The sequence below is a fragment of the Cnephaeus nilssonii genome (genome assembly GCF_951640355.1).
Source record: "Cnephaeus nilssonii genome assembly, chromosome: 9".
In the NCBI taxonomy this organism is placed as follows: Eukaryota; Metazoa; Chordata; class Mammalia; order Chiroptera; family Vespertilionidae; genus Cnephaeus; species Cnephaeus nilssonii.
In genome coordinates, this window is record NC_137080.1 from 62,186,556 (window position 1) to 62,474,913 (window position 288,358).

General features: G+C 39.1%; 1 protein-coding gene across 3 annotated transcripts; it reads left to right on the top strand.

Annotated features, from left to right (window-relative positions):
- Positions 1-15,942: 15,942 nt before the first annotated feature.
- On the top strand, positions 15,943-127,073 carry COL12A1 (collagen type XII alpha 1 chain). 3 transcript variants are annotated; one of them, XM_079781430.1, is made up of 66 exons: positions 15,943-16,387; positions 19,400-19,513; positions 26,485-26,601; positions 28,399-28,542; positions 28,995-29,054; positions 31,540-31,803; positions 31,981-32,145; positions 32,796-32,969; positions 35,231-35,521; positions 35,720-36,322; positions 37,387-37,659; positions 39,644-39,916; positions 41,547-41,819; positions 50,287-50,559; positions 55,202-55,468; positions 55,904-56,096; positions 57,153-57,274; positions 59,010-59,159; positions 59,240-59,359; positions 59,454-59,618; positions 60,187-60,333; positions 63,002-63,141; positions 63,684-63,813; positions 65,303-65,445; positions 65,749-65,878; positions 67,719-67,855; positions 68,952-69,081; positions 71,602-71,741; positions 71,986-72,118; positions 72,212-72,238; positions 72,629-72,771; positions 75,985-76,114; positions 76,506-76,645; positions 77,060-77,189; positions 78,525-78,667; positions 79,746-79,875; positions 80,310-80,452; positions 82,143-82,272; positions 84,597-84,716; positions 85,804-85,950; positions 86,695-86,811; positions 86,963-87,109; positions 87,648-87,722; positions 89,341-89,480; positions 91,449-91,572; positions 91,746-91,889; positions 93,473-93,637; positions 94,944-94,982; positions 95,079-95,217; positions 97,511-97,653; positions 98,065-98,174; positions 102,733-102,882; positions 104,612-104,689; positions 105,938-106,024; positions 107,650-107,703; positions 108,709-108,804; positions 110,044-110,097; positions 110,453-110,506; positions 114,742-114,795; positions 116,601-116,672; positions 120,084-120,119; positions 120,227-120,293; positions 121,421-121,609; positions 122,517-122,585; positions 123,656-123,826; positions 126,033-127,073. In XM_079781430.1, exons 2-66 carry the CDS (start codon positions 19,441-19,443, stop codon positions 126,203-126,205), a joined length of 9,360 nt encoding a protein of 3,119 aa, XP_079637556.1. In that variant the 5' UTR covers positions 15,943-16,387; positions 19,400-19,440; the 3' UTR covers positions 126,206-127,073. The 3 variants fall into 3 exon arrangements, with proteins under 3 accessions (XP_079637556.1, XP_079637558.1, XP_079637557.1); XM_079781432.1 differs by having other exon boundaries at positions 124,843-126,176; XM_079781431.1 differs by lacking the exon at positions 15,943-16,387 and adding an exon at positions 16,397-16,517.
- Positions 127,074-288,358: the final 161,285 nt, after the last annotated feature.

The window sequence follows — 288,358 nt, forward strand, 5'->3', positions numbered from 1 at the left end:
GAGAGAGGCCTCAGAAGAAACCAAACCTTCAACATTCTGATCTTCGGCTTCCAGCCATTAGAACTGTGAGAAAATAAATTTCTGTTATTTAAGTCATCCGTTGTGCAGTATTTTGTATGGAAGCCCTGGCAAACATCATACAATAGGTGTATGGCATTTGATTTCTGGTGATGTAGGTTACATATTTTTCATCACTAATAAATGAAGGGATGAAAATATTGCAACTCAGGAAACATTTCCAAATAAGTTAAAGTGCTATGTTATATCCAGTGCCACTTCTTTTGAAGGGCATAGCATTTTTATTAGGTCATCAGCTTCATACCACCGACATTGTGTGCTGAATAGATATTTACAAATTATGGTTTGAAGGTGGCATTAAGTTATTTGGCTTCCAGTTTGCCTACAGGTCCCAATCTAACCTTGGAAAGAATAAGCGACTTGGAAAGGAGACAGAGAAGGATTATTCTTGGAAGGAGACCTTGGAGCTACTTCCTGTGATAATGAGGTCTTTGGAAGGAGAAGAGATGGAATAAAATCCGAGTTATTGATTTTAGACTGTGCTTAGCTGTGAGACAAAGATGTCAGAAACGTTGCTAACACTTTACACCTGGTAGTGGATAAGGAAACACTTGAAAGATTTTATTTTTGCTGAGAGTGGCCAAAAGGTAAATTCGTTTCTTAAAGTGGTCCAAGTTCTATTGGATTGACTCCTTTTTAAGGTTGTTTGGAGGCAAATTTGTTTCCTTTGTATAATAATTAAGGTGATTAGTCTTTGGCCTCATTATAAATTCAGTTCTCAGAACAGTTTGTTCCTAAGTAAATTGCAATGCTGCTTTCTATTTAATTTTCTAGAAAAATAAAATCCAATGGAAATGTCCTCACTAGTATTTATTTGTTATTACATTGCAATTAATGGAAATATGTAGTTATTACTCTTTCCCCCCAGGGTATTTTGATGCTATGGAAATTACTCAGGATGTTTTCTAATAAAATAAAATAACAGAGCAATAATCTTATCTAGGTTTTCTCAGGTCTGTCTTGCAAAATTAGCCATCAGGATATGTCTACCAAAATAGAACACTACATATACAACCAAATGGTAATCCTTGAAATGTGGTTCATAGCAAAAGGTGCACAGAAAGCTGTACTTTAAAAGCGTTTTCTCACCCAGTTTTTAGTGACATTCTTGGCTACAAAAACCTGAATTTATAAAGGAAAGCCAATTCTTGTTGATATATTGCTGTGCAAATTTGGGAAAGACTACTGGATAAGCGCCGGAAAAGGCAACTAATTTTGTTTTGTTACCAAGAATGTAGCCAGTTTATTAAAAAATGTGCCTGGCTATAACAAATCAATGATCAACAATTAGAAAATAAACATATATACAAATAGAACTTTTTGTTTGGAAAGTTTTGGCACTGTCATGGGCAGGAATACAAACATTAACCTTTGCAAATGAGGAAAGAATTCACACAAAAAGCTGCATTTAGTAGAGGCAGAACCCCTGAGGCACCTTTGACAAGCCACCTGCCCTAGAAGCTTCAAGGAAGGCCTCAGAGATGGAATTTAATGGAAAAAAATATTTTAAAAAAAACAACACACCTCTACCAAAGACATTTCCCCCATTTTAGAAATACAAGTTGTTCCCCCAAAAATGTATACACATTTTAACTGCTGATAGCTCAATTTTGAAAATGAAATGTATTTTAATATACACTGCTTTTATAATCACAGTGTGTGTATACATTTTTGGGGGACACCCTACATATTATTAAATGCTATTTGCCTTTGTATAGCATTATTGTACCAAATTCACCTCCTTATTTTTAACTAGCTTACCAAGACTATAAGTGAGGGGTCGGGAGAGGGGGCGAAGATTAGATTCAATTACTATCTCTTTTGCCGCTATAAAGTTTATGGCTTCATGACAAAAAGCCAATATTTATCTAGCACTTACTCTGTGCCAGGAACTGACTTTAGTACTTTGTAAAGTAATCTGCGGTGCTCCAGGGTTATACCAGATTAAAAAAAATTTTTAAATGCCTCCAAATCAGAAGAAAATTTTGACAAGTAAATTCTAGTGTTCATGTTTTAACTAGAAAATGCCTTATTTCTATGGCCCCGGTACTCTGAGGGATAGGGGATCTCATCTTTGATTCAGGGACTCCTGATTATCCTACAGTACCCCTTCTTTTCATCTCTAGCAGCTGGCACTTGACTGCTTGGAATAAAAACTGCATTTCTCATCGTTCCTTCCAGCTAGGTATGGCCATGTGACTAAGTTCTGGCCAATGGAATAGAAATAGGAGTATTATGGAGTAACTTGCAGGCACCTGCTTTATGAGGCGACATATATGCTTTTGTTAGATGGTCAGATTGTACTGTTCTTGTTGCCTCTTTGGGAAGAGACTTTTGTACTATGAAGGAACCCATTATGCTAAATAATATCTGTGTGTTCCACAATGATACAGTATGACAGACAACCAGATTTTTGCGCGTTTAATATTTCTTAAAAAGGTGAAAAAACAGGAAGAAGAAAATTGAAGTCAAGCTATTCAATCAATAAATTGAAGTAAACAGATAGGACATGAAGTAGTGAAGAAGTAGATATTAGAAATGGAACAGATCACTAAAGTCTGTGTTGATTTTTGAGTCACTAAAGAATTGGTAAATCACTATGCTAAAGCAAAGAATGCATGTTCTTATATGTAACAGTCCTGTTTGTTTATGAATTCAGTTTTCTGAATTATCAAGATCATCTATACTTGCTTAGAAAGAACAGCTCACATTTTAATATTTTTCACTGCCATGGCATTCATTTTCTGATGCAGTGTCTAAATTTTGTTTTTAATCCTCACCTGAGGATATGCTTTTATTAAAAATTGATTTTAAGAGAGAGAAAGAAACATCGATTGGTTGCCTCTCGTACAGGTCCTGACCAGGTATTGAACCCCCAAGCTAGGTATGTGTCCTGACTAGGAATCAAACCTGCAACCTTTTGGTATATGGGACGACACTCCAACCAACTGAGCCATCTGGCCAGGGCTCATATCATCTAAAATTTCTCCTATTCATTATATTATTCATTTTCAAAACTAGAGCGGATCCATTAAAACCTTCTCTCTCTCTCTTTTACTTCCTTAGGTAAGGATTTTCTTCTCTCCTATCTGGCTAAGACTGCCAGTATCTTGGCTCAGCTCAAGTGTCTCTCTGGGAGTTCATCCTTCCCAGAAACTGAATTTAGACACTCCACTGTGGCTCCAGCCCACAGTGCGTATCTCCACCAATGCACTTATTCCTCAGTGCAGTGGCTTTGTCTGCCCCTCTCTCCTCGGCTGCACTATGAGCTCCTTGAAGTCAGGGACTACGTCCTTCATCTCCGTATTCCTAGATCCCAGCAGAGTGCCTGTCCTAGCAAAGATGCATAAATTCTTTTTTAAACACATTTTTTTTTCAGACTTGAGATTCAAAAAATCTAAAACACATTTTTCTTTAATACACTTTTAAAGTTAAATTTACTGAGGAGTAACACATATTTAATGAAATTAACTTTAAAAATTATACAGTTTGGCCCTAGCCAGTTTGGTTCAGTGGATAGAGCCTCAGCCTGTGGACTGGAGGGTCCCAAGTTCGATTCTGGTCAAGGGCACATGCCTGGGTTGCAGGCTTGATCCCCAGTAGGGGGCATGCAGGAGGCAGCTGATCAATGATTTTCTCTCATCATTGATGTTTCTATCTCTCTCTCACCCTTCCTCTCTGAAATCAATAAAAATATATTTTAAAAAACTGTACAGTTTGATGAATTTTGGCAAATGTATAAAGTCCTATAACCACACCACAATAATGATATAGGACATTTCCATCACACCCTCCCCCCCCCCCCCCGCCCAAATTCTATTTGCTCTTTGCAGTCAATCTCCTACTCCATCCCTAGCCCCTGGAGACCACTGCTCTTACTTCTGTCTCTATAGTTTTGCCAGTGCTAGAATGTCATATAAATGGAATCATATGTAGTGTATATTCCTTTGTGTCTATCTTTTTCCATGGAGCCTAGTAGTCTGAATTCCATTCATGCTGCACATATAAATAGTTTTTACCTATTCATGTCTAAGTAGTATTATGTCTAAATAGTTTCCTATTCTTTTATGCATAGTCTAAAAGTACTTATCCATTTGATGGACATTATAGTTGTTTTCAGTTTTTGACTATTATGGATAATGCTACTATGAACATTCATCTACAGGTCTTTATATGAACATATATTTTCACTTTTCCTGGATAAATATATAGGAGTGGGATTCTGGGTTGTATGGTAAGTATGGGTTTGACTTTATAATAAAATGCTCACCTTTTACAAAGCAATTGTACTAATTTATACTCTACCAGCAGTATATGCATTTTTCAGTTTATTAGTGCTTTTAAAATGACTATCAAAGTATACTTGTATTAGATTTTTTTGTTTTATACTTGTCAGATATTACTAAGTTAAAAAAAATTTAATGGATAGATGCTCAGAGGTTTTGCTTTTTTTGGATGCGAGAGTAGAAAAATGTTGAATAAGACCCATTCCTCCCCAAACAATTCATCCACTGTTTTAGTTAGCAATACTTGAGATGCCTTCTTGGCAGTGTCATTCCCTGCCCCGCCCCCAATACTATGTTAGGATTCAAAGGCCCCAGGAAGCTGATCTGATCGGGTCACTCTATCAAGGCTCATCAGGACCATTTTGCGAAGGTCTAGCTAAGAGCTGGGTGGGGAGCCATTCTGAGAATGGACAGTCAAGGCCAGGGACGAGCCAAAGACAGGAGGAACAGACTGCCATGCTGAGGGCGAGAACAGCAAATGGCCAACAACCAGGTGGGAGGGGCCTTGAGCAAGAAGCCAGTTACTTCTCAGATCCATAGATCTGGATCGGAGAGCGAGTGGTGCCACTTCCTAGTCATGTGGCTTTAAGCAAATCTTGTTACCTCCTGTTTAAACGTCAGCATTTCATTTTTCTGTCTGGGATGCTGAGGAAACAATATGAACTCTACCAGGGTCAAGCGATTGTTGTGGCCATTGCACTGAGACATATTGTGAAGTGCAATATACATGCTTCATGAATGTCCTTTTTCATTCGGTCAATTTTGTTTAAACTGCTTTTCTGCCCTTTAATTCCCTTCTGTTAAATCTTCTTTTGACTTTTACTCGATACCTACTGTATCAGTGGTGTCCTCTTTCAGATTCATTTAATCTCTTTCCCTGCCCCTTTAAAACATCCTACCCACTTTAGAGTAGGTAATCTGTGTCACTTTCATAAGTCTCTTTCCACTCCAGTTCATCTTAGACCCAGAACAAAATTGTGAGGTTTTAGGTGTGACTGGGACATGCCGTTCAGGTTCTGTGATATGTCAAAAAAAATACTCAAATTGCATCTCAATGAAATCAAAGTGGGATTCAAGGAAATCTGAGATGCTAGAAGGAGCTTCCTTCATTTTTGAGGGGATATAGTTATCCTTCTGTGACTTTTCTGTTGTCTCTAAGACAAGCACAAGCATCTTTTTGCAAGAGAAGTTCAGTCATAGTCATTTATAAAGCGTCTACATTTTCCTGGAAATTTTCCTATATTCTCTTTCTATTTATAACTGCATTTGTTTTGCCTTCTCTGTGTTCCAGCATAATGTTTGTTTATAAAAAAGATGTCATGTAATCCTTTCAATGCCCCCTATGATAGGAAAGATGAAATGAAATTTTAATGGAGTAAATGGCTCTCCAGGGAAAACACATGTCTCTGCAGTGATGTCATCAGATGAGGGTTCCACGGCCCCATTGTTCTCTGGGGACCTGCTGTTTCCATAAGCTGTCTAGCTCACTGGATGGTTTTTCTTTCAAGTAAAGCCATCTCAGAATTATGCAAAGTGTGAGGGCCAGGAGTTAAGAGGAGCTAAGGAATTTCTGAAGACAGCCGTGCAAAGGAGATGCCTCTGTACTTGGCAGCTAGTTCTCCAGACTGAATGGCATGAGTCAAAGTTTCATTTAGAGTCTTGTTAAGTCTAATGTCAGTGACTATTTGACACCTTGAATAGGGCTTGGCTTGCTTTTTAGCTACCAAGTGCCCAGCACAGATGTCCACCGGAGGTGGATATTTACCACTGGAGTGCTATCTATCAGCGGTCGAGTCTGCTGGCCATCCTCCATCATCCCTTCTCTCCTTCCTCAGAATCATAGAGCCTTGGTGTTTAGATGGGCACATGGGTGACCAGAATAAACTACACTGCCATGCCTCCTTTGCAGCTAGATGTGCCCATGTGATTAAATTCTGGCCAATGGGATATTATCACAATCATCAAAGAGCAGCTTGTGGGAACCTTCCTCAGAAGACGACAAAGATCACCATGTGACCATCTCCCCCAACCTTTTTTGTTTGTCCTTTGCTTTTTCCTTCTGGATAACATTTTTATGTCACGTCTTAAGCTGAAGCAGCCAACTTGGACCATGTGGTACCTTGAAACAGAGGCTGCCTCTGTGGAGTAATGAGATGGAGGGAACCTGAGTGTCGTGAGGACTCCATGGAACAAAGCCACTGTATCAGCCACAGATGACCTACCTCTGGACTTTCATGACTGTTTTAGTCCCTTGTATTTCTGCTCTCTGTTGCCAGCAGCAGAGCACTCCTGATGCAGTCGGTTGCCAGTTGTAAGCACGTTCGTGGATGTGGCAATGTTCTCATTGATTCCCAGAGGTGGCCTCTGGGAGAGGGAGTCCATTGTGCTGGGTCTTTCCTTTCAGCTGCACTCAGAACACACGGACACGGCTCTGGTGCTGCTTTCGTACCTGCAGCAAGTATCGGAGCTACCTCCCCATCTTACTCTCTCCAGAGCAGGAATGAATGGCCCTGAGGCATCTCATCTCCTTATTAGCAGCTCTGTCAGCTGTACTGTTAAGTGCTGAGTGGGTCAGGTACATGTAGTTGCACATATCACTGCCTATTTGTGGCCAGTTTTGCTTTGCTTTAATTTTAAAATATGGAAGATGCAGATATATTGTGAAAGGTGGCAGCCTTCCACTGCTTTTGTCCAATTTCATTCTTGAGACAATGAGGCAATGAGTCCTAACACGGTTTGCAAAATTAGTGACAGGCCCAGGAATGGGGTACCCAGAACAGTGGAAAGAAGACCAACCGTGCAGCGGGTATCTGCATTCTAGTCCTGGCACTGCTGATAGAAACATGGCATCTACGGACAGCTCTGCTTCTCAGGCTTTATGAGTGAAAAACGTGGAAGCTAACAGGTTACATGATTTCTAAGATTTGTTTTAGTCCCATCACTCTGATGATTCCTATCATCAATAGATGAGACCTACCTTACAGTTTTATTCCTTTCTTTGAAAGTATTCAATGAATCTGTTAAGTATAAATATAGTAGAAAAAAGTATCATCAATATTTTCATCAGAAGAAATAAAGCAAATTTTTTTTCTCATTTTTGGATATATGTTTTAGCTTCAACATTAGTAAGAAAATAAATAAATAGCATCTTGAGTGCTTTGGCAAGTAAAACTGTCCCATGCTTTTGTCTGATTTAACTTTAAAGCCATTGGCAAACAATGAACCAGATTCCCTCCAGCCGTAACCCAGAAATGAGAGTCCTGAAGGCTCAGGGCTCTTCCACTTACCAGCTCCATGACCCTGGATAATCCCTGTTCCCTCAGTTTGCTGGTTTCCTCATAATGATTTTCCTTACTACTGCTGGCGAGACTGAACCCAAATGTAAACACCCACTTCAACCATTGATTTGAGGACCAGCCCTGAAGGTGTTAGTCCTTTCAGCTCTAGACGATCCCTCTCAATCTTCCCAGTGGCAGTGGAGTTCCCAGCACCCCTTAGCACAGACTTCATGGATCAAAAAGAGGGCTTGGCTTGGATGAGTTTGTGTCAACCCTCATTGGCCATCAGAATTATCCAGGCCCCACCCCGGGATCAGATTTAAATGGTCTAAGGGTGGTGCTCAGACACCAGTACAGATGGTTTTCAGTCTCCTGAGCGATTCTTTGGTGTAGGCAGGGCTGCACCACTCATTGGCTGAGATCTGTCAGGGTCACCTCAAGTCACATGGTGGCCTTGCAGTGGGGCAGAGGTGGGAGGAATATCGCTGAGCCAACCGCAGAGCCCACACCATGGCCATATTGTGGAAGCCCATTATTTATCAGCCGAGACCACCTTAGCTCCAATGTAAAAATCTGAAAGAGCATCAGGCTAAAAAGCGCAAAACCAGACATGCAGCTTCATTCTTATAGGTAACAATAAAAGCAGCAAAGGCACAAGACTTCATCGGAAAAAACCTGGTTTTCTAACTACTTCCCTGCTGTAAACACGGCCTTACGTGTTCCTAACATCAGAGATTAGAACCTTTCATTATGGGGGCAGTTAATGGTTTTGTTCCAAAGCTCTCGCTACCAAGAAAAAATACAAAAAGAAAATAAAAGAAGCCATTTGATAAATAAAACTATACTTATACTTTTAAAAACAAAAAACAAAAAAACTAGACCATGTGTGAGAGTTGAAATGATTTTCCTAATTTAAACAATGAGTGAGGACTTGATGTACTTTCAGCTTGATGAGTCCAACACTTAGGCAGCAGATAGACAGGGGGAGGACGGAGAAAATTGTTTAGGCATTTCCCAGATGCTTTCTGTATCACATGCAGGGTTGTGTACTCAGCCACCCAAGAACAAGCTTGCAGGAGAGCCAAGGAACAACAATGCTGTCATTTTCCCTTTGCATAACGGCTGGTGGCAGAGAGTGCAAATGTGACTCTTCAGTTGTGTTTTAGTTTGCAACCCTCCCTCCCCCCCCCAAAAAAAACACACACCAGTACACCTCTCTTTCTTAAAAAAATCGGTATTTGAATCTGAGATACTATTTTAATTTTATTAATATAATAGGAAGTTACCAATACATTTTCTTTTTCTTTAAAAAAATATATATTTTATTGATTTTTTTACAGAGAGGAAGGGAGAGGGATAGAGAGTTAGAAACATCGATGAGAAACATCGATCAGCTGCCTCCTGCACACCCCCCACTGGGGATGTGCCCGCAACCAAGGTACATGCCCTTGACCGGAATCAAACCTAGGACCTTTCAGTCCGCAGGCCGACACTCTATCCACTGAGCCAAACTGGTTTTGGCCCAATACATTTTCTTTATTAGGAAAAAAACACCCCGAGGATTTTGATCATACAATAAGGCAATAAAGCCACTTTGTCACATGCCCTTAAAACTGGCTTGTCTGCCCACTTCCCTAATTTTCCCCATGGTGTCATCATTCTCTCAGTCATGGATTTGCTCAGTCACCTTAAGATAGCTTCCCACCGTTATTTCTAAAGCCAGTCATCTCCCTGCTTTCATGCCACCGTAATCAGACCCTCTGTGTCCCCAGCCTGGGTCCTGGCACAGCATCTCAAGTGTCCTTGTTTGCTTGCAGGCTGTCGTGTCCCAGAGACCCAATTGGTTGGGACTGGGAATTGAACCTGCAACCCAAGTACGTGCCCCTGACAGGGAATCGGACCCTTGACCCTTCAGTGCATGGGTCAATGCTCTAACCACTTAACACCAGCCAGGGCAACAAGCATTTCTTTTAATGGCTTGAAAAGACCATGGACTTAGATGGCAGAGAGCTCTGAGTTCGGATCCTGATTCTAAACTTACCAGCAAATCACTTGACTTCTCAGAGCCTCAAGTCCTTATCTATAGCAAGAAAATTAAATTTCATGGGTTGTTGTACGTAAAATGCCATGTGCAGTGTCTGGAATCCATTCTGTAAATTATTATATTCAGAGGATTAAATTCCAGAAACTCAGCCACTTCCAGGTTCCATAGCTATTCCAGTTGTGTTCACAAACGTTCTGCTAAAACAACTCTGCTTTATTTACTGCCCAAGACATTTCCTGTCCTCTGCTACACTTTCCAATGTCTCATTTGGAATCTTGGGCTTAGAATGCCCACTCCTAGTCCTTTAGGCGTCTTCCTCCTCTGGAAATTCTTCGGCAACCGCGTTCACATACAGCTTTCTCCCTCCCATGAACGCCCAGCAGCTCTCATTGGTGGGAGACATTTCTCCACGCATCTCTCACATTTCTGCACGTCTTGTGAGCAGAGACACTTACTGTTTTCGTCCCAGATGTCCTCTTCTAGGGTATCTGCAGACGAGCAGCCTTGGAGGACAGAGATAATTTCTCCCTCCGGAGCAAAGGGCAAGTCTGTTTACTGCCCACGCTAACAAAGAGAATGTTTCTTTTCAGGGCAAAAGTCAAGCAGGCTAACTGTCCTTATAAAAGACTCGGGTTCCCCAAGCTCAGATTCCATTCCTGTAATGCAACTCACTGTGTAGGCAAGGGTCACCGGGCCCGCTCTGCATCACGCTGTGGGAATTGGGGAACCAGCACACATGATGGTACTCTGGCTACTGCTACTGCTGTGAGTAATGTAGTCCCGTGTCTCTGGTTCCTTTGGGTTCTGCCAGCACTCATGAAACGGTACCATGGTAATTTACTAGCTTGCAAGTAGGATAACATTTCAGACCCTTCAGAGTTCCTGACAACCTTTATTGTTGTTATTATTATTTGGTTGCCATCGCTCCTAAATATATTTTTATAACAATCTCCGCTCCCCCACCCCCTATTGGTTTGTGGAGAGATTGGTTTATAGTGAAATTGGTGTGTGGAGAAACTGATTATTTTTCCTGTGGAATGTTCTGAATGGTGGATTGAGATGATTGCTTCCTGCGTTTCTCTCTACCATGTGTTCCCCTATGTTATTTTTCTTTCTTCTTTTTTTTTAAAAAAATGTCTTTATTGATTTCAGAAAGGAAGGGAGAAGGAGAGAGATAGAAACATCAATGATGAGAGAGAATCATTGATTGGCTGCTTCCTGCACACCCCCCACTGGGGATTGAGCCTGCAACCCAGGCATGTGTCCTTGGCCGGAATCGAACCTGGGACCCTTCAGTCCGCAGGCTGACACTCTATCCACTGAGCCAAACCGACTAGGGCCCCCATGTTATTTTTCACATTGGTCTTTCAGCTTTCAATTACACAGTCTCCACATCTCAAATCATTTGACTTTTGCTTATGTTTACTTCTGGTCACTGTACACAGTGGGATGGGATTCTTTTGATTTGCCTTAAAAAAAAAACAAACAAACACCTCCCCGCTTTTTTCAGGGAACATCAAGATTAGAGTAATAGCATTTGCTGAATTAATCCTCAAGATAAAAATGATTTAACAATGAGTCTGATCAGGTAATGGCCATCCTACCCCTCTTCCCCACCAGGGTGCGCACTCCACACTGGATTTCGGAGCATTCCAAAGTCTGGGATCTTGTCTGCTTTCAATGCCTGGATGTCAGTGCGCCACAGATGCAGCTGGATTACCTAGCTAGTGCATGAGAATACGTTGTCAAGTGGAGCCTTGGTCTGGTTACACTTCATCAGACCCAGGCGCTCCCACTGAGAACAATGAAACCTCTTTTCCTAGTTCCTATGACTATGATTTCATCATGACTGCATTGCAGAGCACTAGGTAGTACGTTTGAAGACGAAGATCAAATCTTGGAAAATGAATTCCTGTGAGTTTTCACATTTCCCACAAGCCTGAAAGTGTATGTCAGTGCACACATACCAGCTGCTGACACAGAGCAGGGCCTGACTGGAGATTCTGGACCTTGTGCTACATGCCCAGTTACAACATAAATACATTCCAAGTCCCCTGCAGTGGTAAGTCTGACTTGAACAGTATTGGGTCTTACAGAAACGAAGGAAGAAATAGCAGAGGGTTGCCTTCTTAACTCGTAACTGAATTTCTTTCCTTTTGTCTTTTACACTTTGCTTCAGGAAGTCAGAGCTCACTGAATGATCAACTCCCAGCAGCACCTGACTTTCATGAAGTCTAAATCGTTTATCCCAAGAAGATGTTTTCTTTAGATGCAATGTTTTTTAAAGCTTCATAGCTTTTTCATGCAACCACAGCATCTGAGGTCACAGAAGATGTGAGCCAGCCACCTTGTGGAGCAGGATAAATAGGATGCAGTTACAGTTTTCGGCCAAAGAGTTGCTCACACTCTGATGGGAGAGGTAGCTTCGGTTCAGGTGAGAAGACCTGGATGGAAGCCAGTGGGCGTCACTGAAATAGAACTTCTAGAATCAGAATCAGTCAGGAAGGCAGAGGGAGTGCCCTGCACCCCTCTTCCTTCCTTAGGGATGGCTTTGGTGCCTGGATTCCTACCTTTGCTAGTGCAGAGAGACTAGTTGCCTATTGCTTCTCACTTTTAATGTTAAAACACTTGAAGGCATAGCTCTTGGGAGATTTAGGTGGTCCATGTGACGTTGCTTCAGGTGCCCCATGTGTTACTTAGAGTTTTGAGGGCAAGGCCTCATCTTATCTTTGTATCAATTGCTTTGAGCTTGGCACTGCACAGGCACATACGAGGTGACCTTTCCATGTGCTTTACTTGCCTAGCCCCCAGGGACCTAAGGGAGAGAATTCAGATGCAGTGTTTCTGGCTCTTGCTGGTCACGGCCTCTCTGCCCAAGAAATGGGGCTGGTGGCACTAGCTCCGCTCTTTACATTCTTATCTCAAAGGGATTGTGAGGGCTTTCTTCTGTGAGACCCTTAAAGCCCACTCTCCCTACAGCCCATGCGCAGCGGCCGGTGCTCAACAATCAGGGCACATTGAGACCAGGTTATCTCTCTGCCTCCCCACCGGGTCAATCAGCAAGAACATGCAAGGGAAGCACTCGCACCGGTCCCTAGGAACACTAAGTCAACCCCCAGCAAACCAAAGAGGGGGCCCCTTTTGCTTTTTTAGAAGGTGAGGGCCCTGCTGTCATCTAAACTAGCACCTCTTCCCTCGTCTACCCCTGACCAGAACAACCTTGGGGCAGTAATTTCTATAGGCGGTTAATTAATGGGCACAAGGAAAGTTTATGTCACCTTTCCACTGGTTCTTCTATCCTGTTACCTCTGTCAGTCCTGGGAATCAGATAGATAACTTCCAGGCTGTAACTTTGACCTCCGACGCCAGAGCTCGCGCTGACCGCTAGATCGCGCTGTCGGACAAGAAATCCGAAGCTCTGGAACCGCCGGGAACCCAGGAGTCGGAGGGAGAAGAGGTGGGAGTAGTAGCTAGGGATAGTGAGGGGGTAGATCCCAGGATATAACCCCAGGAACAAGAGCCAGACTGAATAAATGCAACCATCTCTGTCCCAGTCGATAAATATCATCTTTTACTTTTTTTTTTTCTTTTCCGACTTTAACAGATTACAAGGGGTATTAAGAACTGGACGCACTACTGGAGGGCACGGGTTGGAAAGAGAGCTTACACATTTTTGACACATTTGTCCGTTTCCCAGGCTGGATGTTCAGTTTAAGGTGCCCAGGAGTGTAAACAATGCAGGCGTCATGGGGGAGGCCCCTAAGGCGCCCCTTTGGATGCATTTGCGTGTCCCCTGGGAATGGATGTGTTTAGATGAGCTTGTGGCTATGCATCTGTGAACTCCCCGACCCAGGTGTCCCCTCCCTCCTCCTCCTCTCATCCTCCTCTGGAAACTTTGTGTAGGAATCCTTTTTCTGAGGGCCAGAGGGCGTTTGCAGCCAGGGGTTTATATTACCTACATTCCTTTGTAGCAACTATTTGCAAATGCATTACATCTAAGTATGTGAGCAAGAATGCCTTGGCCAGGAGAGATCGGCCGTGCGGGTCCCTAGCACTCTGCTCTGGTTTGGAGAGCGGTGCAAAGTGCGCGCTCGTGGGGACAGAAGCCGCTTGCACCCAGTTTGCCTCCTCCAGCCCCATTACCAGGAGGCAGCCAGCGCCCTCGGCTCCCCGGAGGTTGACTGACAGCAGCACTCCTGGCTGATGGATTCAGTTGCAGCTCTCAGACAGCAGGAAACTCTTTTTAAACCAAAAACATCAACACCCACTGTTACATTACTTCCTAGTCAACATCACTATCACAAATTAAAAAAAAAAAAGTGCGAAAAGGTAGAAAAGGAGCGCGCGCACTCACATACACATTACCCCCCCCCCCCCCCCCGCCTGGGTAAATGCAAATCCCAGCCAGCCTAGGCTGGCGGGCAGTTGTCTCTTTCTAGACCGGGGGAGGGGGAGTCATGTCCCAGGGTAGCTCCAGGCCGCCGAGCGGGCCAGGACAGCCGCGGGTGCGGCGGAGCACTGCTGGGTGCCAGGAAGGCGGCCGCCGGGACTTCTCCACTCAGCTTTGTCCCGGAGGCTGCCATCCGCTCCTGGGCGTCTGTGCGGGGGGAGTAAAGTGGAATGTTGGGGTGTAGAGCAGCCGGGGTGCGGAGGCCGGCTCTCCACAGGCTCGGACAGGGACTCGTTGGTGTTGCGGCGACGGCCGTGCGCCCTGCTGTGCGCGTGGCGGTGCTCCTGGGCAGGACGCGTTCGCGCTGGGGGTGCGCGCCCGGCAGCCGAGTCGTGAGGGTTTGCAAGGGGAAAAAAAGACTGCGCTGTGCGTGTGTGGGCTCTTTGTGCGAGCTGCCCAGCTGGACTTCGAGTGGGCTGTGTGTACTCGGGGAATGTGCAAAGGTGGCGAGTTCCACTTGCCCCCATCCCAGGCTTCTCTCCGGCTTTTCTGCCTGTGGCCGGAGGCAGCCTGAGCGTGGGGCGGAGGGCAGGGGCCCGCCCGGCAAGTTCCTGTCATTCTGAAGCTCGTTCGGAGGTGGTCCCGCTCGGTGGAGGGAAGGCCAAGTTAGCGGACGTCAAATCAAACAGGGGAGAGAGGTTGACGTTGGCGACCAGACCTCCACTTTATTGCAGCCGGTGAATTAATCACACGGACGCCGCTCCCGCGTTCCCCGGGGCGCCACCCCCTCCATCCCCGGTGGCTCAGCCTTGAAGAGAGAACCCCGGGGCTTCTAGAGGCCAAAGGGCGCGGGGCTCGTGCTGCGCGCACAGACGTGTGTAACTTGAACCTCTCGGGGAGCGCCTTTCAGATGCCACCGTGTCGGAGCCCGCGCGTCCTCCCGTGCGTCTAGTACAATCTGGCAGCCCTGCCTGCCAGGCTCCCTGCTCAGGGCCAAGGGGTGGGGTGGAGCGGAGAGGAGGCGGCAAGCTGGAGATGCTGCTGGCGGAACGTCAGCCCCACATTTGGCTCCCATCGCCCCGGCAATGGGGGCGGGGGGGGGGGGGGGAAACTCACTTCCCTTCTTTGCCTTGACCCCACGGGGTTTCAAGGATAGAGCTTTTGGTCCGAACCCTCCGCTCGGGGCCAGGTTTCGCACTGACCCGAGTGAGAACTTTCTTCAGTGGATGGAACTGGTTCCTGAAGGGCTTCCTGTTAGGGGGACCCTGGGGTGTCCTAGCGGTGGTCGCCCTCTCTGTAGGCGCACACCAAGCCTCCCCGCTCCGTCCCTAAGCATCAGGGGGAGAGAGAGACGAGCCTGGGAAAGCCATCCCGTCGCTCAGCCCGGCGCGGGCGGCTGTCCGGGTTTCCAATCGCCGCTCCGAGACTGAAAAAGACAGAAGGCGAGCCGCGCGCACAGACAGTTAGTTAATGGAAACCCTGTAAATCGGTTTTAAGTGCACCCAGGACGCAGTGGGAGGAAGGTGTAGAATGGCGATGGTGAGGGATGGGGCTAGGGCGGGGTGGGGTCGCTCACACATTCTTGCAGTTCTGAAAATGAGAGTCGCTACTCTCCCTCCCCTTGTTCTTAATTTAGAAAAAAATAAATTCATTAAAGGAAATCGCACGCACAGGGGAAACCCGAGCTCCCCGGCCCGCCCCCAGCGGAGGAGTGCGCGGCTTCCCTTGGCAGGGAACTCGGCGGCGGCTGTCCCCCTCCCCGCTCCCCCCCCCCCGCTCCCTCCCTGCACCCCTCCCCCGCTCCCCGGCGGCGGGGCACTGCTACTACCGCGATCGCCACCTCACGCCGAAGGAATGCTCGAAGTATGCACACGTTCCCAAAAGTAGACCTCCTTCACCGCCGGAGGAGCATACATCACCCCGTGGCAGCCGTCCACCTTCCCAGGCGTTTCGTAACCGAGTAAACTGAGAGCTGGGAACAGCCCTCTATTAAGTAGCCCGCGGCGCGGAGCCTCTTCCCACTCGGCGAAGGCGAGCCGCCCCAGACGCGTCCGCGCGCCGGCAGCTGCGGTCCCCTCGCCGTCTCCGCCGGCTCAGTCGCTCCAGCCGCTCTCGCCGGGATCCTCCTCCTTCTCCTCCTCCTCCTTCCAGGTGGCCCCGACGCTACCCAGCTCGCGGCAGCCGCCAGGTGCTCCCCGAGCGCTTCGCCGCCCATTGGTCCGGGCGTGGTGGGGCCGCAGCGAGCGCACCCTCCCCCGGCGTCGGAGAGCCGCCGCCGCCGCCGCCCGCACCTGGATCCCAGCCGTCTCAGGTCGGTCCGGCTCCCGGCCCTTTCCTCGGGCCCCATCCCTCCCGGCGATAACGAGGGAAACTTGCTTCTAGCCTGTTGCTTTGCTCCGCCCTAAGCCGTTCAGGATCCCGGGCGAGGACCGTTTGGACTTGTAAGTGTGGAGATGTGCCTGAGATTTGCCAGGTACACTTGGGTTTTGTGATTCCTTGGTAGCCTTGAGAGAGGAAGAACCGTGGCTTTGCTTAAGAGCGGATGCAGGCGGCGGCGCGTGCGTCCGGGACCCTGTCCGAGGTTTCTGTTGGTGGAGCAAGTGAACCTCTTAGGTGCCGCCGGTGGCAATGAAGGGTGCGCCCGGTGTCGGGGCCGCCGGCCCCCCGCTGTCTCGCGCCTGCCGTGTGGCCGGGGCGCCCGGGCGCAGGGGGGGTGTTTTGGTGACGCACGGTGTGGAATTCTTTGGAGGGCCGGCTGAGTGCTCTGCAGCTCGTCGGTCGTGGCTGCGCGGGTGTGTGTGTGGCATCTTGAGACAGATTCCTGGTCGAGTGCTCTGGCTCGTTCCTCGGCTTTGCAAAGCGTCCGAGATGGCGGGTTAGCCTGGTTCCCGGGAGCTCGGCGCTGGCCGGGTTTCCCGAGCTTCTGGAGAAAGCTCCCTCTCCCGCCTTCTCCCCGAGTGCATTGGTGGAGGCCCTGCGCCGGGTCCGTGGGACCTCTTAGGTAGTTTCCATCCCCAACCCCAGAGCCTGCAGGGATCAGAGAGCGTGGGCGCCCGGTTCATTTACGGACCGGAGACCCGGAGCCAGGGAACAGAAAAGGTACTTCAAATCCAGCATCCTCAGCACCTCCATCCAGGTGACCATTTGGGGCTTTCCAGGAACCCCTGCCCCCCGCCTCAACCGGGACCATCTACAGCGTGCTGGGACGCGGGGAGTGGGAGGGGGCAAGAAAGGAAATGAGCGCTCAACTCGCCCTGGGCCAACTATGGTCAAGGTAGCGGTGGGGAGAGGAGGTGGATGACAAGCAGGGGTTCTAGAGGGACCTCCGCCGGATGGGAGGGGGGAGGTTTTATTTCCATTTTAAACTTTAAGTCAAGGAACTGGCCTCTTCCACCGGGGTTGGGAGGGGGCAAAGAGGCAGAAGGAGACGTATCCCTTAAGATACCCCCCTCTACCCCCCTCCGCCCCCCAAATGACTCATTTTCATTCATGAGGGTGAAGTGAGGGAATCCTCGCTGCCACGTAGGGACGGCAGCTTTCAGACATTTATGTCTGAGAATGCTCAATGAAGTGTTGCTAAGCATTCCGGTAAATGTTTTGGCTAAAAGGAGAGAAAGCTAAAAAAAAAAAAAATAAAAAGGAAAAGGAAAAGAAAAAGACATATGGACGAATGCCTGGCTGGCTGGATGAACTGACTGTATGTTCAGATACTCGGCCGCAATGTGATTCATTCTTGCCACTGAACCAGGAAGCCGATAGGTGGCGCTCTAGACCCAGACAAAAGCGCCTCCACTGCTCTTTTTTTTTTTTTTTTTTTTGGTGGAGACTAGCGGTTTTAAAAAATATCTGCACACAGCTTTTCGGTGGGTAGATTGTCAGCCTTTAACTTTTCGCGAGCACGACTGCCAACTGAGTTGGAAATTATTATAGCAAAGTAAAGGCCAGATGACGGGAACAATGGGCCAGTTTCACTTCTTGCTTTTCACTGATGTAGAAGAGGGTTAGAAATGTCAAACAGTTGTTAATTAGGGAGAAAGAAATTGCTAGAGCCTTTGGATCTCCAGAGCAGTGCCAACATCTTAATTTTGGCTTCATAAACAAGTGCTCCGGGCAAATTTGGCATGCCTGCTTAGCAGACATTTAAAATGCAATTTACACTCAGGCCGAGGAAAGCTGCCCTAATACATTGTGCCAATTATTTGGAAAGACCTGGTTGGAGCTTGTCAGGTTCTTTGCTCAGAGAGGGCTCGACCTTTGGCTCATTTTTGGATTCCCGAGCATGAGGCCTAGTTTGTTGCCCTTACAATAATTTATGTACCCAGAGTCAACTCTCTTTTTAAGTCTTACCTCTGGCAGCTTCCCAGTTCCGTTCATTGCTAGCGGCTTTTGTCTCTGGATTGGACCTTAGAATGTTTTAGAAGATTCCCTTCTACCCTCATGGGTTAAGCACCTACTATGTGCTGGGGACCACAAAAGATGAATAAGACCCTTTGTCTTTAAGGAATTAATAATCTAGTTATTAAGTCAGGAAAAATCAGACTAGGACATATTCTTCTCTGGAGAACACATACCTGGAATCTTCTGGGATAAATGAACAGTTAAATGAAAAGATTAATTATTACTGAGAATTTTTATAAAAAGTATCTTTGGGAAACAGGAGTGTTTTGTCTCGTCTATTGCGTGTCCCTTGTTTATTATGTATTTCAGAATTGTTTTCCCCTAATTTTGGGTGAAGGATTTATTAGATGTGAAGACAACACAGCTAGTAGGGGATCTTTCATATTTCTGTATAATCCATTTCAGAACTAAAGAGCTGCATATTTGTAGGCAGAACAAAATGAAGAAAAAAGAGAGTAAAAGAGGTTTATTATACTTTTCCAAATTACCCTGAGACCACTAAAGCACAGTTACCTAAAGAGTTCAGCAGCTAGGAAAAAGTGGCGGGCCAAATAAAATCCCCAGCTGGAAGAGACATTTGGTTGAGTCAGGGATAAAATGACCTCTGAATTAGCCATCACCCAGGCAGGGTGAAGTCATGTGGGGTCTGGTAGAGCCTTCACCGTGGCTGCTAAGCAGGACCCGCCTCCAGGAAACAGGACCCTCTTTAAACTTGAACTCCCTCTTGGTGCCATGATTAAACGGCTCTAGATGAACTTGACTTCCACCGCTCCACAATAAGCCCATTCATTAGACGCTGGGCTCGGCCCCGGTGGTTATCAAGGCAGATCTGGTTGGGTCCTGGCCCAGGGCCAGGCTCCAGTTCTAACCTGGTTCTAGGCCTGCCCAGGCCTGGTTCTGATGCAGTGACTGCTTCCTCCCTCAGACCCCTTCATGTGGCTGTGAGCTCCGAGGCCCAGGCCCAGCATGAAGACCAGGCTTCCCCCAGCGCTCGCCATCCTGGGTGCCGCCCTGCTCCTGTCTTCCATTGAGGCAGAAGGTAAAAGACTCTTCCTTCCCCCTCCCCCAGTGACAATGCAGGATTATAGAAAAGAAGAGAAAAAAAAAGAACAAGTGAATCTTCCTTCTATAGCTTGTTCTGTTTCCCCGCACCTTCTCCTTTTCTCCAGGGGTTTCTCTCCTCCAGAGAAACTCCCTCTTCTACTGAGGTTTGTCCATTTCTCGGCTCTCAAGTGCAGCTCTTTCGTATTCTGCCTAATCCATTCCGTACAGTGCTGTGTGGTCTCCTTGCGCTTGTCTCTGCGGTGTGCTGTCCACACTGCCACCTGCCCTGCGGCCTTCCAAGAGGATCAGCTGTCCGTCGGCGAGGGGGCGACGGCTGCTCCCACGTCTGCAAACAGGATGCCTCCAGGTGCTACCCAGGAGCCTGGTGCGAGGATGGGCTCGTCCCCGAGTAGCTGGTGACCACCAGGCTTGGGCCGCGACCTTGGTGACGGCACAAAATAAAAGACTCCAACCGCGCCGGCTCTGTGCGTCTGTGTGTTTTGTGGGCATCTCAGTCGGAGTGTCGGAGTGTGGGATGGTGCAGACAAATGAGGTAGCAGCCAGACCCCCAGGGGATGGGTGGCAAGTAGAGATCCTGGACCCGCATTGTGTTCCCGCTGCTCAGGGTTGTTGCTGTTCGGTTCGCGGGGCTCGGAGGCTCGTGGCCCAGGCCCAGCAGAAAGCAGAAAGGTTGGGTCTGGGCCAAAGTTCCCAATCCTGGAAGCCAGCGGGCGCCAGGCCAGCTGGGCAGCACCTCCCTCTCCTCTTGCTTCCAGCATCAGACCCGCGCATGGAGCTGGTCAGGGGCTGGGAGATGGGTAGCCTTGACCCCAAGGTCTGCAAAATGGCTCTGATGACCTCGCCCTCTGGAAAACGAAGGGCTTCTGATAGATTTTCGGCCTCACTTCGTTTTCTTGTGTGCACTTGATGCCTTCATTTCTCAGTATTTGCTAAAGAAGCCATTTCTATATATTAACCCAGTGGGGGCTCCTGTATGCCCTAAATTATCATGGGAGACCTGACAAACTAGGTTTTTTTTTTTTTTTTTTTGTTCTGCAAGGTAAATGGAGTAATACCATAAAAGACAACTTAATATTTTTCTTCTTCTTTTTCAATAAAGAAATGCCCCTGATGGAGTTAGGGGAAAAAGAAATACTCTGCATGGGCCAGTTGTGGAAGTTCAGGGTGAATTCTGGTTCTTTAGAGCTTGTAAAGCTATTTCATGGCAACACTGAGATTTTCAAAAACTTTCTTTTGTGTTTGATTTTCTACTTCAAGATTGCAGGTACAAAAAATGAAGATTAGGAAAAGCAGAGTCTCTAAAATGTATGGTTATGTTTAGAAAAGTGACAGAAACTTGCTGGCTCGTCTTATCTGATGAATATTTTGTGAATGGAGAGGCTTTCCAGAATGGCCTCTGTGAAGTCATGTTCAGATGAGGTTGTCTTTAATGTTCCTCTCTGTGTCATTGTTAGGAAGGAAGTTTATTTGAGGAACTCTGGAAGCCCTACTAAAGATATTTTTAGATAATTCACTGAAGTGGCCTAGTTATTGCTCATTAAGAAAATAGTTATTTGAAAATCAGAAAGATTTGAGAATCTTAGGAAAATAATTAGGTTGGAAATGATGTAAGTGGAAAAAAATCAATTCTGAATTGGATAATGGTTGGTTAGCAAAGCACAGTTGAAAAGAACATTTGATTATCTTTTACTGATTATTTTCACATTTCTCACATTTTGTCTTTTTAATTTGTATTTATTTCCACATGGAACAGCTCTTTCTTAAGCTGTGTCTTTTCTTGTCTCTCACCCCCTTACATCAGCATTTAATAATTATATTTTAATAGGATTCTTTTTGTTTTCTTTGTTTTCTAGTTCGGAATTGTTAAATAGAAATATATTGAGAGCCACAAATGCAAGCCACATGTATAACTTACAATTTTCTGGTTGTCACATTAAAAAAGGAGAAAGAAACAAGAGATACTAATTTTTTAATATATTTAACACTAGAGGCCCAGTGCACGAAATTTGTGCATGGGTACGGTCCCTAGGCCTGGCCTGCAATCAGGGCTATCTTCTCCAGCTGCCTGCAGCTGGCCCAGCCCCCCGCTGCCACCCAACCACGGTTCCCCCTTTGCCATTGGGTGATTGGTGCCTGCTGGCCAGGGAAAAGGACCAAGAGGTGGTCAGTGCGTCTCATAGTGACTGGTCCAGAGGTCGTTCTGGTCGTTCTGCCATTAGGATCAATTTGCATATTACCCTTTTATTATATAGGATGACTTTATGTATCCTAATAATATCACATTATCATTTCAACATATAATCAATATAGAAATTATTAGTAAAATATTTTACATTTTTTGTACTTAGTCTTTGAAGTTGAGTGTGTATTTTAAGCTTACAGTGCATTTCATTTTGGACTGGCCACGTTTCAAGTGCTTGAGAACCACCTGTGGCAGGTGGCTCCTGTTCTGGACAGCACAGCTTCTGTGCTAATGACCAACTAATGGTCCTAGGAGCCTGTGAAAGGCTAACAAAATTTGTGGCCAAAACCTTTCTGGGGACAATGGGCTAGAACAGAATTTCTTTGAAATATTACTGTGTTGGGGACATTTCAAAATTTTAACTCGCATCCCTGTTTTCTGCTATGCCATTTTAATTTTAGTTTAAAGTAGCCATAGTTACTTTTCTTTCCCTTTTGCAAGTCATACTTACATTTTTATATTTCTACTGTTTTCCAATCAATTTCTACTTACTTAATTTTTTATATGTTGAAAGCCCAATACTTTTTTATAATTATTTAAAAGATTTGACATTCACTTTTTGCATTTCTCCTTTTTTATAAGTGGTATCACCTTTATCTTGTTTTCCTTCTACCTACTTATACAAGGAACTTTATTTTTCATAATACAGTAGTTTATCCTATAAAAATAAGGGCGAAAGTGATTTTTTTGCCTTTAGTGTTTGTAATTTTTATTTATTTATTTTTTTAATATATTTTATTGATTTTTTACCGAGAGGAAGAGAGAGGGATAGAGAGTTAGAAACATCGATGAGAGAGAAACATCGACCAGCTGCCTCTTGCACACCCCCTACTGGGGATGTGCCCGCAACCAAGGTACATGCCCTTGACCGGAATCGAACCTGGGACCCTTGAGTCCGCAGACCGATGCTCTATCCACTGAGCCAAACCGGTTTCGGCTAGTGTTTATAATTTTTAGATACAGCATAGACTTTATTAACCTTGTCACTGGGCCAGTACTTTGCATGATCTAGAATTATCCTATATAATGAAAGGCTAGTATGCAAATTGTCCCCTCAACTGGGAGTTTGACCAGGAGTTTCACCAGGGGTTGGGGCCAGCCTGCCAACTCTCTGTGGCCCCTCCCCCTGGCCGGCCCTGCCCACCTGTGCATGAATTCATGCACCAGGCCTCTGGTAATATATAATGAACAATTTGATATTATCAATTCATTAGTGAGTTGAGGCCATAAGCTTTAATTATCTTGTGTTTAGATTAAGAGGCTACTTAATATATATTTATATAATTCTGTGTCAAACTTGTATCAGAAATTTCAAACTAGAGGAGAATTCATAGACCATCTATTCTAATTTTCTTCTCTACCACATGATAAAATGAGGACACAGAGGCTGAATAGTTCAGTCAATTAACATAGTTAATTAGGAAGACAAGACCCAGGTATTCTAGTCCCAATTTAGCACTAGTTTGCCTATACAGTGCTTCTTTCTTGTTAAAAAATTGGTCAACCTAGCTAGTTTAACGAGGTAACACATTACATAATGTGCACAAATGATTCATTACTTGTCTGAAATATTAACTTTTCAAGTGGTTATTTTAGAAACACAAATGAAATTAACAACTATATCATGACAAAAATATTAAATTTATACTAACTTTGGATGGAAAATGTAAATGAATGCCTATTGAATATAGTAAAATCATTCTTTGCACATTTCTAAAGTTCTCTGTCATTATAGAACTTTAGCACCATTTTCAGTGTTATTATCACAAAGATTAGATTAAAATTCTTACTAGTTTATCAAGATTATTATTTGTAGTATTTTCTCAGTTTTTCTTTATATTCAACACATTTTATATACTTGCCAAAACTTAGGCTATTCCACTCTCACCTGTCCATCTTCCCATTCATCCATCCATCCACCTCTGGTAAATTCTTGGATGTTTCTTCCTTTTAGGTGCCATAATTAAAAACATTATTTTTAAAAAATTATATATCAAGATAGACATTTTAATTTTAAAATTGCTTGACAAGTGTGTAAAGAATTTGGAGATATATGAGTATCATATATTTATTATTGAATAGGCATCAAATAATGGTTTTTATAAAATAGAGAAATATATGTATATATCAATAGTTAACCATGCTTAAATATTGTTTTTTAAAGTTAATCTTTTACTCAAATATTTCTTATTCTTTACATTTAACTCAGTATGGAAAAAAATTGTATGTGCTGAGTCAGATCATGGGATCAAAGTTTTGCTACTCATTAGCTGTGTTAACCCCTCAATTTCACTGACTGATCTATGAAACTGGGATAATAAGGCCCGCCATGCTGGGTTGATATGAGAAGAAAAAGAGACAATTATAAAGTGTTTCAGGGAATACAAGGTGCTGCTTGTGACAATACAAGGGCAGTTGTGAATTATTTTTATGTAAAAGAAAATATTTTTAAAATGAATGAAAATACATTTTGCATTGATTTGTTATCTTTTTTACAAAAAAAAAAAAAAAGAAAACAAACCAAAAATGTATCCACAGCATGACAATCCTGAAAGGTTTTATATGTGATAAAAGTGGCAAGAGGAAACGTGGGGTGGGCTGTCTTTGTACACATGCTGGTTGGCCATTCTTTCTTACTTTTGATTCCTAAGTACCACGTCTGGGTTTCTATGAACACCTTAAATTCCTCTGAAATGTTAAAGACTTTTCCCAACAGTCAATTTTTCAGTTTTTCTGGAATCCTGGTCATTTGGAAATCAACAAGGTGGGCCGCTGCTGCCCTTCAGCAGTTTTAACCTAATGTCTGCCGCTTCAGGTCAATTTCCCTACAAGGTTGGTGGTACTGTTTTTCCATGTACTGATTTTTTTTAAAGCATGCTCAGGCCAGTTGTGTCTGCCTTTGCATTAAATTTGTCCTGAGCCATTGCTACTGGAACAATATTTTATAATGATATTCTTAATAGCTATTGTCCTATTAACATTTGTTGCATGCTTGTTATACTAAGTGATGATGGCAGCTGAACCTCGCAATACGGTAACGGACAGCAGAATGCTGGATAATTAAACTATGCATGTAGATTAATAGTCTAATCTCACTGCCTGTGTATGGATAGTAAGAAAATAACATTCGTTCCATTACTAGTGTATCCAATAAAAACAAAAAGCCATCTCCTACAGTTGTAAGCAGCAGTTTATTAAAGCAAATGTTTGCTTACTTTATCTTATTTCCATTAAAACGTATTAATATTACATAAATTGCTAACCCCAGTTAAATTCTATGACTCATGTCTCAAAGCTACTGCTGTATTTCAATTGACCTCTGTGAAAACCTACAAGGAGATTTTAATCTCTCAAAAATTCTGACTCACAGGAATACGTTCAGACTTAAATACTTTAAGAAGAGTATGGCTGAAAGTCTTCTTACTTTGTGAATCTGCTTCAAGAGTAATAGTTTGTGATGCATTGACCATGCACTGACAGTGAGTCAGTACAATGCTGCATGATGAGGCATGAACATTGCAGAGAGAATATCATTATAAAATATTTCTGAAACGTCTTTGTGTAATGACTATTGTACATGGAGGCTTTTGTTCATTGTGGGAAACTAAAAACCAGTCAACATTTCATTGACACATGCATGATGCTGTACAGTTTTGTATGTAAACTATTTCTTTCTGTACTTTTCGATTATTCCTCTCATTGACTTCTCCAAGTTTTTATGCGCAGTCATGTCTCCAGATTGCTGATCCTTCTTCACTGTTTTCTTTAAGTTCTGTAAATAAATGTCCGTAAATATACATTGATGTTGTCTTTTCATAATTAACCATTGTTTTGTAGAGGGCCATACTGGCATTTTAACTTAAAATGCCATTTCTAGTATGGAGTACGCCTGCTGCAAAGAAAAAGAACAGTGTTGGTTTACACCTTGGAAACGTACAGCAAATTGGTGTAAACGGGCAGAATATTCCTTTTATAAACATCTATTTATCACTCTTTATATATTTATACATTATTAACATCTCATTACTATCTGAATATTTGTTTGTATGAATATACATTAAATGTATATTTCCTTGTGAAACATAACAGTGCTAAATTTCCCATGATTCCATCTTTTCATTAAAATACAGTTTCATCTCTGCCACAGATTGAGATGTGTCAAACAAAAATTAATAGCAAGACTTGGATGCAGAGAATGAACCCAAAATATCATTGATTCTTTTCCACATTATGGAAAAAAAGTATTGTGTCAATGTTCTAAATGAACTTCTATGGTTGTAAGCAGGTTGTGATATGGCATGCTTATTCAAATTGCACTCAGCATGTATTGAAATTCTTTTAATTGTTATGTGAATTGTTTGCATATGTGGTTATTATATGTGATCTCATTGTACTTGTATGTACTTGTATCCAAATATGTTTCTAGTATGCTTGATTTTGCTGGCCATTCTTGGATGACCTAGCAACTCAAGAATCAAAAGTGTTTTGTGCTGTCTTCTGTAATATGTATACTCTCTGATGTTTTGTCATATCTTGTCAGCTTTTAATTTTATTCTTATCCAACAAGATATCTTTTATATTTGTTGGAAACAAATTTATGCAAAGACAATTTAGTAAGCTTTGCTCAACACAATTCTTATTAATTAAATTGACCATTTTCTGAAATTGGAAAATGTAACTGATAGGCACTCTCTCTTTTGCAGTTGACCCACCTTCAGACTTGAATTTTAAAATAATAGATGAAAATACTGTTCATATGTCATGGGAAAGACCAGCCGATCCAATTGTGGGTTATAGAATAACAGTGGATCCTACAACAGGTAAGTTTTATTATTAGGAACATTAAAGATAATATAATCCAGTCTTTTCCCCTCTTTTCATTTTATTATGAAGAATCTGAGATTTAGAAAACCTGATAGATTTAGCCAATGTCACCAAATATTTGGTGGGCTCAGTCTAGTACTCACTGTTATATTTTTATAGTGTTGAGCTTCATTAACATGGTTTGCTGTGCTAAGCTGTTGTTATTAAAAGTGGACTTTGTTTTTTAACCTGATCAGAATATTGCTGGTCATCTTTGATTTTATAAAATAGAGTTTTTACTTCTTAACATTCTTCTTGAATTAGTTAATATTCAACATGTAAAGTATCAAGTGATAAAGTGAGTTGCTATGCCTTACCCCATGTCCTACACACTTCAGTACTCAGGGAATTTTATTATTCTGGGATAATGGTGAGCTACTATGACGAAAGATAAGAATTTACTTTGACTGTGTGGATTCTATAGATCCCAGGTTAACTGTCTAAAAAAAAAAAAGGCTTTATTTCTCAAGAGTTATATTTAGTGTTCATGATGTTGCCCAAGTGTGGGGAACCAATCTCTGCTGATTAACTTTTAGCTCTAACATTGAATGGGAAAAATCACCATTTTCACTAACACCGTCCAGGTGGTAGGATCAAGTCTTGATAGACTTGATAGACTGACAGTAGAGATGGATGATTTACCATTTGAGCTGTGTTTATTTATGGCTTTAAAAAATACCAATTATTTTAAATGCTGATTTAACAGGGAATTGGGAAACTGTTTTTTAATATGATCTGAGAACTTAAAAAAGGGGTCAAGAATTTACTTTTTCTTTGAATCTTTTCTCCCCACATATATTTGTAGTCAACTAATTCATTCATTCCAAAACAGAAAAGCAGTTGAAAGGCATCCATTCTGTTCCCAGATGTAAATCACTGACTCCTAAATTCCCCAAGCTGGTACTGGGACCACCCAACAGAGCAGAGCCCTGGTGTCTTCCTGTTCCAGGAGGGCCCTGGTTGGTTCTGCAATGTTCTACATGAAACCAAGAGCACTTTTCAGAGTTCTATTACATCTGTTACCTTTTTTGATTATTTATGTTTTGATGAAATTTTAATATAATTTAAAAATCTTAATGGGCACTTAGCCCTTTGGAACTACTGTATTTCCTGATTGATTTGAAATTTAACATAATCTAGAAGGAAGTATAAAAATTGTTAATATGTAAATAAACACTATGCATACTGTGCCTTGAAGCGTTTGCTACCTAGTGAATTCAGAGGCGTGGTTACCCATTAAGGTATGCACCCTTTTGAGTATGGAGGACGCATTGCTTCCACACTAAAAGTTTCCCAGTAGAGGTTATTTTTAGCCTGTGGGGTTTGTTTTCCAGGAGATGATTTTCATCCCCCCCCATTTTTTTTTTTTTTTTTGCTTTCTCTGCTCTCCTCCAATGCATACTTTAATATTAAATTATTTCCTACTTTATATCTCATTTATAAAAAATTTTGTTATCTATCGTTAGTCTTCCAAAATAATAAGATTTTTGGTTTGCTGTTCTGGAATATCTTTAATCTAGAGGACTCTTTAAGTCCTCAAACGAATATTGGATATGCTTGTAACAAGTCTATTTATTGAGTTCCTAGAATTCAAAGTTTTGATTTTGAAGAACAGTAAAACATAATGTTTGGATGTTCTGAAAAATAATATATATTGAATTTTTCAGATTTTCTGTATATCTGGGAATTACATTATATTGTGTTATATGTAAAAATGTTTTGTTGCATTCATATATTCCTTTCTATATTTCCAGATGGGCCAACTAAAGAATTTACCCTAGCAGCTGATACCACCGAAACTTTATTATCAGATCTAATACCTGAAATAGAGTACGTGGTGACAATCACTTCATATGATGAAGTAGAAGAAAGTGTACCAGTTATAGGTCAACTAACAAGTAAGCACATATATAAAGTACTTTTATTCTTTTAATATTTTTGCAGAAGATTTCTCCCACTTTCACATTTAATCTGTTACCATGAAGAGTTAATTTATATCATTATTAACTATTCTTCCTAGAATAGTCATTTTTATTATCCTAGTTATTAGTGGATACGAATAACTCATTCTTGATTTATAAGCTTGGTCTCTGGAATCATTAGGAATGCTATGAATGAAAACTATTAAAAACATTAAAGTTTGCCAAGCAACAAAGTTAATGTCTTTTTGAAATATATCTAATACTTAATAAAAATGATTTAGTTGCACAGAAATACTTATTTGGCTGTATTCTATGACCAGCTAGGCATGGACCATTCATTTGAAAGACACTAGTGAAAGACAATATATGTATTTTACTTTTAGGAAGTATTTGTATGGGTTCAAATAATAATCAGGTTTTTGACTCAGTTCAAACAGGTGGTCCTACGAAACCAGGGGAGAAGAAACCTGGAAAAACAGAGATACAAAGTAAGTATTTCCCTTAATATTTTTGCTTGGATTTGTAGAAGTCATAAATGTAATATGAAGGAGATGTCTCAATTATATACATAGTCTGATTTTATTTCTATATTATTTTCTATAAGCTTTATCTAGAACTATAGACAATACAATAGTAATATATGACTAAGTAGTTATAATATCTATGTTTTGACTTTCTAGCCAAATTTTTACTTTATTTATTAAATACTAGAGGCCTGGTGCATGACATTTGTGCACTGGGCGGCGGGGGGGGGGGGGGGGGAGTGGGGAAGGTCCCTCAGCCCGGCCTGCACCCTCTTGCAGTCCTGGACCCCTTGAGGGATGTCTGCCTGCTGGCATAGGCCCGATCCCTCTCGCAGGGGCTCTCACAGTCTGGGACCCCTCGCTCCTTACTGCCCGCCTGTGAGGCAGGAGAGGCTCCTGCCACCGCGCTGTGCTCGCCAGCAGTGAGTCGGCTGAGTGGTGCTCCCCCTGTGGGAGCACACTGACCACGGGAGCAGCTCCTGCATTGAGCGTCTACCTGGTGGTCAGTGCGCGTCATAGCGACCTACCAGTTGTTCCGCCGTTCAGTCAATTTGCATATTAGCCTTTTATTATATAGGATTCTTTTTACTGGGGGTGTTTTGAATTTGTGTGTGTCCAAATTTTCCTGCAGGATTTTGGCAGTAGGTGAGAAACAAACCTCATCACTGAACTTAACTCATTATCTCAAAGATAAACGGATAGAAATAGGTGGCAGCTTAGGGATATATGAGAAATATAAGGCTGGAACAGAAGGGAGATGCCCTCATAGTGTTTTAAGCAATTCTATTGCCATGAAAATGTATTTCCAGGTCTGTGTATATGTTATGCTCATGTCCAGGGAACTTACATGACTTTAGTTGATGGCAGTTGTAGCCTTTACAGAATCTCTGTAAGACAGAACTGGTAAGTTGGAGCATTTGTAATAAAATGAAAGCAATTTTATTTAGTCTAGGTTTTTCAGGTTCCAGCCTCCTTTTGTTGTATACTGCTTTGTCTGACTTAGTGGAATGGACCCTGAGGGGTCTTTTGGACTTCTAATTTTGCTACCTTGTAAAAGTTGAACTTATGACCCAGGAGACAATAAAAAAGATTACGGACACAAAGTCTCCTTTATCTGGAATTTTTTGTTCTAGATCACTGTTTATTATTCTTTCTGATGTCTATAAACTGAAATGAAGTATGTAGTGTCAATGCTAATATTTCCCCTGAACCATCATATTTATTTTAAATCAAAGCATTCTGCCAAATATTGACTTTTCAATAGACTTAAATTGGCTCATTAAATAGTGTGCAAAAATTATTTGGGCATGCAGCTTGTATTTTCCTCCTCTTCCAAGGCAAATCCTTATTTTAATCATCCATCAGCCCTAGCTGGTTTTGCTCAGTGGATAGAGCATTGGCCTGTGGACTGAAGGGTCCCAGGTTCGATTCCGGTCAAGGGCTTATGCCTGGGTTGGCTCGATCCCCATTAGGGGGTGTGCAAGAGGCAGCCTATCAATGATTCTCTCTCATCATTGATGTTTCTATCTATCTCTCCCTCTTCCTTCCTCTCTGAAATCAATAAAAAATATGTAAAAAAGTGACTGTAAGAACAAAAACATCTTCAGAAAATTCACCCAGTGTTGCTTTGTGAATACAGATTTTCATGAAAACCAACCTGTTCCTCATGACCACAGAGAGTTGTAAAAGCATTTTAGTAATTTAAAGATACCACATGCATTTTTTCTTTTGAATTATAATTCTTCCCCCGTCTTTGTTTAGTAAAAGTAGATTTTAGTTATCAAATTCAAATACATTGATAATTAGGACAACAAGATATTATGGCTATCTTGCATTATACTTATGCTTGTTTTTACTCCTGTTAGAGTTATAAACCCTCCAGACAAACCCACTGCAAACTTCAGACAATTATATTGTAAAATGCAGGAGAATGTTAAAAGATTTGCTCATTTCTTCAACTCAACTGCATTTGCTTGAATGGTACAGCAATTGTTTTATATTTATTTATTGCTAAATACCAAGGAGTAAAAACACTTTGCTTACATTTCTTTTTTATATCTCCCAGATGTTTTATATAATATTTACTTGAAGAAAAGAGAAGTGAGGACATAGTCTATAAAAATAGATAGGTTTATAGCATAAATACTAGAGTCACATGCCCTTGGAGAGTAGGTCATCTATCTGTTTGTCTGTTCTTGCATTTCTTATTTAGCAATTTAAAGACATATAGTTCCATAAATGCGTGAAGGCACTGAAAATGCTTCTATGTGTGCTAATAAAATTTTATATTCTCTTGTGCATGTCAGTTGTGGGTAAAGACCAATGTGAATATGTCCTAATGAACAAAATGATTTGAGGAGCCAACATTTTGGCAAAGTGAGTTTGTATTTCTTTTATGATGGATAGATTTAATAACGCATCACTTAAAAATATCTCAAATGTATTTCAGAATGCTCTGTCAGTGCCTGGACTGATTTAGTGTTCCTCGTGGATGGCTCATGGAGTGTGGGAAGAAATAATTTCAAGTACATTTTAGACTTTATTGCTGCTCTTGTGTCTGCTTTTGACATTGGGGAAGAGAAGACAAGGGTTGGAGTCATTCAGTACAGCACTGATACCAGGACTGAATTTAACTTAAACCAGTACTACCAAAGAGATGAGCTTCTTGCCGCAATTAAAAAAATCCCATACAAAGGTGGCAACACAATGACAGGTATGTTTTCCAAATGTTGTTATTGTTGAAAATAAATGAAAGACCTGTTTGGGAAAGAAATGAAGCATTGCACAATTATCATGTGTTAAATAATTTTTAAATCAATCACATTGTTTTTGACTTGGACAAAATTGTATAGTGCAGGGTGAGTAAATATAGTATTGCCTTTCATTTCAGGGGATGCCATTGATTATCTAATTAAAAATACTTTCACGGAATCTGCTGGAGCAAGAGTTGGCTTTCCTAAAGTGGCAATTATTATTACGGACGGCAAATCCCAGGATGAAGTGGAAGTTCCAGCCAGAGAGCTTCGCAGTATCGGGGTGGAAGTTTTCTCTTTGGGTAGGCCAAGTTTGGAACTTTTCAATACTTAACGCTTAGGAAGATGAAGGCTTGACTCCTCAGGGAAGGATGCTGTAAAAATGTTATTGCATTTTACAATGTAGTATCAAGCCACATAATTTTTCAGTAAAACTTTGGCTTGTCTATTTCTCTCTCACCCAACTCCCTTAACATATGCATCAAGTGAGGTGGTATTCACGCTTTTTGCCAGCCCTCTACTTTTCAAAGAATGCTGAGCCAATGATCCTAATAAAGATCCTCCTTGTATTATCATTAAGTGTTTTTTATGTTTCCTGTATTATGTAATCCTTGAAGAATTTAGAGGGTTGCATCCAGCTCATTCAGGACTCTGGAAGAAAAAAGTATTATCTTTGCAGATGGCAGGGACAAATGATGGCATGATTGGGATAAGGGCCCACTCTGTTTTGCTAAGCATTCGTTTTCATCTTTGGCTGGCCACTGGATGTGAAATTATAAAATGTCTTTGTCATTTGAACAGTTGCACATTCGTTATGAAGCAAAGCAATCCTGGTTTATGACTGAATAAGGATTTAAAAATGCCTTCACTTGTGCAAGACTGAGAAAACACAGATCTGCCCCGATTCAGCACATTTCCCTTTTCACCATATCCTTTTCATGTTGTTTTTAAGGCATTAAAGCTGCAGATGCAAAAGAACTCAAACAAATTGCCTCCACACCTTCACTAAACCATGTTTTCAACGTGGCCAACTTTGATGCAATTGTGGATATTCAGAATGAGATCATCTCCCAGGTGTGCTCAGGTGTTGATGAGCAACTTGGTGAATTGATTAGTGGAGAAGAAGGTGAGTGGACTGCTGAGTGTTCTATGTGTTAGCCTTTTTCATTATTTGATAGCATTTATAGCTTTACAGTATCAAGGAGGAGACACATTTACTCAACCATATCCTCCAGTGATTCTCCAACTGTGTACTCCACTTGTATTGTTTTTTAGTTACTCAACCTGTTGATATCATTTGCACTGTTTTCCCCCCTCAGTGGAACATTAAGTGATAAAATATTTCTAGCATTGTAAAGTTCTTAAAATTATTGTTAGCCCGGTCGGTGTGGCTACTAGTAAGTGATTGAGCGTCGACCTCTGAACCAGGAGGTCACAGTTCGATTCCCAGTCAGGGCACATGCCCAGGTTGCAGGCTCGATCCCCAGTGTGGGGTGTGCAGGAGGAAGATGATCAATGATTCTCTCTCATCAGTGATGTTTCTATCTCTCCCTCTCCCTTCTTCTCTGAAATCAATAAAAATATAGTATAGATGTTTTTAGATGTTTGACTTGCTCTTTTTCTTTAAGACCATTTTGTACATGTTGAGTGTACATAATTATGCTATTCAGGTACTTGCTTTAATTACTTCATACTCTGATTTAAACATTGACAGTTTGGGGAGACATTAATTTTAGCATTCTGCAACTTAAACTAATAGCAACACTGTTTCTATTAAATGGTGAAGGAAATGGGTTTTCCATCATCATACTCTGCATCATGTTTTCAAAGCTTTAAGAATATTTCAAAATCAGTCAATTTGCTCCTTCCATATCTGGAAAATTTTCCCATTTTTATAAGCTATTGCTTCTGAATATATGGGAGAAAGAGAAGACATTTCATAACCATCCTTTTGGGCGTTAAAAAGTCACAAGTTCCATGATTGTTCTCATCTTTGCCTGAGAATTGACAAGTGATTAAAGATAAATTCTAAATAGCTACATCTTCAATTACATAAACTCTTTAATCTCCAAACCCCAAGTATTTTGGCAGTGTTCATTGGCCCTAATTCTTTTTCAGAACTCCTTCTCATTAATTCATAGGTTCCAAATCTTTTTTTTTTTTTTTGCTTTAACTGCCTAATGTCTGACTTTTTTGATCAATATTAGTACAAAATCCATCCTTCATCCCACTTTTCTTTAGTTAACCTCTCTTTACTCAATCTGTTAAGCATTCTAATTCCTCTCCATCTTTACTGGCGTGCATGTACTAGGGGAAGGCCAAACTTTTGCTCTGTCACTGTTTGAACCTTCCTCCCCCTGCCCCTGGGTGCAGGCCATGTGGCAGGTGTTATTCATGGCCTTCTTGCTCTTGATGGGATTTGCCTGAGATTTCTGTTCCCTGTACTATCTCTGAATCACTCAAAAGATTTGGCCAGGCTTCCAGCTGGCACATCCATTGCTTCCCTCCCACTATTTCTTATTTCTTTAGGCATCATTTAAATACTCCATCTGATTGCCTTTTTGAGGAGATGATGAGTAAAATTTGTGCTTGTTTTATCATCTACTTCTTGCAGCTGACGTACAAATTAAAACTATATCTTCTGGTAAACTGATTTCATTGACAAATGTAAAAACTTGAAGATTTTCTCTAAAATATCTTCAAATATTTTGTGTTTTCTGTTAAGTACACGACTATGTTCTCAATTGAGTAAGGATAGAAATTCTTTAGATTTCAATATTTGTCAGCATGCATGTTGTAAACCATTGTTTCACCTCTCATTGGTGGCATTATGAACATCATTGAACTATTTTTTTTACCTTGAAATAAGTGGGAATAAAACTGTTTAAAATCAAGTCTGTCATTTTGGACTTGCTGAGTTTAACTTTCTTGGCATACTATAAGGTGTTTTTTAAAAGATTATATTTTTATTCTTATAGTATAATTAAAAGGGAAAACCTTTCTAAAGACTTGAGTAAGTCATTGATTCAAGAAATATTTTTCAAGTACCTACTCTGATATCTGAGAATAAAGGCAATGAGTAAAATACCAAAAGCAAAAATGGAAATCTTGGTCCCAGAGAAGAATTAGGTAGCAGATGTCCTATCATTAATTTCTTCCAAGGACTTTGCTTTTTCGCTGTGCTTCCCAGCTCCCTGATAAAAATCTGGCACTGAATCTCTTTCGGTTTGCTGGGTACAGATGGATGTGGAACAAGGTTGGGCAACTCTTCCTGATACATTCATGATTAATTGGAAGAAGGGGAATTAAAGGTCCAAACCTAAAGACCTTAATCAATAGGGTTGCATACCATTATTCTAAATCACTGTTCTGCTTGTTACTTTTTAGTTATTGAACCTCCCTCAAATTTGGTTGCCACGGAAGTTTCATCAAAATACATTAAGCTAAGTTGGACTCCATCTCTAAGCCCAGTGACTGGCTATAAAGTCCTCCTTATACCAATGACCACTGGCAGCCGACAGCATGCTCTGAGTGTGGGGCCTCAGACGACCACACTCAGTGTTCGCGACCTCTCAGCAGACACAGAATACCAGATCAGTGTTTCAGCCATGAAGGGTCTGACATCTAGTGAACCTGTTTCAATAATGGAGAAGACTCAGCCAATGAAAGTTCAAGTGGGTGAGTTAACAGGTGGTTCACTGGGGTTGGAATATGTGAAGGTCCATTTGATAGTATGTCTTACTGATTCAGATTTAGTTTTAAACAACATATTTGCAATAGTTTTCTTTGAAAGAAGCATGCTTACTAAGAAAGCAAGATAGCTATATTTTAATGATTAATTCATACTTGTTGAACCTTATTTCTTTCTTTTTACAGAATGCTCACGTGGTGTGGATATAAAAGCCGATATTGTGTTTTTGGTTGATGGTTCCTATAGCATCGGGATTGCCAACTTCGTTAAAGTTAGAGCCTTTTTGGAAGTTCTCATAAAAAGTTTTGAGATTTCACCAAATAGGGTACAGATAAGCCTTGTCCAGTACAGCCGGGATCCTCATACTGAGTTTACTTTGGAAAAATTCACCAAAGTTGAAGATATAATTGAAGCAATAAACACCTTCCCCTACAGAGGAGGATCTACAAACACTGGGAAAGCAATGACTTATGTCAGAGAGAAGATATTTGTGCCTAGCAAGGGTTCAAGAAGCAACGTACCAAAGGTCATGATTCTTATCACTGATGGCAAATCTTCAGATGCTTTCAGAGATCCTGCTATAAAACTGAGGAATTCAGACGTTGAAATCTTTGCAGTTGGTGTGAAAGATGCTGTCCGCTCAGAATTGGAAGCTATTGCCTCTCCTCCTGCTGAGACCCATGTGTTCACAGTAGAAGATTTTGATGCTTTTCAGAGGATTTCTTTTGAACTCACACAGTCCATCTGCCTTAGAATTGAGCAAGAGTTGGCAGCTATAAAGAAAAAAGGTTAGGAGTCTTCGTCGATTAAAAGTTATCTCTTTGTGCACAAAGAATTTTTGGCTTTAAAATTGTGGATAATATGCTTCTTCAATTCTTTTTATAGACAGGAAAAAGTGACTTTCCTATGTTATTGAAAACTGTCAAAGTTAGTTTATTTAACTCTGAGATATGACTTTCTCCTAGACATTTTTGCGTTATAGAGTCATGAGATGTTTCTGATCTTAGCGTCTACTGTGTGGTGGATGCTGAGTTATGTCCTTTGAATCAAGGGCAACTAGAACATAGTCCTGGATCTTTAAATTATTTTATGCATTCCCTTTCCTAGTCTATTTTTGTGCATCATTCCTTACATCCAGACTTCCCTATTCTTCTTCTTCTTTTTTTCATTTGTTCAAATTCTCCCCTTTCCCCCCCAGCATTGTTACTCATCTTATCTCTTTCATTGAGCCTTTCTTAATTGTTCTAGTGCTATAGCATTACTTTCAGTCATTTGACATTCATACTGCTTTGTTTTGTTGATAACCTCACACTCTCTTGGCTCTCCAATGTCTTTGTATGTCCCCTGAGGACAGGCTGTGTGCCTTAAACACTGTCTCTTTCTAGGTTTTAGTTTAATAAATATTATTTTGTTAGAAAAAATGTTCTTTATTATTACTTTGAAATAAACTGTTTACCACCAAAGGTTAATGTATGATTGCCAGGGATGAATGGGAGCATTTTGGTGGTTTGCTTAGGTCTGTTACTATTTAAAATCCCAATTGTGGGTAGGACCATTGCATTACTGCTTTGTCTTAAGAAGCTCAGAATTCAAATTCCATTTTAATTAGTCATTTAAACATTATAACTTAGTATTATGTATGGTCAGGACACATGATCAGGACCTCCTTGTAAGGCTGTGAGAGGTCTTCTCTCCATGGTCATGTGTAGAATATTTATTAAGCCTCAGTGTCATTCTTCTCCCAAGTGACTATGAGCCATTTCAGAAACATGTAGTCATTAAGTCTATTTTCGCTTTATAGATTTAAAAATTTTAAACTATGTCCTCCTTTTTTTTTTTTTTTTTAAATTAGCTTATGTGCCTCCAAGGGATCTTATCTTTTCTGAGGTGACTTCTTACAGTTTTAAGACTAACTGGTCACCTGCTGGAGAAAATGTGTTTTCCTACCACATCACCTATAAAGAAGCTACTGGGGATGACGAGGTCACGGTGGTGGAGCCAGCGACGAGCACCAGCGTCGTTCTCAACAACCTGAAGCCAGAGACCCTGTACTTGGTCAATGTGACGGCCGAGTATGAGGATGGCTTCAGCATCCCCTTGGCTGGAGAGGAGACCACCGAGGAAGGTGTGATGGGGCTTCTGCCACTGTTTCCCAAACTCTAGGAATTTATTGTGGGACAGAGTTAGCATTTGAAATATCCCTCTGCTTTATAGTTCAGAACTGGGAATGCCGCTGTAAGATTGAGCATCCTTAAACTATAGCTATACATAAACCCTTCCAAAAAGAGAAACAAACTTTTAACTAAAACTCCTAGATTTCTTTTGGTGCATTTGAGGATAAGAGACATAGAGAACTGTTAATAATTATGGAATTAACTCTTGAAGTACTGCTTATCCAGCATTTTCTGTCCCACGTTTCAAAAGTCTCATATTAAAATACTTTTGAAACTGCCTTACTTTATCTACGGATCTAATGATAAATATATATTACCAAATGTTTTCTATTTTAATTGTGGTAAAATTTATGTAACATAAGATTGACCATTTCAACCATTTTTAAGTGTATGTTCGGTGGCATTTATATTGTTGTGCTACCCTCACCACATCCATCTCCAGAAATTTTTTATATTGCAACACTGAAACTCTATACCCATTAAATAATAAATCCCCATATCCCACTTTCCCCACTTTCCCTGCCTTTGGCAACCACTATTCTACTCTCTGTTTTTATGGATTTAAATACTTTGGATACCTCATATGAGTAGAATAATCATACAATATTTGTCCTTTTGTGACTGGCTTATATCACTTAACATAATGTCCTCAAGGTTCATCCATGTTGTAGCATGTGTCAGAATATCTTTTCTTCTTATGGCTGACTGATACTTCATTGGATGTACAAATCACACTTTGTTTATTCATTCACCCATGATAGATACTTGGGTTGTTTCCATGTTTTAGCTATTGTAAATAATGCTGCTAAGAACATGAATGTACAAATTTTACCAAATGCTTTAAGCATTGTTTGTTTAGATATATTCTCTTTGCTAGGTAGAGTTGAATACTTTCTGATACACTTCACTACATTTGACATTTAAAAGGTAGAGACTTAGAATTACACATCCATTAAGCTTCAGAGCCAGTATTCAAACCCATTAGTTTATCTGCCTACTTTTGGGGGAATAATTTAGTCTTTTTCCTTGTCATATAAAATGAATCAGGGGTGCAAGTCTGCCAACAGCCATTTCTTTCTTTTCTTAAGGGATATAATTTCTTTCTCTTTTATGTGTTGGATTTTTATATAAACTTCTAATTGTGTGTGACGTGCATGAAGGCATGTTGCACTGTGGTTATACCCCAGTGGATTGGGAAGAGAAAAACTGTTAGTTCATTTCCTGAATGTGATGTCTGTGTGGACAATTTTCCCATTAAACAAATAGGTTATTTAAGCATGTTTACTAAACACAAAGTCAAATGATGTTCTCATTTGGGTTCAATCAAAAATTCATTTAAGACTGTGAGTCTATTCATGTTACTCACATTGCAACTTAACCTTGAGATTTAGATCTGGCTAGCATTCACTGAGTATCTATAATGTGTTTGGTCCAACACATGCATGGTCTCATTATTCTCCAAGTCAAATGACTGTGCAGATAAAAAGTTGTGGGACTGACTGGATAAGACAATTCATTCAAGTGGGTAAATGTGGTAGATCTGGGTGTTAGGTATTATTTTCCTACTTTCCTAAGAAAATCTGGTAAGAATAAAAGCCTTGGTTACTTATATTTGAAGAAACAAATTTTTATTTTTGAATTTTATGTCAATATGAATTTATCATTTAATAGAGTATTTATGATTCTAAAGGTTTACTATTATATATACCTCTTTATTTGATTAAAAAGTTAATAGTACTTGGTCTGTTTCTTGACATTGTATTTGTTTGCTGTTTCAGAATCTAGCTAATGTCTGGCTAAATGAATGAAGTAACCAGGATGTTTGGCAAAAAATTGCTCACTGTGGCTTTGTTTAGAGCACTGTTATAATTTAGTGATCAAAAGCTAGTTTTGTATTTTTCATATAAAAAGGCAACTTTATTTTTTAAATTTCAGTAAAAGGAGCACCTCGAAACCTACAAGTGACAGATGAGACTACAGATAGCTTTAAAATTACCTGGACTCAAGCTCCAGGGAGAGTGCTAAGGTACCGAATTATATATAGACCAACTGCTGGTGGAGAAAGCAAAGAAGTTACCACTCCAGCCAACCAGAGGAGGAGAACCTTGGAGAACCTGACTCCAGACACAAAATACGAAGTCTCTGTAATTCCTGAATATGTCTCAGGACCTGGCTCTCCATTGACTGGAAATGCAGCCACGGAAGAAGGTAGAGGAAATATGTTGACCACATGGTAACAACTCAACTCTTAGTCTGCAGGAAAGACTTTGGACAACTGTCCAGATACTACAAGCCCTGAGACAGTTGGTCTCAATTATCCGATATTTTGGACTGTAGTCCTTTTAGACTTGAGTTACTCACACTTTTTACTTTCTCATGATAGCATTTATTTGGTTCAATAGAACGTGAATGCTGTGATGTGGTCTAAATATTATTTTTAAAATATTATTAAATATTTTAATAGAAATTTAAGGATTACTAGCAATTAAAAAAATCAAACTGCTATGCACTGTTGAAACAGGTTATATGTTACTTCTTCAGAAAGATTTTAGAATATTGACCTATTTTTACTTAAATGGTGTGATTTGGCTCCCAGGATAGATTGTGGCCAATGATTAACATTTAATGTTATTCATTGAGAGAAAAATAAGGCATTCATAATTTTCATTTTATTCCCTACTTTTAAAGTTTTAAAAACATAACAATAGTAACAACACCATATTAGCAATGATGAAAAGTTATTGAGCACCCGTGTGTGTCAGGTTGTGTTTAAAGGGCTTTTTATGTATTATTTCATTGAACCCTGCATAGAGTCAATGAAGTTGCTGTTTTTATTATTCTAGTTTTATAAGGAAATCAAGGCTAGAGAAATGAAATAGTAACTCAGACTCATGTTGCTAAGAAGCCATATACCTGAGTTTGTGCACTTTGTTGTCCCAGGGCAGACACTCACAAGGAATATTGGTTCTAGCTCGGCCTGCACCACTATTTCCCTCCCCGCGTAATGTAGCTGATGAGCCTTTTCCGCACAAGCCTTGGCCTGTCCACCTGCCTTTTCCCGCCTCTCTTCCCTCTGGGAAGTCACTGTTTCCCTTCGTCTCTTTTCTCCTGGGGATCTAGGGCTCTCTGTGCTGGGTATCACAACATGACCTGGTGGCTTTATCTTGCTGTTTTCTGGAGTAAAAGTGGCTGGCTGTTGTGTGCCCAGTGGAATGTCACAGAGTTGGGTGCCTTGAGACCCTTCAGAGGCCACACGGCCACTCTACCAGGAAAGTCACGAAATGTCAAGCATAGTTGCACATGGATGGACAGCCCCTGAGTTTTACCCCAGGCTAGGCCTCTCTTAGGCTGTTTCGTCACTTACATATTTTTTTTTAGGGACAGCAGTATTTTACATTTATCATTTTTATCCCATTAGTGTATTTTCTGGCCATTACATTTAGACGTTCATAGCATCATGCCAATAAATCCTTTTTTTATTGCAAATTTCTTAGAGGACTTAAAAATCCACATTGTGATACCAATCAACATCCTGTATACACATTTTATGGTGCTTTGTTCCACTTTTAGAGAAAACCTTGTTGTTTTTTTACATGCCAGGTTCTAACATGAAAGATTTTAACCAACCCTGTAAGCACAGAGGAGGAATTGCATAACTTTTGCTTTGTTTCCTCTAATATATGGGGCCCAGTTTAGAAGTGCTTGAACTCTATTGGCTAGGCAACAGTCAGGATATAAATTTAATTTCACATGCACATATGCATATATAGCAACAAAGCGTTTTTCAAGTCATTTTATTAAATAATGAGTTTTTCTGTTTTGTTTTGTTTTAATGAAGTTAGAGGGAACCCAAGAGACTTAAGAGTTTCTGACCCAACCACATCATCCATGAAATTATCTTGGAGTGCGGCACCGGGAAAAGTGAAACAGTATCTGGTCACATACACCCCAGTGGCAGGAGGTGAAACTCAAGAGGTCACTGTGAGGGGAGACACAACCAACGCTGTTCTGAGAGGACTAAACGAAGGGACAAAATACACCTTATCCGTGACGGCCTTGTATGCCTCTGGGGCCGGCGATGCCCTTTTTGGAGAAGGAACAACGCTTGAAGGTAATTGCTGTCATAGCTTATAGAGACCCCCCCAGCTTGTTTGCCATTGCATTTAGGAAGCTGAGAATGTTTCCAGTGAATGAAATTTAGAAATGCGCAATCCTGTCTCTTAAAAGACATTTGTATTGAAAAATAAGCAATCATAAAACTGCCTCTTATTCAGAGATGTAGAATATAAGCCGCTGAAAAATTTAACTTGATTAGGAAGAAGTGTACTGGGGAGCTGGGTGCATAATAAGGCCCTAAAGATGTGTTGCAATGCCATGGGTTGGTTAAATGGAGAATAGGTGTGTGACACTCAGAGTGGGAAGGCAGCTTGGGAAACGTCGTGGGTGAAGAGCGTTTGGATAGCCCACGGTCACACAGCTGCTTCTATCTCCCAGGAGCAGAGAGGAGCCCTTTTCTGACTCGCAGTCTCTTTTCATTCACCAGGTAGGAAAGCATGCATAATAGCTTGAGAAATTTGAAAATCCAAGTTTCTGTTAGTTTGTTTTCCAACTGACCTCTAAATTTCAGTTGTATATTAGAGGTTCAAAGTTAATGCAGTACTTAGTAAGAACAACACTGGAGCTGTTTCCCTAGTTCTCTGGAGTAAATTGTCAGAAAGCTTCATATCTTTTAGGACCTTAGAAATATAATGGAAGCTTAGAATTAACTCACCACAACTACAAAACAAGTCATGTAAGAGAGAGAAAATATACATTTAACTTAACCACATGAGAATGGAATATAATGTTAAAAAGAAATGTCAGTGGATGGTTACAACGACGAGTCAGTACCATAGTTGGGGGCCTAAATGGAAAACCAGGCATAGCTTTCTTTCTTATTATTACTTTCTTTTAGATAACTTATTTAAAATGGTCATAGAAAGAAAACAAATCTGAAGTATCTTTTGTGATGTGAAATCACAGTGATGATTGCAAAATATCCATTAAATTTGATGGATCCAGAAGTTTGGAGGTTTGTAGATGTTTTAATTAGCAGGGACAGGCTTACAGTAGGTAGGTAAGCTTTAAGACTCAGTCAAGAATTAAAAACAAATAAACAAAAAAACAAAAATATTTTAATTAAAATTGTCTCTGGACTAGTGATCAAGAATTCAATTTCAATAGTCTATAAAATTTATTTTTAGAGGAAGATTTAAACAAAAGATAAAATACCTGTGTGTAAAATACTGATTACCAGAAGAGTCCTGGTTTGGCTACTTAGCCATGTAACCTTTAAATAATTCCTTAACCCCTCTGAGCCTCAGTTTACCCATCTATAAAGAAGGAATGATCATTGTTACCCCTTTCTACCAGACCTGTGGAGATCAAATGGGAGAATGTAAGTGAAACTATTTGGGAACTGTAAAATACTATATGTCTATAAATGTATCAATAAGAAATAATTAGTAATTAGAACTGATTACTAATATTTTCATAAGTATTTCAGAGACATTGATTGGCTACACTAAAGTTTTGAAAACAATAAGAGCTAGAAATAGAAATTGTCTTAATTACAGAGACATAATCCAAACAATAAAAGCATGTGATCTTTATAGTGGAGCAACATCCAGAATTTCTGAGAAGTATGTCCTTTTCTTTTGACCTTTTGAAGTTCTCTTTCTCATGTGCTTTCCAGAGGTTTTCAGCACAGATTGTTCATAGGATTTTTTTTTAAGATAAACTTTCAAGCTTTTATTTTTTACAAAACAGTTGTAGATTATTTGTATTTGGGAAAATTTCTCCCTTATAAGGAAAATCTTGGAAATAATTTAATAGTTTTTTACTTTTGCTTGTAACTGTTAATCTTCTGATATTCTTCTGCATGTTCTTACTTCGAAATATTAATATTTAACCCAAATCTTCTCGATTCTAAAAAATTATGGTATTTTTGCTAAGAATAATATGTAAGTAAACTTTAGAAAAAACAAAATACAAATTTCAATTTAACAGCAAACACATTCTGTTGGGCTGTGATTTTTCTAGGTTAGGTGCATGGTTAAATTGCTTATAATTTTATAGCTTTGCACAAGTTGTGTAGAAAATCTACCAACTTGTATGCATGTATGAGTGTATGCTCCAGGACATAGTTGATCAAAAATTATCTCCAAGAAAGATACATGAGTAGTAAAATAAATTAAAAAAATTATCCCTTTTCATTTCCTAAGAAGGAGGCAAGCTAGATGATTTGTGAGTTTCCTTTAAAAATATAGTTAATTCATACCTAAATTGTAAAAAAAAAATAATTTTTTTCCATTTACACCAAACTTTACTATGTTGAAGGATTATATGAAATGCTGCCAGCCTGATTTTATTAACACATTTATCCCATTGCATTATGTGTGGTAAACTTGACAAATATGTGAAAGCATAGTTGTGACTAAATTAAAATAATAGAAGATTTTTGCCCCTGGTTATTCCATTTCATTTTATTGTATTAACTCAGCCAAATCCACATACCATACACAGGAATAGGATATGATGGTAAATGCAGGGGATGGAAAGCCCAGAAACAAAGCCAGGCAAGTGCCTTTGAGGGCTGCTGCTTTTCTAATCTGTTTTTCTCTTGGGAGAGGAGGTGGTAAGAGCCTACCAGGCAGGAATGTTTCTTTCATCCAGAGGCATGGATCAGCAGGCAAGAGCATTCTGTAGGTTGAAAATTTTATAGATTGCCTGAAGTGCATTCTATTTAATTCAGAAAGAATTAAAACAATATTTAGTGTGGTCTACAACCATCCCTAACTTGAAAATGTTCCCTAGTACTTTCTTGAAATGCAGCCAATGATCAGAAAATTCCCCTGTCCCTGGAAGAGAGATTTATTAGCATTGGCATTGGGGAAGTTCATGGCTGGCTCTAGTACTGCATGAAATAGAATCACAAAGGCAGAGTTTATTACTATTTCAGATCCCAACTTCAGAGGAATCTGAGCACAAACCATTAGGTTTGATTTACATTATTCCCCTCCCCCTCTGGTTGTTGTTAAAGTAGATTTAATGTGCTTACTAAAATGCTGTTGTAGATGTAAGTGCACTTTAAGTTTGGTAGAACTTTTACTTGCCACTGTTAGTGGTTAGAGAGAGGAAAACCGGTTCTTATAAACCTAGAAATGAATAATTCAGAGCGTTACCACAAATGAATGAAAATTTCAGTTTGGGAATAATACAGTTCTTTTTATTTTTGAGTGTTGTTTTCTGGCTATGGAAAAGATGACTTTTCAGAATTTCCTTTGTTTCAGTTGCTATAGCAACCTGCCAGGGTCCTAGACATGAATGGCTTCCTGTACATCACACAAGCTAACTCAGCTGACATTTTGGTACAATGAGGTTTTTAACACATCAAGGAATTCCTCTGCATGGTGTTGAGTAACACGGGGCCTCTCAAAGATGGACTGAACAAGGCCTCTATGTTTCCCTAGATTTACTGCTGTCTCATAACTTGAAAAAATCATACATTCTGGGTATAACTACTCTGACGTTTCCAGGGAACTAGCACGATCACCAAACAGTAATTCATATTTTCTTTTCTGCAAATTAATGCCTCATCAGAGAAGAATCTAAATCAAATTGGAGAGGTAACAATTGTGGAAGAAATGCCACAGGCTTTGAGGTTGAAGAGTGATTTAATCGTTAAGAGGTTTTTAAGAACTATGTATTGCTTACAGTAATCAAGTTCACTTATCAATAGTGAACTTTGTCCTTTTCAAAGGTGGCTCTAATTCATTGGTTGTAAATCAAGTGTGTTTCCACATGAACATTATCCAGAAGCAGGTCTTCTGTATCCTGCTATGGAAAGTTGGATGACTTTTGAGTTGAGCTCTAATGGAAAAGACAAATTGATTTAGAAGAGGGTTTACGTTACATTTTCAATTTAACTTCTATTTTTGAAAGTGGTATGTGAAACTCAATGAAAGCTGGCTGGAACAATCTATAAGATGAAATGTAGTTTCATTTCATTATGATTAATTTTTCAGTTATCATCATTGGCTAATTTGTATTATAATTATGTTTGAATTGGATGATGATTTGCTTTTCAGAAAGCAAATGGAAAAGGGCTGAGGATGCATAGGAAAGTTACTTAAATGAGGCATTAGTTCTTTGGCCTTGTATATGGAAAAAAGTAGAAATCAACCCCTGTGGATGTTCAGATCATGAGAAATGCACCTGTCTAAATTACTCCCCACAGAAGCAGCACAGAGATGTATGCAAGCAGGCGTGAGAAAAGTGCCTTTTGAACTTATGTTAACACACTTTATAATCAAGGTGGAAATGCTGAGTACCAACATTCACAAATGATGAGTTTTGTAGTATATTTAAATTTATGATAGAAAAGCATTGTTATTCCTTATTCCTATACTGGCACTATGCTGGGGAGAATAGGGTAGAGGGGGAAAACTATTGAGAAGAAATCAAAGGAATAAAGATGAAGGCATACCCTCAGTGTAGAAGATGACCTTTTTGATACGATTGCCAGAGATTCTATCACTAGAGGTAAAAGTAATATACAAAGCACAAGCATGCAGTGCAGAACTATGAGCTTAAGTATTATTGAAAACAATATCACTTCCGTAAAAAGCCTGAACAAACAAAAACACATTTGTAGGTCTTGGGCAGAGGGAAAGGAGGAACTCGAAGAGGAAGGGAGGCTTTGCTAGCGCAGAAGTGGATCCAGGTTTGGGGAAAAGTAGTGGCAAAGTGGTAAACAGTCTACCAGAGCTGGTGTCTGTTGACTGCCACCGTTGCTATGCCTTCCCCTTGGAGGAGCAGTGATCTTCCCTGGAGAGGCTACAGACTGGTTTCATGACGTTTTTCCTTTCTTATTTCTCTCCCTTCCCAGGTACTCTAAAAAGTAACTGTTGCAAAAACCCAACCTAATGAAACCAAGACAAATAATCTCTTTCTGTAGTCATTGATGTCTGACGTTTCTTAGACTGGGGACAAAATCTACAATTCAATATATTCAACCAAACCAAATGCTTTGCTGGGTAACACTTGGATTGAACCTCATTTACAGGAAAATGTGATCAACCCTTGAATAAGAAGCATACAGGGTAGGGCAAAAGTGGGTTTACTGGTGTTTGTATGGAAAATAATCCAATAAATAATAATATAAGAATAAACTTTTTTCACATACTCAACTGTAAACCTACTTTTGCCCCACCCTGTGTATTGAGAGCCATCTCCTTTTTGAGACAGAATAAGGGGAGGAGAGAGTGGTGAGCTTCCCAGGCGTGTTTGTAATGGAAAGGATGTGATGAGAAGCTTCAATCAACTTAATTTTTGGAGGGTCAGCGTTTAGCCTGTTCCACTACCTAAAGGTGATTTGTTGTGCACAGCCATACACCCGCATACTATATGAACCATCAAGCAGTGTGACACAGCATCACTAGGTTCTGCACAGCTTCACTGTGTCCAACAGTGATGCGCCATTTTGCTTTCACCACGCATCTTTATTTGGAAGGAGCCTCATTTCAGAGTTGAAAGCAAGTATGAGGGTTCCTTCCCACACTGATCAAGCACACCTTCCAAATAAATGTCTCTCTAGGCCTCAAAAGAGGGGTAGCAGAAAGAAGGGAAAGGAAAGAAATGAGAAAAGAATAAAGAGTTGTAGAGGAGCAATAATCACAGAGGAGATTTAGGAAACATCAGTGCTTAGGCATCTCTTTGGATATCCCAGTTTGTTGATTTGGGCATGGCCTAGTCTTTGGCTCTCTAGGTGATTCTACTAGGATGTATCTGATTAGGTCCAGTCCAGTTATTTTGCTCCTGAGGACCCCAGCGCCCCAGGAGGTGACACAGCCTGCTGGTGGTCTGCTCAGCTGATTGCATATCTAGTTTCAAGACCAGCTTTGCCACTGGGCAGCCTGCCAATGAAATCATAGGGTACAAACTAATTGCTTCATTTTTTTTTGAAATCTAATATTTGACCAAGCCAAGATTCCATTTTTAAAAACTTCAAGGGTTATAGGCCAGATGAAGTTTACTGTCATGAGTATATCATATTCTCAAAATTCTTGGGTGTCATGCAACAGCTGGAATACTCAACCCTCCTACTTTTTTTTTTTCTTCAGAAAAAGTTTATCAGTGTGTTTGACAAGAGTATAAACTTAATATTTAGCAGTATTCTGATCAAGCTGTTTGACATATAAGAAACCCATTGAAATGGTTTATCTTTTCAATCTTGGCTACTGGATTGAGCTGTCTTTCTTCTTCCCATATTTCTTCATCATTAACATGGAATGCTGCAATGCCGGTGCCTGCAAATAATGCCTTTATGTGACATGCAGAAACTATAATTTTTTGAGGATTTTTTTTCTGTAATTGAGAGCTTAGCATTCACTTGAATTAGTGTTGATAGCCATCAATTAGAACTCAGGAATATCTTTTAGTTAATATTTTAGTTATATCTTAAAAGGTGTTTTTACAGATTATTTTCAAGACATTGATAAACCTTGCAAATGTGTTTATTGCCATTTTACTAGCATTTTGTTCTAGCTTTACAGGTCTTGAGAGTGTTAAAATAGTCGATCAAAATCCATGGGAATACATGTCTAGTGATCTAGGCACCTTTTGTTGGTAGCCTACAAATGTCTTTGTGAATGTACTTTTGCTTCAGACACAATTCTCTTCTTATTTTCTCCCAGTGAAATCATTAGCTTGTGTTTGTGAAATTGATGTCTGTTGTCATGGAGAGAAACAATCTCACAAATTCAATGCTGTAGAAAGTAGGGAGAAAAATGGCCTTGGAAAGACTAGAAGCTAAAATTATTGTTTGCAAATTACTCCAGTGTTAATTTGGAAGATAATTCCCACATTCTAGCTAACTTTATTTGTCTTATATATATATTTTTGGAATGTCATTAATGCAGTTTTTAGCTCATTTAAATTCAAAGTCAGATTTAAGTACAATTATTTTATAACAGCTGTTCCTAACTGCAACTTAGGAAATTTAGGAGGATAGATGCATATGAAAAATGGCTGTATATCAAACAAACATTCATTGCACATGGAAAACCAGTTGTGGGGATATCAATGATTAAAAAGCAAAAACAACACCTACACCAACCAAACCAAAGCAAAGAAAAAGTTTGCTTACATTTCTGTTAGTAGAGAAAAATATAAAGATGTATGGCCATTTAAGTAGCAAATAAAAGTAAAGAAGATCTTTAGATGAAATTAATCTCAAGTATTGAGGGAAAAAGTCAACATGTTCTTGAAAATAAGTATTCTTGGTTACAGTGAAATATGTAACTAATTTCCCTCTAGAGATGAAATGTCTTGTCAGCAGTTAAAGTTATTTATAATGGAGTTAGAATTTTCCATTTGCACTTGGGGTCTGGTAGGATGCCCAGCTTCTGTTTTATTTATTTCCCCCCTCTAAAGTCTACCATATATGATAGGTGTTTGTTCACCCAGATTTCTTTTTCATTTATTGTTTGTTATCTTTACTTTTTGTACTGAAATTTAATTGTGTAAGCATGAGTATTTTTGTTATATTCATTTTTATTCTTTGATTCAAGTAAAATAACAGCCTTCAAAATTCTTGTAATAGCATTATATATCATTTGCTTGAATATACAATTACTGGTAAAATGTATGCTGTAGGAGCAGATAGTTTTATATTTATGTCATACTGTGGCATAAACCCTAGTAAAGGTAGCCAATATAAAGTGACCTGTATGTTTAACTTACATTTAAATTATGGAAAGTGAGGGTTTTATTGGAAGACATCTGTGCCTCCTATTAAGTTGAGGTTTCCATATTTTTCCATTTGGGTTGTATTTTTTTAATGAAAGAACCAAAATTTCATAACAGACATTTTTGATCAGCTAGAACAAGTGGTGTGTTTTATTTTGATGACTAATCACGTTTAGGTTTTCCAGAAGAATTGGTGGTTTTTAGTTTCCTTAGGGGTAAGCTGAATTGAAAGTTTGCACTTCTGTTTTTTTAACTGCATGAACGAATAGAGTTTCCACCAAAAAAAAAAAAAATGATTGTCGCAATTAAGATTTGTGAGTGATATGAAATTGTTGAAATGATTGCAAATCATACATTGAAACTGAGCTTATTTAAATTAGAGAGGAAAAGATGATGGTAAAGAAATAAAGATCTTTGTGAGCAATGTGCTATGTCATAAGATGGACTGATTGTGGTAATTCAGATGCATTATTTCCTTTGGAAAACTTTCTGTTAGGCATACTAGTATACTCCTTCATATTTAGATGTTACCCTTGTTCCAAAGGACCTTACCATCTCACTGGATAGATCGGGGCCAGAGTGCTATGCAGGAATCAGATAAAATCCTAATATTCTATCCATCAGTTTGTTCCACTGACAGAACAGGACAGTCAACTCAGAAAGGAGAAATGGGCAACTTTAGACAAATTGAGTTTGAGTCCAGCAAGTTAGGATGTCTACCAGGACGAAGTAATACTGACATATCTTGTAGACATTAAGTAATGATTCCCCTTTAATTTCTATTCTAGAACGTGGTTCAGCTCGGGATTTAATTACTAAAGACATCACTGACACATCAATTGGGGCTTATTGGACCTCTGCTCCGGGAATGGTTCGAGGTTACAGGGTCTCCTGGAAATCGCTTTATGATGATGTTGAGGCTGGAGAGAAAAATCTTCCTGAAGATGCAATTCATACGGTGATAGAAAACCTGCAGCCGGAGACCAAATACAAGCTTTCAGTATTTGCCGTTTACAGCAGTGGAGAAGGAGAACCTTTGAATGGAGAAGCCACAACTGAATGTAGGTAACATCACAAATGTGTTTGGGTGTGTTAGTTACCCTCTCAAGTGACAGGAAGTTGAACTACTTGCTTTTTTCTTTTCTTTATATGATCATTGAGGACTGAAAAATTAGAACCTTGAAAGTGGTTTGGCCCTAGCCGGTTTGGCTCAGTGGATAGCGCATCGGCCTGCGGACCAAAGGGTCCCGTGTTCGATTCCGGTCAAGGACATGTACCTTGGTTGCAGGCTCCTCCCCGGCCAGGGCCCTGGTCTGGGCAGTGCAGGAAGAAACCAATCGATGTGTTTCTCTTACATCGATGTTTCTCTCTGTCTTTCCCTCTCTCTTCCACTCTCTCTAAAAATCAATGGAAAAATATCCTCGGGTGAGGATTAAAAAAACACACACAAAAACCCCAATGTGGTTTAAATTTAGGTTTATTTAGTATCTAAAATTTATACCTGCCCTAGCCGGTTTGGCTCGGTGGATAGAGTGTCGGCCTGCCGACTGAAGGGTCTCAGGTTTGATTCTGGTCAAGGGAACATACCTGGGTTGTGGGCTTAATCCCCAGTGGGGGGCGTGCAGGAGGCAGCCAATCAATGATTCTCTCTCATCATTGATATTTCTATCGCTCTCTCCCTCTTCCTTCCTCTCTGAAATCAATAAAAATATATTTAAAAATATAAAATTTATACCCCCCCACCTTTGTGGAATGATCAACTAGATAAGAAACTCAACTAGTAAAAAGATCAGGAACTATGGAAACAAAGAGAATTTGGGCATGTGAATAGCTATATTACCTTGGGCAAGTTACTTAATCTTCTTTGAGCCTCAATTTTCTAATCTGTAGAATGCAGTTTTTTAAGAATTGTCCTGAGGGTTAAATGAAACAAGAATGTCCAAAGCACCAAGCAGAGTGATTTGCCACTTAGAGATGACTGATAAATAATAGTACCTACTGAGACTATGATTAATCTCAGATGCTTTAACTCTGGTTGGTGAGGTTAAATCAAAAGTCCACTCAGTTTTCTGGTGGCTCCCATTTGCCTTAATCTCATTAATATTCTTTCTTGTGAATAATTCTGAATGACATACCATCATTTATTATCAGCTGGCTGGTAAAATATGTGTTCATATTTTTAAATTCTTTTTCCTAAAAAGTTATTTGTTAATCATGGGCATGTCTCAAAATTTATAGGGGAAAACTTTATTTCTTTTGTTTTGGGAAAATTTTAGGAAAAGAGGAAAGAATGGGGAATTCTTACATTTTCTTTTATTAGAAAGAAGTGGAGGGACTGGGTGATATTTTTGGGCAAAGAGCAATTTCAGTTAAGTCCTATATCTTGATTTTAAGTTATTCTTAAATTAAAATCTTTTGGACTGAGAGAATTCGTCTTTTCTTTTTAATGACTGGAAAAATCAATTGGCTATGTCTAAGCTTAAATTTGTGTCAAAATTAACAATATTTAAAAAAACATCAAGCTCCTTTTAGGAAATTTAAGTAGTTGGAAAAGCATATTTCTCAGATATGAAAAATATGCTTGGTTTATATAGTAATAAATGAAACTTGTGTTTGAATATGTTGGCTGATGTTGTTTAAGAATCTGGCAGAAATTCATCTCTATTTCTGACAGAAATTCATTTGTTGTAAAGAGAAGCCATGTTGTAAACTTAGGCCAGATATGACACATAAAGCTAAATTTATTTGAGGGAGTAAAAATACAATTCATGTGGCTGAGAAATTATTCAAGTATATGTATTTAGAGGAAGAAAAGTGTGTTTTTTCATTTTTTAAAAAATACCTCTCCTTCCCAAAGACTGAGTTTTCAGTTATTTATTTATGATTGAAAATCTCCACAAGGGACATGTTTTAGCCAAAAGCAAATATAGTAACAGAAATCCTAAATAATCTTTCATTTCTAAGAAGCTGGGCATCCAAGACATTTTCAGTTTTTCTTGGCTAATTGATTGATTTAAAGGTGGGGGAAGATAAAGCCCTCTTTTGAACTAGCAGTAGACTAAATAGGAATGAAACATACACTTTATAGAATATATGCAAACTGCTTACACATCTAAGCAAATATGAGAGAATCCGGTCACTTTTGTTTGCTCTACTACCATGTTGTTGTTTTACTTTGCCCACTTTGTGGAAAGCAAAGCAGTTTAGAAAGTATTTGAGAAATCAGAGTCAGATGTGGTATTTAGGTGGTGGGTGAATCCTAAAGTGTGGCTAACTGGGCAGAGTCACTAGGTCATGCTCATAGAGTTCCTTATAAACTTCCGAGGGGGCATTTTGCAAACATTTTCAGGATTGCTTTCAACTCAGAGACATGGTATGCAGGCTGTTGATAGAATGAAAACCGTGCGTTGTGGCTGTAAAGCCAGCAGATGAGAAACTTTCCACTGGCCCTCCAGTGCTGGTTTAGCAGAGAACAGTAGGTGTTGGAAAGCTTCTGAGAGTTACTGAAACAGGAATAGAACTAACAATGTGAGTATTACAGCATTACATAACACGTGGCACACCTATCAATGAAGTAAAAATTGATTTTTATTTATGGGAAGCCAACAAAGCTTTTTAAAATTTCTCCCTAAAATCCAAGTTTTCTATTACAACTAGGATGAGGTATGTTGTACTTTATTTAACTTCGATTCCTTTAGTGTCTCCTCTTCCTCTTACACGGATTCTCATCAGATTAGGGCCCTCCTGTCATGACCCCATTTAACCCTCATTACCTCCCTAAAGGTTCCATTGCCAACTACCACCACATTGAAGGTTATGGCTTTAACATAAAATTTTGGGGAGACACAATTATTCAGCCCATAATATGTGTCATAATTTTTTCTTCTTTGCATGCCTTGTAAGTTTTATTTGATGCTAGACATTGTGAATTTGTTGGATGCCAGATATTTTTATATTCTTATAAACATCTTTAATTTTTATTCTGGGATGTAGTTAAGTTACTTGGAATTGGTTTGATCTTTTAGAAACTTATTTTATCCTCTGTTAGAGATAGACAAAATAAACCTTTATTTTTACAGCTAATTGTGCCCCATTACTGGGGCAATAACCTCTGTAGTACTATACATGACATTCCAAGAATTTGGAGGTTTTGTACTCTGGTTAGGAGGAACATTTCTGGCTATGTGGGATCTCTAGGAATTGCTACGTCTGCTCTTTTTGGGTGGTTCTTTCCTTCATTTTGGGTAGTTTCCTCATACATAAGCACTGATTAGTACTGGAGGGCCTTTTGTAGATTTTTTGGAGTTTTTTCTCTGTAACACCATCTCCTCTATAGTACTCAGTTCCGCAAATCTAGGGGCCTTGGACTCCCCAAAGTTGCAAAAACCATCTCCTGAATTAAGGGAGACCACCATGCTCCCCCTGGATCCTCCTTCCTGTCGTGGAGCTGAAAACTCTTCCTAAGTAATGAGCCAGGGTGAGCATAAAGTGAAGTCGCATTCATTTCTCATCTCTCAGGGATCACTGTCCTAGGCTATCTGCTGTCCAATGTCTGAAAAATATTTTTCTATATATGTATATTCTTAAATTTTTTAGGTTTTTAGTTGTTTCAGATGGTCCTTGTCCATTTGAACATGAAACTTTCTCTTAGAATCAAGAAAGATTCTTGCCCTAGCTGGTTTTGCTCAATGGATAGAGCATTAGCCTACAGACTGAAATGTCCCAGGTTCAATTCCAGTCAAAAGCATATGCCTGGGTTGCAGGCTTGATCCCCAGTAGGGGACATGCAGGAGGCAGACAGTCAATGATTCTCTGGCATCACTGATGTTTGTATCTCTATCCCTCTCCCTTCCTCTTTGAAATCAATAAAAATATATTTAAAAATGAAAGATTCTTTGCATTGTTTCTTTAAGCTTTAGTTTCTTCCTATAGAAAATGCTTATGGCTTTTGAATTGCTAAAATATTATTAAACTGAATGAAATAATCCTGCTTATAAACTCTGATTATGTATAAGAAAAAGGATATGTTGGCTATTTATGGGCATTGATAGAATTATTAATAATTGTGAAATATTAATAAAGATAATTTAATAATAAATTACTATATAGTAATCAAACACTTTTTACATACAGTGCTTCCTAAAACACTCAGTATTATCTTTAGAGCTCTTGAGATATTTTTATATGTTAAGTTTCATTTTCCTTTGGTTCATAGTCTTACATACTCATGGCAATCACAAAGAACAGTGTTAACTATAGTCACTCTGGCTAGTCATTTGTGGACTGTACCTTTTTCTTAAAAGACCCAAACAAGACTTCTGACTCCGCATTCATGATTTTTGCTATCCCCCACAGCATGTTTGCTACAGTAATTTTTTAAAGATGGAAATATAATAAAAAGTTTAAGAGCTCATCTCTGGAAATGGATCTTTAGAATGCAAATAGGAAATTCCTGCTATATGAACCTCTATTTTTTATTTATTAGCCAGTTGAAGAAAAAGAACATCTTACTGTGATCTCACTGAGATTAGGCTCACACGCTATTGTGAATTTATGAGAGACCATGATGCTCAGCAAGAGAACAGTGTACATATTGAAGAAACCATAGATAGTGTATTTGCACATAAATGGGGAGGTGGACATATATATTTTCTTTCAACATGGTACACATTGTAATCTTTTTTTTTTTTTTTAATCTCACAGTATCCCAAGATTCGAGAACCTTGAAAGTGGATGAAGAAACGGAAAACACAATGAGAGTTACCTGGAAACCAGCACCAGGGAAAGTTGTCAACTACCGTGTCGTATACCGCCCCCGCGGGGGAGGAAGGCAGATGGTTGCCAAAGTGTCACCCACGGTCACCTCAACAGTGCTAAAGCGGCTTAAACCCCAAACCACGTATAACATCACAGTCCTCCCAATTTACAAGACAGGAGAAGGAAAGCTTAGGCAAGGATTGGGAACAACAGGTACAAAGCAATAACGTTTTTGGAAAGTGTGTCATATTTTAAGGAAGACTTTAAGCATCTACTTTATTTGTGTCTAAATTAATTCTGTAATAAATTAAATTAGAATAATTTGATAGGATGCCTAATGGCCTATTATTTTTTACCAATCGAGTTCCCAGTAAAGTGATTTTACGTATTAATGCTCCAATGCTAATCTAATATTCTGAATTGTCAGAGTTGTTTACACTTCTGCTTGAGGAGCACTCTGTGAATCAGCATTTTTACTGTGTATTGTATATTGTGATATCAGCCTTAATTTTTCTATAAATATACATTTTGAAGTGTTTTGTTTGTGATGATTCTCATGTATGCCACTTTGATTTATTATTGTAGGGGCTAATTAAAAACCCCAAAGCCTAGTCTTATGAATAATATTTTAAAATCTTATTTTTACAGCTTCTCGATTTAAGTCACCCAGGAACCTCAAAACATCTGACTCAACCATGTCCAGCTTCCGAGTGACTTGGGAGCCTGCCCCCGGGGAAGTGAAGGGTTACAAAGTCACGTTCCACCCGACAGGGGAGGAAAGGACACTGGGAGAGTTAGTGGTTGGACCTTATGACAACACAGTTGTTTTGGAGGAACTTAGGTAGGAATGAACTATATTTGGTTTGTGTTAGAAGACTGAATAACTTATGTAAATTAGCAGGCCTGGCACAGCAGAGTTTGCCAGCAACTGAAGTTGCTTTCTCACTCTTGGTGCTGGTGAAGTTGAGGTAGGATTCAGAGACTAGCAACAGAATTTAGGCCTGAGCAGGTTTTATTTTGGTAATGTTTTAATGATTTTTGTGTTAAGTGATCAGGGATGGATGGCATTTTTTCAATAACCCCCTGTTTTAAAAAAAATTAGCATTCCTATTACACAATTTTGCTAAAAGCAGCTCTTCCCCAGGAAGGCCTGTGGCGATGTGTGGGTTCCTGCGCCTTCTGGAAAGGCCCAGGTGACTCACACGGGGCTTCTGAGTGTGACTCCTCTCCTGGGGTGGGCCCTGGAGAGAGAAGGTGCCAGCTGGCAAGATCGGGGAAGGGTGAGCTGATTAAAAGTCTCGCTCCAGGCTGTGCAGTGGAAAACAAGGAAGTTTGAGTTTGAACAGCACCCTACATTCATTAAAGTGGGAAGAATGGGCCACTGTGCAGTGCCTTTTTAAAAGTTTGTTTGTTTCAGCCCTTCATTCAATGATATTGAAGTCCATATAAAAGCTTGCTATTTACTTGATAAAGAATAGGGAGGAGGAAGTTTACTGAGCCTACCATGTGCCAGGCATTGCGCTGGGTGCTTTATGTTACCTTGCAAGGTACAACATTTAAGTTATTTTCTTTAAGCTCATTGCTTAGAAGCAGTAAGGGTGCAGCTCCTTCCTTGACATGCTCAGTGGCATATGGAGATTCTACACCTGGTAGAAAGGCAAGATGGAAGCTGGTGCTGTGAAGCCCTACTAGTCCTAGCTAGCTTCCCTTGATACCTCACACTATCAGCTCAAACTAGAATGTGATGCAAATTCTTTTTCTTCTCTTGAAAAGTTATGCATTATAACTTACTTTGAGTAGTGAAAGTTTGTAAACGAAGATTGATGTCTCTCACAAAGCAAAAACTGCTACCACTTGGGGCAATTATACATACAGACTATATGTTTTCACATTTCAGGGCAGGTACCACCTACAAGGTAAATGTTTTTGGAATGTTCGATGGAGGAGAAAGTTCACCACTTGTTGGACAAGAAATGACAACCCTTTCTGACACAACTGTAATTCCATATTTATCCTCTGGTAAGAAATTGAGTGACATTTCCCTAAGAAACCTCAATATTATCAAACTATTTCAAATATTCATCATTAGGTTAATCATACAATGAAAAGTGACTATAAAAATGTTACACTAAAATTTATGTAAATAATTTTCGTACTTAAAAATTTCCTAAAAAATCCAGTTAAGCATACCTTTCACATTATAGTTTTAAGGCTTTTCTTGTCAGCATTGCATTCATTACCTAGGACTATTTTATTTAAAGATGAGTTTTACGATAGATAATATACATTTTCTCTCTTTTTAATGACTAAAAGGCAATTTGATATTGTTAAAGTAATGGCAGAAATGATTCATCTGGGCTGAGCCAGCAAAGTCGGGTTACATAAATAGGTGGGAACCACTACTTGGGAAGCAAAATGGTAACATAAACCCTTTAGACATTTTTGCGCTTGCCACGATTACAGCTTTCGGGTACATGAAGCTAGTTTTGAACATTCTTAGAGGTGCAAGTGGTGGGTAGAATTTACTTCTAAATATTTCCCATCATTTGCTAAAAAAAGAGTAAATCTGGGCCGTCCAGGAGCAGGCTTGCAAAGGCTTAGGTGCTTAGAATGGCATTTGGGAATCCGAAATCCTGACTTAGTGTATAATACACGATGACAACTTTGCAGTGTGATGAGCATTGTGTAATTTCCCCCCATGACTTCTTTTTGTAATAGAAAGATCAGAGGTGAACATAGCGAGAGGTGGGAAAGTTCACAGCTGGTAATGGAAGCTCCTGGAAAAAAGAGCATTTGAAAATATGCATGTGGACAAAATAAAACGTCAGATCTTGCTGTTTTGCTTTAATGTTCTATTGTTTCTCCTATGATGATATTAACTGACTTGTATTTTTATTTTGTAGCTTGTGCACTGAGGATATTGGGATTATTCTCTCTTTCCAAAGCACCCTAGCTTTGTATCAGTGTTTGTGCTTATTGTCTCTACTGCTCTCAATTTGTATATTTGTTTGCCTACTTTTCCTAAATTGTCTTTCTTCTCTCTTGATTTTTTAAATGTGCAGACTTTACTATCTGTATTTACCTGGTTGTTAGATATAGCAGATAACTGAGCAGTTAATAACTATATCATGTAATAGCTACCAGGTTTTAAAACAATGATCTTTACTTTAAAAAGGTCTAATTTTGAGTTATGTTCCTATTCCTTCATAATACATGTAGTAGTTATATGGAAACTTAATTAGTTTAATAGATTTTTTTGGCTCATTAAAACCTTCCCTAGCTTACACATTTTATCAGTTCATCTCATACTTGTCTGCTAATGAACACTGAATATTATAGAAAAATGCAAATCTAATCTTTAGATCACATTACATTTTTATTAAAATTTTAACACCTTAGAGTTAGATGACTGTACATTCACATTTATTTCAGCTCTTGAGTTTGTGAGCTCATTCAAATTTATAATGATAGTTTAATTTGTCTCCAGGGTCTACAACTGTGGCCAGGAATTATAGTCACAGATGAAGGAAACATTTGCCACTGAAATAATCATAGGAGGAATTGATGACTCTCACGACTGTTTTTGAGGTTAATAAATCACATGGACATATTTTCAGAGTCTCAAATTCCAAAGCTACAAAACTGAAACAGTTAGGCAGCACTGAGCATCTGGGGGGTGGCAGAGGCATGGCTAGGAAGTAACCCGCTGAGAATGTGCCCCTTACTCTGTCCTGTCTCACCGTTGCCATGTCAGGGATGGAGTGTCTCACCAGAGCTGAAGCAGACCTGATGTTGCTGGTGGACGGATCGTGGAGCATCGGCCGGGCAAACTTTAGAACTGTGAGGAGTTTCATTTCTCGTATTGTGGAGGTCTTTGAGATTGGCCCCAAAAGAGTACAAATTGGTAGGTCTGATGATATTGAAGGCATTTAGACACTTTCATTATCTCTTTTATATATGCTAATACCAATGGCGTTATTTTAGGTCTTGCTCAGTACAGCGGGGACCCCAGAACAGAATGGCAGTTAAATACTCACAAAGACAAGAAGAGTTTGATGCAAGCGGTGGCAAACTTACCGTACAAAGGAGGCAATACGCTCACAGGTGAGTCAGGGTGGTTCTGTTTTAGCTCTTGTTTTTGGTCAACGCTTGTGGCTAAATAATAACGTGATTGATTTTCTTTTAAAAATTCCACTAGGCATGGCTTTGAATTTCATTCGCCAACAGAGCTTCAGAACCCAAGCTGGAATGAGGCCTAGAGCTAGAAAAATTGGTATTCTTATCACCGATGGAAAGTCCCAAGATGATGTTGAGGCACCTGCAAAGAAGCTCAGGGATGAAGGCGTAGAGCTGTTTGCTGTTGGTAAGCACTGGAAAGGATAGCAATGCTCTAGGCGTTACAAAAGCTGAGGATATTTTTGTAGTTAAAAATATTTTCTGAAGTGTGAAAACAAACAAACACCTTTTCCCTATCACATAATTTATCAAAATGACGTGCCAGGGAGTTGATTCGTGCTCTCCTTGTAATGAGACAACAATTACATGTCTTCTTGGAAGAAAGGAATGGCTCAAGAGGACAGATGTACTCTTAATAGGGTTTCAGAAAAGTCCTGTTTGGTTTTCCATGGTACCATGTTTATTTTTGATATCCATTACTTTACTTTTCAGAAAAAAAAAATTTGAAGAGACACTTTTTGGTGAAAAATTGATGCTAGAAGCATTGAGAAGTAATTAATTCATAATAGCCTTCAGTTTATATTATTTTTTTATATGTTTCTATTTTGTAAGTATAGGTAGGTAATCCTTTTATTGTTGAGGAAAAGGATGCATATGTTCTAGTTAACCTTGACTGTGTAAGGGTAGCTTGTAAAATTTTTATTTCATTCCATGAATTTTTTCTTTTAATTAGTACATATCCATTTCATTTTGAGGTATCAAAAATGCGGATGAGCTTGAGTTGAGGATGATCGGATCGGATCCCGATGAGATCCACGTATACAATGTGGCAGATTTTGAGTCACTCTCCAGGATCGTGGATGACCTCACCACTAACTTGTGCAACAGTGTAAAGGGCCCAGGTAAGGGTAGCCCAGGGTTTCCATCCTCAGCACTGTAATATTTTGGGCCAGATAATTCCTGTTTTGGATGGGGGGAGGGGACTCCTTTGTGCATTGTGAGATATTTAGTAGCATTCCTGTGCCCTGCTCATCGGAAGCCAGTAGCATCCCCTGATTTGTGACAACTAAAAATCTCTTTAAATGTCTGCTGAGGAGAATGCTACCCCTGACTGAGAATCACTGGTTTAGTCCCTGATTTGTTTCAGATGCCATCAAATTTGAAATGACTTCTAGCTTATTTGAGGATACTTTTAATTATATGTCCCTGTGCGCGCACACACACAACACACACACACACACACACACACACACACACACACACACACACACAGAGAGAGAGAGAGAGAGAGAGAGAGAGAGAGAGAGAGAGAGAGAAATGGAGATTGGGGAAGAGAGATGCTTTCTTTTCTAAAGAATCTTTGCTCTATAATTATTAAGTTTCTATTAAATGGTTATTCTTATTCCCAGACATTTGTTTTCTAAAATTTGGTAACATTTTTTTCCCATTAAGAATGAAAGAGGGGTCTTATATATGATTTGCTTTGCCTCAACTATAGATGATCAGATATGATACTTTGTCACTTGTAACCCTTAAATATACAGAGACATTGCAATTTTAGAGTTTACACTTTTAGAAATGATAGAATCTGTCTTTACATGTGAAGAAACTGAAGTTAAATTACTCAGGGTCAAATGGTTAGAGATGTCTATAGAGGTCTTTGAAGAAAAGTAGGTATTGATAAGGAATTAAGATTTAGAAATAAAATTATGGAACTGAATTTGTACTGACAAAGGATAGTATAAAATGATTATTTTTTATAGATCACAGGACAAAACACAATGAGCACCAAAATGGAAGGTTTTTGGAAAATTAATGATATTCTTTTAAGTCCTTGTAATGCAATGCAGATTATGGTAAAGATGGACTTTTATTAATTTGTTCTGGTTTTGGAAAAGTTGGAATGAATTTTACAAACAATGTGGTAAAATTTTTCACATGCCTTGGGCACTAGGGATACATTTATTTGACTGTTCCTTCTTGAGTTTCTCACTCCAAACTTTTGCAGATTTTCTTTTTGGATTTTGTACAACAGGCTGACCTTTTCCCTGGAGAAATGGACCAGCCAGGAAGCCAGAATTTGTAGGCTTCTGGCTCTGGATTAGCTGAGAGAGTTGTAGTTTTATTTAGTTGGAGAGAACTTTGAATAGGGATGAAAACATCTTTTATCTATTTTCCTTTATTTTATTTTTTGTCAACTATGTAATAGTTGCATTCATTCTAGTTTCCCAGACAGTAAAATTGCTTGATAATTTTGTAGGCTTGATTATGACCCAAGTACAATAAAGGTTAGGATACTAAGAATGGAAATGCTTTCTACAGCTTTGGCTTACAAAGAAAGTAGAAAGAATTTATATGAAAATGATTTGCCATGCTCATGGAGTCACTGAATTAATTCTCTTTAAATTTTTATTTGTATGTGTTTCTAGTGGTCTGATGGAGCTTAATATTTCTATATTTATCAATATTTATTCCAGATATTGTTCTGTGTTAGTCATTTCTCCTATATCTACCCACAGAGAGCACAATCACAGACAGTATGATTTTACCAAATTAAAAAAAGTTGGTTATTATTTCTCTCTCTTTTGAGTATGAAAGTGGTTAATTTCTCTTACCACTGAACTAGGTCCTGTAGGGGAATAAACATGAATAAGAAATCAATTCAGAGCGCAACCTATAGTTAAAGAGATAAGACATGAATACAAATAATCAAAATGATAATGAGCTTACCATTTGCAGCAACCTGGATGGAATTGGAGAACATTATGTTAAGTGAAATAAGCCAGTCAATGAAAGAAAAATACCACATGATCTCACTCATTTATGGATAATAAAGAACATTATAAACTTGAACAAAAAGATAGATACAGAGGCAGTAAAGCATCAAACAGTCTGTCAAATTACAGCAGGAAGGTTAGAAAGAGGTGGGGAAGATAAGAGATCAATCAAAGGACTTGTATGCATGCATATAAGCATAACCAATGGATGCAAAACTCTGGGGGGTGAGGGCATATATGGGAGTGGGGTGGGGGGGGGGCAATGGTAAGATATGTATACACATAATACCTTAATAAAAAAAATTGAAAAAAAACAAAAACCCAAAATGATAATGAGGGCAGTGAACTTGGGTGGTGCCAATAGTGATAATGACAATGCACTTGTCAAGTCCCATATCCTTATTTACTGATTATAAATTAAGATTTGTATTGATTATAAATTATTAAGTTTACTAGATTATAAATTGATTACAAGGCTAGAGACAAGAGAAAGTATCCAAAGGATGAGTCAGAGGTTTTGAGAATAGGTGATTGGGAAACTGGTGATGACATAAGGAAGAATAGGATCAAGTTTCAATGAGAGAAATGAGCTCAAGAACCCTCTGGTCACCCAATCAGAAATGTCTTATGGGTAATGGGCCTCTATCATGATTTACTGTAGCCACTTAGTATGTGAAAGGATGTGTGAACAAGCTTAATTTGGAAACTAATAATGTTTCAATCTAATTTCAAATGTTATCACTTTGATGTTATAATAATGAAAAAAGTATATGTACTTTATTTCCACTTGTAGGTGACTTGGAAGCGCCTTCTAACCTAGTTATTTCAGAGCGAACTCATCGTTCTTTTAAAGTGAGCTGGACTCCTCCTTCTGACAGTGTGGATAGATATAAGGTGGAATACTACCCAGTTTCTGGAGGGAAACGTCAAGAAGTGAGTAATCAATACCTATAGTCCACTTCTCCCTGATGTTCAGAATGGGTCCTCTTCATTAGGGCCCTGAGAAAAATGTTGCATGTGGAGCAAGAAGAATGTAGAGCTGTGCAGAACTGAGTCAGCAATGGTGCTTTCTATTTTTTTGTTAGCAAACACTTCCATTTAAGTTTAATTAAAGTGAAAGAGCTTTGCTTAAATTCTTAAGGTCTCTAAGAATTGAAGGATATCAATATGATTTTAAATTAAATTTAATTAGAGGATGCTTCATTGGTTCATGAATTTATACTAGAATCATAGAGTTGGAAGAGAACATTAAAGATGATCTAGTTTTACACACTCATTTTACAAATAAGGAAACAATAGCTGGGAGAATAAATTACATGAATTGTCCAAGATTGTAATCTGGTAATTTACAAAAAACAAAAGACAATGGTCTTACTGAAATATAATTTCTAAGCTCATTGCAATTAACTACTTTATAGTAGATAAGAAGAAAGTGATTATAATATGTTGTTATTGTTTAAAATTTTCCTCTATAGTTTTATGTGAGCCGACTGGAAAGTAGCACAGTACTGAAAGATCTGAAGCCTGAAACTGAGTATGTTGTGAATGTGTATTCGGTAGTAGAAGACGAATATAGTGAGCCTCTGAAGGGCACAGAAAAAACCTGTAAGTAAGACTAAAAATAAAAATTTGTTCTTTTGTTTTTGAAGATAAAGAGATGACAGCCCATGTGGGATTTTCTCAGTCTTCTGAATCATTCCTTTATTCAATATCCATTCAACAAATATTTACTGAGTGCATTCTTTGTGTAGGTGTTCAATAAATACTCACCGGTTTCTGCTCTTACTGGATGCTCCTGCCATCATGGGGCCCACTGGTGGAATGAGTAGTAATAGCTGTGATAACTTAGAGTGCAACGTACCTATCATAGCGTTATTCACTTCTTAAGGAAAGATACCATGTGGGGAGTGGGACTAAGATTAAGAAGAGGAGCTGTACAGAGATGATCTATTTTCCTTCTGTTGAAGGCCAGATCTTCCTGCTGGCAATATCTTCCCATTGTTTTTCTGTCCTTTGCCCTTGGGCCTTTCTTTACTAGAGAAGTTCTAATGGGTTTAACTTTGAGTAGAACTTTGAGGAGAGATGTTTCTCACTCCTATTCCTGGTAGGGTTTATGAAGCCATATGAAAATACTCTTCCTTTCTTCCATTTTCTTGTCTGGGCTCCAGAGGAAAGGGAGGCCACTTGTAAGAGAAGGGAGTGGGTACACTGTCCAAGGCAGAAACTGACTCTACCTATTGTTCCGTTCCTTAGGTCTTTATCTCTTTTCTTATTTACCTTCATATTAGACCACAAGAATAGAAAATAATGTATTTCATAGTAGGCAGGATTAATTTAATAATTCTTTAAACTCAATCTTTTTTTAAGCTATATGGGTATTAAGTGAAGAGGAAACTGTAAACCTTTCACTCTGCCTCATGGACTTGACTCCAAAAAAATCCATAAATCCCCAAAGTTCCAGTTATTAATGTATGGCACTCTCAGTTAAAGTTTTTTTAAGAAAGGTGAAATAAGATACTATGTTGGTTACTTATGTATGGAATTCTGTGATTGAAGAAAGAAAATAATCAAATTAGAGATGTTCCAGAAAAAGAGATTGAAATCTCAGGAAGCTGGTATCTATTTTGGCTTCCATGTAGACTCAATAGAATGCTATTTGAAATTTAAACTTTCTTCCTCCTACAAAACTAGAGGCCCGGTGCACGAATTCATGCATGGGTGAGAGTCCCTAGGCCTCCTTGTTGGCAATTGGGGCTGATTGGGGCTGTGGGAGGTTGGCCAGCCAGCCAGGGGGAGGACTGAGGGAGGTTGGCGGGAGGTTGGCTGGCTGCGATGGGTTGACCAGTCATTCGGTTGCTTAGGCTTTTATATATATAGATAGTTCTAACTCATAGTCCTGAGTGTGAGGTAGCAATGAACAATGAGATTAGGGTTTTTGGATGGGGAGGAGAGGATGATATTAACTCTCATTGATTTCTCATAGCAGCCCATTATCTATTTACCATATATAAATGCCAATAACTAAGTAGGAAACAATTAAAAAATGAGTAAAATGACAGAAATTAGACTGATGTCTGTTTTTCCATCCCAACAGTGCCTGTTCCTGTGGTCAGCTTGAATATTTATGATGTTGGCCCTACCACCATGCATGTGCAGTGGCAGCCAGTGGTAGGGGCTACTGGCTACACTTTGACATACGAACCCATCAATGCCACAGAACCGACAAAACCCAAAGAGGTGGGAGATACTGTTTCTTTTTCATTGGGCCTTCCTGAGACTTCTCAGATTTATAGTCCTTATTAACTGCAGTTACTTATGAATTAACTCATTTATACCCTTGCACACAAAACAGAAAAATAGAAAATTAAATTTGTGGGCTGTGACACATTTTAGAAAACATTGGCCTGAAAAAGAAAATGCAGTTCAGAAAAATTAAAAATGAAAGTTGTGTTATAATCAATGGGCTTTAATTGGTTGTTCCCATTAAGTGGAAATGTTTGATTTGAATGTCTGATTTCCCCTGGGCATGTCCATATGCAGATGCGCGTTGGGCCAGCAGTGAATGATGTGCAGCTGACTGAACTCTTTCCCAACACCGAGTACATGGTCACGGTCCAGGCCGCCCTGCATGACCTCACTAGTGAACCTGTCACTGCTCGGGAAGTCACCTGTAAGACATTGCTAATTTTGCATCTTTCCTTTTGCTGTAACAATAATGTTCATTAGGCCTTTTCTTTTACCCAATGATGCTAACCACCATTTGATTATTTGTACATAAATTATAGGATTGTTACTCGTGGCAATCAAATTTGAGAATTAAGATTAATTCTAGATTTAGGGCAGCATCTTAAGTTTATTCTAGGACTTACTTTTTTTTTATTTCACATTTAACATGCCCAATATTGAGATGTATCTTATAATCAGTGTTATCTTTAAATTATTCTTAGCCAGATGTTTATCAAGGCATAAAACATAAAACAATGGTACATCTTACAATTGATGTTGTTGTAGATCCATGAAATACATGGATCTACATGTATTTGGCGAGAATGGAATGTTGGCGAGAATGGAATGTTGGGTGAGTGTGGTTTGGAGGAAGATATTTGGTTTAAGATCAAGATGTTACAAATTTTTACTAAAGTAGAAACTCTATGGCACATATGAATAAGTTTCAATTATATGAATTAATCAATCACCTCAATCCAAAAATATATTGATCATCTATTATACTTCAATCACTGTGCTAGGGGATGGGTCAATAATAATTATAAAGCAGCATAGAGCACATCGATTCCTTCCTGGTTTGCACTTCTCTTGATTATCACTTTTTGTGCTTCCTGTTTGTTTTATAACCATTTTTTTAAAAGTGACAATGATTGCACTTAGGACCTTTGCCTGACCTAGCTGAGAGTTTTGTTTCATGGTTTGTTGAGGTGGGCATGCTGGGATAAATGACTTGGCTTAAATTTGTTGAGCCTCAGACCACATTTCTAGGAAAATAAAGTAGGTTGGAAGGAATCTTCCTAGGGGGAAAAGAGCCTGAGACAAAAGCATGATGGAGCAAAGCATGCTTGGTGGGGCCATATAAATTCATGGACAAAAAAAAATCACATTTTATGTTATATCTGTTTGAAGCTGGTGTTTTCATCAAAATGTGTTAGTGGCAGATGGAAAGAGTTGGGAGCCACCCAGGATGAAGACCCATAGTGGGCTGAAAGACAAATGTGGCCATGGATTGGCATATAGGGCTGGACTTTAATTCTATATGGGAGAGGGGAGCACAGAGAAATAAAAAGATTGAAGGGATGGAGGTGCTGAAATGGAAGTGGAGAGAGAGATTCAAGAAGAGAGATGTACAGAGTTTCAATAAGAGACAAAGGAAATTGGCAGCTAGAAAGAGTGAGATATATCTCATATAACAACAGAAAACCTTGTTATTAGTGATCCTCCTCCCATTCTTTTTAAGGAAAAGCTTTGTTTGACTTGGTAAAAATTTATCATTTGTATTTTCTCCTAACCATTTAGATTTCTGTGGATTTTCTTATAAGCTTATTGGATGCTTACTTTTGACTCATCGTCATTTTTCACTCTCATAACAAGTTATTTTCCTATTACATTATTATGGGAGCTGGACTCTTTTGATTTTGTTTTTTACCTTAATCAATTTAAATACCTGCTAAAGAAACATGAGCCATAAATTTGTGGTGAATTATGATACATTATGCAAACAAGATCTTATTGAAATAGAGTAGAAGAAATTAACACACATGTGAGAAGTAGATTTGTCATAAACATTTCAATTTATTCTATTTTTTTTAAAAAGGCTTCTTAAAAATAATTCAGCTCTACCTGGTAGAATCATAGTACTTTTATCATCGTAACCATTTTTTTAGATATTTGGCTGCACACCTTTAAGTTTTCTCCAAACAACTTCTCGAAAGCTTATGTAGATTCTTTAGAGTTTCCTGTTTGAGAATCACATCTGGACCTCATTTCTCATGCACCTCCAGTGCCTTTACCTAAACCTCGAGATCTGAAACTCAGAGACGTGACCCACAGCACCATAAATGTCTCCTGGGAGCCTGCACCTGGAAAAGTCCGAAAATACATTGTTCGCTACAAAACACCAGAAGAGGATGTCAAACAGGTAGGATGGAGAGTGGAATCATTTGTTTTCCTAGCAGGTTTAACAAAAGAACCTAAACAATATAGTTGATAGCATGTTTTAAATATTGTCATTTTATTAATATAGTGTTGAAAAAATGTTATATTAATAAATCACTTTTTGAATATAGATAATATATTGGACTGTCTTGCACTTATCATTATATATATATATATATATATATATATATATATATATATATATATATTAATAATCTCAAAAACATCACACCTTAGAGAGTTATATAATTTAGGTGGTATTTCATTTTCATCCAGTTGCCTTACTGTATATGGTTTTCTGCATTCTATGAATTACTAAAAAAATGTCAATAATGTTTCTAAAAATAAAAACTAGCAAGGGGATATGGGGAGTTTGTCCAATAATAGGAAGATAGGACAATTGAAAAGGACAGAGAGAAAGGATGAATATGTTGTTAGAGGAGTATCCTTTTGACAGTGAATGTTTTTGAGTAAATATGGGGTGGGAAGCTGTTTCCATGACAACCTGACTCAAAGAGGGAGCAAATTGAGGGGCTTCTCCAGTGAATGGGTTTAAAACGTGTGTGTGCTTGGGATGGGGGCATTAATGTTAAAATCTTTGGCATATAGAAATAGCTTCTCTGGGTACCCAGTTACTGATTGTGCTGTCATTTGGGTTCCATAAAAGCTAATTTATCCATGTGCACACATTCACTTCATCATGGGTTTCAATTTCAAAAGAGGTACAATGACCAGTGGGTCTCACAGGGTTCTTGTGCATAGCAAATCAGATAATGCACAGGACAACATTTCCAAAAGAAAGAAGGCAGTGATATAAAGTGAAACCCTTGAAAAATGATTCAGTTGTTTGAATCCGTAGGCAGTCATCATTTACCGTGTCAGATATGGCTCTAGTACATACTTCTTTTTTCCACTTCAGAAACATAGGAACTGTCTCATTTCTGGTCTCATGCAAATTGGAAAACATTGCTTTCTTTGGTACCACAATTCGTATGCTCTTGTACCTAGAGTTTCAGTCAACAGCAGAGAGATGTCCAAACTCAACCCTTTGTAAAAATAGCTCCGCTGCTCTATTGTAGGTAGAGGTGGACAGATCACGGACCAACATCCCTCTCAAAGACCTCACCTCACAAACCTTGTACACAGTCAGCGTTTCTGCCGTGTACGATGAGGGGGAGTCTCCCCCAGTGACTGCTCAAGAAAAAACCCGTGAGTTGTGATCACACTTTATCGGGTCATTTCATGTCTTAATGCTCTTTTTGCCAGTATTTAATGTTTGCATTCATAGGTTGTTTTTCATCTCCTCTTCTACCTTTATGTCCATTTCTTTTATAATTTCTATCCTAGTTATTCTATCAGCCACTGTTGCTAATTCATCTTCTAGATATTTAACTGGTGTGTGTGGGGTTGGGGATGGGTGTAGGGGAGAGAGTACATTCTTGATGTATATGGGACATTTTGTCTGGGACAGTTTCATTAGTTAGCAAATATTTTTTGACATCTTACTATATGTAAAGGGCCATCAGGGGTAACAAAATGTAAGCATATATGCCCTCAATAATTCATGATTTTGTTGTGGAGATAAAATTAATTAACAATACATAGGATCATGTAAGGAAGCAGAGGTGCATGGCACTCAGATTGTATGCATTTGGATTTCAGAGGAAGGGGAGATTTCCACAGTGGGAAGGTCAGAGCCTGCCTCACCCCGCTTCCCTGCTCCATTTTGTTGCTTCTTCGAGGGACACTAGTTTCTCTCCTTCTTGTGGTCCTTCCATAGCATTTAATCCAATTTTATTGCCTGTTGGCCTGTTTTATTGATTCCATTTTCCCCTTGCTCCCTCCTAATGAAGGTAGACACATATTTATTTTGTTCAACTTTGTATCTTCAGTGACTGGCATGTGCTCAGCCCATAATTTCCTAATTAAATAGCAGTTAAGAAATCGAGGTCTAGCCCAGGCGGCATGGCTCAGTGGTTGAACGTCAGCCTATGAACCAGGAGGTCACAGTTTGATTCCTGGTCAGGGCATGTGCCCAGGCTGTGGGCTCAATCCCCAGTGTGGGGCATGCAGGAGGCAGCTGCTCAATGATTCTCTCCTGTCATTGATGTTTCTCTCTTTCCCTCTCCCTTCCTCTCTAAATTCAATAAAAATATATTTTTTTAAAAAAGGAAATTAAAGTCTAGAGCCAGCAGTATTCCTATGAAATATAATGGGAGACACATATGTAATTCCAAATTTTCTAGTAACCACATTAAAAAGGTCAAAATAAATAAATAAAATTAATTTTAATAATGTGTTTTATTCAACCCAATATATCTGAAATATTTTTTCAACATGTACCAGTATAATGATTATTAATGAGATATTTCACATTTTTATCACGTATTAATTTTATACTTACAGCATATCTCCATTTGGATTAGTCACATTTCAAGCTACTCAATAGCTACTTGTGGCTCTCAGAATGGACAGCACAAGTCTGGAGATTTAAATGACTTGCCTCATCCAGTAATCTAGTGGTGGGATCAGGGCTATGGTCTGCAACTTTTACTTCCTATACAGTAACTCCCTCACCAGAGGCTCAAAAGTGTCTCCTTTAGTGCCCAGCTGTCTGTACATGACCAGACCACCTTGTGCAATGTCACAGTCTGCTCCGTAACATCAGGCAGTATCCACCTCTGCTATTTTCAGTCTCTTCCTTGAAATCAGTCTTTATCTGGTAAGGGTAGTGGCTAGGGACAAAAATTGATGCATATGAGTAGACTGACAGCTTTGCATAAACATAACATGTGTAGTAAAGAGAAAAAGAAATCAGGAAAAAAGGTTAGTGAAAGCAGGGAATTTAGTATACTAAAGGAATACTGTCAATATATGTTTTTAATCCTTAATAGTTCCTAATAACTTGGATAAACCCAAAGTGCATCCTTAACAGACGTTTTGATGGCCAATGTGCTTGTGAAAGTGCTACCACTCTCTTTATTTCAATGGGCCTTTTCATTGTAATTATTAGAACAGAGTTTTATGGCTCTGGGTTTTGTGTATCGGCTTTGGTTCCCAGGAGATAGAGAAATAATTGACAGTGAAAGTTCAGGGCTGGTGGCAGACATTCCAAACTGCCTGTGCTGCACACTAACCAGTGTGCCTGATTCACGGAGGGCTGTTTTACTGGGATGGCAGCCGTCATCAGCACTCCAGGGTTTCCCTCTCTTTGGATAGGGCCAGTTACAGTCTGCTTCACATTGTGTTGAAGGTTAGTGACTATGGGAAAAGCTTATGCACGGATTACTTCGATCATAACATTTCATGGCCCGTGAAGGTTCATGGACTCTCTCATGTGATAGGCCAGACTTTCTGCGTAAGTGTTCTGCGGTGTGGAAAGAGCCCATGCTTTCCATTAGAGTCTCAAAAAGTTTGAGATGCAAAATGACTAGAAACCACTGATTAGGAGAGTATGACTAAATATTATCTTTAAAAAAAAAATCCCCATTTTAATAGAATATAAATAATCACCTGTAAAAATAAATGATTAATCACCCGTTATACAGTGCTTCCATCAGAGTTCTCCTTGTATTTTTCTTTCAAATGAACTGAATTGGGGAGATACTTGCTTCTAAACAATGTTTTCAGTCAGTTTTTCCATGTCCATTAAAATAAGGCAGGTGCATTACATTAAATTAAATTTTGTAGATCACATTAAAAAATTAGTCCTGCCTTTCCTCATGACAGAAAGGGTGCCAGCCCCAACAAACCTGCAGATCACTGACGTGACCACAGAGAGCTTCAGAGGAACTTGGGATCATGCGGCTTCAGATGTCTCTCTCTACAGAGTAACCTGGGCACCTTTTGGAAGCTCAGATAAGATGGAGGTAGTGCTAACTCTCTTTCTTTTTCTTTTTTTAGTGCCCCATTTAATGATAGGAAATCTTGTTTTAAATAGGTATTACCTATGCTGCCAGAAAAGCATCCTTTCCTGCTAGTGATATTTGAGCTCATGGCATGAATCAAAGCAGGAACATCTGGCTAAATAATGTCAACAAAGTGCCCCTGAGTGTATGATATATCTGGTGACTTAATTTGTGTGGGTTTGTTTTTTCTTCCTCTTTCCCTAAGACCATCTTAAATGGAGATGAGAATACTTTGGTTTTTGAAAACCTGAACCCGAACACTCTCTATGAAGTTTCTGTGACTGCCATCTATCCCGATGAGTCAGAAAGTGATGGGTTGACTGGCAGTGAGCGCACAAGTAGGTGTTCAGCTTTCAGATGTTGTTTTAAAATCAATTTTTAGAAAGAGCTATAGCTATATTACTAATATTTTTCAAAATTCTTTTTTTTAGTGCGTGTGACACCCGTACCAACACAACGTAAGAATTTAGTTTGCTGAATTGTATGAATGACCAAATAATGAAGGAAGGAAGGAAGGAAAGAAGGAAGGAAGGAAGGAAGGAAGAAAGGAAGGAAGGAAGGAAGGAAGAAAGGAAGGAAGGAAGGAACGAAAAGCACCATTAAATCCATTGCAAACAGGCTTTTTGCTTTTAAATTGTAAGGCGTTGATTGGGACCTATTTTAAACAGGACTTTCTAGAAAAACTTTGCTCAGCTATTATTTGCTAAGGAGTTAGTTACGATTCAATGACAAATTAGCTTTATACCTAGAGATTTACAGCTCTATTGATTTCCTAGGGAACAATGTATATTTTGGGGGGAAGCATTGTTCTGTATGTTTACTATGTTTCTCAACAACTTTTTTTTCAGCTCCAAGAAGTGGTCCACGCAACCTTCAGGTGTACAATGCAACCTCTAACAGCTTGACCGTTAAGTGGGATCCTGCTATTGGCCGTGTGCAGAAATACAGAATCACTTATAAGCCTTTAATAGGTGAAGGCAGTGAACAAACGGTAATTTGTTTTATAGAAAACTATTACTTGGACAAATTCTACCCTTTCCTCTTCAAACTCCTTTCACCCACAATATTTAGTTAGTCACACTTATTATTTTAAGAGATGTAAGATTTGCTATATTAGATGGGAATATTTGCTCCATGATGGAGACTCAGTGGACATTCTCATGGGAGACGAGAATTGCTTTTCACAGTAGCTTCACAGCATTAGACATGTGCCTCAATGCATCCACATTTCCCTTAAGAACTACTCAAGTTGTATTATTCATGAAGATATCTAGATTTTTGAATCTATTTGATTTTTAAATCCATACTCTCTGTCTTAACCCAGTGCTAAAAGTTTCCTAAACTTCCATTTTTGTTTCTGCATGCCATAACATATCTCTTAGATCTGGTGTTTCCAGATATGCATGTTTGTTCACCTAATTCATACTATTTGTCATTTTTATCCTATCTAATAAAAGGGTAATATGCAAATTGACTGTCACGCCAACACACATGATGGCTGCCACTATGTGGTCAAAGATGGCCGCCCCCATGTGGACACAAGATGCCTGCCACAATATGGCCAGCAGGGGAGGGCAGTTGTGGGCCACTAGGCAGCAGGGGAGGGCAGTCGGGAGGGACCCAGGCCTTCAAGAGATGGCAGTTAGGGGGGAACAGACCGGCAGAGGAGGGCAGTTGGGGGGGACCAGGCCTGCAGGGGAGGGCAGTTGCGGGGGACCAGGCCTGCAGGGGAGGGCAGTTAGGGGTGACCGGGCTGGCAGGGAGGGCAGTTGTGGGTGAACAGGCCTGCAGGAGAGGGCAGTTGGGGGTGACCAGGATGGTAAGGGAGGGCAGTTATGGGTGACCAAGCTGGCAGGGGATGGCAGTTAGGGGTGACTGGGCTGGCAGGGGAGGGCAATTAGGGGCAACCAAGCCTGCAGGGGAGGGCAGTTGGGGGTGACCAGGCCTGCAGGAGAGGGCAGTTGGGGGTGACCAGGCCATCAAGGGAGGGCAGTTAGGGGCAACTAGGCTGGCAAGGGAGGGTAGTTAGGGGCAATTGAGCTGGCAGGGGAGCAGTTAAGCGTCAATCAGGCTGGCAGGGGAGTGGTTAGGGGGTGATCAGGCTGGCAGGCAAAAACGGTTAGGGGCAATCAGGCAGGCGAGTGGTTGGGAGCCAGCAGTCCTGGATTATGAGAGGGATATCCGAATTTCATGCACTGGGCCTCTAGTATTTATATAAATGGAGGTTCCTAAGAAAGATGGTGGGACTAGAAACTCAGCCTTCATCTTTTTTTATCTCCCCATTCTTCCCTTATTTAACAAAGTCCTTGTCCATTCACCTTGCTGACTTTAGTTGTCTCTCTTTGAACTTTCTCCAGCTTTGTTTTTATGAGCTGTGTGACTAGAACTGCACACATTATTCTAGCTCACAAAGCACTGTGATTGTTATACAGACGGGTGATGCTTTTAGTGAGGTCCAGTATTTTGTTGACTTTTTTGGGGGGCTATAATGTTTCCTCACATAGCTTTAGAGCAGTGATTTTCAACCTTCCTAATGCCGCGACCCTTTAATACAGTTCCTCATGTTGTGGTGACCCCCAACCATAAAATTATTTTCGTTGCTACTTCTTAACTATAATTTTCTTACTGTTAATGAATCATAATGTAAATATCTGTGTTTTCCGATGGTCTTAGGCTCTACAGCAGGACCCACAGGTTGAGAACCGCTAGCAGAGTCGCTAGCAGGGGTGAAAGGTCTCTGGTAGTCTATAGTAGTAAGTGGGTTTAGCTGAACCAGAAATCCTTCCCTCCCCACTGTGACTTTTGAGTTGGTCTTTTAAGATTTCCATAGAACTTGACTTAGGTGGTTTGATACATTTGGATTGAAATATGTCTATTTGAGTAAACTAAATACCAACTGTATTCATATAGCTTTTATAAAAAGTAAGATACTTTTGATGGATTGATATTTTAATATCAGAAACATAACTTCCTTTGTCTGTGCCAGGCCAGATTTAGGTAAAATTGTATAGCAGGATGAACTTGACCTTAACATTTCTCTTAGCTGATGATCCCTTAAGGTTTGTTACTGTTAGGGATTTTCCCATTTCAATGCTAGTCCAAGAACTAAGCAAAGTAACAAATCACTGATGCTAGAATTATCTTGGAGAGTTGGATGGAAGAAGTAGGCAGGCTCCCTTCTGCTTAGTCATAGGCTAGTTCTATTAAGTGGATGCTTCCAGATTTGCTCAATATCAAAGGCTTGCTATGACATCAATACTTTTTTCTCATCACTTCAAATATTACATTTATTAAAATTAGCCACTGTAGTTCAATTTGCTTCTGTTAGGATGACTACAGTGATTCACTGAGGTTTCCTCTGGAACTTGGAAGGATGGGTGCAACGTAGGAAACATCTGGACGGTACTAGCACATCCAGCCACCCACATGTGCACTCATGGTGGGCAGCGTGCCATCTTCATGTGATTTTAATTAGAATGGCATAAACATCTGAATTCGGTAAACTGTTAACAAATCATACAAATTTTCTTTCAACAAGATAGCTAGATGGCCTTGAGCAATGAATAAAATACGGAGAACTCTGTGATTGAAGGAAATCGAAAAAGCATCATACTGCATGGAGCTGACTGGGAACTTCTGCCTGAGTGTGTCCTGGCAAAGGGGCCTGCCACGTAGTTTACACAGCAGATGCTCTGAGAGTGGCAGTGTGTTTGCGGGGGTGGGGGTGGGGGGGAGAGAATACTAAAAGCTTCAGATTTTTTGCTGAATCATTATAATGTGTTTCTAAAGCAAGTAAAAAAAATCTGTAAAAAAGGTAAAGATGATAACACTGAGTGGTGCTGAGCCTCTAATAGTATGCAAGTCCTTGAGACCTCCAAGTTCCTTTGTAGTTCACTGATGATTAATGCCTTTGTGGGGAAAGCCCTGTGAAATGTGGTTTTGGATGCAGTTTTCAGTGCTGGCGACGAGCAAGTTGAAATATCTTTTTGAGTTGCCAGTGTGAGGCTTAGGGTCCTGTATGTGATTTAAGGTGTGTAGCGTATATTTAGAATGAAACCATAAGATATCTCCTAAACCTTCACGGTTGTACGTGTTTCCAGATCTTGGCAAGGGTCTCAAACAGCTCCCTTGTAGAAAGAGCTTCTTCTAACAGATTAGTGAGATGGAGAGAACAAGGTTAACACGTATTCCTGTTTTACTCAAGACCACAATAGGGGGACGGCAGAACAGTGTGCTCCTGCAGAAACTGAAGCCCAACACTCCTTACGAGATCAAAGTGTCCTCCCTGTATTCTGACGGTGAAGGCGGTCATATGACGGGAACAGGCAAGACCAGTAAGTGAATTCAGGCTCCTGTAGCTTCTTTAATAATTGCAATTGGAACGAAATCACATCTTTATCCGGAAACACTGAGGTGACACAGAGTTTTGCTAATCTCTGAAAATGCATTAAAATAATATTGATTTAATATCCTTGCTTGGAGTTAACTGTCTCTGTTTGTGAAGAAAGTCACTTACTATTTTCTAGGATTAAAAAAATAGCTGGTGGCGAGATGAGACATGTGTACCAGATTATTGCAGACATTCTTTCATTTATTCATTGCTTCAACAAATATTTGTGGGGTGCCTGCTATGTCCTAGGGCTCCTGGGAGATACCATTGAACCTGTGTTTCATGTGTGCTTGGCTGTTAGGATCATACAGTGATATGATTTCTGTGCATTCCAGAACCTCTGAATACTGTGCGGAACCTAAGAGTGTATGACCCTTCTACCAGTTCCTTGAATGTTCGCTGGGACCACGCGGATGGAAATCCTCGTCAGTACAAGCTCTTCTATGCACCAACAGGAGGTGGTCCAGAGGAAATGGTAATTATTTCCCATAGTGAAAAACATGTGGGTTTAACTCTGTAGCTGAATGAGTGGAGCTAAAGGAGTTAACAGATTTGTTTTAGCATCCATGAAGTTTACATTCATTTAATGGAACTTAACAGTGTAGAATGGGGCCTTAGTGCCTGAGTGATAAGGACATTGTGGGAAGTTGGGGTTGGGGGAAGCAATCATTCCAGAAGGGGGAGCTGAGGGTGAGTATAGGGGTCTACAGAAGCTTTCATAACCTTGTGTAACAGTTTATAGGAGGGCATTATATTCCAATATTACAGAGATTGCTTCTTGACTTGGTCTTGAGTTAGGATTTTGAGTATTCTATTGTTTGAAGTATTATTATTTTTTTTTTTACAAGTTTTTTAAATCAAGTGCTTTATGTTTTATTACAATCTTTAGGTACCAATCCCTGGGAATACCAATTATGCCATTCTTAGGAATCTGCAGCCAGACACCCCGTACACTGTCACAGTAGTTCCTGTTTATACTGAAGGTGATGGAGGGCGCACCTCAGATACTGCAAGGACATGTAAGTAAAAGGCAGAAAAAGCTAGCCTTTTCATGATAAATTTTGCTTTTCTTTATAAAGGCCATATAGACCCATTGAAAAAAATTTGGAAAATTCAGAATAATAAAATAAAAACATACAAATTACCCATAATTCACCTCACAAACATCAACTGTTACTATTTTAGTGTATGAAATAAAAAATTTACAATGGCATCTGTCTTCTGAAATAATAATTTCAAGATTTATAAATGTATATGCAATAATTAGTATGCCACTTTGGTCATTCTCTTCCACTGACAAAAAAAAAATCATTGAACTTTGCTCTGTGCTTTATAAATCTGTGTGAAGCCATGTTTTGTAATTGGCTGTATAGTGAATTATTATTTTTTTAAATATATTTTTTATTCAGAGAGGAAGGGAGAGGGAGAGAGAGAGAGACATCAATGATGAGAGAGAATCACTGATCAGCTGCCTCCAGCACGCCCCGGGCATGTGCCCCGACTGGGAATCAAACCCTGACCTCCTGGTTCATAGGTCGATGCTCAACCACTGAGCTACGCCAGTTGGGGCTATAGTGAATTATTGAAATCTGTCATGACATTGCTTGATTGCACCTTTCTCTGGTTTGCTGAAGAAGTGCCTTTTGGCATTAAAAATATGTGTGCTTTCCTTTGCCATTAACTTGAAAACCAGTGTATAGTGGTTTTACTGTTTGTTTGTTTTTTTGTAGTATTGCTTACAGGTTTTTGAAAGTATTTATAAACATTTCTTTGACTCTAAAAATATACTTCCTGATAGCTGAAATGAAGCAAGTATGGATGGCTTCTTTTGATAAAAGATCAGTAGTCTAGAAAGATGACGTTATTGACTTGATTACAGTTTGGGGTTAATATGTGGATCTAGTTTATATCTTTCTACGTCCCTAATGGGGGCAGATCATTGATCTTTTCTCCCCTCCTTTTGCCTTTAGTTTTAATCATAGAAGACGTTCATAGAATTGCAAACACTCTGAAACTCCTCCTCTCTGTCTCTCCATTGCCCATGTTGGAAAAGTGAAGCTTCTTTTCCAGTTTTGTGTTCCTTATCCCTTTATGGCAAGCCCAGTATTACTGCAATTATTAGCTTGTTTTTATTGGCAACAACTTTGCTTCCATATAGATAAAGGCCATAATTGGCTCACATTGGTAAATTTGGATTGGGCGAGGGTTTAAATCTGCTTTTGTATAGATAATTGGGAGTTTAAGGAAAATAGTATTTTGTCCTTTTACAGAGTGTAAGTTCTGGAGAAGTGATAACAAAAACTCCACATGTATAAACAGACTTAAGAAATATGCGTTGGCTTTTCCTTCCTCAGTGGTGAGAGGATTGCCGAGAAACGTCCAAGTGTACAATCCCACGCCCAACAACCTGGACGTCCGCTGGGACCCTGCCCCTGGGCCTGTGCAGCAGTATCGCGTTGTGTATACTCCTGTGGATGGCACCAGACCCTCGGAATCTGTAAGTAACTTTGTGTTCTTGGAGCGCAGCCAGTGAGTTTTGTAGATTTCACTGCGCCTCCCATGGTTGCTGGCCCAGAACAATAAGCCAGTTGTTGGAGTGGCACTGAGTCTCAGGGAAACTTCATTTCCTGATGAATGTAGTCTCATGTCTGTGTCAAGTTGAGTAGCCCATGAGAGTGCAAACCACAAACATGCCAGGGTATAATGGTTAAATCATTGCTCTTGATGAATTATGACAGGTGTATTCATTATAAAGTTAGTTAGCAAAAGTGAATTTTGGGAAAAATGCAAATTAGTAATATGATTTAGAAACCCCAGTAATAAATGCAAATTATTACTAAACCTTGTCAATAAGGCTTTTGTTGTAAAGTACAAATGTCTTATGAAAGTTAGAGTATTCCTTCACTGGCTCATACAAATTGCTCAGTCTCTCCTCAATTACATAGCACTATGTAGTTTTGCAAGTAGATTAATAATTTAGAAATCAGAAATTACTGATTTGAACAAGGAAAATATCAAAACACGTAAGAAAAAGTAAATTTATAAACTAACTTTACTTATAAGTCTTTATAAAAAGAAACAATAATGATAAACAACGATGAACAACCATGTGTTTTGTAAGAATATTGACCTGCATGTCCCTGTGTATGATAGGATATATTCAGACAATGTTGTCCTTATCCATTGTATAGAGTTGCTCTCTATTTTAGTACAGAATTTCTCCCCCACCAGGGTAGAAGTCTCCTATGAATGTCTAACAACAGGAGGAGTGTTCTTTGGATTACTATCAACATCCCTGGATATTACTTATATTTGATAATCTTTATAATAAGCATAAATGCAAGATGATTGAAGTTACTGAAATCAAGTGTGAACTAACTTTGGAGAGGAAAGTTTTGAGGATAAATTGCATCTAATGGTGTGGGTTGGGCAGATCTCATGAAGAAGCACCGTAGTTGGCTTCTGACATGTCTGGGCTCAGCCTTTTATTATCAAAGTTATTATGCTGACTAATACAATACTTGATAAGCATATGGGTTGTCATCAGGCAGAATTTGGCATTTCCTCCCCTCCAGATTGTGGTGCCGGCAAATACCCGCACGGTGCACCTGGATCGGCTGATTCCGGACACACCCTATTCCGTGAACGTCGTGGCTCTCTACTCAGATGGAGAGGGGAACCCCAGCCCCGCCCAGGGCCGAACTCGTGAGGCAGAAATCCTTTCTTCACCCCATTCCCTTGTCACTCAGTTGGTAGGGCTTCTCTGCGTGAGTGAAGTGTGTGGTACTTAGCAAACATGAGGACTTGGCCTCTATATTTCATTTAACAGGAAGTGGTTAACATCATCCCTTTCTCTCCCAGTCTGTGCATTTAGGCTCAGGCCTAGTTTTATGTCACTGGATGTTCAGCATGCAACTGTAGCTCTGAAATGCAGCACTTTCTAGGTTTATGTTTTCACGTTAAAACTATAGAAGGTGTTTGTTTTAGCATAGGGAGTGAACAACCCAGTGAATGGTGACACACCTGAGAGTCACTTCCTTAATCTGGCCAGGGGAAAATTCTTTCCTACCCCTCCTCCCCTCCCATGTCTGTCATGCTCACGGGCAGGCACATAACTCTATTGTGTTTTATTTTTTTAGTACCTCGGAGTGGACCAAGAAATCTGAGGGTCTTTGGGGAGACAACCAATAGCCTCTCTGTGGCCTGGGATCATGCTGACGGGCCAGTTCAGCAGTACAGGATCATTTATTCTCCCACCGTCGGCGATCCAATTGATGAATATGTGAGTCTGACTCTCGTTTATTTGAGCGTTTTGTAATCTGACCAGGTTGGCGTGTGAGCTTCAGCTTTCTTCCTTAGGATGGTGATAGGGTTAGAGTTGAGTCCTTGACTTCTGTGTGTCAGTTACATTCTCTGTGACTTCCTCTGACATGAGATTGGGATCACCTGAACGTGCCTAGTATGGCCTTCCATACTACAGAGAATTAATGTCTTCGGGCTCAATTTTTATTCTAAATACAGATGGGAAAAAACTGTCTTATCTCATGAAGTGCATATTTCTAACCACCTATCTACACCATGGGAATTTATTCTGGTGAAACATGGTACCAATTATTCTGAGCTAACTAAATTAATGTTCAAACGCTGTGACCATTCCAATCTTAACTTTTCTTTAAATCTAATTTCTTTACAAGGTCTTTCTTAAATATCTGGGCAAATTGATCTCCCTTTTCTCTAAATTTAACATTTTTCCATACACTCTGGTTTTGGAATATACATACTCTAATATTAGCTTCAGAGTTTTTGAGTGTCATGTTTTATCTCTCCAGAACCAGAGTCAAGTTTCTGGTAGCATAGCCCTCATTATGAATGTCCATTTGTTATGGATAGAAAAAGTCAGCACTGGCTTTAAAGTTCAGTGATAGCTTAGTAGAAAATTACACGCAATGCTGATTATAAAGCAGTTTTGTCTGTGGTTTGCAACCATTTTGCTACATACATTCTATTTGATCATTCTCCTTCCATTATTCTTATGTTATAAAATATTTCATCTACTTAACTTGATTTATTAAGCTTTAATTTAAGCCCCACCCCATTTTTATTAATCCGAAACACATGTACTTGCCATTTAATGTTTCTGATCAAAATGAGATGAGCCGGATTGCCACACTTGGTTTGCCAAAGCAGGGGGGCTCATGCCTTAGTGTTTGTTCAGCCTTCCTATGTACAACTAAGCAATTTCCCTTCAGTTTCTGAAAACTGTAAAAATATAATTTCTTCCCCCAATTCACCATTTGCAAGTAAGGAACTCTACTCTGGGCATCACTGGCATAAGTGATTCACATTGTTTATGGAAGCAAAGCTTAGGGTTGAGAGAGAGAGAGAGAGCAGAGAGAGTGAGAGATCTAGTTGATGCGTTTCCTCTTCATGGAGGAAGTTAAATGTATTTTCAATTTCTTCTTTTTCATCTTTTTCACATCATTAGTATCAGACAAACTGATACTCTTGAGAGCAGAAACCCTCACCAATGTATTTCCAGTGGCTGGTACCATGCCTGGCTCGCAGTGGGTACTTGGCACACTTTTGTTGAAGGAGTACACAGAAACATAACATGTACCAATGAGAGATGAAGGAGAAAAACATGCTACTGAGCACTGCAGTACTCAGTAATGTGTATGGAAGTGTTGTATGCATTATTGCTTTTTATCCTCACAGTTTCCTTCAGAGGTGCTAAGTCATAAAGCTGGAAAATGGCTACTCTGGGATTTGAGCCCAGATGTATTTACTCTAAAACCATTCTCCCATGCCACACACAGGCAGTGTGGATGATCTGCTTTGCCATGAGCTATTGTGTAACAAAAAGAAAATATGAAGAAAACATTACTGTTTATGGGAATCTATAAAACAATATTGTCTTTTGATCTGGAAGTCCTCTAGCTGATAATAAACTTATAATTTAATGTCCTCTATAGACCACCGTCCCAGGCAGAAGGAACAATGTAATACTGCAGCCCCTGCAATCTGATACTCCATATAAAATTACTGTTATTCCTATTTATGAGGATGGAGATGGTAGCCATCTAACAGGAAATGGAAGAACTGGTAAGTGTCTTAGACCTTTTACAATCTTTAAATGTTGCCTTTACCAGTGCATCTCAAGTACTACATCGGTATTGCATTAACTTTATATTAGGCATTGAATTTTGTCCGATTGATATGAGAACAGAACTTGTATTTTAACTGTTTAAAGGTCCACTTAAAGAAGAAAAAGGAGACAAAAATCTGCATATTTTGCTTTGCTTGAGGTAGTTTTATTTCTCCTTTGGAAAACCATTTGGTATTCTCTGAGTATTGTTTTAGTTTGTGTGGTGTCAGGTAAGCCTGTAGCTGCTAAGTCAGTTTGGTATCAGCAAAAAGACACTCCATCATGATAGCATCTTAAGTCATAAATAATCGAGATGTTTAGCATTTACCTTCGCTCTTTACAAATGTGGCTTTTTTTACAAAAATATTTTTTTCTATTGTACCAAGTACTTTACAAAGAATTACCAGTGCTGAGACCCCCTGTTTCTAGCCTGCACTGGTGGCATGGTGGCAGTTACTTGGGGTTTAGAGCAAAGGTTCTCCAGTTTGGTTGCTCATTGGAATCACCTGAGACGCTTTAAAAAATGCTTTGCCTGGGAGCCAGCCCCAGAGTTACTGATGTAACTGGGATGAGGTGTGGTCTGGACCTGCCGATGCTCCAATGTGCAGCCAAGGCTGAGAGCCTCTGCTTCAGCATAAAGGCATGCTGGGCTATAGATCTGGTTTCTGTTATTGGTAAGTATTGGCATTCCTTTTTTTTTTCTTTGTTCAGCATGATTTCAGGATCCTTACTGTGCTCAGTTGCCCAAACTCTTTTTGTGCTTAAAAGACCTTGGCAACACCACAGAATTTGGAAGACCTACCATTCCAAAGCTCCTAAGAGAAAAGCAAGACTAGAGTGATTTCAGCTCAGTCTCCCAAGACCAGGAATTTATATATTCATTGATACCTATTGTTTATAGGACGGCGTCAAAGGAGACTCAGTTTAGTGATTAGAATTTAAAATCAAGATGATTTAATTTAACAACTTTCCATTTTTAAAACTTCCCCTTAGGTTTTAGAATATATTTTGGTATTTTTCAGGGAAAATAGCATATTTCAGAATTTTGTGCTTATTACAATACTAGAGGCCCAGTGCATGATTGAATCATGCACATGTAGGGTCCCCTACACGCTTTCGCTTTTCGCGGTGGAGCTGGGTGCCTGTCCGCTGGTGCACCAGGCCTTTCAGAAGCCTCTGGCTCAGCGGAGGCTTCTGAAAGGCCTGGTGCCAGAGCAGACAGGCACCCAGCTCCCCCACTTTTGATGGTCCGCGGCCACTGAGGGGGGCTACCCTGCTGTTGAGAGGCGGGAGTCCCGCCCCTGCACCTCTCAACGGCCGCTGATGGGGGCTGCCGTGGACACCTGGCTACCCTGCCGTTGAGAGGCGCAGCTGGGTGTCAGCGGCAGGCTCCCTCAGCGGCCGCGGATCTGGCCGTTGAGAGGCGCAGGGGGCGGGAGTCCCGCCCCCTGCGCCTCTCAACAGCAGGGTAGCCCCCCTTAGTGGCAGCGGATCCGTGCCTCTCAATGGCCGGATAGGCCACCCCAAGTCCCGCCCCCCAGCCTCCCGCCGCCCAATCGTGGGCATAGCGGAGTGATGGTAATTTACATGTTACTCTATTATTAGATAGGATATTACAAAAAAAAATCTTTCCTAGATATTGAATTTTCCAGGAAGGCTCAAAGCCATTTCTAGTTGTTCTTCTGAAGAAGTGTTTCAAGGTGAATTCCTTATTTGTGTAATTCTATGAATAATAACTCAGCAGCTACTTCACATGCTGCCTCACAGCATTGCTTTTTAGCGCGTGGAGTTGGAGGCAGTGCCTTTGAAGGTTTGAGGATTTACTCAAGGTTATGTTCATGGAGAGTAGAGCGGCGCTGGGAAAGAACCCATTTAGTCACGAGCTAGCTGTGTGGTCTTGGGCAAGTCATATCTTATTTATGTGATTATGTGGTTGGACTAGATAGTGTCTAAATTGCTTGTTGGCTCTAATATTCTGTAATCTGTAACATTCTAAAAGTGGTATGAGATTTCCTGTGTCATTCTGCATCATATAACATACCAGCTCTGGAAATCACCAGTTCTTGAGTCCATTGGAGTTGCAGTTTGAATTTGAAAAACCCTAAGCTTTCTGTTGAACATTTTACTATCTTTTGTTTTCTGAATAAGGAACTTCTGGGATATTATTCAATTTCACTCATGGGATTGTACTATTAATACTTATAATCTATACTCATCAAGTTCTTTGCTCTCCCTGTGTATCAATAAAAGGTCAGTAACATGTGCCAATATTTGTTTGCAGTGGGACTACTTCCACCTCAGAACATACACATTTCTGATGAATGGTATACAAGATTCAGAGTATCTTGGGATCCTTCGCCCTCTCCGGTTCTTGGATATAAAATTGTGTATAAGCCAGTGGGTAAGAAAACACCTTTATCATCATATAAATGCACAGGGGAGTTATTTGGGTATGAAGGTATTCTTTGTTCCATTCCCTATGGTTAGATTCTACTGACAATTCAGTTCTCATATCAAGTCTTCTTTGATAAGAGGTATGTTTCTGGAAATAGCATTTTAAGCCAATGATTTTAGTATCATTGTCACTATGGGTGTAGGTGAGATTTTCATTAATTTTATCTGGTCCATCAAATTGCACAAATTAAAGGTGTTTGTGTTTAGACATCCCATGTGTTATTATGGTTATGAAATAATGCAAATTTAATCAATACAAACTTCTGTATTTTTCCCATGATGTCAAGGTTTTGTTCCTTTTGGGAAATATGTATTTTAGTTTAATTTATGACAGGCTTGCTTTCAATTTCCCATTGATCTTGGATAAAACCTTTATTAAATTATTTGCTGTATTTCTGTTTTGTCTACATGCTTAGAACAGTGGAAGAAAATACTCTTTGTACCAAATTTGCTAGGGCGTCTTCCATGTACTAGGAATGGCATGAGCTAGAAATTTTTCCCAGAAAAACATAGAGAGGGAAGAGAAAGGGAAGATGAGCTTGTGTAAGAAATGGAGAGAGAACTTAAAAAAGGAAGAGATGTTAGTAACTGTGGACCTTCTGTCACTAAGCTTATGGAATGAGGTCCAAGATGGATGTTCTTAAATCATCTCTACATTAAAGATGTTAATTAGCACCTACTATGGGCAAAGCACAATGCTGGCAAAGTAGGCTCAGAGAAGAGGCTTGAGATTCTAAGGTAGTTGTTTGTGTGATTGATTAACTCATTAAAGGAACAGTGATTACATACCTGCTACATTCCAGGTACTGTGTGCTATGCTTTGAAAATCTGAGGGTAAAGAATCCAGTCTCTGCTTACAGTTTTGTATTCACCATATAATGTGGCTTGAGTTACACTGAACAAAAGCATAAGGGGCTTTGGAATTAATGCTGTTCATACTATCATTTGAGTATAAATTAAGGCATTTTGATTTTAGGAAAAATTTGAGATTAGTGATAACATATATCTATGTATTTTTGTGATTGTTATTAAAGGTTCCAATGAGCCCATGGAAGTCTTTGTTGGAGAAGTGACATCATACACGTTACACAATCTCAATCCCAGCACCATTTATGATGTAAATGTTTATGCTCAGTATGATTCTGGACTCAGTGTCCCCCTGACGGATCAAGGCACTACATGTGAGTCACGTGTCTTTGCATGGTTGTGAGAAAAAGTATAGTAGAAATTACCAGATTAGCCTGTTTTAATGTTATTTCTTCTTAACATATGCATGTTTCCTCAGCAATAAGTAGGTGTCCCTTTTGTGCCCAGCTAAACAAATCTATAAGTAATATAATTCAATATACAAATATCAGTATATGATGAGATATGTTTAGTTCACAAAAATATTATATTTTGAATTTTGAAAGATTCAAAATTATGATTTCATTTCATCATGAATGATTCTATAGAATTAGAGTTGGGATGCAAGAAATTTTTTTTGGGTAGTTTTTCTTGACATTTGATGTTAAAACATCTATTACCTAAATACATTGATTTAATTGCAAGTTTTCACAGAAATGCCATGATTATTGATTCAGCCCAGATAGAATTTGTTATCATCAAGTGCTTTAATAATCACTTAAGGACTTAGCAGATTGCCTTTTGGAAAAATTTCTTATTTTCCACGAGATGTCTTTGACATTTGTAGTGTTGAGAGGGCCTATGTGATATTTATTTCCCCTTGAAAAATCAGTGATGGAAAGGGAGAGCTGTTTTGGCTGCACCACATTTTCATGTATGTTTCTTATAAGGAAATAACAAGATTTTAGACATTCTTTTTTAGCCACATGGAAGTTCTAAAATTTTGTTATAATTAAAAGTATGCTTTTCTGCCTTTATTTAAAAAGTAAATCTATTATCTTTCTTTCTTTATTTTGCAGTGTATTTAAATGTGACAGATCTGAACCCTTACCAGGTTGGGTGGGACACATTCTGTGTTAGATGGTCACCTCACCGGGCAGCCACCTCCTACAGACTAAAGCTAAACCCTGCAGATGGTACGTGTGCAAAACAAAAAAAGAACTGGAGCTCATAGCAACCTTTTAAAATTCAGTAAAGAGGATGCATTTTGTTTACAAAATTGTGTATAATATGCCTTTAAATGCAATTGAGGATGACACTGGCATGTTCCTTTGTTGTCATGATCAGGAACGAGAGGACAGGAAATTACAGTGCGTGGATCAGAAACCAGTCACTGCTTCACTGGCCTTTCGCCAGACACTGACTATGGCGTCACTGTTTTCGTGCAGACACCAAACCTCGAGGGTCCCGGTGTCTCTGTCAGAGAACACACCAGTAAGTGTTTGAGTAACCTGGAATGTCTCTCAGGCTTCAGAATGGAATTCTCTGGGTGCGGGAGACCTACGTGACCCCTGAGCAGGCTCTACTCCGTATGGGCAGCAGTGATGATGTAATGATGGCAGGTTCTTGAAGGTGGAGTCTGTGGCTGGTTCAGGACCTTTACCTGGAGAAAATCCATGCTGCCCCTATTACAGAGTTGGTATTATTTTTAAGGAAAGGGCTAAAGGAGGGAGATATGGCTCCAGTGGACAGTGGGAAGTTGATGCGCATCTATATTATTGACTTCTACTCATTTGACCTTATCTGAAGGCCTTATATTCACCTTTTGAATCTTGGCTTTGCATTTTGTAGCTATAGTCAATGTTGAATGACTATCAATGACACCAAATTCAGATACAATAGAATTCCCAGTGTGTCCGTGCCAATGAGACATGATTTGTCATCAAGAATTTAAATCGCTCTTAAAATTCACCTTCTGTGTTATGAAACATGCACATATTGTTTCTCTAATTATTATTTTTTAAAATTCTAGCTGTAAAACCAACAGAAGCCCCTACCGAGCCACCCACACCTCCTCCCCCTCCCACAATTCCACCCGCTCGAGATGGTAAGTACAGTTGATTTGGAAATGTAATAAGTAAGAAGGGATTTGTTGCTTCCTGACTAATGCAGCCTGCACATCATTTACAATTCATATAGAACATGATTTCTGATTCTTGTTGAAGAGCTTTTAGGTTAAAAGAAAAGATGGCCAGTAATTTGTTCTCCCCCTCCAGGAGCATTTTGGTGTGAATGGAATCAGTCCTAAACTACTTCAGCTCTTCAGTTGGAACTTGTTTTCTTTCGTTTTGCAGATTAATGTCTCATGATATCTTACATAGTTCATGGTCACCTGGTGGGCCTTTGTTTCTGTGGGCTCCTGGCATCAGTAGGATCCATGAATCTTTTTGGCTATATCTGCAAGCTAACTCCTGGGCCTTTGGCTTTGGAAGTCCAGGTTTCTGATCTGAGGAATGCCCTGGATTACACAAAGCTAGAACATTTCTATTTATTAAAGTCTGAGACGTAATTGTCACTTGAAAATGTTAAAGCTGGTCGGTCTCTCAAGTAATTTGGGGCAGTTCTCTGTGGTTTATCAAATTAAGTTTAAACTAATTAACTACTGGTTCATTCCCCCTCCCCCCACATTCTGTTTTCTGAATTAAACTTAAAGCATGTCAGATTTTAAAACTATTTTTCTTTCATCTTAGAAGGCTCTAGACTGGCACAACTTCTTTAAACCTATTAAATAAGATAAAAGTTAAAAGTATATTATTATAGGGTAAAACAATAATGGGTTTCTTGAAATTTGGGTTGTTGAAAGAAATTCAGTAAATAATCTTGGCTTGTTGAGTTCTTTTAATACTTTATTTTTTAGAGCAGTTTTATGTTCATAGCAAAATTGAGCAGAAAGTACATAATGTTCCCATTTATACCCTGTACCCTCACACGCACAGCCTCCCCCAGCATCACCCTCTCGCACCAAAGTGGCACATTTGTTACCCTCCATGAGCTTATATTGACACACCGTTATCACCCAAAATCTATAGGTTATATTTGGGTCCACTCTTGGTGTTGTACATTCCACATGTTAAATTTTTATAGATTAAAGTGTTGTTAAATTTTTATTTTCAGAATTTTTTTTGTTAGTCTTTAAGTCTGAAGATTCAATGAAAGATATTTATTTTATTCCATCCCTTCCTTCCCTCCATATAATCATAATGGTCTAATTTAAAGACACCTATTTGCACCAAATCTTTGATAAATATATACAAAATTTCTAATCTTTTAAGTCCTGGACATTGTTGCTTTTCATTTCCTTTCTTCCTCACTTATTGTTTGAAGCTACTTGAAGAGTTCCATGAGGAAAGAGAATACATTTGCATAGTGGATCTAAATAGGTGGAGTAATTCCAGAGCAGAAATTGAGGACCAGTTAGATAGTGCCTCTCACACTTTATTGTGAGTAGGAGCCATCTGGGCATCTTGTTGCTGATTCTGGCTGAGGAACTCTGGGGTAGGGCCCAGGATCCTGCATTTCTAAGAAGCTTCCCAGGCGATGCTATTGCCACTGAACCATACTTTGAGTAGCAAGGTGATAGGCTGCATTTCTCAGTTGTGTAATTTCATTTGAATGAAAGAATTCATGATATTTGGAACTTCCTTTTTTTAACTTTATTTCCCCAGTATGCAAAGGGGCCAAGGCAGATATTGTATTCTTGACTGATGCCTCCTGGAGTATCGGGGATGACAATTTTAACAAAGTTGTAAAGTTCATCTTCAATACTGTGGGAGCCTTTGATGAAGTCAATCCTGGTGGAATTCAGGTGGGTGTCTTTTCATGATGGCTATTCACTTGTAATGTTTTGCTATTTCCTTCGAACTTCTCTTTTTAAGTAGAAAGACTTTTCATTACAAATTATGTTTTGACTTTTGTTATTTGATATTTTCATTACACATGTATTTTTCAGAAGGAGTTGAGTATAAATAGTAAACAGAAAAATAAATATTCCTTTAGGGGCTAGATGATATTCCTATTGAATAATTTAGGGGGTTCTGACTAACTTCCCTGCTTAAAACTCTTACAATGATACACTTCCATGAAAGGTCAGCTGATGTTCTGGAAATTAAATGCACTGTGATTATCACCCTATGTTAAGTCAGTGGAGTCAGTGAGGAATAGTGACTGGAGTGGGTGTGTGGAACCCTGCTGCCTACTCTATCATGGCATTGCAGATACTACCTTGACCAGAAGAATGGCCATTATTGACTCAAAGGGTATTTCATTTGTTTTCCTAAAATAACTACCAACTATGTTGCTGTGAAATTACTCCAAAAGTATTTGTTTTACTAGAGTTGGAACTTAGAGAAGGTTATCTTTCCATAAGAGGCTTTGAAGACTAATTCATTATATAGCCACAACTTACCTGTAAATTGGAGCACCTTTTTCACTACTCTCAATAAACCAATGAACTGAACACTTAAGTCCAGTGGCTCTAAACTATGTTTTGGTGAGCCCTTCGTCCCAGGCCCCTCTGAGAATCTGAATTAAGCTATTATTAGTTATTTCTTGGATTCTGTAAACTTGAAGACTTCAAATTCCTCCCTTTCTGGAGTGGCTTTCTTGATGGCTTTAGGCATTCTGTGCTCCTGAAGGATATTGTCTGGGTTACTATTATAGCAAGTATCACTCTTTATGGTCATTATTGTGTGCAACTCTCTTCTATCTAACTCATTGACTCCTTAAGGCAAGGGACTATATTGTATCATTCTTCTTCCAAATCTTTTTCTTTCTCTCCCCATTCCTTGTTGATGAATTTTTTTCTTTATTTTGGCAGCTTGTACTTTTTCATGTGGCATCTTAGAGACATTAGGAAAATAAGAGATTTTTGACATAAACCACAAATAATTTCATAAGCAAATCATGTCTTCTTTTATGGAAGAGTACTTTATGGAATATACTAAATTTCAAATCCTCAAATAACCTTGTGGATATTATTCCAACCCAAGAAGAGTAAAAAGTCAGGCCAGTTATATTCTCAATTTAATGTGTCAATAGCTAAGCCAGTTTTCCATCCTTTTAGAAATTTAAGATATCTAATAAAAAATAAGAAAATAGCTATCATATTTTATTAACTTGTATGTGCCAACTATTTTGCATACATGATTACTACACGTGTCTTTAAAACAATCCTAGAAAGCAAGAATAATTATCTCAATTTTTCCGAGGAGGAAACTAAAGGCCAGAGATGTCGGGAACTTGCCCAGTGTCACATGGCCATGAATTGGCAGAGCTAGGATTTCAGTCCAGTGATTCCTGACTACAAAGTCTGTACTCTTTCCACTAAATCACACTGTCACTAAGTTTGTGATGAGTGCTGATTATTATCACACATGTAATGTTTTCGTATTACCCTAAAGAGTGGATGTGGTCAGTGAGAAGGAGCACTTGGCTGTGGAACCAATTGCTTTGCCCACATTTCAGTTCAAGATAGTGTGTTCTCATTGCTCCCCGATTTTACCCATCCCTTCCTATACCCTAGAGAAAGGTACCATATGAATATAGTATATTTATATTTTCACATCAATTATTGCCTATTCATTAAAGATTAGATATTAGATAATTTACTGAGACAGCAGTAGCCAGTGTTATAATACTAGCTATAAAGAGCTTTATAATACTCTGTCAGGTCTGAGACACTTCTCTTTCCCATTCAGCAGTTAGAGGATTCACTGGAAAATTGAAACATCAAAAGAGATGACTTACCCTCCCCACAAACCACATTTTCTTTCAGGTCTCATTTGTGCAGTACAGTGATGAAGTCAAGTCTGAGTTCAAGCTGAACACGTACAATGACAAGGCCCAAGCCCTCGGGGCCCTCCAGAATATTAGGTACCGAGGAGGAAACACAAGAACAGGTACAGTTGATCAGAGTATACGTAGACCTTCACTCTCCAAAGTGTTTGGAGTGGAAGAACCGAGTGTACCATCTCACTCTAACATTCAAATTCTGAACAGTTGGGCATGGCTAATGGCACTTGGATGGTTTGCATTGAGGTGACACTAAAATGTTTCATGCCACGCTCTATAGGTAAGGCCCTCACGTTTATCAAGGAAAAGGTCTTGACCTGGGAGAGTGGCATGAGGAAGAACGTCCCCAAAGTGCTGGTTGTGGTCACAGACGGTCGGTCACAGGACGAGGTGAAGAAAGCAGCTTCGGTCATCCAGCAGTCAGGTGAGCCCAGGCCTGAGTTCCATGCCTAGTGCTTGCACTCATTATTTTAACAGTTTTGCACATTCAGAAATGGTTGCAAGAACGCCCAAATTTTTGATTTACTTCATTGTTCCTGTTGAATCTGTATTTCATACTCATATAATATTAGTTTATGTTTAATTGTGGAATGGTTTGGTGATTGCTCAGAAATAGCATGGTGTATATTCTTTGTGTAAGATGTGATTCAGGGTCTGTCCATGAGCAAACTAGATTTCTCGTGGGGGCTGGAAGGCTGTAGAATGCAAACATGGGATGATCCCAGAGCAGGCTTCCTGCCATAGCAGAAGGGAGTCTTGATGCTGGCTCCTGTGCAAGGAGAACATAGGGAAGCCTTCACTTTCACACAGCCTTGCAGATGCAGGCTCAAAGCAGGTTTCTCAAAGGTACACTGCCCAGGAGGAACAGCCAGGTCTCAGGGACACGTCTCCGGGGCACATCTTGGCAAACAAACATCCTCAGTGCCTCCTGGCAACTCTGCCTTTTGGATAAGTTGCTTAGGATTATTAGAGATGAAACAAGGTCTTTCCAGTACTTGCATTAACGCCGTCTCTGAAGCCCCCTCAGGTCCAAGGTAGACATATGTTGTGCATTATCTATTGTAGTGATTGAAAAGTACTTGGTTACATGGAACTGCACTGATCTTTTTATAAATTACTGCTACTGTTTTATGCACTTTGAGCATATTTCAGCATATTTCGTGCTCCTAGCTGACTTAAGTTTGGGGTTATGAATACTTACTCCTTATGTTACCTTATTTATACCTAATTAGGTAACTAATTCCTTATATAGTTATTTTTTTAACAGTCAAATCAAGCTTTTGGAGTAGAAACTTTATTTGTATTAACCTAAATAAATAAAGTTATTGCTAGTAGGAATTGTATATTTCATTTTATTTTTTAAGCATTTCTTTTTTTTTTTAATTGATTTCAGAGAGGAAGGGAGAAGGAGAGAGAGATAGAAACATCAAATAATGAGAGAGAAACATTGATTGGCTGCTTCCTGCATGCCCCACATTGGGGATCGAGGAATCAAACCATGACCTCCTAGTCCATAGGTTGATACTCAGCCACTGAGCCATGCTGGCCAGGCCATATATTTCATTATAAAACTGACCAGAATGCTGCCTTGGAGCTTGAGTTTGTTGAGAATCAAATTTTTAAGTGAGCCCATTCTTGGTTTCTGAGTCACATAAGCTTAAAATGTTAATGGTGCCCAAGAGAGCTGGAGAATTCTTGGGATTCTATCAGGACTATAGATCTGTAGAAGGAAATGAGCACCATGTTAATCTTTCTGCTCTGAAAATGTTTGCCTTTTGTTAGGATTTTATTCTAGGAAATCCAATTAATTGAATTTTATAAGCCAGAAAATAGGAAGGCCTGGAGAAAGAGCATATTTATTAAGGAGAGTTTGTGTCAATTAAAAGGACGTATTGCACACACTGAGGAAATACAGCATCGAGTCTGATAAGATTTTATTTTGAGTTGTTTAAACAATAAAAGACGGGGAAAAGGCCGTGTAATTCACTCTATAAACATGCTTTTCAGGGTTCAGTGTCTTTGTCGTTGGTGTGGCTGATGTTGAGTACAACGAGCTTGCCAATATTGCCAGCAAACCAAGCGAGCGGCACGTGTTCATTGTGGATGACTTCGAATCTTTTGAGAAGATAGAGGACAACCTCATTACATTTGTCTGTGAAACTGCCACCTCGAGTAAGTCATGGTCCACATGGGACCATAATCTCACCTTTTTTGAAAAATAACTACTTGGTAGGCCATTCCCTATCCTATATGGGATCAAGCCTGTGCATAAATAGATCCTGGGAAATCCCTTGAGAACCTGATGAATCATTGTTCCTATTGAGATTGTGCTTGTCAGAGGTCCATTTTAAGCTTTGAAGATGTAATATATTCCTTATATGGAAATAAAGTGTTTTAATACATCCTTTCCCCACCATCCCAAAGCCTGTGACATTTGAGTAAATTAATCTTCAGGAATGCATTTATAGAAGCATCACTGTGAGATGAAGGTTTCCTGTATTAGTAATCAATTATTGTTTGTTCTGTCAACATCCGTGCTTCAAGGGAGCAATGAGAAAACTGACTTGTACGTGTGTGCGCCATAGAAATTCATTTGGTTCCCATTTGTCTTTTTGGTTGTAGATTTTTCTCTTTATTCCAAGATCTCAAGTTCAACTTTTAAAATACAGTGACGGTCAAAACGTTCATTGTTTTTGTCAACTTATCCTCTTCCCCATCCATTGGCACTGATTCCTGGGGCATTAGCTATGGAGGCAGTTATGCAGCTAGTCTAGACTTTTGATCCTAGGCAGGGCTATGATTTGCAAGTGTTACAGTTTCCCCTATTAAACATTATATTAAATCCTCAGAGATCTGGGAGAGATGGCAATAGTAAGCAATGGTCAGTACTTTACTGTGAAAACTGACCTTGAAACTCAGAAAGGAGCTGTACTGGTGGAAGGTGGGCAGGGAACTACAGTTGTCTCATATCCACTCCCAGTGGTCCTGAAAGCCACTCTCTGGGATTCCTGGCTCTGGGGCGCCCAGTGTGAAAACTGCTGTAGACATGTAATTGTTACGTGATGTTTGGTAGGCAAGCTTGGGAGAGAACAGAAGAGGGTTGGATAGGGACAAACTCCTCTTGCCTTTGCATAAATCTGAAATTCCCTGCGTGGGAGAAAAAAAGTTCTTTAAGCGATTTAAAAACATCTGAATTTCCCCCCTTTAATTGTATTTTACTATTCTTAAGAACATTGTAGAATTCTAATTGGGCTGGAGAATGTTCAGAAAACATTGCTAATACTGGTCAATAGTATAATTTCTCCTACACATGGGAAGTCTACAAGAAAGCCATTACAAAAAATTAGATCAATGTTAGCTTTTGTAAATGCGTGAACAATTTCATTATTTGATATATGCACATCGCTGATTTGTGTCCATATACAATGTTGGCATATTGTGTTGGTGAATCATACTTAAAGAACACTGTCTATTGCAGATTGCCCTCTCATTTATTTGGATGGCTACACCTCACCAGGTAAGCATTTATAAACTTGGGCTAATTTGTTTCAGGATTTAAGCCATAAAATAATTTAAATGACCTCACTTCAACATTTTATTTTCTGATGTAAAGGTTTTAAGATGCTTGAAGCATACAACATCACAGAGAAGAATTTTGCTTCCGTCCAAGGCGTCTCTTTGGAGTCAGGGTCTTTCCCCAGCTACTCCTCCTACAGGCTGCAGAAGAACGCCTTCATAAACCAGCCCACAGCGTAAGTGTGACAGCAGGAGGGTCTTTTTCTGACAATGATGGTTTTTGAGGCTCTTGGAATCCTGGAACTTTAGGTTGGTCAGAAGGCTCCTTATGCACGACCTAGCTTAATTTCCTTAAATGCAGTTGGGTTAAGTGTCTTCCACCAGGTCACACAGGAGATGAAGACTCCAGCCCTGCTCTTCTCAAACCTAAGCATCTCACCCTGGTTCTGCAGGGTTATGGATTCCTGGCCCTTTTGAATTCCAGGCGAGGATCATAGCTCTGCTTTTTCCAAGGGAGGCTGTTTAAACAGGAAGGCAACTTCTTATTTGGAACGTTGCTCCCTGTGGTGCAGAGCGACTGCTGGAATAGGTGCAGAAGGAGAGCGGCATTCTTTTCGGGTTGCAGGACCTCCAGAAGATGAAAGGCCTCGCAGCTCTGCTTGTCCGCCTTCCGAGAGGCAGTGGTTGTTTTTTATTGGCCGATGCTCCGGCGACCTGCCGGGGAGCTCTAGATGTTTTATTTTATACTCCATGCAAGTTTGCACCTGGGAACCATAACCCAAATATGTATTTTTTATTCACTAGAATGGAAACATTTTAATCTTGAGAAATATGTGTTTGGCAACTTAGAGAGCGAAAAGAACACGAAGAAATAAAGCTTTCAGTAACTGAGGACGGGGTCAGAAAATGCTGTCTGAAATGTGAAACGCTCTGGGAAAGCTGACGGAAAATTCAGACTAAAACCGAAACTAATTTCTTTTAAGGAAGCAGAGATCGTATTGTAGTGTGGCCACACTGGAAGTTCCTCTCTTTGATGGTCAACCAGGACCAGGCTGGTTCCCAATTTTAGGTTTTTCAGTAAATCTTCAGTTCCAGTATTTAACTCTCAGTCACCTCAAGATTTGATACCTACCTTTAAAAGAATTTTTTTATTTTATTGATTTCACAGAGGAAGGGGGGAGAGAGAGAGAGAGAGAGAGAGAGAGAGAGAGAGAGAGAGAGAAACATCAGTGATGAGAGAAAATCACACCAGGGATCGAGCCCGAAACCCAGGCATGTGCTCTGACTGGAAATTGAACTGTGACCTTCTGGTTCATAGATCGACGCTCAACCACTGAGCCACCTCGGCTGGGCAGTACCTACCTTTTTACTCATGATAGCTTACTGTCCTCTCATGAGTCAGAGCTTATGGCTGAAAGAACCATAAGTGCAATTCAACACGCACCGCCCCCCCCCCCCCCCCCCCCACGAAGGACTCATTAACTGAGAAAGAAGAAGAAAAATGGGCAAGGTTAGACATCCATGAATATGGAGAAGATATTATTTTTAACATGGGATATTACGAAGATAGTAGGTTTTTGGACACACAGAAGCTATTATGTCTGCTTGCCCAGAACACATGTTTAAGCAGCAGAGCAGCATCATATTCCGGAAGTACCAGTGGTATGGTTGGTGGCTTGAAAACTCAAGAGACATTCTGGGCCCTCTGTCAAGGTTCATGGAAGAATAGGTTCTTCCCTGTCTGAGAGCTGATGATCAAGGCCTTTTTCCTGCCTTCAGAATAACGTGTTATTAAATAGTCTCAGACAGAAAACCATCAATTTAGCTTCGATGGTTCCCCTGAATAACGATGGAGGCAACTCTGGGAGGACACATGGAACCACATGTTTTTGTCTAACAGCCTTGGAGCAAAGAAACATTTCCTTTTAATTGAATTCCATCCCTTTATCAGCACTAAACGTTTGCACATGTACATGACCTTAACATTTATTACTCGTTTTCTTTTGGGGAACATGTAAGCTTCTGGAGATTATGTGATTTATTTATTTCAAGGGAGGAATTTGGAAGTGTAAAAACTACTAGAGAAAGCGAGGGATAAATTAAAACCTTAAGCTATTTTATAATCTCATACCCCTGACACTGGGAATTAAGTATATTTAGTGAGATTCGTTTTCTTTAAGGTACATCCACAGGTATAATGTTTATCACTCTAAAATTGTTATGCAATTTTGCAATTGTTTATGTGTCTAGAAAAAATTAGTTGTTAGGATAAAAGACCATTTGGCAATTTCCCAGACTTCTGTGACTTTATCAGATTATAAATAACCTATTACTACTTACATAATGGACCTTTAGTGCTTGTTCTTTTGATGTCTTTCCTAATTTTTTCTCCTTCTAATATGTTGCCAGATTATTATAAATGACTTCTAAAACTACCCATAATAAGATTCTGGTCCAAAGATTTAAAATATTCTCTATTTCTGATGAGAAATTTTTATTAGTGAATTCATTCATTTGTTTTATCCACAGAGATCTACACCCAAATGGACTCCCTCCTTCATACACGATTATATTATTGTTCAGACTTCTCCCAGAAACTCCCAATGACCCTTTTGCAATTTGGCAAATCACAGACAGAGACTACAAACCACAAGTTGGAGTGATTGCAGATCGTAAGGATTTTTATCTTATTTTAAGGCACATGTGTACATATTGTTGATTAGGTTTTCTCTTTTCTTCTCTTTTTAAGAGCCTTCTGAATATGCAGAGTGAGGCAAAAGTAGTTTATAGTTGTGAATATGAGAAACACAGAGTTTATTTTTGTATTATTCATTATTGTATTCTTTTCCATAATAACAACTATAACCCTACTTTTGCCCCACCCTGTATATGTTTACTTGACATATGCTTTTATGTTTAAAGTTTTTGAAATGTAATTTATTAGTAAATATTTTAATTATGTTTTATCCCAACTAAAACTATTGAATTTTTTAGGCAACTTACCAAAAAAGAATCATCATGAATACTTTCAATATAAAGTATACCAGGCATGTGATATAGTAATAATTATGTATTAATTACAGCTTCTAGCAAGACATTATCATTCTTTAACAAGGATACAAGAGGTGAGGTGCAGACTATTTCATTTGACACAGAAGAAGTGAAGTCATTATTTTATGGAAGTTTTCATAAGGTAAATATTATCTAGTTACTTATAGAAAAAAGAATATGGCTTAATATTTTAAATTAATTAATTTTATTATTTTTAAAATGTTATGCTAAACTGGTAAAAATATAGCTATATCTTTTAAAAATAAAATCTTCTGCTAATATCTTTTCAAAATTTGAATCATGTAGTATATAACTACTTTTTCTATCTACCTCTTTATTGTGAACCATTCATTATTTCATTTCCAATGCTTAATTTTTTATTATATTTTAATTGACAGGATTATTATTTTATAAAGCTGCTTCTGCTTGCTTGTTTATTGTAAAGTTACAGACATGCCAGTATAACGGTTATCACTATCTACCAATATAATAAAGATAAATCTTTATTTGATTAACATTTACATTAACACACTATGGATTTTCTAAAATATCTTGTTGAAAGTTCTAAGATTCGCTCTTATGGGATTGTCTATTTTTGTTTATCTTAATTAATTCTTGTGTATGTCAACATCCAAGGATAATAGAGACTTCCTATAAGATTTTTAAAGGATGATTAATTGACAAAAGTACTGAAGTTTGACATATTAGAGAGGAAAAGAACAAACTAGGTTAGGAACGGACTTTTAAATACTATTTCTTCATCCATTGGGTTAGCAGGAAGAATACCTCTGGTTGCACAAGTGGTCTAAAATTTCTCAAGCATGACACTCAGAAAGTTAATCTCCTTTATAGAAGACAAGTATTTCCAGTTCAATTTGATTCTCAAGTGAAAACTGAAGAACTTTTCTGTATTTGAGTAGATGTAGCTGTATTTCTTGCTGATTCTATTCCTGAGAATTTGGGTTCTTTCCAGAATGCTTTTCTTATTCATGAATTAAATTCTCAGTCAGGATGACAAGGGACTCTTCTCACAAGCTCAAAGAGGCATCCCGATGTGCACATTAGCAAAATACAATGAAAGAAAACAAAGCTCTTTGAGAATAACGGCATATCCACTTCACAGTTTATTGACTTCCATGAAGTGAAGTGCGTGCAATAAAATAAATGCCTCGTTGGGAAAGCAAACTCTAGTTTGGCAAATATTATTAGCTTCAACTTCTCCTTATCCAATATTAGATGATGAATCTGGCAAAGTTCTTATGAACTTTTTTTTGGCTCATTGCTACACCTATTAAATTTATATTTGAGTAACCTGCTAAAAAGGACTATTTCATTTTTCCTTCCATACCCTCTAAAGATATTAGAAATTTAATTTCTACTAGCCAACTAATAGCCATTTATTTTTAAATTTTAAACTTTCATTGAATCTTCATTTTACTTGAGCAAAAAAAAAAAAAGTATTTTGCAGAGGTCTATAGCGACAGTCAATTATTGCAAATCCAAGATCATTATTTTTGGCATTGCTTCTTTATTTGCCTTTATAGAAAGGTATTTGTAGTCATAGGTTTTTCTTCTTACAAGCTTTCTTCTCTCCTCAAATTCTCTACTTTCTTTTTTCCATACTGTTCCTTTTATTAGTTTTTTTCTCCACTTTTTCACTATACTCTTTTCCTTCTTCCATTCCCTTATCCCATTCTTTTAACCTACTCTCCTACATCATTTATCTAGTAACAAATTCAATCACTATTGGCTATTACATTCTTTACTGATCGAAAGATTCAAACATTCTTCTTTCATCTTCCATCTAATCTGGGAACTGAAGTCCTTCAGTCCTTGGGATAATGAGTAGCACTCCGATAGTAGGAAATGAGTGGAAATGACATGCAAGGGCTCTTGGGAAAGAGGGGGTAGGCTAAAAGAGCGTAAGCAGGGACTTGCAGACAGCTATTAATTCTTGAAAATTCTCTTGAAAAGTTTTTTTGTGTCTCCATTCTGTTGTAACAGATGACATATATCCAAGTGAGAAATTTCTATTAAGAGGTAAAAGAGGAATAGGTGAAAAATAAAGTTTTAGGGAATGGCAGAGTATGGGATGAGAGATGAATTGGAAAGTATGTTTCTATTTTTTCTGCTGGTCTGTGACCAACAATGTTTCACAGTTTAAAAATGGTTTCTAAGTACTTAGGACAATGGTGTGCAGATGAAGAGCCCACTCTAAAATGTGATTATGCATGTGTTTAAAATGCAGTAAAACATGCGGAAGAGATCATAGCAAAACATGTTTTTAGCATGTGCTTAATATGGTTGACATTGAATGACCAGTATATTTGGGATGATTTTGTTACAAATTAAAACTCTTGATTTTGAAATAATTCCGGATACTATAATTTTTTCAAGTACTTTGTAATACTTACCTCTGAGATTGTTCACACAAAAGCCAACAAATAAGGTTTCATTCCTTTTATAATTTTTATTTTTTATTGAATTTATTGGGGTGACATCCTATATAATAAAAGAGTAATATGCAAATTGACCATCATTCCAACACACAAGATGGCTGCCCCTATGTGGTCAAAGATCCTGCCCCCATGTGGACACAAGATGGCTGCCACAAGATGGCCAGCAGGGGAGGGCAGTTGGGAGGGACCAGGCCTGCAAGGGAAAGCAGTTGTGGGCGATCAGGCCAGCAGGGGAGAGCCCAGGCCTGCAAGGGAGAGCAGTTGGGGGTGATCAAGCCTGCAGGGAGGGCAGTTAGGAGCGATCAGGCCAGCAGGGGAGGGCAGTTAGGGGTGACCAGGCCAGCAGAGGAGGGAAGTTGGGGATGACTGGGCCTGCAGGGAAGGGCAGTTGGGGGCGGAACAGGCCTGCAGGGGAGGGCAGTTGGGGGGGGGGACCAGGCCTGCAGGGGAGGGCAGTTAGGGGTGACCAGGCCTGCAGGGGAGGGCAGTTAGGGGCAATCAGGCTGGCAGGGGAGCAGTTAGGCATCAATCAGGCTGTCAGGGGAGTTGTTAGTGGGTGATCAGACTGGCAGGCAGAAGTGGTTAGGGGCAATCAGGAAGGCAGGCAGGCGAGCAGTTGGGAGCCAGCAGTCCTGGATTATGAGAGGGATGTCCGATTGCCTGTTTAGGCCTGATCCTACTGGGATCAAGCCTAAACGGGAAGTCGGACATCCCTCGAGGGGTCCCAGATTGGAGAGGGTGCAGGCTGAGCTGAGGGACACCCCCCCGTGCACGAATTTCATGCACCGGGCCTCTAGTTGGTTAATAAAATTACACAGGTTTTAGGTATACAGTACCTAAATATACAGATATAGTACATCATCTGTATATTGCATGTGTTTACCACCCCAAATCAAGTCTCCTTCCACCACCATTCATCTCCCCTTTACCTCTTCCACCTCCTCCCACCCCTCCTTCCCTTTGGCAATCACTATTCTATTGTCTGTGTCCAAAAGGGTGAAGGGATTAAGCAAAGAAAACAAGTTTTACTTCTTATTAGATAAAAAATGTCTTGGAAATGCTTGTATGATGCTGTTCTTGAATTCAATGGCAGATGACTCTGCTGTGGGCATTTAAAATTTCTTTATTTTTAGTAAGCTATGTATTACTTTTATATAAATGCCATATGTAATTCATATTTACCACTTACAGATACACTAAATTAGTGTTTTGGTGCTGATTCTCTGTGGGAAAAAACATTTACTGTTTAAAAAAATCTCTAGGGATTGTTCTTATGTTTATTGACTCACAGCATTTAAGGGAACTTCTGTTTCTTTTAACTTTGAGCTGAACTTTTCAAAATAATCATTAAGTTCTTACTTGAGTATTTGTGCAGTGATAAGTGGAAACTATCAGCAAAACTATAAACTTTAAAGATTACCTGCAACCATTCTTTACATTGTTGAGATACACATGTTTTATTAATTATCTGTCCTAATAGATTTCTTAAGATTCCTAGTGTCCTTAATACCAGACAAAAAAATAAAGTTGAATCTTGATCTATTGGTTTCTAGAGCTGAATCTCTATAGAAGACATATGCTAGTTCTTACTGTGTTAGGTATTTATATAGTATGAAAGTTCTTTCTGACTGAAATTTGGAAAAAATTATTCCTGGCCAGGTAGCTCAGTTGGTTAGAGCATGGACTAATACACCAAAGTTGTGGGTTTGATCCCTGGTCAGGACACACAAAAAAATCAACCAATGAATGAATACAGTGGAAGAACAAATCGATGTCTCTATCTCTGTCTCTTTCTCTCTAAATCAATAAATAAGAGGAAACAAATTAAAAATTCAACTTAGCAAAGTCAGTGAAAGACATTCGAGGTTCTGTTTTACTGAATATAATAATAAATTATTGGTTTATTAGCTTGTATTTGAATAGTTCTTTATAGTTTACAGAGTCATCTCATCTATATTATCTCTGGTCATCTTAGTAATGGTACGTGGTGGGAAAATGAGAAAGTATGCATGTATATGTGGCTGAAGGAAACAGACCCAGAGACGTTACATGGGCCATTTGATTTGATGTTAACAAATGACAAGACATTGCAACCTGGTCTTGGATTTTAGTCTAAGATGCTTAATTTGTGATGAGAATAGCTTAAAGAACACATTTTTAAACCTGTGATATGAAATATAAAGAAGTCAGCCAACTTTTTGGTTGTGAAAAATTTATAATGGAAACAAATGATCTTTATAGGTTCATATCGTGGTGACCTCAAAAAGTGTTAAGATTTATATTGACTGCTATGAAATTATAGAAAAAGACATCAAGGAAGCTGGAAATATCACAACTGATGGTTATGAAATTCTTGGGAAACTACTTAAAGGGGAGAGGAAATCAGCCACAGTAAGTAACACATTTTTATTTTTCTTGGTATCTTGTGTTAAGATTGGAAGGGCATCTTTTAAAGTAATAAGTGAATTTTTTTTTCTCAGTGAGTTTTAAATTGTTAAATTTCTTGTTCGGATTGAAACTTGGGAAGCGTTATATCCAGAAAATATGCTACTGACAGAATATAATAATGTGTTTTATTGCTAAAAACAAAATAAGATGTCAAGGCAACAGAGAACATCATGCAGTCATCTTGAAACAGGATCAAATTGGAGAGTACAACACAAATCGCTGCCAGAATAATCAGTGAAATCTAAAATAATTCATTTTTTTGTTCTTCAAAGAGAGTAATTGCTAATACAAATTTGTGCAGTCGGGACGTTAAGCATTTGTGGACATTGGCTGTGACCATCACTAGAGCCCGTGCTTTCTCGCAGAGGAGCCGTCGTCTGTCTCCGAGGGCAGATCAGTGTAGAACAGCAGCCAACTGACCGCATTACTAACAAGTTCACTGGCACATGTTGGAGGCAGGAGCATGCCAACCCTATTTACGGTTCTATCTAGTGAGACAGTTTTAAATGGCGGTTTCCACTGTACCAAGCCGTATGAACATTGAGGTTCGTACTAAATGTCAATCGATAATCACAGAGTTCTAAAAGCAAGTCTGCTGTCTTTGGCTTCTATTAATTTTTAAATTACATTTACTTAATTTAGCTTTCTTCCATAGGCAGAATTTTCTTCTCCTAGAATCAAAAGTTGAAATTTCTGTTCTACAATGAAAAACAATAAGTGCAAGTTTAATATAATTGTGATTAAAATTCAGACTTTCTATTGACTACTGTATTTTATGTTTAAATAGAACAACTATATCAGAGTTATAAAATAAGTTATTTCTAAACAATCTTTTCCTTCTTATTAAAATAGTTTTATTTTTAAAAAGTAGAAAGATAGAAAGTATAGATTACAGCTGGCCCTCAGTATCTGCAGATTATGTGTCTGTGGATTCAACAGAGGATTGAAAATAATAATAAAGAAAATTCCAAAAAGTCAAATCCTAAGCAATATAGTGTAAACAATTATTTACATAGAATTTACATTGTATTAGGTATTATAAGTAACCAAGAGATAATTTAAAGTACATGGGAGGATGTGCTTAGGTTATGCAAATACTAGGTCATTTTACATAGCCTTGAACATCTTTGGGTTTTGGTATCTGTGGGGGTCCTGGAACTAGTCCCTATGCGAATAACAAGGGGGGACTGTACTATATTGAAATAGGTAAGCTGAGGGTAATCATAAAAATTATTAGTCAGCCCCTAGGTAAGAATTTATGAAAAAAAAAAGAGCATTAATGGTAGAATAAATGTGGAATGGCTTTTGAAATTTTACTTTTCTATGAGGATAGACTATTAAAAGTTGATTTAACTGTTTTCAAATTCTTAATGAAATAAATTCACAATTAAACAAAGGAATTAGTTCTCTTTAAAAAACAAAACTCAATCAAACATTTCTTTTTAGCCAAGGAAGTGAATCAGAAGTGGGAATTTCACATATGCATTTGCTTTACTGTCTCTTTATCTTACACACAGGCTTTTATGTTCTTTCCTCATGAAGTAAGGATCCCTTTGCTCCCAAGGGCTTGCACCCTTGAGACAGAGAGGTTGGCAAAGGTTAAATTGTGGAAACGTTAATATAAAATGTTTCTCATGCATCTTTAGCTGATGTTGCTGTTGGTTGTTTGCAGTTCCAAATCCAGAATTTTGATATCGTCTGCAGTCCAGTGTGGACCAGTAGAGACAGATGCTGTGATATTCCCTCAAGGGTAAGTAAAACGGAATGGAAACCTGTGGCAGTTTTATTAGCCCCCTGGGAGTAAGGGATCCGGATGCGGATGGTCTGGGAGAGGAAGTAGCACTCAGCAACTTCTTCTTCAGGATGCACACATCACTGTGCATGCTAATCAGCTACCAGAGCTCGGGCCAGTGACGCCAACCTTGGAAGCCAGGAATGGAGGATGGATAAGACATATCTGTAAATTCTCCCTAGCAGCCAGGGTGTTATGCCTAGTTAGAAAAGTCCTGCTACGTCAGCATGTCTGATACACCTACAGCAGATCCCTTCTGTTGTTTATAAAGTCTCAGCATTCTATAGAATAAGCCATCACCTCTCTGGATATCTAAAGTTTAGGACTAACTGTATTTGTTTTTGAGCGATGATTCACTCCCATAGTATCTGTGTGAGTGGAAAATGGTTACAAAGTTAAATGCTGATGATGGATTTGAAGCATTGGGCAAGCACTAAACTGCATACATCCCCAGGATGGGTGTGCATTTATCTATTGATCACCTGTTATAAGCCAGGCACTATTCTATGTGCTAGGGTCACAGCAGTGAAAGGTTAATATTCTAGTGAAAGGCAGGGGAAGGGAAAGAATTAACAAGTAGCTATAGACTATGTTATAGAGCGGAAGTCCTAGGATGAAAAACAAATCAGGGTAAAGGGATAGATAGCCAAGTGAGTGCCATCAGCCCTCAGTGATAGGTGAGATTTAAGCAGAGACCTGAATCGGGTGAGGGAGACAATAATGTGGATACTAGAGCCAGAGCTAGAGGGAGCTGTAAAACCAAAGGCCCTAAGGCCACAATGTGCCACAATATCTGAGAAATACTAATCAGATCCGTGGGGCTGGAGCAGAGTGAATGGGGATGACCAAGGTGGTGTTTTGCAGGGCATGTAAAGCTTTAGACCATGGAAAGGACTTCAGGTTTTCTAAATGAAGTGGGCCTTTCTCTAACACCAGATTAGAGAAAACTGGATTAGATAACCAGTGGTCGCAGTGGCAGTTTTGTAGACATTTCTTTGTTATGTGAGGTTTCCTAGAGTGAATGTAAAATAAAGACATAAAGGGGCAAAGCAAGATTCAACCCAGGACTATTTGTAATGATCACTAAAATTATTTCTTGCACATTGGGAAACAGATTTCCTTGTGGAAAAACGATAAGTGGAAGTAGGGGGCGGGGAGTCATTTTTACCCTCAATTCATAGGTAAATATTCTTCTCAACATTTCAGAGAGATGAAGCAAAATGCCCCGCTCTTCCGAATGCTTGCACATGCACACAGGACAGCGTTGGACCTCCAGGACCCCCAGGCCCTGCTGTAAGGAAACTGAAAAAGCCCTAGTTTTTCCTTTAAAGCTTTGGAGTAATTGTTCTTTTTTATTTTTTAAATTTAAATCTTTATTGTTGAAAGTATTACATATGTCCCTTTCCCTCCCTCATTGACTCCTTCTAGCCTGCCATCCCACCACCTCCCCATCCTAGGCCTTCACCACCCTATTGTCTGTGTCCATGAGCTATGCATATATGCATGCAAGTTTTTTGGTTGATCCACCCCCTGCCCACACACTTCCCTCTGAGATTGCGCTGTCTGTTCCATGTATTCTTTTGCATAAAATGCTTCTAGCCATCCACATTTTCTGGGACAGAGCAAGCCATACTGCAGACCACTTTTGTGGTATATTTTGGTGGAGTAATACAAGAAGAAAATGTAAACACATTTGAACATGCAGGAATGAATGAAACCAGCTTCGTATTTCAGAACTTTTCTCTTAAAGATGTGAATCTGGGTTTCCATCTGTAATCACATGCTTTTGAAAATTCCTTACAGCACCTAAAACCTTCTTCTGTGTACGTTATGGAACCACAGTTGAGTGGCTAACCCAAGAACAATTTGTTTAGAACAAGGATATGTGCACCTTATGTAGCAGACATCTCATGGGAATAACATATGAAGATGTTACATCTGTGATGATATAAACTCTGGGTGAAAGTATTGGGGTTTAGAGTAACTTGAATGAGAAGATAAAGTCTATATCTCTTTATGGGGGAGGTGAGACCAAGAAAGTGTAGGCAAAACATTGAAGATTGCAGTGATATGTCTCATTAATCAACGTGGAACCCTTTGCTTTTGTCAATCCAACATCTGAGCTGGGCTGGTTTTGTGAAGTGGTAGTCATTCCTCTAGGCCCTAATGGCCTCTTTTAAGAAAATGATTAATTAACATAGAAACAGCTCAGAGATTCTCATAATACCCAATTTTACTATACAGAGGCTATAACAAATAATGTAAAATAATTTTAGATTAATTATAAGCCAGCTTCTCATGTACAGAATCAGAATGTCACTGGAATTACCATAATTTCTATTAATAGTGATTTACCTGATTTATATTTGTAATCATAAAATTATATCCCAATGTGACTTCGATGTTTTTGAGAAGTAGAGATTTTTTTTCTCTAATTGTAAGATAACATTATTAGATATCACTACCATATTTATTTCTTCTTTGGTCGGTAGTCTCTGAATTCCTGTTACTAAACTACATATTCTGAGATTCCGAGTGATCCAAGATACTCTTCTTTTTGCATATTATTTCCCCTGAAGAATGCATGCATATAATTCCAAAGCTGAATTTTCTCTTTACTGTATTTAAATAATGCTTGATATTTTTCCGTAAACCGCACATTTTCAAATAAACTTCAAGATTTGCTAACAATTAAGAAAGTTCAGAATGTAAAAATGAGACACTTAGGGTGTACAAGGTTTTGACATTCCCTTTCCCCACTTATTTGTGGGATGTAAAGTCTTTACTTCAGTATTTTGTAAGTAGCTGCAGAAGTATTGATTGGAGAATATGCTGCTTCTTGAAACAATTTTTATATATCGACTTTTTCCTACTTTCCTTACATTCACCCTGAAATGTGTTCTTACTATGTATTTTAGGGAGGACCTGGTGCTAAAGGTCCCAGAGGTGAAAGAGGTATCAATGGGGCAATTGTAAGTATATTTTAGAGTGCGTTTAAATGTTCATCTATATGTTTAAGTCTGGTTGTTCAAATTTCTGCTAAGGGGGTATGTGACCTTGAGCAAGTCAGTTCATGTTTAGTGTGCCTTAGGCAATATATTACCTCTGTCTTGTCTTTGGATGTCAAAATGTTGGACCAGAGAAATGAATGTACAGGATATGTCACTGCTGTAGGAATTGCACATGGGAATCTGCAGAACCTATGGGCTCTGCTGCAACATGTGGAAACAGGGGGTGACCCAGCCACCAATCAGAAGACCCCACAGGGAGCAGAGTCCCATGAGAGAGGGAGAGGGTTGGGAAGAGTTCTGCTGCTCTGCTTTACACCTGTCTCAGAGAAAGAGCCGAGCGGCCACAGGTGCGTTTGCTGGGGGTCACCTGCCCCTCTTACCAGTTTCACACAGGTCTTCCATGAACCACCTCAAGCTTTTTAAGGGGCATATTTTATGAAGATAATGTGTAGCTTTTGTCACAATCTCACAAATGATAAGCTAAGTCAGTTAGGAAGGGGTGAGCCTGAGATGCTAACCTAGGTCTGTCTGATTCCAAGTTTGTGCCTTTTACACCTAGACACATTGCAAAGAAGCTTCAGTACAGAGTATCTACTCAGCAGATATCCGCTCCTTGCTTGATTCATATACATGTTAGTTCCAGAAATAAGCCCAAGTCTAAGAGAAATCAGGACTAGCTTAAAATAAACCAAATCTAGTAACATTTGAATTTTGATCTCATGAGTATATGAATATAAATATCTGAATACATTATAGTCAATATATTTTACTTCTTTAAAAAATGTACTTCTAATAGGAGTTTTGGAAATGTAAGTATTCTTGTGAATTTATTTCATTTTTCAGTTGTTCTTATATGAAGTATTACATGATGGTGTTTTAGGGTTAGGAAGGCAAGTTTCCGACTGGATGTTAGCACTGGACGAGTATTACATGAACACGTGGTTGTTTCTTCCTTGTGTATTTTAGGGGCCCCCTGGCCCTCGTGGGGATTCAGGTCCTCCAGGCCCCCAGGGTCCTCCAGGTCCCCAAGGACCCAACGGACTCTCTATTCCGGGAGAACAAGTAAGTACAAAGGCTTTCTGTATTAAGTGAGGATGGCAGATTAACACTGAATTTTACTGGAACATTTTTTTTTACTATATTTTGCCAAATCTAATGTTTTCTCAGAGAACTCAACATAGTTAGTCATTGAGATAACTTCCTATGAGGACTATGATTTCAGATATGTAAATAGTATATGTAATAATGTATAACTGTGTAGACAAAAATTACGCTACTTCTTTGACCTATAAAACTTTTAAAATAAATAATACATATATCCTTCAACATCCTGAAGACTTTGAAATTGCTTTCAATCTGTGGCTTCCCTGGAGTCCTTTCATAATACCTAGGACCTCAAGGCAAGCTTGCATTATTTATCTAGGTCATTGCTTCTTTAAACATTTTTAAATGCTAATCTAAATTATAAAGGATGTTTTACCTTTTGAGGCTCATATTTTGTTCTAAATGCTGGTCTGAATTATAAAGGATGTTTTACCTTTTAAGACTCATAATGTATTTAACTAACTTTTTCTGTATATGAAGATAAAGTAAACATACTTTACGAATAAGAATACAATAACTGCATAGTTCTTAAATTTAAGTCTAAACTACCTTTTAGGAAGATAGATTACTTTTTTTGGCATTTAAAGAAAATAAAATTTATATTAGATATAGCTAGAAATGAGATGTGTGAAGGAACAGGGCTTTCTTGCTCAAGAGGGTCGAATGCATCTACTGTGAGCTTCTTATGTCCAAAAGAAAGTTGTAGAGGCTTTACCTTTTTTTTTTTTTTACTACTACTATTAAATTACCAGTCTTAATTAATTCAGTTTTTCCTTTGTAACAAGTGTCTTCAAACAAGTAGTAATAAGTACCAGATTATGTTATTTTCTTAAAACATTTCATTGAATATCTATTAAAATTAGCACCAAATTAAATATATTAAGATAAAATAGCTTTCTCCCTTCAAATTTTATTTCTATGAAATTCCCTTATGTTAAAGGATGTTCTTTTCAAGTAGGTATATTATCCCATAATTACATAAAATTATCCCATAGCATTATAAATGAAAATTACAATATGGCATTTGTAGCTTAAAGAGTGAGCATCAGTGCAAAAAGTGATTTATTCATCACCCTTCAAAAATATTCTTACGTTGGATTTATGAAGTGATGGAGATTTCAGAGATGACTCACGTCTTCCCTTTCCACTTAATCTCTGTAAAACGCCTGGGAACTGTCTTCCCGCTGCTTTCTCTAGGGTCGCCAAGGGATGAAGGGTGATGCTGGAGAGCCAGGACTTCCAGGCCGAGCAGTGAGTTGTTCTTGAAGTTACCTTTCCTTTCACTTGTCAAGTGTTATTTGACAAGCTGCCTTTGTACTGCCTCAGGAGGTGAACCAAGGTTAAGCAGCAAAGCAGAAGCCTGGCTGTGTCCTTCCCATTATTTCCATTCCATGTTCTGGTCTTAATCTTCAAGTCCATGCTTGTCAGGTCGGGTACCTGCTTGATGACTAAGTTGCTCCAATATGGCTGACACTGTGCTTGCTCCTGGCTTTCTGTTTCTTTTCAGAGCCCCCTGAACTTCCTTTCTTTAAAAAAAAATGTTTGGGGGAATAACAGCTATCTTTTTCCACGCAGGGAGCATATCACTTTGTTTCTTTTCATGTAGGGAACCCCAGGACTACCTGGCCCACCAGGACCAATGGGACCGCCAGGAGATCGAGTAAGTTTTCTTGGGCAAGCTATGATTATGCTGAAAGTGATATCACCTTGCTGCGTATTAATTAAGAACCCTCCACAATTCATTTGCATGGCTGGAAAGCAGAATTCACATATTTTGTGGAAGACTGAAAAAAAAGTATCAGTGGCTCAACCAACATCAGATTAATCTCAAGGTCAATGAAACAAAATGGCGGGACTTGAGGAGAGTCTTTGAAATTTTAATTTGGGAAAAATTTTTAACTTATCAGATTTAGGAAAAGAAGTCCATAAAAGGGATTTCAGCTGATTAGCAAGAGATTTAAGAATTCTACTAAATTTGTCTTTTTTTCTTTCTTTATTTTTTAAATTAAAAAAAATTTTTAAATATATTTTTTTATTGTTGATAGTGTTACAGATTATTTTAAATCCTAAAGTTAAAATCTTTGTTATGAGGTAGCTCTTATGTAAGAGAATAGTCTTTACTTTCAGGGCACGTTTTTCGAAATCAGCATTGCCTCTCTACATCTTTAGAACTCAAATATCACCTCTAGGCCTTGATGATGGGATAGACAAATGGTATTTAGTAGGAATTTTGCTCATTAGTGACAGCTTTCAAATTTGCTCTTGTCTTACTATGAAAACAGTGCAGGAAATCCAATATTTTCTAGGACAAGTACAGTAAACAGGGCTTCTATTTAATAGTATAGAAATATTTGGTTTCATAAAAATTCATGAATGTTTTAATGAGATTTTAGAGTTGCTCAGAACAAAGAACTAAGGATTTTTTTAGCATCCTATGGTTCAGACAACAGTCTGAGAGTAGTCTGTATTCTGCCTAATCAAAAGTTAAAACATATGCCTAGCAGCAGAATCCGAGAGGGCTGGTGCTGTAAAAGCTGTCATTGAAAACATTGACTTGCTTACCTTAATACCTCCAAGACACCACTGGACAGAAGAAGGAGGTCATTTAGATGAAGCAAAGATTTTCCCAGATAATACCAAATGGTGAATGATATGGTAATGAATTTTATTTGCTCCTATGCCTACTTTAGAGTTTGGGGGAGAGAGAGGTCAAAGAGAAAATGGTATTCTCTGTGAGTCTGGTACCTGGAGATTATATATATTATATATTATATATCTATATCTATATCTATATCTATATCTATATCTATATCTATATCTATATCATCTGTAATGATATTATATATGTATAATATAATATACTCATACACACACATATACCAGTATATATACATATAAATAAATACACATATCAGTGTGTGTGTGTGTGTGTGTGTATGCATTTTTTTCTGACTCTTGAAACTGTAATTAGTTTTTTTAAATTCTTATTTAAAAATAAAAGACAATAGTGAGATTGCAAGAGTCAGTCTACTCAATTAGAAAACAAAACCAAAAATACAAGAAGTGATGATGGGCTGAATTGCTTGCTGCTGCTACTACTGAAACCTTATTGGGCCCATTGCCACCACTCAGTGTGGGCTTCATGCAGACATGGTGGGTCGCCAGTGTAAACACCATTGACATGCTCTCTTTGAACTGGAAATCAGCAGCCATCACCACTATCACTGCTGCCCTGAAAAATGAGGGAGTGGGAAGGATTCTGCTTTTCACTCTCAAATGCTAATCTGAGAATCCAACTTTGTGGTGAGGCCACCCAGGTCTCCTAAGACAAGGAGATTTTTCAGAAAAGCATTCCACTCTTTTCCTCACAGCCTTGTACACCTACCCACCACTTAGTTTTCTACCACTAATACTGAAAGTACAGTACTGATAGAACATAATTTTGGAAAGTTAGGTAGACTTTGAGTGCAAGAATGTTAGGTAAAGAGAGAGAGAGAGAGAGAGAGAGAGAGAGAGAGAGAGAGAGAGAGAGAGAGAACAAAACTCAAACCCTGTGGTAGAAGAAGAGAAAAACCCTCAGGAGAGCAAGCGAAAGGACCATGGTGGAGAAGGAAGATTGTTACCCAGGTGGAGTTGGTAGGAACAGAATACATGGGTTGTCTTCAACACAGATGATTTTCAAAACAAGACACAGCTTTGGGGAGTGTTAGAAAGTAACAAAAGTACCACATGTACTGGTATCTAATACATGTGTATCTATGAAGACAACCATAGGTCTCTTCAGCCCCCTTACATGAGGGCAAGCAGCAATAACTGCTAGAGCTTTGAGAGTAAAGAAGAAGTTATGACACAAAGATCTGCAGCTGCCTCAGTGGGTAGCCATTCTGAGGACAAGTTAAATATATGTTTCTCCTGAAAGAAAATAGTTGGTCAGTCCTAGGTGTTCATTGATGGATGAATGGACAAAGAACTGTAATATATGTAGGATAGACTGCTATTCATTCTTAAAAAATAAGAAAATCCTGTCATTTGCAACAACATGGATGAACCTGGAGGATATATGCTAAATGAAATAAGCCAAACACAAAAAGACAAATACTGCATAATCTTATTTAGGTATGGAATCTAAAGAAGAGTTGAACGCAGGGTAGCAGAGAGGAGAATCGTAGTTGCCAGGGGCAAACAAGAGGGGACAATGGGGAGAAATTGGTCAAGGGTACAAAATTTCAGTTATGCAGGATGCATAAGTTCTGGAGATCTGCAGTACAGTATAGTGACTATAGTTGATAATTCTATATTGTATATTGACATTTGTTAATAGAGTAGGTCTTAAATGTTCTCAGCACACTCAAAAATTAACTATGTGAGGTGATGGATATAATCATGGTTAAAGTGATTATCTTGATTGTGGTAATTATTTCACAATGAATACGTATATCAAAATATCACCTCATACACCATAAATATATAGATATTTTTGTCAATTATACCTCAATAAAGCTGGAAAAAGAAAATGTTCTTAGGCTGACTGAAGAAGTGTTATTCAGAAATATGATAGTTACAAGAAAGAAACAAAGAAAGAAAGCAAGCAAGCATGTCCTATATAGCATTTGGAGAAATTCAGATGGAAGAAAATCCATTCAAACTGTCCAAGCAGTACTCCTACCAGCTCATTTTTGCTTCTTAAGTGGCTCTCAGAAGCAGTGTTGATGTTACAGCAGATGAAGTTAGAATCTGCTTTTCATTTTGCAGGATTAGGTCTTCCAGAAAAGTTTGAAATTTTTATCTCTATAATTTTCTGAAAAAAAATTTTCAGAAACTTTTATAGTGGAATATATATAGCACCCTTTTAAAGAAATAATTTAAACTTCCTATTGTAAAATCAATGGAAACATGGATACTTCATCCAAATGTTCCTGATTTTTTGCTAGGCTCCAGGAATATGGATGAAATTATCACTCTTATTCTCTGCAGAAAATGAGACAAACATCTCCTCCAACAGAGGAATGGGACAACCATAAAAAACGATCTGACTCAGAAATCCTCGGCTGGGTTTCAGAGACCTGCTATTGGGATGGATGTTAGCTGGGTAGCAGAGTGACTCATTCCAGACAGAGGTCATTTGGCTCTTAGGGAGATGGGGCGAGACAGCCAAAGAGTGAGCCTGTGTGGAGATGCGCTGTGCTTCTGAGACAGACCTCTCCTTCCCAGTCAACCAGGCACCAATGCCGGTCTGGCCTTCTCTGTGAGATGGGGAGAAATGGGCCACTAAAAAAAAAATTAAACAATTGAGGATTTCCTCTGTTTCCAATGGAAGGTGGTTAAGACAGCATCGCCTCTTTCTTTGGGTGGAGGAGGGATCATCAGGAGTGGAGACTTCAAAAGTCCTGCCCTGGCCATTGCTCAGGGAATGAGCAAGGGAGTTTACTGATCAGTTGCTTGGACGCTCCTTCCTCTTTTATGAGACCACGTGCTTTTCTCAGCAACATATCCTTCATCCCATTTTTATCCTTCCTGGGCCAGTGTGTGGACATGGACTTTTCAGTAGAAAGGGTTAGTTTTTCCTTTAGACTTTATACTCTTACAAAAGCTAGTATCTTCAAGAAATAAATGTTTTCTCTGCAGAAGGTGAATTTGACTCTTGAAATGATTGTATTTATAACTACATAAATGAATGAGTATAGAAATTAATTATTCAGTGAAAGGCATTAAGTTAAATTGGAAAGTGCTGTGTGTTTTTTTGGTAGTATATTTGTCTTTATATTGCAAGGTTACCTGCAAACAGCAAATTGGGTTAAATTCTTCACCCGTCATGCTTAGCAACCTGTTTAGCATTTTTCCTTTTCACGTGGTCATTCTCTCACTACCCTCTAATTAATTTTATTTTTTCAATAGGGCTTTACTGGAAAAGATGGCGCAATGGGACCCAGGGGTCCACCTGGGCCGCCGGTAAGAACAGAATTCGTTACCTTGCTGTCTTTCCACTTTGCTAGAGAAGAACCTGGTAACCTGGCTTCTGTGCTGGGGGTACACCATTGGGGCTGCTGTTTTATGTTTATTTTCCTAAATAAAAATGGGCCAGAGAAAACAGATGTGTTAAAATATAGTTTTATTGTTTAATCAAGTTATATTTGAAAAATAGGAAAATATCCCTAAATAATTTGGTCACTAGCTGTTAGTGCCTTAGTCCCTCCCATCCCCACATCGAGTGGTGGCATTTTATGACCTTACTGGTTACTTCCTGTTATACAATTTTAAGAATCTGTGGTCTATGATATTTGAGTTTTAAGGACATTTATTACTGAATAGTTATCAGTCTTTCTGAAGAAGTAACTTTTATTCAAATAGGTCTTCTAATTAAGATCTTTGGGGAAAATACTAAAGCCAATGATTTTGAAAGTGGCATCTGTATACCTGCATCCAGGTGAGATCACAGTTAGAATGTTTGAGATGATAGAGGTTTTCATGTATAATGGTAGGGTATGAAGATTCAATAGCATATGTTAAAATAATCTAATTTATTTCTAATATATATATATATATATATATATATATATATATATATATATATTTCAGGTAAGGGGGAGTTTAAATGTATAATAAACTTTCATTTAAAATATTTACTACAGAGCTTAAAATTTGCATAATTGAGAAAGTAAAGGATTAATTATTTTACCAAATCTGATTATTTCATTTTAAGGAAATTTCAGGCTTTAGAACATAATGTATTGCTTAATAGGTATTATATATAAGGGTGGGTAAAATTATGTTTACAGTCATTCCTATGGAAAAAATACAATAATTAATAAGTAATACTACAAGAATAAATTGTTTCAAGTACTCACAACTGTAAACCTACTTTTGCCCCACCCTGTATATTCTTTTTTGTTGTTGTTGTGAATCCTCACCCAAGGATATTTTTCCACTGATTTTTAGAGAGAGTGGAAGGGAGAGAGAAATATCGATGTGAGAGAGACACATCGATTGGTTGCTTCCTGCACACGCCCCTACCAAGGCTGGGAATCAAGCCTGCAACCCAAGTACATGCCCTTGACTGGAATTGAACTGGGACCCTTTTGTCTGAGGGCCAACGCTCTATCCACGGAGCCAAACAGGTTAGGGCTCACCCTGTATATTCTACTAAAAGATGACTAATGTATCTTGAAGCTGGGTTAAAAGGAACAAGGAGAAATTCTTACGGTTTTGATGGGGTGAAGGGTGCTGATGTGACAGAAGAGAGTGGAAGCGTGGAGAATGCACCAAAGAAAAAGTGAATTTCTAGGCTGAGAGTGCAATTTCCAGCAGACAAGGGGAGACTCTGCCACAATGATGCCAAATTTAGCAAAAAACTGGCTACCTTCTTAATTTCTTCCCCAGCCAAAGTTTTCGCTGCTGTCTTTTGATGGGCTGTCTGGTTATGTAATAGAAATACACTGAAAACAGGAATTGCTTTCGGCAGGTTCACTTTGTACCAATTTACTGAGATCGCAGTCTGTGAACTGTAAAACTGATATATATATATTTCAAATGGCCTAAACATATATTTTAGAACTATACAGTCAATAAAAATTGAATGGGAATTTTCAAGATTTGTTTCTCTTTGTGTCAACTTAAAATTTGGTTTTACTCTTCCTTAAAATGTGATTATATGCTGCTTCATTGAAAAGCTTTTGAAGCTGGCCACTTTGTTGGCTTACTTTAGATGGGATTTTAGTTTCATCATATCATTCCCTTTCCCGGCTCGTGTGTTGTAGGGAAGCCCAGGCTCTCCGGGAGTCTCAGGACCGAGTGGGAAACCAGGCAAGCCCGGAGACCACGGCCGGCCAGTAAGTGGACCGCTTGCACGCCTAGAGTTATTTCCCTGTTGCCTTCAATAATGAGGAGACTGAAAGGCTCTGGCATATTTATGTTATCTTTGCTGTAATGTGTTTGAAGCGTTTGTTGAAACGATGCCAAACCAGTGGAATTAACTTGGTACTGGTTCTAAAGTTTTTCTCTCTGAGTTAGAATATTCTGGGATGAAAACTGTGGTTATAGGGTTTCTTTAAAAGGAGAAAGGGATTATGAGCCAAGACACATATTTCTGCACTGTGTAAACACTTTAAGCTGGGTCAGCAGAAGGATTCTCTTTATGTAGGAGTACTATGCTCTTAACAGAAAAATACATGATGATGGTGCATGGCGCTTCCACAGGTAGTGTGCGGATGTCACCCTGGGCGGTATCATCCAGCCAAGCCACTTGCTCTTTTCTCTTTCCTCAAGGATGCTAAGAACATTAGTCCCAGAATGAAAAGGATTGATCGAATCTGCTATTTTACTTTTTTATACTGCCCAATTTATGTCTGGTTTAACTTTCTTTTAGTCAGGTGTTTTGGTTAAAATAGTCATTGAGATGGTAGTAAGCTTATCTGGTATTTTCAAATTAGTATCTCCAAAACTGAATTTGACATTCTTAAAATATCCAGAAGTATTTGTAATGACTAGTGGGCTTCACATACTTTACAAGTTCTTCCTTATTTTGCATATGAATTGTGGATTTATCTCGTCGAAATAGAATTCTGAAATATAAAAAAAGTTATCTTAAAGATAATTGAGTCCAACTATTTAGCTGCTCTCTGGACTGGACTTCTGTTTTCTTAAGTGTTGTCCAAGTTACAAAAACCTGAGTTTAAAAAATTTTTTAATGCCACGCAAATTTAGGGTAGAATCTTTATGTGACATTGGTTGCTTTTTATGTTTACATAAAATTAAACAAGCACCATAAAGATTTAAAGGACTCCTGATATACTTTATAATCTGTGTGTACCCTAACATATGATCTAATTACTCTCTTTTCCTCAATGAATCATGGCAGAAACTTCACAAGAGCAGTTTAAAGTACATGGAACTCTACTGCCTATTCAGAATTCCATTTTGACCGAAGAGTCTCACACAAGACTATTACTGATGCAATTGATGGCTACCACTGGAAACCCGAAGGAAACTTGCATTTCCTTGACTTGAAACGTGACCTTAGATCCTGGCAATAACAATGATTTCCACACACCCTCTATACAAGAGCAATCTCAGAGTGGTAGTAAATAAAAAAACAACAACCACCACCACCAGCAACAATATCAAAATAGCAGTAAATGTGAAAAAAAATTCCCTGAAATTTACATAAGGCTCCAAAGTCAATAATAATATGTTTCCATTAACAGTGTCTGGTACTTTTGGCAAAGGGAGAGCCAAACTCTAGTTTATCTTATGATTGTAACTTGTAACATTTATTTGGGCCTTATTGACCTTTTTCCTTTTCCTTTTCTGGTCCTTTAAGGTGGCAAGTTGCCTCTTCTTTTCTTATCTTACCTTTCATTTCTGTACACCAAAGTAGCAGAGGGGTGTATAAAGGTGTTAACAGAGACCTTGACTCAATCAGTTAGCTATTGTCAGTGATTTTCAACCTTTTTCATTTCATGGCACATATCAACTAATTAGTAAAATTCTGTGACACACCAAAATATATAATATTTTTTTTGCCGATCTGACAAAAAAACCCACCACAGGTATAATTTTGATTTATTCAGAATGTATGGCTATTGTTATGATGGCTGTTGTAATTTTTTTATTTGACAATCTAAGGGAAAAGAGGTCAGTGTCTCTGACTATTCAGGTATTGTGTATTTTAAAAATTCTTGCAGCACACCAGTTGAAAATCAAATCTCTGGTTTATGTCATTAGCTGTTATTTTTTCCTGCTAACTTACAACACTTGATGTGGTACAGTGGATGTTTTCAAAAACTGCTTATGGACTATTTTTATTCATTACTCAACACCTACTTGTTTAGTGCCTAAATGAGCTAGTCAATGCTTTAGAGACTGGGGATATAAGAGTAAACAAGACAAAGTCCTTGCCCTCATGGAGATTCTAGTGGGGGGATATAGACCAAAAACATGTACATAAATATTTCTGGTGATGATGAGTGACACGAAGAAAACAGAAACAGACTAAGGGCTAGAGAGTAATTGTGATGGTGGGGAAGTGGCTATTTTAGATATAGTAGTCAGAGCCTGTTGGAGGCGTTGAAATGAATTGAGGGAGCAAGCTGTTTGAAGAGCTGTGGGAAGGGGATTCCAGGCAGTAGGAACAGCATGAATAAAAGCCCCGAGTGAAGAAGGAATCTGGTATATGAAAGGAACAGCGAGAGCCCTGGGTACCCAAAATCAAGGGCGTGAAGGAGAGAGAAATGAAAGATCATGTCAGAGAGCTGAGCAGAGGTGATTATGTGGATCATCTGGCCAATGAGAATGAATTCTTTTATTCTAAGTGTCACAAGAGGCCCTTGGAGCCAAAAGAGTGACATTATCTAATTTTCCTTTTAAAAATGTCGGTCTGGCTTCTGTGTGGAGAACAGGCTCTAGGAGGGCAATCCAGGAAGCAGGAAGACCAGTTAGGAGGATATTGGAGTCGTTCAGGCAAAAGTATTGGAGGCCGTAGGATGTGGTTTGGTTTGGGATATATTATCTGACCATCAGATTTTTCAATAGTTCGGATGTTCCTTCTATGACAGCAGTTGGCAGCCTGGAAGTTCATTACTAAAAGACAAAAACTTCTTGCACTATGAGGAAAACTTTCCCAGGATCCTCTCATGGCCCATGAGAGGCCTGACAGAGCAGAGACAAATCTTCTGTAGTTGTGTTTGGATGTGGGACCACCATTTGGATTGAATTATCTAATAAAGGAGACATGTGGTTCCTTTTATACTCAATGCACACAAAAAATCACTGGAAGTAGTTATGGATATATGTTTAGTTAGGGAATTGACAAAGGCCCAATGGTTCTTACTGGAACTGAATCAAGATGAATGTCATGGAGAATCCACAATAACCAGCTGAGTTACCCAGCTACGGTGATATAAAAGAAAGTATAATGGTACAGAGCAATTTTCATATGCATTTCAGTTCCAGGCTTATATTGTGAATGGCTTCATAAAATGTATGCATAGTTCATAACTTTTAAATTGTTATCCTCAAATTCACATCTCAGCACTCTTTTGGAGGTCATATGCTTCACAGAGAAGGCGGTAAGCGGGGCAATTAGATTGCTTTTATAGACAAGACAATGTGAATAATGTTGATGTGAATGTGGTGTCATTTTGCCAATTCATTAGAAAGCAGATCTTCATCATCATGTTTGTTCATGAATCATTTTAGGTCACGTTTGTCACTTTCTAATACATGAAATTCCTGCATTTTAGGGTGCCTCTGGATTGAAAGGAGAGAAAGGCGATAGGGTATGTATTTCTTAAAATTTGAAATACATTTATTTTGTGTGTAAAACATTGAAGTCTGAAACTATAGAAATAATATGCTAATGATTCTCATTGATTTAATTAACAAGGGGGACATTGCTTCTCAGAACATGATGCGGGCAGTTGCAAGACAAGTCTGTGAACAATTGATAAATGGTAAATTTCTTTCTTTTTAATGTATGAAACGTGTTTAATTAATTGCAGGAAAATGCAAAGTTTGAGTCATAAATTTTCTAAGATGTATGCTTCTATTTCATTTTTGATGATCTTTTTTTTTTATTATACATTGTCAAGTTTGTAGCTGGTTAGATAAGGCCAGTGATATTTTAATGATTGTCCTTAAGGTAAAATAATAACTTAAGGTAAAATAAAGCCAGTTATCCTTACATTTGGTTTGATACAAAATCGTATTTTAAAGGGGTTTTCCAATTTCCATAATGTAGATTTTTAGTGATCTTCATCGGGGCATATCTGGAAGCCGCAGCAATTGGATCTTTCAAGTTAAAACCTTTAAGTTGTCATATGACTTTAAGGAAGGAGGCCCACCCAGACTAGTTTAATCATAGAAAGTCCATCTCGGCGGGGACATTTTAATATTGCCTCCTTACTTTTTACAGACTCTTTCTTCATATTCCATGAGGCCTATTAAGTTTATTAATAAAGTTCAGTGCCTGAAAACCAAGTGCGGCCTTAAACTCAGGGTTCCCTCTTTCAGAAGCTTTAGTCACTGTATCTTGAAGTGCTGCCCTGGGGAACCCCGGCATTAGAGACACCTATGTTGCTTTTAGAAATTAGGGTTGCTGGGCCGTACTCTAAACCTGGTGAATCCATTGTCTTTGAAGATGAGGCCCAGAAATCTGTATTTTTCAACATATCCAACAGGCAACTTCAGTGTACACTAAGTCCTAATTATCATTGCCTTATGTACACACAATAATGGTATCATTCCTTAGTTTAAAAAAGTTTCTCTTTTGAGTGACATCGTCGGGCAAATCTCAGGGGTTTCTATCAGAGCCATATTAAACTTTCACAACTCATTTTTCTTTATAGTAAGCCTTGTGGCCTACTTGGTTGGTATTGTGTGGAGACAGTTATTTATCAGAGATCAGTTTGCCCTTGGTGACTGGAGAGTTTTATTTTATTTTTAGGGTTAAGGTTGGAATGTCTCCTGGACAGAGGAGGAATAGAGATGTATTTCACTAGATAACTAAGAGAAAACAATTTCACCCTCTCATCCCTCCCTTATTAGGGTTCTTACCAACAAGTGTTATTTCTATTTATAGGTCAGATGAACAGATTCAATCAGATGCTGAATCAGATTCCAAATGATTACCACTCCAGTCGGAACCAGCCCGGCCCACCAGGGCCTCCAGGTCCCCCGGGCAGCGCAGGAGCCAGGGGGGAACCAGGACCTGGGGGGCGACCAGGCTTCCCGGGCACGCCGGGCATGCAGGGTCCCCCGGGGGAACGCGGTAGGTGTTTCTGGCTGCAGCATGAGCATAAAGGAGGGAACTACAAGTGTCGGAGCCTGGGGATGTTAAAAAGTACATAGAAGACTGAACTTGGCAAACTACTTCAGTCTTGTTTGCACAGTCCCGGAAGAGCTATGTGTCCCCGAACCCGTCTTCTTTAGGCGGCCACAAGCCACAGAGCCCCATATCTTAGGATCTCAGTAAAGATCATGTGAATATCTGGTTGTTGTTAACGGGAAAACCTGTATCTTGGCAAACTAAATCAGGCACTAGAAACTTATCAATTGTTGTGACTGGCAAGAGAGTTGGACAGCAACTGAATGTACAGTTTTGGATCCAACTGTGTGTTTTTTTGTTGTTCTTTTATTCAGAGCCTGGCACTGGTCTGATATGTTTGTTTCACTTTAATTTTATGGTAGATAAGCCTAATTGGAGGAAAAGAAGGAAAACAGTCTTATCTGATTCCAGATGTTTCAGGATTCTGGGTACTGATTTTGTCGAAGTAGCAGTTAACATTCTGGAGAAAACCTAGATATTTCTGTAATTCTGATGGCTTGGATGCTGCACTAATTGGGCTACTCAAGATAAGATACTTTTCAATGAGCTGTAACTCACTATTTGATTTCTGTTTGTAACAACTGTTTCTAAAAATATATATTAGACGTGTTTGTTTTCTTCAAATAGTTTTCCCCCTGACGTGTAGCCAGATTTGTTTCCTGGCCATGAGTCTGGAATTACACAAATGTCTAGAAAGAATCTGGCTTAAAGAGTGAACTTCTGTGAAAAATTGGGTTGTGCTTTCACCGAGGGAAGTCAATGACTTGAGTCAGGTAACATCAGTTAAAAGGAAGACTGCATGTTTCCTGATAATTTTCCTCCTGTGCTTCATCTTTTTGTCCTTCCTTAGGTTTGCCAGGAGAGAAAGGCGAAAGGGGTATTGGGTCTCCAGGGGCTCGAGGGCCACCTGGCCCCCCAGGTAGGTCGGCTGGCACACAACGTAATCAACAGTGTAACTACTGGGAGAGCATACAGCTCCCTTCCCCGCAAGAGATTCACAGCCTCATCATGTTAGCTTCAGGCATGGCTATCATCATGGTATTTTCATATTTTAGCAAGAAGTGAAACTTGTATAACCTCCTCATTTTTATGTTCTCTTTGCTCAAAAAATGTTTGCATGTGTTCTATTAAGCATTCACTGTAACTTTAATATGTGAAGATTGAGTTTCAGTGACCAAGAGGGTTGCTGTTTTCTTTTTTATGGAATTCTTATTTGTTTAGTGTGGCCTCATAGCTTTTCAGAATGGTACCACTTCCTGTTTTATTTTTTCTAGTATTCTTCAAGATGTTGCTAGTAGACTAAAAAAAAAAAAGTATTCTCACTAAACAGTCTGAGACATCACCAGATTTCACTGACAGGTTCTTTATTGATGCTTTGGAAAGAAATAATTATCTAGTTGTTTCATGCATTTCTTTTACTAGGTTGAAAATGAATTTTTTTTCTTCATGATAATGTCCATGAGACCCTTGCAACCCAAGGTCAACCCTAGTGGTAACATATTTAGGTTTATGTTATTTAGGTTTATGACCTTAGGTAACATATTTAGGTTTATGACCTTAGCCATAAGTACCACTCGATGTAGACATGACATTGCTTCACACAGCCTGGAGGTATGGAGCGGGCACTTCTGTGTTTTCCCCGCAGTCTAATGTGGCTCATAGAGCCATTTCCTTCAGGTAGTCTTATCTCTGTGAGAGTAGGAGCAAGCCAGAGAACTCACTGATATCTTTAGTTTGGCTTCATTCTTGCTAAGTCCGTTTTCTTGGAATGAAATCATTTAAGTAGTTAGATTTCTGTCTTTAGCTCTTATGAATCACTGGTAAGAAATTTCCACACTTTGGTTCAATTGGTGATTTCGTAAGGAAACATTTTCTTACCATACAGTAGGGAGCCGCCTAGTCTGGAGGCAGTGGAGGGGCCAAAGTATTGCTGACTGCCTAGGAGATGTATTTAACCAGAGGAGAAATACTTGTTTTAACCCACACTAGGTCCACAAGGAGAATCCAGAACGGGCCCACCAGGGTCCACAGGTTCCAGAGGTCCTCCTGGCCCCCCCGGTCGTCCTGGAAACTCAGGTATCCGAGGACCCCCAGGTCCTCCTGGATACTGTGACTCATCCCAGTGTGCCAGCATCCCATACAACGGGCAAGGCTATCCAGGTATGTGGTTGTCATTGTAGGAACCCCAATTCACCTGAATCAAGAACCTTTATGGAAATGAAGTGCCGTAGGATTGAAGGAAGATTGATTTGAGTATTTCCTGAAGATAGCAACTCTTTCAGTTGTGTGCTTTGATTATGTAGTAACATTGTTCTCCCTCAGAGCATAAACCATTACTTCACTGCTAGGAGTTAAATAATTATTTTCTCTCCTTTCCAATATTTCTGCAATTACCAAGTCACGTAATAAAACTCTCCATATTTCCCCTGGAAGTTCAAAGAATGCTACCAATTGACTTTTTTCTTCCTAACCTAAGGGTTGGGAACAGTGATTTGTTGAATAAAATTGTAGAATGCTAAGAACACACACACACACACACACACACACACACACACACACACATTTGTTTCGGGAATCTAACGTGTAGGCAAACTAGTATTTGATAACATGATGAATACAATAAGTCACTCACATTGTAGAATTAATATTTATAAGCTCTGGAATGTAATTTTTAAAAAGTTAGTAATGAAATTCTAGTGTTTCAGTTCCCTTTTGCCTGATTTTGGGACTGTGGGGACAGGGGACATATGCTGATCTGGAAGTAAGAAAGTCATGCTGTGGTCAGTGGTGACCTTTTCATCAGCGCACCCTCAAGCATCTTGCAAGTTTTAAAAATGATACTGCTGTTTGATATGGTTGGCTACTAGCAAATAGTGCATGAGTAGTTGAATATCTAAATATCTATATATCTATATATTTATGTGAATATTTACATCTGGCCAAAGTTATCATTGATCTCAATGTACATTTCTCATACAACCCATTCACAAAATTATAATGTAACGTGTTATAAAATACATTTAAATTACCTCTGCCTTATGGTATGTACAAATAACTGGAAATATATGGATATATATGTATATATACTTTAACCATTACATACTTAGATGGATGTGTATATATGTTTTTTGCATAGTAATTCAACTTTTAAAACTATCATCTTTGACCTGTTTCAGGTTCCGGCTAACATTTTCTAAGTCGCCAGTGCTGCTTACAGTTTGAATACATGAAAATCCTGTTTCTGAGATGTTTGCGCACATGCTTATTAGGAAATGAGTCTGTATGGAAATCTCACCACAGATATGGTTAACGAACCGGGTCAACATCATAAAGGAGGGTGGAGACTCTATACTAACTTGAATGAAACAAAAGCAGTGGTGTTAGTCTATACGCCTGATGCATTTCAGTAATAATGTAGAGAAATATTATTAAAAAAAAAAGTTGAAACATACAGCCATGAGGAGCCTCGACTGTGAAAGAGGCGCATAATAAAACTACTAACCAGCGGAGATCGTGCCATTTCGAGAAAAACAATTAACCTGGTTAAAGAGAAATGTCTTGTGTAAATAATAAACTAATTGTGGCTTGTAAATGATTTGTATGTGATCCTGTCCACTAAAATCACTTAACAATTCTACAGTAAGCTTCTGCATCCAAGCCTGCTGCTTGCTCTGTGCCGGAATAACACCGAATGGAATCTCCTCCTCTCTCTTGCTTGTTAGCGATGTGTCTGATTCAGGGCATGCGTCTCATTAGTACTGTTCTTTGTACGTGTGTACTCTCATTTGGGTTTTGTCATTGCCATTTTCAAACCAAAGTTCTAGAGTCACTTCTTTTCTTCCTGTTCGCTGTAGCCACTGGTGTTCCTCGCCCACCAGCTGTAACTCAGTCTGTGGGGGAGACAGCCACAGAAATTGTCATGTACTGTATATTACCTGGTGAGAGCCGATTTTCACCTCCAGAGTTCAGTTTCTAGGAGCCATCAATACGTCCCCTCACCTCCTCACCTTTCCAAACTGTTCTCTGAACTGAGGAGTTGAAGTCGTGAACAGGTACTTGGGGATTTGTGAAAATCCTACCCAGGTTCTGCGTTTACAGTTCTTTGGCCCAGTCTGACCCTTCCCAGGTATTTGTGCAATGATTGTATTTACTGCTGGATCTTTGAAGGTTTTTTTTTTTTTTTTAAAGTCCGTCACTTTATTTGAGCATCACCAAATTCTCTATGCAAATGTTAGTAATCAGAACATTGTAATTTATATATTTATAGTTAGGAGATTAAGACTGGAGTGCCATCGCCTCGGGCGATGGTTTAGCTTTTGCTGTGTCTGTACCTCCCAAACCATAACTGTAATGTTGAATCGGACAGAGCCATACGTGCCCGAGGGCGGGGCCTACCTGCCTGAGCGCGAGCCCTTCATCGTGCCGGTGGAGCCGGAGCGGACTGAGGAGTACGAGGACTACGGCGCCGACGAGCCCGGCCCGGAGCATCCTCCCCACGCGCGCTGGCGGCGCGCCCTGCCCCGCGGCCTGGGGCAGTGAACCTGAGACGGCGCCCAGGGAGGCCAGGCTGGGGGAGGTGTTGAGATTATCATTTACAGGTCAAAGAGAGCAGCGTGCACCGTATCTGCGATGTTTCTTCCGGCCATGCTTCATCCAAGAGTCCCCCCTTTTTACTGTAGAGAACCTGGTGTCTGCAGGAAGCCTAGCCAGCCGCACGCAGTCTGTAGACGTCTTTGCTTTCGCCCTTGAGATGCTTGCAAAATCCTTTGTTCACAAAAGCTGCAAGGAGAGAACGTGCCTCGTGCCTTTCGTTAGCACAGCCGGCAGCCTCAGTGAGACTCTTAGGTTAAGCAGTAAGTCCTGGAACCCAGAACTACTGTGTATTTCCGAGGGGGCAGTTTATCTTTGCCAATACTTATTTGCAATTCAGTTACACCACGATTCAAGGAATGCCCCTCCTAAACCAAAAAGGAGGGAAAGGTCAACTGCCTCGCAATTGTTTATCTTCCTCTTCTAGCTTCTGTTACACATTATGGCATAGAATGCTCTTATACATCTCCTTTAACAACCACAAACCTTAAGCCATGTAGCTGAAATTATTGTATCACTGGATACAATTTCATATTGCCTTAAACCTCCTTGTTTTAGACACACTAACATTTACGCCAAATTGCAGATTATTCTGCAGAGATGGAATTGCATGTTTGTGTTGTATATTTAGTACGAACTTTTTTTTTTTTCCAGAACATGTTTCTTAGTTATCAAAAGCAGTTGGAAATGTTTGCAAGACTATGAACATAGAATTGCTGCTTTTATATTTTAACTGCAGATTGTGAATTTCACTGCCTTATATTATTTATTTCTGAAACAAAAGAGGCATTTTTCAATAAAACTACTGAAAATTTGACATGGTCTGTTTTTTCTTTGAATGGCCTTTTGGACTGTTCAGGCGGTTGTTACAACAAACAAGTTTATATCCTTGGATACGGTTACAGATCTTGCTAATATATTAAATTATGCTAAATAACTTTAGATTTTTAAAGATATGGTGAAGTCATAGAAAGAGAGTGGTGAGAACCTTAAAAAGCCAAGCTGATTCCAAAGGCTCTATTAGGAATGTAGAGGATGTGTGGGTTGGTGGAAAAACAACTAGGTATCCTAGGAGACCCCAAACAACCAAATAACTTTTAACAAGCCACATGATTTAGTATGCATTTAATCACTTTCCTATACCATGCTTTTACCCAGTAGCATGTTTAATTGCAAAATGGAAAATTCCTTAATGGAAAATTTTACATTTAATACCTTCCTTTTACACTTTTACAAATGCAAATAACATCCTTCTAAATATCAAAGAAAATAATGTAAGAACCAACACCAATTGGAGAGAGGTAGTGATAGAAAATTTTCCACAGAGCGAAACATCTGAGTTAAATACTTTCTGGCAACCAAGATCAAAAGGAATAGACAATAAATGAATGTCCTGTGTTCACCAGGTATCCAGCAGATTGCTAAATTCATAATATTCATCTGTAATCCCCAATGCCTTTGTTTTTTCGGTTAGAAGAGACCATTGAGATCATTCCAGTTCAATTCTTTGCTTTATGTAGGAAGAAGCAGACTCAGCTAAGTAGTATCAGAACAAGACTAAACTTCTAGGTCTTGTGGTTCTTAACCCTGTTTTATCATGATACTCTCCTCCACCCCCTCTCCTTCTCTCTTCCTGGGAACACTTACTCCCTGGGTAGGAGTTTTCAAACTTCAAAGTTCTACGAATCTATTTTCATTAGTTTCTGACTCATTTGGGCTTCTGATGCTCCTTGATGAAGAGCCTCTGTATCAGGAGCGTGAAGATGGGTTCCCTTCCTGGCCACTGACTCAGCTGGGTTCCAAGGCCACAGGGATTTGAGGCACAAAGGAATTCCATCTTCTTTCAATGGCAGATGTGGGTTTGATTCCTGATGTTGGCGGTCACCCATTTTCCATCTTCTAATCTGTGCTCTCAGAGAGGGGATGAGGGGCCAAGCCAGTTCTAACCAGGGATGAGCACAAAATTACTAACCAGCTGAGATACATGTTGTAATTTTTATTTTCATAGCCTATTTCCTCCGTAATTAAGTTTGCTGAATCTGTGCGAAAATAATTTTTGTTTCCCCTGTGTGAGCGCATACTGAAAGTGTAGGGAGAAAAGGCCAGATGGTCTGAGGCTTAAGAATTAATGTTAATACCCCACAAAATCAAACGTGTAGGTGCTGGTTTATTTAGTCAAACTTTCTTTGAAGGACTACAGAACAACTTCTAGCTCTTTAAATTTAAAAGCATTATAAGAAATTTGTTATTTATAATTTGTATTTGAAACTAGGGTTCTGATTTTTAAGAGACTAGCTTGAAATAACTGTGGGAAGAGGTGATAGCTTCTAAAGGGGGTTGTAGTAAGGTTTCAAATTTCAAAACACTTAAATAGATCCTGAATATTTTTTTAAAATATATTTTATTGATTTTTTACAGAGAGGAAGGGAGAGGGATAGAGAATTGGAAACATCGATGAGAGAGAAACATCCATCAGCTGCCTCCTGCACCCCCCCATTGGGGATGTGCCTGCAACCAAGGTGCATGCCCTTGACCGGAATTGAACCTGGGACCCTTCAGTCCGCAGGCCGACGCTCTATCCACCAAGCCAAACTGGCTAGGGCCTGGATATTTTTTATAGAATATTTTGTACAATGGAATTAACCATTTAGCAAATTTAACACATATATATTCTCAGATTTGTAAGGGTCTATTTTTGAGTCTGTAAAGAATTATGCTGTCTACGCAGTTGCTCAAAATTACATTATAAATAAGGTCAGTGTAGTTTTCCCTGAGTATATACTATTTGTTATGTCCATGGCCCTGTATTTGGCACATAAGATTATTCTTCATTAGGTTTTAGTTCTAATTTCTCCATAACAAAAGGGGTTTTGATGTACCCTCTTGTGGTCAGAATGCCTTATAAAGAGTGACCAATTATACAAAGAATAGCTGTGGTAAATCTTTTATTTTCAAAGGCAATCTTTTAAATACAAATTATATTGATTTCTAAGACTCCTTTAACTTGTGTTTAGAAAATGGATTTCGATGTGAATGTCTAAATGAACATTATTAACGTTTTCACTCTTAGATCCAGGCTGCTAAAGGCTATTGGAAAAAATCACATGGACTTGCTTTCAGGGAATGACCTCTATGCTGGTCACTTACAGACCTGTCTCCAACACTGATCTCTCTCTCTTTTTTTAATCCTCACCCAAGGATATTTTTCCATTGATTTTTAGAGAGAGTGAAAGACAGACAGAAATATCAATGTGAGAGAAACACATCAATTGGTTGCCTCATGCATCCACCCTGACCAGGGCCCGGGCTAGGGAGGAGACTGCAATCTGGGTACGAGACCTTGACTGGAATTGAATCCAGGACCCTTGGGTCCACAGGCTGACACTCTATCCACTGAGCCAAACTGGCTAGGGCCAACACTGATCTCTGGTCCTATCAGTATATGCAACTGTGTCTACCCCCTTGAAGTTCCACAAACACTTCAAATTTACACATCTGGTATTTATTAGGATTAGATTCGGCTGTGACTGACAGAAAGTCACAAAATAACAGTGACTTAAACAAATAGAAATTTCTTTACTTCTCATGTTTAAGATATCAAAGACCCAGACTTTTTCTGTTTTTCTGCTGTGCTTTTTGCAGTTTCTTGGGTCAAGTTAAACTTATGGTCCAAGATGGTTAGTAGAGTGCCATCTATTATGTCCATATTGCCCCTGCAGGAAGGAAGAAAAAGTGAAGAAAATGCCACCCCTTCTTTTAAGGACACTTCTTACACAACTTGAAACAACAAATTGATATTACAGACCATTAGCCAGAATTTAGTCATTTAGCTACATCTAGCTGTAAGTGTGGAATGTTATCTTTATTTTGGGTGGCTGTGTGCCAAACTAAAATCAGCCATTCTGTTACAATATAAGAGGGGAAATGAATACTGGGGGTCAACTCAAGTCTTTAGTCTTTGACACAATGTTCAAATCTAAATATATTTCCCCATAAATTTGATTTGCCTTCATTGAACCCACCAACCACCAAGTTCCCCAGGCCTGAAATTTGAGAGTCATTGTAAAATTTTCATTCTTTCACTTTTTATATCCAATCAATCAAGTCTAGCTGATTGAGCTTCTACATATATCATAATCACCCTGTTGTTACTACTCAATTTCAGACTCTTGAGATTCTTGTCATGACTATCATAACATTCTCTTAAATGGTCTCCTTTCTTGTAAACTTGGCTCCACTCAAATAAATCTTCCATACAGATCAGAATGATTTATCTAAAATGCAAGCCTGACCATGTCATGTCCCCTGCTTAACATTCTTCAAATGGTATATGGATTTCTCTGCAAGTCTTGATTCTGTCTGTCAATTCCCTATTCCTCCTTTATCACCAACACTTTCATTGGACCATCTGGAATTCTTATTCCATTTTTGACAAAATTCTCCAAATCTTTAGCCTCTTCAGAGAACAACCCCAGCACCTCTTGGCATGACCCTGAAGATACTGTAGAGATGGTTAATGCCTCCCAGAGTTGGTGAATGGAGATATGTCCTCCTCATTCCTCAGCACTGTTTCCAGATCGACAATCCTTCCTTCTATAAAAAGCTTCTATTGTTTGAGGCTTATATCTGTCTCCCATCACTATCATCTATTCCCCTCATGGTCACTCCACTTCATTCAGAAGAGGCTTTAGTGCCTTTATCCACCCCAGTATCTGCCATCTTCTAGGTATTGTATCCATTGGCTAACAAATCTAACATTATCTCAGTTATTTGAACTTATTGTCAAAGGCATTTTCTTTTACTTGGCCTTAGCTACTCAGTATCTCCAAGGACTTACCTTGGACTTGTGTCCAACTGTCACTGCTTTAAAATCACTAACATAGACCCTCCACTCTCCTTGGGTTTCCAGCTCACCTGCTCAAGTACCTGCATTGAAACTGTTTTCAGCTTCATTATGACACTCAATGCAGTGAGCCTTCCATGTTCTTACCACCCATCAGCTCCTCCTTGTCTTCACTTCCTTCCTTATCCAACTTGGATTCCATGTCTTGGTAACATACCCAGTTTAATGAATACTGAACTCTAAGAAGTACAAAATAGTTTCTTCTTCTTTAGTCATTTCCTTCAGTTATGTTCTATTATATATTCTTTTTCTATCCCTTAGCATACCTCAGATAGATCCCATTGCTTTTAACATATTTTTATTGATTTCAGAGAGGAAGGGAGAGGGAGAAAGAGATAGAAACATCAATGATAAAAGAAAATCATCAATCGGCAGCCCCCTGCATACTCCCTACTAGGGATTGAGCCCGCAACCTGGACATGTACCCTGACAGGGAATCTAAGCTCAACCTCCTGATTCATAGGTCGATGCTCAACTACTGAGCCACGCCAGCTGGCCCCATCGCTATTAGATCATTTTGAGCGTGAATACTCCAGTCCATTCCAGTGCAATTCAATCCACTTGAAAAATGTAATCTCAAATTTACTTTTGTACTCATTTTTCTTTCTACCTTGAAGTCAGAACTTAGACTTATAGACCTGGACTGTAGAGGTGCTAGGCCACCTCTTTCACCCCAGCTTCTTAAGAATTCAGGTGGGAGAAGAGGACTAGGGAAAAAGGAGGTAAAGGCTTTTTCCATTTACATGTGCCACTAGAATCCTCTCTTGAATGTCAATGCTCACTGTGTGCCAGGTGCCCAAATGCTGCTCCTCTTGTTGAGTGTCTGTGTCTGTTTTTCAGAAGGACATGCAGGGGTTCTGTCTACTGCCCAGTTATCTCCAAAATGACCTCTTCAAACTTCTGCTGAGCTTTTGTCCCCATTGACTACTTCATAGCTATTTGCTACTCAGGTCTTCTCTCCTAACCTGAAGCCCTCTTAGGAGGGATTCCAGTAAGCTGGCTCAAGTCTGCCTACTTTCTAAGTGCTCATTTGACCACAGGAGACCCAAGCATCCTTGTCAAGCCAAGTGAAAGAAGAAAGTCTGCCCCACAAATGCCCCCTTTCTAGCTGCCTCTCATTAATTTTTCCCCATTCAGGCACATAAGCCTGCAAGTTAGGTCAGCAAGTCTACTGCATAGTAAATGTTCGTCCATGGAGTAACATACTTTTCTTGAAGATACCCCTCAATTTCTATGAGTGTGTGTTTTTTTAGATTCTCCCGTGTGTCTCACTGGTTGAAGGTTTGAAGCATTCTTTTTATAAATAAGATAGAAGCCAAAACGTTCTGCATTATATCAATGATAATTTGCTTGAGTGGATTCTTCTTGATTCTTTATTTTGCAAATATAAGCTGCTTGGGGGTGATGGGGAGATAGTTTGGATGAGCCAGTTTTTCTAATTCTTAGAAGTACTGAGGGAACGTGCTTTATGATTCTCTTTAAATGAGGATGATGCTTCATAATTTTATTTTTTTATGGCCATTTATTCACTTCTGAGTCAAAGGCAAAATCCTATTTAATATCCCATTAACCAAAAGAGCCAAACTTCCTTGCGCCCACCTCCTTTAGTCACACTTATGTAGTAAAATCCCACCTCCAGATTATCCCAACTGTTTGTAATCTCCATGACTGTACCCAGGATTCTAAGCACAGTTGGAGACAATCACCCATGGGGGGTGGGGAGGGGGTTGTTATGTTTATAAATCCATATGACCAACCTCAACTTGCCTGTTAGCACTGCTCAGTAATTTGACCAGCTATATTTTCAACTCTTTCCCAAATTCCCAAACTTCAATCCTATACCTCATCCTGATTATGAGATTTCTGCCACTTCCCATAGAAGCAGTTATTTCATCTACACTAATAAAAGAGAAAAATGGAAATTGACCATCACTCCACTACGCTACCAGCCAATAGGAGTGACTATGCAAATTAACCCAACAAAGATGGCCACGCCCATAGCAGCCAGGCAGCACTGGGGCTGCAGGGGGCTGGATCGGAGACACAAACCCGCAGGGAGGCCGACACCTAGCAGCCCCAAGCCCCGCCATGGCGGCGCTGGGGCTGCGGGGGACCAGATTGGAGACACAAACCCGCAGGCCTGGCACCCAGCAGCCCCAAGGCCCGTGGCGGAGGTGTTGGGGTTGCTGAGGGGGGTGGGGAGGGCAGCGGAGACACAAACCCGCAAGAAACCTGTGGAAAGGGAGATAAACTATCATAACTTTATCTCCCTTTCCACAAGATGAGAAAACTGCCCCTGGTTTATTTAGTGTTGTGGTCCACACCTTTCTACAAGCACAGGGTATGTTATGACCACTCCCAGGAAGGTCTGGTCAGAATACTATCTCCAGGGAATAATGCTACTGTGGCATATCATCTAAGAGAGGAAACAAGCTTTAGTTGGGTTTATTCTGAAGGTCAGAGAACATGCCACCCCAACATATGCGGTGTTGTTATATTGATGATCTTGAGCTGCAGATGCTTGAAAAACAGCAAATGCATGCAGTCTCCTGATCTGCCTAAAATTGGACCCCCCAAAAGGAGCTTAAATGTCATAGGTCCCCTTGGCAGGAGAAGTGTCATCAGGCAGAGAAGACTGACTCCTGTCATAGGACAGGAGAGTAGAAGTTGACATCAGACCCAAACTTTATTACAAACTATTTCTTCCCACCCCCATTCATCTTTCCTAAAAATCATGTACTCTCCTCTAAGAGGCCTACATCTCCCATCCCCTTTCCCTAGGAAGAAGGTATTTAAATCTGCATTTTAAGCCACCTTGGGGAGTTACTCATTTTTCCCTGGGATCTCCCACATATACACGAAGTACACATGTTCATGAACTTTTGTTTTTCTCTTGGTGATCTGTCTTTCATTACAAGGGCCTTCACTAAGAACTCAAAAAGGTAGAGGAAAACTATTTTTCCTCCTCCATAATTTTATCTCAGGAAATCAAGTCCCCAGCTAAACAATGAGGTTGGCTCAAGTACCAAGCAGTCTTGGCTGATGGGAGGGAAGCTTCTAGGGAGAAATCAATGATATTGGCATCAAAGTGGGACGGAGGGTACACGCATGGTTGCTGATGGGAGTTTAAAGTGGTTCAACATTTTTGGAGGATAATTTGGCAAATTCGATAGAAATGTTCAAGGTACATCCAAGAGTCTTCTACTAGGAATTGCATCTGCTGAGATAAAGCACAAGTGCATAAGCCCTGGTCAGAACCCAGGATGCTGCTGCGGGTTCCCCTTCCACAATAGGAAAACCTGGGAAGAACCTGCATTTTTAGGACAAGGTGGCATCTATACTAATAAAAGGGTAATATGCTAATTAGACTGAACATCTTCCGGACGACCTTCTGGATGTCCTTCTGGATGTCCTTCCTGAAAAAGCCATGTTGGCGGGGTCAAGGCAGAGGAGGTTAGAGGCGATTAGGCAGGCAAGGGAAAGCAGTTAGGGGGATCAGGCCAGCAGGGGAGAGCAGTTAGGGGAATCAGGCTGGCAGGCAAGTGAGCAGTTAAGAGCCAGAGGTCCTGAGAGGTCCCAAATTGGAGAGAGTGCAGGCCGAGCTGAGGGGACCCCTTCCCATGCACAGATTTTGTGCACCGGGTCTCTAGTACAGGAATAAGAAGTCAAACTGGACCTCACTTCTCTACCACCAGGGCTACAAAGCTGCCTGCATCTGGACCCATCTTTTCCTCCTGTTTCCTCTCTACTCCTTGAATTTTGAGTCCCTTTCCACTCTTTCCACAAATACTGGATTAAACACCTAATAAGTATTAGGTGCTGTTAGAAATGTACTGGGTTCTATAGTGAAGATAGGAAAGTCCCTTCCCTCATGGAGCTCACGTTTTCAGAGTGATAAACAGACAACAAATAAACAGACAAAGCATACACAGTCAGAGGGCGATAAGTGCTATGAAGGAAAAGAGAGCAGGGCGGAAGGATAGGCAATGCTGAGTGTATGTGGCATGTGCATTAGTTTAGGTAGAGTGGTGAGGAAATGCTCATTTAGGCAGAGACCCGAGTGAAGGGTGGCTGCAAACACAAGGCTCAAATCTGGCTGATAATTGTGTAATCCGATGCTTTCTAATTATGTAGATGACCAGCTGTATCCCTAGAGCTGTAGGTTGGTGCAACTATGGGATACAGGGGTGGGCTGGGGAGGTGGGGTATGACATTTCTTTGATCAGCAGGAGGCAAAGAAAATGAGCAATATCACTATACACCCTGCCTTCCACCGGCACTTGTATGGCACTGGGGGAGGGAGAGGGGTTAATTTCAAGGCACTCACTACCTTATAGATTGGATTATTCTAGCCTGTCGGGTGGCTTGGCCCAATGAGGAAGATCTCCCTGGTCATATGGGACCCTGAGAATCTATAGAGGAGGCACAACAAATTCTTAGGAGTTGGGAATGAGACGGGCCATCTATGCCCCTGTCTTTGAAGGCCCTGGTCAGGCCACACTCACTGCAAAATAAAAGCCAAAACACCCCAGTCCACTCCCCACACCTGGTATGAGATTCTAACCATGTTCAGCCCAGATATGCAGATATGGGACAAGTCATTTAGGATGTTGGGCTGATCAGAAAGCCACCTTTGAGAAGGCAAATATACTAGTGAAGCAGATTAAAGCTCTGGGCATCTCCCAAGCAGGGCTACCATTTGAGTTGCATGTATCTCTGACTCTGGAAGGTATGGGTCAGGCACTGTGGCAGAGACAGCAGTAGGAGAGAGTACCCCTAGGATTTTGGTCTCAGTTCTAAAAGGGGGCAAACACCCCAATATACTCCCATAAAGCAACAGCTCCTAGTTGTACTCACAGCACTCCTCCAGGTAGAGCCTCTCACAAATCACAGCATATCATGGTTAGAATACATTCCACCCACCCACCTCCGCCAAGGTGCAAAATCCACTTCGTCCAAGTGACGTGCCCATTTGCAGCAGAGAAGCACCCTGTCCACCCGCCTGTCTCTAGAAATGTGCGTGCGCCTGGGCCCTGTGGATACTGGTATGTAGATTCTCCAAATGCCCCCGCCCCTATTCCTGTGGCCACCCCTTCAGTCTGTGGAGAGGGTGTATGAGAAATTCCTACTGATGCCTGATATACAGATGGGTCTAGTCAGAGCAATGCATCCACAAGGACTGGAGTTGCTATTTATCCCAACACTGACACCATCTGGATGGAAACAGGAATGAGCTGCAGGGGCCAGTGAGCCCTGGCTGTTAACTCTGCTCTGACAGTTGGGCTATTCGGAAGGAATCAATCCTATGGCTTGGACATGAGAAACCAAGGGACAAATGATCATAAATAAGCCCTTCTGGGGTCAAGATATGTGGAAAGGCATTTGGGTTCACCTGCCTGCAAGAGCCGGAGGCACTCCTCACTGACTTCCACATCCCGGCTGGCACGCTGCCAGGTGCTAACCCCCCACCCCCTGGCAATCAGCAAGCTGATGCCATAGCTCAGGTGCATGGAAAGAATGGCCACCACGGTGTGTGAATAGGATATTATCACGGCTATGCCGATTGCCCTTGAAATACAGTGATTTGATTACTGCAGTTAACAGCATGTCCTGTGTGTTCTAAATCATGCCCAAGGCAAACTACCAAAGGAGTCTGAGGCCATAAATTGAAGTTCCCATCCAGGGAGGGATTGCATTTGATTACATTGGCCCCCTCCCTCTGAGTGAGGTTCCAAATATGCTTCAGTTTGTGTGGACATTGCAAATACACCTGTTCTACCCCAAGCTTTTTCCTGTGGCCACCCAAACCAGGCTGCCACCATTAGGGGGTTAGAGAAGCTAAGTATATGTATAGATACGCTTATTGATTGGGGGTGGTCACATTTCAAAGGTCATGATATGCAAAACTGTTCAAAAGAACATGACATTAAATGGGGGTTCCATCTCCTCTACAACCCACAAGTAGTAGAGTTGGCAGAAAGGGATAATGAGATATTAATGAAGCAGATCAAATTACTAACAGGTAAAACCACCTTGGCTGGGTAGACTTAAGTGCTATCCCAGGCTTTAGTACATTCGAATGATCAATCTGTAGGAAGTGTTGTCCCATTCCAGACTGGGTACCCCTGCTGAGATCTAATACCGTAAAGGTACGGACCTCTCGGGAAACAAGCCATTGCTTCCACTCTCATTGTGGCTCAATGTGCTATGCTGCTGAGCACACCCAGTCCTATCACACCTGGGAACGATGTTATCCACTGGAATTTGCAATGGGTTCTCCCACTAGGGCGGATGACTTGCTTTGCACCCCTGGTAGCGGGGGAACCACTCAATCTCCATTGAGAAGGTGAAAAATGTGGGAATTCTGGTCTGGCATATCTGGTTCCCACTCTATCTCCTCACACCTGACAGTGATGCCTTCCCTGGACAACATGTACAGCATGCACCCAAAGTTACAGCCACATTAACATCTGAGGATCAGGCCACAAGTGCGATTCTTATAGAAGAGGTCCACCTTCCCATTCAAGTTCCTACTAAATATCTGTCTTTCTGACCTTAGATTTCTGCTGCCCCTGCAGTGTCCAGTCATGGGATAAACATGTTCTGTTTTCCATGGGTACAATCCTTTGGCCACTGTCTTTGTCCCCTCCATTGACCTGGAGGATGTTAGAGTAAACATAGAAGCCCTTACTACACTCACCCAATAAGCTTTAAGTGATAGCCTGTCTTTACTGAACCCTGAAATGTATCTACTGAGGAAAGCTGTCCACCAGGATAGGATGGCCTTAGACATTACTGCCTTGCAAGGAGGCACCTGTGCCATTATCCAAGTGGAATGTTGTACATTCATACCTGGTAAGTTAGCTAATGTATCATCTTTATTAAATCACATGAGAACACAAGTGAACACCTTAGGAAACTTACAAAATCAATGGTTTGGATCATGTGGCTCTTGATGGAAAAAAATTGGTACTCATTTTGGGAATTATTTTTTAATCTGTGTTTTCTATTGCATGTGCCTATATTATTGCTGTGGTATTTGCCCCCAATGCAGCCAGACAGCTGCCTAATGAGCAACCTTCATGCTAGTGAAACCTCTTGCTGACCTCTTAGGGCACATTGCTGAAGAAAGGGACATACAAGATTGTAAAAGCTTGTTACAAGGGATAGAATGTTAGAGGAGGTCATCAGGAGAATTTGACCACCCCTTGACCTGCAAGCTGAACCTGGGCAATTAGAGACTCGTCCCTCCCTCCCTCCCTCCCTCCCTCCCTCCCTCCCTCCCTCCCTCCCTCCCTCCCTCCCCTGTCCTTGGAATGTACTTCCTGCCTTCCATCCCCCCACTAGGAGCTGTTTTAAGAACACTACCTTGAGATAGTAAGGGGTTGTTGAAACCATTTGGGCTGAATATGTAACTGACCCCAATTAAGGCCTCTATATGAACTTTTAAGATTCTGATGGGCAGGTGCGGACATCTACTCATCTTTCTGCACCTAAGACAAGCCTAGTAAGTAAGTTCCCTTGCTTATTAAAGCTGCCACCCACCAATCTGGAGTGGTCTGTCTCTTTCTTGGGTCTCTCCCTGCCCTCCATATATGGGGTTGTTTCAAATTTCACCAAGAGAACTCTGGAGGTTTCAAATCAGCATCTATATTTATGAATCCAAGGCAATGTGAGCAATACAGAGTAGATAATTGGCTAGATTATCGGAAACATTTCATGTTCTCTTCTTTAAGGTTCATAACTGGAAAGGAAGAGGCAGAGGTTGCTGCAAGATCTCATTGAGTTTAATGGAGAAAGCCTTGGGTGCTCAGGAAATGCCAAAGAAAGCATGTTCTCTTTTGCCCAAGCCACTTCTCCAAGTGTCAGCCCCCGACCAGGTAGTCAGACAATGGAGTTTGTTATAAAATTGAGTTTGTTATGAATTGTTGGGAGAGGTATTGGTGAGAACTGTTGTCAGTCACTGGCGCTTTTGAAGGTAGCTAAAGTTAACACATAAAAGATAAACCAACCATGTCAAACGGGAAATAACTTAAATCAGAAGAGTTCCCAGGGTTGTCAAATCAAAGCAGAGGTGAGATATTGATCAGCTTAAATTTCTGCCGTGTAAATCCCTCAAAGCAAATGCCACTGGAACATGGCGTTTAAGTTCAGTTCGTTAGAATGGAGCTCAACTAACAAAGACAAGTTACACACTTTTTCTTCTATGTATACCTTTTAACTTCAGATGTCCTTGGAAACATGTATTTTGTTTTTTTTCACAGCTGTGTAATTGATGCAAGGACATATTAAGTTAGATATTAAGAAAAATTCTAATAAAGTTATAAAAATATTTTCCATGGGTATTTAAAGACAGGAAGTAAAACAGATATGTTAGCTATTTTGTGCCTGGCATGGTGTTAAGAATCCCACTTAGGCATTTTTGCAGTGTTTTATCCCTATTGTATAGATGAAAAAGAAGTTTCAAAATATTAAACTAGTGCCGAAGATCACGCAGAGGTTTCCAATCCATGCCTTCCTCCTACGCGATGCTGTCCATACTGTGTACCTGCGCCCATGCAAGCATAATCCTGTCTGTAAATCATGATGTGGTTAAGAGTGCAGACCTTGCTGCCACATAGACCTGGGTTTGAATCATGACACAGGTGCTTTCTAAATGTAATTTTAAGAAGTTTCTTAACCTCTCTGATTCTAAAGTTCTGAAAACTTGGGCTTCATACCTACTTCTAGAGATGTGGGAAGATCAAGGCCAATGTTTGTGATATTTTTGACCTTATAAAATCAAGACACCAATCCTGGGAGAAGGCATTAGAGACTCCCCAGGCGCCATTTCAGCTCCTGAAAGGGTTGTTCCAGTTCACTTCCCAGCGGAAACTTTCTTACTTTCTCTTCAGTTTTCATGCCATAATTTACATTTTAACATCTGTTTCTCCTTTCACATTTTAATAGCTTTGACCTTATCTTTTCATTCTTATCAATGGAGTGACAGAAGGTAATTATAAATGCTGTCTCTCCTCCTGCTCCTGCCAGCCAATAGTTCCAGTAAATTGGTCTTAATGTAGTGATTGGGTTTCTCAATGCTTCTTGGAGATCATGGAAAAGACTCGTACACAAGGTTTTAGTAAGAACCTTACACCACAGGAATTGAACATTCCTCGCTTTGACTTAACCAAATGGAAGAATGTGGAGGAAAATAAAAGTGATGTGTGAAACAGGAAAATTCTGGGAATACTTAAAAAAACTCTATCAGAATTTGCTAATGAGGGTATTTCCATACTGTTTAAAGGTATTGGAATTATGTCTTTCTTAAATAACATTGTGTTCTTAGGTTGTGGAGCCAAGGGTTACATTTTAAGGATAAAATAATAAGGGCAAGCAGCCCACCTGGGGACTGGCAGTGCAGGAGTGGAAAAAGAGAGGCTCTGGAGCCAGGAAGACCTAGACATGAGTCTGGGCTTTGCCACTTACTAGCTGCTTTGGAAAAGTAAAAACTTCTCTGAGCTTTACTTTTCTACTCTACAAATGGGTATACTATCTCTCTTGCAATATTGTACTAGAGATAATGCATGTATAAACACTTGATCTATAGTAATTTATTTTTTTAATTTAATGGAAATTCCTAAATGGGTGGAATTATTTCCATATGGATGTTTTGTCATTCATTATAATGAGTGTGATACCAGCAAGCTGTTAGAGAGAATGTACCAGAAAAAAAGTTTTCCTCAAAAACATTCTTTATACTCTGTCTAAATTATGGCTGATTAGAAATTCCTCCGCAGTCTTCAAATTAATCAGTTGTTTAGCAGAATTATTATCATGGCATATTTCTTTTTTAGCACAGATCTATCTCAAGTCTTAAGGAGTATCAGGGAAGCTAGTAAATATCTTTAGAATTGATGTAAAGATTAGATGTCATCATGTTAGTAAAGGCATGTGTTAAAGAAATGATAGATATTGTTCTAGTGAAAAGAGTTTATAAGACCTATTGATTCATATAATGGCACCAAGGTGTTAATTACACTTACTGTCTGAGCTGGATGTGGTCCACTTATTTACTACTAGAGGCCCAGTGCACGAATTCGTGCATGGGTGGGATCTGGCTGGCCCAGCCCTGATGGGGGCAGATTGGGCCCGGCCCTGTTGGGAGGAGGAGATGGTGGGAGGTTGGCCACCCACCCTGATTGGGGCCCAATCAGGGCCGGGCCGGCCAAGGGGGAGGGGCCACGGGTGATTGCCTGGCGGGTCCTGCCCCTGATTGGGGGGGGGGGCTGATTGGGGGCAGGACTGGCCGTGGGGAGGGGCTGTGGGCAGTAGGCCGGTCGGCCTCTCCCCCAAATGGGGTCGGGGGGCTGATCAGGGGCCAGAGGCTGGGTGGAGGGGCTCTGAGTGGTTGGCTGGCCAACCCCCCCCAATTGGTATGTGTGGGGTGATCAGGGGTGGGGCCAGCCAGAGGGAGGGGCTGTAGGCTATTGGCCTGATTGAAGTGGGGGGGTCTAGCTGGGGCAGAGCTAGCTGGGGCGAGGGGCAGTGGGCCCATTGGGGTGGTGGAGGTCCACCGGGGTGGGGCTGGCTGGGCAGTGGGGCCTCAAGCTGATGGGGTGGGGGCTGATCGGGGTGGGGATGGCCAGGAGGAGGGGCCACAGATGACTGGCCAGCCTGCCCCACCCCTAATCAGGATGGGGAGCCGATCTGGGGTGGGGCAGGGGGAGGTGCTGCAGGAGGAGGTTGGCCAGCTAGCCCCGCCCCCTATTGGGGTAGGGGAGGGCGATAGTGGGTGGGGCTGGCTGGGGGGAGGGGCCAAAGGGGGGTTGGCTAGCTGCCCCTCCCTTGATAGGGGTGGGAGAAGCCAATTGGGAACGGGTCCAGCCGGGGGGAGGGCTGCAGAAGGTTGTCTGCCTGGCCCCACACCCATTGGGCTGATTCGCTGGCCACAGTGGGCATCATAGTGACTGGTCATTCAGGTCATTACAGCATTCCAGTCGCTGGCTTTTTATATGTGTGTGTGTGTGTATATATATATATATATATATATATATATATATATATATATGGCTTTATCTTGGGCATTTTGAGAGCTTCCTCAAATTGGGCTGGTCATTGAATGAATTGTTGACTGAATTATTCCTTAGACTTCTAACATATCCAATGTGAAAATGTTCTGATCTACAGATGAATAAAATACATGTCTAGAAAATCACTTCAACAAATTTAGAGCTTCATAATCTCTTTATGGACAAATTTAATGCCTGTTGGACAAATTTAATTTTTAAACCACCGAAAACATTCCACTCTTTTAGAATTGGATAAAAAATAATCACACATGTCAACCAGGAGTCAAAACACTCTTTGATATACTGTGGCATGTGGCTGGATGGGACACAGGAACTTTATTTCAGATGGATATTGGTTGGGGTTTTGATTCTTGTGGGCCAACAGCCATAACTATTGAGTACTTTCCATGTGAAATCCAAAGTCTGTTCCTGGAACTTGTGGAGAGCAAGAAACTTCCTTAAAAATCTGGCCCATTAAAGCTTTGGTGACTAGTGCACTTAAAATGACAGGGGACTCATATACCAATTTTTCAGTGAAGCCTTATTAAAGAGATTATTAAAATTGAGTGTGATACACAGTCTGCTCAAAAGGTTGGTCATCAACCCTTCAGAACAATTTATGACCAAAAGGGGAAACTGTGGATGAAAAAAAGGGGTTTTCTGGAAAGTAATCTCACTGTGTGATCTGATTATAAATTCCTAACTGGGCAGGTCATGGTCAGCATTTACACCACATGCATATAACTTTTTAGTTAAAGGTTTAGTTTTGCCATAAGCAAACCCTGTCCATTGTTTCTGTTCATCTAGGTTAACCCATCTTTGAAATAACCACCCTCAAGAGAGCACAGAATCTTAACTATTCTGTAATCCAATCCCTGCCTTGCTTCTTCCACCTCCATGTAATCTTCCTTACATTTCCTATGTATTTTTGAATGCATAAAATAAACTACAAAACTGTCATTCTCTGGAGCATTTGAGATCTTGCTCCCTAGCACATATCAGTGTGACTTAAATAAGCTCTTATAAAAACTCAAAAAATATTGAGTGTGATAATATGAGAAGAGTTATGGGTGATATGGGAACAACAGGACCAGGTTGGCAGGATGGGTGAGGGGCAGTGGGGGATTTAGTAGGAGGGAATCTTCTCAGAGAAGATTATGCCTGAGCTAAAACAAAACAGAGAAAAAGCCTTCCCTTTTATCACCATCAAGAATTGTGCTAATTTGAATCTCTTGTAAAATGTGGCATCATTCTTACAATACACTTGGAAAAAATATGTAGAATGAGTATATTCTATAAAGGCTAGGGAAGTCTTTATTGTTATAGAAAGTGAGGATTCTTTATTTTTGATTTTTAAAGGTTAGTTAACATTTAAGTTGATTCATTAACATCTACATTAATAAAAGAGAAAGATGCAAATTGATCATATCTCCGCAACACCCACCAGCCAATCAGGAGTGAGTATGCAAATTAACCCAACAAAGATGGCCAGTTAATTTGCATACACAGGCGCGGAGCGAAGACTGAAGGCTCCGGCCCTAGCAAAGGCTAAAGACTGAAGACTGAAGACTGAAGAGGCTTGGCTTTTCCACTGCAGCCGCAGCAGAGAAGCCAAGTCTTGCTGCAGCCGGAGTGGAGAAGCCTAGACTCGAGGCTTGGCTTCTCCACTGCTGCCGGAGCAAATGCCTGGGTCCCGGGTGCCAGAGGAAAACCGATGCCAGCAGCCAGGGGAAGGAAGGCCTATTGCACAAGTCTTTGTGCAACGGGCCTCTAGTCTATATATATAAAAGGCTAATATGCTAAGTGTCTCTCTAACCATCAGACTGGTCGCTATGATGCGCACTGACCACTAGGGGCAGATGTTCAACACAGGAGCTGCTGTGACGCACACTGGCCATTTACAAAGAAACGACACTGCAGATCTGGTGCCGACAAAGCAACACTCAGCTTCCTCCAAGTGGGACACAGGCCCTGCCACCACCCTGGAGCAACACCCCATCAAATCACAGCCAACACTGCTGAGATCCCATGGCACAAAATGCGGCCCACAGTCCAGCCTAGCCCGGAAATGGTGGCTGTGGCTGCCAGGTAATGACATCACGTAGCAACACCTGGTGTCCTCTCCCTAGCAACTTGCCTCCTTCTTTAGCCCAGGAACACAACTTGCTTTATAGCCAGATGGAAACATTCTACACTTTAACCCAGTGGTTGGCAAACTCATTAGTCAACAGAGCCAAATATCAACAGTACAACGATTGAAATTTCTTTTGAGAGCCAAATTTTTTAAACTTAAACTTCTTCTAATGCCACTTCTTCAAAATAGACTCGCCCAGGCTGTGGTATTTTGTGGAAGAGCCACACTCAAGGGGCCAAAGAGCCGCATGTGGCTCGCAAGCCGCAGTTTGCCGACCACGGCTTTAACCGAATGTCTGTGAAGTGTTTTCCCGTGCCTCATCTCATTTGATCCTCACAGAAGTCCTGGAGTAGGTAGGTAGGAAACCCAGTAGAATCCTATTTTCTTTATTTTCTTTTCGTTAGCCAGAAAATGGAGATTTAGAAAGTTTAGAAACTTGACCTGACTGAAAAGAAGTAAGAAATGGTGGACCTTGAAAATGACTTCAGGTTTTCTCACTACGCAGAATATAGTCAAACACTGCTGCAGTTAAATATTTTACCCTTTGTTCTCCCTGCATGATCTACAATAATAATCTGCTTCATGTTGATATTTACTGCTGTATTGCTGACAATTACCTGAAAGAGAAGTTGGGGTGCTTCACTGGGCTGGAAAAAGTTTAGCTAAATCAGAAAGCAGGTCTAATTAAGCAAGTTTATTCTATATCTATAAAAGGCTAAGTTGACTCGTGCATGCATGATGCATATAAAGCTCTTGCTGGTGCCAATCGCATGTGTGTGTTTCAATCTGTCATTGTCAATTGTGAATTTGGTTGACACTTCTATTATAGAAAAAGGGCGAATAGCGATATTAAAATATTTCTTCTAATTAATTTCCTTTCAATGTGCAAGAATCCATGTACCAGGCCTCTACTTATTAATAATAGCAGACATTTACTAAGTGCTTTATCTTGTGTCACTATGGTGCCAAATGTGTGATATGTAATAAATGAGTTAATACATGGAAAGCACTTAGATCAGTTCCCAGCACATAGTAAATGCTCAAAACATTTTTAGCAATTAGTATAATTGCTAAAATTATACTAATTATATACAATATATTATATAATAACATGGGACAAAAGTTTGAAGATATTGAGTAATTTACTTATAGACAACAGAGCTATATAATAACAAATTTGGGATTGGAATTCAGGAATTTCTAACTGAGAACCCAGACTTTAAATCATTATAATATTATTCCCAGTTTAGTAAAATTAATCACTAACAGTCTACAAGTTAAATTCATATCAGGTAATAGTAAGGCAAACATGAGGTTATACACATTACTTTAACCTAGACCAGTGGTTGGCAAACTGCGGCTCGCGAGCCACATGCGGCTCTTTGGCCCCTTGAGTTTTTAGCAAAGGAGTACCCTAATTAAGTTAATAACAATGTACTTACCTATATAGTTTAAGTTTAAAAAATTTGGCTCTCAAAAGAAATTTCAATCGTTGTACTGTTGATATTTGGCTCTGTTGACTAATGAGTTTGCCGACCACTGACCTAGACTGTTGCTATTCACATTTTAAATAGGCATGATAACAGGCTGTATGTTTTCAAGAACAGAATTTATTAATTGAGATTTAAATCAGTTAAAAGACATGAAACATACAGAAAAGAAAAAGCAGATGGCAGATACAAACCCAATGATATCAAAATAATATTAAATGTGAATGAATAGAAACATATAATCAACTCAGAAATTGTCAGACTGGATAAAAAAAATGAGATCCAACTATATGCTGTCTACATGAGACATACTTTACATTAAAATATATCAAAAGAAAAACAGAACACTATGGACCAATATCTTTTATGAATGTAGAAGCCAAAATTTCAAACAAAATACTAGAAAACCAAATTCAATAGCAGATAAAAAATTATATACATTATGACCAAGGTGGAATTTGTCCCAGGAATTCAGGGAAGGTTAACAGTTGAAAATCAATTAATGTGATATACCATATTAATAGAAAAAAGAACCAAAAAACCATACAATCACCTCCATATACTCATAAAAAGCATTTGACAAAACCCAATACTACCTCAGGATAAAAACATTCAGCAAACTTGGGATAAAAGGGAACTTCCTCAACCTTATAGAGGGTTCTACAAAATCCTCACAGCAAAAATCATACTTAATGGTGGTAGACTGAATGTTTTTTCTCTAAGATCAGGGAAATGCGATGAGCACTCCTGCCAATTCTATTCACATTATTCTGGAGATTCTAAGCAGGGAAATAAGCAAGAAAAAGAAATAAAAGACTTTCAGTTTGAAGAAGAAGAAATAAAACTATATGTTTGCAGATGACATGATATAATGTATAGAAAATCCTAAGAAAACCAATATAAAACTATGAAAACTAAATGAGATGTACAAGTTTGCAAGATACAGGATCAATATGCAACAGTTTTGCCCCACAGGCAATGAACAATGTGATAAATAAATTGAGAAAAATTCCATTTACAATGCCATCAACAAGAATAAAATAGGAGATGGCAGAAGGAGATTTGACTTTGGGTGGTGAACACACAATACAATATACAGGAGATGTATCATAGAACTGTATACTTGGAACCTATATAATTTTATTAACCAATGTCATCCAAATGAATTAAATGATTATTAAAATATACTCAAATAGGAATAAATTTAACAAAAGAAGTACATTCAGTGTTTTATACTCTGAAAACAAACAAAAAAAATGTTGAGGGAAATGAAAAAGGCCCTAATTAAGTAGAGAGATATTCCAAATTCATAGATTTGAAAACATAATATTGTTAAGATGACAATACTCTTCAGGTTGATCTACAGATAAAACACAATCTATTGAAATCCCAGCTGGCTTCTTTGCAGAAATTGACAAACTGCTTCTAAAAATTAATATAGAAATTCAAGGAGACTAGAATAGCTAAAACAATCTTGAAAAAGAATCACAAAGTTGGAGTACCTGAACTTACCAATTTCAGAACTTCCTACAAAGCTATAGTACTCAAGACAGTGTGGTATAGGCTTAAGGATGGGCACATAGAACAATGGAATGAAATAGAAAGTCCATAAATAAACCCTTACATTTATGTTGATTTGATTTTTGACAAGACAATTCAATGGCAAGGAATAATCTTTTCAATAGTCTTTTCAAGCTGGGACTCCTGGATATCCACATGCAAAGAATGAAATAATCTCCTTCCTCACACAGGATACAAATTAACTCAAAATAGGTCACAAGTCTAACTGTAAGAGGTAAAATTATAAACCCCTTAGAAGTAAAAATAGGAGTAAATCTCTGTAGCCTTGCTTTAGGCAAAACCTTGTTAGATGTGAGTTCAAGCAACAAAATAAAAAGTAGATATATTGGATGCCTAGCCAGTGTGGCTCATGCACCAAGATGTCACCAGTTTGATTCCTGATTGAGCACTGTCCCATGCACCAAGATGTCACCAGTTTGATTCCTGGTCAGGGCACATGCCTGGGTTACAGGCTCAATCCCTAGTTGGGGCTGTGCAGGAGACAGCTGATCCATGTTTCTATCTCTCCCTCTCCCTTCCTCTCTCTCTAAAATAAAAAACAAACAAACAACAACAAAAAACCCCAAAACCAGACAACACCAAGTTAAAAAAAAAAAAGATATATTGGTGTTCCTCAAAATTAAACACTTTTGTGCTTTAAAAAATACCATCAAGAAAGCAAAGAGCCAGCCGACAATATAGGAAAAATATTTGCAAATCATATATCCGATAAGGGTATATGAAGAACTTTTGCAACTCAGTAATAAAAAGACATACAACCCAATTTAAAAATGGGCATAGTACCTCAATGGACATTTCTCTAAAGAAGATATAAAAATGGTCAATAAGCATATGAAACAATGCTCAATATCATTATTCACTAGGGAAATGAAAATCAAAACCACAGTAGGATACCACTTCATACCCATGAAGATGGTTATAATAAAAAAGAGATAAGTGTTAGCAAGAATGTGGAGAAATTGGAACCATCACACATTGGATGATGATAATGCAAAATGATGCAACTTCTTTGGAACTATACCAAAAAATATATCACACCACACATGAATTTAATATTACTAAATACACTGAATACTAGAAGCCTGATGCATGAAGATTCATGCAAGAATGGGCCTTCCTCTCCCTGGCTGCTGGCACCGCCTTCACTCTGGCGGGAGCCACCTTTCTGCCTTCCCACACTGCCCAGAGGCCCAGAGCGGCTGGGGTGTTGTGGAACGCTTGCATCGTTATTATGGCAGCAAAGCAAGTGTCCCGCCCCGCCCCCAGACGCTTGGCAGTTGTGTATGCAAATTAACCTGCCATCTTTGTTGGGTTAATTTTCATACTCATTCCTGATTGGCTGGTGGGCGTCACGAAGGTACGGTCAATTAGCATGTTACTCTTTTATTAGGTAGATAGTAAAACTACTGAATTGTGCACACTAAATGGGTGAAGTATGTCTCAATAAAGCTATTCTATTAGAAAAAAGGAGGCCAGCATCTGGGCCTGGTAGAGGGATCCCAGAATTCTAGGAAAGGAAAGCAAAAGTAGAGGCAAGCTGAGTGGAGGTCATAGACTCAAGGGACTTAATACAGAGACTTTTTTCTTTTGGAGATCACCCTCAGTCTCCACAGGTGCTTGGCTTGGTCTTTGCATGTCTGATTTTGATCATTGCTTATAGTCAAGTCCTATTTTGAGTGTGGGTGTGAGGACAGTGGAAAACAATTTAAGTTCTTATTAATGATTTATATTTCAGAGCAAATGCATTTTGAATAAGGGTTTGGTTAGGGAACTAGGCAAGAACCCATGCAGGTCCCAGATACCATGAAAAGAAGAATAGAAAAGAGATGTTAAAACTACAGCTCAAACTAGACCTCACATTTTTGTAGACATGAATTAATCCCCCAGGTAAACGTCCTACACTCTATGGGTCTGACTAGCCAAGAAAGTCTTTGGTCCACTTTTATGAGGACTTCTGGAGCCAATAGCTGTATCAGATATATGTGTGTGACAGGCCCAGTCTAGACCAAATCATGGAAAGCTGGGGAACTCCTATCTGGGATGTGGGGAATACTTGCAGGAGAAAATTGGGCTAGCAAAATACAGTCTAGGTATCTTCAGCCTGAACACTCTCTACTTTCGTGGCCAGGGACTCGAGGTTAGTAATTTTCAATGACTGGAGGGAGCATTTTCCCTGCGGATGGGTGAGCATCCTGTCAGAATTTGGAGGATGGGAATGGGTAGATATTTGAAGATTCAAGCTCAATATGCTTATTCTGTTAGTGACACAAATTACAGATAGTAGGGCTCCTTAGTCCTCTCAGTGGAGATCAAATATGCAGATCAAATGACAAAGCACTGCTGGAAACATGGAATTGGAAGTGTTGATAAAGAATGCTGTGGACTAGTAGGATATCAGAAGTCAGGAACAAATGATAATTCTTTTTTGATGAGATGCAGGGTGCTTTGGTCCCTGGAGCAGTGGAAGGAGGGTTGAGCTTGAATCAGTGACTGTAAGTGCTGAGAAAAAGTGTTAGCTCACCCATTAGTATGTTTTGTGTTGATCACATGTTCAGACCTCTCTCCAGCTTTTTCAGTGGAGCCTGCCATGAGAAAGGGCATGAAACATTCTCATGTGGTCTATGTAGAATCTCCTAGGGAGGCTCACACTGCACTGCAGAAAGCATGGGGCTTAGTGACCTGAATTTCCTGATGCTGGATGACTGGTTGGCCAGAAAACAAGAGTCTTCTAGTTTTTAGGAATATTTGAGGTTATATGTTCTTTTTATAATTAAGATTACACAAGGATGAAATTTCAAATCAAGTATTAACCTGACTCTTTTAAATGGGAATAATTCACATCTTTAGTGGTATGAATGGCACTTTAAAAAATAAATACATTTGTTAGTTCACAAATGGGTTCAGGCAATGAGAAACAGCAGCAGGAGATCCGAGGGAGGAGACAACTCTTTTTGAAGTCTCACCTCCTGGAGTAGCTACTTCCTACCACACTATGCCTCCCGCTGGGTGCCTTCCTCTCCTCAGCTTCAACTCTCACTGAACTCTGACAACAATAACAATAACAATAACAATAGCTATGTTTCTCCCTGACGTTTGCTCTCTGAGTCTCCAAGCTGAGGGTGCCTTTCCATTAGCAAGTTCCCATGGCTAGTTTCTGGCTGCTTTACCATTCTTAGTTGATTTTCTTAACTTGCTCACACCTTTAGAAACCATCCCTTTATTAAAGCCTTATTATTTGTGCCCTTTGGGAGAAATTTCTTTTCTTCTGAGACTCTGACTGATAACTCAGGGGACAACGCTTAAGAAAAGAACGCTGGATTGGAATTAAAACTGGATTGGTCACTAAGTGATTCATTGATTTTGGGGGAAAGTGCTTTAGCTTTTCCGAGCCTCTATTTCACCTAGTTTAATAAGGACAGGAAATTATACTCTGACTCAGAACCAAAGATGGCACAAAAGGCTGAAAATGCAAGTGGGGAGTTGGATTAGATGACAAGTTCGTCATTTTTAGATCGTGGGAACAGATACAAGGACAAACAGGCTGAATTGGAAGCCATCGCAGGCGCTGTGGGGAAATTTTATCTTTGTAAGGGAGGAACACTAAGAGAAAATTGTCTCAAGCCACATATGATCTAAGGCTGGATTTCCTCTAGATAAGGAAAACTTGATGCAATGGCACAGAAGTTGGGGAGAACTGGAATTGCAAGAGCATGTGGAAGAAGGCAGCCTTTCCCTTGATTCCTAAATGCTGGAAGGAGAATTATGTCACAGAAGAGTACCAGTGGGTTACCATCAATGCTGAACAACAGACATTGAGAGTTGCAGCCTGAAGATTTCATGTCCCTGTGGACTCCAGATATAGAATGCTCTAGCTGCACCTCCATGTCCAGTGTCTTCATTCAGTTCTTAGACCTGAAAGAGAAAGCGGCAGGTTGGACTGAATGACAAACCTCAACAGTTGTAGATAATAGAAGCTGGCGAATCAGGCTCCACTTTGCCACTCCTAATGAACACTTTTAAAAAAAAACTTACTTTTCCATTCCCAGCTTTCAGAAACTACAAGAAAGAATGGTTAAAAAAAACAATTACTTTTTTAAATTAAAAAGCAGATTTTCAATAAAAGCATACTTATTCATTAGGCTTACAGAGTTCTGCTTTCCTGGAGGGCTCTGATGTGCTATTAGGACTTTTTTAGAAGGCTGGCTACTAAAATGTCAAATGTAGGGATGAATTAGAGAGTATGGAGGGAAAGTAAGCAGAAAATAAACAAATAAATAAATTGGTGAAGAGAAGAAATATATTTGGAAAGAAACACAGAGAAATTGAGAGCTAAATTTTGCTCAACAATGGGAAGAAGAATGATGGCTATAATATGTTAGCTTATTGACCAAATGTACAAGAAAGGAAAACTATCTCAGTGATATTTTTAGAGCTTTTTATGGAATATTTAATTTGGAAGTAAAATCTCCTAAAGAAATACTGAAGATGGTGATTTATCAAAATAAAATATTCACATAAATATTGGATGGATGCATTTATGGGAAGTCTCAAGGACAGTTGTCTAATATCATTTGGTAAAGTTTGAAAATATAAAAAAATGGAATAACACCAATCCCTTGATTTTGTTCATTGTTTTCCATTCAGCATGAGAAAGGAAAGTCAATTGAGATGAGCATAGGCATTCTCATTAAAAGTTGAGAACAATCATTGAATTGATGTCTGTGATTGGAATAGCTTCTTTAGGTGTAAGAATTCTTTAGCTCTCAAAGATAAGGAACACTTTCTATTATTCCAATACCATATGGATTTCTTTTTGAGGTTCTTCCAGCTTCCATCAGTTATGTTTGATTTTATTTGGGATTTTTTCCCCCAGCCAGAATCATCTGCACATCAAGGTTCCAAGGAATCCCTATTTCAAGAGCAGCTTGAATCAATTTGGCTCTGGCACATCAAGACCTACATGCTTCATTCTATTAGTATGTCATCTTTTGGCATGTATATGGTCATTATTTATGACACTTAAGTCTGTGTTCATCCTTTTTTTCTTTGTTGCTTTATCCATAGCTCATGCTCCTTCTCTCCAAAACACCAAGAAATTATCTTGGGCAAACCAATAGAAGGCCTAAGTTTTAGTGTATAAGCCATGAAAATTTGGGGATGTAAGAAAGAAAAGTATATAGGAGGAACACAAAAGAAGATATTGGTGGAGCAGTTCTCTATCTTCCAATGAATATTATTAAGATATTATTCTCTTTTATTATTTATCATAAAAAAACTAGTGGGTCTTTTAAAAAAATATATATTTTTGTTGATTTCAGAGAGGAAAGGAGAGGGAGAGAGATAGAAACATCAATGATGGGAGGGAATCATTGATCGACAGCCTCCTGCACACCCCACACTGGTTACCTAGCCACCACCCGGGCATGTGCCCTGAACAGGATCGAACTGTGACCTCCTGGTTCATAGGTCAACGTTCAACCATTGAGCCGGCAAAGCCAGTGGTTCTTTATCTTCATAAATCACTAGAATAGATAGCTCTACTAAACTAAAAACTATAAATAATTTCTGGTTATTCTGGTGCTATAGCTGGCTTTATAGAAATGATGTGTAATAGTTATGAGAGTTTATTTGAAATGAACTTCTGAATACACAAGTGCCCCAGAAGCTTAAATTATAGGTTCCAAAGACTTTTAAGATGATGAGCTTTAATTATGGTTTTCAAGTGGCTTTTTTACTTAAAAATGATGACACTCATTGCCACTGATAAGTCTTTCAGCGCTTCAGCCATAAGTGAGCAAAAGTAGCCAGCAATAGTGGCTTCAAATATAGTGTATAATACAATACAACTAGAGGCCCAATGCATGAATTTGTGCATATGTGGGGTCCCAAGGAGGTGAGGGCCGGATGCAATCGGCCTTCTGGGTGGGTGATGGGATGCTCTTGCTGGCCCGGCATCTGGATTTGTCCTGCTGACATTCGCGCTGGTTGTCGGAAGCCACCTGGCGGCCGCTTTTATATTGTTTCTTTCTTGCAGAGCGTCTAGGAGGGGAAGCAGCTGTGGTGCCCGAGGCCGACTTCCAGGAGGCCAGCAGCGCTGTCAGGATCATGCCTGCAGCACTGGTCCATCAGTGCCTGGCCTGTTCTCCGGAGATTGGACCTGCAGGACTACTGAGGGAGTGAGTGTCTGCCGTCAGGCTGGTGGGCTGCTGGGATGGTTTGGTAAGCTGAGCAGTGCTCCTGCTGTGGGAGCACACTGACCACCAGGGGCAGCTCCTGCATTGAGTGTCTGCCCCCTGGCAGTCAGTGTGTGTCATTAGTGACTGGTCGTTCGCTTAGGCTTTTATATACATAGATACATAGTTAACTGAAAGTCAAATTGTGCCTATCATATATATAATTTTGAGTATTTCCTTTGATGTTTCATTGGTGTTATTCTTGTTTCCATCAGAATCCTAATGATCTATCAATTCAGAGTAGATTACCAAAGATAGAGTTTAGGCTTCCTTAAAAAAGGCCAAAAATAAAACTTGAGACTGAAACTTAGGCTTATTTTGTAGGTGGCAAGAGGTACCTACATTTGAGATGTTACTCTATTTTCCAGATAAGAACATTGCAACATAACTAGGCAATTTTAGTTTCCCAGAGGAAAGGCATGGCTGGCTGACGGAGCCATTTGTGAAATAGTGTCAAGGAACATGGGGATGCGGGAATGGGAGACTGGGGCAGGCACAGAGCTTGGTTCGGAGAGGAAAACAGGAGCCAGATGGTGGAGCAAAGGTCTTGTGGTCTAGCTGAGAAACTCAGCATTTATTTTGAGGATGAGCATGGAGATAATGGAGAGGAAGCTGGTTACTTCCCAGTGTGACATAATCAGAAGTTGCCATTCATTTAATGCAGGCTTTTCCCTGGCACAGATGGGTCTCATAGTCACTCAGGAATTCTCTCCTCCAGTCATTGGCTGGGGAACACAAAGGCAGCCAGGAGGCAGAGGGGAGAGAATGAGACTGGCAGAGGGTTACTTAGAGTTCCTTTCTTGCCTGGGGGGTGATGACTGTTTTTGCTGAGTTCAAAGGGACAGCTAAACTTGCTTATAAAATCTCTATTAGGTGACCTGACAATTTGTTTGTTTGTAGAGTCAGTAGACCAGAAGAGCGATAGCACTTCATTGTGGGGCATCTGTTTTTGCCCTTTACTGCATTTAACACATATTTGAATTTCCTAGCCAATGCTGACTAAATGGAAACTCAAGTCCTACAAATCTTGAGAGAGGAATTACGTTATTATTAAGGGACTTTTCTTCACTTCTTCCCTATTCTCATTTTTCATTAGGGTGATGCAGAGGGAGACTTAGAAGGACTATCATTCTTCTAAACTAGTCTTTACCCTCAAGGAAGGAGGACAGAGAAAAGAGAACACAAGGAGATTCTGTTCCTGCCTGAGGCACAGTGTGTTCTCCTTTGAGAATGCATCAAGATTTCCAAACAGGAATACTGTCCCAGTGATGGATATTTTTAGGTTATACTGAAAAATTAGAGAAGTTGTGTGAAAAACAATCAAATAAAAGAGCTTCTCCATCTACAGTAATACCCATTATAAATGTGTTATTATTAAAACACATAGCAGGTACTCAGATACTTTTTGAATAAATGATTGAGCAAAATCCTCCTGGGAACTGAATGACTTGCCTTATAGACATATGATGTTCCAGTGTCAAGACTAAGCTATTCAGACACATCCTCTGGGATTTTCAGAGCTTTGGCTAAGTTTTGTTTTACTTAGCCTGCTTCTGTTTGCTTGATAGTGAATATTTTAAACCTGAGGCTTTCCAAGTGCAATGTGTTAATTTTGAGCCTTCTATTTTAACAGAGCACACTTAAAATATGTTTTTTTTAATCATTATTAATTTGTTTTGAAGCACTGCGTGAGCCTCTTGGTAAACCCATGAAGTACTAGTAAGAGTATCCTATGCTGTAGACAAGAACTTCTACTCCCTGCCCTTTACAAGTTCTTGTCTACAGCATATTATTTGAGCATAGCTCAAATAATAGCCAATTAACTACCTAATCCTTTTATCTGAATAAATTTTCAGAGTTCTCAAAATTGGCACAATTTATGAGTTGCTTCCTGTCTGCCTGTAAATATATTTGGCTTTATCCTTTTAAAAAATCATGGCTGTACACACTTTATCTCTTTCCTTCCTTTTACTGCCAAACTTCTTGTCTGATAGTTCCTAACTCTGTCGGGTACCTGCAGGGTTTTCTTGCCTGCCCTGTTTCCAATGTTCCTTCTTCTGGTTCTAGCACCTCGGTTTTCCCTCAGAGAATCAATTTGCATGTCATTCTCAGCCCATGTAGTCCTAGAGGGACCAACCCACCTCTACAGTCAGCATATTCCTCCTCAGTTCTCCGCCCTCCGCTACCACAGTGATTGGTTGAGGAATAGTGATGTGATCTAAGTTGAGCCAATCAGTGTCAGCCCTGGAACATTGCTAGAACTATTGGGAAGGAAAGATTTTGTCTCTGGCAATGCTGATCTCTTAAAATAGAAGTTTAGAGCTGCAGGTGACAATTTGACCTCCACTAACGGAAATGAAATAGGCATTCACTTAGGAGGAAGAGAGGGAGGATGGGGTGTTAGAACCTGAGCAAGGTAAGAAGGCACCCATGCAGGGGACAGGGGCAGCAGGGATGTGGAGCAGGGTGTCAGCGCCAAAGCAAATAAATACGTGCTCAGGACTGTAGTGACTTGGAGAGAGGTGTTTGAGCCAAGTGGTGAAGTTTGATTACTTGTTACCTTTGTTTAAATATAATTTATTTAATTGCACATTCATAAAATTTAAATTTTGATAATTTTAATAACTGAGTCACAAAAAATCTCTAAGATGTTAGCAATTGACTCCAGCCCACCAATGCCTCCAGTTTGAATATCCATTGGTGTTTCTTGGTTGAATTAATTATTATTATTTTGGCTACCAAATGGCAATTTTTTTTAAAATTCAATAGTTCCTTGGACACTTATTATTTGGACTTGTAACCATAAAGAACAGCTTTTTTGTTTGTTTGCTTATTTATTTATAAGTATAGACTCATTAATACTCATTTTTATTCAGTAGACTATCATCCATTAATTAATATTATAATTTGTTTTGAAGCTCAAATTGCCCACAATTTGTCCAGCGGGAGGCCCTTGAAGCTGGCATCTGTTACCTTTAGCCATATCCTCATAATTCTTTTGGGACTTTATTTCAGGAATTTTAGTTACCTTCTGGTGCTAGAAGATTTTTGTCTGTATGTTTACATGTTGTCTCTCAGTACACTGTGTGACTCACTATTCTCTTATTGCCATTGTCACCTACAACGTGACATCCTTTTCATTTTACTTGGGTCCCTGCCCACTCTGGAAAGACACTCTCCGTGTCTGCTTGGGCTGCTGCCCCTGTCCCCATGCATCCTGCCCTCCGCAGCCTGCAACCCACCTCACTTCCCTCTGGACTTGGTCATTGTGTATTTCATGCTTTTACATATTGCTTCACTCAACTTTACAGCTATTTGTTGAGGAATTTTGCATCTACGTCAGGAGTTGGCAAACTCTGTAAAGAACCATATAGTAAATATTGTTGACTCGTGGACCACATATTTTCTGTTGCATCTGCAACTGTTCAACTCTGCTATGGCAAATGAATGGATGTGGTTGTGTTCCAATAAAACTTAGTCACAGACCGTTGGCCCATACACTGTAGTTTGCTGACCCTTGGTCTATGTTCATTAGGTCTGTAGTTTTGGTCCATAGTTTTTCTGTAATGTCTCTATTTTGGTATCAGTGCAATGCTGGCTTCAGAAAATGTGTCAAGAAATGTTCTTTCCTCTTTTATTTTTTTAGAAGAGATTGTGCAGAATTGGTGTTATTTCTTCCTCAAATGTTTGGTAGAATTCACCAGTGAAACCATCTGAGCCTGGAGTTCTCCATCAGCCTTCCTTCAGTGACTGGACTCTCGAGACAGAGCTCATTTCATTATAGTCAGGAGGAATGCTTGATGGAGACCTTCATTGTGAACCTCTCTCTGACAAAAAATAAAATTTTAACCAAGTAACTGACTACTGAAAGAGAGAATTTTTTCTTTTGATATAGTGTGAACTTTTCTCTGATGAAAGTTTGATCTATCTATATATATAAAAGGCTAAATTGCAAAGTGTCCCCTTGGGAGTTCAACCAAGAGAATGAGAGTTTGATTTCTCACTATGACGTGCGCTAACCACCAGGGGGCAGTGTGGAACATGGTAGGGGACCAGTGGTGGTGTGGGATGCTGAGGGTGCGAGGGAAGGAGGAGGTGGGGAGGCAGGGAACCTGATCAGCCCTAATTGCTGGCCAGGCCTAGGGACCCTACCAGCGCATGAATTTTGGGCACCGGGCCTCTAGTTTAGTGTAAGAAATAAGCCAAGTTTTATTTTTCTAAATTAAAAAAATAGAGAAGTAGGAAAAAACTATTTAAAGATGTTTCAAACTCTAGAAAGCAGACATATAAAATATATTTTAGCATAATTTTCATTATAGAGGTATTAATCTATATATCACTCTTAGGTTAACATCTGAACTTACCATATGTTAAATGGTACTTTCATAGTGACGTCTCATCTCACAGTCACAAATCCTGGATGTCAGTTGAGATTACTCTTGCAATATTCCAACAAGAAAGGAAGTCCAGGCCGTGTGTACATGCTGTTAGTTTGCCAATAGCTATCAGAGGAAAATGAACCTTCCTTGACACATGGGATGATTATTGCCCAAGTGGAAACCAGCACAATACCCTCACCTACATGTAGCCAGAAATAAATGTTTGACCTGTTGAAAACCAGTAATGCTTAAAATATGAGCGTGTGGCCTGTAATCACCTTAAGAACATTCATCGTTCTTACTTTCTGTTTCTTCCTAGTTAATTTTTTCTCTAGGTCGGGTGCCATAAAGAAAGAAGCTATGGGAATGGGTTTATGGGTTTATGTTGACCCTGCGGATATGTATGCTTCTAGTATATTTGGGTTTTACAAACAGATTAGAAGATGCCAAGTCTAAAATTAATGATCTTTTTGTTCTTGGAAAGGGTACATTCCCTAGCAGTGAATGAATCCCTGTCCTCCGACCTCACCGCCAAAGGCATGTTTGTGCCGTTCAGTTTGCGATCTGAATGAAATGTTTCTGTTCTAAGGATTATGCCAAAAGGTACTGTGTGCTTCCTTGGTTTTAAACCATCATCAGCTTAGCCTGCTGCAGGCACTAAGATGTAAGATACATGCTGTACTGGGCATCTGCCTTTTGTCTCTCCAGACTCACTCTCCATCCTTCTTTCCCTTTGTCTATGGAAAGCAGGCTGACCTTTGGGCATTGCATCAATAGTCTCTTGCTATGTGGTTATGAGTTAAATTTGGTCAATGGGGAGGCCCTCCTACTTGTGATTTCTCAAGTGGCTGATTATGTCCCTCATTTGAGGGTCACAGCTCCTATAAGATGGTCTCCTCCACACAGCTCTTTCTTGGTATCCACTGTCTCCCCTTCCCTCTTTAGGTGGTGGGAATGGTAACTAGAACAACTTACTTGAGGCCTCTTTGACTTCCCTATACCCTGCCTACATCTCTGTAAATAGTCCTTTCTTAAAATTCTCATATTTTCTTTATTTGAACATATTATCTGTTTCCTGCTGGTATCTAGACTGATATAGAAGGATCACTCCAACAAATCTCTTTTCAATCTTTTTTTTTTTTTTACTTCTCTGATGCCTTGCCATATACTTCTTAACTTGGCTTCCATAAATTGAAATCAATTAATCAGAAAATTCCCGTGGGCAATAAAAAAAAAACTGGAAAATCAACCTTGTATTTCCAGTAGGCATTTAGTTTTGTGTATTTACAAAGTTAATTGAACACAATCTGGTTAAAACTTGTTGCCCCAAGATTCTGTTCCGTAAGTTTTTGGAGTTCTCTTATCTATGGTTGTATATATCTTAATGCCATGTTTGAGTCTCACCTCGACACAGAATGAACTTCTCTCCTTAAATGCTGTCTCCCTAAAAGAATTGAAAGATGATGAAGACTCCTCCAAAATTCTTTGTGTGGGAAAATCTAGGTCAGATCTAGGAAAGCTTTAGCAAGGATGATGCTTGTTTATAAACATTTTTCTGCATGTTACTCATTCGATGGAAGCTTTTGCATAGTTCAGAAGCTTACTGCATGTAGGCCTACTCAGAGCCACATGCTTGCTGACCAACTTTTCCCGATCCTGTTGCTCTGGTACTTAGGGTAATAACTCTTACCACTGTGACTCATCTCTAAATGTGTCTGCTTCTGGTTTGCTCCTGGGGAATGAATGAATAGCAAAGTGTCCATGGCTATGCTGTGCAGATCTGAGGTCTGTTGATTCCTCTTATTCTCAGTGTCCTATGGAAATATTACTGTTTCTATTTTTAGAGTGTTTACCTGCTCACTATCACAACCCTGTTGCTATAGGATTTAGGTAGTGAAGTAAAAACTTGTTGGCTGATAGATGGCTCACTTTCTTGAACCAACATGTCTACCCTACGGATGAATGGAACTTCTGGAACATTTGTGGTCCTGCCTATGAGTGGACCTTTGACCAATCTGTTTCACCAGCACTAAGGACATTCTGAGGGAGCCCATGTTCAAGTTGGGACCTCTGCTACTCTGTAGGGGGCAAAGTGGCAATTCATGGCTGTGTACCTTAGTACAGATTACACAGAATCTTGAACCTTAGCTTCTTTGTTTGTAAAATAGAGCATATGATAACAACCACCAAATGGAATTGTTGTGATGGTGATTATATATATGAAGCATTTCACACAGTGCCTGACACAAGGCAAGCCTTAAAAAAAAAAAAGCTAGTTATTTTTTTAAATATAAGAAAGTGCTTGAAAATTTGCCTGTTCTTTAGGAAGTAAAAATATATTAATATTTGTGTATAAAAATACTCATGTGTCCATGAATATGCTTTCAGAGAATAATCTGGTAACTAACTGAACTGGTTTGGGTTATCTTCCTCCTATATCCACAGAAAGCTCAGATTACAGATCATTTTTCATAGTTTCTGAGACTAAGAATATCAGAGGTCTGAATTATATTTTTTCTTCTCGTTGTTAAAAACTCACAGGAAAAATTAATTTATTTCCTTTTTATTACCAATTATTAGAGAACCTCTATTAGTTCACACTTGGGCAATGTTTTAGTAAGTAAAATGCTTTGATTCACACTAAGTCTTAGATTGATCAGTTTATCCCGAGTAACCAAGTTTGAGAGGCCAGAAGACAGAGATAAGGACAAATGCAGGCCAAAGGAAGAGGTGAAATTTTAAATAAAAAAGTATCAGTGAACAATGGTACTATGTTGCTTTTATAAATATATTTATATTCTTAAATTCCTAAAGTAATAATGTAGCAAATCAAATATTAGCCTTGTCCTTTCTCTTTCTGATCTCTAGTTCTCTGTCCTCTTTGAAATCAATGCTAACCACTTGGTATATATCATCCCATGCTTTTTTCTGTCTATCTACAAATAGACCCAGACACAAAGTTTTTAAAACTTTTAATATTATACTATACATATTATTTGGTAACTTTTTAATGTGACAAGTATATAATGAATATCTTTCTAGGTCACTATATATCAATTAAATCTATTCTTTTCAGTAGCTATAAAATATTGCACATATTCCTTAGTGTGATTTTATGATAGTTTTTCCAGCTCTTCCTCTGCTGATGGAGATATAGGTTAACAGCTTTTACTGCTACAAACATTGCTGCAGAAGCATTAATGAACATTCACCTTAAGCTTTTGGTCATCTTATTTCTATGGGTAGCAGTTTTGATATGGACTTCGTGTAAAAAAGATTACACACATCTGTAGTTTTGATAGATAGGTCAAACCACTTTCTAGAAATGTATCAACTCATATTCCCACCACCAGTATATGAGAGCCCCTTCCAATACTGGATATTATTGAGTCCTAATTTTTATTCATCTGGTGAGTAAAAAATGGCCTCTCACTGTTGTTGGTTCCCCCCACCCCTAATTTTAAAGACTGCCAATGAATTTGAATACTTTCATATGCTTATTAGCAGTTCAATTTTTTTCTTCTGTGTTCTTTGTTCATTTTGCTAATGGACAATTTGAGGGGCTTTTTGTTGAATAGATATTTACCTATGGTTAGTTGCAAGGGTTGTAAATATTTTCTTCTAGTGAGACAGTACAATCTCTATCATGGAGACATTTTACATTTTAATGAAGTCAAATTTGCCAATCTTCTCTTTTGGGAATTCTGGGTTCTTCTTTGTGATGAAAGTCTATACATATCCTCCGTGTGCAATATGTGATAGCTTGGATGAACCTGGAGGACATTATGCGACGTTAAATAAGCCAGGCATGGAAGGACAATTATGGCATGATTCCACTTACATGAGAAGTCTAAAATAGTTAAACTTATAGAAGGAGAGAATGGAATGGTGGCTGCCAGGGGCTGGAATGGGGGATAATGGAGACTTGATAGTCAACATGTATGAAATTTCAGTTATCCTAGGTGAATAAGTTCTAGAAACCTGAGGTCCAACACTATGCCTACAGATAACAATACTATATTGAGCACTTAAAAAATCTACGATCTCATGCTAAGTGTTCTTACCAAAATAAAATCTAAAAAAGCTTAAAACACTCCCATACACAATGTGATCTTTAATCCATTTGAAATTTGTTTATGTTAATGACATTTTATTTTTCTGGATAGATGGCAGTTGTGCTGATATCATTAGATAATCCATTCATTAAAAGCTAAAATGCCACCTTTGTCATATAGCAAGATTTCTTTGGGCTTTCTACTTAATTCCAGTTATTTATTTGTCTATTTTCATGTAAATAAAATATTGTTTAGATTGTAGTAATATCATAGTCATATTTAATATGCAGGAGGGCAAGCGTCCCTAATTGTCTCTTCCACCTCAACCCTCCTCTTTTCTCTTAAACACTTCTTGGCAATTTTCACTCATATATTCACTTATACACATTTTAATAACATGAAACATATAGTTATTTTAATCAGTTCTACATAAAACCCCATTGGGATTCCAATTGGAATTTCCTTAAATTTGTATTTTATTTTGAGATAAAATGATCATTTCAATGGCAGTGAATCTTGCCATTTAGGAAGATAGTATGCCCTCCTCTTTGTTACTCATTCAGATCTTATTTTAAAATGTATATTGTTATGGCCTGGAAATGCATATGGAAAACATTTTTTTTGTTAATTATAAATGTTAGAAACAAGGACTGACGATTTCCCCCAGGATGTTGTGGCTTGGAGATTGTTAGATGCAGTGTACCTGCACTGCCATCTGCTTTACTAAGTTGTAAGACTTTTCAAAGTAATAGACCAGAAATGGAATTCATTTATCTGGAAAAATGCTTGCATCTCTGATTATTAACGGAATGCTAGTTTTGCCTAAGGATTGTAGAATGCCAACTTTTGATGTGTATTTGTTGGAAGAAGAATGAATTTCTTCCACATTAGTTCCCTTTTAGTAAGTTTTTTTTTCTGGTTGAAATAATATTTTGGTACATTTATTACAAAGCAGCATGTTCTATTTATTAACCAGTTAATATTACTTTGGGTTCAAAGAAGTTTTCCTGCAACTACATATAGTGATTTTTTTGAAGTTTGGATTTAAAAATCACAAGTGGTATAAATTACTCCATCTAACTTTTACACTTCTGATCACATTCATTTCTTCAGGTTTTAGGAAGGAAGAGTGACTGTGAGGTTAGAAGGAGACAGTTCTTACAACCAGGAAACAAAAGTCTCTTGTGAGGGTCATTATTGTACATAGATTTGTTCTTTTATTATTTTTTTTCCTGCAGCTGTAAGGTGGGGAGAGATTTTTGAGCACACAGGTTTCTAGAGCAGTATCCATGATGTTTCTCTTCATCTCAGTGTATGAATCTTGACCTAAATCATGGACATCCAAGCCTTTACAAAGGATTTCTGAGTGAGCATCCTTTACAATCAGTAGACATATGGACTTTCATTGCCTTTTACATTCACTCTTTTTTTTTTTAGGGTGTATGTGGAACAAACTGCACATACAGAGTTTTATGGATTAATTTAAATAGCATGAGGGAAGTGCTCAGACCTTCCTTGTTATAGGACCTCATTTATTATAATAGCAACAGTAACCATCATGCTCATTGAAAACGCATTTTCTGCTCTCCATGGTCATAAGTTTGTCAGCATCTTTATTAATGCCACTCATTTTAATGTGTTTTAAAACAAGTCTTAATTGAGGGTTAAAGTTGGTAGGGGATCTCTGTATTTAATTAGAATAGTTGTTCTATGAGATCGATAACTTCAAGTTAGAATATTGTCTGGAGTCCTACAAGGATTCTTTATAGATTCGTGTGAGGCAAAAACTAGCTCAAACATTTGTTTCCACTTTCTTGTGGGAGAGGATTTACTTTATCTCCTTAAAATTAATACTATTCGTGAAGTGGAGTACCAAGCCTTTTTTTTTTTACATAGACAAGGATCTTTATGAAAAGCATATATGAAGTTTGTATTTTTTTTTAAATTAAATAATACTTAAGGAAATATGTGGGTCTGATTATAGTCAGGAAACTCAGACTTCATAGGCTCAAGTCATCAATCTTGAACAAGATCCAGATTAAAAGGTGTTAAACAAAGTCACTAAAATAAATTAGAAATATGGTACCAGTTAACTGAGGTTTCCACTGTGAGTTACATAATTGATGAAAGTTGTCTTGATCCAGCAGATAGAGACAGTGCCCTTAGTAGAAATTCAAACACTTTCCACCAGGGCCTGTCTGTCTCTATTAAGAACGTGTGCAAATTTAATGAAACGGTTCCAAGCCACTTCACCAAGTGACAAGAGTTTCCCTCTTCTCAAGTTGTCAGGCATAGTTAGCAGCTATTCTGAAACCAAATGATATATGATATAGGGGTATTTTCCAAGGTAATTGGCTTGTTTTATTATCTAAAGTGAAACCCTTTCATATGCCTCCCAAGATACTGACTGGCTCAGAAGTACATGAAGTGAATGCATATAACAAATCCTTTATTTGAATATGAGCAGAGAACATACAGTTTTTATTAGTAGAAAGATCTGATTCTCCTTATCTGATTAAACAAAGGTTCAAGGAGATTGTATATATTCATGGTTTGAAGGGCTGCTAAATGTTTAGCCTTCGCAGGGCACCCTTGTGGCTTTGTCTGGCCTTGAGGGTCAGAAAATCCACTGGTTCCTAGTCTCTGACCTGGGCTGATATTATGGGGCTACAGTGATTCAAGCGCACTCAGTCTTTCAGCATACAACGTGAACGTGGGCAAATTAAAACAACTAAATTATTAAAGAAAATTTGGCCTCCATATCTAAAAGGGTACAATGTGTCAAAGAAAGATAGTTCCAGGCATATAAGTCAATATCCTTGTCATATCCATATTTCCAATGAGCTCAATCCACCACCCACCAAGCAGGAAAAGAGTTTATTCAGATGTGGCCACTGATTGAACCAAGAGAGGACAACTGACTCATGTGTGTTTCTAGAGCAAAGAACTGGGACCACACATAGCTGATCTTATCTGCTCAGATTTCATTTTGTAAACTTAGAAATAGGGGACACAGAAGGAAGCAGGCAGTTGGGGTTATGGAGATTATAGGAGGAACACTGGAGCTGGTGACCTATTGTACCATGTGCTTAACTAGAGTATGAGTAAGTGAAGGAAGCAGATGTATGAATGCTCTAGAGGAGGTCAGAGGAGAGGGACTCTTTGTCCCACAAGGGGGCATGAGGGCTTTTGGGTTCTTACTCCCAGGTTCTCAAGATGCCTGCTATCTCCCAGATAGGTCCCTCTTCCTTTTAAATTGACTCACTTTGAGAAATTTGTGTTTCTTGCAGCCAAAAGAGCCTAGACTAAAATAAAGACAAAGACATTATTACAAACTCCAAAAGATTAGGAGGGCAGACTGACAAAAGCATTATGCCTTAGAAAGAACCCTGGTCCCATTCTTGGGTTCAAGCTCTGGCACTGTGACCAACAGAGTGATCTCTTTGGATAGACCTTGAAACTTCTGGGTCTGCAAAGTGGGAGAGGGGAAAGAGGATTGAATTATACCATTTGTGAATTCCCTTCAAGTTTTAGCATTCTTGGAATCTACTGATATTGTTGAATCTCAACTGGGTATAATTATTTGGTTTCTGTAAGGTATAGAGACTAAAAAGGAAGGTAAAAGTCAGGAATCATGGATGCTCAGGACTAGGGGGTTCTAGATTGAAGATCTAAGGACCCTTGGTCAATTTTGAAAATGGAAGCTGAATGACACGGTCATCTGACAGAGTTACAGTGACCCCTTCTGATCCGTACCGGTTTCAACTCAGAGGAGAGACAGGCTGGAATAGGATGCTTCAGTTACCCAGTTTGGGATCCCCTTCCTTGGTATTTGGAAAATTTCACTCAGAGTATCTTCTGTTCTCTGACGGTAAGACTATAAACTCTTTTCCTGTCAGTAAGGAAGCTGGAAGGGGAATGGAGACCTTATCTCCGGCTAGAATGGTTTTACACGGATGGAGTGAGATTGAAGAATACTTCCAGGAATGCTGGAGGGTTCTCCTGCTGCCCCCACTGCTCAGATTTTATACCTGAAATTCCATCAGTAATGGCAAACACTGGCCTTCAGACACTAGAGTCTCAAGACTTCTAATTTAAAACTAAAATTTTCCTTGGAGATGGAATAGTAGCAGGCTTTTCCCACCCACCAGGGGAGATTATCCTGGATTATACAGATGAACCCAATCTATTTACAAGAATCCTTAAAAGCAGAGATTTTTTTTTTCCATGCTGTAGTCAAATGAGAGGAAGATGTGACTCTGAAAGGATGGTCCAGGGGTACAATGCTGTGGGCATTAAGAATGGAGTAGAGGCCCAACTAGTGTGGCTCAGTGGTTGAGCTTTGACCTATGAACCAGGAGGTCACAGTTTGATTCCCAGTCAGGGCACATGCCCCAGTTTCGGGCTTGATCCCCAGTGTGGGGTGTGCAGGAGGTGTGATTCTCTCATCGTTGATGTTTCTACCTCTCCTTCTCCTTCCTCTTTGAAATCAGTAAAAATATATTAAAAAAAGAAAAGAAAATGGAAAAGGGAATGACAAGCCAAGAAATGGAGGCAATCTCTAGGGCTAGAAAAGGCACGGGAATGAATGTTCCCCTGGATTCCAGAAAGTAATACTGTCCTGCTGACACCTTGATTTTAGCCTAGTGAGACCTCTGTTGGACTTCTGACCTACAGAACTATATTATCAGAAATTTGTGTTTTAAGCCACTGAGTTTGTGGTAATTCCTTACAGCAGCAAATGGAAACTAATGTGGTGTACATGACTATGAGTACTGCTGAGCCTACCTTTTCTCTGGGATTACAGTCTTCATGCGTAGTGATCAAAGTGACGTTGGCAACCAATTGCGATGTGTAGTCTGGAGCTCTATCCACTGAACCAGAAGTCAGAAGGTCAGAGTGGAAAGAAGACCAGGCCAGGAGTTGAGATATATGGGTTCAAGTTCAGTCTCTGCGCTTGGTAATTATGTAATCGGGAATGAGTCACTTAAACCCTCTGGCTCCAGTTTCCTCAACGCTACCATGAGGAGTTTGGACTGAGATAACCTCTAATTCCTTTTCCTGCTGGACCTTGATGACTTCTCTGAGAGCCTGCCTCATGCTGACTTAGTGTTAATGGGAGATTCTGCCTAACAAGGCCCTATCCACTAGGAAGTGAAGCTTTATGGAAGGTTCCAAGAATAAGAATTTTATGTGTTATATTTAGGTTTCAAATATAGTTCTTGTTAGATAAAGAATGGGTGTTTAAATGTATTTGTCAAAGGGAAATGTTTTATTCAAATGTTTATAATTTTCCAATAAAGCATAATATTTGAGGACTGTTGAGGATGGGAAAGAGGGTAGATCAAATTCAGGACCTAAAATTTCCAGTTTAACTTTTAGCAAAATATTAATTCTCTATTTTACAATTATCAGAGGGCAGAATTAACTGATACTACAATCTCTTTTTATTATGAAACTAGAGGCCCAGCACACGATTGACATTGCGCAAGGAGGCACCCCGCGGGGGGCTCGGACCTGCGCCTGGCTCTCAGTGTCCCCCGGCCCCCCTGCCTGTGTCTGCTCTGGCGCACCGGCTTGGGCAGGCCCCCCTGCCTCTGTCTCCGTCTCCACTCCGGGCCTCCCCTGCGCTCGCAACCTCCTCCTGTCTGGTCGTGACCCATGAAGGAGCCCTGGCCTAATTTGCATATTATCTCTCTCTCTCTCTCTCTCTCTCTCTCTATATATATATATATGGCCCAGTGCATGAAATTTGTGCACTCCCGGGGGGGGGGGGGGGAGGTCCCCTCAGCCCAGGCTGTGCCCTCTCGCAGCTGGGAGCCCTCAGGGGATGTGTGACTGACAGCTTAGGCCCGCTCCCTGTGGGGGAGTAGGCCTAAACCTAAGCTGTCAGTCAGACACCCTTAGTGCTGCCTTGGAGGCGGGAGAGGCTCCTGCCACTGCCACTGTGCTCGCCAGCCGTGAGCCTGTGCTGAGCAGTGCTCCCCCTGTGGGAGTGCACTGACCACCAGGGGGCAGCTCCTGCATTGAGCATCTGCCCCCCCTGGTGGTGAGTGCGTGTCATAGTGACCAGTCATTCTGCCGTCAGGCCGAAACCAGCTCTCTGACATCCCCCAAGGGGTCCCAGATTGTGAGAGGGTGTAGTCCAGGCTGAGGGACCCCACCGGTGCATGATCGGGGCCGGGGAGGGATGTGGGAGGTTGGCCAGCCAGGGAGGAACCATGGCAGGGCTCCAGGGCATGTCAGGCCCATCTTGCTCATCCCGGTCAGCCGGGCCCCAGCAGCAAGCTAACCTACTGGTCAGAGGGTCTGCCCCCTGGTAGTCAGTGCACATCATAGCGAGCAGTTGAGTGGCCTTAGCATATCATCAGCATATTACTCTTTGATTGGTTGAACGGCCAATTGGATGACCGGACACTTAGCATATTAGGCTTTTATTATAATACACACACACACACACACACACACACACACACACACACACACATATATATATGCACAGATTCTTTGCTCATATATATTTTTCTTATTTTGTACACAAGAATTTTGCCTTTCTCATTTGCATAGTAATTTTTTTCCATTAGAAGAATCTCTACTATTTTGACATGATATTTACTTTAATCTGCCTCAATATATGTATTTACATTTTTTAATCATTTGATTACTTTCATTTGCTTTTTTATTCATGGATTTTTTTAAAACCTATCAACAGAACCTAAATCTTCATTAAGCTCTTTTCAGTTATTCTGCCAATAATAATATCTGTTAAATGGTTGCTTGTATATTAAAGTTGTATGGCTTTGGTTACTGAGGTAAAGAAAGTATCTGTTTTAGTTTTAGAGTTATTTTGATGTCAATTACAAAATCTTTACTTTAGAAATTCTCCTCTTTTCTCATGAAAATGAGCACCAGGATACTGAACCCATTAGAGAAGAACCTCACTTTAATTATTTTTTGATATAGAAATTGAAAATTTATATAAAAATATATTAAACATAACTTAGAGTCATTCTGAGATTCATGTAAACTGATATATACAATTCAGGAATGTAATTATAGAATATCAGAGTTATAAGGGACTCTAAACTACAGTTATTATCATTGTTGTTCTAGACATTTATTTCATGCATTTTGAGTAAAATGTTTACTAAATCTACTAAAATAATTAGATTAGAAGATCCGATACAAATATAAAATAAGCTTAGATTAGACACTCCATTGTATCCAAATAATAAAAACAGTTGTAAGGGAGTTTATATTTAATTTGTAGCCCATTTTGAACTTAGATTTTGGATTGATAGTATTTCATGGCGACCCTCAGTCTAAAAGAAGTCATTACTTGCACACAGCAGTGGAAGGAACACTGGCGCTGGGATATACTAGTATGCCCTAGTGTTAACTCTTCCTAGCTGTGCAGTCTTGCGTATGTTCTTTCATCTCTCTGGTCTTCTGTTTTCTCATAGTCTAAACAAGGCTATTGCTAACCAGTTTAGAGCCTCATCAGTAATAAACTATTTAGATAAAAAGTGCCTAGAGTATCGCAGACATTCAGTAAGTTATTTTGTTTTTGTGTATATTCCATTTGGTTCCTAAGGTATGATGCTTCCATAGCACTCTTTAAGAAAATTTTGAGGGCTGTTTATGGGATACATTTTTTTTGAGATGCTTAATGCTTTGTGCTCCATGATGTCCTGAGTATTAGAATATACACTTGAGTAATGGGTCACCTCACCGGCATTGCAGACACAGTGGTAGTAGTGAGATAATCTACAAAAAAGTACTAGAGCTATGAGGCTACTATATTATTTGCTGGAAATCTTAGATCTACCTTTTTTGTTCATTGGCACCAAATATATGGAAATTTGTGACATGAGTTTTTGTATTTGCTTTATTCATGGATCTATTTTTTTATTTTCCTTTCTCATTTATTTCCAATTTATGCTACCTTACTTTATTTTGTATAATTTTGTATAATGCCATCACTGCTTTAGAACAAGGTGGGATACTAACACACACACACACACACACACACACACACACACACACACACACATATATACATTGTTTTTTCTACCCCAAAATATACACTACAAAATAAGAGGGGGATGAGCCCTTGAAATCTAATTTGTACATAGTGTACTTCTGATTGTTCTTACCAGTTGGATATAAGAGTTTTGTGATGAATAATAATTCAATTTGGTCATTAGGCTGGAATATTTCCCCCTTAGAAACATTGCATGCTTAGTTTATAAAAGATTCAGTATTACCAAAGTTTATGTACTTATAATAAAGTGTCTGAAACACATTGTACTTTAGATTAAACCAATTAGCTAAAGCAGAAATATTTCCCATAGGTATAAGCAATTAACATGTGACAAAGTTGGTATTTCAGTTTAGTGGGAAATGAGTACTTAGCTATTAAATGGTGCCATCATATAATTGGCTAGTCATATGGAAGAAAATAAAACTAAACCCTTATCTTGAAATATATACACAAATATATACACAAATATAAATCTCACATGAATAATAAAAATTGAAAAATAAATAAAAATTTACAAGAAAATTTGGGAGACTAGATGTGTTATATAGAGTCAGGGGAGACCTCCCTAAACAAAACTGGTAGAGAAAATATAAAGAAAAATAATACATAGAGATATTTGATTATAAAAAAATCAAGACCTGTTTTAGAATTGTGCTATTGTTCTTTATTTTTACTCTTTTTAAAAAATATGTTTTTATTGATGTTTAGCGATAGAGAAAGGGAGAGAGATAGATAGAAACATCAGATGAAGGGGAAACATCAATCGGCTGCCTCCTGCATGCCCCCTAATGGGGATTGAGTCTGCAACCTGGGCATGTGCTCTGGCCAGAAATCCAACCAGTATCCTCTTGGTTCATGGGTCGATGCTCAACCACTGAACAACACTGGCTAGGCCATTTTTACTCTTGAATTTAATCCAAGGTCATATGATTGAGCTCCTTGGAAAACACACTATTTCAGTATTTGAAACTCAGCCCCCTACAGAATAAAATTGGTGTCTAAATGCCCAAGAAAAATGCTCTAAAATAGTGACACATAGTAAGAGACATAAGTTGAATCATTTTAACTAGGTGGAAAGGAAACATCACTGAAGAACAACTGCTTGTCTTCAAAGGAAGATGAAACTACCTTCTTGACCAACTATGAGGATTGGTGCTAATGTAAGTGAAATATAGAGATTGACGAATAGTGTTCTAAATAACTCAGAGCTACTCTTTTCATTTCTGTCAGTCACTATGAAGAGATAGACAGCTGTTACAACTTCCTTCTGTCCTCCCATCTGGTGCCACTTAAAGCCTCTTAGTAAAAAGGAGACACATATGAGGCATAAAGGCATATCTTTGGGCCTAAAAATATTTAAGCAAGATTCCCTTATACTGTATTTTAAAGGAATAGTTGGATTCATTGTATGCCACAAAATCTGGCACAGTTTTTGTGGGCTGTTTTGGATGTGGGGCATTGGTAGTATTTGTGGAAGAGGTTGAAGATTCAATTATCAGTTTTGAGGATTTACCATCCCTGACTCTTTTTTATTCTCTTCCACATGGCTCCACATCTATCTTCATCCAGCTGTGGCATCAGTTTTTGGACACACACACACACACACACACACACACACACACGCACGAGCATACATGCAATGTAATCATTTTTTAAATTTCAAAAAAGGTATTTATGAAAAAAGATAGACAGCTTAGAAGTATTTTGTTTTTCTTAAAGGTAAACCACTTAACAGACCAAAAGAACAGACCTGATCTGATGTTTTATGACTCCATCTTGTTTAATTTTATAAGAATAATATATGTAACTGTAAACACATTTTGTTGGCAGAAAAATAACTTCTGTTTTCTTCCCCCCCTCCAGTTTTTGTGCCACCTATTGTATTGTCACGTTGATTGCATACATGCTAATTAATCTGAAAACTGCATTAAAACAGCATATGCTAAATATTAATGGGACCCTGAGAGCCTATGAATAGTTTCTTTCTATGGGTTGAAGTAATAGCCTGAAGACTGTAAATGCTTAGTTAATTCAATCAATTCTAAGAAAGCCAGTATCTACAGAAAGGACATAATTTGTAAAATTTATTTTCTTTAAAATCTCTGATAGACTCTGATGTGATATAGCAAGTTTCAAATATTAATTTCCCTAATTCTCTTCCCAAAGCAATGCGTTCTCCATCACTAGAAATATTCAAGCAGAGAACAGATAGTGATGGCAGAAATATAACCTATCTCTTGCATTATGTGTGAAAACATTTTGAATCTGTCAAACATTAAGCAGAGAGGTATTTAAGAACATGGGCTTAACTTCACTGTACTGTTTTGTCTATCATGGTCCTTCCCCTAAGATTCAGTACTTGAGACTTCAGCCTTTTTTCTTCTTAATATGGATAACTGAAAGTTCTTTCTGACCATAATGGCTGCCAACTGCTTCCTAATAAGCTCTTATGCTTCAAGTATTACAATATCAAAATATGTATGTCAGATCCAATGAAAATACTTGAAATTTTAAGAACATATTGGAAATCCTTTGGGATGTATAAATGAGTAAGATGACTAAGTTTATTTGTAGCTTCCAATTTGGTTAAATGCCTGGGAAAATTCAATTCATATGTATGAAGTAAATTTTGGGAGATGAATGTCTTACTATTAGTTTAATTATCTATAAAATTTCTTATTTTTAATAGTAGAAATAATAAGAAAAATATTTTCATGGAAGTTGAGACAATATGATAATAATAGTTAACATACAATGGATGCTTACTATTTGCAAAGTACTGTGCTTGAGGATTTGTATCTCTTCATTAATTTCTACAAGGTACCTGTGAGATTATTAATTTGATTGTCTCCATTTTATTGATGAGAAAACTAAAGCACAGAGAATAGAAACACCTTGCCTAATGTTTAGAAAGGATGCAGTCAGGATGCAAATGAAGCCAGTCTTGAGCCAGACTCTGTGCTTTGTATCCTGCCGGCTCTCACATAATTCAAACTCAGAGAGTCTTGGTTCAAATCCCAGCTAGCCCCAGCATTAACTGAGCCACTCAGGTCTTAGTTTTGTCATCTGTAAAATAGGCACAATAATCCCTATTCTAGTGGGTTGCTGCGAAGATTAAAGGAGAGAATCTATATAAAGGAACAGCAAAGTGCCCGGCACAAAGTCGACAGCTAACACCTGCTGGATGCGTCTCCACTTAATGCACTGGATTAAAAAAAATATGAACCTCTCCTCTTCCCCTTCAAATATGATCTTCATAAAACCTAATTAAAATATTTAATAGCAGACGGTTTACTCATTCTCCATACCATTTAAATTTATGGTAAAAGAAATTAGCAACCTGTAAACATAGGAAAAAAAACTAATATTTCTCTCTCCTTCCCCTTCTCTTTGCTTGCTACTGCTTAATGGTGATGTTTTTGTGACAGGGCAGGGTGGGATTGAGGCTGAGGCCGAAAGAGCTGAATTTGTGGCTCATTTTGGAATTTTAAATTGTAAGTCCAAGAATGTTCCTTTGATTAAATTTTGTTATAAGCTTTCTTGAAAAGATCTTTGTTTTCGGACCCTTAAATGAGGAATAACATGATTGAGATTCCTCAACTTGTAATAAGCTAAACCCCTAGTGACAATTACTCCACGAAGAGAATCACATCGAAAGGATTTTGTGGTGAAACTGGCACGGAGAGGAGGGATTTACTTAGACAGACATCCCCCAGATATGCTCCTCCAGCCATACCTGGGCCTGTTCATTTAGATGCAGGCTCCAGGCATCTCTGATAGCTACATCTGAGGGCCGTGAGTAGGAAAAAGTACAATGAACTCGGCAAACTTAAAACCACATTCCTCCATCTGCTGAATCCCTCAGTGTCAGGCTCTGAGAAAGCGCAGGTTGTGCGGTGGAAGGGGCAAACAGCAGGTCATTGAGAAATGTGCCCTCTCCTTCCACCGCTGTCCTTTAGAACCGTTGCGCTCCGGCATCTTTAACGTATCAGACACTTCTCTGGGATGGCTACGCGGGGAAAGTCAGCATTGTGCTCCGTGGGTCACGGGCTGCGGTCTGGCAGGCCACGTGCATGGGTCCCCAGGCCACTTAAACCCACGTGAGTAATGGTAACCGAACCCCTTTTCCACTTCCCACCCCTGCACATGTCGGCAGAAGGAAAAGACTAAACAAAATGTTCTTACGTTCTTTTTTTATCCTGAAAGAAAACAAATAGAAGAGTGAGTGGGAGAAGGATCTGGTCAGATTTACTGTAAAGGCCTCCAGAAAGAGGCCCTATCACAGTAAGGGGGAGATCCTTTGTTCTGGTTGTGGAAATACCAGTCCACTCAGCGAATTCGTGTGGAAGCGCCTCCCAGTGTAAACGGAGCTCTGACTGAGTAACTCCCCTCGTCTCCCTGCTGCCACAGGTGCTGTGGTGACCTGGTCCACGGGGTGTGAGGCCTGTCCTCAAAGAACTTGGGTTTTCTTTTTCATTATTGTATTTAAAATTGTATACTGGTCTTCTGGACAAACGTTAACAGAAGTAACACACGTGTTTGTATCTGCTGCGCTTCAGGACACTGCTGAAATAATGATAAGGAAGTTAAACGGATAGAAACGCAAAGGGATAAAGAGACAGAGGGAGGAGATAGCATGTGAGGGATGTCAACAAGTCTCTCTTCAGAACTTAGAAATTAGGTTTTTAACTGATTAAAATGAAAGATGCAGTTGAAAGTGTCTACACAGGAAAGCAAGCTGAGCTTTCCCCACAGAACCTGCAAAGCCTCCGAAGGTTGGGGCGCCAAGTGCTGCAAAGCCATGGGACTAACACCAAGTGGGTTAATGGAAAAATTGTGTAGAAGCAGACTCCTTGTCTTTGTTCCCTCTTGGAGCACTGGAGAGCACTCCTCCTGTATTAGTGCAGCGGCCTGGAGATTTATGTCTTTGAGATATTTGTTAGGAAAAAATTAAAATGGAGTAAGCATTGCTAACAGAGTCACTTATATTAGAGTCGGGAGGATTTTATGGAAGCGGGGCCTGTGCATGTCCTGTGCCTCAGTTCTCAGAGCTGCTCTTAAGTTGCTAAACCTGTTGCTGCACTCAGCTCAAGGCTGACCCATGAACATCCTGTAAGAATAGCTGCTGCCTGGACACATATGGGCGTTACCTCCTCCTTTTGTTTTTGCCTCTCTCATTTGCACATTGAAACTAACCAACCCCTGTTAACCTTATCTGCAATCCTTCATTTGCATGAAAGAATTACATTTCATGGTTTTTGCCTGTATAAACCCTGACTTTCTTTGTTCTCTCTGGAGAACAATGTTGCTACCTAAATCTGTCTCCCAGGCTAATTTGCTCAAATAAATGCTTTTTATTCTTTATTACAATATAAATTTAATTTTGGTTTACTCATTACACCAGATTAGTGAAGAACAATTATATCCTCCCTAGAAATTATAGTACTAGATTGTTCAAGGTCTTGAAAATTCATCTGTCCTCGCTCCTTTTTTTGAGAACCACTAGAGGAGTTAGGAAATAGAAATATGGGATCCATAAAACTTTGGAGACAATGATTCTCAGAATGGTGGCCAAGGAAAGACTGAGGGTGACAGTTATTCCTGTGAACAATTATATCCATAATCATAATAATGTAAACATTGACTATTATTTTTTAACCAAAAAACTGATATATTAGGAGAACAGAGAGGGGTGAAGTAAGTTTATTATTGTTAGTGATGTTGGGAGTGGTGGTTGTGGTATAAGAGAATAGAATCTTGATTTACCATAATAAGAAGCAGTGTTTAAAACTGATATATCAAGGAACAGCAGTAAAAGCACATTATTTAGTGTTACAGAGTTGGCTACCATAAAATTAGCTGACAGTTTGAAATTAGTTACTTCTGGGGAATGGAACTGGTTTTGAGAAAGATAAGGCAAGATTTCTTTTTTATAGCATTTTAGTTCTCTTTGAATTTCTTTTTAGCTATGTACCTACATTAAATAAAAAACATAAATATAAAAAAATTAATGGCCTTTTATTATATCCATCAGGATGGGTTGTTATTTTGCATTAATAAACAATTGCACAAATTCAGCAGACATGCCTAAACCTCATGTCTAACATGACTCAGCAAAAGTCTCTGCTTTCTGTTCTTCTGTAGTCACTTAAAATCCCCGAGATGGAGGCTTTGTATCAATGGCGCTTTATCAATCACTGTGGCAGTGGAAAGGACATTCTGGAGTTTTCTAATTGGTAGTTAAGTGCTTTGGCTCAGAAGTGTCGCACATTACTGCAGCTCACAACTTATTGGCCAACTAGTCACATGACTCCACCCAACCACAAAAATGCCAGGAAATTTGTGTTTCATGTGCACAAAAGGTGAGGAGAGCTAAGCATCAGTGAGCAGAATGAATGACCATGACGTGCATTTTTCCATTTTGCTTTAATCTTTGTTCCCTTCTCTCCTTTTAATTTTCTATGTCACAAGCCAAGTATCACGATTAATCTAGTGAATGTCTTTCTACTTGTTATGTTTTTATAAAAATGCAGCCATTTTTTTCTATATATGTTACTCTGCATCTTGCTTTTATTACTTAACAATATAATATGAGTTTTCTCCAAGGTCAAACTATTTTGATCTAACTAACTCTATAGTATATAGCATGAATGTACTAAAATTCATTTAATCAATCTTTTTCTGATAGACATTGAGGAAGTTTATGAACTTTTGTTACAGCAAAAGGAACAACAATGAACATTCTTGCTCATACATTTTTCTATATTAGTACTTCATTTTTTTAAGGTGAGTCCCTGAAGTAGGATTGTTGTGTCAAAGGAGAAATGTTTTTTAATTTTAATAGTTATCACTAAATTACTTTCCTTTAAGATTGTAGGGATTTACATTTTCACAAGCAAAAATCAGATTGTCCACTTACCAGCATCCTCATCAGCATTATGTAATCTTTTTTTTTCTCTAAACTGATGGGTTATACTTTAGTCAAGAAGATAAGACAAATGTAACCTTAAAATGACTGGTGATTAAGAGAATATGTAAACAAGAGAAAAGTCAAGTGTTAAGGCAGTAAGAGATTCTTAAGGGGAACTCCTGAACTATAAAGAAGTCAGAGAACATTCCAGAGGACGGGAACAGCACAAACAACCTCCCAGAGGCAGGGGTGCTGCTGCCAAGTTTGCTGAGCAGCAAGAAAAGCTTGTCTCCCATGGAAAACACGTGCTGGACAATGGGGAGAAGTAACACTGGGCTGATAGGATGGGAGAGGAGTGTACTAGGTATTGTGATAAGGGAGAGAGAGTTAGACCTGAAATTTAGCTGGAGGAGAGTCAGCTAGGATAGACTTTCCCACAGAAAAGTCACAGAATAGAAAGATGTGCTTAGCAAAGCTTTTTGGCAGGAGGCTGTAGCTGGTAGGTAGCTTGAATAAAGAGTAGCTGGGAAGCTGTTGTAGTGATATAGGCATAAAGAGGGTTTTACATGTCTCTATCCATGTTGTATTTAGCAAACACAATTATGCTAAAAGAAAGAATACAGTAACAGAGTTAAACTGTGGTGTGTGTGTTTTTTTTTAATCCCGAAAATCTTACCAGAATGGAAGAAAAGCAGAAATGTGAAGGAAATAGAGGCTATAAGTAGAAGTAAAAGGGTGAATAAGATTAATTCAGAACATGAGATGTAAGAAGAAAGCAATTTTAAATAGCAAAAGGCAACAAATAATTTGGCAAGGACAGCATAAACACAGCTGTCAGAGAACAGGGCATCTCAAAGTAAAACTGTCCTTAAGAAGAGTAATATAGTGCACAGCTACTACATGAAGGGAAACTATAAAGTGGGTTAAACCTTTGATACATGTTTGGCCTATGAGTACAATGCTATTATAATTTCTTCATATTATGAATTATGTAGAGTCTTTTATTACATATCTGTTGTGACCTTTTTTTTTTAGAATGTGGAGTGAGACTAGAAAAAATACTATATGATCATCATATAAACTAATAGGATAAAATAGAAATGTAGACGATACACAGAATTTGTTTGTAAAGATGTATATTACACATGCACACACACACACACACACACACACACACACAAACTCTTTCTGTGCCAATAAAGTAGCCAAGTCATTCCCAGGCCAATACAAGTTGAGCAAATTTAAAAAGCAAACAACAACAAAAAACACAGGCTTTTTGTTTTTGTTTTTAAATACTGAAATGCAACTAATGAGTGTCTGGAAATTCTTTCAGTTTTCTGCATCTCTTTCTGCAACAATGCAGGAAGAACCATTTTGGCCCTTAATTTTTTTGTTCTAGAGTGACACTGAATTAGCAATTAAAATGGAGGAGTGAACAATTAGTTTTAATAAGCAATTCTGAAGGGATTTCTTTAAACACTTTGGAAAGGGTAATGTAATATTTGTGGTGACTCCTTCTGGCTTTCCTTTCTCCAGACCGTTTTTCTCTACCTGTCTTATGGGTCCCTTTTTGCATGCTGTTGGCTATTTCCTATGTGCAACGTGGCAGGTCATCTGCTTTCTCTCAGAGCTCCCATGCCAGGGCTGACCAGCAGACCCTGAGCGAAGGATGAATGATTACTCTGACACAGGTTCACTGTGAAAGAGAGGGCTAAGGGACTGCCTGGCTAAAGGAACCAGACAGCCTCGATCACCTGCCTCGTTAGGCTTTTATTGTAACAGCAGTTTGAGATAAAGTTTATCTTTTAGTTATAATCAGTAGGATAAGTAATCTTGGATGAGCACAAGTGTTTGCAGTGTCCTTTAAGCAAGGACACCCAAAGATTAAGCATAAGGATTCCAGTAAACACCCGGGGGTCTGCACGTGCACAGACTTGTTTGGAAAGATCAAGGAATAATTAGGGGCACCACCTTCAGCACTCCCCTAAGTCGGAATTCCAATAAACAGGACAGGTGGACTTCAGCACAATTCCCTTTTCTTGGAATGTCCTCCTTACAAACTTTCCAACCAAGTCTCGTGGATCCCCAACACCCCCATCCTTTGGATCACACACTCCTTCAGCAAGAAACATCCACACTCTTACCCTTTTCCTTCTTTCTGTATTGGTGCAAGATATGAAAGATTTAATAAATGTCACATTGTGCAGCGATGTCATTTGTTCAACTCATAATCCCATTTCTGATAGTGGCATACAGGGCATTTTGAGGAAAGTCATGGTTCCCTTCATAAAACTGCAATGAAAAGGTGAGAAATTTAACCTCCATAATAAAATTTCCTGTAATATATTGGTTTGTAATATTATTCCTTTTACCTAGCCGTGGCTTTATATAAACTGCATAGGTAAGCTATGTAAAAAAGGAGAAAAGGGACAAAATATGAATTTATTTTATTTTCACATTCCATTTTCAGTTTTGCATTCCAGAGTTAAAGTGGCTAATTTTTTTGAATATGTAACTTTAGGTAGGAACTCATTGGGCATTTTAGGGGAATATTAGATTATAATAAAATGTCTAGAGTGGGCAAGAATTGGCTTTCTAAAGTTGTTTCTTACCTTCCAAGTTTGTTTTTCTTAAACTGTGTGGTAGGAAACTAGCTTTCCGCCCGTTTCTATAGACTGCTATCTTTGTGAAAGTCAAGGAACTCATAACAAAAGACCCCCAAACATGCAAGTTATAAGCCCTCACATTTTATATTAGATTTAACAAAGGTAAAATTACTCTGTCAAGTTGCTGTGAAAGTCTATAAATGCCCATTTCAAGTTCTGGGTGAATTCTATCGCAGATAGCAGCGAAGAGCTCAGGACTGGCCCTGGACAGTGGTGACCCTCACTCTGAGAACTGTCTTTGACATTACTGTCCATAGTAAGCTCAGTTTCCCAGAAAAGAAATCCTCCATGGTGTGGAGCAGAACAGGATAATGGGACATAATTAATGACAAAGAAAGGAACATAATATGCTTGGCTCTGAAATGTGCACACTTCTTAAAGCGCCAAGACAGGCTGAGTAACTTAGGGCTCATGGGGTGTGGGAAGGCTGAACCAAAGCCAATGGCAAGCTCACGAAAACCTACAGTGTATGCTTTGGAATGTGATTTCCTAAGGGCCTGCTTTCTGTAAAGAGATGGATAAAATTATAGTTGACCGAGCTATAATTTTTATATTTTTCAGAAGAGAAAACCATACTCATAGACACAGACAACAGTATGGTGATTACCAGAGGGGAAGGGAGGTTGGGAGAGGAAGAAAAGAGCATGGGGGGCTGCATAAATGGTGACAGAAGGAGACTTGACAATATACAGATGATGTGTCATAGAAATTTACACTTAAAACTTATGTAATTTTATTAACCAATGTCACCCCAATAAATTCAATAAAAATAATATTTTTTAATAAAAAAGAAGACAGTCCTTGATAAGCCAGCTTGTAGCTTACGGTGAGCTCATAAGAAACAAAAGAGGACAGAGCTGTTCTGCGCAGCATAGCGTAATCACTGGTCATGTCCGTGAACCATGATAGGAATTCCCGCTCTGCCATGAGTTACCTTAAAATGTTACTTCTCAGTTTCCTTGTATGGAAAAGGAGGTGATCATAATAGAATCTATCTCCTAGGATTGCTGCTAGCAAAATTAAAAGTATGATGTTCAGTGTATGCTAGTTATTGTTAATAATAATAAAAACTATTTTATATGTCAGCAATTTTACTGTGTGGGGTAGGTACGTTACCATATGTTATATGTGACAGTATTTTCCAAAACTTTGCATAGAAGGTTAATTGTGCTCCACACCAAAAGGGTTCCATAGCCTAATAACTATGTGAAACCCTGCGTGTTTTCAGATTCCTAAGACATATGCTATTCTATTAATGTCTTGGGGAAATCATGGATAAATAAACCTGTGAACTTTTACGTACTACTTCATAGGACTATCTGATCACACAATGTCTTTTAGAAAAACATAATAACTAATGAGAATTAACACACATTATGTGCTTATTGTATGGAGGTACTAATAAAATAGTGAATGTATCAATACCAAGGCACCCTTGGTATCCTCATTTTACAAGGGAGGTTGAGTAACTCATTCAAGGTTACACAATCCAGAGGTGGAGGGGTAGGATTCAGAACCAATTATTTGGTCTCAGGTGACCCTATGCTTATGCATTTGATTATTTGTTCTTTCCCTGGGATCTAGCACTCCTGGAAGAACTTCAGGAAATGATGGTTTTGAACATTGATTTGCTGAGGCTGATATGCTTACAGTGATTTGTACACACTGAGTTGTTTGCACATCTGTACCTTTCTTTATGCCGTGCCACTCATTCTTGTTTTTCTTCTTAAATTTTACATCTTCTCTAGGACCCTGGTCAAACCACATGTCCTTTTCCATGGAGCCTTCCTAATAGTGCCAGCCATGGTGGTCTCACTTTCTCTAAATTCCTAGACACTTAGCCTCTGTTTCACGGACTTCACACTTCATTATTGGACAGATGTCTTATTGAATTCTGGATATGACATTTGCATGAATCTTGTCTTAAATAGTATGTAGATCTTTGAAGATGGGAGCCATTTTATGCTGGAAATTCCAAGTGTAACAGATATATGTTAATTAGATATATGTTAATCTGTTAATAAACAGATATATGTTAATTTATTTACCTTCTAGTGCTCTTTCAAGTTCACTCAGTAAGAGCCCCAAGTTGCCAACAGAAACGAATGAATTCTATTTGTAGCCCTAATGGTAACCATACTAATTGGAAATCATCACCTTTGCTCTTTCATGTAAATGGATGATTCAGAAGTTCAACTAAAAATAACATTTTTGTAATTGTAAATTATAGCAAATGATTCAGCATATGATCTTTAAACTGACAGTGAATAACATTAAATATACTCATAGAGAACAAAATGAATATATACTTATTGAAGTCATATTTCATTTGCCTCCTAGAGTGATTTTGAGGGTGACTTTTTTTTTCCCCAGCTGGATTGGAGAAGATCTAGTAACAAATTAAAACTATTTAAAATAGAATTATGGAATTTAAATTGTCCTGGAAAGGTCAACTAGTTTCCTTCTCCCAGCTTAGAAATATGCCACTATAAACTGCAAAGAGATTCAAGTCTATGTTTTTGTAGAATTGACCATGGCCCAAACAGGTGTAATCATTTGTAAAATAGGAAAAACTAAGCCTTTCTCTACCGATTAATTCTATCTCAAAATATTTGTTTGTTGTTATTTGGACATTGTCTAAGAAATGTATGTATAGTAGTGAAATTATTATTAAAAATAATCCAAAAGGTTCTATAGAATTAAAAGAAAATCACTGCAAAATCGGAAGTGTAAAGCAGTGAAAAGTATCCTAAAATACAGAGCATAAAAGTGTTAAAAACCGTGTACAAACAGGTAGCCTAGGACAAACTGAGAAACCACATTAGTGAGTTGCTCTGAATTCTTGATAACAGAGTTTGCCATGTCATGACCTGACTTTTCAATATGCTTCCAAGGCAAACTCCAGTTTGGTGTTGAGAAGCAAATGCTTGTCGTTGGAGCAGAATGCCAGGCATGCCTACTGGAGCATGAGTGCTCCAGTAAGGTGACTTCTGTACTTCCCAGTCATCACATGACCTGCTCAGCTCCAGCTTCCACCTGGCAGACATGGGCATCACAGTATTTATCTCATTTGCAGCCAAAACCAATTTTTCACACTGCTCAGAGTTTGAGTGTGATACATGCAGGGTTTGCATTTATGCTCCCAGTGCCAGACGCTGGAGATATAGAGATAGACTGTGGCTGCTGCCCGATCAGGCTCCCATTCTGTCAGCAGAGAGACATAAAGCACATGAAGAAGGCAACGTGCTAAGTGCAGGGGTAGTGCACGCCAGGTGCTAGGGAGCGATGGGGAAGGGTCAGGAAATACTGTGAAAAGGAGTTCACTTTTGAGGCTAAGAGCAAGTGGAGATGGGTAGGGTGTCTCAGAGGGAAACAGTACTTGCTAAGGGCACCAGAACATGAAAAGGGTGAACCTGAGGAAAGAGCAGGTGGGTGGGCAGATGGCTGTATTAATCAAAAGATGAAGTTACAAATGTAGATTAGGTTCCATTTTATTGTTTTACCTACTTTTTTTTCTGTTTTCAATATTAATTATTATCTCTCATAAATTAATGCAATGCCTGGGAAGGAGAGATAGAATTCTACTTCTCTCTAATTCCTGTCAGACACAGACAAATATTTGTTGGAAGCTGATGGGACAATGTGCACAGTGTCATGGTAAACCCAGACCATTTGGCAAGTTCTGTGCAGTGGTATTAGGTAAACCTCTATGTAACTACCCTTCCTTCCTTCCTTCCTTCCTTCCTTCCTTCCTTCCTTCCTTCCTTCCTTCCTTCCTTCCTTCCTTCCTTCCTTCCTCCCTCCCTCCCTTCCTTCCTTCCTCCCTCCCTCCCTCCCTCCCTTCCTCCCTCCCTCCCCTCTCTCTCCCTCCCTCCCTCCCTCCCTCCCTTCCTTCCTCCCTCCCTCCCTCCCTCCCTCCCTCCCTCCCCCGTCTCCCTTCCTCCTTCTTTCTTCCTTCCTTTCTCTCTCTCTCTCTCTCTCTCTCTCTCTCTCTCTCTCTCTCTCTCTCTCTCTTTCTTTCCTTTCCAGTAATGCAGTTTAAGATATGAAGATTCTATTATTGTTAAAATAGTTTTTATATAAGGAGTTTAAAATACATTGTCAATAACATACCATGTGAATATTTTGTCATTTATTTTTTTACAATACTCTTGATTTTCAGGGAGGAAATCTTTATAATTTTAGGGTATCTTTTGTTACTCACCTCCATCATCTCAATACCTTGCTCAATTGCAGTTTTATTGATTTGCAATTCACAGACGACACCTGTGGAAGGATTTATTAAGGAAGTGCAGTTATAGAAATGTAGTGAACAGTATTTTAGCCAAAAAGATTGTACATATTCAAAAATCTCAAGAATTAAAGGATAGGAGAATCTGCTTTATCCAGACACTAACTCTCAGCGTGTCAGAGTTAGTGGCTTCTATTTAATCCAAAGTTCCTGTCTTCAATATGAGTAAAGTTTCCAGCTCTTCTGGTGAGGGGGTATGTGATTGCTAATGTAAATTAATGCCACTGTTGAGAATAGAGCCAGGCAGGATAAAAGGATTGAGAGTGTGAACTCCTGCAATTCAGCCTAAGATTTGGTTAAACTGACTTACTGAATCCATGTATTTATACTACTTTTTCACAAAATGGTAGCTGAAAGCCTGTAAGTGAAAATGGAACTGCTTATTGCAAATCCATCTGGAGACTGTTAAATATAACCCACTAACTTTCACATGAACATTTCCTCCTGTTCTCCTGCTTCCTTGGAAATATAAACTGTTATGCATGGTCTCTGGCACTCTCATCCCCATCCATCTCTCCTCCTCTGCAACCGATACCCTACTGCAGTATTTTAAAAAACCTCACAATTAAAAAGATATTTAAAAAAACTTCACCAGCATAATAAGTTTGTTAGTTACAGTGAATTTTTTGAAAGAGTTGGTCACCCACATAATTAATTCAAAGACTGATGTTGGTTCCATTTATTAAACTAAAACTAAATGGACTCTAAACAGAGCAGTCTTTTTTTTTTTTTTTTTAAATCCTGTGGATGTACATCAATCTAATGGCCTCTTTCTAGTTTTTCTCAAACCGAATTTTCATTCTTGTCTGTCAAATCAGTTACAAAGCTTGGAAAATTGTATGTACATTAAAGAAATTTATTCCTCCATGACATCTGTTGATTTGGATTTGATCCTTTCTGGCAGGATATGAGTCTTTTTAATCTCCCGATGATGCTATAAACTTCTCAATAGACACTTTATGCATATTTGGCAGCTATGATTTTTAAAAGTGGAGTGAATAGCAAAAAAATAGAGATTCAGTGTAACAGAGTTCTTGGGTGATCCTAAAAATAATGCATGTGAAGAACATTTTATATGAAACAATGGTTTGGGAATAAACTGTCTTTTTGAGAAGTTAGAAACATATTTTCCTTCACAGATCTACCAATGAATTCCCAGTTAGGCTACTCTAAGATAGACCATAGGAGTGCACATCGAAATCACTATTAAATTAATGAAACTGTGTCTGTGAATCTGAACTAATTACTACTATTACCCATTCCCAAATTAACTCCTTGGGATAATTTCTCTCAAAAGCACCTCTGTTTTGATCATGCAGGATCAAGACCTTCCTTCTCTTTCTCCTCCTCTATTTCATCAAAAACACTTACCTTTATCCTCTCTTTGAAAATCACACAGGCACCATTGTAGTTCAACTTTTATTTCATTAATCAGGCTATTTTGATGGCTTCTGAAATAACTTTTATGTTTTTAGACTTCTCTATACATCTTGAAACACTACTGCCCAATTTAGCAAATTTAGCTTAATCAAGTGTAACTTTGAGCATATAATCTCTTGGGGGAAAAAATCAAAACAACAAAACCCTTTGCATCCTACTCATTTCCCACCCAAACATGATTTCATTTAAGGACATCCGCATACCTTTCCCTTCCATTTGTCCTCTGCTATTTTTCCAAATATATTCTGCATTTCATTAAACAAAATGACATGCTCTTCTCTTGCAAACTCACATGAATACAGAACCCAAGCAGGGAAAGATTTTTAGTGAAGCAGTTCTATACATTTTTTAAAAATATATATATTTTATTGATTTTTACAGAGAGGAATAGAGAGTTAGAAACATCAATGAGAGAGAATCATTGATCGGATGCTTCCTGCACACCCCCTAATGGGGATGGGCCTGCAACCAAGGTACATGCCATTGACTGAAATTGAATCTGGGACCCTTCAGTCCGCAGGCCAAAGCTCTATCCACTGAGCCAAACCGGTTAGGGCAGTTCTATATATTTTGTTTAAACAGTGTCATTAAGCTATAATTGATATAGAGCAGTGGTCAGCAAATCTTTCATGACATAATTTTGGGAAGTGCTTGTCTGTCCTTTACTGAACTCTGTGATTTTTTTAACATTTTTATTAAATTTAAGTATCTCTGGTCTGTTCCCCATGATGTGTATTATTATTATAGGAGAGGCTGGGGATGGTAGAAAACCAAGACCTGGATCCACTTTTAAGTCCTGACTATCGATCACGAAGAGACTTTGGAAAACTAAATTTGAATATATGATTTGCATTTCTTCAATGAAAAAATTAGGACAATAAGGTCTCCACAGGGTTTCTGTGAAGGTCTAATGAGTCAATATTTATGAAAATGTTTTGTGAATTAAAAGGCACTAAACAAGTACTATTTTCTGTTGTTTTCTCAAGATTGCTGTACCTTGCTTAGAAGTTGAGGACAGGGCTCTGTTTGCCACAGTGTCCTGTGAGTCAGTCCACTGGGAAGTGGGGAGGATGTTTTTGAAACTTGGTTCTAGCAACTGTCAAGTTTCCGAATTCAGAGGAAATGTTTTTGTTTCAGTAATTCATTCATTCAGAAATATTTATTGCACAACCATTATGGTCCAGGCCCTGTTCTGATGCTTAGGATAAATCAATAAATAAAACAACAATCCCTAGCCTCACAGGGCTTACATTTTGGAGGGGAGAGTACAACAATAAATAATGGATATAAATAAGAAAATTATATACTTTTTTGGAAGTAACAATTGCCATAGAGGATAAGGAGACTAAGGAATCAGGAGTGTTGGGTAGGGTTGGTGTTAGAACTTTGAATAAGGCCTCACAGAGAAAGTGATAGTTCGGGAAAGGCATGGAGAAGATGTCATGGATGTGCATATATTTGGGGAGAGTATGTCAGGCAGAGAGAATGGCTGATACAAATATGCGAAGGTGGGAGTATCCAAATAAGGGGTGAGAGGTTAGGGAGGGAGGAAGGATGGGCCGTTCTCACTGGCCTGTAGCCATTGCAAGGACTCTGGCTTTAACGCTGAGTGAGGAGGAAGCCATGGAGGAACTGAGCAGAGGAGTAATGTGATGATGTTTAAAGGGATACTGGCTTTGGCTGCAGTCTCCATACTAAACAGATGCATGGCTTATGAAATTAAAACTACTTTTAAATTCTAATTTTTAAGCACAGAGTTTGGTTAAATAATGTTGATTCATTCTCAGAGTTTTACAAATGGAAGGTTATTATATCTGTGTTTAGCCATTAATCAGTGATGTCTTACAGGAAACCTTTGTGGTTGACATTATTATTCTAGTCAGATCTTAGGACTGGAAGCTGGTCTGGGGTTGGCGGAGGCGACCAGGAGACATTCAGAGTGTGGTGCCCCTTCTGATTCTGCCTAACAGCTTAGGATGGGACATGGAGTCCCAGCCAGAAAATGTCAAGAAAATGCAGCCAAGTGTTGGGCTCTCTCTAACAGTGGAAAAGAGATTTTTTTTCTTTCACTTGCTCTCCTGCAAGAGTGTGAACTTGTTGTTTGCAGCCAAAACAAACAAGTTTAAAGATGAAGATGTGTATCATATCCAATCACACAAGGAAGAGGTTATCTGAGGTAGAACAAATGGCTTTGGCATGGCCTTTGGTCTGCCTGTCCAACACACCTGATTAACTACGGAGATAGTTTTGCAAGTCATCTCTCTCTCTCTCTCTCTCTCTCTCTCTCTCTCTGTCTGCCTCCCCCCGCCCCCCAGTATGAATTTAGGTGTGTGCAAAATAATTCCAAATGGAAGACCCAAATAATGGGTCTACATAGAGCGATTACAGAGGCCTGCACTTACATGCAAAGCCGTAGGGTGTGAGGAACCGCCCAGTCTATTGCAGATGAAACACAAATCCTGCAGAGAGTGAGCAATAACTTATTTTGGCATAAATATCAGACAACATGTCTGTGTAATGAATGTTTGTGATACCTACTGACATCTTATTTTATTCTAAAGACAATATACAGAAATAATAGCTCTTTTCATAATTTCAGTTGAAAAGATTATTATTTCTTATCTCCTGCAATGGGTGTAATCAAGATTAATACTCTTAGCATTAAATGTTTTAAAAAGTTAACAATTTAGGTATTTGTGAAATATGACCATCTTGAGCAGGGCTGAATCTGATCCCGGAAGAGGATGAAGATGTTAGTGGGCCTTTTACTGCCTAATAGGCATTTGAAGCAGTGGTCAAGATCTCATAGTCTCAGACTCCTCAAGGGCCACTTTCAAGCCTGATACCAAGGGCCGACACACTAACAGTGACACCACATAAGGGTTTGCAAGGACCATTGGAAAGGTATTTGTAAAATTGTGAAGTGAGAATGTATCATTGCAAATGCCATATCCACCATACTGCTATTTCTAAAGTGAACTTTTAAAAAAATGAAACTTCTTTTTAAAACATTTTCAATTACAGTTTATATTCAATATTGTTCTGTATTAATTTTAGATGTATAGCAAAGTGGTTAGAAAATCACATAGTTTACACAATGGAACTCCCACTGCTTCAAGTACCCACCTGGTGCCATACATAGTTATCATGATATTATTGACTGTATTTCTTATGCTGTAATCTACATCTTTGTGACTATTCGAGTAAACTTTTGATTGACATGTAACGTACATAAGTAAAAGTGCACAGTTTTTTAGCGTATAGCTGGAAGAATTGCCACAATATACATGTCTTCATATAACTAGTACCTGTATCAAGATGTTGACTATTGCAACCCATTTTTGCCTACTTCTAATGAACTAACCACTCTTCTGATATGTAACACCATTAATTAGTTTTACTTGTTTTGGAGGTTGATACAAATGAAGACATACAGTATGTATTTCTTATGTTTTAAAGGATCATCCATGTTTGTGTATAGAAGTTGTTTATTCTTTTCATTTCTGAATAGTAATCCATTGTATTAAAATCCTACAATTGATTTATCTGTTCTGTAGTGGACATTTGTTGATGGATGTTTCCCCCCTGTATTGGCCTGTTTATAATAGTGCTACTCTACATTTTCATACATGACTGTTGGTGCACATAAGTATGTGTTTTTAAGAGACATTATATATAAGGATGAAATTACTCCTTCATAGGATGTTCAGCTTTAGCTAATAAGACCAAATAGTAAGTACATATCTACACATTCCATTGTTCTTCATTACTGTATTTCCATGTTTCCATCTAGGATCATTTTCCTTTTGCCTGAAAAACTATACTTATAATTTTTTCCTTAGGCCTTCTAGCAAATAGTTCTTTAATTTACTTTTGTTCAGAAACATCTTTATTTCAATTTCATTTAAAAATTGTTGGAATAGAACTCGAGATAATTTTATTTTTCTTCTGGCATTTTAAGGATGTGATTCCATTTTTTAAAAAGTTTCCATTTTTATGTTCACAAGTGGGATGTCAGTCTTAATGTTGCTACTTTAAATATAATGGTTGTTTTTTTATATGGTTATTATAAGATATTTTTTTTGGTCTTTGGTTTTTATTTGTGATGAAAAATTGTGCCTAGGTGTAGTTTTCTTTGTACATATCTTGCTTGGAATTTCTTGTACTTCCTGAATCTATGGCTTGTACTTGTCATTAGTTTTGGAAATTTCTCACTTATTATCTCTTAGTAAATTCTTGAAGTTTTCTTTATAACATCATGTTCTGTGAATTTAGTTTTATTTGTTTCATTCCAAATTGGATGCCTTTGTTATTTTTTTCTTGTCTAATTGCTCCGGTTAGAACCTCTAGTACAATGTTGAGCAGAAGTAGTGAGAACAAATAATTTGATTTGTTTTTTATCATATGCAGAGAATATTCAGTCTTCTAACCATTATTAGTTGTTATTTTCATACATGCCCTTAATCAGGTTGAGGAAGATTCCTTCTATTCCTAGTTTATTGAGTTTGTTTTTTGTCATTAAAGAGTGTTAGATTTTTAAAAAATATATACTTTATTGATTTTTTACAGAGAGGAAGGGAGAGGGATAGAGAGTTAGAAATATTGATGAGAGAGAAACATCGATCAGCTGCCTCCTGCATACTCCCTACTGGGTATGTGCCTGCAATCAAGGTACATGCCCTTGACCAGAATTGAACCTGGGACTCTTGAGTCCGCAGGCTGACGCTCTATCCACTGAGCCAAACAGGTTAGGGCTGTTGGATTTTTGTCAAATGCTTTTTTGTGCTTATTGAAATGACCATATGGTTTTTGTATTTTATTCTACTAATAGAGTATATTATATTAATTGGATTTTGAACAAACTTACATTCCTGGAATAATTATCCTATATAATAAAAGTCTAATTTGCAAATTGTCCCCTTGGGTCAGGCGTCCTCAAACTACAGCCCGCGGGCCACATGCGGGTGTTTTTGCCGTTTTGTTTTTTTACTTCAAAATAAGATATGTGCAGTGTGCATAGGAATTTGTTCATAGTTTTTTTTAAACTATAGTCCAGCCCTCCAACGGTCTGAGGAACGGTGAACTGGCCCCCTGTTTACAAAGTTTGAGGACCCCTGCCTTGGGTGGTCAGACCTCAGGAGCTTGATTGGGAGGTCAGGAGTTCAACCGCTCACTATGACGTGCGCTGACCACCAGGGGGCGTCACAGAATATGGTGGTTGTTGGTGATGTGCTGCGACCTTTTGCCAGCTACCTGGGGGCAGGGGTGATGGGGATGGAGGTGTGGTGAGAATGCAGAATGTGGGGTGTCCTCCAAGTTCACTCTCACTCCCCCTGCTATCCTCCCCCGGGATGTCAGGGCTCGCATGCTGGGGAAGCCTCTGTGCTCAGGTGCCAGGCGCCTGCGAGGAGCCTGCCTCACACCCACAAGGCCTCTTCTGGGTGAGCCAGGCCGCAGCCGCGGGGACCACAGGGGCCGGTTGGGCTCCCTGTGGGAACCAGTCTGTGAGGCCAGCCGGTAGAGAGCACGCTGCCCACCGTGCCCGCTCGACTTCCGTGCAGTGCCACTGGGTGGCTCAGAGGCCCACGCTGCACCCTGATCTGTGGCATCAGGCTGTGCTCACAGCATCTCCGTGTGGGGACTTGGGCACTGTGACTCAGCCGGAGGGGTGCGCGCAGTGACCTGGGGGCCCAGGTGCTGCCCAGGGCCCAGAGGTCAGCTGGGACCTGCCCTTTCACTCAGGATGCTCGCACTTCAATCACTGGCCAGGCCTAGGAACTGCACCCATGCATGAATTTCGTGCACCTGTAGTACATAATTCTTTTTATAGTTTGCTGGATTCAGTTTGCTAGTATTTTTCCATGTATATTTATAAAAGCTATTAGTCTGTAGTTATTTACTTTTTATTGTTATGTCTTTGGTTTTGCTATCAGGGTAATTCACTAACCTCATACAACGAGTTGGAAATTGTTCCTTTCTCTTTTATTTTATGAAAGTGTTTGTAAAAAATTGGTAGTAATTCTTCCTTAAATGTTTGGTAAAATTTACCAGGGAATCTATTAAGGTATTGGATTTTCTTTCTGTGGAGTTTTAAAATTAATAAGGGAGTCTCTCTCTTATTATAGTTCTATTCAGATTTTCTACTTTTTTCTTCAGTAAGTTTTGGTAATCCTATATTTCTAGAAATTCTTCCATTTCATCTAATTTATTTAATTTGTTGGTATATAGTTATTTATAATATTCTATTTTTTTCCCCAACTGTCTGTAGTAATGTCCCTCTTTCATTCATGATTTTAGTAATTTAAATCTTTTTTCTTTGGTCAACCTAGATAACATTATTATTCTTTAAACATAATTTCTTTCCCATTTTCTCTCTCTCTTACCCCTCAGGGACTCAAATGACACATATGTAGACATTCACTATGGTCCATATGTTTCACATTCTTTTCCATATTCTCTATTTTTTCTCTTTATTTGTAAGTTTGGAAATACTCTGTTGATCTGTCTTCTAGTTCACAATTTCTTTCTTCAGTGATGGTCATTCTATAGGTTTAACTCATTTACTGTGTTCTTGGTTTAGTTATCTTAAAGTTCTAGAATTTCTATTTTATGTTTTTCTTATAGATTTAAATTTTTTGCAGCTATAGTCTCTATTGTCATCTATTTTCTTAAATAATTAATCACAGTTACTTTAAAGGGTTTGTCTGATGACTCAAAACTCTGCATCACCAATGAATTATTTTAATCTATTTATTCTCTTGATTCTGTTTCTTGGGAGCACTGGTAATTTTTGATTGGATGCCAGACACTATAAATATCACAGAAGTTTGGCAGATATTATCTTATACTTCATGAAAAAATGTACTCTATCCTCTGAAAGGCCATCAGAATAGGGGCAAACCTCCTCAATGCAATCTTGGAGTGCGTTTTCTTGATTTGGGGTCATTAAGTATAACTAAAAGTCAAAATCTATCAAAACCAGTGCCAAATCACTACTGATTTCCTAGAAGATTTGTATCAGTAACATTAGCTTTGAAATTTGGGACTGATTAACCCAAGGCATTAAATATGAAGACAAGGAAACATTAAATATGGCTTAAAGATCTCTCATGTTATAATGAAAGGATTATAATTGGACCACGAGAAGGAATTTTATCTTCTGTAAAGTTACTTTTTTACAATGAACAGAAATAATTTTCTTCTAATTATTTTGCAAATAAAACAAAGGTAAGCTTATTGAATTTTATTAAATACTATCTATTTTTTATTCATAGGTCTCAGAATTGTCTATTAGAGCATCTTCAAACAGAGAGACCCCAAACCTCTCAAAAATGCCAAAATCTTTGCTTCCTCCTATCAAATACAGAGGTATTTTCAAGTGTTAATGTTTTCAGGTAAAAACAATCTCTTTGGAATATGAATTCCTACCTCAAAATGTTGAAAACATTTATTTGCAAAGATATTTGCACCCTTATGTTTATTGCAGCGTTATTCACAGTGATCAAGACATGAAAACAACCAAAGTGTCCTTTGATGGATGATTGGATAAAGAAGATACGGCACATAATATGATTCTACTCATATGTGGGATATAAAATGGAAAGCAATGAATGAACAAACAAACAAAAAAACCCCAACCAAACAAAAACTCATAGACATAGATAACAGTATAGTGGTTACCAGAGGGAAGGGGGTGGAGGTAATAAAGGGTAAAGGGGGCCAAATATATGGTGACAGAAGAAGATTTGACTTTGGGTGGTGGGCACACAATGCAATATACAAATGATGTATCATAGAAATGTACACTTGAAACCTATATAACCTTATTAACCAATATCACCCCAATAAGTTTAATTTAAAAAGAGTAAAAAAAAAAAAAGAAAGTACTTTGCCAAGTTGGTGGAGAATGCTTACATTTAGATTGCTCATGCAATCACTGATATGTTTAGACTGGATTACTTTAAGGGAAGAGAAATTTTAAAGGCTGTACAGTAGATTTTAATTTTGTGTTGTATACTTTGTATTTTTTATAGTTTTCACATAAAATTTAGTATAGTTTTTGATCAGAAAAATGTCATTTTAAAGTTAAAATTCAGTATTATTTTTAGTAATAAGATCAGTTTACTTGGAATTTTTGAATTTATAGTGTCTCATGATGAGCGATGTAAAAGTGACTAATGTCTTGATCAATATCTCTGACTCAGTCATTTAATATATTCCTGACAAGTCTTAGCAAGCAGGTGACATCCTTGCTCTTCTCTCTCCACATCTATCTCTTTACTTTTAAAATGTGGTGCGATGGATTTCTTCAAGTAAATGGAGCAATGAAAAAAAAAAAGATAATGAAAAGGAGACATTCCCATACGATTTGTCACCTTTTATTTTTTCATTCTTGGCAAGATACTAATGATTGGAGAATAGAAAAGTTGGCCACAAGGTGACGAGCAATTCTTTCCTTTGATAAAGGCAACATTATCCCCTCAAAAGGGAAAACTAATGGACTGGTGTGATTCTCTTTCTCCCCTTAATAACTTCCATCATACTTTTACCCTTTTCATGGACTGTCAGGTCTCATGAGCTGGTCTGCACCGCTGTCCCAATTCTTCATCACTCACTCAGCCTCCAGCACTGTTACTCACATTGTGCCCATTCCACTAAAAGTGCACTCTCGAAAATATCAGTATCCAGATCTAAATGGCCTAGTTTCAGTTTTTTTGTCTGCTTGACTTCCTCCAAAACATGCCAGACCAATCAACAATCCCCTTTACTTTTCCCTTGCCCTGTAACACTATATCACCCTATTAATCATGGGTACTCTTTAGGATTTCATTGGCTCTGTGTACTTCTGTCTTTGTAGCCTTTGGGATGGGAGAGGGCAATATTACATTCTTCTACTTGAGCTATTATTTCCATAAAGGCTGTTAGTATACGAACTTCTTCCATAAATAGCATATCTCATGTGCTGTGTGTCTAGCTGGGAATTGAATATATACAGATGTTGATGATGATGATGATGATGATAATGATGATGATGAAGCATGCCGACCTTCAAAGTGTCTTAGATGAGTTAACTAATTTTAATTCCCCAAAAATCCAATGCACTGGACACTATTATTTTTCCTATTTTTCCAATGAGGAAATTGAGGCATAGAGAGTTTAAATACTTGGCCCAGAATATGGATTTAGTATGAGACAGAGCCAAAGTTTGAATCCAAGAAATCTGTGCCCTAACATTGCTATAATACTGTCCATGCCCTCAAACCAATCATAGTGGTGTGGGGAAGTCAGAAAAACTAAGCAAAACTGTAACACAAACTGAGACTGTCATTAAAAGATATGGAAAAGACCCTGGAAGCACAAGGGAATTCAGGGGACACAGGGGGAGCCTCCCGGAGTCGAATTTGTAACATGGAGATGGGAAGAGGGCAGAGATGAGTACCACACCTGGCAGAGAGAACTGCATGTGCAAAAGATACACACATGATGTGAGAAGCAAGCATCATATTTTTGAGGATCTGCATACTATTTGTCTTTTCTTTTTTTCTGTGGTGGTGACTTCAGAGTGGCAGGATATGAAATAATAGCTAGACAGTGGCCAGATAATACAAAACACAGAAACCATTCTTAAGATGCTTGCTGTTTTTCTGAAAGTGATGAGGTGCCATTGACAGATTTAAAAATGTGCAGAGACATGACCAGCCTTTTATTTTATAAAGGCCACCCTGGAAGCAATACAAAGGATAGAACAAGTAGGTTGTAGATAGGGTAGTTCAGGTGAGAGATGAGAGGGCTATAACCAAGGCATATGAATTTAGAATGAAGCCTTGGCTGGTTTGACTCAGTGGATAGAGCGCTGACCCACAGACTGAAGGGTCCCAGGTTCGATTCTGGTCAAGGGCATGTACTTTGGTTGCAGGCTCAATCACTGGCCCTGGTCAGGGTGTGTGTTGGAGGCAACCAATCAATGTGTCTCTCTCACATTGATGTTTCTCTCTATCTCTCCCCCACCCTTCCAACTCTCTCTAAAAATCAATGAAAAAAATATCCTTGAATATCCTTGGGTGAGGATTAACCCCTCCCAAAGGTAAAAAAAAAAGAAGAATTTAGAATGGAGGGGAGGTTCAGACACAAGCTTAAGGAGATAAAATCCATAGAATGGGTATTTGATTACATATAAGGAAAGATTAAAGAGAGGAGTAGGAGTCAAGGATGACTTTTACGCTGCTGGCTTAGGTGCAAGGTGATCCCAATTCCTAAAACTGAGTAGGGGAAGCAGGACTCTGGAATTTATTTGTTGAAATGGAAAGTTATAGTAGGTTACTGAGAAGAAGATTAAAAAGGAAGCAGCAAATGTATGTCTTGAGATAGGATGAGAGGTCAAGGAATACAAATCTGGGAGTCTTGGGTATGTGAAAAAAAAAAAAAGGTGGGTGAGATTATCTTGGAGAAGGTTCAGAACAAAAAGAGGCCAGGCAATGGATTCCTCAGAAAACATGGTTATTTAAAGGATGAAGAGAGGCAGAGAAAGCAACTGAGTCGAAGAAAAAAATGCCAGAAAAATTTGTGTGCAGTTTTGTGAAGTCCTTCCAAATTCATAAAGAGCTGAGTATTCTCCTGTTATGAAAAGAAGTCTAAATCCCATAAATGTTTAGTGTGAAAGTGTGTTGAGAAGAAAAGCTAGAAAGAGATGACCTTGATTTTCTTTACTTCCTCTCGTGTTCTAAGTGGCAAAGCAAAGGCAGTTCTCAGCGGAAACAAAATGATCTACTCTGTGGTGTGCAGTAGTTTTGCTGGGCTGACCACTGGAGAAATAACTGAAATATAAAAATAAACAATGGGCTTGCCTGAAAGGAGGATGACTATTAGGGAGAAAAATGTGGCTTCTTATTCTTTGATTCTAGGTTTCCAAAGTATCTTTGCTTTAATCACTTTTCTGAAGATTTTGCTCTTAGAATGATAGACTTTTATGAGATAGCAGTTCCTCTTCAAAGTATCTACTGAAGAGAAATCAAAAGATATGTCTCTACAGAGGCTTGCAACATAAATTCTCATAGCAGCATTATTCACAATAGCCCCAAACTAGAAAAACATCCAGATTTCCATCAACTAGTGAAAGGATAAGCAAAAGGTGAATGTTCATACAATATAGTGCTATTCGGGAATCAATAGGAACAAGCTGTTTGATATATGCTGTACCGTACACAGATGTCATAAATTATGTTAAAAGAAAGATGCCAGACAAACATTACATATTATATGATTCCACTTATAGTACATAAAATTTCTACAAAAGGCAGAAATCAAAGTGGTGGTTGCCAGAGGCTGGGGATGGGAGCAGGGATTTATGGCAAATGGGCTGAGGGAACCTTTTAGGGTGATGAAAATGTTCCAAAACTCTGTAAATCCACTACAAAAATCAACGACCTATACACTTATAATGTGGGTGGATTATATAGTATGTAAATTCTACCTCTATAAAGCTTTATGTGCCATAAAAATCATAGACTCATGATTTTCTGACTAAAAGAGATCATTTATCCAGTGTTTAGTTTCTTCCAGTTTTCCCCCCTCTTACTATTTCTAGTTATCCCTCTTACTTCATTGACAAGTTTCTACACATGGTGACTTTTATTTAACCTGTCTAGGAGACAGAATGAATCATAGACACTTATAGACAAGTTGAATGTTATTATAGCATGTAGTCATCTTTCCAAATGACTAGATTTGTTTTCAGTTTAATCTTCAGTTAAACTACCTACAAGATATTTGAAATACAAAAAATCAGTTTTTAAAGATTTAGGCAGAACTTATTTGGGATAGAGAAGGTTTATGCTTCCTGTTGATTTTCTCACTTCTTTCTATGGTACAAATCCCAATATTGCTGATTCACTGGGTAATTTTAAGAATTCTTTCAGTTTGAATATGTTTCGCTCTGATTTTTCTTTATAGAAAAGCAAACTGCTTTTATTTTTGAAATGCAGTTTTTGTGTGTGAATCTTACAAGTATAAATTGTCAAAGAGAAAATCCTTGAAAATCATATCTATTATCCCATTCTCTCATTTTATCTCTGAGTTTCACAGCTTATTAATGTTGGCGATCGAAACAGAGTCCAAGTGTTACTTTAAAATTTCTAAGGGTTTATGATATTCTTCAAAGATTTCATTCTAGTTACCTAATATTCACCTCCTTTGAGTTCTCTGTGAGTCAGAACTGTTTATCCAAATTCCAACTAGAAGTCATTATATATGCTGTCTCCAAGTGGCTAAAAATTTAAGATGACATGTTCACGTAGCTTTCAAATGACAATCCCACTATTATGTGTTAGTTTTGTGACCTTACACATGTAATTTTGCCTCTTGAAGCCTTAGTTTGATTATTTATAAAATGAAGATTACAATAGTATCCATTTCATTGGTTTGTAGTAAATATCAAGTGAGATAATTCATTAAGGTTCTTTGCGCAAGGTTTCAACAATGATAAGTACTCAATGAATATTAACTATTTTCTCCTTTTTTTCTTCTTTGTTTCCTATGTCAGTGAATGTTATCACATTGTACCAAATTACTCAAGTGACAACCTCCTTTCTGTCATTCTTTACCTCCTAACTAGCATCAAATCCTGCTGTAAAAAAAGAGAGAGATTAGAAAAAAGAGAGGTAAAATCAAAGGCAAAGAAGGAAAAAATAAAGAGTTGGTGCTATGGAATGTAAGTCTCCAGAGTCTGATTGTATGGTTATTAGTAAGGGGACTATGAAGAGTGTTGCTGGATGTTATGAACTGCACCCTTTTTTAAAATTATGAGACAGAAGTAAAAATTGAAATTCTTTAACTTATTAAAATAGCCATATTGTCTCACTTCTGAGCCTTGTATGTTTAGAACTTCACGAGGGTTAAAGTTGTATACATTTTAATTTAAAATTAGGTACAAAAGGAAAGAGTGCTAGAAGTGGGTAGAAGATAGTTTTCAATTCTTCCATACTTGATGTAATAATTCAAGAAGTTTTGATTACCAAAGGCATTTGATTGCCAAACTAATGTAAAAAATTAAGTACCCTTACCACCCAATAGCAGACCACTTTACCACTTTAAGATGAAAGATGACATATTGTGAGTTAAAATTACTTTGTTTTTAAAACTAAAAATATTAACAATTTTGGAATATCTATCCCTAGTCTTTACACATGGATGTGTTTGTACACAGGTACACACTCTAAATTAAGATCATAGTAGTCACACTATTGTGTCACCTCCTTTTCATTTAACAAAAAATATGAGCATTTTGCCATATCATTAAATCATTTCCAAAATATTATTTTGCATGGATGCACATGGATGAGTTTAAATCAAGTTTTTAGGTCCACTACTTTATGTTTTCTCTCAAACCATAAAAGATTTGAATTGAGACAACATGGTTCAAGCATGGATTTTTAAAAATTAAAACTTTTCCTATCTTTCTGTCTTCTCTGACATTTTGTTCATGATGTCTAATTTTTTTGTGATGTGAACTACAATTTATTTGATTATAAGAAAATTATAATTAATTTGGTATAAGTTATAGGGTAAAAAAAAGCCCATAGGACTCATAAAGAAAATTTGAATTGTAGATTATTTGGAAAGACATTTAGTTTTATTTATAATAACCACATGTAAGTAAAATTAGAATAATACAAATGTAGTTGACAATTGTTAAAGAACCCAGTGACAGAAGAGTAAGGGGTAATATGGATTAAATTCTTTCAAAAGGTGGTGGGAGTGGTGAGACCACCGCTTTTACCATGCCCAGTTTGGGTGGTGTCAGTGGGCTGAGCCTGGGAGAGTATTGCCTGTGCTGTCTTCACTGGAGTAAGTCTGTGCTGTGATAATGGTTCTGCAGCCATCTTAGAGAGCCTCTGTGTAAGTCCCTTTAAAAAATTCCTTAAACATTTTTTTCTCAGTAGGTTTTTGCTGCTTGCAGTTATGAGCACTAACTGATAGCATTGTATAACCCTTTCATCAAATTAAAGCTTGCCTAGAATACAAAGTGTATAAAACCAACAGGCATTTAAAAAAAAATGAGGGTAACCAAGGCCAGGCAAGCTGATTTTAGGGGAAGGAGGTCCAATGGTCTGGAATAATGGAAGCTGGCCAGGTCATTGGGCTATTATCACTTGGACCCTGAGTAACTGAGGCAGCTGTTACCTCATGCAAATGTTAGAAATATATTAATTTTGCCTACTTTTTTAGTTTGCCCAGGGAGCGCCTGGAAGCAGTTATATAGACTTCAGTAGGGTAATCTGTAAGCTTCACACATGGCCCACCTATTTGTGGAAGGCGCAGTGGGTGGAGGTGGTGAGGCATGGTTGGGAGCCGATGCTGCAGTTTGTTGTAGTTAGCTGGCCCAACTAGGTCATACAAATAGAAAACACATTCGCACGCTTTGAAAGATGGAGAAATGCTCTGGGCTACAGAATGTAACAGTATAATTCAGGTGCCAGGCCAGTCTCTGTAGACTATGCCTTCTACACAACAGATTACTCAATAATTACAACGTGTAATTGGTTGCACTCTCCCCCACAGAGAAAGGGGATCTCTTTTGTGCCAAACTGTCCAGAAGGGCTCACCCACAGTCATGACAGGTGTTTTTATTTCACTTGCAGACTTCTTTGAAAAACCCTTGGCATGAATAATTTCTTGGCATGTAAGCTTAACCTGAAGGGAGTTCCAAGTTGCAGAAAGCCTTTTCTTTGGCTAATAAAATTCTTCTACCTCTTTCATGATCAACCTCCTCCCTCTGTTTCCAGGAATTTCTTGTTTTGAGAGATCTCAAACTGGCTCACAGCAACATTTGCACACTGCACACTTGGTTCTGTACCTTTGAAGATTTTAACTGATACCATATATTCTCTCTCCCTATGTCCACATTCAACATGTGCCTTCCTCAGACTCAGGTTCCTTCTTGCCCATGGGGAGCCCACAGCTACATTTCTGTGGAATACAGAAATTAATAGGATTTGCTTATCACCTTGGCTTTTGGGCATTCATTGTGAAGTGTTTTTTAATAAGTCTCTTGCTCATCCATTTGCCCTCTGTTCCTTTTCTGACCAGGTCCTTCCTTTGCTTCCTGCTTCCTCCTTTCTTTGTGCTCTTCATAATGACCACCCTTCAAGGTGGTGGGAGGGAATGGTATTCGCCTTGTTCTCCTTTGTCCATAATGGTGTTTGCAGCTTCATTAAATAAAAGCAAAAAAAACAAACAAAAAACCCCCCACAAACAATAGACTTAAAAAATTTATGTGAAAATTTTATCATCTCATAATTGTTTCTGTTATTTAAAAGAGTCAAATGATTGAGTGATCAACAATATAAAACTGATTAACCTAATTGATGGCAGAATATCATGTAGTTTTAAAAATAACTGTCTTTTTTTTAACATTCAATATTATTTTGTATTAGTTTCAGGTGTACAGCATAGTGGTTAGACAATCCTATTTTGCAAAATATTCCCTCCACATTTCTAGTACCCACCTGGCACCATTCATAGTTATTATAATACTAGAGGCCCAATGCACAAAGATTCATGCAAGAATGGGCCTTCCTTCCCCTGGCTGCTGGCACTGCCTTCACTCCAGTCCAGAGCTGCCTTTCCGCCTTCCCATGCTGCCCAGAGGCCCGGAGCTGCTAGGGTGGTGCGGAACGATGCAAGTGTCCTGCCCTGGCCACTTGGCTCCTGTGTATGCAAATTAACCCGCCATCTTTGTTGGATTAATTTGCATATTCACTCCTGATTGGCTGGTGGGTGTCATGAAGGTAAGGTCAATTTGCATCTTTCTCTTTTATTAGTGTAAATTTTTTATTATATTTCCTATGCTGTACTTTACATCCCCATGACTATTTTGTAACTTTTTTAACCATCTCCCATCCTCACTCCCCTCTGACAACACTCAGTCTCTGTATCTATGAATCCATTTCAATTTTGTTTATTTTGTTCTTTAGATGCTACATGTGATTGAAATTATATGGTTTTTATATTTCTCTTTCTGTTTCATTTAACATAATATCCTCTAGGTTCATCCATGCTATTGCAAATGGTAAGATTTTATTTTATTTTTCTGACCTAGTAATATTCCATTGAATATATGTGCCACCCTCTTTTTTATTTACTCGTCTATTGTTGGACACCTGGGTTGCTTCCATATCTTGGCTATTGTAAATAACATTGCAATGAACATAAAGTTGTATATATTTTGAGTCAGTGTTTTAGGTTACTTTGGATACATATCCAGAAGTGGAATTACTGGGTCATAAGGCAGTTCCACTTTTAATTTTGGGGTAACTTCCAATACTGTTTATCATAGTGGCTGTACCAATCTGCATTCCTACCAACAGTGCATGAGGGTTCCCTTTTCTCCAGATCTATTCCAGCAATTGTTGTTTGTAAATTTATGGATGATAACTATTCTGACAGGTGTAAGGTGGTATCTCATTGTGGTTTTAATTTGCATTTCCTTTGTGATTAGTGTCATTGAGCATATTTTCATACATGTTGGCCTTCTGTATCTCCTCTATGGACAAGTGTCTATTCAGTCTTCTGCCCATTTTTTAAATTGTATTTTTTTTGGTGTTAAATTGTATATATTCTTTTTAAAAAACTATTTTTATTGGTTACAGAAAGTACAGGGAGAGAGAGAGAGATAGAAATATCAATGATGAGAGAGAATCATTGATCGGCTGCCCCCTGCATGCCCCCTACTGAGGATTGAGCAGGCAACCAAGATACATGCCCTTGACCAGAATCGAACCTGGGACCCTTCAGTCCACAGGCTGATGCTCTGTCCATTGAGTGAAACCATCTAGGGTTGTATGTATTCTTTATAAATTTTGAATATTAACCCCTATTGGATATTTCATTAGAAAATATTTTTCTCCCATTCAGTAGGTTGGCTTTTTGTTTTGTTGATGGTTTCCTTTGCTATGCAAAAATTTTTTAGTTTGATGTAGTCCCATTTGTTTATTTTTCTTTGTTTCCTGGCCCAAGGAGAAATATAAGAAAAAATATTGCTAAGAGAGATGTCAGAGATTTTACTGCCTATGTTTTCTTCTAGGAGTTTTATGGTTTTGAGTCTTACATTCGTCTTTCATCCAGTTTGAGTTTATTCCTATATGTGGTATAAGAAGGTGGTCTAGTTTCATTTTTCTTTTGGATGTATCTGTCCAATTTTCCCAATACCATTTATTGAATACTATCTTTACCCCATTGTATGTTATTGCCTCCTGTGTCATATAGGTATGGATTTACTTCTGTGTTCTTTATATTCTGTTCCATTGATCTATGGTCTGTGTTTGTGCCAGTACCATGCTGTTTTCATTACTATAGCTTTGTAGCATAGTTTGATATCAGGTATTGTGATACCTCTAACTTTGTAATTCTTTCTAAAATTGCTGTTGCTATATGGGGTCTTTTGTGGTTCCATATATATTTTCAGATTATTTGTTTTTATCTGTAAAAAATACCATTGATATTATGGTAGGAATTGTGTTGAATATATAGATTGCTTTGGCTTTTATAGACATTTTAATGATGTTAAGTCTTCCTATTAATGAGCATGGCATATGCTTCCATTTATTTGCATCTTCTTCCATTTTTTTCTTCAGTGTCTTATAATTTTCTGAGTACAGGTCTTTCACCTTCTTGGTTAAATTTATTCCTAGGTATTTTTTTATGCAATTGTAAATGAGATTGTTTTCTTAGTTTCCCTTTCTGATAGTTAATTATTGGTGCAAAAATGCAATCAGTTTCTGAATATTTATTTTATATCCTGCTAGGTTATTGAACTTACTTATCAGTTCTAATAGGTTTTTTTTTGTGTGTGTTTGTGTGCGTGGAATCTTTAGGGTTATTTTATATACAGTATCATGTCATCTGCAAGTAATAACAGTCTTACTTCTTTCTTTCTAATTTGTCTGATTGCTGTGGTTAGGACTTCCAGTACTATGTTGAATAAGAGTGGTGAAAGTGTACATCCCTGTCTTGTTTCTGATCTTAAGGAAAACACTTTTAGTTTTTCCCTGTTGAGTATAATGTTAGCTGTGGGTTTGTCATATATGGCCTTTATGTTGAGATATGCTCCTCCTATTCCCACTTTGTTGAGAGTTTTTATCATAAATGGGTATTGGATTTTATCAAATGCTTTTTCTGCATCATTGATATGATCATGTTGTTTTTATCCTTTATTCTGTGTATGTGGTGTATCATGTTTATTGATTTGCAGATATTGTACTGACTTTGGATCCCAGGAATAAATACCACTTGATCATCCTACATAATAAAATGGTAATATGTAAATTACCATCACTCCGCTACGCCCACGATTGGGCCAGCAGGAGGCGCAGGGGGCGGGACTCAGGGTGGCCGGTGTAGCTGATTGGGCCAGCAGGACGCTGAGCTCGCGGAGCCAGTGGCGCCGCGAGCTAAGCGTCTGTGCCATGGCCGTGCCGGAGGCTTTCGGAAGGCCTGGGGCACCAGCGGACAGACAGCCAGCCAGCTCCCCCGCGATCAAAAGCCAAAGCGGGGGAGCTGTCTGTCTGTCTGCTCCGGCACAAGGCCTTTCGAAAGCCTCCGCCGCGCCGGAGGCTTTCGGAAGGCCTGGGGCACCAGCGGACAGCCAGCCAGCTGGTGCACCAGGTGCATGATTAAATCATGCACTGGGCCTCTAGTGATATATAATCTCTTTAATAAATTGCTGGATCCCGTTTGCTAATATTTTGTTGAAGATTTTAGAATCTATGTTCATCAGAGATATTGACCTATAGTTTTCTTTCTTTGTAGTATCTTTATCTGGTTTTGAAATTAGGATAATGCTGGCCTCATCAAATGAGCTTGGGAGTCTTCTCTTTTCTTGAATCTTTTGGAATAATTGGAGAAGGGTAGGTGTTAGCTCTTCTTTGAATGTTTTATAAAATTCACCTGTGAAGTTATCTGGTCCAGGACTTCTGTTTGTTATGACATTTTGATTACTACTTCTATTTTGTTCATTGTAATCAGTCTGTTCAGATTTTGCTTCTTGATTTAGTTTTTGAAGATTGTATGTTTCTAGGAATTTATCCAAGTCTTCTAGATTGTCCAATTTGTTGGCAGATAGTTTGTAATATTTTCTTATAATCCTTTATATTTCTGTGGTGTCAGTTGTCACTTTTCCTTTTACATTTCTGATTTTATTTATTTGGGTCCTCTCTATTTTTTCTTGATGATCTGTTTACAAGTTTATCAATCTTGTTTATCTTTTCAAAGACTCAGCTCTTGGTCTCATTGATCTTTGTATCTTTTTTTAGAGTCTATTTTTATTTATTTGTTTTGATATTTATTATTTTCTTCCTTCTACTCATTTTGCATTTTGTTTGTTGTTGTTTTTTCTAGTTTCTAGTGTAAGGTTTATTTGATATTTTTCTTGTCTTGAGGTAGGCCTGTATTGCTATGCATTTCCCTCATAGGACTAGTTTTTCTGTGTCCCATAGTTTTTGGTTGTCTCAAGTTATCTTTTAATTTTTTTTCTTGATCTTGTTGTTAACCCATTCATTGTTTACTAACATGTTTTTTAGCTTCAATGTGTTTTTCAGTATTTTTCTTGCAATTAATTTCTAGTTTCTTATCATTGTGGTCAGAGAAGATGCTTGATATGATTTCAATCTTCTTAAATTTATTGAGACTTGTTTTATTACTAACATGTGATCCATCTCGGAAAATATTCTATGTGCACTTGAAGAGAATGTATATTCTGCTGCTTTGGGGCGAAATGCTCTGAAAATATAGTTAAATCTATTGGGTCTAGTGTGTCATTTAAGGCCTCTGTTTCCTTGTTAATGTTTTGTCTGGAAGATCTATTCATTGATGTCAATGGGTTGTTAAATTCCCCTACTATGACTATATTACTGTCAATCTCTTCCTTTATGTCCATCAATATTTGCTTTATATATTTAGGTGCTGCTATTTTGGGTACATAAATATTTACAAGGGTTATATCCTCTTGTGGGATTGATTCCTTTATCATTATGTAATATAAAACAAAATTATTTATAAAAATATTTATTACCACGAGCAACATAACTTGTGTTCAATGGAAGTTCACTGTGTTGTATTGCAAATCAGTGAGCTGGACAAGACGCCTAATGAGCCAGTTAGTTAGGAGTCATCTTTATTGCAAGCAGGTTCAGAGCAGATTACCTCTGTCAAATTCTGAACCAACACAGGAGGGAGTATTTCCTTTTTATATCCTTCTAATTCTTTGTGTAAGACAGCTTGTAACCTTGAATACATATTATATCTAATCTAACACCTGCCATATCTATACAGACAACTTGTAACTTTGAGTACATATTATATCTAACCAAACACCTGTCATATCTATACAGACCACTTGTAACTTTGACTACATATCATATCTATATAGACACCTGTAACCTTGGATGAACACTTGGCAGAATATGTGAAGTAATATCAGTATCAGTGTATCAGCCCCTATTTAGTTGGCTAACTTGCAAGGTCAGACAGTTAAGTTTATCTTTTCTACTATTCAAGCTAAAAACAAAGTTATATTTTATAGAATAAGAGACTATCTAAAAATAACAGAGTAGTTCAAACAGCAGTTTTAAACAGCAGTTTTCCAAAGAAGGGACCACCATGCTTCAACTGGTAGGTCATGAAATGTCTTGGGTTGGAGGGGACATTTAAGACATTTTGCCTTCTGTTTAAGCACATTTATAGATGATATGAACTGACAAGGCGTCAAATTTTTCCTCTTCATTTCAGTGGATAGTCGGACACTTAAATGGACTGGGAATTCCATATTCAACAATCAAGTCAAATTTCAGAGGTTGGGTTATTGAAAACTTCTCATGCCTACTTTGAGCAAACTCTGTTCTTAATATCAAGGTGGCCCCAGAACTGGCCAAACTGCTAAGGTTTTTATGCTGGGTCCAAAGACTTGGATTTAACTTGTGTAATTTGGCCTCAGTATATATTCCTAAAGCTGGTCTAGAATTTGAGTAATTCCTGGGGATAGACAAATACCTTCCTTTCTTAAAAATTACTTTGGTATCAGATTACCATGAAATCCCTTTTCCCCTCTGTATTAAGGGAAAGGAGAATAATGACAACAATTTCCTTTTAATAGCTATTAATATGCATAGTGGGTGAAATAAAATTAAGACCATAACTGACATGTAACTCTTATTGTCCATGAGCACAAAAGCCATTGCAGGGCCAAATCTAGGTAAATTCTGATAAGACAGTATATAGATTTTTATTTTTTTAAATCTCCATATCTGTGTCCTATACTATCTTAGTTAATATTCTCTAATACTAATTTCCATACTCTGCATGTACCCAGCACTCTTATACATTATCCCTTTTATGTATTTGCACACAGGAGGAGATGAAAAATTCATTCATATTAGGACTATCAGAACTATTCATGCCAAGGCTTGCTGAATGAAATCAAATGTGAAACCTTTTGTGGAATGTCAACCAATTGGTATGTGAGATAGAGTCCTATGTAGTGGACTATACTCCAAAAACATTATGTAATATAGGAACTGGGACCATAATTTATGACTGAAATTGATTGTATTGAATAGTTATTATGTGATGACAGAGCAAAACATTTGAAATAAAGGTTGTTCTGGAAAAAATCAAGACAAAAGATCATCACACACTGGAGAGATCACCTATCATATCTTCATAAATTCCTCTTTTACTATATTAATTCTGTATTAATTCTGAGTCTAAATTATGACCTTCTTTGTTTTTTTTCTTTAATTGAAAAAAAAACAGTGAATTTAGACTACTTATATCATTTCTAGAAAATGGTCAAGCATGAGTTACATTGATGGGAAAGCTAGCACACTGTTAAAAATTCTTAGAAGTCACTTTTATTTCAGTAATACTCATAGGGCTTGTGTAAGTAGACTTCAGGATATAATTACTGAATTTATTTGAAATTCATTTCCAAAAAATACAATAAAACACCAGTTCTTCGTAATTTTTTTATGGGCTGCCTTCTGACATAGAGGTTCATGAGAAGGAAGAGGAGTGAAATCCGTATTCACTTCTAGCCTGGAGCAATTACATGTTTTCTCAAGTATTTATATAAGTGACCATTAATAAGATTATTCCAGAGCAAATTTGATAAAATAAGTCTGTTGGAAATGTGGTCTTTTCAAAAAAAAATTTAAGACAAGAATTCTTTTCCTAGTTTAAATAGTTGGGATTATTTTTGACATCTTCTGTTCTTTAACATTTAACCCCACTTTTTATTATGCAATACCATTTTCTTCTCAAGAAGAAATATCTATATCTACCTAGATGGTAGGCATATAAAAGCTATTCTTTTGTAGGACTACTCTAATACTAGTATATTGTCTTTGAGAGTAAGGAAGGCAAATCTTTAATGCCTTTAACAATAGTTGTTTCAGGCTAGGTACTCCATAAATATTGGTTTAATGAAGAGAAGAAAAAACCAAATGAATGGCCAATTTGAATAACAGACACATATTTTGCTTTGTAAAGGAACAGAAAATTATGGTTGAAAATGACATCTGCCTGAAAGCCTTTTACAAACTATCTTCCAACATCTTCTAAAATGGTTCAAAAAATAAAAATGTAGTAAAAAAAAATGCAATCCAAATGTAACTCTTATAAACAATCTACTGCAGATTGTTGGAGAATTCCCAAGACAATATAAATTGCCAATATCTGGACTGATAAGAACACTCTATGAATCTAACCTAGCTGTATTTTGCCTAGTGTAACAAAACAAACCCCACATACCTGAAATAATGGAGGACATCTCCCTTTCTTACTAGTCTCAGATTTAGACACAGGTGGTAAACCAGCTAGAAAATCAGGCAAGTGATTCTTAGACTCAGGCTTTGGGGGGAACATGATACTATTCTACTCCCATTTGTTCTCCATATTAAAAAACAACAAGCTCATTAAGATGACAAGTCTCCCCAGAAGATGTATACTCTCCAGAAGACTACCAGAAAACCTGCTAATCAATCAAAACTATATTTATTAGGCCTAATACAATAAAAGAGAACTCTATCATTATTGTCTTAAAAGAATCTCAGAAGAGAGAGGTCAGGGAAGGATATTTATAGGGTGTTAGTGTCTGGGCTCAAGTGGATTAAAGCTGGTCTTTCAAGGAGGGGAACATATTGGGATTGAGCAAAGTTCATGACATAATAATAGTTTAGGACTGTGAATGTAAAGGAGAGTCTTAAGTGAGTCTTAAGCAAGCTGTTTGGCTAGATTTCAGTTTGCCTTAAATTACTGAAAGAAGCAGTGAAATTGTTTATTGATTTACATCCCTATATTTCTCTAATAATGCCCTGGAGTAAGTAGTTAATTCATGTTGACAGAGGTTGCCTGATTTCTCCATCCTGGGAGTTAAGTTCCGTGGATGCAAGTGGTCTCAGGTCTCACAGGTTAGGAAGCAGGGAGAGAAGGGTAAGTGATCACTGCATCCGGGGACATTTAAAACCTATGTGAAGAGGGTAGAAATAGGAAAAAACCTAGTTTTAGCATGTATGCAATGTGTTATACATGTGCACAGTCTATTATGAGTATAAGACATCTAGGGAGTGGGATTTGAAGATGATCGCATGTAGGTTTAGCTGTGCTACATGAAGGCCTCAAATACGCTGGGAATTGGATTACAAACAGCACATGTTAACCTGCTCCTCACAGCGAGTCTCAGATGGAATTTTGACTGGAATCCAACTGAGGAATAAGCAGGGCCAAGGAGCTGCTATTTCCCTAGTCTTTTGGAAACACCAGGTCTTTATAGGGATCTCCTTCCTGGAGGATAAGAACACAGAACAAAACTTAACATGGGGCCAATAGAAATACAAGAGGAGAGTGGAGAAAGGACACCATTTGCAGCATACCGCTCAAAATGATTTACCTTGGAAGTCAGAGAAACGTTTTATATGCTCTTTGGCATCCTTGCTAGGGTACACCATGACCTGACCACTATGAAAAAGGAGCAGAAAATTATAGGTATTGAGTTCAGATAAAAGGGAAAAAGCATAAGTAAAGAGACAAGAAGTTAAGATAAAGGGGAAAGGAGAAGAAAACTAAGATTAATAGTCTAATAACAATTTTTTTACAAGTTGAACTTGTTGGAGAATAAACAAAGTTTTGAGTTACAGGATTTGAGACTTTAGAAGCAATTTTTGTTTTAAATATGTCAGAGCAGAGAAAGAGCGCCACTATTTCAAACACTGTAACTACCGAGATAGTGTACAATGGAACTGGTGGAAACAAGGGTATAACTTTGGGGAGAAAAATTAAAGATTAAAAATTACATTTTTTGTCACCAGTTTTTGAATTACCACAATCACATAAAAACCACATTTTATGATCCTTTACATTCATAAAAGCATTGAGAAATTTTAAAACCAGGTTTTATATTAAATAAAGAATTTAATAGCAATAAGATTATTATTTCTTTACACTTAGTAGTGGAAAACACAACAGAAAACAGTATCAGAAACACTGGAGTATAATTAGAAAATAGTCCTCAGATTAGCTCTCTGGGTCATAAGTGTTCTGTAGCCTCTAGCTTCTCTCACCAGCAAAGTGAAGGTTTGTACAACATAGTAGGTGAGTGACTTCACAGTTTTTTTTTTTTTAAATTAAAGCTAATTCTGTTTTAAAAATGAGACTCATATTTATGGTTTCATGTCTTTTCTTTCTCAAAATGAGAGCTCTATAGCCTCCAATTTAGATAAATGTAAGAAGTCCTGCCATATATTTCAGCAAAGTAATTGAATAGAAAGAACTAATTAACATAAAGTTAAATTATTATAATTTCATAAATATAATTACAAAATTTAAGAGAAAGTTTCTGGATAAGAAATGAGGCTGCCTTGTAGAATCTCCCTGCTCTAATTCATAATGAAATAAACAACAACAAGAAAGCAAAAACTAGGGGGGAAAATCCACAGCAGCAATAAAAACCAGAAAGGGACAAAACTCAATCTTCAAAGAATTACAGTTAAAGAAAGAAACATGATTCTGGAATGGCAGGCCTTCTAAACCCACAACACTCCCCAGGAGCCATACCAATGAATCCACAAAATCCTAAGAATTCTGTCTAATATTCTGCAGTTGGGAGGAAAGCGAACTGAGTGGGTTAACTTAGAGTTTTAATTGTTAAGCTTTTAAATGATAAATAGCAACCCAATTTTACTATGTTATATTTTACTGCAGGTTTCTTTCCTTTGTGGCCATATATTATCTAGAAAATAGTTTTATTTTAGTATACCCTCTAATATAAACCATTAGCATGTACAGATTGTTAATTATTACCTAATATTAATCTGTGTTTTGATTAATAATGAGCAAAAGGCTAATATTTCCTACAAATCAATTGAGGGCACTGGTTCATGCTGGGTTCTAGGAGACTCTTATCTTCCTCTATGTTATTTATTCCCAACCAGGAGTGAATGTCACTTCTGGAGATTTAAGAAATACAGATATTGTTTACTTTTCTTCTTCTGTCCTCCCATCAACTGGAGTTGGGAATGCTACATATACATAGCTTAAAAATTTTTCACAAATGATTCTGATATGTATATACCCTGTTAAGCATTCCTTTAAAATGATATTGTTCTATGAACAAGTAGAGTCTGCTATATAGAACTATATGTCCAAAAAAGACATACAATGGCCAAGTACATGAAAAGATGCTCAGCTTTGCCAATTATTAAGGAAATGTAACTCTAAACCTCAATGGGATACCACCGCACAGGACTATTATTAAAGACAAGAAATAACAAGAGTTGGTGAGGATGTGGAGAAAAAAGAACCCTTGTTTTCACAATTGATGGGAGTATAAATTGGTGCAGTCACTATAGAAACAATACGGAGGTTCCTCAAAAAATAAAAAAATAGAACTACTGTATAAAACAGCAATCCTACTTCTGGGTATTTATTTGAAGAATGAAAACATTAACTCTAAGAAATATCTTAAGAGATATCTGCACTCCCAAGTGCATAACAGCATTATTTATAACTAGAGGCCCGGTGCATGAAAATTTGTGCACTGCGGGGGAGGGGGGGAATCCCTTCATCCTGGCCTGTGCCCTCTCATAGTCGGGGAGTCCTCATGGGATGTCCTACTGATGGCTTAGGCCCACTCCCTGCAGTCTGGCCTCCCTCTGCAGGAAATGACTGGACAGGCAATCAGGGGATAGCGCCGCCCCCATCACCACACTGTTGCCGCCTGGCCTCCCTCTGTGGGAGGCAACCAGACGGGCAATCGGAGGCAACCAGACCGGCCAGCCCCTCCCCCATTGCCCCTCTGCCACCACTGATGGTCACCCCCCATCGCCGTTCCCTCCCTCTGCCCACTGGCACATGCCTTGGCTGGCCTGGTGCCACCTGTTCGCCGTCCCTGCCCCTGGCCGAGTGGTCGTTCCGCCGTTGTGCTTTTATTATATAGGATAGCCAAGATTTAGAACCAACCTGTGTCCATTAATGGATGAATGGATAAAGAAGTTGTGAGATCTATCTGTCATCTATCTATCTATCTATCTATCTATCTATCTATCTATCTATCTATCTATCATCTATCCAATGGAATATTATTCAGCCATTAAAAAATGAGGGAATGTTACCATCTTTACAACATGGGTGGTCCTTGAAGGAAATATGCTAAGGGAAATAAGTCAAACAGAGAAAGACAAATACTGTATGACCTCACTTATATATAGAATCTAAAAACAAAACAAAACAAAACAAAAAAAACAAAAAACAAAACAAAAAAACAACAACCCCAAAAAACAAACAAACAAGCAACAACAACAAAAAACCCCTCAAACTTGTAGAGGAAGATATCAGACTTATGGTTAACAGAGGTTAAGGGAATAGGAAGGAGGAATTGGAGGAAAGTGGTCAAAAAGTACAAACTGCCAATTATAAGATAAATAAATACTAAGGATGTAATATACAACATGATGACTGGAGCTAACACTGCTATATACTATATAGGAAACTTATTAAGAGAGTAAATTTTAAGAGTTCTCATCCTAAAAAGAACATTTTTCTCTTTTTTTATTGTATTTATTGAGAAGATGAATGTTAGCTGTGCCTATTGTGGTTAATCAAACCATCATGTTGTATGCCTTAAACTTATACAGTGATCTATGTCAATTATTTCTCAATATAAGTGAAAAAATAAAATAATTATTTCATGGTTAAATAAGTTTGGATTAAACAGTGTGAAAAGGTTCATTTTTTTTTTCAGAATTATGCACAGATTTTAATATACTAATGTGATTGTGAAATTCCAAACGGGGGTATTTTATAGGGAAAGCCTGGAAACAATGAACTAAAGGGCTATGCTGGCTTCTTTATAAAAAAAAAATATTTCAATGCAGTCAAACATCTTATCCTCAGGTTCCGCAGGGAGATTGTAATCTATGAAATCTGGCTACAATATGCCAGTCACATTACATCAGAATAGCGAATGAAAAGTCACTTAGTGACTTTGCTAAAGAAAAGTTGGAAGGATGCATGCATTGTTATTTTTAGTGCACATTCGTTTGTTGTTTGGTACCCCACTATTCCTTTCCTTTTGCAGTAGAACCTGAAATTCCTTGTGGGGAATAACTATCATATGTGGCTCAATGTCAATGGTTTCCAGTTTCCCCCTCCTACTGTAATAGCCAAAGGGGGTCCGACCCTTCTATTGGCCCTGAGTATATTCAGTCTGTGGGCATGAGACCCACACTGTGCCAATTAGGCACGTATCCCCAGGACTTTAGAAGAGGTGGGGGACAGCTACAGTTCAGATTACCTCAGATACTAGTTTACTCTCCAAAGCTTCTGACGAATTTATGGATTAACAAGCACCTTCAAGTGGAAGCTTCTATTTGTTTTCAGTTTTAACTCTAATGTTTTCTTTGTCAAGAACCAATTTTCCCTCCCAGATGTTTAGTGTTTATTTTATTTTTTTAAAGTAACCTTGAAAGACTGACATAACACTTTGACTAAGCTTGAGTCACCTTTGAATAAGAGTATTATGAGTAGAATTATTCACAATTACATTTTTGAGATGAGGGGCTGGCTTCTTATTGATGTCATGAATGCAATTGGGAAAGCTGAGTGATTCCCAGGGGCACTTGTGGTCCTTCTCTCTTGTCAGTCCCCAGCTTGAAATCAGAGACAACATCATCAATGGTGGAAAAAGTACACTCAAGAATGTGTAAAAAGGGATTATTAAAACGCTGAATGTCTTGCCAGAAGTTTATTTAGTGCAGCAAACATTTGTCAAGCACTTATATGTATGCTAGAAGGATTTTTAAAAACAATCTATCTGACTCATTTAATTTCCAGGTAAGAAATTACACCGCAAGAGATGAAATACTCTCTGTAAATTTGCAAAGCTGGTTAGTGAAGAGCCAGGACTGAGACTCAGACACCCTGATGCCTGGTTCCGGGCTGCTTCCTCTGTGCCCATTGGGCTCTCCAGGAAGGGCTGCTCTGAAGAGGGTGCTGGCCTCGGTGTGCAGTGAAAGCAGTGGGGGAGCAGTGACCTGGTGGATGAGAAGAAGGACTTGCCGGTGAGGGCTATCATACATTCCTCTGAACTATTCAATCTCTTCTTTGGGAGGTTTATGAATCAATATTCTGGTCCACCTCTGGGACTCTGTCTAGTAGCAGGTAGCTGGTTAGATTGTATCCAAATTTGAAAACAAGAGCATTGACCTTGGCTCAGGAGTGCATACCCTGTCCTCTGACTTTAGGATTCTCCCTGAATCTATTTGTAAAAGAAGCAGTTAAGCCAAAAATGCAGGAGGATGCTCTGCGGGCAAAACCCATTTGGCCAGACTGCCTGAGTTCAAATTCAGATTCTGTCACTTACCGGTTAATATAACTATGAGCATATTACTTAACTCCTTGTGCCTCAGTGTCGGTTGTAAAATGAGGATAATGAAAATGTCCAGTTTGTTTGATTTTTCTGAGGATTAGTGAGTAATAACTACTAAATTGTTAGTATAATGTAAGTGTTGGCCCTTACTATTACTTGATGCTGCTAAAATCTCTTCAAGCTGAAAAATATTTATAATTTAGTGCTATACAAACATGTTAGAAGTACTGGCTACAATCTAAAAAAAAAAAAAAGCAGAAAAACACACATGCAAAGTGGGACTGTCAATTTAGTTGTATTTAAGTCATCTTTCCTGAGTGTCCATTACGTAGCTGGCATGGCTCTAAACAGGTTAGGTGTTTTTTTGCCTAGAGTTGGGAACAACTTAAGTAACATTGTCTTTTGATTAATGATGCTCCATGTTTGCCTTTATTTTCACTGTTAAAAAGATATGTGGAAGGACAGAAATATGGAAAATTAGATCTGTGTTCTCAAATCCAAACAGAAATACCAAGAACGTGTTAGAGTGAAGGGAGAGACCAATAACTTCTCAGGGAATCTGGGAAGGCTTCTTACGATAGGCTGTCTTTCTTACACAAATTACCTTCCCCTTCCCATGGAAAAAATGAGACCGATGCAGCCGTCTGACGCAGATTGGGTTTTCAGAACATGTAAGTTGTCTTGGATAGCATGACGTAAACATAAATTCTGCCTGAATTCCATTCCCTAATCTGGATTAGAAGTCAGTCACTGTTGAATAGCATGATCTTCTCAGCCTTGTATTAGTCTCTGCTGGCTGAGCTGGCTCATTCAACCATGTGGATGAAAATTAGACTGTGCCAGGGATGTGGAGTGGTTACCGGGATGGCCACTGACAGTTCTTTCTTGGGTAACAATGGGCTCCTGATTTATTAGGCTTTCTTTAAGTGGAAGCTCACTTTTGTTTGCAATTTTAGCTCTAATAATTTCTATGTCCAGAACCAATTGTCCCTCCCAGATGTTTAGTGTTTTTTTTAAGTAACCTTGAAAGACTCCGACATAACACTTTGACTAAGCTTGAGTCACGAGACTGTGGTGCCACCCTACTCTAAGTTTTTCTTGCCCCTAAGGCCGTTGGCAGCCGTCTTTCTGATATGAATACCATTTGTAATTTGCCTACGCTTTTAATAAGACATTTTTGTTGGAATCAGCATTGCTCCTTCCAAGTCGCTGCTTGCCCAATAAGTCAATGCCCATAAGTGCCACCATATGAGCAAATCTCTTGCAAAATTTCTGCCTCTGGTTTTGTTCACAGATGTTGATGAAGAGATGTTCTCCCTAAAACCTCAGGTTATTCAGGCTCAGCTGCATTTTTACCCAAGTTGAAGCTTGTTTTAGAAAAAAATTTTATAGGTACTTTCAGCAAATACTGGGGAAAAATGTTTATGTAAATAAAAATGATGAGATGGTTTTATTTAAAAGAAATCAGACACATTTTTCTTGAATAATATCTCTATTTTCTTCCCATCGTTTAAAAATTAAATATATTTTTATTGATTTTAGAGAGGAAGGGAGAGAGAGATAGAAACATCAGTGATGAGAGAGAATCATTAACTGGCTGCTTCCTTCATGCCCCCACTGGGGATCGAGCCCACAACCCACGCATGTGCCCTGACCAAGAATTGAACCATGACCTCCTAGTTCATAGGTCAATGCTCAACTACTGAGCCACACCAGCTGGGCCTTTCTTCCCGTTTTGAAACAACACTGTTACTACCGTTATGATCCTCTTAACACCAGGAATATCTTCTGAGAAATGCAATTTTGTTGTTGTATAAACATCATAGAATGCACTTATGCAAACTTAGATGGCATTGCCTACTAAACACCTAAGCTTCATGGTATAGTCTGTAGCTCCTAGGCTACAAATATGTACAGCATTTTACTGTACAAAACAGCACGAGATTACCTCAAAGCACAAGATAAAATAATGCATTCAAGAGTTGTAATAAAAATGAGATATATGAGACTGCTCTGGCATAACATGGCATACTGTTTTACAGAAAATGTTTTTTTTAATAAGTGGAAAAATATACTCTAAAATAATGATAAAAGTATCATATAGTAAATACATAAACCAATAACACAGGCATTTATTATTATTATCAAGTATTATGTACCATACATAATTGTATGTGCTACAGTCTTATAAGACTAAAAAGCAGGTTTGTTTATACCAGCATTACCACAAACATGTGACTTTATGATGGCTACTAGAGGCCCGGTGCACGAAATTCGTGCATAGGGGGTGTCCCTCAGCCCAACTTGCACCCTCTCCAATCTGGGACCCCTCAAGGGATGTCCGACTGCCCGTTTAGGCCCGATCCCAGTGGGCAGTCGGACATCCCTCTCACAATCCAGGACTGCTGGCTCCTAACTGCTTGCCTGCCTGCCTTCCTGATTGCCCCTAACCGCTTCTGCCTGCCAACCTGATCACCCCCTAACCACTCTGCTGCCAGCCTGTTTGCCCCCAACTTCCCTCCTCTGCCGGCCTGGTCACCCCTAACTGCCCTCTCTTGCAGGGTTGATCACCTCCAACTGCCCTCCCTTGCAGGCCTGGTCCTTCTCAACTGCCCTCACTTGCAGGCTGGGTGCCTCCCAACTGCCCTCTCCTGCTGGCCATCTTGTGGTGGCCATCTTGTGTCCACATGGGGGCAGGATCTTTGACCACATGGGGACAGCTATATTGTGTGTTGCAGTGATGATCAATCTGTATATTACTCTTTTATTAGATAGGATAGAGGCCTGGTACAGGGGTGGGGGCCAGCTGGTTTGCCCTGAAGGGTGTCCTGGATCAGGTGGGGGTTCCCTTGGGGCATGGGGCAGCCTGAGCGAGGGGCCTGTGGTGGTTTGCAGGCCGGCCACGCCCCCTGGCAATCCAAGCAGAGGCCCTGGTATCTGGAATTTATTTTCCTTCTACAATTGAAACTTTGTAGCCTGGAGTGGAGCCAAGCCTGGGGCTCCCTGCAGGCTGGCCGCCATTTCTGTTGGGGTTATAATGGAAACTTTGTTGCCTTAAGCGGGTGGGCCCGGCCAGGGTGTGCAGAAAGCTTTGCTTCCCCTGTTGCCGGCGGCAACCCTGGCCTGCTCTCTCAAGCTCCATTCTGCCACCATTTGTTTGAATTTGTTTACCTTCTATAATTAAAACTTTGTAGCTTGAGTGGAGGCTTAGGCCTGGCAAGGGCAGGCGGAAAGCTTGGCTTCCTCTGTTACCTAGGAAACCTTGCTCTCTGTGGCTGTAGCCATCTTGGTTTGGGTTAATTTGCATGCTCGCTCTGATTGGGTGGTGGGTGTGGCTTGTGGGTGTGTTGGAGGTATGGTCAATTTGCATATTTGTCTATTATTAGGTAGGATGATGTCACTAGGCTATAGGAATTTTCAGTTCCATTATAATCTTACGGAACTACTGTTGTGTGTGGGGTGTGCCATTGACTGAAATGTTGTCATGTGCCACAGGACTGTACTACAGCACCATTACTTTTACAGAAACACAGTCTTTAAAGATGAGAGCAGATGCTGAGCGTCAACTGGGGGTGGAGTGGGGGTGGGGATGCTGGTCTATAATAATGCTAATCTGCCCAGCTGTCTGTCAATGCAGGCCTTTCTCATCTCTGAACCTCCCTCTATCCCCTTGCCCAGTGGAACACAACAGGTGTTCTTTGCTGGAAACCCTCTAGTTGAGTGTATCTGTACAGAAATGCATAGTCTCTAGTATTTGAGAAATGAGTAGGGCTGAATTAGCCCAAATTCTCCCATGTGCTTGGGAAAACATTTCTAGTTAATGTTGACAATGCGTTTGTTTACAAAACAAATGTCATTAACATTTTGGTGACAAGTCAGTTAAAGTGATGGTGATTTATTTATTGTTAAAAGTCCTAAATTTGGTTTTCTTTTAAGCCTTTTCTTTTTCTTTCAAAATGAAAAGATTATATTACCTAGTCAAACTATAAAATGATATGTGTAAAAATTCTTGATATTAGCGAAAAATATTAAAACAAAATGAAAGTTACCTAAATGCCGGTACCCACAGATAAGCATCCTTACCATTTTGGTGAATGTCTTTCCAAATGGTTTTCCATGCTTGAGTTCTCAAATTGTGCTCCACTCAACCCCAGATCAGATTATATATTATTATAATGTTTTCTGATATCTTATTTATTTATTTATTTTTAAACTTTATTGTTGAAAGTGTTACAGATGTCCCCTTTGTTGTTTTTTTTCACATTGACCCCCTCCACCTGGCACCTGCCCCTCCCAGGCCTTGATCACACTACTGTGTGTGTCCATGGGTTATGCATATAAGTTCCCCGGTTAATCACTCCCCACCCCCCTACCCCCAACGCCCACCCCCTGCCTTCCCTCTGAATTCATCAGTCTGTTCCATGCTTTATGTTTCTGGTTCTATTTTATTCATCAGTTTATTTTGTTCATGAGATTTCTGTGATACTTATCTTTCTCTGACTGGCTTATTTGCTTAGCATAATATTCTCCAGGTCCATCCATGCTGTTGCAAATGGTAAGAGTTCTTTCTTTTTTATAGCTGCTTAGTATTCCATTGTGTAAATGTACCACAACCTCTTTATCCACTCATCTGCTGAAGAGCACTTGAGCTGTTTTTTAACCTTAGCTATTGTACATTGTGCCGCTGTGAACATAGAGGTGCATATACTGTATTCTTTCTGATTGGTATTTCTGGTTCTGAGAAGGTTCACTTGACATGCACGCACACAGGCAGGGGTCCAGTGGGAAACAAAGGCAGGTGGAACATAGGCAGGGGGAGACAGGGCAGTTTGAGCAAGCCTGCTCACAGGAACCAACCATATAGAAATAATAAAATGTTTCTACACTCAAAGCGGGAGGCATGTGAAACTCGGGAGGGTCTGCAACAATAAGGTGTACTGACACGTAATAGAGAAAGTTCAGCATAGGAACAGAGAAAGTTCAGGTCCATTGCTGGGCAAGAACAATTGAGGGAATCAATCAGGTGACGACATGGATAGATATACTAGTAGAAGCATGCTTGTAGCAATTATATACCCCTGGACTACAAGGCTACATGGGCCGCCCATTATTGGGCCCCCTCCCTGTGCGGGGAGTCTGAATCTGCTTGTAATAAATTTTCCACACTGTTGCTTAAATTTTCTGGTCTGCAGAGCTCATTCTTCGACGTCGAGAGACACGACCCCAGGAAAAGAAAAAAACCTCAGCTCACCGATCCGGTTATCAATTCCCTAGGATATATTCCTAGAAGTGGGATCACTGGGTGAAATGGGAGTTCCATTTTTAATTTTTTGGGGACACTCCATACTGTTCTCCACAGTGGCTGCACCAGTCTGCACTCTCACCAGCATTGCACGAGGGCTCCTTTTTCTCCGCATCCTCGCCAGCACTTGTCATTTGTTGATTTGTTGATGATAGCCATTCTGACAGGTGTGAGATGGTACCTCATTGTCATTTTGATTTGCATCTCTCAGATGATTAGTGACTTTGAGCCTTTTTATTTAAATATGTCTCTTGGCCTTCTGTATATGTTATTTTTTTAATTTTTTAATTCATGTCCCCTTTGTGTTTTTTTTCCCATTGACTCCCTGCCCATCCCAGGCCTTGACCACACTACTGTGTGTGTCCATGGGCTATGCATATAAGTTCCCTGGTTAATCACTCCCCAACCCCCCCATACTCAACCCCCACCCCCTGCCTTCCCTCTGAATTCATCAGTCTGTTCCATGCTTTATGTTTCTGGTTCTATTTTATTCATCAGTTTAGGTATAAATGCTAGGTTAAGCAAGGTTAAGCTTGTTTCTCTGTTGTAGATCTCCTCAGGACCTTTGATATCTGAATTATGCTATGAGAATCACTAAGAAACTGTGAGTATGCAGTATTTCTATAATTTATGATACTAGAATTCCTTTTTGGAAAACAAAACCAAAAAATCTGGAAAATGTTATTTGAGCACTTGTTCAAACGTTAATACATTTTATATAAACAAAAGCCAGTCTTTATCCTGTTTTTATGTAAACTCAGCAATGTGTAATGAATATGTGCTCATATTCATAAATAGAAAGCTACACCACCATTTTAAATGACTGTATAATATTTCATTTTACACATGTATTATCTTCTGCTTAACTAAATTCTATATTTGTAAGCTCTGAGGCAAAAAGCCAAAACAAAGACATACCCACTAATTTTGCAAAAATATTGCAAGTAAGCCAAAAGATAAACAAATTATTTAGAACATATACAAGAGCCCTGGCTGATTTTTCCCAGTGGTTAAAGTGACAGCCTGAGCACCGGAGGGTGGCAGGTTCGATTCCTGGTCAAGGGCATGTACTTCCATTGCAGGCTTGATTCCCACCCCAGTTGGGTTGCAAACAGGAGGCAACCAATTGATGTGTCTCTCTCACATTGATGTTTCTCTCTCTCTCTTCCCCTCCTTTCCCCTCCATTCTCTCAAAAAAAATAATCCTACCTAATAATAGACAAATATGCAAATTGACCACACCTTCGCTACACACAAGCCACGCCCACCAGCCAAGCCACGCCCACCGACCAATCAGGACGAGTATGCAAATTATCCCAACCAAGATGGCGGCTAATTTGCATATCAAGACAGCATAGAAAGAAGCCAAGAGCTGCAGAAGGGAGCAAAGCTGCAGAGAAGCAAGCAAGCCGGGGGGAGGAGAAGGGAGGAGCAGAGGCGGGGCCGGGGGAGAAGGAAGGAGAGCAGACGGCTGGCGGAGAAGGCGGGGTGGGGGAGAAGGGAGGAGAGCAGGCGGGGCGGGGTAGAGTGCAGCAGGAAACCCTATTGCAGGATTTTTCCTGCAACGGGAACGCTAGTAATAATATAAAAAAAGAACATATATAAGAACACAGACCATTCACAGAAAAAATAACAATAGACCAATGTAGAGAAGAAATTATGTTCAGCCTCATGTCTATGCCATACAATTAAGGACATTGAATTATAATGTTTTATTGACTCGACTGCCAAAGAATAGAAAGACTAACAAATTCAGCTTTGGTGTTTGAGAAAATGTACACTTTTTTTTTTCTATTAGTGAAAAATGTAAATTGGTATCACCTTTCTTGGGTGTAGGTTATCTATGCTTTTTAAAAAATATATATATATATATATATATATATATATATATATATATATATTACTTTATTGATTTCAGAGAGGAAGGGGGAAGGAGAGAGAGACAGAAACATCAACGATGAGAGAGAATCATTGATCGGCTGCCTCCTGCACACCCCCTACTGGAGATCGAGCCTGCAACCCAGGCATGTGCCCTTGGCCAGAATTGAACCTGGGACCCTTTAGTCCCCAGGCCAACACTCTATCCACTGAGCCAAGCTGGCCAGGGCTATCTATGCTTTTTAATGAGCATATCCTTGGAACCAACAGGTCCCCTGTAGATTACTTTTTGGCTGAAAATCCACCATCACCTCTTATAAATGATTTCTTATTGAGGTCTTACTGTGGACTGTACACTGTGGTAGATCTGTGGGCAAGATAAATTTTTGTTCTCTACTTCTCCTCAAGAAGCTAGTGATATACTTTTGAACAAATCAAGCTCACAAAGAAACCAATAGACTTTTCACCAAAACTTCTGTATACCCAGTAATAATATTGCATTTGACCACAATTGTAATTAGAACACTGAAATTAATCAAGCCTTTTCTAAACAAATATTTTTTTCTACTTTCAGTAGTGATTAAAAGAGAGTTTAAATTCCCAGAAGTTCCTGGCAGGGCTAGCATTTGTTCTTAGTAATGTACTAGCATTTTTTTCACTGGAAATCCTTCTAGTGAGTGCTAATGAAGGGCAGATTTAAAAAATCAGGGTTTTGTATTCTGAGACAGGCTGCCTATCTTATCCATCTTGCACAGTTATACTTCTATTTCCATCATGTTTCCTATTTTAGTCACTGAACAGTACCTTTTTCTTCAGAAAAGTAAATTCTGGTATTAAGGGAGAAGTCACCTGGATCAGTAAGATGAACGGATAAATAAGATAAACCCATTCAGCTGGCGGCTCCTGGAGGAAATGGGTTATGTTATACCCACCATGGTGTCTCCAGTACCCAGGGCTTGTCACCCAACCTATTGGGTAGACTCAGAAAATATTTGTTATGGAAGAACCTCAGGAAAGGTGATGTTAAAGAACTTAGACCTTTGAAAGTGAGCTCTAGATGGAAAGCTTACTCATGACATCCACTCTGCATTTAAATGTAATTTCCTGGATATAAAATCATCAAGGGTAGAAACTTCATGGACACATGAAAATTTAGCTAAATGAGAATTATGAAGATCAAATATTTGGAAATACTACTGTGTAAAAATCAGACTGGGCAATTGAGACAAGTATCAAGAAATAAGTGATGCCATAAATATGAAAGTAAAATGAAGGAGGAGGAAAGGGGATGAGAACAAATGTGTGAAGTACCGTAGTATATCTAATATATATATATATATATATATATATAATTTTAGAGGCCCGGTGCATAAAATTCATGCACTTGGGAGGGTCCCTCAGACCAGCCTGCGCCCTTTCGCAGTCCAGGAGCCCTTGGGAGATGTCTGGGGAGTGGGCCTAAGCCGGAAGTTGGACATCCTTAGCACTGCCATGGAGGTGGAAAAGGCTCCTGCCACCGCCACTGCGCTGGCCAGCTGAGCCCAGCTGCTGGCTGAGCAGTGCTCCCCCTGTGGGGGTGCACTGACCACCAGGGGGCAGCTCCTGCATTGAGCGTCTGCCCCCTGGTGGTCAGTGCACATCATAGCAACGAGTCGTTCTGCTGTTCGGTCGATTTACTTATTAGCCTTTTATTATATAGGAGTAGCGGCCCGGTGCATGAAAATCCGTGCACTTGGGGCAGGGGGTCCCTCAACCTGGCCTTCACCCTCTCGCAGTCTGGGAGCCCTCGGGGGATGTCTGACTGATGGTTTAGGCCCGCTCCCCACAAGCTATAGTCTGACCTCCCTCTGGGGAGGCAACTGGCAGGCCCATTGGGGGACGGGGCCGGCCAGCAAGCGGCCAGCCCTGCCCCCATCACTCCTCTGCCACTGCCAGTCACTGATTCTTCCTGATTACTGTCCCCTCCCTCTGCCCGCTGGCACCCACCTTGGCTGGCCTGGTGCCCCCCTCTAGCTGGCCCCACCCCCTGCCGACCGATTGTTCCACTGTTCGGTTGATTTGCATATTAGGCTTTTATTATATAGGATTGCATGTAATTCTTTCTACAATGCTGCAAGATTGTTGTTATTGTGTTTTTGTTTTTACCGATGAAGGTCTAACAGTTTAAATTATTTGCTAAAGACCACCATGTTTGCACATGCTATATATTGGAAATAAAGCCTGCTGTTCCTTGTTACAAGGAAAGAGCTACTGAGGACAGCAAATCAAAGGGACAGCATCAGAATGATCAGTTTGATAAACTAGGACAGTTGTTCTAAAACTTTAGTGTGTTTCAGAATCACTGGAGAGCTTGTTCAAACCAGCTTTCAGGGACCCACCTCCAGAGTTTCTGAGTCAGTAGGTCTGGCATGGGGCCAGTTCATCTGCATGTCTAACCAGCTCCCAGGTCCTGTTGCTGCTGTCAGACTGGAGATCATACATTGAGAAGCACTGGAATTTGAATATTACTATTTGTATTGATTTTAGAAAAGCATCTGAAAATGCTTTTTTATAATATTCCATTGGTCAAGATTTTTCCAGGATTGACCCACATTTTATTCATTAAATGAACAATTCATTCAGCAAACTGTTCACTCAAAAAATAGGATAATGATGTAGGCAAAACATGGAATTACAGATTAAAACCTGCTCCCAAACAATAAAATGTGATTTAATAGGAATTAAAGACAAGTTCTGGTCATAAAATTAATATAGGATTAACAAGAAAAAGAGCCTCTAAAAATCCAAAGGTTACCTCAGAATCTATATATATAAAAGCCTAAGTGACCATCGCAACTGAATGGACGACTGAACAGGCTGTGTGGGGTGACCAGGCCGGCAGGGGGATTAGTGAGGGGTGACCAACGATCGAGCAGCAGGCTGCGTGGGGAGACCAGGCCCATGGGGGGCAGTTGGGGGCGACCAGGCCGGCAGTGGGGGGGCAGTGAGGGGTGACCAGGCCCAGAGGGGGGCAGTGAGGGGTGACCAGGCCAGCAGGGGGGGCAGTTAGGGGCCATCAGGCAAGCAGGCAGGTGAGCAGTTAGGAGCCAGTGGTCCCGGATTGTGAGAGGAATCCTGGATTGGAAAGGGTGCAGGCTGGGCTGAGGTGACCCCCCGCCCCGTGCACGAATTTCATGCACCAGGCCTCTAGTATATTAATAATATAGGTCTAACATGACAGTAATGTGAAGGAACCCTGGGTTGCAGAGAATAGCTGAATTAAGAAGTTTAATTCTGGCTGCCACTTAAGAGAGTAAAAGAGAGTCTGGGTGTTGAGAGTTTAGCTAGGCTACTACATCATATTGCTGCCTTGGCTTCCCTTTAGTTTGGCAAAGTGGCCTGCAGGGGCCCTAAACTCACACTAGGTTGAAGGTGAGAAAATTAGGTGAGAGATCACTACTAAAGATGCCCTCCCCCATGCAAGTGCATGCCCTAGATAGCCCACAAAGTCACAAGTAGATGAGTTCCTGATGTAACTTTTTCAATGGCCTTGTGATAAAGAGTTTCCCCACCCCCACCCCTGGGACTTCCTCATGTATATCCCTCAGATAGGACTTTCAGGAGCTTACCAAAACCCCAGGTTTTATGGTTCGAAAAGACCAATTCTTGAGGTCCAGAAACCCCAAAACACTCCTCTCTGGACCCTGATAAAGACATGTGATCTGGTCCTGTCATGTTCTCTTCCCACTCCTTGCCTCGACTTTCCCGACTTGCCATGTACCTCCTCCAGAGCCTGTGATTAATAACTTGACGATTGGGTGGGTGGGAAGAGATCAACCAAAGAACTTATATGCATATATGCATAACCCATGGACACAGACAATAGTGTAGTGAAGGCCTGGGGCAGGGAGCAGGGGCACGCTAGAAGGGGTCAATGGGGGAGGGGGATAAGAGGACATATGTAATACTTTCAACAACAAAGATTTATTTAAAAAACAAAAAGAACTTCTTTCTTTCAATTTCCCTGTGGTCTTTTGTTAAACCAGGCTCACCATCTGACACCCCAAGGCACTACTTAGCAAATGTTTATCTAGCAAAATTACAACACTGGGGTAGTGAGAGGTCTAAAACTGCCAGGTGAAATGCCAGGAGACAGGATAGGAGATTTGGTGGTTGAAAACATTGGGTGATGGAGGAGCAGTACTACAATGGTGAGGAGTTGTACTAAATAAACTCTTATCTGCTTCTGACCGAGGATTTAGGGTAAAGTTATAGGGTAAAGACACATAAGCCGTTATGATGCTACAACACAGGAGGAACCAAGTGATACCACAGGGCTTATTAAAAATGTGCCAGGAGAGAATAGATAGGACCATCTAGTTCTGACAAGGACTCACAATGATGTTGCATTTGAGGTGAGTCATGAAAAATAGCAGAATTTTAAAATGTAAAATTTCAACTTGATCAATTCAACCAACACTGGTGAGCCATTCATGTGGGGCAAGGCACCTGGGATACAAAGATAGATTAAACATGGTGTCTGCCCTCCAGAATGTCCAGATGCTGGAAATAGGGTGGTGAGAAGAAAATAGAAGTTGGTCCCAAGTCTCATGAGGTTCACAGCAGAGGGGAGAGACACTTGCAGTGCAGTGGGATAAAGATTTTGGGAGGGAATGGAAAGGGACTCTAAGGAAAGAGTATGAACCAAAACACAAGCATCATTGTGACACACAGGGGCCCTTCTTTGTGACTAATTCAGTGGTTGGGATTTATGGGAATAAAGACTGGATAAATGCCGTGGGAGATTGTGTGGGAGAGTGATAATGTAAATGAATGAAGTAGACCTGCATGGAGAAATTCGGGCCAAATTATTTGGGTAACAGAATTTATATAAAAGATGTTGGTGAATGAGAGGTGGCATGATCCAATCTGTGTTTTAGGTGGATAACTGGCCATTAAGTATAAATTTGAGAAGCAAGAGGTTGGATGTGAGGAAATCAAGTCAAAGATCACTACTGGACATCATGTAAAAGATGAGTGCTTTCGCTTCATCATGTTAGCAGCTTCAAAGATGAACCCAGATTATGTAATTTTAAAAAGAAAATGATATAATTTTAAAAAGAGACTTCTGTATACTTAAAAATAGTCAAGATAGTCATTTCTTTTCCCTCCCTTTCATGTATATTTGTTTCTACCCTTCTGTCCCTTTCTTTCCTATCCTCTTCTTCTCCCTTTCTCTCATTCTCTCTTTCTTACAACCTGGGAAGCAATTTTCTAAGTCCAGGAAAAGATTATTATCTTAAAATCAGTAGAGAGCTCTTATATTTGGCTTAGAAATTCCAAGAGCTGTGTTGCTAAATAATATTTCTTATTTATCAGTTGACAAGAACCAAATGTATATATTTGTTGTTATTCATTATGATTTGAACCACAAGCCAAGGGCACACAGTACATATTTTTATGTTTTCCAGCATGTTAAAATTACTTTCTTATTAAACCCTACTTTTAATGGAATGTTATTGAATTCTCTGTTGAAGAGATTGTGCTCCCAGGGCAGTGAATTTTCTACACTACTTACTGCTTGTGTGCTTATCTTATACCAGTGTCCTTTCCCTTGGGGTGGGGAGGTGAGGGGAAACAGGTACAGCATAGACCCAATAGTTTTTAAGCCAGCAGCATTCTTGATTTCAAACAAGGCAATAGGGTGCCACTCAGAAACAAATGTAAAATACTCCAATCCAGTGAGTAGTGAGGCTAAGGAGTTAAATAGCAAAGGCATATAAAATAAAATTGGTAAGAGTCTGCTTTCACTTATGTCAGCACTAAACTGCTCTGAAATCTTTTTATTAGCTAATTATCTTATTTTGACTGTATTTCATTGATTAAAAAATAATAGAGGAAAATATATCTAACCTCTTGATAATGAACATATGATAGTGATTAAAATCTGTAATACAATTTGTTTTCGTACAGAGGGTACTTGATGTGGTTTTCGAACCATTCTTTGAAGGGATTCAGTTTATCATTTTCAATAGTTATGGATTCAGGTGGCATTTCTTTGTACATAAGGTTGATCAGATTACTTCCATTCATTTTAAAATGAGCAAGTCAGATAATAGAATCTTTCTTTCCCTCTCTCCTCTCCCTCTTCCTCTCTCCTCCCCTCCCTTCCTTCCTTTGTTGGTGTGACTTTATTTTCTTGGATGAAATAAATAAATCTGGGGATAGGCATGAAATAACATTTCTGTTAACTGCTAAGATAGTGATAATTATTGAGGGACCACAGGTTTGACATATAGCAATCAAAAAATAAGAATACATTTCATGGTTATGTAACAATACTAGTGATACTCTTGACTGTTTCTATAACTCTAGTTCTTGATGCCACAGCTAGAAGTACTATTTCTGAATGAAGAAAGATGCACATGGGTGAGTAAGAAATGAGACTCACTTAAATGGTCTCAACTAAGACCTGTCTAGGAGTCTGTACCCTATGAATGAGCAGCATATTAGCATATTCAATTTCAGTTGTTTGCTAGGTCACAACAGAATCAAGCACGCTTCGAGGAGCTGTGAGAGAGCCTCTAATCTCATTCCTGAGTGGTTGCTGACATCTCACGGATGAGGCTGGCCTGGGTGAGGTGGTCAGGGGTGCTGCCCCTCCTGGACCACTATGAGTGTGAAGTCCTGGCTTGAGCTGAGAGCAACTGGTGTCTGGGGCTCACCTTCTATTGCAGTCTTTTCAGTCTTTGAAATATTTCTCTGAAGTCCTGGCTCTGTATATGGAAAGTGGCTCCCCAATATTCTTGGGACCATGCAGACCCTATATCCCATCCAGCCTCTGGAAATCTTTCATTTCTCTTCTTCCTCGCAAGACAATGTTTTTTTTTTTCTCCCATTCTCCTTTTCGGATATATAGGACAATCTTTAGTAGTACAGACTGCTACAAAAAAATAAGAAGAGTCTTTTAATGTAAGCCCAGGGAAATATTAAAGATCTTGCTGCTTGCTTGGAATGGGAAAAAATGATATGGTACAGAAATGTAAAGTAATATGTTGGTGTGTTCTAAACTGTCTGTGTGGCTCCCTTACTCTGGTAATGCAATACGGGGCTTGCTGGTCTGGACTGGTTTGGTGTCTTCATGACTATCCAGGCCTCTCTGTTATCCAGGTCAGGGCACCATTCCCACTGGAGTCTGTGTGCATGGTGCCCTGTGGAGTTGGTGGTGCAGAGCCAGCATGGCTGCATGTGCCTCAGGGTTGGCAATGCTAGATAATCCTGTCAAACATCAGGTTTGCAAAGCTAATCCTGAATTTTGTCAACTGTTTACTACTCTCTAATCCTCCTACTCCTCCCAACATGCAACTTCTGCTTATCCTATATAATAAAAGCCTAATATGCGAATCGACTGAAAGTCGGAATGACGGGTGGAACGACCAGTCACTATGATGTGCACCAGGGGGCAGACGCTCAACGCAGGAGCTGCCCCCAGCCTGCAGGCTCCAGGCCAGCCAAGGTGGGTGCCAGCTGGGGGGCCCCCCCTATTGCTCCTGCATGGCAACTGGTGGTGGCGGGGGGTGGGGCCGGCTGATGAGCCGGCCAGCGCCGCCCTCCAGTCGCCCCACTGGTTGCCTTGGGAGGCAACTGGCAGCGGCAGCGGGGGCGGGGCTGATGAGTGGGCAGCACCAGACCAGCCAAGGCTGGTGCCAGCGGGGACCCCCAATCACCCTGCTGGTCACCCTGCAGAGAGAGGTGACCGGTGGGGGCGGGGCCAGGGAGCAGGTAGTGCCAGCGGGGGACCCCCTATTGCTTCGCCTGTCACCCCACAGATGGACCCTGATCATCCGCCAGGCCTAGGGACCCTACCCGTGCATGAATTTCGTGCACTGGGCCTCTAGTTTCTCTATATTTGCTTTTCTCCACTTTTACTTGTCATTTACTTGACTCCATTCTTCTGATTTTATGATCTTGAGTTTCCCTTTGAAGCAACATTGAAAAATTTTCAAAATATAAACAATGAGTTAATATTTGGACAATATATCAAATGTGTAGATGCAACTCAGGCCAAAATGCCTTCTTTGATAGACATTTCTTAAAGTAGGAATGACATCAGTTTCTTTAAGGCAGAGGACTTGCTTCATATATTTATGGAAGTTTCATTGTCTAATAGCATTATTTTTAATATGAATGGAATGCCAAAGTTTCGTTCCTGACTAAAATCTCAAGCAAATGACACAGAAGATCTGTGAAATTCCTGATGTGATTTCCTATCATTTTGTTTATTGATTATGCTTTTAAGTAAATAAAAGCAAATATTTTCTCAAATGAAAGCATACCCATTCAATTTTAAGCAAATAAAATGAACTAATACAAATTGAGTCACTGACCAAGAAGTATTTATTTGAGGCCTGTGATATGTCTAACATTGTTTTAAGTGTCCAGGATGCACAAAAGACATAGAAGAGTGGTTTCTGCCTGTAAGCATCTTTAAATCCACATGGAGAAATTATGCATAGAAAATAATTCAAGGATGATGTAAAGTATAACAAATCCTTTTGATAGGAATATTCAGTACAATACTAACCAGATGATAGTCTTATTGTAGATTAAAATAGGAAAGTGGAACCAACAGACAAAAATAAAACCAAAGAACAACTTTTCCACTTTACAGACATATTTGAAGTCTTGCTGATGGCTTGAAAAGGTCCACTGATTCTAAATAGGCTTTATTTGTCTGGTTATGCCTGGAGGCAGTAACTTCCAACTCAGGCCAAATGCACGGTAGGGAAAACATGGTCTTGGCAGGAAAATGAGAGAAAAGATGAAACAATAAGGCACTTTCCAGGTGCAACAAAGACCTGCATAACCTGAAGAAGTCAGGGGAGGACAGCCAGAATTATGAAAAGATCGAACAGAAAAAAGTTGTGAATTGTCTTGTCTCCATGACTCACTTGGGGGTGAAACTGCTATCACATGAGCCATTTCCCCGAGGTCTTTAAACTCTAGTTCATCTACCTCCCAAACCCGTGTTCCTACATCTTTCCTCTTCCTGTGAATGATCCCTGAAGGTGATGTTGGGAGGGTAACATAATTGAATTGCTTGAGGCTCTTCTAGGAGAGAGAAGACTTTAAGGAACCCAACTAGAACAAGGAGAATCAAACTCCAATGGCTTAGAAATACTGCAGGCCTAGGAGAAAACAGGGGCTGGTGGTGAGTACCCTGCTAATCATCTTCCGCAATCCGTTGTCATAAGGAGATGAGGGCATGTCTGATCTTCCAATGTTTCAAGAGGAGCCCGAAATCCACTTGTTCATGTAAAAGTATCTCTCACATTTAAAATACCAATATTTAATTCATTTGTTTTAAAAATAAAATATTGGGCAAGCCAAATAAATCATATATCTAATTAGTAATTGACCTGTGGGTCAATAGGTTGCAAACTCTGAGATGGTTTGCTAAGCTGAGCAGCCTTTATTACTGGGAGGTTTCTGCCCTGCTTTTACCAGAGAAAGCCCTTAAGGAGGAAAAATATCTTCCTTTGTGATTTTGACCTTTAAAAGGAGAGTAGAGTGATTCAGGAGAGAGAAACTGGCTTAGAGACTGTATGGCTCTCAATCACAGAAGCCCTAAATAGCCATTTGACCTAGTTGCTACTCCTTATACTTTATGTACCTTAGGGAATAAAGACATAAGACTCGAACATTTAATGTAGATTGTACCATAAAGACTCGAACATTTAATGTAGATTGTACCATAAAGACTCGAACATTTAATGTAGATTGTACCATAAAAAATGACCAATATTTGATTTTTTTAAAATCTAAAAATAGTTAAGTTTATAGTATTGTGACTGGCTCAAAATCAACCTCCTTTTTCAGATACTAACCCAGATAAACATGATTGGCTTTGGGTAGATTTTGTAAAATCATCAGAATTTATTGGAAGGGGGAGGGATTTAATATAATGAATAAAAATGTGGGCTGTGGAGCTAGATTGTCTAGGTTTGAAAACCGAGCTGCCATTTTGTAGTTGGTTTGCTGAAATTTCCTCATATGGACAATGGGTCTAAAAGTGGAACCTACCTTCTATTGACATTCTGAAGGTCAAAGGAGTTATTGCACGTGGCACTTAGAAGAGTATGGCACACATTAAGTTGCTAGTAAATGAGAGGTACTATTTCCATTTCCTCTTTTTGCACTTCTCATGATCTGATTGCTGAGGGATCCTCTCCTGCTACCCCTTACCCAGTCTAGCTTTCTCTTGACAGCACTTTAAAATGACCTTTAGTCAGCTCACCCAAATTTCTTCCCCATCAACTCTAATCGTAGTTGTCACAAGAACTGCAATTGGATGAGTTATGACTGATGACACAAGTTTAGTAGGTGGCCATTCCCAGTGGCATTTGTAGTTAAAATAAACCACTTGAAGAAGTAATTTTTTTGTTTCTCACTTTCCTGGTGGCAAGAAACACCCAAGACTGTTAAACGTCCAGATACCATCCTTGGAGATTCAAGTTTAGCTGGTCCAGGATGGATTCTGGGAATCTATAGTTTTAATAATGACCTCAGCAATTGTTTTCAGGCATTTGAAAAAATGACTTTAAGGCCAATAACTCAGTTTCTGATCATTATGTGTCATCCTCCATGATTAGCTTGTTTTCCTATTCTTCCTTGGGGGGAGTTTGTGTATATATCTCTAATGGCCCCTAAGCCACAAACATAGGCTACTCTCTTGTCTACCGGTAATCTGAGATCTTAATTTTGAAATTAATTGTGAAACTCCAAAAGTTTTAAGTTGCTCTGTTATAAAGTCTACAGGGAGAAGACCTTGCTCGTAAAAATACTCTTCAGACCACTGCTAGTGGAAGTGAGGAGGGACGGCAGCACCGGGAACTTGTCAGACATGCACCGTCTCAGGCCCCACCCTGGACTTGGGAATCAGAATCTGCATTTGACAGCATCTTTGGGTGATTCACCTGAATATTAAAGTTTGAGAAGCACAGTTCAGAACACCAGATCTTGCTGACAGACTAAATTTACTCAGTATAACTTGCTTGGCAGTGAAATTAAAAATTTATCTCCTGTATTCTTTTTTTTTTATTGTTTAAAGTATTACATATATTAGTACATATATCTCCTTTGTTTCCCCCATTGACCTTCCCCAGGCTCCCCTAACCCCGGTCGCATGCCCTCATCCCACCCCTCCAGTGTCTTGTGTACATTGGTGTGCTTATATGCATGCATATAAGTCCTTTGGTTGATCTAGTTCCCCCCCTCCCCAACACTCCCCAGCCTTCCCGCTGTAATTTGACAGTCTGTTCAGTGCTTTACTGCCTCTGTATCTATCTATCTATTCATCAGGTTATAATGTTCTTTATTTTTCATAAATGAGTGAGATCATGTGGTATTTTTCTTTCATTGCCTGGCTTATTTCACTTAACATAATGCTCTCCTGTATTCTTGATGCTCTCTTTTAAAATAAGGTAATTTAATGTTTTGTATTTTTACGGTAATATTTTAGATGAAAATTAAAACATTCTATTATATATTACTATCTGCAAAGAGCCTCTTATGTAGCGTCAGACTTCCTCCACATATATAATATATTAAAAATTGCACTTTAATATATATGTAACCATGTAGATAACCACTATGAATATTTAACTCAGCAAAAGTGTTAAGCATGCCTTTCATACATGGTAACTTATCGAAAAACCACATAGCATAGGATCTATTTGGATATATCTATGTTTTCTTTTCAATGAAAAGTTACAGAGAAAAACTAAACCTAATTTAGTTTAATGACATTTATTTACTCAACTAGAGGCCCGATGCACGAAATTTGTGCAAGAGTAGGCCTTCCTTCCCCCAGCTACCGGCACTGGCTTCCCTCTAGCACCTGGGACCCGGGCTTCCCTCACAGCCCCAACTTCATCTGGAAGGTCATCCAGAAGGTCGTCCATAAGGATGTCCATTCTAATTAGCATATTATGCTTTTATTATTATAGATATATTATTATAGATAGTATTCATGCTTCCAGTTTAGTAAGGAGAACAGTTTGTAATTTTTAAAAAATTAGGCCAATTTAGATACATGTAATGAAAATTAACATTGGCATTTTTTTCTTAATTTTTACTTCTTATTTTCCCACCTCCAGCCCCTAACCCTCTCATGTTGCACATGTCTTATGTACAGTAGTTGCTTATTTAATGTTTGTTGAGTTGATATACAATTGAGTTTCACTCATGGACTCTCTCTGTATGCTTTTGGTCTCATATTGAAATTTTTAGTCATTCCTAAATAAACATATAATGTATTATATTGCATATAATACAATGCATGTAGTCCACACCTTCTTTAAATGTGACAGATTGATTCGGCTCTATGTGGACACACATTGAAGATTATGTTGCTTTTACAAAGTGTCTTTGAGGAGAAACATAAACACGGTATGTTTATATAAATTTGTAGTTTATTTTTAGTCTATTTTGATGCTCATCAACCTCTAAGTGACTCAGATGAAATGTGTTATTTCATGTAGGAAAACGGAGCTACTGACTCAATGTTCAGAGCATGTGTTTCTTTTACTGGAAAGGTAATTAGTCTTTTTGGAGAGTCATATGCACTGTCCAATGGAACGTATATTGGGAGAGGAGGTGTCTGGTTATAACTTTACTTATTAGGAATCTCAGAATTTAAATAAGGGCAACCACAAATTACTGGTATTACTGTATTATTTTTGATAACCATGACCTCTTTTTCTACCCACATTTATAGGTCAACTCTATATGGTTTATTTAAAATAAAATTTTAGCTAATATAAACAACCTAGAAATACAATTGTTACTGTTTTTTAGAATTGAAACTGACTTGGGAATATCTGTCATCAGAATATTGCTGATATGACTTTGTTATAAAGCTCAAAATATGGTGAGGTACAAAGCAAAGCAGAGTCAGTGCAAGTTGGGATGACATGTAGCATGATATCAAATATATAGATATAAGTATTGTTTTACTTTATGAGAGCCATAAAATATTTCATAGCTTTGTATTGCCACATGTGTCTATGTTTTTAAAAAATATCTTCATTTTTAAATTAAAACAGGTTTGAAAATTTAAACATCTAGGGGGAAAGTTTCCTTAAAAACATATTCATTTCATGGTACTTCATCATATTTTCAGAATCTTATATTTCAAAACCAAATTACCTACCGTTATGTATTCCAACACAAGGAAAGCAGACTCACGTTCATTATGCAGTGAAATGTCAAGACTAGCTGTCTTTACAATGATCTTGGACATTTCATTTCTAAGGGTAGAAAAATATTAGAGGAAAAACATGTTTAAACTGAAAATTCTGTTAAAGTTGTTTCCATATTTTTCTAATTAGGAAGAAAATTTGATACATACATTATTATATTATTGTGAATTTTAAGCTGAATTGCTCTAATGAAAGGATGCTCCACATGGTGATGCAAGGCTGAGACCCTCTTATGAGTTCATTGTTGGACCTACTGCCTCTTCTGAATGAAGCTTTTATCTGAGCTCTTGGATATAGTAGCCACTAGACAGAGGGGCATTGAACACTCAAAGTGTGGCTACCAAGACTTAAAAGATGAATTTGTAATTTCATTTAATGTTCATTAATTAAAATTGAAGTTTAAATAGTCACATCTGGCTAGTGGCTGTAATCTTGGTAGGTGCAACTCTATACATGAAAAAAGGAAGAGAATGTGAATTCCTGGGTAACTATCTCTGGCTTTTCTTGTGGCTGGAATTTTGTCAGTAGATTGCCATATCCAAGAAATTGGGGTTGAGATTTTTTTTAGACTAAACAGCTAATTTAAATAAAAATTTAAGCACAGTTTGTCAAGAGGTGTGGTATGTATAGTCACTCAGTTACCTTACTACTAAGATTGCTAATGTATTACCTGGATAACTCCCTTCCAAGTTTTCTGAGAAGAGAGCAGCTTTGGTGTAAGCTTCTCACTCCTCTTAGTTCTATTCCACTCACCATTTCTCCCAAATAACATCTCCCCAAGTTATTCACATGGGATAAAGGAGGGGTGGCCAGGATTGCAACCATATTCCATATCTTTTTATTTAGTTTCTAGAGATTGAAGGGCTATACAAATGTGATTTCTATTCATGCTGGCAATGATTGGGAGATGAAGCCACAAGCATGCATTGCAAAGTGTAAAAGCTGAAGTCTTCTGGGAAAAGTCAGAGATGTAACAGAAGTCTGAAGAACCAACCATGTTCTTTCTTTTTTTAAATATATATTAAAATATTAATATATATATTGATTTCAGAGCAGAAGGGAGAGGGAGAGATAAAAACATCAATGATGAGAGAGAATCATTGATCAGCTGCCTCCTGCACACCCCCTACTAGGGATCAAGCCTGCAACCCAGGCATGTGCCCTTGGCTGGAATTGAACCCGGGACCCTTCAGTCTGCAGTCCAACGCTCTATCCACTGAGCCAAACTGGCTAGGGCCAACCATGTTCTTGAATAAAACATATGTACCAGTGCTGGAGAAAAGATGTGTTTTATGCTCTAATTTAGGTTATAAGACATGAGAGTAAAGAATTTGACCAAACAATGTATGGATCAGTCAGATTTTACTGATGCAAGAGATCTTATGAGGAGCCATTTCACACCTTAAGAGATGAAATTTGTCTAGAGAAGATAAATGACTTGACTCAGATCACATGTATATGGGAAGAGAACCTTAGTCTCTGATAGAATAGTTTTAACTTGAGAAAATGTTTTTTATTTATCTACTACTCTGTCAAGTAGACTACTTACTATTGTTCCTGAGGTAGACCTAAAAACAGCAGTAGAGAGCCAACCTAAAGCAGGAATGTCTCTTATCTTCTTTTGCCAGTGTTATCCCCAGAAGAGAAATTCCCCAAACAAGTCTTCAAATATGTACTTTTTAGCTACCAATAATAACCTATAATTTTAAGCTTTTTAGGGTCATTCTGGGAGAGACGTTTAAGATGAGAGAGTTCTTTTTCCTTTTGAAAAAAGAAACCTCTGGTTTTCCAAACATTTCCTAAACCTCTGGAACTCTTTGCAGTGAGCCAGAAGTGGAAAAAGTAACTGGAACTTCTTGGGAAAAATAAGTAGTAGCTGTTGAAAAGAGCATTTATCAGTAATCCAGACAGCTAGGAAGTTTGGACATTGCTGAACAGGGAGTGTGGCCAGAAATGACTAGACTTGGGGCATTGCTGGTCAGGTAACTTGGTTTAGATGTGGTTGGGTTGGGTTCATTTTCTAGGATTACCATAACAAAGTACCACAAACTCGGTGGCTTAAAACAATGGAAATTTATTTTTCATAGTTCTGGAGGCTAGAAGTCCAAAATCAAAGGATCTCTTTGAGGCTTCCAGGGCAGAGCTTGTTCCATGCCTTTCTCTTAGCTTCTGGTGCTGCAGTCAGTCTTAGGTGTTCACTAGCTTATAGATGCCCTTGACAATCTCTACCTCTGTCATCACAGGGGTTCTCTCCTGTGGTGGTTTCCTTCCTCTTCTGCATGTCTCAGTCTAAGTCGGAGGTACGCCCACACACAGTGACATCTAGGAGGTCTAGACATAGGCATATCAATCGCCCTAAATGCTGGAATTCCCTGTTGGTTTGACTATCTCTTACTCTTACCCTGCACATCTATGTGGTTCCAAGGAATTGCACTGACACACTGTAGAGCTAGCACCATGCAACAAAGGTTCACATCTATTAACAGCTCTGTACACCTGATATGTTTGTATGTTTTATCCCTCTTTTTTGAGAGCCAATACAATTCCACATGAGCCAAGATGGAACATGAGATATAAGTCATTTCCTCCACATTTTAAAAGACGTTAAGCCATAAAAGGGGCAGAGTCCTAGCTAAAAGAGACTTTACATCTTTGTATATGATAGTTTGTTTTATCTAATGTATTTCTTAAAGGAAAACCAGAGATATGTCTTACCGTCTCCTCACCAGCTTTTCCTTGACTCCCCTGACCCATGGTTAGCTTTGTTTTCAGCCCTTGAAAGAGGCCTTTGTTTTATCCACAGTTGAAGGAATGGGCCATGTTTATCTAGAGTTTCTAAATACATAATCACAATCCCAGGGGGAAGCTTCTTGCGATGTTCTAGTGTGGTTGGATTTAAATATTTACAGTGAGGCATATAGAGAGCTGATAGGAATGAGGGACCACATGTTCAATTTTAAACAGCAGGTGACTAACACCAAACCAAGTGGAAATGTTTGTTTTTTCTGAATATAACCATTTGGTCAAAGTTGAATGTTAATATATTATCAGATTACTGTATAATGTTCTCAAAGCGGGAAGGAAATAAAGTAGCTATTTGTTCCAAAATGAAAGTTCTTGCAAAAGATATCCTATCATTTCTATTGTCTTTCTGTAAAAACTTAGCAAAATCAGAATAGCCTAAGCCATCTATTTTTAATTTTTACAATTGTGTAAGTTTCATTTCATAAGAACTTTCTTAGCACATGCACCATAAAATATAGATTATTATTTTTTTAATGTCTAGCCCATTTTCCTGCCTCGTTTGCATTCCAAAGGAGAGCTATGCTCAGGCCCCAGCATCATCCGGTTTCTAAGCCAAGAGTGCACTGGCATGGTGGATCTTTTTGGCAAGAATTGAGTTAGATTGTCTCTGGAATTGCATTAGCTGAACCAAGCTCCTCACCTGGGGTCCTGACACTGAAGTTAATGTTTTGCAGCCTTTTCTCAGGGAGTTTGATCTTGTCCTTTGAACCCCCATTCCTGGGTGGGACCTTGCTGTGAATGTGTCCACCTCCCAGGACCACGATGCCACACACTGTCCTGTCCCTGCTGGCCCATGCCAATGTTTGCTGCTGTGTCCCACTAGCTAGGTTGGAATTCTTGTTGCTGTCACTTCTGCAAACTACACTGAAACATGTTTTGACAGGACCCTGAACTGACAGGCTGCCTTCCCCTCTTTGTTTCCCAAGTCAGTTTCTCAGATACCAAATGCCCCTGTCTTGCTCGCCAGAGTTTTTATCTGTGGGGCTATCTGGCTCCACTCATAGTGGGGTGGGCCTGTGGTCAGGCCACAGCAGAGATTGTGTAAGGAAGTTAAGATGGTGATCTGATTGGAAGGGAAGGTCTGTGAGATTTGCTGTGAAGCTGCATTTGGGAACAGACACACCATTTTCTTCAGATTGAACATGTATTTGAGATGGCTTTGGGGGAGGCTGGAGGATATGGCAAGAACGGGACAGTACTCTTGGTAATTGACAACACTGGAGTTAAGATCTTGCTGGCTTCTCTAACTTTATGCAAGAGGCCATCCAAATAATGGGAATAAAGTTCTTATTTTTATGTCACTTTCCCCCTAAAGTCCCAGGTGTGGTATTTTGCTATCTAGGATAGTAAACTTCCTCTTAAGTATGAGTATCTGCTTTCTGTTTCAATTCCGCATCAAAACAAGGTCCTTATTATTGAAGATTTTTTTTTCTTACAAAATACCCATTCAAACCATTTGTTCTTGTTACTCTTTTCTTGACTACTTTCCTATTTGTGCGCTCTCTCGCTCTCTCTCTCTCTCTCTCTCTCTCTCTCTCTCTCTCTCGTGTGTGCAGTCACTATGGCCAAGATCCTCAGGTGGAGGCACTTGCCTCAGCAGGTATGAAGTCACAGAGGTTTGTGAGTCAAATTTGGACAAAAGAGTCAGGAATAAAGATGGCAGATGATATACTTACCAAGTTATAACCTGATAGTGACTTGAATAATCACTTTTACCTCAGTTTTGGGTGTTAGGACAAAATATTCCAGATTTGCCTTCTATTCATTTCTAAATGGACAGCACATCTTCCTAGATTATATTCTTAAGGAAATTGAAATGAAAGTCTTCAATCTATACAACAAAAATCTACTTTCATATGCTGCAAATCATGGCCCAGAAAGCTTTTTATTACTTAGTTTTCCAGTGTTGTTTTTCTTTAAAAGATGAAAAACAATTGATTTGCTTGCTATGCCATGTATATCTTATGAAATTTAAATCATTTCTTCTACCATTTCACATTATATCAATATTTACTAAATCCTAGAAGAAACGTGATCAGAGGTGCTTCTTCAGCCTGAGATCCAGGATGAAATAATGTGGGCGAGGCCTGTGATGAGCAGGTAATATGAGTGCAAAGCCGCTTGGTTGCTGCAAGCCATCAAGGCTTCTGATTGTCACAGTACAATTTGGCACGAGGTAATGCAGGCATATGTGCTTACATAGGCACTGGAGGATTACCCTTCTCCCTTTGTGCCACGCATTCTCACTTCTTTCTATAATTAACTAGAGGCCTGTTGCATGAAGATTTGTGCAATAGGCCTTCCTTCCCTTGGCTGCTGGCACCGGTTTTCCTCCGGCACCCGGGACCCAGGCCTTTGCTCTGGCCACCACCTTCAGTCTTTGCTCCAACTGGAGTGCTGCTCCTGTAGCTCCCTCTGCCCCCCGCCCTCCCCCTCATAGCAGGCATCCCACCCCACCTGGCTGCTCTGCACCTGCATGCATGCTGCCCAGAGGTCTGGAGCAGCTGGGGGGCGGGGCTGCTGCCATCTTTATTGGGCTAATTTGCATACTCACTCCTGATTGGCACCGTGAAGTGACGGTCAATTTGCATATTTCTCTTTTACTAGTGTAGATCTTTTATATTTACAGTAGAGAATGAGAAAATTTGTAGGTGGTTTCACCCATTGCTTCTTAGGTGAGGACAGGACGACAAGGAGAACAAAATTTTGTTTTCTTTAATTATTAGGAAGGAATTGAATCTGATTCTGTTTGTAGATCTGTCTAGTTTATGAGATCATGTTATTATATGTAAATGATAAGCATGACTAAATCACCATGAATAAAAGAACATTAAAACTTTTGACTGCAGCTTAGGCATAGAGAGGGCAGAGGGAGTAAGCCCATGAAACAATTACCTTTATGCATACATGTCTATTGAATATGCAGATGCAATATAGAGTTAATAATGACCAGGTTATACATCCATTTACCAGGTAGGTTGTATTGTTATTCTACGTGCTATTATTTGCATACCTTTCTAGTAGCTGGATCCCTGCCCTTGAACTGCATATCTTGGACTATAGTCATTTTTTATTGGGTTGCTTTTTTGCGGGCATTTTTATAAAAATAGACTCTGATTATAGAATGAATGATTTTGCATTGTTAAAGGAATTTTACAAATCAACAATGAGAAAGAGATATTTTGGGGATGGAAAAATTAGAGCAGGTGTGGTTTTCCCCTGAAATAACAGAAAAGGGTCTAATTGTTGTTTCTGTGTATAAATAAGTTGTTCTGAATCTACTATGGACAAACTGCATGAGGATGCCAAGTGTGAGTTGCTGAAAAGAGCATGGGATTTAGAATTCACCTCACCTTGGGTTCTCCAGAAACAGAATCTGCCATGAAGATGGGTCTGTAGGAGGTTTATTAGGGAGTGAGCTTGAGATCAACACCCATGGAAGGGAAGGAGAAAAAGGAGGTGGGAGGATGAAATTGCGCTCTGCTGCAGCCTCCCTGGAGACTTCAGCTGACAATGAGGGTCGTTCTTACGATGGGAGGGCCTTTCTGAGCTGTCTGCAGATAGAGGAGAAGACAAGAGGAGAAGACAAGCCTTTATGTGCCCACATCAATTAATCTGTGGATGTGGGTCACGTTGGAAGAGGTGAAACTTTAGGGAAAGAATTGACTCCAACTTCTGTTTTGTCTTTTGTTTGTTGTTCAAGCTGGGAAGCCTTAAATTCCCATACACGATAAAGAAATGCTACATCCACTGAGACACCAGAAGAGAAACACTTGCAAACAGACAAGTGTCTTTTAATGCGATAGCTCTTATGCTACATACACTAGAAGGCAGCTGCTGCACGGCACAGGTCCAAGGGGCTCACAGTCTATCATACAGTTCATATGAATATTACCCATGTGAACTGCACCCCCTAGATCTATGCAGTGAACAACCTGTGCAGCTGTATGCTGTGCCCTAGCGTGAGGCGGGAATGAGAACCGCAGGGATATCAATGAAGGTAACTTTCTGACTGACTGATGATCTTGGCCATAGAATTGGCTTGTTTCTTCTTCCCTTCACCTGGCACAACTTGTTTTGTCTCATTGTCTTTCTGGTTTACTTTGGATTGGTTTCTTTTGTGGCTGTCCTAATGTCTCTGATGTCTGAGGATCATATTTTAAATAATAAAGATAGTAATCTGCTTTTCTTAAGGGGTTGAAGTTATTTAACCCTTTCTCTTTCGTAATTCATAATTCTGTGACATTTATTGAAATAGCTGATCATATAAATGGGATGCTCTCTTCAGCAGTAAATGTGGACTCACCCTCTGGACATGGACACACTTCCAGAGCAGGGCAAATAGTCCTGAGTGTCAACTTTGTAAAACATCAGGTTGCACTGCATCCCTACTTTTAAGTTATCTGAGAGAACCCAGGAAGGGCAGTTGTTTTAGGCAAGTGCCCTGTTGTTGGCGTCCATAACCTTAACCTTCCTGTCATGCCATCTTATGAATTTCTACCTTAGTATAATCTTTTTTGTGTGTGTGGGGGGGAGGGCCCAGCTAAAAAATGCAATATTACAACTGTGTAATTTCACCCTCAATCCCCCGCCCACCCTAAAATGTAAAAGTTTATCTACCAGAAGAACAGGCTTATATAAGTCTTAGAGTCATTTAGAGGAATTTAATAGACTGACTGTTGAAAATGCTAGCTGTCAAAATAAGAAAACAAAATTAAGACTTTGTCAACCCAAGTCAATATTTAAAGTTTTGCTAAAAATTAGTTGGACAAAACTCAAGAGGAACCAAAAGTTAAGTGAAAAATACTGTCTTATAGGACATGCCACATTAAAATACATTTTGTAAGGCTTTGGGGACTGGTGATCTGCTCTGTGTGAGCTAGTCAGGGTGCAGATCACATGCTGTTTTCCATCTTGCTAAAATGACTACACTCTCACTACAGGCTCAGAGGTGGGCCTGCATTGCATCAGACTTGGGCTTTTGATCCAACAGTGCCTAGCTGCAGCTTGGCAAGAGTCTAATGAGCGGGCGTGTCATGAAGCACTGTCCAATTGGGGTGGCAGTTAATTAATTGAGGTTGTGGAATAAAAAGAGAACAATGAGAGTCAAAAAGAGATATTAGTGGGGCTTTGGGGTGTTGAAGTTCCAGTTTGACCAAAAGTATCCTCAGTTAAAGTGAACTGAGACCCGGTCTGCGTGGTTCAGTGATTGAGCATTGACCTGTGAGCCAAAGCGAGACCATTGGCCTCAGCGAGACCATTGATTCCCAGTGTGAGGCATGCAGGAGGCAGCCAATCAATGATTCTCTCTTATCATTGATGTTTCTCTCTCTCTCTCTCTCTCTCTCTCTCTCTCTCTCTCTCTCTCTCTCTCTCTCCTTTCCTCTCTGAAATCAATAAAAATATATTTAAAAAAATAAAAAATAATAAAGTGAACTGAGGGAGACTCTTGCCATAGGCAGCCAACTTAACAATTGACCCTACTTATTGGCCACCATATTCGATGGGGGTCTCAGGTTATAGAGATTTGACTACTGAGGCTGGGTTCATCACCCTTTGTAGGAAAGACCATAATACTGACCTCACATGAAAACATTAACCAGCCAAACTAATGGGTAGTAAAGAGTGGCTGTGGAAACAGAAAAGTCCCCTTGTAGGGGACTGTACAGGTTCTCTTTCTGGAGACTTCTACCTTCATCCAAATGGAAACAAGGCCCCAATTTGAACAAACGCCAGTTAATGCAAAAACGAATGACCGAGGTTGCTTGCAAACCATGACCCGGAATGTAGGCACAGGAACACTTTTAAATTCTGGGTGATTAGATGAAGTTTATTTAAAGTTGAACAGACAGACTGACAGCAGAAAATCTGGAGACATTAAGCAAGGGAGCTTCTGAAATTTGTAAGAACATCCATTTTAAGAAGGAGGGTGTGCCTGCATGCATTTTTGGCAGCTGTGGCTCTGTGGCTAGGTGAAACTATTCAGACTAACCATGAATGGGAAAGAGCTGATAATTTAGGGCAGAGCACAATGTGTTCAATTCAGCACACAGGGAGTAAGATGATATGATATAATGCCAACTGTTTCCCTGTGCTCTTAGGGATCTAGTATATTAGCAAACTGGAAAAGTTATCTCCTCTGTTTGTATAAGCATGCCACTGATATTCCTCATCCCAAGATGCATTCCAACCATTTACGTTTTGTGCTTCCTGGAAAACAAAATCTCAGACTGCCTGGAAGGCTTTGCTACTTTATGACATTACTGCCAGCATTTCATTAGAACCATATTTAGTTGAATACCTTCGAAAGAATTTTATATACCAAAAAAAAAAGGACCCTGAATTAAATCCTAATATGTTGATATATTTTGACAAATAATAATTGACTTGAAAGAGAAGCAAAATCCTTTGAAGGTAACATTATTTGTTGACTCAGTATTCACCTATATAACAAACTAAAAATAACCGTGTTACAAAGAAAAAAATGATTGAATGTTTGGTTTACATGGTGCCACATGGACACATTTTAAAGGCTCAAGAGGAAAACTCTCAAAGACAGCATGAAATCTGATTCCTCATGTTGTCACAAGTCCAAACACTGGTGGTAAGAAGTTTGGCCTCAGCGAGACCATTGTATATACATCAAGTTCATTGCTTAACAATACCAATAATTTGTAGACTTAAGTTGGTTTTGTAGTTGTTAGTTCTTCGGAACCCTAAAAAATGAAGTGTTACAGAACTAAAAAGGAGAAGAATTTTATTTAGAATCAATTGGTGGAATAAATCTGTCAAACCATTTGGCTGATAATAGTATACAGACTTATCTACAGGTTGATAAAGACATCACAAGTATGTACAAGAGTAAGCTCTGAATAGGACTCAATGCAGCAGTATCAACATGCTTAATTCAGCTCTTCATGAGGAAAACAAACTAAATTTGAATTTACTTTAAATATATTTAACTATAAGAACATTCACACTTCCCTAGTCCTGACTAATTGCAGGGAGAATTAGTACAGAACTAAACCTATTTTACCAAGTTGGCTTAGTCATTAATGTCAAGCAAAAAAAAATAAAAAAAAAATCTGAAGAGCTTGATCAGCTGTTGCTGCTAAATACTACAAGATTTAATTGAATTCAGCATCTTCAATTTATATAGAGTATTTTAAGTTCTTTTTTTAAAATTTCTTTATTGATTAAGGTGTCACATATTTGTCTTCATCCCCCCATTCGCATCCCCCACCCCTCCCCACGGATGCCCCCACCCCCCTGTTGTCCTTAACCATTGGTTAGGCTTGTATGCATGCACACAAGTCCTTTGGTTGATCTCTCCCCCCTACCCCCACACTCCCCTACCCTCCCTCTGAGGCCCGACAGTCCGATCGATGCCTCCTTGTTTCTGGTTCTGTTCTTGTTCATCAGTCTATGTTGTCCATCATTTCCCCTAGATGAGTGAGATCATGTGTTACTAGAAATATACTTATAAGAACCGAATGTGAGACGAGCAATAATAGTTATGCTGACAGGCAAATGAATCAGTCTGTAGTAAGTTTCTTTCTGGACCAACAGTTCTTTTGAGACCCAATTTCAATGTCCACCAGTTCCTTATGTGTACATGTCGGCTTAAGTTCTTTAATAAGAATATTTAATTGATGAAGATTAGATATGCCTCATGAAATTTTATTAACAGATGAACTTGTCCAGAAGTCCCTTTTCATGGACAATTTTAAGTAAATGTTGCTTTGGGCCAGCTTAAACTTTTATATAGTTCAAAATTAGGAAGTCTAAATTAATGATTGTTAAACTATTGAGGATTTACATATAACAAGACAAAGTCAAGGTTTATTTTTAGTAGTTTTAGATATTTTTGTAAGAGAAATGAATGTCATAAAACTCATTGTAGCCCTAGCCGGTTTGGTTCAGCAGATAGAACGCTGGACTGCGGACCGAAGGGTTCCAGGTTCGATTCTGATCAAGGGCATGTACCTTGGTTGCAGGCTCCTCCCTGGCTGGGCCCTGGTCGGGGCACATGCAGGAGGCAACCAATTGATGTGTCTCTCTCACATTGATGTTTCTCTCTGTCTTTCCCTCTCTCTTCCACTCTCCCTAAAAATCAATGGAAAAATATCCTCGGGTGAGGATTAACAAAAAAACACACACAAAAACCCCCAAGCCCCCCAAAACCCAAAACTCATTGCATCACTAGCATGTGCATAAACATCCATAATTAATCTAGGTTTTGGGATTGTTTTTCAAAATTAAATCTAGTTTTGTCTTTTTGAGATGGATTATACCACATTGGCATGTGGAATTCACTGATACGGTCAGTACAGGTTGGCCTCTTGGGGCATAGAGCAGGGAGGACAAGGGTGGAGAGTTCTTCTGGAGGGGTACTCTGAGGTATCAGCACATTATCAGATTCTGAGTGTGAGTTCTCAATCCCTCTTACATATCATATGCTGGGAAATTGTATATTGTCACTTAAAAATCTGAGACCTACATTATAGAAAATAGTCAGTGAACTATTAAATCAATACATTATTGATTTAAGCCACAATATTGATGGTTTTTTTTCTGTAGGAAAAACATAACTGAACAATGATTTTGTTTCTTCATCAAGTTGAGAAATTTGTTAAAGTGCAATGATAATTTGTTATTGTCAAGAGCATAACTTGCTTAAATTTTTGAAATCATATAGAGATTCTGATTAGGGAATCTCAAGAGCTTATTTAAAAAGTTTTAGAGTCTTAATAATCCATGTTCAATCAATAGCTAAGTGACACATATGCTACTCCGGGGAACTGAGGTTGAATTTTTATTTTGATCAAAGAAAAATTGTCCCCCTCTGGTGAAGAGGGGAAGACAGCAGCTTTTATGGTGACTTGTATTTCACTAGTCAACTCATAGTATTGGCTTTGGCTACCATGTGGTTTTACAGTCACATTGATGTGGCATTGAAGAAAATCAACTTTGAGACACCAATCAGTACTCTAACCAATATTAATCAGCACTGTGGGTTGACATTTCAGGCTGCTGTAGACATTTCAGAATGGCCACTTTACACTTGCCAAAGAAATTCAATTTTTCTCAACTGCTGCAAGGTGGTGGGTCTTTGAGAAGAACTGAATGAAAGAAAAAGAACAAATATGATATAGATTTATCCCTCTTGCTCTTATTCACATGTGCATTCTATTCTCTTTGATTGCATCATACTAAACAGGACTACATGAATGATTAATCCTAAAATCCCATGATTTCTAAACTAAGTGGATTGGGGCACCACAGCCCTGTTCAAACCTTTATATGTCAGTAATAGCACATGAAACACCAGGATATAGAAGAGGCTGTGGCCTGTCCTATTCCTTTGATTTCTTGGCCTCATTCCTTTTTATAACTCTTCAAAGTCTTCTAGACTTACATTGGTAGATTAAGTAACTTCATCTAGGATGTGAAGAAATCATACCTAATAATAGACAAACATGTAAATTGACCATACCTCTGCTACGCCCACAGCCAATCAGAGTGAGTATGCAAATTAACCCAACAAAGATGGTGGTTAATTTGCAAAAGCAGGCACCCAGCAGCCTGGGTCCCAGGAACTTTCTTGGCACTCCGAGGTAGGCCCCGAGTGGGTCCTGAGCAACCTGGGAAGGGCCTGAGCCAGGGGGCTCCTGGGCAGGAGCAGAGTTGGTGATGGGAGGGAGCTGGGGGGACCCCTGCCCAGGCCCCAGGCTTTAGGCCTGGGCAGGGGTGGAGCCAGCGATCAGAGGGAGCTGGGAGGCCCCTGCCCAGGTCCCAAACCTCAGCCAGAGGCTTTGGGCCTGGGCAAGGGCGGAGCTGGCGATCAGAGGCGATTGGTGATCAGGGTGAACTACAGAGGAAACACCTTTTCTGACTGCTCATTGGCTAAGCTCCCTGTATGCCACTGGTAATATTCTTAGTAACTTGGGTATAAGAATCCAAAAAGGTGATCTAGGGTTTCCCACCACACACCTAGAGAAAAAAACGAAGGTCCGCTGCTGGAGGGCTAAGAAATGTCCTATCCTGCCCTAGCCGGTTTAGCTCAGTGGATAATGCCTAGGCCTGTCGACTGCAGAGTCCGGGTTCGATTCTGATCAAGGACATGTACCTAGGTTGCAGGCTCCTCCCTGGCTGGGGCCCAGGTCAGGGCTCATGCAGAAGGCAACCAATCAAAGTGTTCCTCTCACTTAGATGTTTCTCTCTGTCTTTCCCTTTCTCTTCCACATTCTCTAAAAATCAATGGAAACATATCTTCAGGTGAGGATAAAAAAAAAAAAAAAAGAAAGAAAGAAATGTCGTATCCTATGAAAGACACATCTTGAAAATGCCTAAAGAAAGTTGTCATTTTTTTCATGATGAAGGGACTGGAGTCTGTGTTGATGAAAACACCTTGGTGGCTGTAGTGGCTGGCAGTGGCTGGCAGTGGCTGCAGCAGCAGGGTGATGGGGCTGGTGCCTTCCCCTGATCAGCCTGGTCGCCTCCCACAAAGGAAGGCCAGACTGCAGCTTAGGACATCCCCTGAGGGCTCCCAGTATGTGAGAGGGGGAAGGCTGGGCTGAGGGACCCCCTCCCCCCCAGTGCATGAATCTCGTGCACCGGACCCCTAGTAGAATAATAAAAAGTAAGAGATGAGGGAAATCTCAGTGATAATCTAGTACAAACCCCAATTTTAAGGATGAGGAAAATGCGATCCAGAGACTTATTAATTGGACAGAGGACACAGTTATTAGTGGCCAGAATACCAGAAGCCAGCTCAAAATATTAGAACACGGGGAACAAACCAAAACAAAGAAATTATCTCTTGGTATCCAATGAATAGCTTTTTTCATTATTTCCTACTGACTCATAAAAAGTGAAACTTACAGATGATTTTTATACCTACTTGAAAAAAAAAATCTAAGAAAGCATTTAAATAAAAACCAAAAGAGATAAAAGGGAAGGATTGTACTGCTAGAAATGATACATATTCTTACTTTATACCTAAAGTAGCCTATGATTATATATCAGAAAAAAATGACATCAATTATAATTTTTATTATAACTTCAAAACGGGGTACTTATTTAATAATGTAACCTTATAGTGTTTGAAAGATAATAAATGATATATTTCTTTCAAGATTTTTTATAACTATTGAGAGTAAGGAGAAAAACTTATTTCAAATGTATTTTTCTTTTGTAAAGAATTGTTGACTATTTTGCTTTTAATAAAAAATAATGGTTAGACTCATGGAATCCCAGAATTGGAAAGGTATGTAGAGATTTCTGGTCTAACTTCCTACCCAAAATAGGAATCCTTTCTGAAGTGTCTCTGAGAAGCAGTCCTGTGGTCTCTGCTTGCATATTTCCAGTAATAAGAAACACACTATTTGTGAAGCAGCACTTTTTACCAAGACGTCATAAAATTCTTTCATATTGAGCATGTCAGCCACTCCGTCCTTAAAACTTCAGCTCAATAGTATTATTTGTTCCCTCTAAAGCAAGGGAAAAAGGTTTGTTCTTTTTTTTTTTTTTTTTTTTGTAGTCATTGCACTAACATTTAGAGATTGTTATTCTATCTACTCTAAGTGTTCTCTTCTGTTGCACCAGTACTTCAAGCTTCTTTAGTTGTTCTATGTAAAGCATGACTTTGGGATTCCCAGCCATTTTCGTAGTTCCTCTGAAGGTAGTGATTTCTGAATGTACCCCTAGAAATTGATGTTCACATAATGATTATGGGTCCCCAATACTTATATATTTCAGGTATGGTTAGTCTTCTATGTACTTGGATTGGGGCATGGAATTTCCAGTATAGTCCTGGTTCATGTTGAGCTTGGGGGTAAATAAAATATTCCAGATCTTTTCAACATGACCCTTGTTAAAGCATCTTCCTGATCCTGGTGAAATTTGGTCCATGAAACTTAAATGCAGAACTCTACATTTTTCTCTGCTAAATTTTTTCATGGTTTGTTCCCAGTGGTCTAGCATTTTGAGCTGGCATCGCTTGTGGGTATTCTGGAGCTTAGCCTAGGTAAGGATAGACCCTGGTATGATCTCTAGTAAAAATTCTGGGAATGAGTTTGGATGGTGGGATATTCTAGCCTTTAAAGGATTATACTGATAAGAATAAAAAGGTATCAAAAGAGGAGTGAAGCAGAAAAGGAAAAGTGAAAGTTTCTTAAGACAAAGTTCACTAATTTGCAGTTTTGTCTAGAGATGGCTAGGAATAGGGCATTTTAAATAGATATATTGATATTTTATTAGATAGAGCCCATCATTTATGCTAAAAATATGCCATAAGGGTAAATTAGGGGTGAATTAGTCAAAGAAGCTCTGTTATTCTGATTTAAAATTGTTTTAGACCAGGGTTTTTCAACTTCAGCATTATTGATATTTCAGGCCAAAATTTCTTTTTTATGACAAGTTTTCTATTGAGTTGTATATTGTTTAATGGCATCCATGACCACTACCTACCAGATGTCATTAGCACCCCTAACCTAGTTGTGGCAACCAAAAGTATATCAGGATGCTGCCAAATATCCTCTGGGGAGATAAAATTGCCCTTGGCTGAAAACAACTGGTCTAATTCAGTAATCAATAAATTATAGCAACCATGATAAAACATAGTCTATTAAATTTGTTGCTAACTAGCTAACAGTAAACATTAATTTTAAGGAACACGACCACTGCTAACACATTCCATGCTCATTTTTGTGCATAGTCGTTATGAGGGATTGCCATTTTTTTAACCTACTGTCTTTATGCCATTAGAAAGACTTCACAAATATTTATGTGCACAATTCTCAAAATCTTAATCTGTTTATTGATTCAATAAGTAAATATTTGCTGAGCCGAGAATATGTTCCCAGCACAATTATTCACATTGGGGTTACAGCCATAAATAAGACAGAGGAAAATCCCTACCTTCATAAAGCATGCATTAATGTGTGTGTGTGTGTATGTATTCTGCAAGTGAGGATGAAAAAAAACAATGAAAATTTTAAAGAAGTCATATAGGGGTTTGAAGTTATTGAGGTATAAAGAACACAAAGGTAGGATAATGAATAGATAAAGAGGGCAAGTGTGCTGTTGTAAATTGATGTAGAGGACAGCCTGTTTGAGAAGATGACTTGTTAGCTAGCAGAGAACTGATTGATATGAAAAAATGAGCCATTAAAATCCTTGAGAAAGAATATTTTAGACAGAGGAAAGAGCATTCCCATAGGACCTATAGGTCAAATTTCATCCTTCTCCAAATTTATATTTGGTGGTCCTAGTCCCCAGTACTAAAAAATGTGACTGTATTTTGAGATAGAGACTTTAAAGAGGTAATTAAGGAAAATGAGGTCATATGGGTGGCCTTTAATCCAATATGACTGGTGTCATTATAAGAAGAAGGGATTTGCCCGGCCAGGGTGACTCAGTGGTTGAGCATTGACCTATGAACCAGGTGATCATAGTTCAGTTTTGGTCAGGTCACATGCCTGGGTTGCAGGCTCGATCCCCAGTGTGGGGCGTGCAGGAAGCAGCTGATCAATGATTCTTTCTCATCATTGATGTTTCTATTTCTTTCTCCCCTTCCCTTCCTCTCTGAAATCAATACATATATATATATTAGAGGCCCAGTGCACGAAATTCGTGCATGGGAGAGTGTCCCTCAGCCTGGCCTGCACCCTATTGCAATCCAGGACATCCCTCTTGCAATCCAGGACCAGTGGATCCTAACTGCTCGCCTACCTGCCTGATTGCCCCTAACCACTCTGCCTGCCTGCATTATCACCTCTAACCACTGGCCTGCCTGCCTGATCACCCCTAACCACTCACCTGCCTGCCTGATCACCCCTAACCACCTCTGCCTGCCTGCCTCATTGCCCCTAACCACTCACCTGCCTGACTGATTGCCACTAACCACTCGCTGGGGCGGGGTGGTCATTCAGCCGTTTTGGTCGCTGGGCTTTTATTATATAGGATATTTTGAACAGGGGATTTGTTAGACACATATAGAGACAGCCATGTGAGAACATGGGAAGAAGCAGCATCTGCAAGCCAAACCTGCTGATACTTTGATCTTATATCTCTAGTCGCTTGTACTGGGAGGAAATGAAGTTCTATTGTCTAAGTCATCCAGAACGTGGTATTTTGTTATGGCAGCCCTAGAAAATCAATAAGCAAATCAACAGGTAAAAGCTGGATATGTTTGTAAGCAACAGGTAGGCCAGAAAGCAAGCTGGGGAGAGTAATAGAAGGTGGGATTGGAAAGAAGGACAAGGGCCAGATCATTCTGATGATATAGAGGCTAGATTTTGTTCTTAGTAAATGTGAACAGGTTTTACAGCAGGGTATTGACATGAGTAATTTACGTTTAAAGAAGGGCCCTATGACTGCAGCATGAAAAATAGACTTTGAAGAGCTAGAGCAGAAGCAGGAGGCATGTGCTGTAGCCCACATGAGAAGAGAACATGACTTGGACCTGGCTGCTGCTGGTGGAGTCGTGAGAACTGGTTGGGTTCAGGGTATGTTCTGAGGGTAGAGCCAACAGATCTTGCTGGAAGTATTATGTAAAGAAAAGAGAAGCAAATATGAATTCTAGTTTTGTACCTAAGTAAAAGGGCTAAGGATGGTTCTGTTTTCTGAAGTGGGCAAACTTGAAGGAGAAATTATCCTAACCCTTAAATGTAGCTTGCTATGTTTTATGTTATATGCACATGAAATATTATTCCTTTATTTGAAAAATTTTAAGAATAATATTTCTTGGGAAATTTAAATAATATATGAGTATATGAAGTTCTCCCTTTGTAATCTCATTCCTCAGAGATGAGCATTATTAACTACTAATTACATTTCTTTCTACACCCTTTAAGGGTATATTTGACACCTCTCTCGCTATTTCTCTCTCTTACACACACACACACACATTTTTTAGAAACTGATTTCTATCGTAATAAAAAGTGCCAGAATTCTCAAAAATGATACAATTCAATATAATGTGCATTTATATCCCCCTCCTCTTTTTTAATTTTAAGGGAGCTAGTTAGAATAGTATGTAGTAGGTCAGATAGTGGGTGGTAAAACCACCACTTTGAGGAAAAGAGAGCAGCATTCTCAATGGCAGTAGTTGCTGTTATTCTGGGCTCCAGATCCTGGATCTTTGTTTTCAACTGGATTTGGTTTTTATTAAGGTGAATTTTGTTCAATGAACTTAAATCTTATTTGTCTGTAATTTTATAAATGAATCTTTTTTTTTTGGGGGGGAGATGTTAGAGAGATATAAATACCAAATGATAGAGTAATTTCTTATTTGATTAATTATTATTATTTTAAATTCTCTAGGTCTTTTCATGTAGTGATACATTTTTTCTGACATTTTTATATGATTAAACCAAATGTGAACAAGGCAATTCAAGAAACCAAATTTACTTGCTGAATTCACTAAGTCTCTAGATGGGAAAAACAGAAATGAACAGATTCCATATAAAACATACAAAGGAAAGGACAAAATAAAGTTAAAAATTTTCATCTGAAATAGTTTAGCAGATTAAATATTGTTAACCCTTAGAGGCACCATAAAATAAGATACAGTGAAAACTTATGTGTGTGGCCAAGCGTTGCAATATCTATATATACAAAAGCCTAAGCGACCAGCTGATCAGCTGACCGGCCGGTAGGTATGATGCACACTGACCACCAGGGGGCAGATGCTCAACGCAGGAGCTGCCGAGCAACAGCAACTTTACAGATTGCCCTCTCACACTCCTGGGACCCCTTGGTGGATGTCGGACTGCCAGTTTTGGCTTGATGCCCACAGACCAGGTCAAGGGACCCTACTTGCCAGAGGGACCCCCACTTACTCTGCAGACACCCTTTGAGCCCTGGCACCACCCCAGGTGTGGCTGGCCAGGGAGGGACCACAGGAGGTTGGCTCCAGGGTGTGTCCAGCCCATCTTGCCTAGTCTTGCCCCGCCAGCCTCCTTCTAATTAATTTTGTTTCAATATGCACAAATCCATGCACTGGGCCTCTAGTCTTTGTATAATACTGGAACCAAAGTTGATTCCATAAACCACCTGATTCTCCATAGCTCACCCTATCCTGTTCTTTCTGGTTCTCCTTCTTCTCCATCCCCATACAAGAAGAAATATATTTTAGAACAAATGAGCTACACAGAGCTCTCAAAGAGAATGAACAAATTCAGAGGATCAAACACAGCTCTGGGGGAAGGAAACAGATGACATAACCTAAATGGTCTTTGGAAAGAGAAGTGATGTGTCTTTGCCAGTCACTATGATAAGCTTTTAACACCGACATCTCATTTAGTCCTTACATCAACCGTGGTGAATGTTATTATGTTAATTCTCCTTATCTGTGGTTTTGTGTTCCCAGGTTTCAGTTACCCTTGGTCAACCATGGTCCAAAAATTTCAAATGGAAAATTCCAGAAACAAACATGTTATGAGTATTAAATTGTGCATCATTCTGAGTAGTGTGATGAAATCTCATGCTGTCCTGCTCCATCCCGCACAGGACGTGAATCATCTCTTTGTCTATCTTGTCCTCGCTGTATAGTTAGGTAGTCTCAGGAGCAGTAAAATTCATTACTCTTCCCTGAGCTGCTAATGATTTATTTTTGTAAATGGTTACAAAGTGATAATTTATTACTATAGATACATTTTTCTGTCAACGTGTTGAAGTTGACGTGTATTATAACACAGAATTCGAACTTTCCTTCATTTCTTTACTTTAGCTAATGGAGCTTATCTGGGATACAACTGAAGGTATTTATGCAGACTAATTAGAAGATTAGGATGGTTAAATTCCTAGCTGTGTGGTTCCATATTAAGCAATGAATAGCATTTATACTATACATTATTTCTAAATCTTGCATTTTTATGGTACTTGTAAGTAATTTATATGTCTACTATATTTCTCACAACTAACTTTGCCCAGATTATAGGGAGCTTTCTTCTACAAACAGGTTAGGTGTCAACTAGGAGTGTGATTTGTTTCTTCAGTTTTAAAACTGGAAAACATGGGAATAAAATTTTAAAGATTTGAACTAATAAATTTTTGTCATCTATAATTCCCAATTCCAAGTCATTTAACCATTTCTCTATGAAGAACTTCAGTTGGCTGATTCACAATTCTTATCTAGTTTAAAGAAAGGATAACTTTTGCCATTTACACTGAGACAAATGTCTCCTCTCTGGAAGAAGTAGGGTAAGATGTAGACAAAGTTTTACTCAGAAAGGAAGAAGAAGTAGGAGGCCAACTGGGATCACGGGAAGGGGAAGATAAAGATCAAATATGTTAAGACTTCTGACTATGGCCTCAAATATCAGGGAACAAATTGTGTCCTTTAGTTTAAGAGAATATTAAAAGTAGAGAAATATTATATCATTCCTTTTTTGGGAACTTAGAAAGTGACTGCTTCAGAGTGTGATTTCAAAGACATGGCGGGGGACAGCAGTGGTGTACATTGGTGCAGCAGGAGTGGATGAGTCTGGCTGGGAGTTCTCAAGCTGACCAATGAGACCATAATGAAAAACATTTCTTAAAAGTCACTATAATACAATTTTGGAGATGAAAATATGTATAAAAACTAATTATTAAAATTTTTATTTTTATTTTTTAAAATATATTTTATTGATTTTTTACAGAGAGGAAGGGAAAGAGATAGTTAGAAACATCGATGAGAGAGAAACATCGATCAGCTGCCTTCTGCACACCTCCTACTGGGGATGTGCCCTCAACCAAGGTACATGCCCTTGACCGAAATCAAACCTGGGACCTTTCCGTCTACAGGCAGATGCTCTATCCACTGAGCCAAACCGGTTAGGGCTAAAATTTTTATTTTTAATGTGCAGCTAATCATATTTTTCTACTTTGTTTTATATATTTTTTTATTTAAAAAAGAATCACAGTAAAAAAAATCACAGCGATCACTTTGTAACTTATATAAATGTCTAGTCACTGTTCCACACCTGAGACTAATATAATATTGAATGTCAACTGTAATTAAAAAATAAAAAAATTATTTTAAGAAAAGAATTATCATTTTGAGTAATTTCTAAATAAAATGATTTTACATACTTAACAATATAATAAAACTAATTATAAGTTCATACATAAATATCCAGAAGTCATATAATTAATGATTTTTAGTTTTTTTGCTCATACTCAGCTATATCCTGGTTGACAAATAAAATCACTTATTTTAGTAGCTGCATGACCTTGAAAAAAATTTTAATCTCATTAAACTTTAGTTTTCTCATCTACAAAATGGGAATGATATTACATTTCTCAAAGTTAAATATGAGAGAAAATATCATAATGTATTTAAAGTGCTAATCATAGTCTAGCAATATTGATATTATATCATTGTTCTTTAAAAAGAGACTACAGCCCAGCCAGGTGTAGCTCAGCAGTTAAGCGTTGTTGACCCAGGAACCAAGAGGTCACTGGTTCGATTCTTGGTCAGGGCATATGCCCAGGTTGCTGGCTCAATCCCTAGTGGGGGGTGTGCAGGAGGCAGCCAATCAATGATTATCTCTCATCATTGATGTTTCTATCTCTCTCTCCCTTTCCCTTCCCCTCTGAAATCAATAAAAATATATTTTTTTAATAAAGAGGCTACAGTCAAATAGAAAGTCAACATTTATTAAAGAATATGTTCTACTTGCCTAACACTATGCTATGTATCATAACAAATGAAGGAATAAAACAGTTTGTTATAACTTCCTAAAGGAGATATCACATATACCTATGACATATAGAAAAATGATTTTATGTGGCAGGTTATAGTTTTAAATGCTTATCTGGCCCTAACTGGTTTGGCTCATTGGATAGAGTGTCAGCCTGCGGAATGAAGGGTCCTAGATTCAATTCCACTCAAGGGCACATGCCCAGGTTGTGGGCTCAGTCCCAGTAAGGGATGTGCAGGAGGCAGCCGATTAGCGATTCTCTCTCATCCTTGATGTTTCTATCTCTCCCTCTCCCTTCCTCTCTGAAATCAATAAAAATCTATTTTAAAACATGCTTATCCATATGATTACAGAAGTAGAAAAAGAGTTAGAGACAGGAGAGAATACTGTCAGCTGGCGTTATTTAGTCTTTACAACATGCCTAGTATTATGTAAGGAGTTAGAAATACAAGACAGAATTCTTATTCTTAAGCTCAGTATCTCCTAAACCAAGGAAGGCTTCAAGTGAGAGGCACTATTTTGGACAGAAGAGTAGAACATTACATGGCAGGAGATCTCTCTCTTTCTCCCCCTTCCTTTCTATTAAAAAATCAATTAAAAAACACACACACTTGAGATTGCTTGCTGCGCATGGCATCAGTGTGTTGCTTTGGAGTAAAACTATTTTTTTTCTGATTCCTGTTAGATTGCTAAGTTTTTCACTATTAGCTTTGTAACTCTTACAGTCCTCCTGTATTACACTGAGAGCACCCGATATATATGGGCTTCAATCCTTTTAACACTTGTTCCTCTATCAACCAGTTCTCTATCATGTGGAAGGATGGAATTAAGAGCCACACCATGGTATGGAATAATCATGGGCATCGATTTTTTTTTCAGGCATTTGACACAGGAAGATATTATTTACCTGCATATCATATTAGATACCATTTCCTAATTTTATAGGAGGAAACCGAGGTGTAAAGCAGCGGCCTAACATCACATTGAATGTGTGGAGGGCTGGGACGCAAGCTCCAGTCCCCTGATGTCAGGTAGTGGCTTTTCCCCTAGATCAGCACCTCAGGAACGGGCTCCTAGGACACTCACTCATTCTGGAAGGTGTTCACTGGGGCTCCCAGAATAAAGGATTCTGGGGAGGAAAACACTCTTGGGAGTACTGCATGCTAAACCTTTCTCTGGAAGATGCAAATTTCATGGTAGAACGTTAAAAAGGTAGAGGCGTTCTGCCAGTAAAGATAGAAACTTATTTAGTAACGGTAAATTGTCAAAATGACCCATTTGCTGAGGAAGGCTTTTCTTTGTACACCTTTCTTCTAACGGGAACTTATTTTCCCTCAGCACCCCTTTGGGATGACCTCACTACCCTTCACCTTCATTCGGAAATTAGGGTCGCCAATGGGCTTTCCGGGGTGCAGTTAAGGTGAGGAGGATCAGAATTCTTTCTGAGAAGGAAAGTCAAAGGGCTTCACAGCAGGAAAGAACTGACTCCTCTATTTTGTTGAGTGCCACCATACTGATGAGGTATAAGGGCTGAAGCATAAGCGAAATGTATCTTATTTTTCATGTACAAAAAGCAGTATGGCTATCAGTTAGAGCTGGTATTTGGTGTCAGCTAGTCTGGTTCTTGTCTAGCTCTGCCATTTAGCAGTTCTGTGATCTTGGGGAAGTTATTTAAGCTATTTGAGCCTTCATTTCCTCATCGGTAGAATGGGAACAATAATTCCTAAATCTCAGAATTTTTGTAAGGATGAAATACCATCACATAGAACCTACAGCATATTACATATAACGCATAATATGTGTGTTTAAGATTCTTAGCAGAATTCCTGGCACATTGTATGTGCTAGTGCTCACTAAGTGTAGCTGTATGAATACTGTATGATAGCTCCCACTTACTGAGTGTATGTGACAGGCATGCACATATAAACTATATGTAACGCACATGTTTATATTTTACAATTTAGTGATAATAGTTGTCATTTAGTAAAACTTACTGCGTGCCAAGCACTCCACTAAGGTTTTTAATTAATTATCTAATTTAACCTTAACAACACTCATGACATGTTGGTCCTGTTGGTATTTCCATTTTATGGAGGAGAGAATTGAGGCTCAGAAAGGGAAACTTACCCAAGATTACACAACTAATACAGGGTGCGGGCAGAGCAAGGCTTTGAACCCAGTCAAACAATATGCTCTTCTACCTCTTTAATGAAGGTAAGGGTTTGCTTTATTTTGAGTTTTAAATATCTATTTTTGTTATACATATAAGCAAAGTATAATGCAATTGCTGTTCAAAATTGTTTTCAAATTTATACAACAATACTAGAATTGATCTAAAATTTTCTTTAAACACCCATTATATAGCCATCCAAACATAATTTTCATGTGATATACTCCCTTCTAGCCTTTTACAAAAGTATTGTGTTCCATAATTGTAGTCAATGATGTATTATTATCAATAGTAACGAAATCATAATGGGTTTAATGTTCCATTTTAGTTTTCACAATTAACATTTTTAATGCCTGCATAATATTTCATCAAGATAACATAATATGGCTGATCATTCCTCTCTTTGTGACATTTTGCTCTTTCTCAGCCCTCCAATGATCTGCACACATAAACTAAGGTTACTTTTCATGTAAACAAAACAAAACAAATAAACAACCCTTAATCATTCATACTATTTGTCAAATTTGAACTCAGTATTTTTGAAAGGAACTGCATTTGGGATTCCTATTACAGGAATGGCTATACTTTGCAGAGGCTACTTAATATTTTCTTGAGTTTTGATAGTCCAAGTGGGGTTTACATATACCGTAATCCTTTCTTAGGGCAAATGGTACAGCCTGCTGACACAGGTATGCCCCTCGGACATTATCATTTCACATCCTTTATGTTCAGAAATGGACCAGGGAGAGACCAAACCACGCCAAACTCCTACCACAGAGAAACACTGCCTATTATCGGGCACCCCTTGAAATCAGTTAGGCGGTGTCAACCAGTCTGCTGAAATGAACTTCCAGGGCTGGTTACGTGTTGTCTGCTGTTCTTTTCTTCTGGCCACCCTATCAGTCTTACTCTGAGTGTTGCTATTAATTAAAGAATACCCCTTTTCTTTCCCACTCAAAAGATGCCTATTATGCCTCTGCGATTTCTGGATCCCCAAACGCCCCCCCCCCCCAATTGAATCCACCTGCACTATAATTACTAGTTTCATTCTCCTTTCTGCCTTCATTATTATAGGTTTTGACAGAATATGAGATATTCATGCTCATTTTATTCACTGGACTTTCTATATGTGGTTATGGAATACATATAGAAATGGCTTGGCTACAGAGCAATTTGCCGTCTAACTTTTAGCTACCAAACAATGCCACGTTATCTACTTTTGGATCTTATTTATATTAGAAATAAAAGTTTACTGAAGTTTAAAAAACTTTCCTCTCATAGAGTGAGACATGCACTAAATTCGGTATTTCAATTTATCCCACCAAGGTTCATTTTCCAGAGTATACCACGAGGTTAGGCTTTGTATACCTTTCTTGGAGGGCCAAGTCCAGCTCGCCTATATTTTCAACCCTACGGGAAATGATCCCTGCAAAAACTTCATATTTTAAAATGGAAAGGAAGAAAAGCACTAGCTCTCAAAAGACTCTTTTCAGAAAGGCTGAAATGATGAAACGTGAATATTTTCTTAAATGTTTGGCCTCGTGGTATATTTACATTAGGAACCCACTGTTTTCTTTGAGCCCTCCAACTTTTATTTTAAGACCTATATCATTCTGAAGCTATAAGTGAACTGCCGATGGATGGAATTTTACAGGATGTGCTATGGACAGGGTGCGGGCAGAGGAAAGCATATGTTTTCACACTTTAAGTTGTTAGGGGAAAAAGGGTATTTGAGCATAAATTGGCATTAGAAGGCAGGAAAGTCTTGGTTGGTCGGAAAATAAAGAAGTCTGCTCTGTTGAACCACAATGTTTGAGTCCTTCAAAACCATGTACAATATATTTTGTTCATGTTTCACATTTTTAAGCAAACTTGTAGGAAGCGTTGGGAAAGACGGGATCTTGTGACCCCAGATTGAAGCTGGATTTCCACGGGCGCTTTCATTTTCCACTGCGGTGCGAGCGCTACAATATCCGTCCTCCCCCAGCAAACATTTCCATTAACAGCTTGCTGCCATCTGAACCTTATTTAATGTTCTACTCATCTGTTTGCTGCCCTCTAAAGCTATTCCCTCCCCTACCTTCCCTAGGTTAAGCTCATCAGCGTTTTCCCATCCCTCAAACATAATAGCTTGAAACTAATTTTGACTTCTTCTCCCTTCCATCCAAAGATTCACCAAGCCCTAGTGATTTGACCTTTATTCTATCTTTCCCAGGTCTCTGACCTCTCTGGGGCATCCCACAGCCCCGTGTTGCATTATGCCTTGGAAATAGCACACATCTGATCCAGAATGGGCTTTGGAGTTAGACATCCTAGGATCAAATCCAAACCATGTCATGCACCAGCTTGGATAACTACAACAGGGTTGGTACAGCTACCTTATAGGATTGGGGTAACTGTGCAAAAGCATATATGTAAAACACAATGTTTGATACAAACCAGAGTCTACGAAGAAAAGTTAAGATTATTCATCAGTTTCCTTTTGATGCTCCCCTCCCTTCCAAGTTCACCACCAGCAAGTCAATCTAACTAAAACACCTCCAACATATTACCCCCAGCTCCTGGACTCCCCAGTACTCACTGGCAGCCCAAAGCCGGACTCTAAGCTGCCTGGTTAGTGTTCTCTCCCTCTGCATACTCGATTACTGCACTCCAGCCAACCAGAGTTTTCAGTCCTCAAAAATGGGTTTGTGTTTTCCCATCTTTCATGCTCTCCTAATGTGGGTCACACTGTCCTATTCACCTGGAGCACCTTCTTCTGGAAGTCCTTTCCACCTATCCACATCTTGTAAGGATAAGGTCAAGTCCAGTTATTTCTGCAAAGTCACCCCTAACCATGGTCACCATCTGAACTCCAATAGCTCTTAAAGTTAGTCACTAACTTGTTAGGAAGTTAATCACCTCATGCCTATGACATGGTGTTCCATGTTATTCTGAACTTTTATTGAGATGTACTATTGCTATTTAACTTTTCACATACTTATTTCTTACTCCTTCAATTGTTTCCTTAATTCCTTGGAGGCAGAAAGCACGAAGTTTACTGTGTTATGTCTGTTGTAGTTTCTGGCACTTAGTAAATTTGACAAAATAGTTTGATGATTTAAGAAGATAGAGAGATTTATGTCTGACATTAAGATATTTTGTGTTAATATCTGGGACATAACTTTTTAGAGAAATAAAGTTGAGGTGCATACACTTGCTTTGTTCCAAGCACTGAGCTGGGTAATGGGGCTGGAGAGGTTGATAATGTGCTTTCTTAAGGACCTCACTCTGGGACAGATGCCTGGGAATCAGTACATGCAGGACGGCTATGTGTCCATTACTGGTAGGCACACCTGTGGCACAAGGCAGGTGGATGTCCTTCCTACACGAGGTGGGATGGCGACATGAAAACAGAGGAGGTACCAGAGAGCTGGCTCTTAAAGAGCGAGGAGTACTTTGCTCAAGGAAAGAATGTGTATCTTTGTGGGTGGGTGGGAAGTAGAAAAAATATCCTTTGATGTACAAGACAATTCATAAAAAGAAGTTTATAAATAGAAAACAAGAATTTGTTAAGAATGTACAAATATTTAAAAATAATGAATAACTAAAGTTTACTTTCCAAAAATATGTTCACACAAACTTTCTTCTATCCTCCTTTCTCTTTTCCCCCTCCCTCCCTCTCTCCCTTTCTTCCTTCTTTCTGGAATAGTCTTAAAATGTGCTAGAAGTTCTCAAGAACTTGCTGTGTGTCAGCCTTGATGCCAATCCCACCATCTCTGATCTCTAATCCTGTACAACTCTATAAAGTCAGCACTACTTCTGATGAAGAGCCTCTGGTTCAGCAGTGAAAACAACTTGCTCAAGGTCAGCTGGTAAGTGGCACAGCTGGGGCTCTACACCCCTCTGTGTCCCAGGTCCTTGCCTTTAGTCACAGACAGAGCTGCCTCACTCTCTCCCTGCTCCACTCCGTCTGACTCAGTGTAGCATAAGTCCTGCCATTTTAAAGTCCTAAATATTTTGCAGAGTTTCCATCCCAATTACCACAGCCCTGATTGAGACTCACAACACTCACCTGGATAATTACCACAGCCTCCTGATGGGTGTACTGTGTCTAGCCTTTCCCCAGTGACACCACAGACGGCAGTCAGGGTGATATTCTCAAAAGGCTTCTAAGGTGTTCTCTTGTCTACTAGACACTTTAGTCAGGGGATGCTGATGCTGATAGTCCAGAATACACATTGGCAATCACTGCCCGATAGGGTTCTGGTTGAATTCAGAAGAGGCAATGAAGCTGTGAAAGGTAGGAATCTGGCAGGGGGCAGATTGAAGAGCAGATGGTAGTGCCTGGAAAACCAAATGAGTTCTCCTGCATTTCCCTGGATATTTGGCATCACATGAATAGAACTTGAGAATAAACATGCTCATTCCTATGCAAGGTTAGTGCATGTGCAATAACAGAATGTCTAAGGAGTGAGGATTTGCATAATCCTTGAAAATCAGAGTGGAAGTATGTGTTCAATTTTTTTTTTTACTTTGTTCTGAAGCTATTTTTGAAGTATCTGGTGTTCCCAGGCTGTCAAATATGTTTTATTAACATAGTTTAATAATGTAGTAGTAACATAGTTAAACATTAGTTGGTTTGAGTCCTCCCTTATATAAAACTGGGTAGACATGATGGGATAAGTTACATTTCGATCTTCCCACATTCCTTGCTTTGTTTAGATTGAAGTTGAGAAAAACAATCACTTTCAGAAACCAGACCCTCTTGTGCCTGATGCTCAACTGGCCTCCAGTTGGGTGTGGGATGTGTGAGTGTGTAGGAATGTGTATTGTCACTCTAGGATCGGGACTCTTGGACCACTCTAATTAGAAAATGAAATAAATATAAATTTTAAAAATTTAAATAAAAATGAAATAAATGCTTAAAGAATTGTTATCGCCACCCTTTTTTTCCTTCTTCAATCTATGTAGATATGTCCTGATCAGGCCTGATCAGGACATATCTACATAGATTGAAAGTAGAATGAGGTTAATGTTAGAAAGTAGAATGAGGTTAATGATGTATTCCTTTTCTTTTAGTCATTATTCTCTTTGAGTGGAAAATATAAGAAGTTAAAGTAAAAATAAAGTAATAAAAACTACACTACGTATTTAATTGTATCACTCTCTATAAACAATTATGCAAACTTGTTCAAACTGTTCCTAAACAACTTGTTTTTGTATATTCATTCAAGCTTTAGTGTGAGTGTTTCTTCTTGTTTTTGATGGACAGTGATCATGAAGCGTCTACGAATGCATTCTTTTCCTTTGATTTTATTTTTTATAACTCTGAATCTGACCATGCTTTTTAAATTATGTGTTTGTCATGCTTGGCGGTTCATTCCATGTTTGGCCATTCCTAAGCTTCTGTAATTCTTTTGAGGGCTCCAAAAGGTCGTTGTGTGCCCTGACCTCCTGCTAGGTGAATGGCTTTTTTTCTACCTCCAGATGTTTTCCAGTTCAAACTTTTATAGCCGCGGTCTGTATACAAGTTATATACGAAAAGTGTCAAATATCATTGTCCAGCAGTAAAATTAGGACCCTTTCAAATTGGAGGGAAATGTTAACAAAGTGCAACTGTGTCCTGCCAGTTTTTCTCCTGGCGCGCTGGCTCAGAGACGGCTGTTTTCCCTTTAGCCATCTGTGCTTCCATAAACAATCCGCCGTGGTTTCTTCTTCTAACTCAAATTCTAGCAGCTGGATTCCCGTCTTCGCTCCTTTTGATGTTGTGACACCAGTAGCAGCACAGTCATGAATCTTGGTACTTCTTTCTACTTTTAGGGATTAAATCACCAAAAATGTTGAATAAGTAGTTCACATGAGTCTCCCACATGGGGATTCTGCAATGCATGTGCTAAAGTAGGCCATTTGGGGCCTGATGAGAAAATGAAATAGAGTATTTTAAGCCTCACCCAACTTCATATGCCCATGTTTCTTCTCTATTTGAAAACAAGCTAATTCTTCTATCTATTTAACATTAAAATTTTTTTATCTGTTGAGAAGTCCTCCTGTTCTTACTCTACCCCCCATTACCCATCATTGTTAACTATTTCCAGCATCATGCACTTCAGGTCCTTGAATTCAGTTCAAAGAAAGTGCTTTCATAAATAAACATCTAACTTTATTAGGTATTTGTTGACCTTCTAACCTTTCCTAGTAAAAGTCTTTAGATGTACAATTAGTTAGTGTATAGTATACATATATATGTTTATATATATGTATTACATACATAAAATCTCTTCATTGAGCACATCAAACTTTTTGTTCCTGTTTAAATTCATTTATTGCACAAATTTTTTGTTTTTCAATGAAATCAACAGTCATTAAAAATTGTAGAACTTTTCAGAATATATCACATTTGCTCTTTTAAGAGTTAAAAAAATCTGATAGTGATTTCCTCATTAATATTTTCTTGCAAAAAGTTGTGTTGTAAAGTCTATATAACAACCTTTCTTTTAAAAAAAGGCAAATGTAATAAAGTAAGATAACATATAAACAAAAAGTAATTTTAAAATATCTCCCAAAGAGCTTTGTGAGCAGTTGCATTGGAAACCTGATAGTTGAACAATAAGCAGATGACCAGCAGAGAACACAATGATCTCACACACATTAAAAAAGTATCAGATGCCTAAATAATATTAAAAACCTGCAGATAAATATTATAATATTTGAACATTAAATAGTTTTTATTGTAATACCAAAGACCTGAATTTAACAAAACATTCAAGTGAGTGGTCAATATTTTTTTCTTTTCATTGACAAGCTTTGTTGATTTTGTAAGATAAAGATATTAAAAATGAGCTTGGCTATTAGTCTTGAGCTCTTTAATGTTCAGATGCTTTTGCTTTCATGTAGGATTATATTACTAAATTCAGGAAAATGTTTTTTTCCTGAATAAACTGTTTCTTTTGAAGAAATAAACTATTCTTAAATTCTTGTGAAATATCAATGAATTAATGGAATTTTATAAATTATGTTGAGTGCTCAATATTTCATTCCAGGAACCAATTTTCACTTAACTAAAAGCTCCATGAGGTCAGGGTCTATATTATTTTTTATTGTTGCCCCAGTGCCAGCATGATAGGCACTCAATGAATGGCCGGGAAAAAGTGAATGAGTGTTGGTTGATGTTTTAAACTTATTATACTTCAGTAGTATTATAGGAGATACAAAGACTAAGAATCAGAAATTTTCATTCTGCCACTTGGTCAGCTGGATGGCTTTGAGTGAGGCACTAGATACCTGCTGTTTTTCTTAGTCATTAAATGAAAGGGTTTGAGTGGATGCCTTTTAAGTTCCTTTGCAACATTATTTTAGTACTAGAGGCCCAGTGCATGAAATTCATGCACGGGGGCGGGGGGGGGGGGGTGTCCTGCAGCCCAGCTTGCACCCTCTCCAATCTGGGACCCCTTGAGGGATGTCCGACCACCTGTTTTGGCCCGATCCCAGTGGACATCCCTCTCACAATCCAGGACTGCCTGGCTCCCAACCACTTGCCTGCCTCTACCTGATTGCCCCTAACTGCTTCTGCCTGCCAGCCTGATCACCCCCCTAGCCACTCCCCTGCCAGCCTGATCGGTGCCTTACAGCTACCCGGCCAGCCTGATTGCCCCTAACTGTCCTCCCCTGCAGGCCTGGTCACCCCCAACAGCCCTCCCTTGCTGGCTTGGTCACCCCTAACTGCCCTCCCTACAGGCCTGGCCCCCCCAACTGCCCTCCCCTGCTGGCCTGGTCCCCACTAACTGCCCCCCCACCTGCAGGCCTGGTCCTCCCCACAACTGTCCTCCCCTGCAGGCCTGGGTCCCCCCCAACTTCCATCCCCTGCAGGCCTGGTCCCCCCCAACTGCCCTCCCCTGCAGGCCTGGTCACCCCCAACTGCCCTCCCCTGCAGGCCTGGTCACCCCAACTGCCCTCCTCTGCTGGCCTGGCCACCCCTAACTGCCCACAACTGCTCTTCCCTGTAGGCCATCTTGTGACGGCCATCTTGTGTCCACATGGGGGCAGCCATCTTTGACCACATGGGGGCGGCTATCTTGTGTCTTGGAGTGACGGTCAATTTGCACATTACTCTTTTATTAGATAGGATAATTTCTAGGAGGATCACCTCACTTATGCATTAAGTGTTTATTGAACACTTTGATAACACCATGCAGAAATTATTCACTGATGCTTCTGTAATTTACAGTATGAGGTAGAGGAAAAGAGGTGAGAAGAGTATTACAGGGAGATAGTAAAGAGGGTTGAAAGCCCAGAGGAACTGAAAGAAGACTTTATGTGATAGGAACATACTGGATGATGGAGAAAGAGTATAGAGAACAGCGGGAGAGGAAGAGTAGAGACAAATTAAGAGGGTGTTGTCATGGTTCATAAGAGGGAAGATGGAGGCTGGAACTATGGTGGACAGTTGCACTGGTAAAAATGAATGAGTTTGACACCTATCGTGTGTGTAGGACTGACAGTAGTTGGGATGGTTTTTTTTGTTTTTTGTTTTTTGTTTTTTAAATAAAGAATGAGTGATCAGGCACTATCAAGAGTGATTCTCAGAATTCCTGCTTCAGCAACTGGGGATGGCCTTGACTAAAGTGAAGAACATAAGTGAAATAGGAGACTAGTGCATATTAAGGTTGATTGGTGAACATTAATGGTATTAAGTAGGCAATTGGATGCATGGAGCTTAGAATTGAGTCTAGGATGTAAATATGAATTTTGAGTCATCAGAATACATAGATGATATTTAAATTATGAGACTGGAGATAACAACAACAGCTATACCAAACCTTGAACAACTCCAATATTGTTTGTTTCAAGAGGTACATATGCTACCTGACCCATTAGAATGACTCTTTTAGTTGAAATCATATACCAATTAGTCACTAATGGCCAGATATTTTAATGGCAAAATTATGGAAATATTTTGTGTCTTTTTTTATCCACATATTCCAAATATTGCAAAAAATATATTTGGATGAAAGAAGCCTTTGATTAGAGACATATTTTTCCAATATAGGTATTTAGATTTGAATTTTCTCCCTGAAACTCAGTTGGGAAAAGTTACATGTTAATATTTTTTGGTACTCAAATATAATCTATAAAGCTTCATATGTTTTGGGTTGGAAATGTATCCTTAGTTTTATTTTTCTTAGAGGGTTATATTCTTTCAGCGGCCTTGGAAAAAGTTCCATGGCTTAACTCGTCAGAAAACTTGGGCAAGAACCCTCTGAGTTCTTCACTTTCCCATGGTTGACGCTCAAGGCAACTACAGCTTCGTCAAGTACTGAAAACTTGCTTTGCCTTACAGGAAGTCATAAAGGATTTAATTTTGAACAAAAATTTGGGTCAATCTTCCAATCTCTAACATATTGTTCACTTCTCCTCAGTCTCAGAATTGCAACCATTTGGTTAAGGAAGTCTATCACATCTTAATCCCCTTCCTATTTCTACTTAGGTCCCCGGGAGAGGAGGATCCAGGCTGTAAGCATCGCAGATCCTTCCTGTGCCCATGAGAGGCCAGTGCTGCCAAGTCACAGCCGATTCCTAGCAACTGTGTGTCCATCACCAGAGGTAATTTCAGGTGTTTTTCTCTCCCCTAAGTGGAACAGAAACGAAGTTTCTTGTGAAACCAGTTGATTAATGCTTTGTCTATTCTACTTGGTTAGGGACTAGGCTGATTCCCCTGAAATCATCTATTTGGCACCTGTTTCTAAAATCTCAGATATGAGCCATCACTGTCTTCCTCTGCTCTTACCTTTATTAACATCAGTACCTGAAAGAAGATGAAAGAAATGTCAGACTTTTAGCCAGAATGATTTCATGGCAAAGCAAGTTGCCAAACTTGTCCTGCTTCACTTGTTTTAAAGAGATCATCCACATGTTTTAAGTCTAAAGATACCTTGTCCAGAAGCCTTCCGATCAATCCATTGTTATAGTCTGTATATTAGGAGACACCTTTCAACCAGCCTCCCGGTGTTTATCCAAAAAACTGACATGCTCCAATTCTGGGATTCAACACATCCAAGAGTCTGTTTTGATTAGCTGAGACATTCATTTATAGTTACTAAAACACTAATGGATAGGAATGCCACTCTTGAAAAAGTAAACTCAGTAATTGATAATTTACTTCTTGCATCAAAGGGAATACAGCCTTCCCCATTGTCTACTTCTACACATTAGCCAATGTCTTGGGTGATGTGGTTAGGTGTGGGGACATAGGACTGTTTTCATATCCCAGGATCCTGGCATTTAGGTCATCATCACCTATACTTTTTATTTAGGAAGAGGTTTCCTGTTTTGAAATTCAGGGTCTGAGAGAGGGACTTTAAAAATCAATTTATGTGCTACTTTATTTTATTCCCTAGTAATGACAGAGAAATCCATCTCTTGGCAAACTCTTAAGACTGTACTCATATTTTTTTTCCATTTTCTAAACATTTTGAGTATCACTTTACACTTTCGTAGGAGATTTAAAGCATTCTCTATGTGCTTTTAAACTCAGTCCTATCTCATCCATTAGTATTTCCCACATTCATCTTTTTCAGAGTCCACATTTATCTTCGCAGAACAGTTCTCCAACAGGGTCACAGCTGTAACTGGTTTCTTGAACAGTCTGAACTCAGTGGGGAATGAATATGAAACCATTCTGTTTTCTCCAGTCACTGACTACAACCACACTCAGATGAATTTCTCTTTCTTGTAACATGGGTGACATCTTGGCCAGATTAAAATTGGGGTCACTATTGAGTGAGTTGATTTAAACACTCTAATCTCCATTCTGATTGAAACTTTAATTCTTCTTCTCTCCCAGTAGATTTAAAATAGGGAGTGGGACATACAGACAATAAGTGCAGTGAAGGCCTGGGGGGGTTGGTCAGGGATGGAGGGAGTCAATGGGGGGCGGGGAGGGAAGGGGAAATCTGTAAAATTTTCAACAATACAGATAAATTTTAAAAAATACTGCAAAAAATATAAACAAAATGAGGAGTGGGAAGGGTCTGCTTTTTTATTTCTCTTTCACTTGTGGGAAGGGAGGCTGAGACTAGAAAAGGCAGTCTCTGGGGGTCATTAGTGCTACTCAAAAGTGTTTCTATTCTCCTTGGCACATGAAGGAGTTACACTTCCCCACTCACTCATATACTTTCTTAATGACAGATTGAGGAAAAAGGGAATGTGGGGAATCCCACATTCTCACAGCTGCCATCTGGAAGTGACTTATCTCACTTTCAGTCAGTTTTTATTGGCCAAAGAGAGCAGCCTTAATCACCACCATAATTTACCTTTCTGGTCCCCAAATAGTTGGCTACTTCTTACCAAAAATTCCATCCAGCCCCAAGTCTAGAATCTCTGAGTGATATTCCATAGTTTCTTTACCAAGTCTGGACATGACATGGCTTCTTTTAGTCTGAAGATCTATGAATGTAGTAGACAAATTACCTATCTCCCACACACCCATTATTCAATGGTGGAAGAAGGTTCTGACAACTAAAATAAGCATTCCCATCTAGAAAGAGGGAAGAGTGAGAGACACAAAGCAACTACAGATTCACAGCAGATCTTAAATCCAGCTAGGTCTAGCCTGACAGTGAAGAATGTTTTTTGATTAGACCTTGACTCTGCTCCCTAGGAGAGCTCCCTGGTCCACTGGTCCCATGGCTCTTGAATCTGTCACTCTAGAAGATTCTTCCTTTTCCATTACTCTTTGACCTAATCAAAACAGATACTGGTAAATTTGTCTGCTGTGGAGTACTGAGCAGTTTTATTAATCTGCTTCGTGACTGTGAGAAGTCAGAGACCTAAGATAATTTTAAGTCTTGAACAGTCTCTGACCTTGTTCAGTTCAGATATGTGGTTTCTTTGGTAGTATAACTTCGTTGAAAACATAGCAAGCATCATATCTATTAGATTCCATTCAGTTCTATGTGCCAATAGAACACAGTTTATTTTTAGACATACTAATTCATTTTGCTAAAGTTCTTCTGTCTCTATCGTGAGTTAATTAGGAGACTACCAGGCTTTTGTTATTGTTGTTGTTGTTTTTTCTCCCTAAACCCTTTTGTCAATTGGAGAAAAAAATGAGCATAAAACCTTTAGTAGTTTCTTGCTGTTCTCATCTCCTTAATCTATTCAGAGGTTTTAACAATGAGATTGAAAGCCACACCCTTAATTGGCTTTCAATAATAACTGGTCTTTATTATTCTAAGGAATCCTCAAGTTTTTCTTTTGCAAGTTGAGAAAGGAGAATTAGCAGCATCTTGAACCTTATTTGTAGGTTTTTGTTGTTCCATTTTATTTGCTTTTATTTACTCCTGAAGTTAGCCAATTCTTTTCTGAACTCATCTCTTTCTCTTAATACCGTATCCTCCCCCTTATCTGTGGTTTCACTTTCTCTGGTTTCAGTTACCCATGGTCAACAATGGTGGAAAAATAGTAAATAAAAATTTCCAGGAATAAACAGTTCATAATTTTTAAATAGCACCATTCTGAGAAGTGTGGTGAAATCTTGCACTGTCTAGCTTCATCCCACCCAGGAGGTGACTACCTTTTGTCCAGCTTATCCAGCTGTATATGATACCTGTCAATCAGTCACTTTGTATCCATCTTCGTTATCAGATTGACTGTCATGGTATTTGTGTTCAAGTAAACATTATTTTATTTAATGATGGCCCCAAAGCTCAAGAGTAGTGATGGATATGTGGAAGAGAAACCATAAAGTGCTTATTACGTATTATTAGAAGGTCAATAGTAGCCTAATGCTAAGTACAATGCCTGCGTCATTCACCTCACTTTACCTCATTTATCATTTCACATCATCACAAGAAGGGTGAGTACTGTACAATGAGATATTTTGAGAGAGGGAGAGAAAGAGACCACATTCACATCATTTTTATTACAGTATATTATTAAAATTGTTCAATTGTTAATGGTCTAAAAGGGTCCATTTGATTGTACACATCAAAGTCCAGTAAGACACAAATAGGAGTTTGCAGCAAAGAAAGTAAGGGTTTACTAGTTGGGAAAAGTGGCCCATGCCCATCACAGGTGAGCTAATGCTCAAAGAACTGGCTCCAGATGGCTTCCTCGGGATGGGCTTCATAGGGGAAAAATCATTAATCATGGTGACTAAGGGAGTTAGGGTCACGGTCAGGATCATGGTCTCTACTGATTGGTCTGCACTCAGGTAGGGGGTCGTTAATCAGTGCATCTGGTCCTGGTATCAGCCATGGCGTCGCTTCTTCTGTTTTCACAGATTTTCTGGGCCTGGAGCTGAAGCACAACTGAGGCCTGGACTGTTATCTCTAGTTCAACGCAAACTCTGTCTCTGGGGTCAACAGACTGAAGACTCTGTTCCTAAGATTATTTGATGCTGACCAGAACCTCATTGTCCGGAGGCCTTAATGATTAAGGGAGTGGTCCTGCTAGGGAGAAGGAGGTGGGTGAGTCAGGGTGCTGGATGAAGCCAGTTTGAATCAAAAGGAAAGAAAGGAGAAAAGGTCATATTAAAGAAATGGAGTTTCTACATGGTTACACTATTTTATTTTTGGCTATTGTTGTTAATCTCTTACTATGTCTAGTTTATAAATGAAACTTTACCATAAGTATGTATGTATTGGAAAAAACAGAGTACATGTAGGGTTTGGTACTATCTGTAGTTTTAGGCATCCACTGGTGTCTTAGAACCTATCTATCCCCCATGGATATGTGGGACTACTGTATCTTATCAAAGTGAAGCCAGCAACAACCAGCATTGTTTGTATAAATTATCTTCATTCCAAGTTATTTCAGGCAACAGCTTTAAGTATCATTGGTATATAGCTTTAATCATCATCCTTCCAGCTTTCAATAACAGTTTCCTTTCCCTGCTGCACACCACTTGGTTACTAAGCAATGCTATGTATTTCTGGTTGTATGTTGTATATCATGATTCCATCTCACATTGAGTACTAATTTCCATAACAGTAAGCATACATTAAGTAGTGCTTAACCCAACAAAGTTTAGCTCTTGCTCCAGCTACATGTGTAATACAGGACAATAAAAGAGCTTTGCTCCTTGTGGTTACTCAGGGACTCAGGTTGGAGGCTTCAGTTGATGGAGGGTCCATGTAACTAGATTTCATTGACTACAGCTAGTTACTTGGCTAAACCTACTGGTGTACCGGTTAATAATGGCAGATTTTGTAATCAAAGAAAACACGATAATTTCAGGAGAAAAAATCAAAAATACTTTATTCAAAGTAATATCCATCGCTAGCTACACATTTCCCCCATCTTTCAGGTAATTTGTGGATACTGTCCCAATAGAACTTTTCTTGTTTTGAGGCAAACCATTCAGAGACCCAATTTTCCACTTCTTCGTATGTTTTGAAGTGCTGCTCAGAAAGTGCATGTGCCATCGATCGGAACAAGTGGTAATCTGAAGGAGCAGGGTCTGGTGAATATAGTGGGTGAGTTAATACTTTCCAGGCAAGATCTTTTAACGTGTCTTTAACTGGTTTTGAAGTGTGTGATGGTGGGTCATCATGAAGCAAAATTACTTTGCCGTGTCTTCTGGCCCATTCTGGTCGTTTCACGATCAAAGCATGTTTCAAATTGATTAATTGTTGTCAGTAGCGATCAGTATTAACGGTTTCACCTGGTTTTAGAAGCTCATAATACACCACACCTTCCTGATCCCACCAAACGCATAGCATTGTCTTCTTTCTGAAGTGATTTGGCCTTACAGTTGAAGGTAGACCTGGATCAATCCATGATTTTGTGTATTTGGGATTCTCAAAATAAATCCACTTTTCATCACCAATCACAATTCGATGCAAAAAAGACTTTCTTTCATGCCATTGAAGCAACATTTTACTGATGACTTTTTGGTTTTCCATTTGTCTTTAGTTCAGTTGATATGGCACCCATTTTCCTTCCTTTGAAATCTTTCCCATTGCTTGTAAACAATTGGAAATTGTTTGCTGAGCAACGTTTAATCTTTCTGTAAGTTGTTTTTGAGTTTGACATGCATTTTCATCCAATAATGCTTGTAATTGTTGGTCTTCAAACTTTTTCGGTTGACCTGGACATTCTTTGTCTTACACACCAAAATCATCACTTTTAAAGCAGTTTAAACCAGTGTTCACAAGTGTCTTGAGATGGAGCATGTTCACCATAAGCTTTCTGAAGTATACGACAACTTTTTCTTCAAAATAAAGTAATGAATTAAAACTTCCCACAAATGTTCTTTTTTTGGCACTAAATTTGACACTTTTAAGAGTAAAAATATCTATGATGTTAACACCTTCAGCAAATTTGACATACAAAGTTTTGAAGCTTGCTGTCAATACAAGAAAATAGCATACATATCAAATCGCATATATATCAACATATGTGTAACTCCATCTATTAAAAAAATCCGCATTATTAACTGGTACATCTAGTAAGTTCATATTGGATGGAGAAGTATAATACTACCAGATCCCTAAAAAGAAAACTAGAATGTTTGTGAATAGCCCTAATTAATATTATAAGCATCATGGCATTATAGTAATTGGCTCTAGCTTTTACTGTTTTAATTTGTCCATCTGTGGTACAGATGTAGAATGAACAATAATCCTTAGCAATCTAATCCTTTTCCAAAGCCTGTTTCTGCCATGTTCTTTCCAATACACTTAAAATAGCAATTCCATTTGCTCACATTTTTTAAAATCAAAAATCTTATCATCTTTCATGTTTCTCTTTCTCTCACACTCAAAATCCAATCTAATAGCCAATTATATTTGTTTTACTTTCAAAACATATCCATAATATTACCATTTTTCTCCATTTTCATTTATACCATTTAGCTTAAAGCTACGATAGGTGTTCACCTCCTAATTGGTTGCCTTACTTCTACACCTTAAACCTGTTTAATTATTCTCTATACATTTGTCATCATAATTTTTTAAAAATATATTTTATTGATTTTTTTACAGAGAGGAAGGGAGAGGGATAGAGAGTTAGAAACATCAATGAAAGAGAAACATTGATCAGCTGCCTCCTTCACACCCTCCACTGGGGATGTGCCCGCAACCAAGGTACATGTCATTGACCAGAATCAAACCTGGGACCCTTCAGTCCGAAGGCCGATGCTCTATCCCACTGAGCCAAACTAGTCAGGCTGTCATCATAATTTTAATGCCTAAAAATATTATATAATTCTGGATCATTTTACTTCATGATCCAGTCCCCCACATTCTTCTACCCTCCCATATTCCTTTATTTACTTCTTCCTCGCTCAATCTGTCCCAACCACATGATTTTCCTTACAGTCCCTCAAACATGCAATCACTTGCAGTTCATTTATTTTCTCTCTTATAGTCAATCAGTGACTCGCTCCCTCACCTCTTTCAAGTGTTTGCTCAAATTCCCTTTGGTCAGTAAAGCCTTTGCTGATGAATATATTAAAATTACCACACCTCCAACTCTCTTTTCTCCCTTTTTTTCCCCCCTTCATAGCAATTATCACTATCTAATATGTTATTTTTTTATTCACTTATTTTATTGTCTCTACTAGAAGCCCAGTGCACGAATTCATGCACAGGTGGGGCCCCTCGGGATGGCCTGCAGGGATTGGGCTGAAACCAGCAGTCCAACTGCCTGCATCTCCCACTCATCCCAGCCCAGCTGCGCCTGCCACAGGCTCACGCCCAGTCAGTCCTGATCAGGAGAGTCTCATGCCACTGCAGCTGCGCTCGCCAGCTGTGAGCTCTGCATCTGGCCCCTGTCCCGAGGAGAGGAGGGAGGCTGGGACACGATTGGCCCTCCTTGTGGGCAATGGGACAGCCCAGGATCCGAATCCATCCTGCTGATGTTTGCACCGGTTGTCGGGAGCCACCTGGTGGCTGCTTTTATATCATTTCTTCCTTGTGGAGCGTCTAGGAAGGGAAAGCAGCCACGGTGCCTGAGGCCAACTTCCAGGAGGCTGGCAGTGCTGTCGGGATCCTGCCGGTGATGCCAGTACATCGGTGCCTGGCCCATTCTCCGGAGAGAAGGGGGGGAAATGAAACTCATGGTTGGGGGGCTGAGGGGACTGGGGGACTCTGGAGGCAGGTGTGCGGAGTGCCAGGCCTGCCTGGGGGTAGGCCCGGCCTTACTGCGCGCCTGCTGCCCCAGTGGGGCTGAGGGGACTGGGAGCTGCCATCTTGTAGCTGTGGGTGTCGCGATCTTTGAGGGCGGGGCAGTCAACTAGCATATTCGCTCCTTATTGGCTGTGGGCCCTGCCATCTTTGCGATGGCATGAGGCTCAATTAGCATATTCCCTCTTTATTAGATAGGATAATTACAACCCAGAAATGTTACACACTATTATTGCTCTAGAACAGGTGTCCTCAAACTACAGCCCGTGGGCCACATGCGGGTGTTTTTGCCGTTTTGTTTTTTACTTCAAAATAAGATATGTGCAGTGTGCATAGGAATTTGTTCATAGTTTTTTTAAAACTATAATCCGGCCCTCCAACGGTCTGAGGGACAGTGAACTGGCCCCCTGTTTAAAAAGTTTGAGGACCCCTGCTCTAGATAGAGGAATGGTTTTGAAAAAAAAAGTGTATGGCAAATATATCATAAATAGTCAAAACAAACAACACGACAAAAGACAAGTATTTCATATTTGTGAGGGCTGACTGATTAATGTCCTAGCTATATAAACAGTTCATTCAAAAATTAATTAAATTTTTCATAAAATTAATTTAAAAAGTTCAGAAACACACACACTGTTCATAAAATTAATTAAAAAGTTCAGAAACACGCACACAAATAAAATGCACAAAGAATATGATCAGAGAAAAGAAATAAAAATGGATCTTAAACATATGAAAAGAAAAATTATTATTTCATTGCTTATACTTAAGAGAAGCAAATGAAACTTCAATGAAATACACTTTTTAAAATCACAATACTGGCAAAGATAATTTATTTTAAACATCTGGTGTTTGACTAATAGGGTACAATTATAATTCTCAAAGAAAAAAGATAAACAGATTAAAAAGAAAAATCTATCATAAGCTATAAAAGCAAATAAAATCCCATCATGAGTTTATTAAGTATTTTCTGTTAACACTATATCTTCCCCAAAAATACTTATGTCCTTTAAAATATTCTGAGATACTCTACATTTGGAGAACCAATGATGGTGTCCATTTTGTTAACCTGAGCTGATCATTGACTTGTCCCTGAATTCTTGATATTTTGTAGAATGATCATTGAGAAGATTTTGTTTTATTCCTTACTGGAAACACATGTTCAGAGGGAAACCTTGTTTAGTTTGTTCTTGACAGCTATAACTATTATCAGGGTCACACCCTTGTGGAAACCATGGATATAAGAACATAGAGCTGCCTCATTCAATGCTGGGGTCCCACCAGGAGAAGGCAGGTTCTCTGCAGAAGTCATGGCTGCAGTACTCAGTTCTCCTTCCTTACACCCTCACAGCAGTGCCTGCCTTCTGGCCGGATTCTAGACATCGATTTATTTTACTTTCTGGCAGCTAAGCTTTAGAGCACTTTCAAAAGGAAAGGCCACACATTAATAAAATATTTCCTTTCAGGGGTCTGGAGGGAGGGAGGACATTTGAAGCAAATGAACAGGATGCTTAGCTGTTTGGCACAATGCTTTTGGATTCTTTACATCATCCATCTACTCCCTGTGCTTCTCTTCTGCCTCTAATTCATCCAGGGTATCCCTCAGAGGCCTCTTGCACCTCCCAGTCTGGCCGTATTTTTCCCAGGCGCTGGAATTGAAAGGACTTTCTGTTAGGTAGGACGGGGGTTTTAAGGGTAGCCAGCAGGAGGATGTGGGAGAAAGAGGCTGGGGCGGGGCAGTGAAGCGTCTCAGAAATCTTGCCTTGAGGCCCAGAACATAAAGCTAAACTACTGGTAGGAAGCTATAAATCCTTCATTTCAGTGAAAGGATTGTAGCACGTCTTCTCCAGCTCACAAGGACTTCAACAGAAAAACATTTATCTTGTCTAACCTTGTAAAGTTGGTCCAAAAGCAGACTGGTTGAAGGAGACAGAAATGTTGGGAAAGCGGTAACTGCGAGAAGTCTGTGTTCTTACAGGCAGCCCTCTGCAGGAGGGAGCTATGCATCCATACAAAAATGCTTTCATGGTCTGGCCCCATTTCTTTGGCTTGGCCGGCCGGATTCAAGGCCTTTCTTTAGGGGGTTCTGCTTGCGATTTCAGTGACCCTGGGCCCTACTTCACTAGAGTTACATTTTTCTGTCTCTGATAATGATGATCTGTAAACAGTCTCAGCCTCTCTGTGGCAACCCAGATGTGAGTTATACACGGTGATGCAAAGAGAATTAAAAAAAAAAAATTAGTCCAGTATGTTCTTTGTGACATTTAGAATTCCTTTGAGAGGAATTTTCCAACTTAAAGGTCTCCCCTCCCCCATAAGCATTTTATAAGTCTTGCCGGAATGATTAATCATATTTCTAAATAAAACATTTACTACTCAATGTCTAAATAAGGTATTTGAAATGCAAAGAGGTTTTCCTTTGGCTCTTCTTGAAATAAAACCTTTCTGAACATTCCTTGGATGAAAGGATATGGACATTTTCAGGTTTCAATGTGTCAAAGAGTTTGAGGAGCTGCTGATGGCACTTACTTACCTGGTGACCTGGCTGCCTGACTGCTCTGCATTCGTGTTTTGTTAAGTGATTTGTAGGGTATTGAGCCCGGGAGACCTCAGCACGGTTCCAACGCATTCCATTATGTTTTCATTGCTAATGTAATTACCGACATCTACAGAATAGCAAGTATATATAAAAATGAATCATTCTATTTCTGAAGGCTTAATGGGCTTCTTGAAAGAAAAGGAAAGAGAGAAAAAAGATTGAGCCTATTAAGAAGCTTTTTCCCCTCCCTCTCCCGTTTCCCAGTGAAATGTATTTCCTTAGCCACTACGTTTCCTTCTTTCTTTCTCATTTCCAAGTTTAGTTGGTAACAAACTTCCAAACTGCCTCTCTCCACAACTGTGGAACATGCCTAATAGTTTCTCTTTGTGCAAGAAAAGAGGGCATAGAAATTGCTAAATTTAATCAGTAATAATCAGAGAAGTTGGAGATGAATCTTGTTCAGAGGTTAGGAAATTATGATTCTAGTGATCCCTGATTCAAATAGTAATATGATTTTGATAGGCGGAAAAAAGCTCAGGATGAGACTAGGACATAAAACAGGCACAGGGACCTTTTAATTATTGCCTTTGGTGTGTTCTTGAGAAATTGAAAGTTGGGAAATTTAACCCAGTAGCCCTCACCTGGGTTGTTTTGCTCCCCACCCCACGCGCCCTCCCTGCTGGAAGATGCTGCAATGTCTGGGGACATTTGGGTTGTCACAAATGGAGGGGAGAATGCTACTGGTATGTAGTGGGTAGGGGCCAGGGATGCTGACGAGCATCCTGTAGAATACAAGACGGCGCACAACAAGAAGTATCTGGCCCAACATTTCAATGTTACTGATCTTGAGAAATCCTGGCTTAATTTAATTCATCATTATTTAAAGATGAAAACTCAAAATAAGCAAATCAACATAAAAGACTAAGCCTTATATAACCTGAAAGATCAGACAGAGGCCGAAAACCAGGACTACAGGCTTTATTAGAGGAGAAGGACCTGCCAGGCTGTCTCGCAAGGGGAGAACAGCAACACATGCAGAGGTGAACACGCCTTTTGAGGGGAGGAATGGGAAGGAATGGGGGCTTAGTGCACTTGGCGCGTGCTGATTGGTGGCTTAATGTATGGTCCATATAAGGTACATAGTTAGTCACTCAGGTACTTAGGGACAAGGGCTTCGGGTAGTTGGCAGGTGTTGATTGGTGGTTCAATGTATAGTCCATATAAGGTGCCTGGTTAGGTACTCAGGTATGTCGGGCTGCAGGTTACGTCATACTCCGCCCACCAGTTGGGGGAAGGGAGGATCTACCATAACCTTCAGCCAGTCTTCTTTTTAAAATCATTTTTAAGGTCTGGTCTGTGATACAGTACTATTGAGCTATCTCGAGTCCCACTACTTGGAACTCTGTACTTTAGTACTTTTTTTTCTTCTTTTTCCTTATTCACATTTAAAGATATTCATGACTTTTCTTGAATGTCACTTCTCCTAGGTGAAATTTTCTATGACAGAGTCTCCTTAGGGCTCGGTCTCTTAGGAAGGACAAACTATGTTTGAAACAACCACATTATGTGCCTCTGTTACTTACTCTTCGCTTTCTATTGCTTGTTCACATTCAGTCACATTCAAGCACCTTCCACAGACCATGAATGAGCACCTGACAGCAGAAACTGGGTCCTACTCCTCTTTAAAAACCCGGCAGAGTCTACTCCTTAGCACCCTTCAAAGGGACAAATGCCATCATGAATGCAAGTCTCAGGGAAGAAGCATCTCTGGGTTGACCTCTCTCTTACCTCTGCTTACTCCATCTTTTGACTATTTTTATCACATGTGAGCTTTGTTCAATAGCTCACGATGTCATTTAGTCCAATGCTCTTTCCTGAGCTGCGCTATAGGTATTACTTTCAAAAGAATTACTATCACTTTTTCCTGATGTCTCCTATGTATCTCAAAACCCTCCCCAACTTAATTCCCTTATGACCCTTACATGATCTCCTTCCTTAATTTGCTTCTTTTCCCAAATACCCTATATCAAGACAGATATAGCAAAACAAGGCTCATGAGAAACCTCATTCTCTCTTCAGAGTCCTGTTCATGACTAAGTTCTGAATCACTTCCAAATAACTTCCAAATTCTCTTTTCATTTCTATGACCATTTCTTTAATGTTGAACTCTATCTCATCATCCATACTGCTTCCAGAAAAATTTTTAAGTGAAACATTTTCCTTCTCTCTAGTTAAATTATGTAATGATTCAATGGCTCCTCATTGCCCGTAGATAAAATCCACATTCTATAGATTGGCACTATAAGACACTTTATGCTATTATTCCATGATATTATCTTTCCAGCCTCATCTCATCTTACATCATCATATGTGCTCCCAGGACACCAAACAATTTGTGTTATTTCTCTTGCCTAAAAGCACCTCATTTTACCTCCCACCCCAGCCTCATGGTCTTCCACTCATTGTTATCCATCAAGCTCCTCTCTCCTGAAATTATTCACTTTTATCTTTAAGCTGGATTAGTGGCTCTTTTCTGAGTTTCCGGCTCATTCTGACTATATTTCCAGTACAACCCTTTCCTCACAGTGTTGTCAGCGTGTATCTTCCCTATTAAACTGTGAGCTCTTCAAGGAAGGAGAATGCATGGCAACTCTTTCTACCTTCCCATTGCGTATGATAGAGCCTGATAGGGAAAAATCAGTAAACACAGAGCCTTTTGTGTAGGAAGTATTCAGTAAACACATATTTAGTTAAACTGAATCTCAGATGAGGAACCCATGGGAATAAACCTGGAAGTGGCATGGTTTTAATATATGCAGCTTATCTTTCATGTACTAATGACATTTAAAGGGACCAAAACTCAAATCATTTCCCCGAAGTGTGAGGCTCCAGTCTCTTGGTTTGTCTGCCCTATTGGATTTTGCTAGTCTCCAATTCTATGGTTGTGATTTAACTATTCAAACTCATAAAAATTCCATTCAATTACTTCACTAGATGGAATTTAGTTTGGCCTTTAGAAAGCGCCCCTAAGTCTTTCCAGCCACTAGGTTATCATTTAGTCAGAGTATTGTGGTGAAGAGTGGTTGGAGAATGAATGTGGAAGTGATGGTGGTCCATGACGATATTGCAGGAAGCACATAAATTACAGGAGCAATACCCAAGTGTACAATGTGAGGGAAAGGCTAACCGGGTGTTAGTTAGGTGAGGTCCAACAATGAGATAATTCAAGTCTCATTCCCAGGTTTCAGCTACTGCAAGAATTTTAAAGATTTAAAAATAGATATAATATGTTCCTTGTCACATTCCCAGACACGGAAGGGCTCCTCTGTCACATTCTCAGACTCTGTGGGTACGACAAGGCATATAAAAGAGAGGAGGGATGTTTAAGTCTGGGCAAAATTGAGGCAGCACTAGTGTTCCACATTCCAAAAGGAAAAAAGAAACACCTCAAAACAAAATTACATCACTCTATATTTTTGCAGACATAGCTGAGGTTAATATTAAAATTGTCACATCAATTTTATTTTTATTTTTTCTCTTTCTGAGAAATGAAGGAGTGAAAAGGAGGAAATAAAGTTTAGGAAGGTAGACACATGACTTATAGTTTATATTTCATAGAAAAATATACAATGTAGGAGACTTTCTGGAAAAAATTCTGAAGACTGAACTGGATTATTATAAATGTTGTATGTAGGTACAATTGATATTTATGAAAATGGAAGTCAGTAGTGTTCACCATCTGAAAAGCATTTATTAGGGATGTTAAATGTGGTGATGATTAGGAGTTTTCTCAATTAGATTAAAAAATAAAGTACATGTAATTTGGTTTGTTATTTATACTCAGCTGAATTATATGCTAGGTCCACACTGCACAAACTATTTGAACTCACCTGGGAAAAAAGAAAGTAAAGATCTTTTATGTGCTATTTTGCTGATATGGTTTAAACCTGAAACACTGAATATTTTATTCAGCTTCTTTTTCTTAATTTAACTTCTTTACTAATCACTTAATGGCTTAGTTCTTGGTTTCTGTCCTTTTGGTTCCCCTAATAAACTTAAAAAAAAATGTCCTTGAGATAATCCCATTCAAAATAGTATTTGTTTGTTTTGAAACTTGCCATCAAAAGAGCCTTGGCTAAGGCAATTCTTTTGTTTAGTGACCACCCTATAACAGGTCCTATGATATTCATGGTGCTTGTGTCATTTTAATTCTGACAAGAGCTTTTCGAATTAGATATCTTTCGTCCCATTTGGCATTAAAGAAATTGATACTAAATAACTTGTGAAAGTCCCAAATCAGGAAAGTGACAGAGATGGTATTCAAAATTTATGCTTTAATCCTTCACTGTACGATGGCTCTAGTGTTTGTTCTTATTATCTTTATAGCTCACCTCGTATTTATATATACGTAGGATCTATAGTTTTTATGTGTGAATCTGCTCTACCTCCACAAATTCCGAGTAAGGAAGACTTTGTATTTTTTATTTTCTTATCCTTTAGAGTTGGCATATTGATTTGTCTAAAATAGATGCTCTGTTAATATTTAATTGACTCAATAAGTGAAAAATAACGGGGAAAAACTAATGGCAGCTAAAATGTTTTGAATAATTAAGACTCGGCTGAAAATGGGAAAGCGATGTTTCTTCTGCTCTTTTCCTTGGGAGGGAGGCAACAAGGCTGCGACCTCTGGGAGTGCTGGACTTCGCAGGGTCTCTGTCCTAGGCTGGAGGTCTGGAAGACCCTGTGCGACGAGCTGTTTATCTTTGTTTTACAGTTATTTTCTAAGGCAAAATAGGCATTCAAAAACCATTTATGAATTCTTTTCAGATGAGTGGATTCAATGTTATTTTCTTTAAAAGATTCTAGCCTTGCCCGGCCGAGCGTCGACCTGTGAACCAGGAGGTCACAGCTTGATTCCCGGTCAGAGCACATGCCCGGGTTGCAGGCTCAATCCTCTGGAGGCAGCCGATCAATGATTCTCTCTCATTGATGTTTCTATTTCTCTCTCCCTTCTTCTCTGAAATCAGTAAAAAATATTTTTTTTAATATATTTTATTGATTTTTTACAGAGAGGAAGGGAGAGGGATAGAGAGCTAGAAACATCGATGAGAGAGAAACATCGACCAGCTGCCTCCTGCACACCCCCTACCGGGGTTGGGCCCGCAACCAATGTACATGCCCTTGACCGGAATCGAACCTGGGACCTTTCAGTCTGCAGGCCGACACTCTATCCACTGAGCCAAACTGGTTTCGGCCAGTAAAAAATATTTTTAAAAAAGATTCTAGCCCTGATAAAGCTAGATTTTTCTTAAATACTACAAATTTTTTTTGTGTGTCTGCATTGGTGTTGTTTATATATTATTTAATTTTTTCTTTGCTTTAGATACCTTCCTGCCATTATAATAAAAGTGAAAACAACAGCAAATCTGATATTTAATTGACTAACATTTTTTGGAATACGGATAAATCAGATCAGCTATATATTCTAGTATACAATTTCATTTGAGTTTTTCTTAAATCTTTCAACATCATACCATTTCTCAGCTTAGCCTAATGTTGCATAAATTTTCTAGTTGAAATCATAGAATGGTGAATTTTAATATTTAAAGAGAAAAAAGAAAATATGCAGAGTGGGGTCTAGGTGTTAAAACACAAACAATAAAAACTGCTGACTCCTGCTGCCCAGCCCGGGTTTAAAAGCCAGTGTCCAATCCTTTTGTTTTACTGATGAAATGATTGAGTCAGAGAAAATATTGGTAAACTGTCATTTGGGTTCCAGAAGGAATGCATAAAACTGAAAAGAAATTTGAAAATTCACCTAATAGGAATGATTTACTTTTGTAATATACTTAGAAATAACACTTTTATTTGCAAATGACTGAAAGCCAACTGAAAACAAGATATGAATAAAAGCAAATGAATTGGCTTATAGAATTCAGAAGTGTTGAATACCAAACCACGGAAAGGGCAAGTATGCAATTGGGCATTAGGCACATTCCACACCAGGTACTCAAGTGCTACCGTTCCTGCCTGTTGTTAAACTTTATTCGCTTCCATTGAAGTGCCAATTTATCCACATGGCAGAACATGTGGTTGCCAATGATTTCCAAATTTTGCACCTCATCATTTAAGACACCAGGATGAGAATGACCTCAAGCTTTCCCTAGCGCCAAATGAAAATGCCCTACCAGATCTGTGCTGGAAGTACTAGATTTGCAATATATGTTACCTACTCAACAATATGTTGTCTCATCTCTTAGTAGTATAGTAAACTATACTTTGTGTTTATTATTTAGAAAAAAATTTAAAAAAAAAGAATTCCACTTGAGTTGGGCACAAATTCTAACTCAAATTGGACATAGGACAAGGTCACATGGACTGGAAGAAGCATGTCCATATACACCATATAGATGGGGGACGAGGCAGCTCAAGCACTTCCCAAATAATCAGTTATTTAATTTGGAGAAATACATGAAAATATTTATAATCTTTTAACTGAAACACCTTTACATGCAGGACAAGGTAATTTTTTTCTTGGGAACCATTTAATTTCTCTAGAATAGAACCTTTCAACCTTCTGGATTCATGGTTTGCTCAGTTCTGGACCTTGCTCCAACATCTCTCTTCAATATCACTTTCCATATAATATCACTTACATTATAATCCATCAGCTTCCCTTTTTCCAAAACTCTGTTGGAATCTTTTCTCATTGGTGTCCTTTCAAATTCTTTTTGTCCATGTGGACTAATACAATTTTTGTTACGTTGTTGTGATTACAATGCAGGTTTGTATAAGGAAGGATAAATCAAGTCTGGTTAACCTGTCCTATTTATGTGGAAGCTCTCTATTATATCTGTGTGCTTTTTTCTTTACCATTTAACCTAGTCACTCTTTGAAGAACACCAATTCTTCATATTTTGCTTTTGTGATGTTTGTCTCATATTTATCTCTAATCATTTTTATCTCTTTTTACATGTTTTCATTGTGTGTAATTTTTCTGGTTACTTTTCCATAGCACTATTAGAGTCTTCTGTCTATTAATGGTTCTAATTTATAAATTATTCACTGGCATTATTTTCCTCCACAATATTTCATTTGCTTTTAAAAGTGAAATATCATCCTAATGCCTTATTTATTCATGTTTCAGCATATTTTATAAAGTAATGTCTTCCCAACATTCCTTGAAAGTACAGACACAGGTTTAATGTTTTTATGTTATCTATAGTAATTTTAAAAAATTACTTCTTCTCATTTCTGACATCTCTATTCCTTTTATTTTTGTTATATTATTATATGTTCAAAAAAATTTTTTTTGGCTAAAGTTTCAAGTTATAATATTTTTCTTTCTATTCATCTTGGAATGGATGATTATTTTCTCACCTATTATTTTCTCCAAGGTAGTGTAATAATTTTCTTGACTTTGTTATTTGTTTACTTGTGCATTGTATAAACATTTCCTTTGGGCTTGAGAGTGAGATATTGATAGTTCATATTTTCTTTATCAGTCAATAGTGTTAATATGACACCACAGTCAGCTACAGTCTGATTTTTGTTGTTATTGTTGTGTTTTGTTTCTTTGTTTGCCCATTTGCCTGATTTTTCTCTAAATTGGTTGAAACTCTTGTGCTGGGATACAATGTCAGCCAATTGTGGCACTTACATTTTGCTTCTGGGTGAGCCAGCACTTTGGTGATAATACCGTTTAGAAAAAAAAGTTTAATTGACATTTTTGTTTCTTAGGTCAGCACATATTTTCTTCTCCCAAGTTTTCTTTGTTCTGCAACTAGAGTTGGCTTTGGGGATATTCTTTTTCATCTCATACAATCCACCTTCACCTTCATACCTTCACACCTGTCAGTGAAGAAGTGAGATTAGAGAGAAAATAAGGGTCATGTGTAGGCTTCTAGGATTTCCTCCAATCTTACTCCCATGACAATCTGTGGACATGGGGAATGTGCTCAAGGTTGGGGATTTCCCATCTTTTCCTGTCTCTATAATCTCCAAGGCTTGTGCTACATGCTGGGGAATATCAGTGGGGCATTTATTTCTTTTCTTTCCACCATACTACACCATATTTTCAAGATCCTTCTTCAATTTGAACCAAATTATATCTTTCTCATGTTCTTAGATGTATCTTACTAGTACATGAGTTGTGAGTTGTTCCTGTTTGAGTATAGTTGACATTTCCCCTTGAAATTTATTCAATGTACATCAATGTTATCATATATTCCAGCCTTTGAAACAATAAACCTCTCAGTTTGATAGCATATAAACTTCTTAGCTTTAATGGAAATTTTGCATAGGTTTAACACAATAAAATGACCCCAAAGATGGGGCTGCTGCATCATCATATACAGTGATTTTTAGAAAAGATATTCTGTCTTCACTGGCAAGCTAAAAAGACTTCCCCTCTGTGTTGATAAAACACAAATCAAAGAGAAAGGTTTGGTGAGTGGAGCAAGAAGGGTTTTGGCTGTCACTCAAGCTTCATGGCTGGGCATAAACTTCATGGGCATAACAAGCTACCCTGCACAAAAACATGCTAGGTATCTAGTAAAATCAGTAGTGTTTAGTTTCTAAGCAAAATAAATCAATTGGAGGCCATAGCTAACATTATACACAATGGTGAAAAACTGAAAAATTATCCTTGAACAAGATAAGGATGCCTAGCCCTGGCCAGTGTTTCTCAGTGGTTAGAGACCCTCCCCCCCCCAACCCCCCGGAAGAGTTATGGGTTTGATTCCAGGTCAAGGACATGTAACTGGGTTTCAGGTTTGATCCCTAGCCCCTGTCGGGACACTTGCAGTAGGTGACCAATCTATATGTCTCTTTCACATTGATGTTTCTCTCTCTCTTTCTCTCTCTCTCCCCCCTCCCACCCTTCCACTCTCTCTAAAAAAGATAAGGATGCCCACTCTGGCCACTTTTAATCAGCATAGTATTGAAAGTCCACACTGTTTTTTGTTTTTTGGTGTGTTTTTGTTGGAGTAGTTTTCTCATTTTAGGTATCTGTATATTTAACTATATTTCATTATTGTCTCATTGCCATTTTAATGCTCTATAGATAACATGGGAAAATGGCCTGGTCTGTGTGCCTCAGTGTTGAGCATCCACCTATGAACTGGGAAGTTGCAGTTCAATTCCTGTCCGGGCATATGCCCAGCTTGTGGGCTTGAACCCCAGGGTGGGGGGTGTGCAGGAGGCGGCCGATTGTTCTCTCTCATCATTGACGTTTCTATCTCTCCCTTCCTCTCAGAAATAAATATATATAAATAATATGGAAAAATGTATTTCAATGACCATCCTATCTCATTTTCTGTGTACAAAAGGTAGAACTTGTTGAGTTATAGGACCATAATAATATTTTAGCATAATTTCACACAGATAAGTTTAAAACTGTAGATATATTGGCTATTTGACAAATGAAAACTTAATTGCAAATTACTTTAGCATATCATTAATCCAGTAAAGTTATGTTACTCAAAAATTTAAAATCTGTATTTTAATAACAGTAATATATATGAGGTAAATTAACAGCAGAATGTTTTATGTACATCCTCACACTGTGGATTTAGTTGTCTGGAAACTATTCAACATCCACTTATGATTGTTGTTAGCACCTTTTAATGCAAACAGTACATAGAGTAACTGTTACATTTCTTTGGAGAGCAGAACTGACATTGTAAGTGGATAAAATAAGATTAAAGTATTTAAAAAAAACCTAAATCTGTCATGTAAAGATGTTTCCTATTAGCACCAGGAGTTACAGATGGTCTCATCACAAAATATATCTACCATATACATTATGGGATTATGAAGTTGAATTTCTAAAGCTCTGACAATGTTCTCTGGTTGCTACCAAGTATAATATGTTAAGCTTTTTTACTTCATTTTCTGTACACATTAGTGTCAGCTTTCTGCTAGAATAAAAGGAGATAAATGAAAGCTTTTCATGGATACTATAGATATGGAGAAGATAAACTACAATTTAGTTTAAAAAAACCTTAGTTAAAAAGTAATATTGAACCATTATACAGCTATTTCTTTTGACAACATCTGTAGTTCTAAGACCCATAAATATTGAAATACACGTTAAAAATGAACAGAGATCATTTTTTTTTACTTTATTTACAACTTTAAAGGTACTTGTTCTATGAAAAGGTATACATATAAAATATAATAGATTGTACTTATGACATTATTTATAATAAGGATATGAAAATATAATAATAAATATGACTATAAGTAAACTACTATGTACATGGAATTAGGTGTGGC

What these genes read in the sequence shown, in the direction of transcription:
- COL12A1 (XM_079781430.1), top strand. Translation starts at nt 19,441, where the DNA reads ATGAAGACCAGGCTTCCCCCAGCGCTCGCCATCCTGGGTGCCGCCCTG. An exon ending in CAACAGTGTAAAGGGCCCAG is followed by an intron (nt 60,334 to 63,001) that starts GTAAGGGTAGCC and finishes TTCCACTTGTAG; the next exon opens with GTGACTTGGAAGCGCCTTCT. An exon ending in CACTGCTCGGGAAGTCACCT is followed by an intron (nt 65,879 to 67,718) that starts GTAAGACATTGC and finishes ATGCACCTCCAG; the next exon opens with TGCCTTTACCTAAACCTCGA.